The sequence below is a fragment of the Marmota monax genome, unplaced genomic scaffold (genome assembly GCF_021218885.2).
Source record: "Marmota monax isolate L192 unplaced genomic scaffold, Marmota_monax_Labrador192_F-V1.1 WCK01_AAM20220418_F8-fsc00031, whole genome shotgun sequence".
NCBI classification, from domain to species: Eukaryota; Metazoa; Chordata; class Mammalia; order Rodentia; family Sciuridae; genus Marmota; species Marmota monax.
Window position 1 is genome coordinate 5,851 of NW_026695197.1, and position 288,358 is coordinate 294,208.

Below are 288,358 nucleotides of genomic sequence, written 5' to 3' on the forward strand. Positions count from 1 at the left end.
AAATAAGTGGTTTATTAAAAAACCCACATCTCTCAATAAATGTGAGTCCACGTGCTCAAATAATCATCCATAAGAACATTTACATTTTAACAGATGGAAATATAATGATTTTTGTCTTATTTTCCTTTTGTCATGAATAATGGGCTGACAATTTTACTAAACATGCAAAAAATCCGTATTTTTAATTTCTTCATGTGAAGGGTAACCAAAAAAAAAAAAAAAAAAAAAACTAACTTCAGATTTGAAAGCCTTTGGTTTTACACTGCCCTAGGGATTCTGATAATGGTATCAGAGGTCATTTTTTTCCTTTTAAAAACTTTCAAATGCACTTGGTGCTGGCATTTTTAGCAGTGATTCCCCCCCACCTTTTTTTTCCTTTGGCCCCGAAGCAGAGAGCCCAGCTCCCAGCAAGGCAGCTCCAGGGTCTGTACTGAGAGTGGGTGAGGAGTGCGTGGAGATGCACATAGCCTTAGTATTCACGTATGGAACAAGCATTACATCCACAGCATCCAGGACCACAGTGGGGGCTGCCTACAAATAGTGCAAGAGATAACCAAGGAAAACAATAATAGGTTTCTACAGTGTTATAGAAAACCTAGCTACAGAAAAAAAAATGTTTTCCATACAGATGTCATAAACTCATAAACTTTACTTTGGAAAAAAAACACAAAAACTTTTCTAACAGATAATTACCACATGCCATGGGAGTAATTAAAATTGCACCATCTTACCCCGACAAGCTCTTGAGGAAAAGGTCCTCTGGAATTTTCTGGCAAGTTGGTGGGAGGGATGACCCAGTCTCTCTTCTGCCTTTGTAGGTATCCACTGTGTTTGGTGGATTGTCTTGGGAATACTATCTCTTCAATTTCATGGGACTCCTTTGCATTAAAATATAACAAGATATTCCTGAGTACTAGGAAAAACATTTTCTGAAAGAACATCAATATTAATGGGTACCTGAAAGTGTAGGAACCACAGTTTATTATGAACAGAAAATAACTCTGGAGGCCCTTTCCTTATCCCCTTATTAATATAATAGAAAACCAACAGCATAAAATTTATGAATTGCACTGTTCACTGAAACATTGAATTCTGAACAATTTATTATTGGGCTCAGGTGTGTAAACTATTTGCAGTTTCTATAAACCATCTTAGATAGTAGCTTAGTACTGAGCAAAATTTAATAGTACCCTTTTATATATTTCTCATTAGTTTAAACCACAGTTCAGGTAATGTGCTACTGTACATTAAATTTAGATCTTGATGTGCTAAAATATAATTTGAATTCCAAAGGAAGTTTAATACATACTGCTAAGGAATGTCTCAAATATTTATGACCCTATTAAATCCCACAGAATTAATGCTGTAATTATTCTAAACCTATGTCAGCCATGATGGATGCTGGAAATGACCCACTTTGCACACTAGGTATTAATCTTTGCTAGATGTCAACATTTTCTTCTTTTTCTCCCAATAGCTGTAGACATTTTAGCCATTAGCCCTTCCTGCTTCAGTGCAAATACTCAAGTTAGTTTGTTAGGACACAGAGCATCAAAAACAATAAAAGTATCTTTTTACTCCATTAGTCACCATGTTCTTATTTTATATTATGCAAATGATATGTTTACCTTTAAAAGTTAATTGATTAATTAAAATTTCACATAATGAAATCTCAACAAATAGCACAAGAAAAAAATGACATTTTTCTTACATATATTCATTCTCATTTGATTATGGTTGTGTATATCACATTTACAATTAAATACCAGAACTGATTTTGTATATTCTTGTCTCTCACAGTACAATAAATGTGCAAAATGTAATATAGTCACAGTTCATCAAACCATGAACTTTAGAATATATGGGTGTGCTCCCTTAGTAATTGTTTTTAATTAAATCAAAGAACTAGAATAGTCTGAAAATAATATTATCATAACTTTACTAAAGAATTTATTGTATCTTGTTCAAAGTACTTAATATAGTGACTTATACAAAGTAAGTGCTCAATAAATGTTTCTGAACTGAATTGAACAGTACTCTCTTGGAAATGTAGCTCACAGCAGCTTCAGCCAGAGGGAGTATATCATTCCTAAAAGTCATATCAGTAGTATAAATAATTCACACTCCCAATTTGATTATTAAGAGACAAAACAGATCCTAACACTCATTGCCAGAAATGCTTTTCTGTTACTACTGTAAATCTGTATTTCCCATCTAATAAATTTGACTGGTAATGACATGCAAAGGAATTTTTATTTTGTGGTTATATTTAACAGCTTATAAAGCTTCTAAGATGCAAAACAAACTACTTCTAATTTTAATTAAATTATAATCTCAAAGTATAAACAAATCTTTCAAATATAATTTCTGTTCACTTAAAATATACTTGTCTAAGAATTTAAAAGATTAAAAATACTGGTAAAGTAACTGCAGTTTATAAAAAAAAATCAAGTACTGGCCATCTATTTCATGTGATATGAAGCAAAATGTGTACACACACACAACACTTTTTGTTAACTGTATTAATTTTTGTTTTGTAGACATCAGCTCCAATATTATACCTTTGCCAGCTCCTGGGTTAAGGTTGGCTTGAGACTCAGCTTTACTGCCACTTGCCACTTCTCTTGGGTCTCCTTGTCTTGGGCATATATCAGGAATTTATCATGCTCAGAAGAGAGTGGAAAGCTTCTCACGGCATAGACCATGCCATCTTCATCCACCTTGAAATCTGCAGGCTCGATGCTTTCATACTGTACTTTTCTTTTTCCATTGCAGTTGCTAAACTTCACTGTATAAGATAGCAAATATACGTCTAACTACACAACAAATACAAAGACAACTTATACTTAAATCTATTTTAGGTTAGATGATAAAATGCAGTAGCATGAAACACAAATTTTAGTTTTACATGATTAGCGGCATTTTCTTTTCATAGAATGCAGTTTGGCTCTCCACATCTGAAGGTTCTGCATCCCAGATTCAACCAACCTCAAATGTAGTTGAAAGTATTTGAAAAAAAAAAAAAAAAAATATATATATATATATATATATATATATATATATATATATATATATATATTGCTGATGTACAGAACTCATGCAAACTTTTTTTCTTGTCATTGTTCCCTAAAGAAGATGATAAACTACTAACAGGACATGTACATTGTATGAGGTATTATAAGAAATCTAGATGATTTAAAATATGTGGGAGGAGATTCATAGGTTATATGAAGATTTTATGCTATTTTGTGTCTAGGACTTGAGCATCCCTGGATTTTTTATATGCTGTGGTCTTGGGATGAATCCCCTATAGATACCAAGAGAGTAGTTTGGGGTTGTGGCCTGGCATCTCTCATTTCAAAGCCTGCCGCTCCTCTCCACAGTCCCCTGGGTATCCACTGTCAGCTACACTTGCTGTTCACTCTGATGCATTTCAAGGAAGTTGCTTTCCACTCCTAATCTCATTGTCACTGAAGGTAGAACAAACCCCATGTTTTCCAACTTCATGTAAGCTATCTTGGCTCTACTACCAGTTTCACAGCCATGCCTGACATCCACCTATAGAGCCAATAAAGACAAATTTCCTTAATTATCTTGGATATTCTGTATATTTTTTTGCACATCATCTTAATGCATAATTTTTGAACAAATGCTTAAAGCAAGAAATAATACTGCTATGTTTCTTTTTCTTTATTGATGTTGAATGCGCTCTATGCTCTAGAAGTACAAGACTTCATGGTTATTGAAAGGTGAATAATTAGCAATTTCTATCCTTCCTGCTTGTAATAGTTCAGTTAAGCAGCAATTTTATAAAATTTCCCCAAACATGAAAATAAAAATGTCCTCAAAGTAAATTTTAAAATTAAAAAAAAAGTATGCCTTAAGAATAAAAGGATCAAAAAGATTTCAGGATCTTAATTATCTAAATCTCAAGTGTAATGACTTAAGATTGAAGAAAATCACTGATTTTTAAAATGGAATATCAATCCACTGATGTCTCAATAAATAACAAAAATTAAACTGTTTTTATGAATGAAGAATTGGACATATTCAAGACAAAGTAAAATAATAAAAACAAAAATATTCTCTAAGGAAGATTATTTTTCTTATAGTCCTTAATTGTTCTTTTTGAAGAAAAATTCTTTCAGATTATCAGGTAACAGCATCAAAGAAAAAGCAATTTTTCAATTACATAAATGACTGATGCTGCATTCTGACCCCAAATACATAGGATGTGCTTTGGAAAACAATCAACAGGTACATATTACAAACCATATTCACATGCCTTTCACGTTCCTCATAATCTAAGAAAAAATTATACAAACTGCCCCTACCCTTATACAAACTGATAACAGCTCTTTTATTTTCATTAATATAAATTCACTGCAATGTACATAAAACCACAGCCAAATAACATGGATGCATATTTCCTTTCATAACCATAAAATTCTTTTTTTATTAGTTGTTCAAAATATTACATAAAATTCTTGATAGAAGTAATAAAATACTTTAACTATTGAATATATTATTTTCCATATAATGCCACACATATCATCCTTCTTTACACTGATAATTTCAAAATGAAAATAAAATAATATTTCAAACTAAATTATGTTAAACCATAAGGTTTATCTTTAGAGTGGAAGTATCCTAATTAATATTGAATTACCCAATTTTTCCATGCCATGTGATTTAACTTGTTTTTTTTTTTTTTAAAGGAAGGGATATTTCCTAGGAAACAAGGACATTTACTGCTTATCTTTTATTAAAGACAACCAAATAAAAACTGAAATTGTTTTTTTTTTTTTTTTTTGGAACCTTGCTGAGAAGTCTAAAGACTTTTTACCATCTTTTAGTATAAACTCTACCTTTCGAATATTACCGAAGGAAATCATAATTCTTAGGCTAGATCTGAATGATTTTATACTATTTCACATTTTCACTTTAAATTTTGACACTCTGGCATTAATCCTCACCTATACACACCTGGGTTGCTACCCTGGCCTCCTAGTGGTCTCCCAGATCCAAGTCCTGGCACTCACTGCTAGATTTGACCTCTGCTGTGATTTTTCTCCTCCTGGCTTTGAATCCATAATATTGCACTTGAAGTCTTTAGGCCACTGTGCAATGCTTTATGAATGCTGTTTCACTTCCTGATCATTCTGTCTTTATCTTACTTACATCAATTTATAACACATAATCTGTCCAGATTCCATAGTCATTCCCTTCCTCACTGCTACCCACATCCCACACTCATGAACTTGTGGGTTACACTTTCCATTTTTCCACACCACAGTCCTTGAGCCAGGCCATCATTCCAGGGGAGGATTCCCCCAAGATGTCCTTCAGAAGATGTCAGCATATTCCCTGACAAGACTGCCATGAATTCTCCATTTTAATTATATTTTGCACTTCTTGTCCATTCAAACACACTAACTTTTATAGTGTAATAATTACTACAGTAATGCTTTTTTATTAAAGGTTCCATTTGACTAGAATGGCAGACTATAGACTCATTTTGGTTTCTTGATAGTGGTTCTTTTGTTTACTAGAACACCTAATGGTGACAGGGACAACATTAACTCTCCTTCTATAATCCATTAAAATCTTACAACTAAAACTAGAAACAGATTGGAAACTTAATGTGCAATAGCAACATTTAGTGATGAAAACAACACAGGTCCTTCAAATAATCTGAATTTGTATTAATTTGCTGATAGTGCAAGAAATTGAACGAGTATTTGCTGAATTCTAGGTACTGTGCAGCACGCTTAAAATCAGGTTATATACACTTTTACCTTGACAGCCTCCTGAAGTGGAAATCACTATTTGTCCTACAGATGGAGAAGGAAAACTTGGACAGCCATTTTTGCCCATGGCTCTTCTACTTCTAGTCATTTCCTTAGGAAAGTGCCAAAGTATGTAAAATCATGACTCTTGAATATTAAAATCTAAGGCTCTACAAAAATAAAAATTAAAGAAATTACAGAGGCCTGATAAATGCTTGTAAGAAAAAATAATGCTAAATTTAGACTTTAGGGAGCACCATGGTAAATAGTGCATGAAAGTAATTAAATTGGAATATATCTGAATTGTCCTATAGAGGGCAGTAGCTGAAGCCCCTTCAGGTGGAGTGAGAATGTGAGCAGACAGAAGAGGAGAATTAACTCTTCGTTACTATGGGTGCCTGTTCTTTTGATTCAGCACTAGTTAACTCTTTGGATTCAGGTGTCAGTGCTTCAGAGAGTGTGTAGTTTTCTTTGCATCACTATGCACAATACATATGAGAAGAGCAACTCATATATCTTGTCATAAGCCAAAGCTTATGGTTTCGGAGGATTCAGTATATGGCGGAAGGTCATGGTGAAGGAAGGCTGCTTAGCTTCTGACAGCCAGGCCACAGACAGAGGAAGTAGTTAAGGACAGATAAAGCCCAATGTCATGCCCTAAGTGACTCCAAGTAGGTCCTTCCTCCCAGTAATTTATTCATCTGTCAATGGATTAATCCACTTGTTGGATTAATCCTTGCTACATTGGAGATCATGCTTCCAACATAATGAATTTGGGAAGATATTCCGGATCTACACAATAATAGTAAGGGAAAGAGGAGGGCTTTCGGGAAAAAATGCACTTGCAGAGCAGGAAAAAAAAAGTGACTTTTTTTTTTTTTAACAAAGTTTCTCTAGACATCCTATGAATGAGCAATGGTTGACCCTAGAGAGTCTGACACTGGAGAAGCATTTGGGAGGAAATTGTATAAAGGTCAGTTAATTAAAGTTAATTAGTTGTTTCACATTATCTCTATCTAACCTATACCAAGTATGGATTGGTTTAATATATCTGTTATTAAATTTTTCTGAGTTCTAAAAAAATGTTAATTTTCATTTGATCTAATATTAAAATAAGCAAAGTTTTGGGGTATTATTCAGGCTTGAAGAAGTACATTGCATTATATAATTCCCTTTGCACATTCAGCCAGTACAAAGAATTAATACTTAAAATTAAAATTAGTCAACTTTCAATTGAGAAAGTTCCCATAGGTGAGATATTACTCTTGACTTCATCCCAAGGTTGGGAAGTATTCCATTTCCAGTGCCTGGCTCAGTTACCTGCTTCATCAGTGTTAGTGATGTATTGTTATTTTCAAGCTATGCAAACTAGAATGCTTACTAATTCCAACAGGAAAATGTAAATTCCATTATTATCTACTGGCTAATATTTATTGTCTGTTGTCATGTTCATCTATGATCTAGATGTAGCTAGGAATATTTTCTCAAATTTGCCAAGATTTACCTCTGCTCTAGGACCATGCTCTGAAACATACACAAGAGGATTTCCTTTCTTTCTTCTTCTTTCTTCTTCTTCTTCTTCTTCTTCTTCTTCTTCTTCTTCTTTTTTTTTTTTTTTTCGGGGGTGGGGTGGTGGGAATTGAACTCTGGGGCACTGGACCACTGAGCCCTATTTTGTATTTTATTCAGAGACTGGGTCTCACTGAATTGCTTAGCACCTACTTGTGATCCTCCTGCCTCAGCCTCCCAAGCTGGTAGGTGCACCACTGCACCTGGCAAGAGGGTTTTCTTTTTAACAGAAATTTAAAAGTTAATGGGGGAAAAAAAAGGAGGGAAAACTGATAAATTACAGAATCTTGATCCACACCAGTAATATATATTCATAATTGATAAATTAAATTTAGTGTATAGCCTTTCAAAGATGTTTTTGTGATAAAAATATTAAGTGAAAATGGACTAAAGCAAGAGACATGTTTAATAATTAAAATTAAATTCAAAATTGAAATTTGAAGATGAAGAAAGTAAGGCAAACATCATGAGTCTTTGGCTCTTCTAGAAAGAAATATATAATTTGCTGGATTCAACTTGTTTCTGTTATTAAATGTACCTTCTTTATAGATATGACAGAAAAAACGTGAACAATATTTTCCACTTTCTTTTTTCCAAACACAAAAGTTTTATCATTTTTTTAAAATATGGGGGCACAGACAAATTTATCTTAGATTGCAATTAAATTAAAATTCAGCCTTAGAAGTGACACTATTCTGTATGATCCAATCACGGTGAAACCATAACATCATGTTTTTAGCAAAACCCACTGAACTGTAAACACTTAATGGACCTTATTGTCAACTGTGGACGTGCAGTAATGTATCATTGGTTTATCAGTTGTAACAAATGCACCACATTGTACAAGATGTTAATAACATGGGAAGGAACCTGTGGGGAGGGAGGGAGACACATGAAAGTCTATAACTTTCCATTAGTTTTTCTGTAAACATGAAGTGATCTAAAAACTGAAATTATTTAAAACAATGCTTTCCTTGCAAAGGATGCCCTAACTTGCTATTACTATTAGATTTTTGAAAGGAATGGATAGTTGTCAATACTCTCATTCTCTCTCAATCTGATTCCAGTGAATTACCTCAAGCTGGTATTGGCTGGAAAATGCAATCTGATCAATAATTTATGTAGGTATCTTAAATATGGAGATAAAGAATTTGACTTAAAATATTTCCCCTGACAGAACCATCTTCCTTACATTATAACATTAATTTTGCTTAAGTGTTCAAATATGGCACAGGAAAAACTCCAGAGTTTTATAATATGGGAGCAAAGGAAATGCATTTCCTGGGACAATTGAAAGAACAAGCTTAGCTAACAGAATTAATCAAATTTAAAATAAGTCTACACACAATTAAATGTTTGTAGCTAAGGACACTATAATATTAAGCAAGAAATTTTTATTACACTATTACATAGTTTACATGCATAATATGCAGTTACTGTGCTCTTGCCTGCATAAAACTTTGTTAACATGATTAACACTAAATTAAACACCAGGGAAATAATTATTTTAAAGTACCTTTTTACTCTTAAAGCAATACCTCAAATTAATGTTAACCATAAAACCATAATATCCTTATAAAGTGTTAACAGGAAACCACAGATCTTATGTATTAAATGTATTAGCAGTTAATAGCACTACATAAACCATACGAATGAAAATGTGCAAATACTCACATATGGTTTCTAATTTTTGCTCAAGTAAAACATACCTTATTTAGAAACAATTAGAATACAGTAAAGGATTTTCATCCCTAAATATGCCATTGACTTTATTTTTTTTTACCTTAATTGCCATTTTTGAAGGCATTGGGAAAATAAAAATAGATTCACAAGGTTAGCAGAACTTCCCCTTCCATAGGCACAGAGCAATAATTATTAATGAACTAGATATCTGTTGAAAACACAGGAGGGAAGAAGTGTGGAAGAAGCTGTCTTCACTGTATTTTTAATGCTTTGTTTACATGTTGATTCTAATGGAGAATGGCTATCAAGTGATGTTAAAAATATGCTTTAGATTTTCCTTTGCAGATCTAGGCTCTTCCCAAGTTTGCATTTGAAAAACATCCTCCCACCCTCCACCAAAACAAAAACAAAAACAAAAACATTGTTGCTATTCCAGGGCCTCCCACATCGTTTTCACACATGCACAATGGGTTAAACCTGGAGACATTTTGGAAATGCCTATAAGGAACTTGATGAAAAAAGTCATTACATTTCCCTTATAACATATAATTATAAGAAAAATTAAATATGGAGTTTTAGGGCATATGTGAACTATTTAATATGTATAAAACTTCCAACTAAACTATTTAAAAATCTTTAATAAGACATTTGAGCTTGCATTTGTGAAATATCGTTTTTGTAACAAGTTTTTTTTTTTTCAACATCAGATTCTTGATAATTGCCATTAATGAAAGCTTTATTCACAAAAGCTGGTGTCAGCAAAGAGCAATATAATATTTATCACTTTTTCTTGAAAGGATAGAAATGTTCCATGAGGAAAAATGTATAAGTCTCATATTCCTTCTTTTACCCACATTGACAAATGTAGTGTTGAAATTCCTCAAGGAAATATAAATGATTTTCAAAACTTTTCTCAAAAAGTGTTTCAGAACATTGAATGAAATGTTACCTCAAGTCTTTGCAGTATTGCTAATAGTCTTAATATTATTTTTCTTTAGGATTTAAGATATAACACCACCCAAGTATCACAATGAGTCATTTTTATCCTTTTTCAAAAGCAGAATTTTTTTCCTTCAAATCCATAAGCTCTGTACACGTAATATTTTTGACAGGGTTTTGCAGTTTTCAATTAAGTTCATTCAGGTGCTCTAAAAGAGTGAGGTATGTTAGCAATTTCTTCAAGTGAATAACTCACCTTTAACAAATCTGCAGTAAGCAACAGTCAAACATGCTCAAAATCCATTTTTCTATTAGCTAATAAACTCTTGGGGAAAAAAGTATCTTTTGGACACTTTTTTTGTGTACCTTGGTATATAACAGTAAATATGGCATGCTAATCCTTTATGTTTGCATAAAGCTGTAGCCATTTATTTATTCATATTCTCATACCAATTTTTGTGGAATTAAAATTTATGAGCAATCTTTCATATATAGGAGATTGCATGTGAATAAAACTTTCAGATTAAACTCTTGATGTTTACACCTTCATGCCATTTATAACCTGTTTACACCAGGGCCAGAGCATCAGCCTCATGTAACATCTGCTCAATATCTTGTTTCAAAGTATTCATTTACTTCCTTGCATTTATTTTTCAGAATAAATAATGATGTTCAAAGATTCCCTCCAGTGCTATCATATTTGCTAATGCCTTAAAGTCCTTAATATGCAATGACAACATTTTTGATTTAATAATTCTTTTGATTATTGCCATCACTATGAGGCCATCACTGCCTGTCTTGAAAGTATTCTGCACAAATGATTCTTTCAATATTTCTTCTGCTTCACTGGTTCCCAGTGTACCACCAATGAGGCATACTTAGGCTGGTAAAATAAGGAGTTATGCAAATGCTGGAGGCAAGTCGTAAGTGTGAAACTGTGTAAATGACTTTTAAAGCTTGATCATATAGTGCCATACTTGGTCTCATAAAGGTTCTTTCCTACTTTCTGCTAAAGAGAGTCCAGAATTACTTCTGCCTAAGATGGTTGTTTGCAGGTATAATGGTCACAAAATTTGTCATGCAAGTAGCTTCATTTGCTTACTTTAGCATACAAATTAAATGTTTACCCCATGTAAGAGAGTAAATATAAGAGTACATGGTTTTAAGTTTCAGAGAATTATTATAATATTTATTACCAAGTTAGTATCTCATCATTTGGGGGATGAATTCAAGGGACTCTAAAGTCACTTCAGCAGTCATTCTTGATGTATCCATTGTATTGACAATGTAAACATATGTAAAAGTGAAAACTAAGGACAAAATAGATTGCAGGCAGGAATAATTTACATAAACATAAGATATATAAGATGTAAAAGTATTCAAGAGCATCTGTATTCTAAAATACTTTCAAGCATATGAAAAGTTTGAAATTTAAACATTACAGTAAAACTAGGGAAAAAAACAGTAATTTTAACTTAATAATTGATAACTTAAAATATTTAAAATATAGTCATTTTTAATATTCCTGAACAACTAAAAATATTTTTAAACAAGTAATTCTGGAACTTTCAGTTTTCTGTAGCAATTTAACCAACTTTATGTCCACACTAATTTCATTCTAAGGGATTTATAGCTAAATTTTACATAAAATGAATATTTTAATTCTATGATGCATAAGCATTGATTATTAATTTCCATTAAAGATAAGATTTCTGACCAATTGTTAACCTTCGAATCCAGCAGGAAGGAAGAAAGAAAATCAAATGAAGAGAGGAAAGAAGAAAAATATGTAGAATAAGAAATAAACAATTGAAATGAACAAAATTAATGATTCTGATATTTGACAAAAACTTTAAATGGTAAAATTAATGAATGTCTTCTATTATATAAAGTGAAAATGTGAGAAAATTAAATTGAAAGCAAATTAAATTGAAAGATTCATAAAATTAATACTTGTATAAAAATCTTCATTTACATTAAAACATAATGATACTAAAGTAGCAATCAGATTCCAGGGATTTGGTGTGGAAATGGATAAATTTTGGATCTTGCTCTTGGTGGGGGTGAGTTCTTGGCCAGAGAGATGGCCCAGAGAGATGTCACCTGGGAGCCATTTCCCACAACAGATACAAACTAGCCTTACTCTAGAAAGTAACAGAAAATAACAAAAAAGAAAAAAAAAAGCCAATTGCAAAAAGTTTTCAAAACAGAGACATAAACAGCATTCAAATATAATTTTAATTGTCTCATTACAAAATATTTAATATTTTTATTTAAAAATATTTTTTAATATTTTTATTTTTTAAAAAGTTTGATTTTAGGGGATTAATATTATAGTACCTAATTAGTTTCTTAATCTTTTAGAAGGCTGGATTCTATCAACTCTTAACTCACTAGACTCCACTGATCAATCAAATAAATAGCTTTATCAGAAACTATTTTTGTGTGCAACTTTAAATTGTAGAGAAGGGGTCACATGCAGGTAGGTTCAACCACAGTCTCCAGACATGCTTTTTTTTGATTCTTGCAGCATGTTCAACAAAGTAATTTCATGTTCTTCTGATTCTTTTGCTTCCTATTTCAGGGCAAGAAAGAAACCAAAGACTCTAATTTGCTCAGAAAATGAGACTACAGAAGCGGTAGCCAAATCTTTCTCCACAACTGTCCTTCTACCTTCATTTACCTAACTCTCCTAGTCTAACAGGGTAGAGGCTATCTGGATCAAAATATAACAGTGACCTGAAACAGCTAAGAAATCTTGGTATTGACCTTTGAAAATGGAAGTGGATGAGGAAAGTAGGTGCAATTCAGAGAGCCTTCCAAGGACACAAGATTGATGGCATTAACAGGAAGAGTATGTGTGCCAGGGCCTTTTTAGAACACCTGCAGCCTGAGACTGCTACCCTTCTGGACCACCCGAGAGATCACTCTTTTTACTTCAGAATTGTTCTCTCTCGGCACAGGGAACTGACCCACTAACAGCCCGAAGGGCAGTACTCTCTATAGACACAGAATGTGAGTCATTTATGTTTTTCATCTTATTCTAAAACTTTTTAAAAATTAAAAACAAAAAACAAAACAACAAGTATCAGTAAACAAATATCATTAGCACACCTGTACATCATTCATGGCATTCCTGGTGGGATATGCTGATCTGTTTTCCTCTACTGCTGGAATAATAATAAGCCTTATTTAGACAATAGTAATGCTCAGCAATTTCTTTGATTTTTCTCCTCCTCCTAGACATTCAGAGAAATCACACTTATCTCAGCCTTTAAAATTAGGCAAGACAATGGGGCTAATAAAATCTGGGGGGTGAAGTGATGTATATCTCTTCCCGGTTGAATCATTTCAGAGTTCCTGCCCTCTTCCCTTGCTGGGTTAGTCATCACAGAACATGCTAGATGGAGGTAACGCAAGATCAAACCTGGGGATGAGTGAGCCACCCCATGGAGAACACCCCTGAGAGCCACATGACCCACCAACTCATCAGCGACTCTGCATGAAGGATGACTTAGGCATGAGTTAGGCACAGAAAACATGGTAACTCAGTGCAGCCCATGCTAGCCCATCATGTCTGATAAGGCTTCCACTTGAGTCACCTTAAGTAGTCAGTGCAGGGAAATTAGAATGGAATGTCTATAAAAGCTGATTAAATCAAATTTATTGTTGGTGAAATTCACAAGAACAAACATTTTTATTTCTAAAAGTTTTGACACTTCTCTCCCAAGGGGGAAAAAATGTTTTATTGTAACATTGTAAAAATGTTATGAAATCTGGTAGAGGAGGTATTTTTTTCCCTTTCTAGGGAAAGTCATGTAATATTAAACTAACATCTGTGTACAAGCTGCCACAAGTAAAAGAAAGGAATGAAGTTCTATGATGTTCTTCTGGGATATGAAAATGAAAAAAAAATCAACACAGCAGTAGGGACAATAGAGAAGAATGATTATGACCTCAAAAATATGAAATTTAGATTTTCAAAAGTCTAATAATGCTATGTATACAATTTTATATATTTAACTATTGGAAAAGCAGTAGAATTAGGATTAGGATCAGGCTTAGTTATTAGTATCCTAATAACTCAAAATTTAAGCAGTTCTTCACTTCATTGATATTCTTCCTTTAGGCATTTTTATGCCATACAATGCAATGAAAGCCCTATCTTTTGATAGAATCCAGCTACAAATATATAAAATTATCAGTGTTCAGGCAGAATTATTTTCTCTTTCTTTCTTCACTTCTTCTTCTCCTCCTTTTTTTTTTTTTTGGTAGAATGCGCTATTAACAAATTACACTGAATATCACTACCTCTAATTAAATTATGATCACAGAATACAGGTGGCCGACTTTCCCTTGCCCCAACCGAATCGCTATTAGTCACTGAAATTTGAGGCAATTTAGCTAGCTCCATATTGCAGTCCACTTACGTCAATACAGAATCCTAATTAACTATGGGTTTTCCTTGACTTTTAAAGAAGAAAGAGTTTTCAATATACATTTTACTGAAAACAAATTTTAAATAATTGAAGTTTCCCAAAATGCCAGTAAGAAAGGGGAGGGGGCAAGTAAAATTAGCCTGTCTCAACTGAGTTCAACAGTGTGGCCTCAAAATGCTCAAAATTCACTACAGATAGCTTAAGGGTACAAAAGGATGTTACCTGTTTCTTGAAAAAAAGAAAGAGGTGCAAGGAACATACTGTTCATTAAGCAAATTGGTCCTACTGGGATGATATGATATTGCATTAACTGAAATTAAAGTCCAATGAATTATTAAACTATTATATACAAAGTCATTTCCTGGTAATAGTTTTAAAAGTATAAGACTTTATTCCAAACCCAACCATTTAAGAAATGTTTATTCCTTTACTTGCTAGTAGCAGAAAAAGATCATGATCAAATATGAATAGCAATGTATACATAATTCCTAAAAAACTGTCATAATAATATATAACTCACAGTTTCAAAGCTGATCTCTCTCTCTCTTTTTTTTTTTACTGCCAATCCACCAAATGGATGCATCACTAAGTGCTGGGAAGTACTTCCTAAGCAGCCAAGTTGGACTTTTAATAGAAAACAAACTATAAACATTTAATCAAAGCAACACAAACTCTGTTATTTCTAAAGGCTGCCTACACTTTCTAACATTAGCAACATGATGTGTATTAAGTATTCATATATGAAGAATTCCATTAAAAATTCAGCAATGTTACTATTCGTTTATAAAGGCAATGAAGTTATTTGAAACAATTTCATAAAATCCCTAAAGTAAGAATAAAAATGAATACATTCTCATGTACATCCATTAATGCAAGAATACTAATAATAGATTAGTATTTAGGTAACATCATCATATCACTTGGAAACAGCATTACATAACTTGAAAAACTCAATATACCATTTTGTGATTGTCTCTAAATTCACTATTTTCCAATTTTTTTTTCTTTTTCTTTTTTTGGCACTAGGGATTGAACGCAGGGCACCTTACCAATATTCCAACTTTTTTTGTTTTTGGGGATTGAACTCAGAGGCACTCGACCGCTGAGCCACATCTCCAGCCCTATTTTATGTTTTATTCAGAGACAGGGTCTCACTGAGTTGTTTGGCGCCTTGCTTTTGCTGAGGCTGGCTTTGAACTTGTGATCCTCCTGCCTCAGCCTCCAAGCTGCTCGGATTACAGGTGTGCGCCACCACTCCCAGATGTTTTCCAACTTTTTGAAGAATTACTGCATGAACCCAAGAAAGCAGTTCTAGTAGCAAAAGATAGTGTTCCAGTAACTTAAAGAGATAGTATTTCTGAGCTCCAGTTCAAATCATTCCAGTTTAATACACAACGGGACAATGACTGAAAGAAAACCACACACGAACACACCTAAACAGTAATGATAAAAGAACTATTAAAAGTGATTTTTTTTTAAATTTAAAACTAAAGAGCTAAAGACTTTCTGATAGCATGGCATGACAGAGTGGGTCTAAAAACAAGTGCAGTAATTCCCACTGCACATTTTAAGAAATGGATAATATTTTCAGTGCATTACCATAATAGCAATAAAGGAAAATTTAAGGGATTTACACACACACATAAATGCTTCACATGGGTAATACTCTTTGTAAATGCCAGTTAGTTATATTTAGATGTAATACTTTATGCTTACTAAATTTTTATTATGGTATCCTATAATTGCAGTGATGTCAAAATGTTATCACTGGTTTAGGGGTGGGGGAAAGGTGTGTGTGGAGGAAGCAAGCACCAAAAACTCCCCTTCAAAAGTATTCCCTCCTTCTGTCACTGCCAGAAAGAAACATCTACCTCTGAGAATACACCAACTCAGCAGTTTCAATAGCTGCTGTTTCAAAAATCTGCTGCTTCAACTGATAATAATAAGCCTTAGCCTCATTAATGGGGTGACATTTCCTCCTGGAGATGAGACTGCACTTCTATTTCACCATTCTCATTAATTATATCAAAGTGAATGGGATTAATTGTCACACACTAACATTATAGCCATCTCAAGTATGCTGCAGCTCCACACCATGTGATTTATCTGGAAAACATCTGAGGAGCATGAGTGCTCTCTGCCTGAGAGAATTAATCCTTCCCCAACTCTCCCCAGATGCCCCTGTGGTACTTAGCTCAGCTTTTAGGGGTACTTAGGAAGGGTCAAGGTATATTTATATTTTACAGAGATAAGGATTTCTCACATTTAATTTACCCTGTGTAAATACACAGGCACCTACTAAAGGATTTTTCATGGTGTTAACTAAAAGGACGTTAAGACAAGTATTCTGGGCACATGTTATTTGCTTCCAATTTACCATTACCCAATCCGTATGTATTAGTTACAATAAATTGAGTAAAACTAAAATATCCTTATCTTGTCCTGATGAGTAGATAAAATAAGCTGATTAGTCGGAACTGCACCTTTTTTGCCTAAAAGTCCCACAACACTAATTTAGGATAATAAACTAAAAATCTTTTCTGGTTTAAATATTAAACTAACTTACAGAAGACATTTAACTTGCAAAAATATATAGGTGAAGAAAAGCAACCGCAGGGAATAATTGGTACAGTGACTAAAAAAGACCCTACACATACACATACCTAAACAGGAATGATGAAAGAATTATTAAGTGTGGTTTTTATTGTCTATAAATTCAAGGTATTAAGACTTTCTGATAGTAAGGCATGGCAGAGTGGGTCCCAATGCACAGTAATAATAATAAATTATAAGGGGCATAAAAAAGAAAGAAGGAAACTAACTAGCCATACTTGAGAGCAAAATAAACACCTCTGCAGACCAGAGATGAACCAGTATAAACTGTCAATTGGATAGGAAACAAGCAGGGGCACCTGGAAGTTCTGCCTCTGCAGACCATGAAAGTTACAGGAAGGAGGATACAGCAGCCAGGATGCCACTAGACTCTAAGGAATAAGGCTGTGGCTGTGGCAGAGGTGGGGTTTGCACAAGGTAACAAGGGAGAGTTGGAAACTAAAATCTCACTCAGAATGAGCCTGAAATTCTCAAATCATCGTACATTAAAAAAATCGAGTACTAAGGAGAGCCAACAAAATCAACAATCAGCTACACTCTGAATGAAATTAATTCCTGGGTGTACCCTTCTGCAATCTCACGTGTGAGACAAAGCAAGAAGGTTCAGAGAAGAAATGTTTGGGTTATGAGAGCCTTCACACAATCAATGAATTAGCCTCCTGATGGGATTAACTGATTGGTAAATGAAAGCAAGTAGGGTGTGGCTAGAAGAAGTGGGTCACTGGGAGTATACCTTTGGGGTATATTTGTATCTGGCCAGTGGACTCTCTCTCTCTGCTTCCTGTTTATCTTGTGAGCTGCTTCCCTCCAACACTCTTCCTCCATGTTCTTCTGCCTCATCTCAAGCCCCATGAAATGGAGCCAGCTGTCTCTGGACTGAGACTTCTGAAACTGTGAGCCCACAAATAAACCTTTTTTTCTCTAAAATTGTTCTTGGCAGATCTTTTAGTCACAGCAGCAAAAAAGCTGACTTAAACACCTGTTCCTATGGCGTTCCTTCTCCAATCCCCTTCAGTGCCTTCAGAATTTAACCCTAGATCTCACTTCACATTCTCACTCTGAGTAACTGCAACCAGCCCTAAGGTTGTTTTTTTTTTTTTTAATCAGCTGTTATCAATAAGAATCTTGAACATGTGTGTTTAAACTTTGATCCTCCTATTGAGATACAGATTCCTACATTCAACTGCCTCCTTGACATCTCCACCTGGATGTATAGAATAGGCAACTCAAACTGAATAGATGGCAAGGCCAACTCTTGATTCAGCCTCCACACCCCCCAATAAAACCAACTGCACAGCTATGGTGGATAGTTTCACCCTTCACACAAATGCTCAGACGCTGAACCTAGGAGTGGGGTTTGATACTTTTCTTATCCCAAATATATTCATTCTATTTGCAAGTTCTGCAGCTCCAGTTTCAAATATAACCACAGCAAGGCCACTTCTCATCACCTGCACAGCCACCATCTCATCTTACTGTCAGTCATGATCCCGCTAAGTCACAGGGAGAGCCTCTACCTAGTCCCTTGTTTCCACTCTTCAGGACAGGGATGGTAGCCTTTAAAAAAATATAAGATGGATCCTGCTCAAATTGTTCCCATCACACACAGAACGAAACCCTTAGCTAAGCCCCTGTCCTGAAAGCCTCATGCTCCTTTCCTCTTCTAGCTCATTTTCTAGTGATTCTTCCAACAAGCCATATGGTTCCTGCCTCAGGTCCTTGTCTGTGTATCTGAAAGATTACACAGTAAATGAGAGGGATGAGAAAAGGAGAGGACTCAAGAAAATCTAAAAAAAAAACTATGCAGGAGATGAAATCAGCTGTCCAGGTTAGAAGGATCTTTAGGTTTATTATCTTTTACAGAATTTGTGGCTAAAGTTACCTTTCCTTAATTCTTACTATCTTATTTCTTTCTGTACTTTACATGACAGGGGTATTCAATGGATGATCAGAGTTGACATAAGAATGCCCAGAGAATGAATAAAAGAAACTCGGGCCTTCTTTGTATTTATCAGCTAGTTTGACTAGAAATGAGTGATACAAATCACTAAATGCATAGAGGGGTGTATAGCAAAATGTGTCCTTTTCTAAAAATTAAGTAAAAGGCAGCAAATATAAGTGTTGTTATGCCTGTGATCTAGTCATCGGGCCAGCAACCATAACATCTAGCCATGGCTGAGTTGCCACAGAGCACCCAGAATCTGGGCTATGACTGTGTGCCATACTACCTCTCATGCAACCCTGGAATGTGAACAAATTCCAACCAGCTCCTCAGTAGTAATAAACAGGCCAAAAACAACACGGTCTAGTGTTGCGCCATTGTTCACTGATATATGCACTAAACATTCCACAAATTGGGTTTAATAAAAACAGGCTTTAAAAGAAACTCATGGGCTCAGAGACTCGAGCATCAATCACAGCCCTGCTTCAATGAGAACGTGCACATGCCAACACATAACATGAGGAAACAAAGGACAAAGGTAGAGATTTATCCTACTTCCTTAGATCCAATAGCAGTTGTGAATGGCATTCTATTAACATCCGTATACACATGTGAGTTCATCTAATAAAAGTGAAGTAATTAGCCCCACACCCTGAACAGAATAAGTAATTAACAATCACTCTCATGACAACTGTTTCTAAGTCAGGAGTTCATAGTTCAGAATGTGAGGAAAAAAGTCCCTCATTTGGACATCATCTGCAATGATCCAAGTACACATAACTTTTGTGTGTGTTCATATAATGTTTCCCCACCTTTCCATGTAAGAAGACAAAATGTGTGGAATGTGAGTTACCCAGGCACACTGGAAGTAGTGGGTGAAACTTTTGTCCAAATTTTGAGGGGCATTCTGGGGATCACCCACTAAATTTCAAGACCAAGAATGTATTCCATATTGGTTGAACTGCCCACACTCAATGAAAATTACCCAAATGATTCCTAAACTATTATTTAAGGTGACGATGTGGAAATGGATATAGCCTAATCTTCAAAGGGTTTATATTTAGGTTGAAAGAACTTCCATAGCTAAGAGTAAAGTAAACAAAATATAACAAATGGGCAAAACCAAATTAGTTGACAATTAAGCTTAAAGGGAAGAAGAGACTAACAAGATGCAACAGAAATGGCTTTTGACACGTCCCAGCAGTGGACAGGTGAAAGGTAGCAGCTTCAGCATGAACAGGGGCACATAAGTCAGGCAGTGACAGTCCATTTACAGAGGTATAAGAACTTAGGGAAAAGGAGATGCTGGGTCAGCACAACTGTTCCTCACTCCATGCTTTCCTTAATGGTGAGTACCTAGGAAGTATTTTGTTCTAGGAAGATTTGTTTGGCACAGAGTGTTTAGGACACATTATCTTTGTGGGGGAATTTTTATGGACTACAGAATCTTATGGACAAAGGGAATCTCCAGGTAGACTGAAATCCATTAGACTAAATAAAAAAATGGCAACATATGCACAAAATTTAGATCTAAAAATAGATGCACACGAATTGGTTCACAGAATTAAGGGCTGTGTGTGTGTGTGTGTGTGTGTGTACCATACATATCTGACAGCATGATTAAGAGCAAAAATTTAAGTTCCATTATAATTTTGTAGCTTAGCATTACTCTTTTCCCTGATCCCATGGGTTTGACTTATTAATATAAGGAAAACCATTAGGGGCACTTTTTAAACACAGGAATTATTTAAAAATACACAATATAATATGCAAAATGTGATTATGGAGGAATGAGACTGATTTCACAAATCACACAGAAAAATCAGATTCATTATGTAACAGTCACGCCTTGTGTAAATTAGAGTCCAGCCACCAAGGGCACTAAATATGCACTTTAATTTGGAGTACAGTACAAAAGTAACCTCACTATCTAATGAGATGAATTATTAATAAATGCTAAAAGATACTAAAAAAGTACCCATATAAAGGCCAACTCTAATCTCATGTATTTTACAAATAATCTTCAATAAGCCACTCTCATTTTATACTCAGTTGAACCACATCTTCAACTAGTCTGTTTTAGTATTTTTTAATAAATAGGAAGAAATTGCATTGATAAGAGATTTTTATCATTTCATTCCTGTTTAGTGGGAAAAAAGTAAACAAGCTGAGTGAAGTACAAGCCAGTATACTTAGTTCTGTTTCTGGTTCCAATGATACTGAATAATCTCTGAACTGCTTTGGATCTTCATTTCTTTAGCTGTAGTAGGAGGAAACCTTGCAAGAGGCATATTCTGTTAATATCTTTTTGCAGCACTGAAAATCTGCATACCCCATAATCCAAAATTCCATATCCTAGCAAGTCCCTGAGCAAATAGCTCCATTTAAAGCTGGACTTTTGTTTGCTCTGTGGCTGCAGAGCAGGCCTTATAAAGAATATAATGGTTGTTCTGGGACAAAAAGCACATGAGAAAACCTTTAGGAATAAAGTTGTTTTAAGTGTATTTCACATCCCAGGTAATTATAGACCAAAGGGCAACAGTAGCTGCAGCAATAGAAATCATAGTAATTATTCAATCGTCACTCTTCCTTTCAATAGGTTAAAAAATTACACAGGCATTAATGAACTGCAATTTATAATCTAGGTGCTTTTCTTTTGCTAAAATACGCATGCCATTACAAAATGCAAAAGAAACCCCAGTTATTCTGTTTGAACCACACTTTAGACCAATCACAATTTTTTTTGCATGAAATAGATTTCAGTCATGTCAGCACTAATGTACCACGATAGATTCACATCCCTGAAGATCAAATGATACTACCCATATTTCCAGTTCCAAATACTGTGTCTCAAAGCCTTTAAACATAGTAGATGTCAAATAGAAAAGGTAAAATTCAAACTCCTTTGGAACACACTTATCTAAGAGTTCTTAAGAATTGTTTTAAAAAGAACACAAAAGCAGACATAACTCTGGAAAATAAAATTATGCTTCTAGACACCTAAGGATACAGTTCATAATTTCCCAGATGTTGACATGTGAGGACACATCCTCTATAGGGAAGATGAGCTGAAAACCTACCAAGTTCCTTGGGAGATGCCTGGTGAGAAAAATAAAATAGAGTATGGCTCTATTTTAGGTTTAAGCTACAAGGGAAAAGATGCTCCTTTAAATTTATGTCACATCACTTTTTTATTTTAAGATTGTAGTCATAAGCTCAATATTTATTTTTTTTTTATAAAAGAGCCATTCTATATTCAATTTTCCTATCATAATGGCCATACGCAGATATTCTGTCGTAAGTTTTGGTTTCTAATGAATGACATTCTTTTTGTCAAGTTCAAAGCCATTTTTCTTAACAGCCTGTTTTATATGCACCCACTACCTTTTGATAATTCTTTCATGGACTAGAGTTTAGACTTTAAAACAAGCAACTTTGCAGAATACCTTATTGTTTTTCTAGGCGGTTTCAACCCCCTTGATGTTTGGTGAATTTTTACAATAATAATGAGGTCAACCGTCATTCTTCACACTTTCAAAGTCACTTCATGCTATGGCAGACCTCTCAGTTCACGACGACTCACTCATACTCAAGGGCTTTTGACTTCCTCTGAAGAAAATTTTACTAAGCTCAAAGTAGAGACTCAAAAAGGAGAGAAATGTATAACACTGTCTTAATTCTAAACACACTAGCCAACTAAATATAGGTCAATCCCATTTAGAATAAATTAGATTTATAACAATTAAGACCTCTGAACTGAAATTTAAAGAGATATTAACAGTACTTCTTATTTGTGGGCAGCCTGGCTTTCCACTTCCTCCCATGCACATATATGCTAGGAGCTGTGAGAACTGGGTATAAATGTGCATTCAACAAGCATCTTACACATCAAGGACCTCATGATATTATTTAAGCATTTCTCTAGCAAATTTTGTGAATGAAGATGAAGATCTGCTTAATGCAGATATTAGGCCAAGAAATTTAAAAGCCGAAGTTGGCATTTCACAACATAATTAAATAGAGTATCACCAACAGCATAAAATTTACCATGAAAACATTTGGTTTATAAAATGTTTAATTTACCAGCAGTTTGCAAGAAAATGTCTACTATAAAGAAAGGGACAATACAGTTTATGACTAAGTATTGCCACTTAGATTTGAAGATGGGTACCTTGTTTTGAAATACAAACATTCGACTCTCTCAACTTAAACTCTAAAGAAGGCAAAAAAAAAAAAAAAAATCCAACTTTTTAACATTCCTTTCTTAACCGGCCTTTCCTCTCCTCATGCCTTCATAGAATAAATCTGCAGAGGTTTTTTAATTTTATTTTTTCCTGTTGTTGTTGTTAAATTCATAAAATCATTGCATTCCTTGTTTAAAATATAAAAATCTATTTTGGACATAAGCCTTCTCATTTTACGCTACTTTGTTTTCCAAGTTAACTAAATCTCAGTATTAGATGGAATGAATGAGGCCTTTTTAATTTTTTTTTCCTTTCCCACCTGAAAGGAAAACATACAACTCTGCTTGTTTCTTTAGTTTCTCACTGAAGATATACTCATGGCTCCTTAATAAAAACATGCCATCGAGTTTCCATTTCCCATAATTCCTTCTGCTTAGTGAACAAAGTCATAATAGGTATGTCAGAATGAAAACAGGGATAAAGTTCTTTTGAGCTGACGGAAATGCCGATGCAGCTTTTTATAAGTGGAAATACTGACCGTCAGCAAAACGGATTGGGTGGCTCCAACAGAGCCCATATTACATCTGATTCACTGATCCCTTTCAAATTCTTGCCCCCAACCTTGGGCACAACACAAAACCTTCCTGAGCCCTGCCAGTTCTTTTGTCGGTTTGCAAAACAAAATACAATGTAAGAATAAACTTTTAGGGGGGTGAAATAGCATTTACGTTTGGACAAATCTCTCCCTTTTGGTTATCTTACCTGCCTGTTCTATCTAGTTTCTTTAGCTAGTAACTATCTGTCACTTGTCATTGAGTTATCGAAGTACGAACATTTATAGTTCTCTTAGATTTCTCTAAAGAAACAATTTGGGTGAAAAGTCAATAATAAATGTGTTTTGTGTATCCATCAGTACTCCAAGTGCTTATGAGATAATTAAAATTGGTAAGGAGTCATTGGTTTTATACCCTAAATGGGGAAATGAATCCAAGATCAATGTCAAAAAAAGTTGTATTCGCTACAATGTTAAATACAAAATTTCATAGTTAAAAAATGTACTCTTTGTAAAATGGAAGATACTCCAAATGCAAGCCTTATATCTCACTCCTCCCCCCCCCCCCATAATTTTGTAAATGGGTATGTACAATATTTTAAAGAGTGCCTTTTCTTTTACTGACATTAACACACTGAAACTTTACCAGGTTATAGGATGGGCTGTCCGTCTGGAAGTAGAACTACTTGTAACAATGGCCTGCAGGATAGCTTGTGTTTAAACATCCCCCTTTCACCAATCAATTTTCTGGCTCAGACCATAGGTTAAGTTGTTTAGAACAGCCTAGGAATACTGTGGGAAGCAGTGAGAAAGTTTCAGAAATATTTCAGGCAATACTGAATCTTAGGGCAACTTGCAAAAACTTGGAGACAAGTGTCGAAATGTTTTTGGACAGAGAAAATGAAAACAGTGTCTTGGAATGATGACCTAAGTTAAAATATGGTCTGAAATTGTGAATGAAAATATGGAGACTCATAACACACCAAAGAGGTTAGTTAGTGTTTGAACATGAATGAAATATCTGAGCCAGAATCATAAGAACAGAATCTCTATAAAGAAGAAAACATACACAAAGAGGTAGTAAAGAAAGAATGGAGAGGAATCAGTAACTAGTCGTGGGCATGCAGAATGGTTATAAAAGGCAAGTAAAGCATTCAAAAAGGATTCAGATATTTGGAGTCTAGTTGATTGGTGGAAAGATAAACAGAATTAGGTTAAATTTGATGTGGGGGGGAATAGTTGTATGGAGGATTGCTTTTCAAAACTGCTGATTTAATTAGTATTAAAATACATGTGAAATGTGTATATTCTGAATGCTTGACATGAAGCTAGGTAGAGAGGACTCATTAATGATCATAGGCCTTTCTCTGCAGGAGCTGTTAGCAGTCAGAATATAGAACAGATGCACAAATTATTTGTGTAGTTGAAGTCCCACGAAGGAGGTGAAATCTCTCAGAGAGAAAGTCATGTCTAATGTAACATTTTCCTGCTGAAATTATCTTGTTTAGTTGTCTTACTGACGGAAAACATCTGATAGCCATCTTATATGCAGACTTCTCTTCAAAAAGTATCAAAAGTATACTTATGTCAGCCTTTGATTTGCTTTTTGTCTTTATTGAATTTATTAGTTTCTTTCCTCCCAAGCCTTTGATGATTTGTTCCATCCCTCTGCCTGGTATTCTAATGTGCTATGACCTTTTGGTCAAGTTTATCTCACCACTAATTTGTAAGGATGTTTTTTCTCCCCAACTTACCAGTTGTAGGGTTAGGCAATTCCCACAAGACTAAAATTTTTAATGCTAGTGTAAATTATTGCTATCCCAACATGTGAGCACCTACTGAATGCAAAATACTTTTCAACATTTGTAACTCTTATGAAGACATGGCAATTTCTTGTGAGCTTAAACATCTTTGGATGTATCAATAATAATTGCATGATCCACACTCCATATCTGGAGTTGAACAGACAACAGTGGACTCTGTGAGTCTTCCTTTAGACTTTCAACCTTGTATCCTTCCACGCTGGGTCTAATGTCATGCAGTGTCCGATCATTTCTTTCCTTTCCACAGCCATGGAAAACTGTTTACTAGAAAGCCTATAACCTAAATTCCCTGGTCTCTTATGTGAATCCACATTTCTGACACCTGAGGATCCTGGCACATCAAGCAGTACTGAGACATGCAAGGCATGGGTGCCCGATGTTTGGGGTCCAGCACTGGCTCATAGGCACAGTTGTGTGGACACATCCTCCCTGCGCTTCTTCCAATCTGCTCCTGGATGTAGGAGGCTGGATTTGTATCACAATGATTTCACATGCGCGATCATATTTGATCCTTCCAACTCCAGCCTGAGTAGGCAGCAACTTAAATTTCCACTTCAGAAATGAATTAATTATGGCTCAGGGAGATTAAGCCACTTGCCCTAGGTCCCACAAATGTCACACAGAACAAACTGCCATTATTAGGGACCAAATGAACTAAAAATAATGATAGGTTCCTAGCTTACATTCAGTTTATGGCTTGTTATAATTACTTATTTTCTGCTCTACTAGTGCCAAGTCAGGATTTCATAGTCTACATCATGTGCTTTGTTGTCAAGTTTACCTCACCACCAATTTATAAGGGTAATATTTTTTTTTCCAATTTTCCCAGTTGTAGCGTTAGGCAATTCCACAAAATTCAGAGTTCTGTGGGGGTATGAAATGGGTCTTGAGATTTTGCAGTGATTGTGTAAGCACAGAAAAGAAAGCAGAGTTAAAGTCAGTCAACATTTATGGTTCACAAAAAGGAGGGTACTGAACAACCAACAAATAGTCAATGTTTTCTACACTATTTACTGGTAATGATGCATGCTTTAATAATGACAACAACTGTAGTAAAAACAAACAATTTTCTTTTTGACTAATTGAACACAGTTCGATTAAAATAAGTATTATTATAAATTTTTTTATCATAATAACTTTAAATGGTGCTACTAACGAATAAATAACTATCTGTTTAATTAGAGCCAGGGATGCTTACTGAAAGCTGACCCAACATTTGTGCACAGGGTCAGAGATTAAGCATCCAAGCCAGCGTGTGGCATGCTTTACAACTAAGATACTGCACTTTAGTGAGGAAATTATCCCAGCTTTACTGTCCAATCAACATAGGAATAGTACTTCTATTTTACAGCTATGTAGCACTTTAACAGAAAACTGCTTCACAAAAGCAGAGGCAAACTATGATTCCTGACATGGCAATACTCCAAAAACTGTATGTCATGGCAGGAATGTCCACCACACTGGCAAAGTGACTAACACACGTCCAAGTCACGAAAATTCCACGATGAGCAGACAGTGTTCATTTTCTCAGGTCAGTGTTTTGAATAAAAATTAAACTCCCATAATCTGATTTGACACAAAAACTCTAAGGTTTACCTCCTGTTAACAGAAGTAACTGGGATCAAAATTATCCACAGGTACTAAAAAGTGGCAACCACCAGAGAACAGGGAAAGCAACATCAAACAGAAGTTGAGCAAAGTTCAGCTAAGCTTTGATGTAGAATGCTGCAAACCCTTCTCAGCAAATATTGCCCTAGTAAGTGCAATAATATTAAAAACAGAATACCAAAATGGGTAACTTCAGTCTTAGCCCGCCAGTGTAGTGATAAGACAATATATGCCAAGGATTCTAGTTCATTATTCACACAGTAAAAGACATCAGACACATGATTTCATATAATCCTGAGAGCCACTCTAAAAGGTAGATAGTATTTAGAAATGAAAACCCCCAGAGTCACTGGAGATAAAGTACCTGGCCCAAAGTTACACAGTGGTAGAACTTATACTAAAATATAGTGGTGTGATTCCAAAACTTGACATGCTTCTTTTAAAAAATCTATGCTGCCTTTCAGTTATTGGGAGAAAAGTTCAGAATACGTACCAATGGAAAAAAAAAAAAAAAGATGAGCCATGAATTAATATCTTTATGAATAAAAACATTTTTTCTTTAGGAATAGCACTAGATTAAAAGTTTACAAAATGATGAAATCTTGATCATTGGACACATTCTTGCAATAATCTCTTTTAATTGGCATTCTTGTAAAAAGAGGTTTTCTGAAGCAAAAAAACCTGTCCATTTTACTTATTTACTTTAAATAAGATAGCTTGATGCACTTGGGCTACATAACAGTATTTGACTTTTCTTAAAAAATAAAATCAGAATTCATTTAATTTCATGGTGAAGTCACGCATAGAGTTTCCTCTCAAATATGGAGGATGAATCTCTATTGAAAACTTTCTACTTTCATCAAAGCCTGAGACTCAAGTCTCACCAGGCAATGGGCAAAGATGGACAGAGAGCAGGCATCCATGTGTTTTCAATGGTTAAGTGTCCATGACAACAGGAAAAGAATGCCACAGCAGTGCCAGCAACACTGTTAGCAGACTCAAAGAGATTAGGAATAGAATTAGCCTAGCGATCAATCTCCTCTTTCCCTTCCTTCTTACAGACTCATTCTGAGCAGAATGAGGAGGCATGGCAGGAAGCAAGGAACTGCCTCCACATCACTTTTTATACCTGTTCCTGCACTGCTTGTGTTCCCAGTGCTGATGCCATTCAACAATCCAACACTTTAAATACTTCCTTGAATTTCAGAAACAACTTATAAAAAAGTTCCCAGTTACACATGAATGAGTAAAAATATAAATTTGCATGCTAAGAATGAATACGCAGAAACAAACCATTCCAATGAAATGTTTCTAATTACAGGAAGGATTTTACCTTGATTTCATTTCAATACAATTTCTGTAGGAAAGAAATGAATTAACAGTAAGAAATACCTTTATTCCTGAATAGCTTTGCTAATTTTTATTGTGTCCTTTTTTTGTCATTAAACTGAGAAATTGCTAAATACTAGGACAATCAACACCCTGAAAACGGCAATAAGAGAGTTGTAATTAGAATATTTGAAATACTAAACCACTAATAAGTATTTTCCATTAGTGTATGTATTTTTTATATTTTACTATTACATTTTATTTTTGAAATTTTTTTATAATATGGATATTGGAACAAAATTGGATGATATTATAGTTAGAACAATTTTTTTTTTCTATTTAAACCCAGAGAACGTTTATGCTTTTATAATAACCAATAATAGAGCATAGGAATTACTAGAAGAGTACTTTCTTAATTTACTATAAGATCATTCTGGGTTAGAGGTTCCTTGGTATTTCCATGATTAACCTGCCTGAGATGACGTTTAAGGTGCTCTATTTGATACTGAAAACCACTCTTTATGTACTGGTATTACAACCAGCATATGTATACTGAGGACCTACCATTACACTCCCAGATCATTTATAGTGAGTAAACTTTGCTAACTTCTGTTCCATTTTTTTTTATGTTGAAAATAAGGAAACAAGCCACCCTGCTTGAAAACATGAAATCATCGATTCACTCAACAATGACACATTCAGAATCTACGACATGCCAAGCACTGTTATCATCAATAGGGATGCAGTAGTAAGCAGAAAAATAAATACCTGCATAAAAATGTTTTTTAAAAGTATGAGCAGTATTTGCAGTGACAAAACAAATCATCACAGGAAACCAAGGATTTGAAAGGACAGCGTTGCCATTCTGTGAAGTAGAGTGAGTCTTTCTTTAGTTTATGAAATGAAGGGGCTTCATTGTACGCCATTAAAAAATAATAACACTCAGAGTAACTGCTTATAGAAGGAAACTTGGCTTGACACAGGAAGAAAAGAGCTCCTTCCTACCAAGGAGACAAGTTGTGGATAACTTGGCTCCAGGTGTGGTGCCAAAGAACTGATGGATGGGACGTGTGAGGACGAGGGGCACCTTCGCTCTTCAGTGGTTAAGGATGGAGAATTCATCATTCTCATTCACTCCAAACTTAATGGCTTTTCCTCATGAGATAAGCACACCACCAGCACCATTCTTATCATCATCACCTTTGAAAATATAATTTTCATCCCAAGTTAACAAGTAAAGATGGAAGAAAGGGTTTTCCTAAGGTCCACAGTTGGATAGGAGCTCTGCAGTCAGCACCATCAGACACAAGTGAACAATCACAACTGCCTGGTGCATCCAGGAATGGTCTCCTCTAGGTACACTCCTCCTCTGGGCTGGCTACTCTTCTCAGCCTCATCTTTCTCAGCCTCTTGGACTTTTGAACAGAGATAATCAAAGACAGCAACCTGTTAGTAGCTCTGTTAATTTGCCAGTTTTACCCTGGAGGGGAAATTGTACAAACTGCTCCAGTTCTTGACTATTAACTTCTTACTTTCTTCTTCTGAAAATTGTCCTGATATTCTACCAATAAACAATCCCCTTTGCTTAGTTGGGTTCTGTTCCTTGCAACCGAAAGAATATTAAAATCACATTTCCTCCTGCTGGCATGGTATATGGCTCATTTGAATTCATTTCCTCTTTTCTAAGTATCCTCTTTAAAAAATTTCAATGTTTCCTACTGTCAATAAAATAAAACCAAAATTACCAAATTTCCAACATACATTTTTTCATGACACCCCTATAAGCTTTCAAATTCAGGTCTGACTTCCGAGTTGCTGTCATACAAAGTGCACACCAACCTTGCTTTCTATTTTTTCTAAACCACTACTAAAAATAATAGAACAGGTAGTGAACATTATTATAATAATATTCTTGGAATCAAATGCTTGACTTATTATTAGATGTAGAAGTGTGCACAGGATTTTAAACCTCTCTAAACTTTAGTTACATGTTAAAAAAAGAAAGATAATATCTTGTTCTTTGAATTATACTGAAGATTAGTAGAAGATTATATGTATATCATATTATACAGATTGAGCATCCCTACTCTGAAAATCCAAAATGCTCCAAAATCTGAAACTTTTTGAGCACTGACGTGGCACCACAAATGGAAAATCCCACACCCGATCTCATGTGACAGATTGCAGTCAAAATGCAGGCGCACTGAAAATATTGCATGAAGTTACCTTCAGGCTATGTGTGTCAGGTACCTATGAAACGTAAATGAATTTCGTGTTTAGACTTGGGCCTAATTCCCCAAGATATCCCTATATGCTAATATTCCAAACTTTAAAAAGTACCTGAAATTCAAATTGCCTCTGGTCCCAAACATTTTGGATAGGGGATACTCAAGCTTCGTGTGTGTGTGTGTGTGTGTGTGTGTGTGTGTAAAATAAATAGGTAAATAGGGCCTGGTACATAGAATGTTTTCAATAAATGAGAGCCATGATTATTTCATTATGGCTTAAATCTATCTCTAACCCAGAATTCTTTTTTAAGATTCAGAGCCATAGGGTAGGGGCAAGGGCACAGGGGTGTGTGCCTATAATCTCAGCACTAGGGAGGCTGAGACAGGAGGATCACTGTAGTCCAAGAATTTGAAACCAACCAGGGAAAAATAGCAAGACCCTGTGTGGGAGAGGAAATACACACACATTATATGTATTTACATCATATAGATCATATATATGTGTGCGTGTATATGTGTGTATATCTGGAGTCTCTCTCTCTCTCTCTCTCTCTCTCTCTCTCTCTCTCTCTCTATATATATATATATATATATATATATATATATATATATATGATTCAAAGTCACAGATCTAAATGCCTGTATAACTCTTCCATATGAACAGACCTCAAGATTGCAAATTCAAAAAGGAAAATTAACATTCTCAATTCTCTGTCCTTTACCTTGAAGAATAACAAACACCACCGTTCCACCAGTCACCCAGCCACAAGTGTCTGAGTCCTTCTGTGTCCAGCTGCTCTCCAGGCCCTGTAGACTTTCCTCCCTGAACAGCTCTTGGATCCACCTCCTCCACATCTCCAAGGCACATGGATGTTCCACACCCCAGGAGGCCTCCAGTGACAGCTTCCTACCTGATAGCACTTGGCCCTTGTTACGCTCACTTACTTCACCCTCCCAATAGCTAATGACTAAGCCTTTGTAAAACCCAAAGCCCATCAGGTTCAAATCTATCAATAGCTCCCCACTGATTAGAGAATGAAGATCTACTCTTTGGACAGTTACACATGTCCTGCAGCAACATGACCCTGGCCTACAGTAGCTTCTCTCCCCTGCCTAGCTAGCGAGCTCTATTCCAATCATATTCAATTGCTTACACAACCTGGAACATATCCGACTGCCTCAGACCTCTTGTCCAGGCTGGTCTGAGTACAACATCCTGACTTACACATGTCCTGCAATTGGCCACTCATCTTTCAAGGATCCCTTCCTTCATTGAGCCCCTGCAGATAAGGCACTTCCCTGTGTTAATGGCCCAACAGCACCCTTTAAATACTCCCATCACAGCACTCAAATGTGACTCTCACGTGCCTTTTACCTATATTTCCAAGCCGAAGGGCAGAAATGGGCCTTATTTCTGTGGAGGCTCTGGACCTTAGCTCAGGCCTGGTACAGAACAGGTCCTTAAAACATGCTGCTGAACTTGGCGAGAGCCTGTCTCAAAAAAATAAAGGGGTACGGGCTGTTGCTCAGTGGTAAAGCACTCCTGGGTTCAAGCCACAGTAGCAAAAAGAGAAGAAGAAAAGAAAAAAGCCTGCTGAATGAATGAAGGTAAAAAACAGAAAAGGGCAATTGAGGGAATTTAATAATTTGAAGCAAAGTAGAGAGTACATTCTGGAGTCTAGACATTTGGCTCAGCGTCTCCTACAGGACCCACAGGGAAACAAAACAGGATAGCTGTTCATCATCATGAGTTTTACTTATTAAGCAAATACTGCTGCACATCACAGCTGCACAGGATGCCTTATTCCAGGTGACCAAGAATGTAATAAAGCTGACACGCTGTTTCAAAAGGGATTGAAGCAAGCCTTCCTTCTCACAAGACGGCTACTGCTTCTTAAGTGATGACTTGAGACATTATAAATACAAGACTCAGCACTGACTATGCTCTGCACATTCACGCAATGCACCTAGGTAACAAAATTGATGTAGTCCACCAAGACCCAGCCCAGTCAATTAAAAAATAAAATAAAATAAAGGCTATGAATGGGCATTTTGATATATTTACAGGTGTACTACTGCTTCAAACTTTTGTATATGTCTTTTAAAAAAGTGATACACTTTCCAATGAGCTTTATAATTCATTGGGGGAAAAAAATCACAATTTTGTGTTTTAAGATTTCACATATGTTGAATTGGAGTAATGGGAAAAAATGACAGGGGCCATGACTGATTAAGCAGAAGTAAATTTCTCCTTTTGAAGCAGCCTTAAGGCAGGTACACAACATTACCTTTGAAATCTACTGGAGAGTAGGAAAAGGCTATGAATTTCAAGAATCAGGCATTACTGAGATGTGCTAGAAACCCAATGATTGTATTTCATGTGATTCCTGGAGGGCTGCCTCTACACTTCAAATCTCCCATGGCCTTGTGATCTGCCAGGCTCCAGGCAGTTCACAAACAAATTGCCATCACTTCCATAGGAAGCGCATTCTTAGCTGCAGGAGAAGCATCTAAGTTACAAAACAGCACTAAGTGATTTAAATACCTCGAAGCTTGCTAGAAGCCAAGAAGAAATGAGAAACTGATAAAAGTCAGATACCTATCACAAAGTTTTGGCCTTCTATATTCATGACTGAGCAAGAAAACATATCAAAAAACTCTTCATTTTCCATCTCGAGATGTTTTAAGACCAGAGGGTATGACTGCAGCAGTTATGATTTTACCCATTTAAAATACAGGGAACAATTTGCCTTCTAAAGTCATGCTAGATTTCATTGAGTTCCTTAAGTATCAGGAAAGGAAAAAAGAAAGTTTTCATCGCATTATTCAAGTTTGGATCTTAGGCTTTGCACACTGACTTAAAAAGATCACTTCCGTGTGAAGAATAAGGCCATGAAAGTTTGAATTATGATACTGTTTAGTGTTTCCTGGTAAAACATAAAGAGAGAGAGAGAGAGAGAGAGAGAGAGAGAAAGAAAGAAAGAAAGAAAGAAAGAAAGAAAGAAAGAGAGAGAGAGAGAAAGAAAGAAAGAAAGAAAGGAAGGGAGGGGAGCCCAAAATAAACTTTTCCAGGACATTTTTGCTTCACCTATACCTGTCTGCTTTTCAATTAAAAGTATGGGCAGAGATTTCATTCTGTTAAATGTATACATAGAAAGAAACCTGAAGAAAAGCATGCTTCACATGGGGTTGATAAACAATGATCCTGGCTGTTATAAAGAATAACTGTATTTGATATGTAATGTGGGTCAAGAGCTCCCAAAGCATACAAAGTGGGTACCTAGAGACCGGCATTAAAGTTGGCTGGCATTTCTTCAAGGCTCCGATGTTATTCATGATTCTATTTCCCAGCCTACGTGAAGGTGTTTCTATTTAATAAATCTGAAGCACCATAACCATGACACGAATTTGAATGTAAGCAAAGAATGCAGAGGCCCTCGCTAAATGCAGCAGTCTGTCTACTTCACAACAGGCAAGCCCTGCCAGCAAAAACAACAAACTGAATTTCTATTGAAACAAAAACGGCAGAGCGTGAAATAGCAGCCTGCCATCAGACATTGGGAGTTTGATTTTCATCAATGGCAGCTGAAAAGGACCTCTCCTCCCACTTCTGCATGAAAAAAATAAAATAAAATAGACAATGCCGTCTGCATGCAAGGAGGAGGGCAAACCTTGTCAGTCCACTTGCTGCCCTCTAGCACAAAAGCCACGGCAGCCTACATGCCTGCTCAAACTCGATTTCCTTGCTGGAACCTCAGTGAGACTCCCAGTTGTTGTACATTCAGAGAAATACACAGAATTTTTTTTTTTTTTTTTTTTTTAGGATTCTGTTTGTGTCGCATCATGCATTGGAAAACTTTTCAACCAGAGGGCTTCTGATTGATTTGTTTGGGGTCATATGGAGGTAAAAAGGAAAAGTCTGACAAAAAAAAAAAAATAAGCACTTCAAGGTGGTGAGTGGCAACTCCAACCTGCAAGGTGAACGCATTTCAAGAGCTTCCTCTGATGACTACACAAAAATGTATCATGGACATAAAGTACTTGCACCAAAACAAGTCGCTAGGTATGATGCAGGGATTTCCAATCCACCTGTCACGATGCTGAACACGCTCCTGAACTTTCTGCCTTCTGTGAGAGATGAAACTCTCATGCAGAGATGAAGCGAGCAGTACAAACATATACTGTGAAAGGACGGATGGGAATTTAGACCTAATGAAGCAGATTGATAGAACAGGTGGAAAACACCCTCAGCTAGACAAGATTATTAATGGTTCCAGAGAAGCACCAATGTGCTTTAAAGCTCTTCACGAGCATGTGTTTATCAGGGATGACATATTGACCATGAGGGGGCAGACTGACAGGATTAACTCATCACTGAGTAAGGTCTATGACAAGACCACGTGCACATTGCCAAAAATCAGCCAAGCACCACCAACACCACAGAAGCCAATCAGCCACAGCCTGCAGTCACTGCTCTTAGAATCCTGTAATCTCAGCAACTCAGGGGGCTGAAGCAGGACGATTGTAAATTCAAGGCCAGCTTCCCAACTTTAGCATAACCTCGTCTCAAAATAAAAAGGACTGGAGATGTAGCTCAGTGATAAAATGTCCCAGAGTTCAAATCTCAGTCCAGGGAAGGAAGGACGGAAGGAAGGGAGGGAGGAAGGGAGGAAGGAAGGAGGGAGGGAGGGAGGCAAATTTGAAAAAAAAAAGTGAAAAAGAAACATTTGAAACAATGTAGCCTGAATGCAATTAGTAATAATCATGATGGTGAGAATCATTTCAACAGGTTGAATTATTATACAGCAAATAAATACTCACTACCCTCTTCCTCCTGCTATGAATAGAACATACTTTCTCATTCCAGGCTATCAGGCTGTCAACATATCTTGATTTGGCTCCTGGGGTGGGAGTGGATATGACATAAGGAAAGGCCTGAGATGTGCTCTGCTGTGGGGCTGGTCTTCTTAGAGGATGGTATCACAATGCAAAGGCATATGGGCTGCCTACCCCTGAGTTTAACAGGAGGAAGCCATGTGGAGCCTATGTAGACTGATTCTGCATCTTGAGCTAACCTCAGCTGAGGTCAGTGGGCCCCACTCAGCCCACACATGCAGAAGCAAATATAGTGATAATTACTCACAGCCATGAAGTTTTGGAGTGATTTGTTATAGAGCATCATTGTGGCAACAGCTAAGATACCAATATAAATAGTGATAAAATTACTATAGCCTCATAAATATTGCCTACACATTAAGTACATGGTGTAAAGCAAGACTAAAATACAGACGTTTCCATATTGATGACAGCATATAATTTAGTTATAAGTTTTAATTCAGTTGGACCTTCTCAGTTGTACTCCTGACTTTTCTACATCTATATAAGTAGCTTAAATTTATTCAATAATATGTCTCAGGCAAAGTAGTCACTTTATTTAATAGATTGTTAAAAACAATTCCTGTAATGCAAATATCATCCTCCTTTCCATATGAGGAAATCGAGATTCTCAGTAACTTATCTCAAATCCCAGAGCTAAGAGGCTGGGACTCTAGGTTTCAGAAATGCGCTTCCTTAATACTTACATTGTTTCAGTAGGATTTTTTTTAAATCTATTTAAAAATGCTTAAAAGATGGAAGAAGCGGGCTTCATAGAATAGATATCATGTCTTTTTCACTTTTGTTGATCTGCGGGGACTCATCTAGTACTGAAATAGCTCTCCCATTCCCACCCCCAGATGGTCCACTTGACAAGGAGAGGCCTCTGGGGAGACCTGAAAGCTCTCTTCTTGCAAAGGAGAAGTGCTGTCTAGAAAATTCCTAGGACAGTCATAAGTTTTGGCTCAAGAGATTCTTGTAAAAGAATTTATTTCTTTTCATCTGTGATCATTAAGATGATTCAGTCCTGATATGAACTACACAAAGGAAAAATTTTTTTTTTTTTTTTAACACACATTTCCCTAGACAGGCATATTCCTAATGAATCCATACTAAGAACTAACTGTTGCTCACACAAGTTTTTATCAGACGTATTTCCTAAACCTTAGGATGGTTGAGCTATCTCTCTTCTATAGTGGAATCTAAAATGATATTAGGCAAAAGTTCTTCCCAAACTTAAGATGGGACAAAACCACAAACTAGATATAATAATCAGGAGTAACAATGACCTTGGGAAAATAACAAAGACACTAATAACCCCTGCATAATTAATAGGATGATGTTATCTCTACGGTAATATTAGACTCACAACTAAAAGTGCCTGCTCATCCTGAGAAATGCAATATATAATGAAAAATATATAAAAATTTAAGATGACAGAATATATCAGAATCATTTTTACCCCTATTAGGAATAACTAGCTTGTAAAAACTAAGCACCAACATTTTTGATAAAAATTAAGTAATTGGATCATTTATGCAAATGGATCATACTCAATAAATGCCTGTTACCAGTTGTAAGACTGCCCTCATCTAGAAACAAACTGTTTCAAAATACATTTCCCAGAACTGTTAGGAATACCTCTATGTCCGTAGGGAAACTAACTATGTGACTCAACCTCCTGAATGTGGTAAATGTTTGCTATTACATCTCTTCCCACAAAATCACTATGTAGTACTGACAGTTACGTCACTGTATTAGTTTTTAGTGGGAATGATTACAAAATACACCAAAAGACAACAGTACCTCAGACTAATCACCCAGGTTGGACAATTATCACAATTTTGCCACATATGTTTCATCTGCCCCTCTTGTTATAGTTCCTTACGTATTTTAAAGCAAATCCATCCCATCGACATGCATTTCTAAAAATGTGAACACTTTCTTCCGAGAAACACAATGCCATTAAAGCCATAACAGGATTAATAATAATCACTTACCAAAAAAATTTTAAAATGTTTTAGTTATACACCTTTATTTTATTTATATATTTTTTATGTGATGCTGAGGATCGAATCCATTGCCTCACATATGCTAGGCAAGTGCTCTACCACTGAGCTACAACCCCAGCCCTCACCAAAATATGTTTTACAAGGAAAATCCTTCATGTTTCCCAGCTCTATATTTTTCCAAAAGAAAAAAAATTAAAAAATGAAAAAAAAAAGTAGATGGTAAAGTAATTTGTAAGGAAGGTATAATTTGTAAGGAAAGAAGACATGATATCTTATGCATATCAAACTTATAATTAAATAGACAAAGGGAGAGAAACCATTATTTGAATTTTATTTTATTTTTTGGTAGTAGGCCTCTCTAAGTTGCTGACGCTGGCTTTGAACTCAAAATCCTCCATACCTCAACTTCCTGAGCTGTTAGGATTACAGGTGTACACCACTGCACCAGGCACTGAATTTTAGTTTATTTTTAAGCTATAATAAGAGCAAATGCAAAACTAAATTTAAAGTTTGTCATTATAAAGTACACAGAAGTAAGCTCTGACGTATTTCCTTTCTTGAACTTGAGCTAAATGGACAGCTAATATAAACTAATAGTTTGTTCCTCTACAAGGTCTTTTTCATATTTGTTTGGAAAGAGAGAGAAATTTCAAATACTGCAGAGAAATGTTTCAAAGTCATCAAATGATGCTTTAACTTCAGTGTTGCAAATGCAATCAAAGTATCGGTGCTAAGGAACAGAGAAGCCAAGCAGCCTGGGAACAAAGCAGAAACTGCCAAAGGCCTGAAAGTGAAAACGTATGTCCTGACAAAGAGGCCAGAAATTCTCTGGGTGCAATTCAACTGCTCAACATCAAGAAGGAACTCACTGAAACTCCCGGACTTCCTTCTTGAAATTTAAAACATTAATTTTTCCTCTTCCAGTCAGTCAAAAAATTATATTTCACATATTGTGGGTTGAATTATTTCCCCCTACAATTCATACACACTTGAAGTCTTAACTCAGAGGACCTCATCGATACAATAGTTAGGAGTAACAATATATTCACATATTGCCTTTAAAGAAAGACACAGACGGGCTTGTGCACAAAGGAAACACCACATGAGGACACATCTAGAAGAACGGCAAAGAAAGATGCCTCCCGACACCTTGGAGTGACTTCCAGTCTCTAGAACTGTGAGGAAATGCATTTCTGTCCTGTGAGCCTCCCAGCCTGAGGTGTTGTGTTATGGTAGCCCAGCTAGCCAAGAAATAACGGGACACTGAAGAAAATCAATCTAAAAACTCCTGACTGACTTCACCCATAACCAGTTACTGAGTACAACCTTACTTATTTTAAAGCTAAGTTTTAAACACTTTAAAAGATATTTTTAAAGATGATATCTATCATACCCAAACAAGAAACTATAATTCATTAGAATTATCAAATATCATTATTTCCATCACCTATGTACATAAATGCATATATATGTTTCATACAAATACACATACACATTTATTTGAGTCAGATTCCAATGAGATTGGTTGATTTGTCTCTGCTATAGTTTAGATCTTCAATGTTCCCCAAACGCCCATGTATTAAAGGTTCCCTCTTATTGGTATTGGGTGGTAACGGAAACTCTAAGAGGTGGAGCTTAAAGGGAGGTCTTTAGGTCACTTGGGGTGTCCTCTTCAAAGGGATTATGGGACCCCATTCTCACTCTTTCTCTCTTCTGCTTAGAGGTTCCCACCATGATGTACATTCTCACCACAGGCCCCCAAGCCACAGGGCCAATCAACCATGGACTGGACTCAAAACTCCAAAACCGTGAGCCCAAATAAAAGTTTTTTCTTTATAAGTTCATTCTTTCAGGTTTGTATCATAGTAACAAAAAGCCAATGAACATGGTATCCTTTAATCTGTGAATGCTCTGTCTCCTCTTCCTTTCAAATTTTTATTTAAGAAACTGGACCCCTTTTTCTTTAGCATTTAACTAAGATCTAGTTTGCTGACTGGAATTCTTGTAAGCTGACAGAACTAGAAGCTTGATCCGTCTCAAATTATAATTATTATTCCTTCTCCTTCCCTTCTTCTTCCTCCTTTTTTGGCAAAGAAGTTGACAGACATGTGCATTTCCCTCACAAGGACATGGTAACAGACTGACTGTTTTTCAGTCATTGGTGATCACTGCTTAGATCTACTATTTCAATGAGATGCAAAATGGTGACAATCAATTTCTATAATTCTTTTTTGGCTCATTGGCTGCAATACTTCTGAGGAATTTGCCTATCTGTATGATTACCTTGAAATATAGTCTTTACAGAAAAAAAAAAGCAAATACTTAGTTCTTTCCCTTTGATAATTTTTAAAACAGTGACCAAAATCAGGTAGGGCACCCCCACCTTTCCACACTGCAGTTTTTAATTCTGTTCATGGGGACTTTGGCTTGGCCTTGTGACCCCTCTGACACAGATAGTGGTTGTTGGCAGTCCCTTGCTACCTGGCAAAATGGGATCTTGTGCACTTTTTGCTCTAGACCTGAACTCACCACATCTCAGAAAGCCCTCTTCTCCTTCTAGTGAAACAGTATAGAATATTCACTGCTATTTGTATGGCCATTGTTTTCAGTTATTTTCAAATGTTATATCTTTTCAATTGTTATTTCTTTAAATGGAGTCATTTTGATATTTCTTGTTCAGAATTTCAGCATTTTTACTTAATCACACTTGTCTTACATTTCTACTTTCTTTCTTCCTGCCAAAACCCATTTATTTGCTTGCTTCATGCCACTATGCACACACACACACACACACATACACACACACACACTCAATTTCCAAGACTAGCACCACCATCAAACATGACCATGAGAAAGCTTAAGATTTTTTTTCCTTTTTTTCTTTTAACCTCAGAATACATCCCACTAAGGATATATAATCACATTCTGAGTCTTAACAGCATTTGGTAAGATTCTTCTCTGTGATTGGGCATACCTGCAACTAGATATACAAAGAGGTTTATTTATTTCATTTGTAGTGACCATTTTGTACTTGTGTAAAAATATGCTTATTTCCAAAGTCAAATCTATAAAATTCCAAAGTCAGATAAAGCAATAACTGAATATTAAATGCATTACCCTCTGCTGTGCTTTCATGCTGGAGATCTCTGCATAGCATACTTTGACAGTGACTCACAAAGCACCTTCTTAGGTAGATGGACCACAGTGTATTCAACCAGTCATAGTCATTTGGCCTCTCTGGGTCCCTGAATTTTATTAACAGCAGCAGTGAACAGATTTTTTTTCACAGTAATCTTCTGAGATGTCTAGTATTTTTACTAGCCATTCAACTATTCTTTAAAAATTAAAAAGTGGCTAAAAGTATTTCAAAAGGAAGAGGATATAATGCAATAAGACAGACTACTGGAAAATATTCATCCATGTGTTCACTAAATAAAAGCCTCTCTCAACCTGTCCATCAGGAAAAACAAAACAAAACAACAAAACAACTTTTCAAACTAATTAACCACAACTAATAATCTAAAATATTCAACTTGAGTCAATAATAGAGCCTCAGTTTTTCCTGTCTTCATTTTTGTTATAGCGTACTACAGATGAAGACTCTTATTATTCCCAGGCTTTCTTATAATGAAATCAACTTTACAACAGTCTAATACTGTAAATCAAGAAATCCACATTGTGCAACTGAACTCATGATTCAAAAATCAATCAGATTAACATGAAATCATGGGTTGCATATATGAAAACCTTCCAAATTTTAATGACACAACATCAAGGGAAATGAAATAAGGGGCTGGGTCTGTAGCAAAGTGATAGAGCACTTGCGTGGCAAGTGGGAGGCCCTGGGTTCTAGCCTCAGCACCACATAAAAATAAATAAATAAAATAAAGGTGTTGTGTCCATCTACAACTAAAAATATTTAAAAAGAAAGAAAATAAAATGAGGAAATCACCAATTGAGGAAGTCACATTTCATAAAAGCCTTACAGGAGTCCAAATTCTTAAGACTATATTATAAAGACTACATTATAATATCATAAAAATAATCAGTGCATTAAAAGCTACTATTTAAATAGAAGATTTAAGCAACAGTGTACACCCTCTTAAGTCATTGTTTTGGTGAATTTTTGAAAGCATATAGCATTGTAAAATCCTATTTGTTTCCTTAAAATCTATTTGGGGAAAAAATCACACACCCCAAAACTATTATAGGATGACAACAATGTTTATATTCCTTTTCTCACATCTTGAATCATAACTATATTACTGAACATTTCATCACTACTAAACAATATTTACCATTTGGAGTCTTAAAAAAAGCCAAAGTGGGCTAAGTGAAGTTAGCGAATCCCCAAAAAAACAAATGCTGAATGTTTTCTCTGATATAAGGAGGCTGATTCATAGTGAGGTAGGGAGGGGGAGCATGGGAGGACTAGAGGGTAGAGGGGTTGGAGGGGAAGGAAGGGGATATGGGGTTAGAAATGATGGTGGAATGTGATGGACATTATTATCCAAAGTCCATGTATAAAGACACAAATTGATATAAATATACTTTGTATAAAACCAGAGATATGAAAAATTGTGCACTAGATGTGGAATAAGAATTGTACTGCTTTACACTGTCATATATAAATAATAATAATAATAATAATAATAATAATAATAATAATAATAAAAGCCAAAGTGGGCAGGGACATCAACAACCAATTTGACTTCCACCAACAGTGTAAGCAGGTTGACTAAAGGAAGATACAGAACACATTCACTGAGGGATCTGGGAAGTGAAGGGTCTTTGAAGTTACTGCTCAGTGCAGGCTGTGGCCATCTTTCTTATCTGGAGAAGGGGAAAATGGGGAATTCTGGCAATTTATTTATGGGGGCACACAGTCACTCCTTTAGCAGATCTCTAACCCATTGTAAAGAGCACTAATGCATCATTAACACATCCTCATAAAAACTTTTCACAGGGACTCCTTTCTAATCTACATGCAAAACCAAATGCCAGCAGGAGGCCTCCAGCTCCAGGAAGCCATAAAGTAAAGCCTGAACCCAGTAATGATCAGCAGCAGGGTGTCTGCAGAGACACATTTACTAGCTAGGATGAGACTGACAGCAGAACTGTGGATGCCAAACTTCACACCCTTGACACTCCACAGCCCTGGGATTTGTAGACAAAAGTATCCTCTTTCCTGCTTCAGAAAGGAGTAATGGGCTTTTCTCCCATTTTCTTCCTAAAGGAGCTTCCTATTCTTATTGGTTACCCTCTCTGTTCTACAATTGGAAAAAATCACCAGGAGCAAAGTATACTGCACATAACCAGGCCCAATTTATTCTATCATTAAGATCGACTTAAGCACAGGAAAAGGTAATATAATATTCACTGCCTGCCTGAGAGGCGCTAACAACCAAGACATGTTAAAATATATGCTGTCCCTCATTTATTTCTCCAGACATGTCTGGATGAGAAACATCTGGAAATCTCTGGAAACTATAAAGGATGGTGGAGTGAGGGCGAAGGGAGTTTTTCTCCTTTGCTGTTCCAGATATGGCCACTGGATGAAAGCAACCCCTGGAAATTAGGAGAGTTTTCTTGTCTCTTTTCTTTCACTGGCTTCTAAACTTAATTTTTTTCCTGCCAGAGCATGTGGAGATACACTAGGGTATGCCTAAGAAGGAAACAGGAGGCTGGAGAAAGAAAAAAAGTAAGTGAAGAAAGAAAATACTCAGACTAAAACAGAGAGGAAGGGATTGATGGAGCTGGCTACTATCTCCAGTTCTGGGGTGTTTGAAGGAAAAGAAAAACAAAACCAAACCTAGAGCCCTATTTCACAGAAGTACCAAATATAAAACAAAGCAAATTATTTCTGCTTAACAAATGAGCTATCATCCAAGTCACTGAAAACTTGGAGAGATTCGGGTCCTTTTCTTCTAGATCTCTTTAGGTCATTTGCCAGAAAAGTCTCTGAATCACAAGATGGCTTCTATTCTCCTCTGAAGATGTTCTAAAGTAACTCCCAGCAAACTCCATTACTCAGGGCCTGGGAACAAGGAGCCCTGGGACCTTGACCTTCCTTAGCTTAACTATAAACTTGCCTCTGCTCTCTCCTACTCTCTCAGCTTGTCCTCTCCAAGAACATGAATTTTCAGCTGACTTCCTTCCCCAGAAGGAAGATTTCCCACACCCAGGGATGACCCAAATGAAGCTGTACTACAACTCAGGTGCTATGCTCAGTGGCTACTAAAAAACTATGAATTCACTGCGCCCACTGCAACTTGTAGCTCACATCAACACTCTGATCTTTCTTATTAAAAACAAAAAAAAAACCAAAAAAAAACAAAACTCTTAGGAGCTGAGCCAGAAGCACAATCACCAAGGAGTTTTATCTCCCGGTTGACACTGCTTTATTCACAGAGGTGACAAGATCTAAGCCAGGGTCCCAACACTCTCACGCTTCACAACTTGACTACAAATTCCAGATGTGGGTGGTAGGCTAATTTAACCAATATCCAAGAGAAATTTAATTACCAGAGATATCTTATCAAAAAAGATACTTGGGTTATTATACACTAGAAAGAATGCATTCTAGTGCAATTGTAGTGGAGGGTTCTTTCAAAAGCACTGCTATTTTCAACTATATATTCCGAATCTCCTAATATGGAAGAGGGATTTCTCTTCAACATTCTCAGACACTGGCTCAAGTGCCAAGAATTCGGCTGCACTGATAATCCAGTCATTGTCCACTTGCAAGGAAATCCATGGTCACTAGCTGTAGAATTGGTTTCTTGTTTGCCTAGGGTACTGACATTATGAATAACATGACATCATTCTGTTCTGCTCGGTTGTCATCATTATCATTATCCTGTCTAATTCTTCAATATTAAATTCTGCAGAAGATCATAACCAAGGATGTCTGGGAGGTACAGAAAGATCTGAGTAGTCCCCTTGGTTAGGAGGTGATTACTGATTCAGGAAACAGGACAATCTCTGCTCTTCTTTCGTATATAGGTAATGCTAAGCTTAAATAGAGAGGTTCAGAGATCACAAAATTAAATTGCATTCTTGCTGGCTTTGATGATTATCCACCAGGACATGCACCAAACAGGACAAAGAAAGCATCCTGGGGCCTTCCCAGTTAAGGATAGGCACAGCCTACATTCCTTAGCTTTCTCTATTTGTTTAGCAAATAGTCAAGAGTTTGCTATGTTTTGGGACATGAATGTCAATTTATAGCACAAATCTCTCTGATAACAACCATTTAAAAAGTATCTCACTACCGGCTTTTAAAGTTATTGTGAAAGTCAAACTGAAAAACTAACTCAACTGGACCCAACTGGAGGGCATATTACTTGCAGGAAAAAGAAAAGATTAGCCAAACCAGTCGAGTATTAAATATAACATACCATTACCTTCAAAATTAATTACAGATGAACTTCAAAACTCAGATATTTTATAAGGAGAAACACTGATTTTACATTATTAAAACACAACTTGGGTTTCCAATAGAGTATTTTTAGATTTTTAAGGTTGCCACCTTTAGCGCAAGAGTTCGAACAAAGGTTCTTATGTTTAATGCATTAAGAATTTTGAGAATAATTCTTGATAGGAATGCATGGAATTGTATTGACAACCCCCTTCTCCAAATAGACCCCTTTTCACTTTTCAAAGGCAAAACTCTCCTTTCTTACTGCCTATCAAACAGACAAGCATGTAATTAAAACCATTTTACTAATTCTCTTTGGTTTAGATGCCATTGAAAAGCTGGTAGTACTCCACTGTTTGAATAATGATTTCTATTATAGTCAAGCAGAATCCGAATTGTAGAAAGGATAAGTTTTACCAGTGAATTGGATAGAAAGAAATTTTAATCTGTAAATTACAAAAATGTTTATTGTCAGAATTTCAAATCCACAATATGAGCACATTTAGCATTCAGAACAAGTCTCCACTCTTCCAGCATTTACGGGTATACTCCTCCAATGTGAAAAACCTGGCAAAACTCAGACAACATAAAAACCAAAAGTAAATCTGAAGTAAAAACTCAAAATAAAAGTCATAAATAAAGAACATGCTAGAAATTTAGTTTTCTGCTTGGATCTTTCTCCTCATAAACAAATGAACCTAAAATAATAAAACTTCATAAAATGGAGGGGGAAACAAACTCTACAAAGACACTAACAGATTGTTGGGATTTATATACTTCCTGGTAGTGGTAAAAATCAGCAACTCATAAAATCTTCACAAAAATCTTAAAGCAAAGATGTATATACTCATATTAATTGTGGAATGGGTATATTGTGGCTTTTTTGGTCTATTTTCTAATGTCGTTGACTAATTTTTAATTTAACCATTGAGACATAATTCACATATCATAAAATTCAGCCATTTCAATTACACAATCCAGTGCCTTTCACAGTTGTGCACATATTGCCACAATTTTAGAATATTTTCTTTACCTTAAAAGAAATAGGGCCTGCCTAATAGCCATAACCCTTCTCCCAGTACCCTTCTATCCCAATCCCCACCAACAGACTCTAGCCAACTAATAAACTATTTTCTATCTATAGATTTAACTGCTCCAGATATTTCATACAAATGAAATCATACAACATGTGGTCTTTTGCTACTGGCTTGTTTCACTTAGCATAATATTTTCAAGGTTCATCCACTTAGCACATGTATTAGTTATTTGGGGCTATAATCTTGAAAGACACCACAATCCCAAATGTTGAAATCAGAAAAAATCAAGGTCTCTGAAATTTAAAATTCTGAAAGATGAAAAAAATCACAAAAGTATAATTCTGGGAAAATGATTTAAAAATTATTTAAATATATGTTTATGTATATTTTTAAAGGATTTTTAATCGAGAAGTAAACATATCACAGAATAGGCGATAGACCATCTTATACAATAAAAAAGCTACAATGACAAACCTATTTTTGCAAATATAAACAATCTGGTATACTAAAGACACTCACATGGGTATAACAGTTAAGAGAAAACAAACCATTTCTGTAAGAAAATAGTTCATAGCCAGGCATGGTGGAACATGCCTGTAATCCCAACTGCTCTGGAGGCTGAGGGAGGAAGATTGCAAGTTCAAAGCCAGCCTCAACAACTTATCGAGGTCCTATGCAACTTAGCAAGACCCTGTCTCAAAATAAAAAAAAAATAAAAAGGGCTGGGAATGTGGTGTGGTGGTTAATTACCCCTATGTTTAGTCCTTAGTACAAAAAAAAAAAAAAAAAAAAGAGAAAGAAATTCTAAAGCCAAATGCATAAATGTGTAGTCACCATGGTTGGTAACTATCTGCATCCAGCTTTATAACCACAGTCACCTGAAATACATCACAGGCAACACAAGTCTTTTGATGAGATGGTTCAAACAATGAGATATCACTCCGCACAATGGTGCCCACCTTTCTTTCCATCAACGTGGGAGGCTGAGGCAGGAGGACTGTAAATTCAAGGCCTGGACTGTCTCAAAATAAAAAATAAAAATGGCTGGGGACGTAGCCCAGTCATTCAATCCTCAGTACTGCAAAGAACAAACAAAAATTGTGATGGATCACTACCACACATGCAGTTGTCCAAAGAGTCAAGATCTGAAGCAATGTTATCTTTCAAAAGTACAGTAGTACAAAAAAAACCTGTCTTCCCTCATTGAGGAAGTCTCAATGTTTTCATGGACAAGCACAAAGCTTATAAACAAAGTTGATATTGTGATAATGTAATTTTTTTGGTGTCAAATTTGCAAGAAAATGCATAAAACAAATTAGAACTAAGTCTTTACACAATTCATACTTCCAGTATTAGAAATAATGCAAAGATGAAATACTTAACAGTGAACTAACTGTAAAATGCAATGCTGATGGCTGAAGTTGTGGCTCAGTGGAAGAGCGCTTGCCTAGCATGTTTGAGGCACTGGTTTGATTCTCAGCACCACATATAAATAAGTAAAATAAAGGTCATCAACAACTAAAAAAATTTTTTAAAAAAACAACAACAACAATGCAATACTGACTTGTGGAAGGTGTATTGCAGAGATAGACAATTGCATGGTGGTTGTCCCTCAGACCTGGCCAACTGTCACGACCACTTTGGAGTCTTGTATCAAGATGAATAGCTGCTCTGTGTTTAGGTTTTTGTAGGGCATGGCTCTTCTTGAAGAATATGTTGACATTCTACTTGACATGAGCATTGCCTATGCAATTTTCCCATCTTCTATGCCATACTTTTATATTGTATTGGGTATGGGAAAATCCATTCTGCACACGCTCATACACAGACCACAAATTTGGCAGAAACAATAGTGGCGATTAAGCAGCAACTCTGTTCTGCTACTCATCCCACTTTGTACATAATTATTTTCCAGCAAGTTAATGATTTCACTGGCCGCTGCAGGCAAATGCAGCTCTTGGGGGAGGGGGGTGTAGTAGTCTTTTTTTCTTTGTTAGTTCGTTATAGATATACATAATATTGGGGCTCATTTTGACATCATTATACAAGCATGAAATATAATTTGCTCCAATTCAGTCCCCAGTACTTTACCTTTTGCTCCTTCTTCCTCCCTCTTCTGTTCCCTTTCCTCTACTTTACCGATCTTTCTCTGTTTATGTTTTATTAGTTTTTTTTAATAGTGTATTATAGTTTTACGTGAGATCCCATGAAAATAGAAAAGAAATCAGTGGAGTAGAGGATGAAGACTGAGGGGTAAGGAGGAGGGACAGGAAAAGGGAAGAATGGTGTAGAAAGACACTCACCAAACTTTCCAGTGCACAATTCATCAAAAGCTCCTGAAATTTAATTGGTTAGAAGGAATGTCAATGAAGTCAACTGATACAATTTGAAACTCAAGTTTTCATTGTTGCTGGATCATGTAGATGATCCCTCCCTACCCCTCTTATGTGGCCTCTCCCTGGAGGCAGGGAGATTATGATGTTTGGCCCTTGGTCTTTCAACATTTGGAATTTGAATCTTTAGGATTATGATTTGCAGAATGTGAGCTTTTAGATATTTTAGTATTTTTTTATTTGAGATTATGATTTGGAGATTTTACACTTTAGGAATTTTGATTTTTCAGATCTTAAGCATTGGGGATTATAACATTCAGAACTCTGTCTTTGGGGAGTACGATCAGCACTGATAAGTCAGTACTTCATTTTTACAGTTAAATAATATTCCATTGAATGGCTATGCCACATGTTATGCACCCATGTATCAGTGAATGGACATTCTGGTTGTTTCTAATTGACTTCCTTTTTAAAACAATATTTCTTATGTAGTTTTACATTCTTCACTAAAGATATTTGCCTATCAAGTCCTATAAAGCACTCTTTCTCCCCAGAGTCAAGTGATTTACTTTCTATTCCAAAGTTGTGGTCAAAAGTATTAATTATCCCCAAGAGTCAACTGTTTATACCCACATGAAAGGTCTACCATTTTATGACTCAATTTTCTCATTTATAAAATGACAGGTTCTCTATTTGTGATGAAATGTAAGATTATTGGAGTTTAAAAATTTTAGAAATCTAGAAATTAATGTTCACAATGTAATGTGAAGAATTATCCAAACAGAGTGAAATAAAACCCCAGATTTGGCATAGTAACCAGTAGTCTAAAGCCATGCCACAGGATGAGAAACAGAAAAGCGAATGTCCTGATTCCTCTCTCCTCCCTACAATTTCTATAAAAGAACATGATGGCTACATTCATCCAGAAACAGGGCCAAGGAGCCCACTGATGATTCCATACAGGTCAGCCTCCTGAAGCAGATCTCTGATCCCTAACCATTTCAAAAAACATTTTAAACTTTGAAAATGAAGAATAAGAGAGAAAATAAAAAGTATCAGAGCTGCTAATGTTATAAGCTCTCAACTTTATGAACAAGCACAATGGTTATTTATAAGTACAAAGAGTGTTCTAGATAGTCCAGTCCTAAGTAGTCAGTATGCACTTCAAAAGCGCATCCAAGTTTAAACCAACAAACACACACACAAACACTCAGAACACCACTATCAAGTCTGCTTTGAACATTCTAAGCAGGAACACACAGATAAATGTTCCTACCTAGTATAAAACTTATCAACAAATTAAAAATAAACTGAATTTACTCACATAGCAGATAATGCAGGCACTCGGTATTAAAAGTGGAAATGTTAACAGCAAGACCAAAATAGCCATTAAGCCTTGTGGCGAGATCATGACACCTGATGTTCATACATGAAGGTAATAACATTAACTACCATCAATCAGTACTAGCAGATTTAAGAGTAAGCATGGTCTTCAGAAGGCTGACAAGAAATGCCCTCTGGCTAAAGAGCTGCAGAGCCAGGAGCTAACTCATCATGGTGAACCAGATCCCGTGATATTTCATTAACTAGGGACTAATTTGACACAACCTGATAGGCCTAGTGCTGGTGGAAAGCTATGCTATTCAATCTCAAATCTACTTATTAACATGAAGATCTAGATTAAATAGAAAAAGGACAAGTCAATTCCTACCATATAATAAACCATCATTATTCTCCTCTCTCATTATTCTTGGAGAATAGAAAGGTATGACATTGTCACATATTATACAAGGGACATATCCTGGAGCTCTCCCTTAATTCAAGACTAAAACTGACAAAAGATTAACAATACCTCTGTTTAGCATATGCAGTAGAACCACCACAAGAATTAATTCATTAGAACCACTGTGAAATTATAAGAATCTTGACATATTTTTTTTTTACTTGGGGAGATGCACATTATTTCAAAATCCCTGCACTGTCTCACACATCTCTTTATGTGACAGCATTTTTTTTAATTTTGGAAAATTGTACTGTAATGCTAACCTTTCCATGCCTTGTTTACATAGAATTTGACATGCTTCTTCAAAATTTCTTTGAGACAACAATCTCCAAAGGCCTTTATGATTATTCTTTGGGTAGAAAAAAAAGTACATATTTTATTATGAACCTCCATATCACTCCCACTCAATGGAAGATGGATTTCTGTCTTCTAAAAGAACTACCCTCCTCATTGTGTACTGTTTTTTTTATAATACTAGCTCCATTTAAAAAACTATTTTCCAGATTCCAAGTATCAGTGACAACCAACTCACTTTTACACCACTCTCCAGAGTACCTTACTGTACACTGAGATCTTGAAAATGAAAAGTGGCACTTGATATCTCACCTTAGATTTTTTTAGGACTTGGCCATTGGGTTTTCAGAGGCTAATGTGATACTTGTGTTATTAGAGACAATGGGTGGCCCCACTCAAACGTGAAGCATATGAAGGCACTGGCCATATTTTATATGTCAGGTGTAGTTACCTCCATAATGGCCCTGCGCTGTATTAAGTGCCAACATTACGACTTATTTCGATGATGCATTTGGGAACTTGTTTCCTAGCTTATATAACACCATGAATTCAAGCAGCTCCCTAAAGAGAATAATGTCAAAAAAAAAAAAAAAAAGTGAAAGTCTACCGTAAGACCTCCAGTGTATCAATACCCACCAGAAGCCTTGTAGGCAAAAGTGAATGATGAGAACAGAAATCATGGAGACCAATCAGACAGATAATCCTTCTTTGGAGAACACAGATGGTGTAAAACTTAGGATGTAGTTTGAGAATCTGTTTTTAAAAAGACTGGAATTCTGCAGGCCAGGAAAACATGCTAAACTTCTTTGTAAACTACCCTCTCTTTCTATGAGGCCCCTTGTCAAGAGTAAAAGTTGCATGGAAAGTGTACTCCTTTCAACTATTGTTCTATCATCTTAAAAGCACAAATACAAGTACCACTTTTATAATTTATGAAGTGCTTTTACAGTTATTATCTCATTGGAGCCAAATTACAACCCCATGAGGTAGGTATAATTATCCCTATTTTAACTGCTAAGGCTTGGGAAAATGAGTGAAATTTGCTAAGAGTACTGGCAAAATGTGAAAGTGGGCTGTCCCTGACTCCAAATCAGGAGCTCATTCCATGGCACCATGTCATCTCCTGTAGCCTGAGACTATTCACTGACCAGCCCCAAAATAGAGCCAAGGGGAGAATGCAGAGCCCCGTGCCCAGTCAGAACATCTAAGAAGAGATCACTAGTCTAGCCTCCAATCCAGGTCTGGACCCTCTCTTGATCAGATAACCTCTGCAATTAAAAAATAGCTTGACTTCTCTAACGTATGTGGGGATCTTCTGGAATACCTACTGAATTGGGCACTGTGAATGCAGTACATCTGGTCCCAGTCCTCACAGAGATCATGGCTTATCCCAGACAGCAAAGTATAAAGAAGCAGTGAAATATCACAAGACAAATGTAGTAGGAGACAAGTACAGATGGGATGGGGAGGCTGCATGGGGAAGCATGTCAGGAAATGGTAGAAAACACACGCACATCAGGAACCTAGCGCAATCCATTAGTAGTAGGATTTGGATTAAATTTCAACTAGATTTGACTTATTCATTATTCAGGAGACATTCTGTTTTTCAATTATTATTTTTTTCTCCTCCACATTAGCCCACCCAGTTTTAAAGCCCCAAGAATTAATTTGATTTCCCACCAATAATTTGGAGATAATGATTTGTGTCTTGGTTCTGCCTGTATGGATGGATCTTCCTCTGATAATTTGGAAAGAAAATGATGTGTATCTCCCCTCTTTTCAGACAGTGGCCTTAGGGATTTTATTCATCATGGGGGCAGGGTCTGAGCTTTTTCTGACAGATTTAGGAAACAGGAAGACAGGAATCCAGAACTGAACAAATCTGTCAAACTCATTTTCTTCCAGGGGTTTTCTGCCAATTTTTGCTCCCTCCCTTCCTCCCTCTCTCTTTTCCCCACTTCTTTTAAGTAAGAGGAAGAAGTTGGGAATATATGTATGTGCTGGTTCCAAAAGAGATAGCCTAAAAATGCTACTAAGCAAAAATGCAGGTGTGCACACCCTGGAAGGTCACTCTCTCTCTGCTCCTTGGAGATGAAGCAGGAAGTCAAGGAGGAAAAGAGTGAGTGACTTCGAGAAGCAGAGAGAATGCAGGTGGGAGGGACAATCTGTCCATCACTGTCACCCATCATCACAGCACTGAGGACAGGACACAGACATATGCCTTCCTGGGGCTGTATGACTCTGACCTTCCCCCACCATCTCTTATCTTCCCATTAGCCAGAAAGCAGGAAAAGAATTAAACCTATTTTATCGCTAAATAATTAACAATCTACTGGCATTCTGACGACTTGGCATGCATCTTCTTAATCAGCAACACAAGTAATTTTGGTTGTAAGCTACTTGAGATAAATACTGTCACTTAAATATTCTAGATGAGGCTATATCTATTGCCTGTTTCCTTGAAGTAGCTGGAGTAATGCTAAAGGTGATAATAATATGCTTACAATAGTTCCAAATTCAATAGGGGGTGGGGGAAAACTAAGTTTAAGAAATTTCTCTTATTATAGGATTCCTCATGAAATTCAACACATAATAAAGATAATGGTGTTGTTCTTGACCAGGTCATTAACGACCCCTTAATTACCAAAGTCAATCATTCTGTACTATGCTTGTCTTGAAAGACACAGCAATGTTTGACACTGACCCACTTATTCTCTCTGCTTTGAAAGCCAGCCCCTTCTCCAAGCCCTAGCTCTCAGGTTATAACTCACTAATACTATCTTTCTGGCTTTTCTTGATCAGTCTCTTTCTTCTCTCTGAAGTATGGGTGTGTGCCAAGGCTCCTTGGTTGTATCTCTTTTAAATGATATAGAGAGCCCTTTGCTGCCCAAGCTAATCATCAACTGTCCCCAACACTGGCCTTATGTGACCTCCATGCCACATGCCTTCCAACTTTTAGGCAGTGTTGCACTTGTCTTGTTTCAGAATGGCTGCGAGCATGTAACTCTCTTTCCTCACTGATGCCCTCATCCCACCTGATAAAGTCTTTCTTAACCTTGAAGGATACAACTGGAATCTTCTCCATCTTTACCACAACCTGTGATCACGTACTGATTAGCGGCTGGTTGTTGTTCTAGTTCCATCAGGTCAGAGACTCTGTCCCTCTTTTTAACCACTGTTTTCATCTAGAAGTTGTCAAATAACCAATCGAGAATAATAAAGCAGTCTAGAAGCTCATATCCCAATGGTAGATACTAAAAACAGAACCAACAATGTTTCACAAAACTTTTATATGGGAGAAACACAGGTCAGCTTTCTGAGTTTTATGATATATCTTCTAGTAAACTGAATTATTCTTCAAATAAAACTAATTGATAAAAGACCTTAAATAGTTGTTCACCTACAAGGCAATCTTTTCTGCTTTATGCAAGTCAGTATTTGAAAATGAGTGGTACCATGTATTCAAAATGAAAAAAAAATCCATCAATATTCAAAAGCACATGGACCCTAGCTGGATTATACATATGCATATGTGTACATATTTATACAGGTTGAACATACCTCAGTTAAAAATCCAAAATCTGAAACACTTAAACACATTTTAGAACTTTTTAACACTGGCATGATATTTATGTTTTGTTTTTTTTTGGAGCATTTAGGATTTGGGATCTTCAGATGGGAGATGCTGAACCAGTAAAATATATGCAAATATTCCAAATTTGAAAAACTCTAAAATCTGAAACATTTTGGTTCCCAAGCATTTTGGGTAAGGAATATTGACCATGTACACCTACATTCACATTCATGTGTACTCACACATAAACCCCTTACTCGAGTCCCAATTACTGCCTTAGCTATTGGTATATAAATTGTCAATAGCATCATGTAAATTATTTATATGGTGACATACAGTATTTTAAAAAATCATAATTTTATAGATGCACATAAGCCAGAGGGTCCACCAGGAACATCAATGAGAATCATTATGCCTGTAATTTGGATTACATTTCCTTCAGTTCTCTCGTGTAAACAAATCTTCTCCCAAATAGCCCTATTAGTAAATGAAATATTTACTACATCAATAAGATTGCCACAAAATTTGCTGACCAAAAATGTTTTTAATGTAGAGAAGTTCATTTCACCGGGCATTTATGTCATATTTTTGTCAAGGTTCACATTCTCTGAAGTCTGTAACAGGCACATTTTCTAATGACATTTTTAAAGATTTTTTTTTATTTTTTTAAATCAATGTAAACACACAATCTCTCGGTTGATTGTTTTTCTTTGAAAATTTATAAATCAAGCTCTAGAAAATGAAGGTAGTATTTTCAATTTTGCTTTTAAGACTGACTATTCCTTGTAATGAAGCTTTATATGTTTTTTTTAATCTTTGGGGAGGGGGGAGGTGGTGCTAGGTTAAGGGTAGCCTTGAGCTTTTCTTAGTTTTCTAAAGGCATACACTGTTTTCTGAGATAGTTGCGAGGATTATAATGTATGAGAAGCATTTGGTCTGGTACCCAGAGCACAGGAAGCAGATACTATTCACATACATTGGATTGGCAAAGGAATCAAAGCTACTGGGGAGGGTACTGGAGTCAGAACACAGGGGTTCAAAATCAGTTTGAGTTTCCATTATAGTCACGTGACCTTAGGAAGGATTTACTTAAATGTCCAAGGTCCAGGTTCTTTATGTGCAAAAGAAGAATAAGACTATCTAGCTCCTGAGGTAGCTGCAAGATTCAATGAGATAATGCATATGAGGAGCTTAACACAGTGCCTAGCCCTTCATTATCTTGTTATTTCACTGTACCAATTCCATTAGTATCTCAGGGGTGGAGGAGCACATGGGAGATAGGGAGATGTGACCAAGGAACTTTGAAACTTCAAATTCTCTACAAAAAAAAAACCTTTGAAATTAGTTTTCTGTTTATATCCACAGAATAATTTTTCAGGTAAATGGCTCCTTGTATTCACATGGAGAAGGAAATGCAAAGTAGTAATGTAAATGTGGATTAACAGGTCCACCCTTAACAAATGACATTTCTTGTCAAGTGAATGTCAAATTATGCCATACCATGATGAACAAAGTGTTGAACAAGTATAAATAAGAAAAGCATGGAGGAAACTCAGCCCTCATATGACACATGAAAATATGAAACTGGTTACCCACTAACATCGCAGTACAATGTTAGTCTCAACAAATCTTCATTACTCATGACATTACATTAACACTCCAATTCCAATTTTAATGTCTACTTCAGTTTTTGGTGTGTGTTTAAAATTACTTTCTGAAACATATATTATAATGAAGGTTTAATTAGTTTTATATTTTGTATGTTTATCACTAATGTGATCTAATTGAACTCCTAAATGAAAGAGGACCTTTCATTTCCCAAGCTTGAGAAATGCTGTTATTCAGGAAATGTGTTGATTAATTTATCAGATCTCTCTTACAAAAGTATACCCAAACAACTTTGCCAATCACTGATAGATGGAAAAGCAAAGAACTGTGAAAACTAAGTGACATAACACATGGGGAGTACTTGATATGGTGTCTGTCACTTGCCTTCAATAAAGGTTTGCCTTTATCATTATCATCATTATCTTAATCACCAGTATCATCATGGATAGAAGATGAGAATAAAATCTGGGTGCTACCTAGTTTGCATCAAATAGGCAAACTCATGTTAATTTTAACTTACCGTTTTAAATAATTATTGTTTTTTCTGGTACACTGGCCACAGGGTTCACTGCTAAAAATCCAACAAGCACACTATTATGTTTGATTCAATAGCTGAAGTCATACTCTTTGGAGTACAATGAATGAATTATAATAAAGATTTATGAATCTACAAATTGAAAACATAAAAGAAGTTGCTATCAGATTAGAAATTAAAACAATATTGAAAGAAAAATTTTAATAAAGGATATCACCAAACTTTCTTACTTATTAGACTTACTTATTATACTACTACATCGTGTTAATGCTGTCTGAAAACCTGGAAATGTCATTATTCTTTAACCCTAGAAATCATCCAAAAAGCAACAGGAAAAAAAAATAATTACAAAGAAATTGCAAAATATTTATCTTGTTCCAAAAGAAAATGAACAGTGGTTGCCACGAATATTTATCCTTCGTTAATGAAGTGGAAGCTTGTCAAAATTTTAGACATGAAATCAAATCCGGGGCTCTAGCAAGAAAGCCAGTCAGTCCGTGGTTATCAAGTTCAAGGCTGATTACTCTCTGTTGGGAGAACATCAAAGTGGGATGTAAACTTTGTACAAGGAGACATCTGTCTCATAGCATATTTCTGACTACTTGCAAAATTTTCTTGCATGCAAGAGTTATTACCTTTCTTTTGCATTTCTGTTTGACATGAAAAAAAGGTTCAAAGTTAAAAATCTCATGATGTGCTTTTCAAAACCATTTTGTGCCTCAGAACTCTTCACATTAACTGAAGCCATTCTCCAAAGCAAAGATCTTTCCAGATCAGCAGGATGAGCATCATGTTTTAGGCAAATACTATACTACTGTACAGACTGAATTTGGAAAGTACTCATATAAATGAAAATGGAGATTCATTAACCTCAATGTCTTGAGAAAAAAAAAAGGGGGTATCTGATCTTTAGAGATGGCGAAGGTAATAGTGTTGGGTTAGCCCTTAACTAAAGGTAAACTTAGAAAGTACAGGCCATAGTTGATGACTAAGTGGGATACTGGGGCAAGGGAGCCAATGGTTCTCTGACTTTAGGATAAAGGCACAGATTCCTTTGAATGGCAGGGCAAATTCTTCCAGACCTTACCTGCAGGCCTCATCCCCTACCTCCCCACCCCAGTCCCCCACCTTCCTCTCCTTGACCTTTCACATTCTCCCCCACTAAATCCCCTTTTCCAGTACATTGTCTTTCAAGCACCCAGGCATTCACACATGGAATTTTTCTGCCTGAAATGCCCTTCTATAGCTAAAAAAGAAAAAGAAAGAAAGAAAAAAAAAAAAACCCGAAACTACCTAAGTTTCAAGACCCTAGGAAAGCATTTCCACATCTCAAAAGCTTTCTATGCCCTTCCCCCCCAGCAGCTTAATCCCAGTCTTTTATGCATCTGAACCACATTGCTCACACTTGCATTGAGAGCAGCTTATTTCACATCGGGTTGAACAATCAAATTCCTGATCACTCAGAAAAGGACTTTTCCTCGACACTAATAATGTCATTTCTGTGCACACTAATCAGGAGAACCTACCTTCAACTGCAATTATTTGCTTACCTTGTTTTACTAATGGATTTTTTGGTTCCTTAAGCCTTTAGGAATGTTTCTTATTTATCTCTGCATCTTACAAATTAGCAAGTGCTCAACAAATATTTGCTAAATAAAAAAGTAAAACAGCCTAATATTTAGCTACCCAAATTGCCTACAATTCCTTCCTGTCTTTAGCTGAATTTTTCAATGTTGCAGTTAAACAGTATCCCTATTGTCATCAATAGTGTTTTACATCCATCTTTCCTGATTATAAAAATCTTTGATCTTTAATTTTTTTTCTATTCTTTCTTTAATTTTTCATTGATTCTTAAAACATATACTATTTGGAAAAAGCAGTATTTCACAATGGAGGCACAGTGGAAAATCTGTGTGCTTTCCATCCTGTCTTGAATGAGAAAAGACAATCAGATGTATTTGGGTCTGCCCGGAGATTTGTTATTTTATAGCTGTTTGCTTTCCCTTGATGCAATCTGCTTTTTAAGAGATCATAGGTTTGTTTCATAAATCTATTGAATACTTTTCCCTTTGTAGGATAAACTTACTTAAAAAAAAAAAAAGCAAGTCAAAGAAAGAACATTTTGGAACTGTTCAAAGTAGTAAAAATTCCCAATTCCAGTCCTGCTATCATATCAGAGGCAAGATAATAAGTTCTTAAGATGGGGAGAACTCTGTCAAAGAGGATGCTCCTGAAACTACAGACCTGCATTGCCATGGTGATACATCTGATGGAAACTCTTATCTTTTTGAAAAGAGATTTTTTTAAGCTGAGAAAATGTGTAATATGATCATAAGGACGTAACTGATTCTTTAAAAACTGGCTTGTTCTTATATAAGCAATAGAAAGCAAAAAAAAAAATTATTTTAGCAAAGAGGAAATATAAGGGAGAAAAATGTCTTTTTATATCTAATACATAAATTGAAAATCTGTGATATGGCTTTACCAGAATATGATTCAGAGAACCTGAGGAACTTTCAGTGATTAATGGCAGATTCCTCAGCATGAGGATGCAGGGCTGATATGCAAGAGAAACAAAAATGTACTGGTATTAATGTACCTGCAGGTGGATGAAAGACAAGAGCTTTAGGGCAAAGCCAAAACAACAACAACAAAAAAAAAGAAAGAAAAAAGAAAAAAAAAAAAACATTGATTCTAAGGCCAAAGGGAGAATTAGCAGTAAACAGGCAAGTTCACTTAAGTCTAACACAAGGCCTCCCAGAGACTTTATGAAAACTACAAATAATACCATTAAATAGAAATCTATGTTTTCATTTCTCACTCAATTAGAAAACTTGAAATATTCCTATTCCTCATCAAAAAGAAATTAAAATTCTGAAAATGCTGAAACACAGGTTCAACAGTTCTAATTGGTTTCTGCTATAAAGATGCCTCACCTTCTAAATTGTGAAGTTGTGAGATGATAGCACATAAATACAATAATTAGGTCTTTCAAAAATTACCAAAACAAGAGATAATAGAGGAAAAGGAGATGCTTTTCAAAAAAAAAAAAAAACCCTAAAACCTTTGATTATCAAAAAAATGCTGAAACAGATTATCATAAATCTTAATCAAGTTTAAGCATTTTTGTTTGTATAAAGTTTACAGTTTATTTGTGAAATCAGGCTCATGGATGACCATCCTAAATTTAGCATTATACAGGAAATTAGGAAAGATGCAATTCTCCCTCTCTCAATCAGCTCATGACCACCCAACACCTGGGATAATCCACGCAAGATATCTTGAGGAAAGACATCTAATGCTCCATCCAAAGGCCCATGTGGCATATCTACTGCACAATTCCTGTAAAGTACAGACTTTCTCTGCACTTACCATCTAGTAACTTCTAGGAAGCACAGGTGTGCCCTATGTGGGTGCCCTTCCTGAGATGGGATTGAACCCAAGGTCTCTCTGCTACATCCTCAGCCTTTTTATTTTGAGAAAGGGCTCTCACTTGGCACTGATCTTCCTCCACGGGTGGAATTAGGGGTGCCCCCCTCCCAGCCATTGATGCTTTTCTTCAAGCACTGCTTCCACTTTGAAAGACAACTCTCCAGAAGCAGCAGACCCAGAGCAGCTATACCATCAAGAGTAAGGGCATAAACCTAAGCCTGGCCTTCCTGATCTGAGAAATGGCTGCTTGAGTGTCAATCAGAGTCCAAGGGTTGAGCATGATTTCCTGTGCACCCCAGACATGAGTTCCACATTAGTCTCATAATTCCAGACCTAGTTCAAGATGCTACTGGTTCATCTGGGTCAGGATATGCTCTCCTTTTCTGGATTCCTTTATGTCTACCAGTTTAGTATTTAATTACTTTTTAATTATTTGGTTATGATAGTAATTCTCCCTAGCTATACTTCATACCCTTAAGACAGATGACAGATTCCATTTTATACATGGAAAATACTAGCCAAAGCAAATATTCATTGATTCCTTTACTGTTTCATTTTTTTGTCCCTCAGCTCCTACACAGGGGATTGAACACAGGGGCACTGTATCACTGAGCTCCATCCCCAGCCCTATTTATTTTTTGTTTAAAGACAGAGTCTCACTAAATTGCCTAAGCTGGCCTCGAACTTATCATCCTGTTGCCTTAGCCTCCAACTAGAATTACAGGTGTAGAAATTGTATTGGGAAAAGTCTTATTTTTTTTTGAGGCAAGTAACAAAGCTATATATTAATATCAATGCTTAAAAAATGTTTTGAAATTACAAGAACTCCCCCACAAATAGGTGATTTTGAAAGTCTTTTAAAAGCTCATAATATTTTATCTGATAATGTTTTATAAGGTGTGAGAGTATAAATTTTAAGTTCTTAGATCTTTCTGCAAAAGTAAATTTTCTGAATTATGTAATGACAATATTATTGTGCAATTTCACTTATCATGTGTAATAATGATGCATGAGGAAATAATCCCCTGGCTTCACATGGCTCATAAGACTATGCTGAATAACAATAACAGTACATTTATAAATTTGATTATTTTCTATTTTACAAACCTTAGCACAGTCTACAACAGTTATGTGGTTAGCTCAGTGGCTGCTGAACCTTGTATGTAACATAGCATCAGGAAATGAAATAAAAGTGAATAAATGCTGGCCAAAGGTAAAATATTTTAACCTGGGGTATTTCATTTGATCAAAATACACAGTATAAACAAAAACAAGTAAAAGTTTGCTACTTTCTTCCATGTCTTTTCTCTAATACCATCTTTTTTCAGTATACTTTTTATCTAATCAAATCCAAGGTTAAGTTCATAGCCTTAGAAAATCTTGCCACATACTACTGACAAGCTTATTGTGACTAAATGACTGACCTAGTTATTTTCTACATATTTTAAGGATCACAACCAATTTAAAATTTCTTAAGTTTTATAAATGGCCACATAACACTTAGAAGCATAGTTGATTTCTTTACTGAAGACATCATAACAAAGGTTGATGCAGACTAAGTAGATTAAGTTCTTAAGTATTTTTGTCACATCAGAGATTTTTAATAGGCACCCCCATCGAAAAATTAATTTACATTTTTTTCCTACAAATTGCTCAAAGATTCACAAAGCAATTCTTATCATCTCATTAATTCTATTTTATATTAGATGATAAAATGGTGCATTACACATGTTGTTTTATGACCACACAGCTGTTCCTTAAATGGTTGTTGTTTTAATTGTACTTAAGCTTTAGTTTCTTGCATACAATGAGAAATACATTTTTAAAAATTTTACTTAGTGGCTGGGGGTGTAATCAGTGGTAGAAACCATGCTTAGCATGTGTGTGGCTCTGGGCTCAATCCCTAGCACAATAAACAAACAAGAAACCATTATTTAGTACACAAGAAAAAAAAAAAGAAAAAATACTGTCAATATCTACAGACAGGGAATATTTCAGCACCAGCTGAGGACTGGACTGTGCCAACCAGAATGTTCTTTTCTTCCCCAATCTATGACCACAGGGTTAGGGTCAGTTGAGCTTCTTCACAGAGAACTAATCTAATGGTCTAAAAATACCTCGTGAGCTGCCTAAAAGCCAGTAACAATTTATGCCAACTGAGCAGAAAAGAATGCTGATATTAAATTTTCTGCCTCTGGACTTCCTAGGGGAGAAGGCCTGGTAAAACATGTGTGTTGCTGTTGATCTGTTTGCAGAGCCATTTCCTCAATTAGCTCCTGGAGACAGGGATAGCATAATTAAGTAACTAAAGATAACACCCCCCAAGAAACTCATTCTGAACATCAGAACCAAGATTAGAGTAGTAGTACCTTGCTGGAATTTCATATTTTATTGTCCCAGTCCACCCAATGCTGGAGGTACTAATGAATAGGCAAATAAAGTGACTTGGTAAATAGAAGGCTAAGAAGGAAGAGCAGGGCTTTGAAACAACAGAAACATGGAGAATCTACTATTTGATCATAGCACTGTTATACCAAGAAAAGGAGGAGCATCCAGAATTGGGTAGAATATAGCAATCAAAGTAAATTGTTTTAAAAAAAATCATGATTTATTAAGAGCTGGAAAAGACCTTAAAGATTATTTTATGGCTGAGGAAATGAAGACCTCGGAGGTAAGAGGTCTCACTCAAGGTCACAAAGTTGAATAAAAACTAGCACTCAAGAGTTTTCTTGTGTGAAGGCCAAGATTTACTGTACCAGGTCCTTATTCTTCGATGAAGTTTGATTTGAATATGTTCTCTCATTCATAAAAGGTCTGATAAATTTTAAGGCTGACTGCAAAATATGAATACACAGTAGTCAAATGAACCAAAACGGGTTTGCTGAGACAAATGGACACAGGCAGAGAAAAGCACAAGTCAGGATTGGCAATCACTGTCCTAAATATGGTATCTGGTGCCACACTGCAGTGGCTCTGAGCAACTCCTCACTTTCACATTTTCACATGGGAGCATTGGGAGGCTAAATATTTTGGTTTAGTGAGTCCTACCTCTCTGCCTTGCTGAATTCAGCAGAGAGCAATTTTGCTGAGTTTGAAGAGCTGTGTCCGGCTTCACTCACACAGAATCTGAAGCCTGTCCTGGGTAGACAGTAAGCAAATCAGCCATGAAGACTTTTGTCTGACAAATTCAAATGATCAAATACCAACAGTGCAAGACTCAGTGCTAGGAGCTGGCCTACATGAATCCGATACATTTAATGCTCTGTATGTATATTAGCCTCTGAGCTTTCACAAATATCACTCAAATGCAGGACCTACCATTTTTATGTTGCTTGAGAGCTAGCTAGCAATCTCCAATGCTGTCAGAAAAAAAAAAAAAAGCCAGTGATCTCTAACACAACAGAGAAAGGAAATTCTCGTGTCATTTGTTACTGTCTCTTTGCTGTTTTGTTCTCATGAGAAGACTCAAGAGCACAAAATAATAATAATAATGATAATAATTAATAATAGCCAATATTTTCAGGGTTGTTTGTTGTGTCTTCATCGGTGATCAGGCATTTGAGATACAGCTATACAATCTGCTCCTTCCCTGTTTCTCCAAGCCACATGAGAAAGAAGGCCAGTTTCAACACTATTGCATATAGGAGTAGAAAATGAACAGTGTCAGGAACAATATGTCAGTGAAAAATTTAAAAAGGCAGAAGAGAAAACACACACACACACACACACAACACACTCATCTACTTCCTGGCCAACCAACCTATGAAACATATCTGAGTCCCCAGCCTGTATACTAAGTATACAGGTCAGCTAGTAAACAACTGTCGCTCCTATTCTATTTATTCCTTCAATCCATCCACTCAGCAAAACCCCAAACTGGGATCAATATAGGAAAGTTCCATTTCTCATTCAGATGTAGGATGCTGAAAACTTCTGGAGAAAAATCTTTTTACTGTGCATTTTTCCAGTGTTGCCTGAGTCCTAGGTGAGGAACCCGTAATTATGGAAAACAATTTTTGTTTTTCTGTCCTTGTTACAGTTTTCTCCAGTACCCTCTGGGACTGTTCTGGTCTTTTATGAGGTTCTGGCTCAACTTACAGGTGATCATATCTTACTCTCCTGGGAAGATGAAGGCTATCAGTCATAGTCAAATTTCAACTCCCTTCTCTTCTGTACAAAGTATCAACCTCCACACCCAACCCTAATGCTAGTACTCTGGTTGGTTGGAGGAAGCCCTACTCCTGTTGGGGACAAACCTCCCCAGTTTTATCCTTTACCCTGCCTGCATCTGTAGGCATAGGCTAGGCTCAGCCTCTTCTGTTTCCCAACTTCTCTTTTTAAACTGTTCATGAACATAAGTCAGGAACTTGTTTAAAATGGGTATTTTCCTCTCCAATTGGCAGTCTCTCCTCCCTCCTTCCCCCAATCCCACATATACCCTACGGTTCAAAACATATTGAGAACAGACACTGCCTAACCTAGAAGCCACAGAACTACCAATACCTCATTCTACCTGTTCTTGCTTCTCTGCAAGGGATTAATTTTCTACCCTCAGTTTCTTAATCTACCACCTGTTCCTCAAATCCTAATTACCTAGCACATCATTCTCATGCCAGGACTCTAGTCACCTTCCTTGTATGATTTCATTCAATACTACATGGTATACAGAAAACAAATCTCTGGTGCTGACACTTAGGTCTCGACCTTCAGCCCAGAAAATCATGCCCAAATATCTGCTTTGCACTGACTGATGTTGCCACGGCTGTGGGCATCTACATGTCAAACTTCTGATGGGAATCTTCAGCTTTCTCCTGCCTCTCTAATCCTTTTTCCCATCACTGGGCCATAGTAATCCCCGAATCTCTGTGCATAATAGCTGAATGTGTTGAGTGAATGAACTGTTTAATTCTTTGTAGTATGGTTATTGTGACTCCCTACAAATTAGCGCTTGGGTTCTGTGAACTAAAAACACAAAGATGTCATAGGATCCAAGTTATAAACTCCCACTGCACCCGTCTTCCTAAAAAAGGAATTGAAATATCATCCATCCCGAATCATGTTCACCACAAAATGACCAACTTGTTCAAAAAACGAATGACATTTAATGACCAGAATATAGGAACTCTGAGACCCACATTGATTTCTGCTGAACATCAGGAAGAACTTCGGCCTTCCAGCAGGCAGAAGCAGTGCAGTTAAATTTACTCCAGAACAATCTGGTTTTCACCTGAGACATGGACAGAATTAAGAAAATGTATTTATACAGTTGAAAGAAGGGCTCACGGTGTCCCTTTTTTCTTCCCCTAGTTAAGTAGCTTTTCACTTCTAGACTTAACATAGAGTTGATCCTTCCCAATCTTGAAATTCTCCCCTTGGTTATCATTATGATTAAACAATTCCTCTAACCTGTTTAGTTCCTTAAGTTTCCTTCTCCAACTGTGCTAATTTCCTTTGCTTATTAAGCCTTCTTTGATTTTTGAGTCAAAGGTCCACTTGCTTATCATTCAATCAAGTTAGAGGCCTTTTGTCTCCCACTGAGAAAGACTGTGTACATAACAAAAATCACAGTGTAAACCAGGGGGAGAAAAGGAGAGAATATTTCCTGGGTCAGCCTCACATTGTGACAGAATCAGGAGCCTCTGAGCTCTGTGGAGTATCGACCCTGGTTCTACACAGTATATGAATCTGGACAGTTCCAAGTGTATGTTTTTTGCCTTTTGCTCATACACAAGACAGACCAGGGGTTGCCTCACGCTGAATGGCTTCTTGTATTCACTCAGTTTCCCAGCGATGCTCTCATCTCATTAGAATTTCTGTATCCTCTGGTCTTGCAGAGTTCCCTTTACCTTCTTTTGTATCAGACAAAAGATGGTAATTTACGTCTAATTAACGGAACTGAGTCATAATGAGTTCTTTTCTCTTAGACAGCATTTGAATGTCCAAAATAACCAGCAAGATTGGGCTTTTTAGTCTTGCTCCAGCTTAAGGTTTTAAACACAATGCTCTCATTCAGGCCTCCTGCTTTGCATACAGTCAGAGGGCTGGAGGTTATCCACATTGTGAAATTCTTTGGCTGGTTATGCCTGGAGTGATTTAATAGCAGACAGGCCTATTTAATATTTTTTTGCTAAGTAGCACTGTTGAAATAGTCAAGCTTACGAATACATCCTTTTTATGTCTCTTACTTAGACTTGGAAATGATATCTTTTGCCAGTTGATGAATTTGATAGCATTCTTTATGAGATCAATTTCCTTGCAAAAGATACAAAAGAGGAGTTTGATGCCAAGTGCACAAGGGGCTGTGCCCATGTGTGAAGAGCAGCGTGATAAAGCAAAGAGGGTTCTTCCTGCGCCATGAGGAGGACCAAGATTTGATGATGTCAACACAACAAGCCTGCTTCACGAAAAGCAAAGGCACATGCTCCAACAGAAACAGTAACTGGGTGAGAGGACCAAATGCATCTTCTGGCTGTCTCCCATGCCAGGGCATTTATAATGCCCTCTATACATGCCGCATGCCAACACAAACAAGCTGCAGCGTCTGAGCTCCCCTGGCATCTCGCCCTCCTGCAAGCACCAGTTATGACACACGGGGGTACAGGCTCCTGGGACTGCCTTCATCCAAGCTTTTCATTATATTAGGATAAGAAGAAAAAAACAATCCTCCCCTCTACATGTCCAATACCTCAAAACCCAAATATGTCTTCCTTACATATAGTTACACTACAAAAAAGACTGTGGCCAGACAACTTGACTATCAATCCTGCTGGGCCAAACTACATATTCACCTGTGCTCCAATCTTTACAGGCTCAGCCACTCAAATAAAGGAAAAAAAAAAAAAGCAAGAAAGAAAACAAAATAAAAATAAGGCTGACCAAACTTCTATCATGGGAATCTTGGGACAGGGAAATGACAGCTCTGTTACCCAGAGGGACAGGCAGGCGCTGCTACACAAACTCAGATTTTTATTGTTTGTCTCATTGTCTTCTCTCCTCCTCCTGCTCAAAAAGGTAGAATGGAAAATTTATAAACACTGGCTCCTCCAGAGATACACTTGATTTGTCAAAAGGGAAAGATGACCCTTCGGTAATGAGGCTGCTTGATGAAAATATTAAACCAGACAGTAAGTCAGAGAAAATTAAATATTACCTTGATTAATTAGGCTTAATGGGTGAGAAGCAGATCATCTATTATATTAAGTTGACAAAAATAGGTTAAAGAAAAAGAGTGTTTCACATCAGATTAAAGTATAATTTCTTTTTCTTTTTGGGGGAGAGGAGAAAGAAGATATTGACCACTCATATAATCAACTACGTTTATGAGCATGTAAACAAAAAGCACTAACAGGCACTTTAAAGCAACTATCCCTGCATCTTGAGAAGGGAAATCTAATGTGAAAAACAAGACATACATAAGAAGCCCAAACATGCAAATAGCCTGAATGTTAATTTATAAACCTGACATTTGAACCACAATTCTTTTCATTCAGACTAATTTGAAAATCATTTGGACACCTCCAAGTTAGTCAGATACCCTTTCTAAAATGAAGCTCAGGGAATTAACAGCTCACAGTCCTGCAGTTCAGCCTCATATCCTGGAAGGCATTCACACTCCCCATGTGTTAGGTGCAAGTCTGACCTAGAGGGATCTGGTGAACCGGGCACCTTCCAGAGGAGGTGAGCAGGGACCTAAGGACTTCCAGCACCCATAGCTCCCACAAGGTGTGGAAGGGTTCCTGCAGGGGCAGGGGACATTACATGGCAGCCACTTTTAGAGCAAGTCAAGTGTTTCCAAATTGCGGGCCATCTGTACACAAGAGAGCCATAATACAAAAGAGTACAAGACCAAAGGGAGAGGAAGCAGACATTGCCCGTAACAAGAGAAAAACACAAACTCTATACTGGGTGTCAAGTAAAGACTCTAATGCAATTCAAAGGGAAATCAAACTTGACTTTAAAAAATGAATATGTAGATGAATACATTCACATGTAATTTATACAAAATAGCCATTCTAAAAGGCATTAGCCACTCTAATTGGCAAGGAAATTAAAACTTACACTTGTGAGACCCAGTTTTAATCATTTGTTCTCTCTCATAACTGAATATAAGTGGAACAGAAAAGAGAGAGGACCACAGCACAGCAGATCCGAAGTGTATCCCCTTCCTAGCAATTTAAACCTGTCTATGTTTAGGAGACAGCTTCATGATGAAGAACAGCTCCAAAAGATATTTCATGGAAACTTCAATGCCAAATCAACCTTGCTGACTCTAAGCCAGACTGGGACACCTTTTGGGGGGGAAACAAAAACATTTTAGAAACCCAAATAACAGAGTCAAAAACACAACCCACATCCTTCCAGGGAATAACAACTCCAGAACATCCGAAAATATTCAGTTACAACTTGGAAAGCCAAACACATAAGTTTTTTTTACACTATAATTGTATAATCTTTGGTAGCATTTCCTAAATGTAAGGGAATTTTAAAAAGGTAATTGTACCGTCTATATACAGGGGTATCCTGATTTTCATAATCTTATTTCCCAAAAAAAATGTATATAGATTGACTGAACATTAGTGCTCTGGTCTGAATATTCTCCCCACCTCAAATTCATATGTTGGAAACTTAATCCGCAACTCAATAGTGTTTGGAGGTGGGGCCAGATGGGTGCTGGGGTCATGAGGGTATGGCCCCATGAATGGATTCATGTTGTTATCATGAGAGTATGTTAGTTATCTCACGAGCCTGCTTGTTTTAAAGTGAATCTGGCCTCTCTGTACTCTTGCTCTTTTACCCTTCCGCCTTCCATCATGGGATGACAGCACAAGGGCCTTCATCAGATGCTAGCACCATGGTCTTGGTATTCTCAGACTACAGAGCTGAGAAACAAAAAAGCCCTATTGTTTATAAAGCATCCAGTCTCAAGTATTCAGTTATAGTAGCACCAAATGGATTGAAGCAGAAAATGCTACAAGAAGTAAGGCAGTTATTATAATAGATACCTCAAAATGTGGAAACAGCTTTGAAACTGGGTAATGGGTAGAGGCCAGAAGAATCTAGAAGAGCACGTTGGGAAAGCCTAGACTGCCATAAACGTGGTGCCTTAGGCAACCCTGGTTAAGAACTCAGATGAAGAGGAGAATTGCAGGCAAAGTCTGAATCTTGGAGATTACTTAAGTGGTCATGACTAGAATATTTGTAGGAATATGCATAGCAAAGGCATTCTGTTGAGGTCTCAAATGGAAATGAGGAACAAGGTATTGGAAACTAGAGTAAAGGTCATCCTTGTTATAAAGTTACAAAGAACTTTGGTGAATTGTGTCCATGCCTGAAGGCTTTAATGGAAAATGGAATTTAAGAGCCGGGGAACTAAGATATCTGGTGTAAGAAATTTCCAAACAAAATATTGAAGAAATTGTGTGGCTAATTTTAAACTCTTCAGTAAAACAGTAAAAGGGAGGTGATATTTAAAGACAAATTATTTGTAATTAAAAGGGAGCCAAGAAGGGAAAGATTTGGGAAAAATATCAGCCTGGCCATTAAAGAGTGAAAAGGTGAGTTTTGGAGACCAAACCAAGGTCGTGTCTAGGTGACCTTTGACTCAGGGGATTAGTATGGGTAGAGAGGATCACAAAGACAATGGAGAATGACAGAAAGACATTTCAGAGATCTTGGAGGCTTCCCCTTCCATCACCGGCCCAAAGCCCTAGGATGGTAGAATAGTTGAGGGGATGAGTCGGAACACCTTCCATGTCTCACTGCCCAGAGTGTTTTAGATCTTGTTCCTCAAATTCCAGTGCCTGCCCTACTTCCCAGTCACCCCTGCCATGGCTCAAGCAGACCCTGGTGTGTCCATACCACTCTGGAAGCACAAGCCATAAGCCATTAGCAGTGTTTACTTGGTGCTGAATTTAAGAACTGTGGGGATGTGGCTCCCTCCACCTAGATTTCAAACGATGTTCAAGATGGCTGGGCCCAGGAAAAGACTGGTCACAATGGTGAGGCCACCAGAGAACCTTCATTAGGCCAATGCCTAGTGAAACCAGGAAGGCAGGGCCACTCCTGAGACCTGAGAACTTCACAGTTGCCAGCAAGTAAGACCAGCATAGGAGAGCCCTAGAGCCTGGACTCCAACCAAGAGGACTGAAGTGTGGACTAATAATGGAGTTCTCTACACTTCACATCCAACCTCCATAGACTGAGAATATTCAATATTCACCACAAATTGTGCTGTTAAGCACTCTTTGATTATATCCTCTTAGTAAATCTTTGAGGTTATAATAATGAGCAACTATAGTATAGTTAGCACACGTCAAAAGACTGTTGAATGTCCTAGCTGGAAGAGTCTTGAAGATCACTGAATCTGCCCGCTCCTCTTTTTGGAATAGAAATACCAATTTTTAATTTATAAACCAGACAAAAACATGCAACAATAAAAAACTATATGCACCCCTACATGTTAGTAATTTGTTCTTTTACACATCTGTCAACTAAGATGTTGCATAATGAAATAAGTACACTGAATTCAATATGCTTTTAAATACACATGGATTAATTACATGGATCTCAATAACAATGAAATTAATTTGAAGAACAGTAACAAATGTGCGGTATTGGTTGACATATGGATTTGTGTATTGAGCAATAATTGTAAGGCCCCTTAAAGGCAAGAACCTAAAATCTCATAAGTCTCCATCACGTCACCCTTCAAGCACAAGTGAAGGCCAGAAACGAATGAACCATCTTCCCAAGGTCATACCACTGGTCAGCAAAACAGGGAAGGCTAAGCTTCAACTAGGACTGCTACAAATATCTGCTTATGTGCTATCCCCCCACAGAGTACAATTTCAGCTACAAAATTCAAAATTAATATCCACCTACGTTATTAGAGTATTTTCTACTGTATTCTAGCAAACTCTTGGCAGTGCTATAAATGCTTACCCCCTTCCAAACTTACAGTAGATAAGAACTTAATGAAAGCTAAAATATAACTTCAGGGAAAAAGACAAATTTTCTTTTATTGTAGTGCAGAATGTTGTATCTATCATGGCCTAAAAATACTCAGAAACCAGTACAGTATTTCTAATATAATATGTATCTCTCTGGTTTGGAAGGGAAAAAAAAAAATTCTTTTATTCCTTCTCACTCTGCCTAAAACTGGAACATTGAGATAATAGAGATTAATTCTTAAATTTCTATATCCAATAGTGGCTGAATCACAAGAGGAATGGAAAAGCATTTGTCTCTACAAGCTAATACCCAATACCCTAGTCCTCTGGGCAGTTTACATTGATTTTGCATTTAATTGCAAAGGCTGACTTTACCATATTTTCTAGGACAAAGTTGTAAAAATGAAAGGATCGAGATACACTCTGATATGAAGCTTGAGAAGAAAGAAAATTCAAGAGTACTGGTTTCTCTAATATCTATATGAATGCAAAGAGGTGGGTTTGTCCCCCCTGCTAGAAACAGACACTGGGGATTATCAACCAAATTGAGAGCAGAGGGGATAAAATTGTATTTCCTCCCATTTCCTCCATTTTCAACTCCATCCCTGATGTTAAATTACTCTGAGAAAAGGGGAAAAAAAAAAACAAACCTCTGAAACATAAATACCTTTTACTTGGTCTGTAACTAATTGAACTTAATTCCCTTTAGTTCATTTAGCTAGTCAACTTTATCCTTCAGTCTGTCTGGCAAATATTCTACAATTCTTTTCATATGTTTTTATAAAGTGACAAGACTCCCCCCACATGGCTCCCCTCTAAAAAAAAAACCCATATTCATTTTTATTATCATTAAAGAGGATAAAACAACATTTTGATGGGAATGAAGCAGATATTCTTAGTTATTAATACAAATTATTTTTCAATATATAGGTTTCCTGAAGCTTTACAGGAAAAAAAATATTTTAGAGATGATCTACTGATCTATTTGAAGGAGGTACCACTGGGAAATTAATCAACAAAATACCAATGGCTTTAGGACACTGTCATAGAGGTTATGTGGAAGCAATACGAATAAAACCCTCTGCTTCCCAAGAAGAATGATGGGCTTCTCTTTTCCTTTGATTAACAGAGCTGGTTTGAGCAACCCTGCAACAAGAGCCCTGCACTGGCTTGATCAGGCTGCCAAAACAAGGTCCCACAACCGGGGTGCTGGACACCAGAGTGGCCTCTCTCACAACTCCAGAGGATAGAAGTCTGAGATGAAGGTGTTCAGGGGGTTGGTTTCTCCTGAAGCCCTTTTCTTAGTTGTGGATAGCCATCTTCGGCCTGACTTTCCATGTGGCCTTCCCCTTGAGTATGTCTAAGTCCTAATCTTTCTTGTTAGAAGGACACCAGGCAGGTGTCCACTGGAGTTAGGGTCCACTCACATGAATTCATTTTCATTCGATTCTGTGATGACCCTGTCTCCAAATGTAGTTACTTTCTGGGGTAACTACATGGGTAAGGATTTTTAACGTGAATTGGGGAGGAAGGCACAATTCAATCCATAACACCCTCACTAACCAAGAATTGTCTTTTCATATGTGAGTGATTATATAAAGTCTAATTTTCATAGCCTGATGTTTAATAGCAGTCTTATTTCTTCTTACTTAGTTTCAAGGCCAAGAAAGGAGACCATGGGTAAATCAGAGCAATTACTAATCATGATGCCAAATCAGCAAGTTAATGTGAGCAGTGGTCTAACCTGAGCCTCTTTTATAGAAGGAATGATTACCATCATGTTTAACTTTGAAATGATTATTTATAAAATGAAACCTAAGTCAGAGAAACAGTCGAACATATAAATTTCAGTCGTCACCCCTCAGAAGCCCAATGTAATTAAACTGTACTCACAATAATTCTTATAATTCTTTCAACAGCTTTCAAGGAATTAGCAAAATATTGATCAAAAGAGAAAACAAAAGAGCACAAAACAATTTAAAATAGTAAAATCCCCATTAAAACATAGAAGTTGAAAATTTTTTTAACATATTATATATTGTAAGACACAAAATCTTTGAAGAAACCACAGCAAGAAAAAGTCCATAATTCAGAGGTGGTATCAAATCACATTTCTAATAATTATGTCTAAGTTCATTTACCTTTCATAGATGAATAAGATCATGAGAAAGATGGAATTATAGAAATCTTAACCTCTCTCATTTTAACAGTGAAGGATGAAGTCCATTAAGAAGAAATATATATATTTTTGACAACCAGGTGGAATTAGTCAATATTCCAGCCTAAGCCATCTTGTACATGGAAGTTATACGGTCATTCCAAACACAACCAATGAATTGGGAATTTTTTAATGTGATTAAAGAAACCACAAATGCAAGTAGTGACTATTACCTCTGCCACTTTGAAGAACTTGTTAAAAGGGATGTCAACAGTGAAGTTGCTTTTCATTTCACGAATTACCACAATCTAGCAGTTACTGTGTGAAAGTTTGGAGCAATTGTTTTCCTCATCTTTGATCTGAGAATTCCTTTGAGAATAGGGTTATGATGCTAGGAATCCTTCTCTAGGAAGACACACACACACACAATTTGGCAATTCAGGGAACAGAAATATGGCCCTAAAGAGTACTCTAAAATTAAAACTTCTGACTCAGATCTGAAAACAAACAAACCAACCAACCCCAAGTTAGAAGATGTTAAGTGAAGTCTCTTGCCTCTGAGTCCTCATTTGAACTGAAAGATTGCTTCATGTAATAAAGGGATAAGTGAACGTCCGTAATTTAGTTAATCAATAATATACAGTTCCAAAGGGTTTTTTCTGCCTTTTGCCACACTCATCTCATATGAAGGCTACCATGTGAGCTTGATCTGGTGTGACTAAGATAGACATATCTTTATCTTCTAAAGTCTAATCAAAGTAAAAGAGAAAACAAAACATTGGATTGTTCTCAAAAAACACTAAGCGCTTGGCTGTTTTATAAGGTTCAGACAAAACACTGTGAAAAATTCTACTGCCATGAGCCAACTGCATTATATATTCTCCTTGATGTACTCTCCTTCCTTTACATATTATATATTACACTGAAAAACTAAAGCTCAGAACCAAGTACTAATTTGTACGTATCTTTGTCACAAAGAACCACAACTGAATTCTAAAAGTAGACTTCAATCTCTTTTTAAGCAGCAAACACAGTAGAAATGTAAGAAATATCACAGAGCTCAGTTTCCTGTGACGTTTTTGGAGGTACACACGGCACAAAGGGAAATGGGGTGGTATGTGAGCAGTCTACATGGAAGACACAGCCCACCATCCACATGAGCCTGAATCTAAATGATTCTTGTGTCTGATTAAAAACTCTTAGGCTCAAATGTGCAAGGATGCACAGAATGTTCTTGATCATATTTATAAGGAAATATATCCTTCTACAATATTGAAATAAGATCTGAAAAAAAGCCTCAACCAGGCTGGGGTAAGTTATGAATGCTTTAGGGTCTAATTTCCTCAACTGTAAAAAGAAGGATTTAAAATAGATGATTGCTAAGGTTCCTGTCTGCTCTAAATAGTACATCTCTATGAGTTAGGATTTTTAATGAATGAGGGTAGGGACTCAGAGTTGTCCAGACCAATTTAGCTAAAAACCTATAAAGTTTGGGAAAACAAACTGTAAAGAATTTATAACATGTTATAACATACTTTTTCCAGTAAGTTCTGATAGTTGCTGCTTTAATAAAGTGTCTCGACTCATATTTTTTAGTGCTTTAAGGCCTTACTAAACTCTAAAATCAGATTTCACACTCTGTCAATTATCTAGGGACTCAAGTTTCTCCTCCCTGGAAATAGTCTGGCCAGACTTCAGGGACCAGGGTTTTTCATCTTTATGGACTCCACGCCCAATAAAACTCTGGAGAGCACTTGGACATCCAATAAATGTTTGCTAAATGAGTGAAAAAACTAAGGAGTGACTTCATGGCTATGTGTTAGCATCAGGAATTAAGGGAAGAAAGGGTTTGACTATGGGTTTCTACTCCTCAGGGAGCATCTAGAAGAGGGAACATATACACATAAAAAAAGTCTTAATGACAATGTACTGTGACTAAGTTTCCCTAATGGAGAATATATACAAGGTATAGTAACAACACAAAGAAAGAGGAAGGAATCAGAATGGGCTATTATTACTATGGTGAACAGATGCATTCCAATGATAGAAAATAAACTATTTTAGAATTATACTATTGGTATAACATCTGCTTCTTTTACACGTCATTGTGAAGGTTGTTCAGACATATTTTTCTTCCATAAAGTATCTGTGCTAAGTGAGAAACCCAATCATACGAGGTGCTATTCCCTCTACACCACTCAACATATGAAGGTACACATTATGGACTTCAAATTTTATATACACAAAAATATTTAATTTGGAATATCTCCATAAATAACGGAATGACTTTGAGTGAGACAAAGAAAGGTTCTACAAAGCAAGTTTTTGGGCAAAAACTACAATCAATTTTACCTAAGATATAATCTCAGTAGCAAATACTATTAGGAAAAATGATTGATACTTGCTAGTAGTAAAACAAATGTACATTTAAAAAGATGAGATGCCATTTTTCAGTTGCTAAGAAAGTAGGATTTTTAAACACACACACACACACACACACCATACAATGATGGAATAACCATGGAAAGGAATGCAAGTAATCAGCCAAACATTTTTGGACAGCATTATGAAAATACATGACAAAAGCTATAAAGTAGTTTAATGTAATTCCACTCTGAGGAATATATGCCCAAAAATATTTCATAAGCTATATAAGCATTTAATTATTCATTTGTGATTATCTATAATAATCAAAACATGGAGCAAAATCCAAATTGATCAAATTAGAGAAGAGTGTAAAATTAAAATGTATTAATACAACCTAAAATTATATACTAAATGATGTATGATCCAAAATAATAAACAAACCAAAATAATTATTGTTAAGGACTGAATATGAGGTGTCCCCTCATACTCCTGTGTTAATGCAGGAATCTTTAGATGTGAAATGATTAGATTGTGAGAACTGCAACCTGATCAATGGATTACTCCATTTACTAGATTAATAATCTGAATGGGCTAACTTGGGTGGTAACTGGGACAGAGTTGGAGGAAGTAGGTCACTGAAGACATTCTGTCACTGTTGCTCAGGATTTCTCTGCTTGAATTGAGTAGCTTTCCTCCACCATGCCTTTCCGCCATGATGTTCTGACCTTCCTCCATCCCAGAGCAAGACAGTAGGAAATCCATGGACTGAACCTCTAAAACCATGAGCCCCCAATAAACTTTCCCTCCTCTAAGTGGTTCTTGTCAGGTATTTTGGTCACAGTGACCAAAAAACCTAACACAATTATTATGAGACTATGTAAAAAATATGAAATACCAAACACCCTTCACAAATAAGAGTGATGCAGGAATATCAATATTTGCTTTTCTGTAGCAGCAGTGCTTAAAATAATGACAACCTAAACAAGTGCCTTATTTGAGAAAGATCATATGCAAAATTTAAAAATCTGCCAATGTAGTAGAAGTATGCATATTTATACCATTAGATAATTTTTCCAATGATAATTTCCAAGTCATCATTCAATGTCTAAAACACATGCCACTTTATTCAGTTATTCAATTCTCACAGCAGAAAGTAGCATTTTCTCCAATCTCTGTATTTCCAATGCATTCTACTTCAGAGTACCCCCAGAGACATTAATCAGTATCTCCCTTAGAGAAGAGAGCATCGGTGTGCCTGCTCTGACTTGCTGGATGAGAGAGAGGGGTGCCCTTTCTTCATTTCTGCACCTGTGCCTACAAAGAATAGATGTGCATTTGTGTTTCTTGAATTTAGGTGTCTAAAACAAAGCTAGAAAAAAACAAATCAAAGAGGGTATGCGTGTGGCAATAGACAGTCTGAGTCCTCCTGCACATCCGTGGTTATAATATTAAAAAAATAAATAAAGCTATGTGGTTTTGTTCTTTTAAAAAAATTCAATTCAAAATAAAGCAGTCAACCAGTCTGACGTTTATGTTTACAGGTAATGTTTATTACCTTATCAATAAAAACTAGGAGGTGGACTAAAAAACCCTAACAGTTCCTGCGGGCACATTCATATCTAATCTATGAGTCTCTCCATATTTAAAGGACTCTACAATGCAACTTACATACATCAGTACAAATTTACTATAAATGGCCACTGAAATAAGAGATTAAAAAGAACTTTTATATATTTTTTCATATTCTTATAAAGGTTTTCAAAATTTGATAAAATGGGACTCTGTTAATTTTCTTCTATGCAGGATAGAGCATATTAGAAAGATCACAAAGGAATATTGCAAACAGCCAACTTTTGATTTGCATAAGCTATGTCTAAAAAATTTCATTTGCATAAAAATTATCCTAAGGAAAAAAATCATGGATGTGGTAAAGATTAAGCTACAGAATTTTTCTTCCAGAATTGCATATGATAGCAAAACATTAGACAGGGGGATTAGCAAATGATCTATAAAAGGACGACTTTTATTAAATAAACTAATAGCACTTCTGTAGGCTGTATTGCTACACAGACATTAAAATGATATTAAAATATTTAATGACACCAGAAAATATTCAAATATGCCATTAAAAGGAAAATGCATAAATTACAGTGGAACTTAATTTTTGAAAAAAAAATAAAGTGTTCTTGTTATTCTCATTATGAAATCTGTAACATTGTGAAAGCACTGAATTTACAAACAGGGAAAACACAGAGAGAGCTTCCTGCCAGCCTCTGGTTATGATAATTTTGTCAGCTGATGAAAACTGTGTTTCATGTACATTTTATTTAAAGACACCTTATTTAATACATACCGTGGATTCATGACACTAAGTGTACGGCCAACATCATTATAACTCTACCTGAATAAAACTTATCCAGCACATACTTTCTCGGCAAGGTACAACATAGCCTTTGTGCACTTAGAAATCCTAGAAAGCACCTCAGTACTATATAGGTCCAGGGGCCATCTTAAACATCAAAATCACCAACAAAAAGCATAAAAATGCTAAAAGGCAGCATTAGACAGATTGAAAAAAAAAAAAAAAAAGGACTCTTGTTTACAGGCTGAGAGTTGAAAGAAGGTGGCCAAGTGTCACCTCGTTCAACTTCAGCTTCGAAAATGTGTGGAATAACTGGAATGTTCTGACACTCTGTGCACGTCCTCAAGTAACCAAGAAAAATGCACCATTAGTATTCAATGGTGTTACAAATAAACCTTAGGGAGTAAGTGAATACATCAATGCAGAGCCCACATTGAATGATGGCCTCTACTACAGGTGTAGGAAAGAAATGGATGGCTATAACTAACCTAACAACTCCAGGGTGACGTTTATGTTTACAGGTGATGTTTATTACCTTCATTGTATACCTCTGCTGTTTAAAGGTAAGTTTATTGTGCTTTTATAATTAAAAAAATAACAGGATTATTCTAATTTTCTACAGAAAACATATATTAACTTTTTGGTTATGGGGAGAAAACTATTACTAAGAAAATCCTTTAAAATATGGTGTTTCCATTGTATTTTCTGGTGTCTTACATTGTTAGTTTATAAGTTATTGGACATCAACATGTCCCCTAACACTGGCAGTATCTACATTGTAAGAACTTAAAAGAATGCAGATCAATAAGACTTTATAATTCTATGGTGAAAAGATCACATTAAGAGAATAGATTCAAGATATATATATAGTATATATAATTCATTTTCAAAATATTGATGTTGTACTTCACTTTTTGTTTGTAGTCACATTAATAAAGTCATTGCCAGTTGTAGGATTTCACTGAACACTTTTATACCAATAAAAATGTGAAAGTTATTATCTATGCAGTAATAAAGATAATTGGCAACAAGCTACTAGAAAGAAGTTCAATAAGGTCAAAACCAACCAAAACTAAAATGAGTTATAGAGAAAAGAAGATAAATATTAAATATAAAGATAAATAAAAAACTGAATATAAATACTAAATATACCTACATATGAAAGCAAGGCCATGGAAGTTACAGAAAAATTGAGACAGGGTGATACGTAATGGAAGAAAGTAGCAAGTAAAAATGTTGAATTTAACAGAAAAGAGATGTTTAAATCTCAAGGCAGGTATAACCTTCAACATGGCCCAGGTGTTAAATAAATAAAAACATCAACTAATACTATATTTCAAATACATGTGAAATCTTGGATTTTTTAATTAGCAAAATCAGATGTATTTGTAGATCTACAATATGGAAACATGATTATTTAGCTTTTGTGTTGAACATTTATTCATCCATCCATCCATCCATCCATCCATTTAAATATTTATTGACCACTGATCTTTGTAATGCACTGTCCTGGGCACTGGACAGACGCTGCTACATGTGGTAGTTAATTTAACTGTCAACTTGACTGGGCCATGTAATGTCCAGGCACTAGGTCAAACCTTATTCTAGGTATTTCTATGAGAGTGGATTCCGATGAGACTCACATTTAAGTCAGTAGACTTAATAAAGTAGATTGGCCTCCCCAGTGTGGGCAAACCTCCCCTAGTCAGCTGAAGGTCTGAGAAGTACAAAAGGCTGAGCCTCCCTGAGCAAGAGAGAGTCCTCCTGTTAGATGTCTTTGACCAGGGACATCAGCTTTTTCCTGCCTTCAGACTTGAACTCTTGAAGAACACCGGTTCCTCCTGAGTCTTGAGACTGCTAGCCTTCGGACTACAACTTCACTATCATCTCTCTTGAGTCTTCAGCTTGCCGACTCTCCTTCAGGTCTTGATACTTGGAAGATTCCATAATCACATAAGCCACTTCCTTACAATAAATCCTTACAGACATATATAGATGATAGATAATAGATGGATATTGATATTGATATAAAAGATTTTGTTTTTCTGGAAGACCTGGATTAATACACTATGCTAACCTATCAGTATACAGAAAAGTCAGAAGGGCCTAGTTTCTCAAATCTGGTATATAGAACAACTTAGCTATGGTCTTCAGTACCCTACCAGAGTTTTCACGAGATGATATAATGTTGTTCACATAAACATATGGGGCCCAAAGTTTTAAAAAAACTTTGGCAAAACCTAAAAAGTTTTTATTTGAAATTTAAAAAATTACAACTATTAGAATCTTCAGAGTTACTACTCTAAATTTAAAAAGATAGACCACAGAACTAGAGGATACTACAGGACACAGAACTACAATACTTATAGAGCACACATGTATTAGTTCATTTTCTGTTTCTAGAACAGAAAATACCTGAGGAATTTGTGAAGAAAGGAAGTCTACTTCACAGTTTCAGAAGCGGAAGGTACAAGATTAGAGAGCCTCATCATCAGCCTTTAGTGAGGGTTCCCTCGGCTGGGTCACAATGTGGTGAAGTAGAAAGGGAACTAGCTTCATACAGAAGGGGCAAGCACGTGGAGTGGTTTCAAACTTTAACCATCTTCTCTTGGGAGAACTCACTCACTTTGTGAGACCAGCATTAGTCCCTTCCAAGAGCAGTGCCCCTAACAGCCTAACCAATTCCAGCTAGGCCTCACCTCTTCAAGACTCTACCACTTCTCACACTGCTACTCTGGGGACCAAGCTTCCAGCCTGTGAACCCTTGGGGGACACACTCAAACCATATCCAAACAAGAGCACTAACTCGCTAGCTCAAACTTTTTTTGTCCCACGGAGTGAGGTCTGAATGCCGGCAAGACTAACCCCATAAAGAGGGATTGACTATAATCCACTCAGACATACGCTTTTAAAAAGTGAAATTTTGTAAAACTTATCAACAAGCATCAGTATCTTATTTCTTGTCATATTTCATATTTGCTCAACACATGTATTCTAGAACATTCCAGTTTAAAACTAACCACAGTGTACACAATGATTTGTGAACATAAAACAAAGAGTTATCCTCTCATACAGCTACTAGGAATGATCAAACTTAATGTCAATGGTCTAAATAACTTTTCAGTTACTTTGTGTCTACAATAACTTAGCAGTTTGCTTCCTGCTTACACATTCTAACTATTGTTCAAGGGTATTCCAGAGCTTTCCAATGTTCCAGTTTTAAACTACAAACATATCCTCTACCCACCTCCCCCACCGACCAGCAGTGTCCTATGACCCCTGTTGCTATTTATATGACTCTCCTGACTAAACACAACTTAATTTCCATGTATCATAATGAAGTTAGTGGTGAATTTTCCTGTCTTTCAAAGTCATCTGCACCTGGATGCATTTCTTTAACAGCACCCTATTAAATTATATTTCTCCAAAAGCCACCTGGAGACTCGGCTGTAACCACACCTGTGATTTATAAACAAATACACCATAACACATTTGGGAATTTAATCTCACCAAGCTTTATTTAATACCCATGTGCAATTTACTCTGAGTAAAATGCTATGTCTGAGTGAAATAATGGTTCTTGAGGATCCAGGGTTTTTAAAGAGGAAGACTTGATTGATGTACAAAATAAACTTTTTTTTTTTCAGAAAATGAAATTGTATAGCTTGAAGCACACAATAGATTTACAAAAATCTCCCCTAAGCATGAAAAAAAAGGGGTTTTAATTTGCTTGATTATGTTACTTAAAGATTCTAATATAAGAAAGAAAAATAAATACTCTGCATTACAAAAAGTCCTACTTTTGCCATAATGAAAATCCTACTAGAGCCAAAATTAGCCACTTGTCCACCTGTTTCAGTTTTTCTCTGCCCCCTCCATTTTTCACCTGTGTCTCTTCCTGTTTCTCAAGTTGCTCAAGAGGGAAGGAAACCTGTTCTGATTTCCATAAAGAAATGGGCACATTTCACACCCACTCACCTTGATCAGGGAGTGGGAAACTTTTCTATTATGGAATTTGCCTGTGTCCTGGTTTTACCATTAAAAAAGATAGCAGTTCCCTTCTTTGGAGAAAATGACTCTATATGTCATAAATCAGGGAAATAGGGATTAATTTTAGTTGGGGGGGGGGGCTTTTTAAAATTTAATTAAGTGGAGAAAAAAATCCCAGGTGTTTAGAATTGATTGGCTGCAAAATGCCTAAAGAATTAAGAAATGAAAATTTCAAACACAATTGGAGGGGCTATTATGATGCATCTCTGCAGAGTCATTTCTTAAAGTTTTTTTTTCTTTCTTTCTTTTCTTTTTTAAAAACAACTTGAAACAGAGGGGTGGTAACACAGACCAATATCCTCTCTTTCTGGTACTTTCTATCCTGCCCAACAGTCAAGATTTTGACTGGAATACAGGACAGAAGGCCCATTTCCATACTGAGTATCCAACTGTGAGAGACAAGAGTTGGTACCTTTGGAAAGAGCAATTGCAAAGATGATTATTTATTTTGTAATGAATATGCAAATTATTCCCTTGCCGCTTAAAGTCAAGAGTTTAGGCACTTAATGTAAATTAAATATAGAAAATCCCCAAACTTATCTTATGCTTTGGAGTAAGCCTTATTTGTTTGGCTTATTTGTGGGAGTGGTGGCAAAGGGTATGGGAAGTGGCTCAAAATTATCTGAGAAAGTGAAATGGAAATTAAAAAGAAACAAAGCATGAAAATAGCTTCTAATACAGAGTGAGCAATAGTACATATCCAAGAATCCTCAACATTGCAACTGAACCTGGTTTTCAAATCATAAAAAATTTAGGGTATAAATCTGAAGTCAGGTAAAGTGTATGTGTGTGTGTGTGTGTGTGTGTGTGTGTATACTATATATATCAGAGCTGATACTAATAATCAAAAATGGTATTTGCCTATGAAAAATCACCCTGTTTTCCACTAGTTACTGAATAGTAGATTTTCACAGTAGGCAGGTATTCAGTTAACTGTCAGAAAAGAAATAAATGAAATAATATAAGAGTCTTAAACCTAACTGATAAGCACAATAAACACTTATATGTTAAAAAAGAAGAAGATGAAATCAACAAGATTTTTAAAATGTAGTTTAAAAAATTAGAGGCTCTAAAATTCAAAATCAGGCTGCACCCTATGAACACCAATAGCCAAGGAAAATTTGGAACAGCACTTTTTCTGGCAACTTCCGCCAGCTGTGGACAGGGGCATTAAGCTCTTGCAGCACTTCTTGATGCCAACTGGCTGTGACGTTTTCCTGTCTGCCTGTCCAGGAACACAATCAGTATTAATTCTACTTGGTTATAATATTGATTTTTGTTAATAAAAATGGATTTATAATGAAGAAATACCATAAACAATGTTATCAAAAGTTTCTGTTGTTTCACTACCAAATAGGAACCTTAAAAACCTTTACCACGTATATTAAGAGGTTCTGCAGAGCCGTTGTTTCTAAAGAATTAACTAAATCAAAATAAATTTTCATGACACAAAACAAAGTGCACATGTGTTTGTTCTATATTAGAAAAATTTGTTACTTGAAATTAGAATCACAGACAATCTTTAATTGTCATTTTTCATCAAATATATTTTAAAAACTGTTAAGCATTCTCATTTTAATTTTTAATTTAATTGTTGTACACAGAATTCTTTTCACTATTCATTATCTTATGGAATTGTTATTAAGGTACAATACTCCTAAAATTGGATCAGAAGAATAAGTAAAATTATCCTCATATAATTATACTCACACTCATGATTAATTTACCAATTAAATCAAACATATTTTACTAGGTGAAAAGATAAAAGCATTTGACAAGCTAAACATATACAGAGATGCAAATGTATGTGAGCCTATACATATGTATTTACATGTGATAAAATATTAATGAAGTGTATTTATAATAAAATTCACTACCTTCTAGCTTTATACCAGGATTTTTTAGAAATATTATGTTTTGTTGAATAGATGGTTTCATGGTTAAAAAGACTTGACCTATATCTAGGGGTCTTGAGTTAGAATTCCTCTCACAATACTTTCAGCTATGTGTCCTTGGGCATGTCATTTGATCTTTCTGCAATACATTTCCTTCAGCTGCAAATTGAGAAGGTTGTGGTTGAAAAGCTCTAAAGTTCCATCCTGTTCTGTGAGTCTCTGAGAGAGAAAGTTCATAAATATTCCATAATCTTCCTTTTACCAAAATGTTACTTCCAAATATAGATAACCTTTCATGACACAAAGCAAATGTTATGACAAGATACCTTTCAATTAATGCAAATTTTAAAGTTACTATTTAAAACAATTCAAAAATAGAGCAGACTCTATCAAGATGTTGTGATTTCAGATTTTTTAGAACACAACATAGGCATCACATGCCAATCAAAATAAATCTGAATGAAGCAAATTATTAAGTATGAATGTTAGAGTTCTGGAATACTTCCAAATTCTTGCTATCATTTTCAAAATAAGCTTTTCATAAAAAGAAATATAGCCTAAATTAAGCAGAATCCATTAACTATACGCAAATTAAATATTATTTCTTTTATTCCAAATTCAGAGAAAATGCTCAAAATGACAACAAAACAAATTTTTATCAGTCATTTTTCATTCTCTCCTAACTTCCAGGCTACGGCCTATCACAGAACCTCAAAATGAAAATTTTAAATTCAGAAAAATATTCACCCAAATTAATGCACAGTCCCTTAATTAAAAATATAATTCCATTCATTAAGTTGTCATAATAGCTAAAGTATTCTAATATGCTTCATACAGATGTTTAATAATCTTTATAAGAAAATAAAATAGGTTTCTGGTTAACCCTACATGACTTAATTAGCCAGGAAACACCACTCTACCATGTTGATTAGTTAGTTGAGAATTCACTATAAAAACCCCCAAATAGAAATTATAATTAATGGGAAATGAAGAGAATGCATTCATATCCTCTCATGATATGACTTTACTCCTAGAGTTTATTCATAAGTTCTCTATCCTGAAATTGTGAATATGAGATAATTAAAAATTTTAATTTCCCGCCAGTAGTCAGTCACCACTAGCAAATATGGGATAGGAAAGTATAATATCTATGTTTTGAGAACCATCTTACTTAGTTTTGTTTCCCTTCCGGTGGGATGGTTTGACCTTACGTATTCATTAGAAAAGGAAAATCATCACCTAGGTCACAAACTTCTAGATATGAAAGAATAAATAAAGTTCTGTAACAGGTAATTGATCAACAGTGAGGAAGCCCACAAAATGAGCTACTTGTCTGTTTCTAAGTTTTAGGGCATCTGCCTCTGCTAGTGGCCTCTTGCTTCTGACTTTATAATTGTTAGTGAAAACTCTTTTATCACATAATGATAAATATGTATCAGCACTTAAAAATCAATTCAAGCTTTTAAAATAATTTATAATTTTGGTTAAGCATCTCTAATTAAGTCTAATTTCTGTCAAAGATAATGTGAGATACTTTTTCTAGTTACATAAATGTTGAGTTAACATTACTCTGGACATAAACAAAAACTAAAAAAAAAATAAAGGTAAAAATTATGTAAAAGGGGGAAACTAAATCCAGCATTCAACACATGTACACATCCAAACTAGGTATCCATTAACTCATCCATGACAAATATTTCATGAGAAAATAAATAATGACAATAACAAAGCTGAAAAGCTCTACAAGTTTGACAATTAAAAGCAGGCCAAACTAAAATGTACTACTCTCTAGTACATTTATCATAGAAATGTTTTAGAAAAATTCTAGCTCCACACCACAAAATCAAAAGCTCATCATTTCAAGGACTTTTGAAATGTAAATAAAAAGTAAATAAGTAAATAAATGTAAAGAAATAAATATTTCCTTTATAAAAGAATAACATATTTTCTGAAGCAATGCACCTAAAGTTAAAAAGCGAATCTAGACTTAAAATATCTCACATCTAATACCTACAGATATTATGTTTAAAATCTGGATCTTTGCTGTGATGGTACAGAGTATGAGATGGTATGAATATTCAAAATGGAAACTGTCTCATTGGTGATAAAAGACTCCAGAAACACTATTACCTAGTCACTGAAAATGACAAAGGATTAAACCATAAAGAGCCCAATGTGGAAAACACATGAGGAGAATGAATAAATGACTTAATAGGTGTGTCATAATATGCATGCTATCATGTTGATACATATTAAAACAAATCTTGACTTTACAAGTACGATTCATTTCCCCAATAGTTTAAGAGTTGCAAATAAACATATTAAGGGCTCTTCTTAGTTTATAAAGAAGTCCTTGATAAAGAGGATAGCAGGGGAGGGTGCGCAAAGTCAAAAAAATGAAGACGTCAAAAGAAATAAGTTTTCCTTTGGGGGAAGGAGTTAAAGGTTGTTGTGTATTTTAATTAGTGTGCAAAAAAAAAAGGGGGGAAGGAAGGAAATAAGCTGTGAAAACTATTAATTAACACCTTAGCACCACTATCTAGCCCCCACTAACACCTTGTGCTCTAGAAAAAAAAAAAAAAAAAAAAGAAAAGAAAAGAAAAAAGAAAAAGGGAGAGGGTTGTAAAAGAAAGAAAGAAAAGGAAAAGGCCCTTCTGATTCTGACTCCAGGCCATTAAAAAATTGAAAAAAAAAAAAAGTTCAAGCTTCCTCTAACATTATTCTAACAACTATGGACAAGATTTATCTTCAAAGAACTTTCTTGTTTACAATACAAATCTCCCCCTCTGTAACAAATTAAACCCAATTATCTGGCTGAACAGTTTCCATAATAAAACCTGGTAGACATAGGAAGCAGTAACCTTTCCACTTTTTTTCCTCTCCATTTGATAGCCTGCAGGTTTCAAGGAGTGAAAACCACTCTTACTTATCCCATTAACACATAGGTGTTGAGAGGGCATGGAAACCCCTGGAAAGATAAATGGCCTCATTTTCTTTGGATCAGGCTTTGGAGACAACTTCCAAAGATCTGAAAAAGTGCTGAAAACTCTCAGTTGTTTATTTGATCCATAAATTTAAAAAGTGCTATGGGAAACATAACATTCCTCAGAAAAGCATCATTAACTCTTTTTTGATCAATGCACTCTACAGACATTGGTATATCTAGGTATTGCTACAGGACAGACTAGGAATAGTCAAAGAAACAGATCCATCTGTTAAGATAGGAAGTAGATGAAATGCAATCACATACACTTGGGTCCTGGCCAAATCTAACTCACCCTGACAGACTGGGGCTCAGCTTTTAATCAAACAGCTGCTCAAAGACACATTCATGTCCCTCTAACAGTCAAATACAGAAGCCATCCAAAGAGGAATTTCAGAAAATCAAGTTTATTCTAAGTCTTCAAAGCACATGTGTGCAATGTGTGCCTGCCCAATAATATATGCAAATTTTAATGACAAAATTAAAAATTCTAGTTTATTTTCCTATGACACTATATTTTGCACTCATCAGATGACCTACCCAAGAGTTTTAACTAGCCACTTTTTGTCCATGTGAACTTTGCTTTGCAAAAACTCTCTAAGTCCTTTTTTAAAAAAGCAAACAAACAACAACAACAACAACAAGTCAGAACAGAGCAGCTTTTCCCAAGTTTTCTCAAACTGACCTATAAGGAGTAATATCTAAACAAATAAATACACTTCTCTTTTCTATCCCTACTCTGTAGAATTCCATTTACCTGGCTAGTCAAGAAAGGCAGAATAATGAAAAGTTGTGTCCAGTCATACCTCAATGGGCTATGTTCACATCAGCCATTAAATAACACTTTGACAGAACAATAGCACCTTCTCCAGTACTAAAAGCATTATGATTAATCTTATTAAACCAGATTCTGAACCATGGCCAGAATAACTAGACAGCTAATGATATAACTACTGTACCTACAAACTCATGCTACTGAAGCTAATAAGGAGCAGAAAAGAATATTCATTTTTATGTGCCCAATTCAAATTAATGACATTTTCCATAGAAACAAGATACCTGTTGCTACAAAATAAATAAATAGGTAGACTAGCCTGTGACCTAGGTAACATTTCTCTTTTAAAAAAGAATCCAATACTCTTATAAAAGAAAAAGCACTTTACTAATTTACATACAATTAACAAACAAAAAAGAAATGTTATCATCCTACTTTAAGTTGGTCCTACTGTAAGTTGGTGGATTTCTATATCCCCACACAATTAAAAGTAAACTCATGATTTCCTCCTTCTTGCACAGTTCAGGAAGGATTTTGGGAGGAAGATCATCATTAAACATATTGGAAACTTAAAGCTGAATTCTTTGGCCACGTCTCTTTTTAGGTATTATAATAATAAATGAACAGACAATATGAGGAGCTACATATGGGACAACCATACTTTATACAACACTTTGGACTGTTATTTTCAAGAACTGAAGAATGATTTATTTTTGCAAATTTCAGTATCATTCCAGCCAGAACCAATTATTTGCTTCAAGGTGATTTCACAAATAACTGATGTCAAAAGCTCTTTGATGCTTTCCTAGGCTACTCAAGAATATGAAACTTAAAAACAAAAACAAACAACAAAAAAGAGACATATCCAGATAATCTGAAGATGAAGAAGAAAGCTTTTCTTACTGTTTATAAAATCATGTATCCTTATTATAACTAAAAGCACATAAATAGTGTCAACACTTCCAAGGGTTGTTACTTCCTCTTTCATATGCCAAAATAGTATTTTCAAAAATGCTGGTTAACAAATGCTATTCCCTTCCTTTTTGGAATGATCAGCCAAGAATTTACATACCATACTTCTGGAGAAAATCATTTTTGACAGAAGGAATTGTCATGGCAAGAGCATACAAATACAGGACCATATGGTGTCCTTTCTTGAGATAAGAGGCAATAACCTGACACACTTAGGGGTTTATTCCCTTTCTGAATGAAGAACTTGGTGCTGCCCACGTCAACACCAGAAAGAAAAATACCCTGGCACTGTACTAATCACACACAGGGACCTCTGCTCTTACCTCCCCTGTTAAGCACTGTCCTGTGGGTTAATTCTTCTTTGTTTTAGTTGAAGCCAAAAACTAACATCACAAAACAGTGTTTCCCTACATAGGACTCTCTGTAAACCACATTCTTTGACTGCATAAATTATTTCTTAAGAATTAACCTGGCCCCTTTGTGAGATGCTGAGTTAGGGCCAGGAACAGGGAGAAATTTCTGCAGCCACTTCTGCCAGGAAGTCATTCGGAATCAAACTTAGGAAAAGGGGAATAATAAGGACAAAACCAAGAAAAGAGTCAGTCAAGGCCAAATGCTCACAGCAACAGTCACCAGGGTATTTTCCCGTCACAAAAGCTTTGGCCTTTGTCCCTCAAGTCTGAAATAATAAATTTTGTACTGCAAGCTAGTGGGCTGATGCACCTAAGTAACAACTATCGTTATCAGGAGACAGCAAAGGAATATTCATGCTCTTGAGGAAGTAAACACACCTTTCTGCCATGAAGAGAAGGAAGGGAAAGAGCATGAAAGAAAGAATAACTTTGTTCTAAAGCAAATATGTTATGTACTGCAATGAAAGTTCAAAGGAGAAAAGTACCCAGGCCTACAAGGGCTGCATTTAAGGACAGAAAGAGGTGGCAAGACTTGGCCAAGGGTCTGCAGCGGAACAGGACAAAGCTGCTCTAGAAACCCAATTTGCCATTCTCTAAATCGTGGGTTCTCTTCATCATGCCCCCCTCTTTCCAAGCAGGACTTAGGGTAAATCAAGCTGAATGAGGTTAGCACAGGAGAGAAATGCAAAAGGATAAAAAAAAAGAGGGAACACGCCCACCCAGTGACTGGTCAGTGCAAAGTCACAGAAGGGGAGCCTTCTTGCTTACTGTTGCAAGGGACAGAGTTCTTATCATCTTCCAAGGCCGACCTGCAGTGGCTCTCTGGCCTACTTACAGGCCTTGGAAACAGGCAAGACACACGCTGCCAGGGAAGAAAAGAACAGAGCAGGACTTTTATTATCAAAGCTCAAAACCTTGACAAGTTGGCCTTAGCCTCCATCTCAGCCTCTCTCCTAGAGCCTGGTGCTGACCTATATGGAAAGATCTCAGAGCCCATGTTGCACGTGTGTGTGCGCGCTCGCACATTCGTCCCCACCTTCACCTCCAAGCAGTGAGAATTTCATCTGGATTTTTTAAATGTCCCTTAACATAACCTTAAAATTGAAGTGCCTTTATAAAAGATTGAAAACATATGTATTTGAGGTAATAACACTGCCCGCAGTTGTTTTTTTTCTTTTTTTAAAGGAAAGACCTCATGCTATAATTTGTGTGAACAAAAAAAGAATCTTAGAAATCATCTAAGACCTATCATTTTATAAATGAAAACCAACTAGGGATCAGGGAGACAGGTGTTGTTTCTTTGAAATTAAAAGTAGTTAGATCTTGGATGTTTTGTTCATCCTGAATCTTTTTGAGTGGAGAAACAAACTCTGACAGAAGGAAAACCTTAAGAGATTCAAACACGGGTTAACTCATGCTATCAGTGTGTTAGCTTCAGAGACTTGAAAGTCACACAACTTCCTTAAACAAAATCACAACCTGTTAAGATTAAGTGCATGGAGCAGATGATCTATAAGGTATTTTCTCCCCAGATGTAAAGTTGTATGATACTGTTCCAAAGCCAAAAACTAAACAACAAGAATAACAAGCAGTTTAAGAGTAGTTGAGATGATTACTTTCAACTTTTTAAGGTACCCAAGATTTAAAAGTGTACACTGTTTTAAAAATAGATTTTCTTTGCTTTCCTCTGCCACTAATTTGTATACTTATATCTACAAAACTGGAAGGACGGTTTGACCTTAGCCTTAAAGGGTAACAGACAATGAGCCTGACAGACAATTAGCTGTTAACAGTTAGATATATTTAGCATTTAAGAAATGTACTATCAGTGTACTGAAAGTATTTGGAAAGTTCAGTCCTCAGTAGATAGAGCATGAATCATGTCCATGTCACCAGCAGACCACTTATCTAATCACTCCCACTATAAATGCAAGACTCTATGGCTCCAGAGCTGGTTTGTTTCATATTTCAGCTCCACGGTCACAGACAAATTCCCTGAGCCAAAATAAAACCTCTGACTTTCTGCATTCACCATCCCAAAATGGGTGAGTGGCCTCTCAGCCTGTGGAATTCCACATTGTGATCTTAATAAGCAGAAAGGGATTCTAACTGCTCCAGCTGAGATGGTACCAAATGGCTAGCCAAGAGGCCAGGATTCCAAATTCCTTTGAAGGAGGCATGAAGGTGATGGATTCAACAAAAGGCTGTGAATTTCACTTAAAACTTCAATCACGTTTTAAAAAATTAACAAGCTAGTTTTAAAAAAAATGGTTTCTAGAAACCACATCATAGCATTCTTCTGGTCATCTATGAAAATCCAATAATTGTTAATTCCCAAGAAATAAAAATATGTAGCCTCTTATAAATACATTTGAATTGGTAACTCAAGCTTTATTTTAAAAGAAAAGGAAAAGCAAAAAAATTTACTGAGGACCCCTGCCCACAAAGTAAATGATTTATAAACTCAAACATGCAGATCAAAGCCCATACTCAAAGCCCCTTATCTGCACAGGCTGGCAAGCAAACAAGGCCCAGGGCCAGTGACAGAGCATACACTAATTCTCTCAAGGAAGAAAGGCAATCACAACAAGAGATGAAATTTGTGGAACAAAAAACATAAAAAGGTTTTTTTTTTTTGTTTTGTTTTTCTTGCTAAAATTTAAGAAAGGTACAGTAGTGAGAAGCATACACAGAATATGATCATAGCAAATATTCTTTCAATTAAACTGAAACAGGTCTTTAATACTGAATGTGGGTGCTAAGGTGCAAAGAAACTATATGGGAAACAGCAAAGTTGCCCAGTGGCAATATTAGGTGAGCTGCATATGTAATTTCAAATATTCAAGAAATCAGACTAAAAAGGTAAAAGATGTAAGTGAAACTGATTTTAATGGCATATTTTATTTAACTCAACATATCCAAAATAGTATCATTTCAAGGTAATCAAAATCTAAAAGGAAACAATTTATTTCATGGTACTTGGTATTCAAAATCTGGAATGAGCCACATTGCAAATGATCCATAGTTAGAAGTAGCTGCTGGATACCCTTTTGGACAGAACATTTAAACATCTACGTAGTTAATTATCCAGAATTCAGATGCATCAAAATACTGTGGTTAGCCAAGGAAATGGAAAAAAAGATGAAAAAAAAGAAAAGAAAAGAAAAGATATGTTCATCAAAGGTGATCAAAAATTCCCCACGGCCTGAGAAGAGAAAGTTAAGTTGGATTACACATAAATGAAATAAAAATAATTTAGACTTAGACATCAGAACTTCAGAGCTGATGAGACTAACACAGTTCTACTGTAGGCATCTGTACAGAGTCCTTCTCTTTGAAAAACTGTATAAAATAAGCATGAATTTAAAAAAAAATAACATAAAATTACCTCTGGAAAAAAGTACAGGGAAAATATAATATCTCTGCTATATATTCCTTTAAGCTGTTAGTGACAACTCCTCCACAAAAGAATGAGTAATTTATATAAACTCCAAGAAAGCTGAATGAAGATATACATTTTAACTTTTAAAAACACTGAGGAAGGGTTGTGGCTCAGTGGTAGAGCAGTGGTCTAGCACATGTGAGGCCCTGGGTTTGATTCTCAGCACCACATATAAATAAATAAATAAATAAATAAATGCCCATTAACAACTAAAAAAATATTTTAAAAAATACTAAGGAATAATGACAGTATCTGGAAAAAGAGAAAGTAAGAAAACTATAAGAGCAGTCATTTGTAAAGAAATTATTTGTCACAGTGTTCAGTAATGTCACCCTCTACATGTGAGATATTAGGTGGGCAAAAGCACTGAGTCCCTAAACATTTTCAGTTTGTTCCAAGCCTGTATGCACATATGACAAATATTTTTCCATTGGTCCTCATATAATTGATACAGAAACATATTCAATAAGAACATGTTCAATTGGATATTTCATGTCTGGGTTACTAAAACTTTAATTTGACATTATTCCCAAAATGACCTAATGGCTGAAGAACAATAAGATGGGCTTTAGATTGATTTACATTATGTTGTTCTTTAAATTCTATGCCATAGAGCTGTCAAAGATGGTTTTTCATAACGACTCACATATCAAGCTACACCTCTGAGTCGACATTATCTGGATTTAGTGTCGGTAGAATACTTAGGTTATTATGCCATGAGAGATTTTAGGTATCCAGTCTACAAATTCTGAGTCTGTTATTAATATGTCATGATCTTAGGCACATTGTAATGCTTGGCTAGACCTGTTCATCTTCTTAAAAAAAAACAATGTACCACACTTGATCTGAATTGTAGGTTGGTTTCAGAATGGAAAATAAATTTTAGAAAAATAGCTTCTGATGAATAGTATCAAGGGTTAGTTCTGTAGACACCAAATGGTTCTCAACCATTTTCTTGTCTAATCCACCTTTGGGATATGACAAATACCTAAGAGTGACAGGGACTCATAAGTGAGGTTTCAGTGACCTCCCAGGGGAAGAAGATCATAGCTGGTCTACTGAAATTCTCTGAGTCAAGAACCATGGGGAGGAGTGGGGATTCAGCTCAATGGTACCTCAGTGATCTAAGTGATACCCTGGAAAGACCTAGAGTCACTCACAATGTTGGCTCCTGAGGAGGAAGTTATGGCTGAAGGATTTTATGGGAGACATTTCTGACAAAGATTCCCCTACCCACAAGGTGCCACAGCAATTATTACATGAGAAATGCCTGCGGGAAGGGGCCATGAGTCATATCCTTTTAATTTTTGCCTTGTTCATCAGACCCTTCAAACAGGAAGAAGATGCTGGAATGTCCCCAGCATGAATCACCATGCTCCTCTAGGACTGACCGTTTCAATGCCCCATCAGTGACTTGGACGAAGAATCCAACTAGTCACCTCCTAAGGGATGCTCAATACAGGCCAGTGAAGCTGTTGTCTCCTGGCTGGTGACAAAGTTCCCACTGATTCCTGGTATCTTTTTCAGAAAAATTCCTGATACGAGGGCCCTCAGCTGCACAATCCTGAGGGTAAGCAAGGAGATGTCTGCAGACCTCAAGAGAACCACACCAGAACCACTACAACCGATTAATCACAGACCAGCTTTCAAATGCACCCAGAATATTCCAGAGTCAGGAACTGATGCTAAAATTATCACCTCCATTTATACAAACATCCTACATAAATTAGAATTTTTACAACTACTTCTTCTTCTTCTTTTTTAACAGAACAAGGCAGGGAGCTGAACTCTGCTTTACCTTGTACTATCTGGTCTAGATCTGCCAACATGTATCAAGAAAACAAGTCAATAAATCTCATAAAATTTTAATAATGCATTTTTATTAGGTCAGCCTAACTTTGCCTCGGTATCCTATCTATCATTTTTGGTGTTAAACATTGGTAATCATTATTTGTTTTTTAATGCAGTGGTTCTCAACAAGGGGTGATTTTGCCCTCTATGTAGTATTTAGTAAATAATGGAGATATTTTTGGTTGTCAAAACTGGAGCACCTAATGGACAGAGGTCAGGGGTGTTGCTAAACACCCAAAATGCACAAGATAAGCCTCACATGTTAAATAATTACCTGTTTAAAAATGTCAATAGTGCTGAAGTTGAGAAACACCAATTTATGCCTTAATTAGATATTTGTTTAAAATTTTTCTTGTTTTTAATATTCACCTGGCTTGACATGGCTAGGCTAAAAACAATTTGTTAGCAGGGAGACCACTAAGTAATAAAGACAGGGCTGAATAATCAAAAAAAAATTATTTTGGACTGGATAACTTAGAAACCAGAGTACCTATTAATAGTAAGAATGATAACAGATGCCATATTTCAATAGTGTTTTAAATTTTTCTGAATGCCTTAGCACAATTTATGATCAAACTTTATTATTTTGAATGCCCTTTTATGAACCACTTTGGGTCAAGCTACATGGATTATAGCTAAGCACAGAGCAGCGCTTCTCAAGGAAATAACTCTTTCAGTAGGAAGTCAGTTACTTATCACTGTAAGATTTTTAAGTGGAGATTGAATGGCCATGTACATGTCTATTTTTGAAACAGCTCCCAGAAGGCCAGAATAAACCAGAGGATACCAGAGGTCATTGACATTCAAGGTTTTTATATAAAACCAATCAATAACTGCCATTTCCTTGTTTGTCTTTGATCCTGAGCACAGAATCAGTGTGACACAATGATGTTTGAACACTCCAGGTCTTAATGCAGGCACTTTTGACTTGGTGAACTGAACTAGGATTGCTAAAGGCAACTGGGTTACCTGAAGGAGTTAACACTGGTATACTCTAAAGTAACAGCTGCTTGTTTTATGTAATAAGTACCTGTCTTAGGAATGAAGGGAGAAGAATCAGTATTTCATCTTTTTAAAAACGAGATTACTCAAATTTTGTAGGCGGGGTAGGGTTCATTAAGCAACCTCATCTCCCACAAATCTGCCTGCAATCTGGTTTGCACTCTCCCTCCCTCACAAATCACAACATATTTGAAATAAATCTTCTAACTTTTGAAGGTTGAGAAGAGGCTTGCTTATCATACTCATTTTTTATCCTGATATTTCATATTCCCTTCAAATTAAAATTGATTGCAACTTCTAAAATGGCAAGCAATGGCACACAAAGAGCAATCCATTCACCTACTGGTAAAAACCAAATTACTCTAAATCGGATTACTGGAGACTAGAAACACCAACCTCAAATTAAGTAAACTAATCCATATGAGCAGACACGTGATCCAAGGAGAATATGGCTAAGTGAAAAAATATAGGGCTGTGACAAATGTTCACAATCAGCAGGACGCAGCCGTCTCTCGTAGGCTGGCCACCTGGCCCTGCACTGGTTGAGGATATTCAACTAGTGGGGCTGCCCACAGTGAGATCACAAGGACAGCTTTGCATGTGAGCTGGTTCTGAGATTTTTTTTTAAGTTCTCCTAGTATATGGTAAAAAGAGGTTCCCAGCTGTAATTTAAGAGCCAGAGCTGACAGTCACTAGGTCACAAAACGTATTCATGAAGAGGTTAAACTATGGAGAAGGTAAGGCAGGATTAATGTCATATGAATTACACAGATGTGTGTATAAACCCTGCATTGAGACCATGGATTTTTTAAAATACCAAGCTTTTGTTTTATTTCATGAAAGTGACAAGTAAATGAGCACCAACAGACCTAAGAGGAATCTTAGTAATCATGTAGAGCAAGCCCTACATTTTACAGATGAGGAGAGAGAGACCCAGAGATGCTACACGCCATGGTAAGGTTACTCTAAAAAGAGTAGCTGAGCTCATAAACCCCAAGTTTCCTGACTCCTATAATATTATTCTTCCTAGTACATTAGGTTACCATCATCCAGCATGCACACTCCTGGAGGGAAAAAAGTTAAGAGTTTTCATCCCTCAGAATCTAAGAGCTTCATCTGACTTAATCTATTAAAAATAAAAGCAAATAACAATGATATGAAATACCCATCTATATTTAAATATTCTCTACCTTCCAGCACAGTTGACAACAAACATACTTTCTGGTTCGGTTTTTCTCTGGAGTTCCCCACACTATATGATTCTAACCATACCATAAAATGGAATCTTTCCAAAGGTGTCTATATGGTAGTCAATTTCACATATATCTAGGTTCAAGGACAGAGAGTAGTCTGAGATCAAAAGGAGAGTAAGAATGCAACAGGAAAAACGGAATTAGGAACAAATGTTGATTCTGCCCCAAATGTACAGTGCAGACACAGCCAGGCAAAGTGCTCCACCTTCTATTATGGATGGCTTTTGGTGACATCAATATCGATCTTTATTGTTCTAATGTAATTGAAAAATCAAAGAAAATAATCAACTGATTTCAAAAGAAAACTGTTAAAGAAAGACAAATTCTGAAATTCTCATTGAAGAGTGACAAAAAAACAAGCAAGATCAAACTAGGTGAACCAAGGGCTTTTTGTTGCTGTGGTTTTACAACACATTTAAGGTTTAATTAGAGTTTGCTTCCCCCATCCCTAGTTTAGTGTGTGGGGTGTGTGGGGTGTGTGTGTGTGTGTATGTGTGTGTGTGTATGTGTGTGTATTCCCTTTAGGATGAGTAGCGAGCAGCTTAGCCAGAATACCTTACTGATTACTGATGCATTCCATTAGTTTTGTATCAAAACCAGGCATTTATTTCTTAAGATAACAATCTAAAAATCTGTATGTTATAGTCTGATTAAATGGGAAAATTTTAATTCTGAATTGTTTAATGAAGAAGAACATACATATAATTACTAGCTATTTTTATTTTTTACTATTTAAAAAAACTTTCCAAATCCTGGGGGGTGGGAAAAAAAAACAGACACAAATCAAGTTGTTTCCCTTTACTTTCTGACATGTTCAACTGACTACACTAGTGGTGAAGTCATAAACCACTAGCAAATTCTAAACTAAAAAAATAAAATTCAGGGAGCATAAAGAACTTGAATCTTAAAAAAAAAAAAAAAAAAAATCCCCACAATAGCAACAAGTCCTAAGTTGGTTTTGTTCAGGTTTTATGGCACTAATCAGAATCTGAGTGAAGGAGTAGACAAGTCTTTTCATCAGTTTTCCCTGTGATTTTGACCAGGTACAGACACTGTCATGGAGGCCTGCTCTGCACAGGGATATAGTACATACAACTATAAAAGCCTTAATGCCACTGTCTGTGTTTTACTCCATGCAGAGCATGGCAGAGTTGAAATAATTAATGAATCAAGACAACATTCAAGAAACAATCAGAAACAGACCATCCTACCCTGCTAGAAAACAAATGGATCTTCATTAGCAGTCAAGTGCCTTGTACCACACATCAGATTCCTCAACTATTCAAGTTCTAGAATCTGAAATCATTGGTTTTCCAAAATAAAGGAGATTTTGTATGCATAATTTGTAAAGCACTCAATAATGCCACAATATCGAGTAACATTGAGTGCACATTCTACAAAACGATCAATAAAAACGTAAATACTGACAATGACGTCTGCTATATATATGTACCAACTCTATTGTGCTCTAGGGCAAAAAGTGTAACCCAATATTCATACTCGCCTTATTCCATATAGTAAGAGGAATTCTGGCTGGGCATAATGTCACTCAGAATCAAAAATGCATTTCCCTACCTCCATCATGCATAGCCAATGGAACAAAATAACAAGTGATATGTGTAACTTTCCGGTTATGCTTTAAAAAGAAGGAACTCTCTTTGGTAGTTTGGACTGACTATGAACTTCATTGTTGGCCATGATGGATTGTGCAAATGAGGGCAATGCTCTAGAAGGCAAACAAACAACAAAGAAACCTGTATCTCTGGGTGATTTTATGTAACAAATTTGTTATCTGAGCTTCGGAATGCTGACCTCCTAATGGCTACATGTAAGAGGAATAAAACTTCCTTGTTGAACTTGGTTTTTTCATTTCTTGCTCCACACAGTCAAATCTAGATCCTACTTTAATTACAAACCAATTGAACAATAACTACTTAAAAAAATTTGGCCATATCATGATCAGAATTATACACAAACAGACGTGAGCAAGAATCACACATGTGCAGCATAAATATACATGTGTGCCTGGGTCCTGGTCATTTTCAGATGATGTGTCATGCCAATAACCCCAAGGTATTTCTTAAATCCTCTCTCTCCAGGGCATTCCCCTGGATTGGTTGTTTAAAATTTTGATTAGTTGAGAATTTGAAAAAGAAAAAGAAAGTATAGAATATTCAATAATAGATGTAGATAACACATGTACATAGGTATTCTATGTATAAATATCTACGTAGAAATAGAAGTATATATGTCACTTAGCTTTCTTCCAAAATTTTGCTATAACAATATCATAGATACAAAACAAATACATACTTATCTATGACCCAAATCAATATTTCACCCACTGATTCAACTTGGCTGAACAGCCTGTGTATTTAGGAAATATGACATGGTGATAATAAAGACGACATATGAGCAGTAATATAAAAGAGAGAGACATACAAAGAAGGTACAATTTATGCCTAAGTCAGAAGCCTATGATACTTCACCAACTCCATCTGTCTTACATTGTACACCTAAGAGCAAAAGAACTGTTTTGCAGAAATACTCAGACAAAACACATAGGGGTCACCCTAGACAAAGATATTGCCCTTGCTATTAAGAAACTGTTTTGCTATTGTTTTAATTTCCTTTGAAAGTGATTTCCTGATTTGAAAATTAAACTCTCTGGCACAGGTTTCAGCCTTCTGAAGACAGAGCCCCACTGGCTACAGGTATAAGCTTTTACTTATGTAAACTGATTCTACCCACGGGAACTGTGATCGCTTAGCATTAACAGGCTTGCTCCAAGTCAAGAACAAATAGAGAAATCCATGGAAACCACAGCAAAACACTAATGTTATTCTGTAAAGTTTCACATAAGAACCCAATACTTAGAATACACTTTACCCAACAACAAAGTGTATTCCGATCAACTAAAAACAACCACAAGAAATCCTTAGCCTTCTGGTTACACAGGGGCAAAGGGTCAACAGAAAACACCTAAATAAACTAAATGGTCCAACTTATCATTACAAATGGCATGTGAAAACATGTGAATGTTTTCATAAAGAAACTCATATTTTCATCTTAACCACTTTCCTTCAACTGTTCACCAAGGGCCTTGAAGGCTGCCCTTCACCAACTGCAACCTTTTCATTATGTCTCATTTTCCTTGGCCTCATTGCAGTATTCTAATTCCTTGGTCATCCTTTAATTCTTGAAATTTTCCTTGTCCTTAGTTTGTGTTTAGCAACGCCTCCCCTGAGCTTCCTCAGCTCCATATTTGTGTCCCACAATCCAGTCCTCAGCATTCTTTCCACGTCTCTATATTCTGGCTTCACTACACCATCTCTATTGCAATAGATTCTCAAACTTCTTCTCCATCTGTAGGCCCAAGCCTAATTGTTGTAAGTGTCCCCTTGCTTATCTTTCCAACAATTTATGTTCATTATCCTCTTTCATTAATCCAACAGAAATCTACAGAGTATTGACTGAGTGCTAGGGATCAGGGTTGCCAAGAAACATAAGGTCACTCTAGTCCCATAAAATAAAACCACACTCACATTAGTGTGATTTTTTTTTAAATCCTGATTTCAGGGATAAAATTCAGGGGTGCTTAAGCACTGAGCCACATTCCCCAGCCCCCTGACCTTCTTTATATTTTATTTTGAGACAGGGTCTCTTTGAGTTGCTTAGGGCCTCAATAATTGCTGAAACTCACTTTCAATTTGCAATCCTCCTGCCTCGGCCTCCCAAGCCACTGAGATTACAGGCATGCACCACCACAACCGGCACATTAGTAATATTTTAAATCAAAAGTTGACCTGGTGGCATGTAAGCAACTACCCCACATGAGCTGAGCACAAAGTCTGACTAGATCTTGTAAAAATCTCAAGCAGAGAAGTTAGCAGGGCAGAATGGAAAGGCCAGAGTATGAGAAGTAAGAGATGGGAACCAGGATGTACAGAGCAAGTAGAAATGGCAAGGGCATATTATGGGGAGCAAGTAGTGAAGGTGCTGGAAAACGAACTCCAAATTTGCTTCTCACTCTTTGCGCTTGATCTTGGTGCTTCCTTATGTCAGATAGTGGTACCAGAACTTCTAAATCACTTATAGTTCAGCCTTAAAGATCTTACACCCCCTTTTCTTCCTGGGACCCACACTTAACAAATGCCAAGCAGAAAAAAACCCAGTTTCATTTAATTTATGTTTTAAGGCTTAATTCCTATGCCATGTCTCCTGGAAACCCTTCCCAACCTCTACCTCAGAGGGAATCAGTCCCTATTTCAAGGATCCCCTAATACAGTGACTGCTTGTATTTGCATCAAATGTTTCCATTACTTGATGAAAAATGCATAGAAAAAAATATTTCTGTTCACATTTGCAACTTAGTATCTGTACTCCACTCTAGATATTCAAAGGTGCCATCTTTTCTCCAGGAAGAGTTTGGGTTTTTGTTTGTTTGCTTGTGTACTTGTTTGCTGTGGTACTCATCACTGCACCAGCTCTTGATGTGGAGAATATTACAACCATCTCATTTTACCTATTAGCAAAGTCAACATAAACTAAGCTAAGCTGCATTTTTTATTTATTTTATTAATTATTGGGCTCTATGGTAGGAAAGAGGGGTTTGGTAATCTACAAAATTCCTTCCAAGTCTAGAACTCTACCAGCTTTCAATCATATTAAAAGATGGTTGAAGAAAAATTAGGGCTGAGATTTCTAATTATACAACGGAGAAATAAGTTGTCTTAGATTGATAACCTTATAAGTTAATTTCTCCAAACTTTCATAAACACAACGCTTACGGCAGACGAGAATGTATTTCATTTTTAATACTTAAGAGTATAAACATTTAATACCTTTAAATTTATTCCCTCACAGCACTTACTAAAATAAAAACTAGAGAACAGAAATTCTCCAATGGGCATCATAGGAATTAATTAAAGGTTTTATATCAAACCAAATAACTAATAACTAGAACAGTGATAATCAAGATAGATTATTTTTTGCCGAAAAAGAAAAAAATCCTCAGGATGTCTTCAAATCATAATGAAAATTTGTAAAATATGCATTCAAATACAGTGGCCAAAAAGTAACACACTGTTTTAGCACTTTATGTAAGGGGTCAATTTTCAGGCTTCAGTTAGGCCTCTCTTGATGGAAGTGTTAGAAAACTGATATATCAAATACTCTAAATTACTACACCAAACATATGAATATTTTTAAAGCCAAGAACTGTTTAAAAAGTCCAAGAACAAACCCTGATCAAAACATAAACTCAGAAGGAAAGGACAACGTCTTGCAATTTGTTTTATTCATGCTGCATTACAAATGCATCTATGTTAAAATTATAGTTGACACATTACCTCTCAGATGTTATGGGCATCACAGGAATTAATTAAAGGTTTTATATCAAAAAACCTTTATATGATTATCAATACCCTTTTTTTTCATAAGAAGGTGCTAACTTGTGGGCATATTTTTATAAAAGAAAGAATTTTATTCAAAACCATTTAGTGGCATTCATCTTAAGGGATTAAGTCATAGATATTAACTGAAGTAGTATTTTGCTAACACTCGTTTTTTCTTTCTTGAATTAAAATTATTTTGGCTCACTGGTTCTTCATTATTATAAAGGAAATATCTTTGGATGGAACCCAAGAGTGAGCTTGTTTGGAGGGGGCTCAAATGTGTTACTCTCTCCAGGGTAATAAGAAAAAAACCTCAAACATAATTTTGATTTTGCTTTAGAACAGAAAAACAGACACCTTCCTACCCCAGCAGTGATGCTTAGAAGGGAATTGGAGCACAGACTTCATTACGCTGTATCGATCTCACTAAATAAAGGGTTCTGAATGTATTGATCAGCTCAGACTAAACCCCTAACTGTTTGCAAGACCATGCATGATGTGGAGCTCAGTTCACTGAGGAAGGAAGAACAGAAAGCACTTTTGTTCCCAGGCAGCCACAGAGCCGCATTTTACACTAAGTAGTAGATTAACATGATTAAAATAATAGACAGCATTCAGTTAGAGAACAAGAGAGGGAGAGAAAACTCGTGTTAAATTCAAAGATTTCTCAGCTTATAAAATGATGCAATATTCAGTTAAGGGTAAAATGACTTTAAAAAGACGAATATTTTCTTTGCACATTTCTAAGTAGAAGGGCAATGTTTTTCTCCATCAGTTGTTCCTTCAAATCCCAAAATATGTCTGTAGTGTTTTTTTAAAAATTTGTATGCAGTGCTCCTCTGTCCCCTGCCTCCGTCCCCCATCACTCTCACTGTGACTGGAAGGATGCATGCAGGGAGGGACAAGTCCAAGATTAATGCTGAGGTTCACTTTGTACATCTGCTGATTTTCATTTTCATTTGGAAGGACATGATTTTCTTTAGTCAAACTCAATTCTCATTCAAAGTAAGCCTGAATAAGCTGTGAATTGATCTTATTACAATAAAATATTGCTGCCAAAATTTACAGCGGGTTTTTCATCTCGGAAAAATGGGAAACCACACCCCATATCCTGGGTTTTCAGAACTCAGGCCAACCACATGCTTCCGAATTTCTTTAGTGTTCATCTTTACACTAAGAGTTTTGAATTTTAAACAAAAAGAAAGGCCTACTTGTCTTTCCAAACATCAGCCAAGAGAACATTTCCCCAAAGGCTTTCCTCCTTGTTTTCCAAATTCAAGGGGTTAAGTACTCTGATCTACTATTACTATTCATGTTATTGCTCTAATATTCTGGTATTTAAAAGAGAAGAAGGCAATGATTTCATATTGAATCACTTCATTAATCTTTTTTGCTGTTTCTTAATTATTTTCAGTAGAAAAGATATAAAAGAATTGGTGGTAGTTCAGAGGAGGAGAACTTCAGCCCTGAAACCAAATTCAAACTTGAACACAATCCAAGTACTAGTCTGGCCACTAAATAGTTGAACAGTGTAGCACCTTTGGCAAACTGCTCTATCCCCAGTTTCAGTAGTATAGAGCATATCCTGCTCACTCACTGGGTCAGCTATGAAATTTTAAGATAATTATTTGAAAAAAAGAGCATTAGATTCAAATGAGTTATTCTTAATATCGTCTGGGCTTTAGATTCTAACTTTACATCCATTTAATCAGAAAACACTATAGCTGTCACAAAGATATTAGAACTTTTCAGTTGGGAAGGGAAAGGGAGGAGACTTCTATTTCACAATTTATGTCCCAGTGTTTGAGGTAGGAGAAAAGTCTTCAAGTTCCTTCCTCTCAAGGTCAAGAAGCCAAAAACCCAGTATATCCCTGATGCACTTGACCAATATTTACACAGTGCTGAGAATAAATAAAGGGGCTACTCCTGTTCCATTCACACTTTGAAAGTGGGAACTAGTATCTTCCATAGTGATTCCAAAGAAGATGGGAGAAGGAAAGGAGTAAAACCTAAAGAAATGACGTATCCTAATATATTCATGTTATGAAAAGAAATAACCTTGACTTATCATAATGAACATTTATTTAGCAATTGCTACATGCTATGGTGGCTCTAAGCATTTCGTAAATATCGAATGTTAGTCATGTTAAGTTCTGCCTCAAGTATTAGTATTCTCAGTTTTCAAAACGTAACCTGAAGGGTTAAATTTCATATCATTTATGACCCAGTGATCACAACTTCTGATTATAAAATACATATTTGCCTTTAAGAAATATTTGACAATATGAAAAATGCACGAGATTTTTTTTTATTTTTCCAAAATTTGGAACTGAAAATAGTATGAAAATTAAGAAGTACAAAATTTGAGTATGGTATTTTCATAGGTAAACAGACAGAAGCTGTGGTCAGTGCATTGTCTAATACTTTCACGTACTCAGACTTGACAGGACAATGGATCCCACTTAAAAAAAAACAAGTAAATATTTAATTAAAAATGAGATTATTGAAATTCAATAAGGCGGGGGGCACTAGAGAAGAATAGTGTTACCTTAGATTATGTAGAGTGAAATGATGGGAGGGGAGGGAAGGGAATGTGGGGATAGGAAAGATAGTAGAAAGAAACAGACATTATTACTTTATGTATATATATGACTGCATGACCAATATGATTCTGCAACATGTACACTCCAAAAAATTAGAAATTATATCCCATCTATGTATGATATATCAGAGTGCATAAATGCATTCTACTGTCATGTATAACTAATTAAAACAAATAAAAAAAATAAAAGAGATTGTTGAAAGGTCATGTATGGTTTATCCTATAAGAAATAACCACATACATATGCATTAAAACTACAAACTATTTTGAAGATTACCATCATTCTGAGACAAATGGAGCTTATATACCCATTCCTGTTTGCTCTATATTGTTATGGCGATATATGAAATGACATTTAAACGTAATAATTGGGAGGGGGTTAATATGGTTGCATTACAAATCCAAATCCAAACCAAATCATTTATTTTAAATATGGCACATAGCATACCCCAGCTTAAGAACGATGGTGTATGATCTTTGAAAGATATGGATTCTTCCATTTATTAGCTGGGTGCGTGTGTAAAATCCCTAGTATTTCTGAATTAGCTTTACTTGATTCCTTTAAAACATGCATAAAATATACCCCAAATGGTTATAGTAATTATTAAGTTAATGTATCTAAAGCCCTTAACACAATGTGTGGATTTAAGCAAATTTGGTAAAGTTATATAAATATAAAATAAAGTCAGCAGGCTTCTGATCTCATTTCTGAAAAGTCATAATTTTGGGTAAATTGTTCTTATTTTCTAACATCTTAAAAAAGGAGGGTGAGTGATATTCATCATTTTATTTCAAACATTTATTGAGAATGCAACAGGCACAGGAGATAGAGACGTGAATGAAACTCAGACCATCCTAGCAGAACTGCCAGTCTGGTGGAGAAAAGGCAACTTCCAAGAACTGAATGGTAGACAGAGACAGCCAGCAGGCTCTGAACAGATCAACACATGCAACCATATGGCAATATGACCACGTGTTATAGGGGCATCAATGCGAGTTCCATATGATGGGAACCAGAACATCTATAGGGTGATGGGGCACATATGCTACACAGTTGTTCCAAGGCCAGATTCAAAGGTCTTGCATTCTCAGCTCAGGTAACTGGACTTGCAAGGTACTCTGAGGAGACAGGTAGATGCTTAAGTAGGAGATAGACATGGTATCTGCTTTGTATAAAGAATTCCAGCAGCAGTATGAAAGGTAGCTTCCAATAATACAATGAAGAATTGGATTATGAAGTTTTTAAAGGTAAGTATTATGTTACTCATGAAATTATCTTCTTTGGTAGGAAAAAACAATAACTGTTAAGTCATCCTATCTGCCAGCCTGAAATAGTGGGGGAAATACTAAAATCTACTGGGCTTTCCTTCTAGTTCCCATAGGAGCAGTTACGGATTTAGTTGATGGATTCAATGCCTGAGTGGTTTGGGAATTTATAAGCTTCCCTCTAATAACAGCAAATTCAAATTCTGGTAGCCATAGTGACAGGTTATTCTAGCCCTATCTGAAATTTAAGAGGCAGTCATCAGCCCAAAGGCCCTGAGGCAAAGGGAAAATGACTTCTTCCCAGTGAGCAATGGTCAAACCAATTTACCTATTCAAAAATACACTTCAGATTTTATTTAACATTATTAAAATAATGCCCTTTCCACTTTTTTAAGAAGGCAAATAACTTATTCACAGAACACCAAGGCTGACTACAATATAGTAATTTGAATCAGGCAAAAAAAAAAAAAAAAAACAACAACATGAATAGAACTAGATCGGGGAAAAGTTGGGTTTATTTTGGTGAAGGCAGAGGTGCTCCAATGTATACAAGTCCATCAAGGCTATTTCAGTATAAATGCTATAAGAAAATGATTCTCCCATAAGGGAATAAAATTATGTGACATCTTCTCTTTCATGTTAAATACACATACATCTAAATTCTACTAAATTTCACATATACGGTGAAACTGTATGTGCACAGGCATCAAAGTGTATAGATAATACTGGTCAAGGGTGATCACGGGCAAATATTTTGCAAAACTAAACTATCAAATATTAACTTGAAATCCTAAAAGAATGTTTAATGACAAATAGTCTAGATAATGAATAAAATGAATAATTGATATAAAATTGGCTGTCATCCTAGGATACCTCACACTTTGCCAGGACAGGTGCCTAAAGGAAACAGTTATATGACCACTAACTAGATCGTCAGTATACCACCAACAGTGAAATGGATACCCCCTTGATATTCTTTAATTTTTTTACATTGACATTTCATTCATTTATTCTGTAAATTTTCATCTTTCGCTATTCTGCACAAGTTTTATGATAAAGTTTCGAAGTCATTAAAATTTTTGATACCCTTCTCATTTTCTTTAAGAAATTTTTATCATAATTTTGCTGTTCTTTTAAATTTTTGCCTTGAAATTACATGACAGTTGATTGTTGTTTTCTGCAATTAAATGTAAAGTAAGAGCAAATTAATAGGCTACACCAGGATATGTAATTAGGTTGTGAAAAACTTTTTGAATTGTAACACTTATAATCTTATCACTTATACAAACTCATAGATTATTCATCAAGAACTCTATGGATACAATATAATGAGTGTATACATGAAATATCAGATGTATATTATCTCACACTGTGCTTACCACCCAAGAAGTTTGGCTGCTTGGCTATAGTTTTGTTTTAATATGCTTTCACGGCATCCATGAATTAAAAAGTGAAGGCTGCATTCAAAATTAAGCCTATTATTAATGAGGTTACTGTCACACAAAAGGACACACAAACACCATAGGTAGGATGAACTCAGCCACATACTCAGCAGCTACACTATTATCTGGTTCTGGCAGATATGCCAATGGTACAAACCAAAAGCCTATTTGAATTGCTGTTTTGCTTACATTTCAAACTCAATTTGTAAAGTAATTTTGGATACAAACAACAATGGACAAGCCAAACCCATAACATCTAATGATATCAGTCCTTCACATATAGGTTTCAGATGTGTCTTAGTCCACTGAAAATAACTAGTATGCAGTATGCAGTATGTTGTTCATGTAGTATGTAATTCTTGCCCTTGCAATATGCAAACAGATCTTAGAAATGCCTTCATATAATCTTCTGGTTAATAGTTATTCCACTGAAAATTATCATTTGCCTTTCAAAATATCACTGAGTCAAAAGTTGATGCATTGCCAGCACTAAATTATTTTTCTCTGAAAATATTATTACCTCAGTTTAATAAGTTTAAATCACACTTGTAAAAATTTTAAACTTGCAAATAAACACAACCATTTACATGTAGAAATCTGTTTGCAACTTAAATATATTTTAATTGTGATAGTTGTCAAAAAATATTTCAAACAAGTCTACCTTGATATATTTGTCAAATAAAACAGAAATAAAATATAAAAAACTTTATTTTTCTTGAGAGTCTAGCTTATGATGTGCAAAATTGATGACTATCTGTTAGACTTTAGGCCTGGCTATAACTTGGAAAATACAAATTATTATAAAAACTGAATGTGTTTTTCAGCAATCATTATTTATGTCTTTCTTATTACTCATTTTTAGGACCTCTAGAACTGCATAAAAATGTTATATTAGGCTAACAAAGCAGAGTCACTGAAATGATGTGACATTAAGCATAGTGTCTCTGCTCTGCTACTTTCTTGGAAGAATAATGAACCTCTTTTGGCCTCAGTTTTCATTTGCACAATAGATAGTCACAGTGCCCACACCTCACAGGTGATGATAAGGCACACAGGAACGAATTCACGCAAAACATTTTCATATCCAGTTCATGGTACTCAACAATCATCATGATCATCTTGTCATTGAATTGTTACTAACACAAGGACCATGGGCATAGGGAAGTAACAAGGACCATGGGCATAAGGAAGTCCTCAGAGGTCCACACTGCTGCTGGACAGACAGAAACACTTCTGAGCGACTCTGAGGACAAGTACTCCCTCCACCCTAGAAAGCAGGCAAAGAGAAGGCAAAGTGCAGATAGCAAAACATTGTTAGTATAACTTGAATGAAAGGGGTTGGAAAGACAAGGCAGTCACAGTCTGAGGTCTGGGTAACATCTCATGAAACACATATGTAGGTTCAGGGTCATGATGTCAAATGCATTTCCAACAAAACAATGCTGTTCTAAAAGGCACAGGTATATGTACACTCCACATCAGACACCTGCAAAGTTACGACACAGAGCCTTGTGAGGGTAGAGAAGCCAGAATTAATTGGCTCAAGTCCAGAGAAAATGGAGACCTTCCAGATGTGCACATAGCCACTGAGCAGGCCTCTTCCAGGGAGCCCTGCAGGAGAGGATTTGGGCTCTGTCCCCAGTGATTGAAGTCGAAAATTGTGTTACCTCCTCAGGGGCACAGCGAGCTGTAACGTTGCCAAGACTTTCCGAATGGAGGTGGATTGTGAGAGCAATAACCCTTCCTTTAAAGTGGTCCAGAACAGTAAAAGGATTAAGTGTACATAGGAGGCTGAGCCTTAAGTAATCCTGAGTTTTGATGAGCCACCTTTGAAAGATCAAGTTCATTAAAAATTTAGAATCAGACACATAGACAAACACACTCTCATCCATTAATTGGAATCTTAATTTTTCAGAACAGCTTTTTATACCATTTCCTCAGCTAGCCAGACACACAACCAATAAACAGTTCCAAAAATCTGAGAAAGCATTTAAGATCAATAAATACCACATAATTTCTTGATAAAATAGCCTACGTGAAAAAGCTCAAAAAAGATAGCCTAAGTTCTACAGAGTTTGAAATGATTTTCTTAAAGTTTATTTTGTCTATTTGATGAGTTACTTCAACTTTATTTTGTCTATTTTTCTTTATTTTGTCTTTTTCCCAAATTTAAGATCATTTACTACATCGTGTATTTTTTTTTAAATATATGAATACTTTCATTTTCTGCTAGGAATCAAAAAAAAAAAGTCTCAGGTAGTAAATTTTCTGTCTGTTTTTAGGAATATAACACTCTGAATCACTTTTGCACCCTTATTTTGTGAGAAAAGAAGTCACAGAAATAAAGGCAGTGGCAGCAAAGTCTCTGCATAAACACACAGTGGACTCTTAATGACACTACCTTCCCTCCATCTGGGCAAGTTACAAGGGAACCCTTGATAGAACCTTCACACAGCACATCAATCACTCCCATGTTGGTTTTATATTAAGATTTGACCTAGAAAAAGCCCTTGATTTTTTCCTGTACACTCTATCTTAAAATATAATTTTATAAGAAAATCCAATTATTTTGGAAGACATTTAAGAAAAAAAAAATTGGTCCATTTAGAGAGATCGAGAAACTAAAGAATACAGTGGAGAAGAAATTGGACCCAAGCATTTTCTATGGCCCGAAACAGTGTGCCCCTATGGCTCAGTTAAAATTTCCTTTTACCCAAATACTTGCCACCAATTTACAAAGTGGCATCACATTTCCAACTTTCTAAATTACTAACTACCTCACTTTAAAGTTTTTTCCAATATCATTCCGTGTAAAAAAAATAACACTCTCCTTGACCTCATTTTTCTGCTTTTCAGCCAATCTCCAAACTTTCATTTGATTCCCTTAATCAATCAAATAATATCAAAAGGCCAGGATTTGTCAGGCACTGTGCTAGGTACTAGGAGTACTGGGTAATTAGGTGACACAGTCCCCATTGCAGACAGCTGACCACTATCTCAGATCCAGAGCAGAAAAGCATAGTAATGCAAAACCCCCAGAAAACAGCAACACCTTTTATGTATCCAACAGGATGCCTCCCCTCTCTGGCTCTACCACATATCCCAGCCCCTCATTCCCCTGAAACCTGTGCCCAAACCCTTATTGAGGCCTTCAGTGGCACCCAACGTCCATCAGGATGCAACTTATTGCATGTAACAGAAAACTCATCTCACGCTGCCTTACACAATTGATGGAGCTTATCAGCTAACATGACTGGAGGCCCAGAGACAGGAAAAGCTTCTGGATTATATTAATTCAGCCAGTTCAGTAATTTCACTTAGGGACAGATTTCTTTCCACTCTGTCTGGAAGTGGATGGCTGACAAGAACTCCTGTGATGATTTGTTCCTTGTCTCTATCAAAGGAGGGAAATACAGAGAGGGAAAGGGAAGGAGGTGAGGGGGCAAAAGACAAAGGTGGACAGTAAAAGAAGGAGCAATATTCCCTAACCTTGAGCTCACTGATCCAAAGGGTTCCACCGTGGTGAGAGGAACAGGATTACAGTACCTCACCTCGTCCCTAGAGTCAGACATAGACCTGGCTTCTAAAGGTATGCATGGAGTGCAAACAGCAGGGAGAAACACCCAAGCACTAACCCAAGGAGTAGATCTCTGGGGAGACCATGGACATGTTCCCTGTGCAATGCATTGTATATACAACCTGTTCACCTACTTGGAGTCTTTAATGTCGGCGACATCCATACTGCTCACCTCCAAAATCCATAATCCTCTTTCCCATCTCTAGATGACCCCACCACACCAGCCAACTTGGGTTCCTCATTCTGGCACCCAAGCACCTTCAGGACTCGGTCCTTGTTTGGGGAAGAAGTCTTCAATAAGATTGGTTCTTCTATGTCAATCTGACCTTAGGAAGCTTACTTCTTATCTCTCCTTCTCATCTATCCAAATTGCCCTTCTTTAAACTGAAGTTCTTCACCAAAAAGTTACCCCTGCCTGATCTGATCCCTCACTTATCTGAATTTTCCGGCCCACCCTATAAGGAGGCAGCAATGCTCATCAGAAAGATCACAGGAGGTGAAGTCCCACATGCCTGGGACCAAATCCTACTGCCACTATTTACTAATGGTATGCCTTTGGTAAATAACTTGCAAACTCTTTATATCTGAGTTTCCTTACCAGCAACACAGGATTAGCACTTTTGCAAGACCATTTTAAAGAGTAAAGATAATTTCTAGTAAGAACTCAGCACATATAAACAATTTAATAAGTACAATCTATAATCATCACTGCACTGTACTATGCAATCTCTTGCTTGTTGGTATGCAATTTCTGTATATTTGTAGTGCTCTCATATACTAGATCTTCACTTGAGAAGTATTTTCAGGCAAACAAAAGAATATATGTCCTTATCTGTGCCCAGTTTACTGCAGTGTATTCTACAAAGTTGAGATGCTATTTCATGAGGGGTGCATCTGTCTTTTATCACCTTTTGTAGAAATGAATTTCTATTTAAGTAGAAAACATTCATGGCTTCAGTGCTGGGTAGAGGGGTGATGATGTAAACTACTTACTTCTCTCCTTCACTCTCCCTGCAAAAGAACTAAGAGTTGCTAAGAACCCATCAGGCTCAAAAAGAGAGAATAACAGGACCAAACCCCTGAGAAGAACCTTGAGTGCACTCATTGACATTTCAAGGAAATGGAGCAGGGTTTTGTGATCATTCTTGGAAAATGGATGAGAAAACGAACGTGCACCTTGAGTGGCAATGTGATGTTTAAAAATCCAGGCCAGCAAGTGAGTACTGGCATGTGGGCCAGGAGAAAATGGAAGGTGCTCAAAATTCTCTACCAGCCTTCCTGAGAAACACTGACGTCACTGGCTGGAGGGAAAGCACTCCATACAGCCAACAGAAACCAGAACACAGTGCCAGACCATGTTCAGCCACTTACTCATCTTATGATTCCTCTGAATCCCTGCAGATCTGTGGACTGAGTATCAAGTGAAAATAGAAATACCCCCTGTTCTACCTGACTCACAGAGACTGGGACAGCTAAAATAAAAAGTATGACATTGTTCAAGAAGGTATAAAATGCCATGCAACTATAGTATGTTTATAAATAATCAATCCGAATGCAGAAGGCAGGCATTTCTTAGAAAATTTAAGGTTGAATTGCTGAAATGTCCATGTGTGATCAGTAGACATCAGCTATCAATAATTAAGCCAAGCATGCATCTGTTCTTATTAATTCCTTAATGCTTTTAAAAATGGGTGCTTAGAAAATAATAAATTATAATTATCATTTAAGAAGACTTAAAAATGAGAACATTTAAATATAAAACTACCAAAACTTGGAGAAGACACTAATATAGATTGAGAATTCATGGTGTCTATTAATTTGTTAATCTATTTTGCCCTACCATCTCAGATGTGGAAAACTTTTAAAAATTAAATGTAAATCAGGCACAGTGGTGCACACCTTTAATCCCAGTCATTGAGGATGCTGACATAAGAGGCCAGTCTCAGCAACTTAGTGAGATCCTGGTCCCCAAAATTAAAAAGGGTTAAGGACGTAGCTCAGTGATAGAGCACCCCGGAGTTCACTCCCCAGTACCACAAGGAAAAAAAAAACTTAAATAATATAATATAATATAATATTATAATATAATTATATAATGTATAATATGATAGCTGTACATAGTAATAATAAAATTATAACACAATCATTTATAATATTAATTAATGCAATAATATGTAAGCTCCAGGTTATAATTTCTAAACTATTTTAATATATCTGTGTCAAATTCATTGAAATAGTCACAGAATTGAAAACCTGAGAGCTAATGGGTTAATGATTAGCAGATTGAGGAAACCATTCAGGGGCTTCATCAGTTTGCGTAGTTAGTGTGCGATTACCCCATAAGGGACCTTTTTCCTACAATATAAATGCAATGAGATGCTTTAATAAATCTGTCTTTTGCACCGTTAGAACAGATGACAAGTCAACAAAAGATGCCACTGCAGATCTAAGTGATTGAACTGAAGGAATAATTACATATATGCATAATGCGAAAATTGGCAGGATTTAATTTCACAAAGAAATTAGGAGAACAAATATTCAGCTCTGTGGAGACTTCTCTCTGATCATTTAATTCTGGTGGTCCATTATTTTTTGGCCTTTAAAACCATGCAGAAATTCTACAAAGAAACATTTGTAATTTAAATGAATACCACAAATTATGACTCTCTTCCCCCGCTACCATAACTAATTAGCCTTCGCTGGGCACTGACATTTTCCAGGACAATGTATACTATCTCCCTTATACACAACAGAAAACAAATATTTGCTGAAGGAATGTACAGAACACACAAGAGTTCTCAAGCCCTGAAACTTCCTTATCAACGCTGTCTTAAATTCATGATATAAGCTATATCTGAGAATACTTAATTTAAAGGTAACTTCAATGAAAGACAAAGGGATAATGAACAGGCCCCAATTAGTAGGATTTGGAAATATAATCCAACAAACTATCAAGTAAAGTCAAGTACGAGAGGAGAGCAGCAGAAAGGCCAGCTGATGTCACAAGAAAGTCAAAGGCAACTTCTCAGCTGCTTCTCCTCTGTCAGAGATGCCCTGGCTCAAGCCTCAGTAACAGCAGGTAAATGAGGGGCCAGGAAGGAGGCGTTTCCAGCCCTGGAATTAGAGAAACAGAACTGAAAGGCCATTTCCTTTGCTGTAATCTTTTTTTTTTTTTTAATCAGGTAAGTGAAGAACCTTAGCCTCAATTTACTTAGCATTTGTATTAGAACATCCAAGTCTCCTTATTTTGAGCATCTGTTGAAATAAACGTTCAGATGCTTAAAAACAAACAAAAATGTAATAATAATGAATAAAAGATACGCTCCAATCCATGGTTAACATGAACTAAGGTGTTTTCAACAGCTGTTTAGATGCTGATAATGTCTTTCCAAACAAAGACAGAAATTAGGCTTGTATATAAAAAGGCAGGAAAGAAGAGTTCATCTGCAACTTCCAAAAACACCTCCGAAAATCCATCTGGACTGGTACAGTCTGTCTATCTAAACACAGAGCAGATGTAAATGAATGTGATCTGGAGGTCTGTCATGGAAACACACACTCAGGCCAAATATATTCTGATAATGGTGTAACCACCTTTATCGGGATCACCTGAAAGTCACTCCAATACACAGTATGGGTACCCGACCTCAGAATCAGGGAAGCTACACTTTAACAAGCTCCCAAGGAAACTCTAGTATTCTGATATCCAAAAGGCAATGCTAGGGGATTTTAAAAAAAAGTTAAAACATGAACAAAAGTTGAACTGGAGAGAACAAAATCACTAGAACACGGCACAATCATGTAACCGTCAATTTTAAAAGGAACTTCAATTAATAGCTGATGGGTACATCTGTTATAGGAACACTTCCTGATCCTAATGAAAATTGTTAACAGAGGTAAAATTAGGCATTGTCAGAAAGCATGACTAGCCCCTAAAGGGAAGCGTGGAGAGGTGTGCCCAGGGGTTAACACACATGTCTTCAAAAGAGGTTGGCACTCTTGATATCAGTCTGGATACAACACAGAGAATGAATATCAGCATCAAAGACGACTCCATTTGGAAAGATGCCTGAAAGACATTTGTTTCGAAATAACAGCAAAGTGAAGCAGCCATCAGGGAAAGCTTCTCCACACTGTGAGAGTGACTCTCCCCTTACAAGTGAGCAAAGTCCACTTTTCACAAGAGGGATAGAGAAAAGATTTACCAATGAACAATGCAAGAAGCAAACTTTAGACTCCAGTAGAGACATAGTTAACACTCAAAGTGACACTGCAGGCCAAACAGGAAAAAAAAAATGTGTTCACATCAACAAACACAGTAAGGTCATCTTTGTCTCATGTTCTGTCAGTTTAGTGGATAACTATCTATTGACATAAAAAGTCCACAAGGTGAAATGAAGACCTTTTGGTCTCTATGGATATGCTTTGATAAGATATAGACATTCTTGAAAATAATTTTTAATTTTTGTTAGAAAAATGAAGTTCATTTTTCCTCCGGGATCTGCAATAGTTAGAACTGGGATGATCTAAATCCCCTGTTATTTATGCCTTCATGTATCTGCAATAGGCATTTCCTCCATTGCCTGACATTAAGAAATTCTATTTTAAGAAAATCACAGGCCAGGAATTGAAATGTAGTCTTAACATGGCTCTTGAAGTTGCAGTAGGATGAAATTCACCAACCTCTTCTTGATCATTTGAGGATTTCAAGAGTGAGTTTGTGTGTGAGAGAGACAAGACACAGAGAGAGAGAGAAGGTTTTACTCCATCAGTTTGACAGCTTATGACATCTAAAACTTGCAGATTTTATTTCATAGCCCTCTGTTCATATGAGGATTAAAATAAGTACTAGTGCTGTTTCCTAGGATTACTATGCTTTTGGATTGTCAGTGTGGTCTCCAGATAGTGTTGGAGTTAAGAGGTTTTTTTGTTTGTTTGTTTTGGTTTGGTTTTTGTTTTTTTTAACAAAATCAACCTAGAGGTTTAACGTTTGGGTACAAAAAGTAATTTCACAAGTGCAAGACAGTAGGCAGTTTGTCTGAAAAAAAAACACCCAGGAGTTTTCATTAGCTACAGGAGCCAACTGAATGATATGGCCGTAAATAATGCCAATTCCACCTTGGGCTGCCCTGGCAGCACGACATCCACATCAAAGGCAAGAAGAATGGCTTCTGTCACATGCATCAGGACACACATGGTATTAAGTTCATTTGTGGAGGGAACCTCAGTTTCCTCTGTCTGGAAGAGTGAACTAGAATGCTCAAATACCACTAAAGAACTTGTTTGATGTTCTGCCGGGGGGCCAAGCAGATTTAAGAAGGCCAGGAGATGAAGTTCAGAGATCTGAAGGCTGCCTAGCATGTAGGTTCCTACTACAGGGATTCTGCCTGTCTGCTGACCACCACCTAATTCCTTGAAAAGGGCCTGGCACCTGACAAATGTCCGACAACGCTTGCTAGAATGAGCAAAGAATGAAAGGAATGGCCTCAGAGCAGAAGAAACTAGATTTACTTTATGTGGTGCCAAAGGCATCCATGGGTAAAAATGTTAAGAACATATGCTTTGGTTAAACTTTTGAAGAAATCACTTTTTAACAGTTAGAATTCTCCAGAGATGGAGCAGACTCTGTAAGGGAGTGATCTCCTCTCCTTTTGGGGGAAGAGAGTGGCAATAGTATTCTTGCAGAAACTGGATAACCATCTGTCAAGGATGCTAGAGCAATGAAAATACTATTTACATCATTGAACACCACAAGGGTTTCATTTTTATCCTCTCTGCCATTTCTATAGAAAAAAAAACCTTCTGCTGACATAAAATCAGCAAGCCAAAATGAAGGACTATTAACCATTTGAGGAGAGACTGAATAGCATGTGTTATAGTGGGTCCCAAATGTAGGTACATAAAAACATCTGTGGCGATGTCACAAATAGAGTTCTGAGTCCCACTTGATCTCCTTTCTCTAGCCTACTCAGTATTATCTGAGAAATTGCCTCCTCTCTTCTGTACCATCACCTTTTCCCTCCTCATTGGGCTCTTTGTCCTCATTGCACAAACATATTAGCTCCCATCTTTAAAAAAAAAAAGAAAATATCCTCAGTTGACCTCCCTTCCCTCTCCAACTACCACTCAATTTTTCTTCCTTTTAATGGAAAATTCAATCAGTGTCCAACTTCCCTTCTCCACCTGACTGCTGAACTCACACAAATCAAGCTTTTGATCCTTGTTACTGAGAGTTCTTATCTAAGACACCAGCAACTTCACAATACTGACTCCCAGGCAAGGATGCATTCTCAGTCCGCAACTGAGCTGACCCCTGGGCAGCATCTGGCACTGATGGGCACTCCATCCCTCTGAAACACTCTCCCACCAAGACGTCACCCCCTACTGGTGTCTCTCTTACCTCACAGGTCTTTTTCGTTCTCCTTCTGCTCTTCATTCTGACTTCTTCACGGTGGAGTCGTCAAAGGCTCCAGATTTAAATTGTCTTTTCTTTCTTGGGTGTTCTCCTCCTTTCGCTAGACCCTTAGTGATTTCTCTGCCATGGTTTATCTACTCTTTGTACACACAAGATGCTCCACTCTGCAGCAGCCTGCTCCTCTTCACTGAACCCCAGACCCATACCTGAATGTCTCATTGAGGGCTCGGACCTTCATCTCAACAAATTCAAACTGAGCTCCTGATCAATGCTGGCACAGTGAATGATAATCTTCCCAGTACTTAGATAAAACACTGTAGGATCTTCCTTGACTCTTCTTTCTCTCACACCCTACCTCCAACCTATCACGTCCAGTCAGCTCTATCTTCCAGTATTCAGAGAAAGAAGTTAGGCCTCTACCTAACATTATTCACAAAAATAAACTAAAAACAGATCAATGACTAATCAATTAGTATAAAAGTATAAAAGTGTTTTAAAACATGAAACTTTTACAAGCAAACATAGGGGCAAATCTGCATGACCTTTGATTCCACAGTGGATTCTTAGATATAACATTAACAGTAAAATCAACAACAACAAAAAGCTTATGTTTCACCAAAACTAAACACTTTGGTGCATTAAAAGACATCATTGAGAAAGTGAAAAGTCAACTACTGTGGTCTGGATGTTCACGCCCCCAACAAAATTCATGTGCCCCAGTGAGAATGGCAACAACAACAAGAATACAAATAACAACACTTGCTGGTGAGGATGTGGGGAAAAGGTACACTCACACATTGTTGGTCAGACTGAAAACTGGTACAACCAGTCTGGAAAGAAGAATGGAAATTTCTCAAAAGACTAAGAATGGAACTGCCGCATGACCCAGCTATCCCATTTATCCAGAGAACTAAAATCAATATACTACAGAAATACATGCATACCAATGTTTATAGCAGCATAATTCACAATACCTCAATTATAGAACCAGTCTCGGTGCCCACGAACAGATGAGTGGATAAGAAAATGATACACACACACACACAGAGTGGAATTTTATTCTGCCATAAAGAAGAACAAAATTATGACATTTGCTGGCAAGTGAATGGAACTGGAGAGCACCAAGCTATGTAAAATAAGCCAGATTCATAAAGTCAAGTGTTTTTTTTTTTTTAATCACATGTGAAAGCTAGAGATAAAAAAGAAAGGACATTTTTAAAAAGAGGATCTCATGAAAATAGAAGGGAGACCAAAAGAGTAGAGGAAGGAGATCCAGAGGCAGGGAGGGAGGAGGGGAGGGCCTTGGAAAGTACCAGGGAATGAAATCTATGAAATTCTGCTATTTCCATATATGAAGAGACGACAATTAATCGACATTATATATAATCATGGTACACTAGTTAAAACAATAATAATAGAAGAGAGATCAGTAGAGTAGAGCAAGAAGATTGGGGGACGGAGGAGGGAAGTGAGAGGGAAGGCACTGGGGAAGGAGACTGGTCAAATTATGTTACGTATATGCACATTTGAATATGTCACGATGAATACCACTATTAGGATAATTATAATCCACCTACAAAAAATTTAAAGAAAACTATATGCTGAAATCCTAACCATCAATGTGATAACATTAGGAGGAGGAGCCTTTGGGAAATCAAGGTCATGAGGTCTTTATCCTTATGCATGGGATTTGTGTCCTCACAAAAGAAGCTCCAGAGAGCTTCCCTGCCCCTTCTGTGATGTGAAGCTGCAGGGAGAAGATGGCTTCAGAGAGGAAGCAGACTCTCACCAGACCCCAAGTCACCAAACCTGTCAGCTCTTCAATCTTGGACTTCCCAGTCTTTAAAACTGTGGGAAACAAATTTCTGTAAATTATAAGTCACACAATCTGTGGTATTTTATTTTGCTATATTAGCTTTAAAAAACTAAGGCAACAATTTACAGACAGAAGAAAGTATTTGCAAATCACATAGCTGATAAAGGCCTTGTATTCAGGAGATATATATAGATATATATATATAGATAGATAGATAGATAGATAGATAGATAGATATAAACTTCTCTGGACTCAGAAATAAAAAGATAAGCAATTAAGCTTAAAAACAGAAAATAGAATTGAACAGACATTTCTCAAAAAAAAAAAAGATTCACAAAAGATACTTAAGAAAAAATACTCAACATCATTAATCATTAGGGAAATGTCAACCAAAACCATAAATGAGGTACCACTTCACACCCACTAGGATGGTTACAGTCAAAATAAATGTGAAATAGCACTTGCTGGCAAATGTGGAGAAACTGGAATGCTTGTCCATTGCTAGGGAGAATACTAAATGGTTCAGGTGCTGTGAAAAGCAATCTGCTAGGTCCTCAAAAAGTTAAATACAGAATTACTATACACCTCTCAATTCAAAAACAGGTACTCAAAAAAAAATACCTAAATACATATATTGTATGGGCATGTTCATGTCAACACTATTCTCAATGGGCAAAAGGTGAAAACGTTGCAAATATCCATCAACAGATGAATGGAGAAATCTTATTTATATGGTATCTGAATGATCATTCAGCCATGAAAAGAAGTGAGGTACCCATACAAAGTAGACCACGGATGAACCTCTGAAGCATTACGCTAAGTGAAAGAAGCCGGGCACGAAAGGACTGTGGAGCTGGAAGGGAGACCAGGGAGAAAGTGCTTAACGGAGAAAGGATGTTCCTTTGATATAAAGGCAATGGATTTGGACACAGTTGGTGGTTGGACGACATTATCAATGTACTAAATGCCACCATATTGCTCATTTTAAAATGGCCAATTTTATGTCATGTGAATTTCACTTTAATAAAGTACTTGTTAAAATTCAGCATCCAGCCCCTTCTCCTACCTCCATTGCTACCACCTTGGTCCACATCACCATCTCCTCTCACCTGGATTACTACCAGCCTCCTCCTTGTTCTCCCCTTCTTCTCTTGTCTCTTTAGTCTTTTTTCAGCACAACAGCAAGAAAGATCCTGTTTGGAAACTAAGATCATGTTCCTCCTCTGCTGAAAGCCCTCCACAACTCTTTATCTCTTTCTTGTCAAAGCCAAAGTCCTTGGAAACCAAAGGAAGGCACCAGGTGCTCTGAATTCAACCTTGTCCTCTTCCTTTCTCCACCCTGATCAACCAGGCTCACTGCCGCTCTGGGCTACTCTTCAACATTCTTGAAGTACAAGAATACTGTACCTTTTTATTTTGCCTCAGGGCCCTTGCACTTGCTGTTTGTTCTGTTTTTAATGCTTCTCCCCAGATAGCTACAGCTCTTGGACCAACACCAACATCATTACCCCTAATGCAACACTGTCTCATCTGACCATCCTATTGAAATTGCAGAAGAATACATTTTCCTTATTTCCTTTCTTAGCTTTATTTATTACCATCCAACACACAATGCATTATACTTAATTTTCATATTTATTTTCGACTCCCCTTAAGTGTTGATCAGAGAACCTAAAAGGACAGTCTTTAAAGCACGTGGGTACCTGCTTGCCAGTGTTTCTAAGTATGGTAGATGTAGAACCATGAATAGCTCTCTTTTAACACGTTTCCTGGTTGCACGCTTTTAAAGGAGCAAACCACAGCTCCTCCCAGTCCCTGAAAGGTAGGAAGAACTTCAAAAAGATCTTAAAAAGAAGTGACCACTCAAACTGGCATTTGCAGCAGTGCATTAAGAAACCTGGACCCAAAACACATCCAAACAAATAGAAAAACTTTCCTGTATTAAATAAAGTCTAAATGATCATAATAAAAATAAGGATGAAAGTCTTTGGTTCTTTTATTGATATTATTATATATATTAACTCTTCTTAAAGCAATAACAACAACAACAAAAACCTTTTGCATATGATAAGGTTTTTAAAATGTCAACTGCTGAGAGTATATATACCTGGCTGCATTTCCTTTGTGCCTCCTTAGGAGTTTATCATCAATATCCTAGAGAACAATCTCCCTATTTAGTACCATTTCCCACCATCAATTGGAAATCAGTAAAGTGCAGGGGCCTGCCTGGCTTTATGATCAAGATGTTTATAAAACCTACCTTTCAAATATTGTAAAATATTTACATAGTCAATAACAACAAACACTTATCAAAAAATATAAACCAAAACCCATGGCTTCATGAAGATTCATACAAGCTTCTTTCCCGATTTAGTAATATATGCCATATAAAAATATTCATATTATTAAGAAATGGTGCAGCTGTACAGTCGTATCATCCTACTAAAGTAATAAAAACTGTTTCAGTACTATTATCTGAAGATGCTGGGCTGCAGCTCCCATGTTAATGCAGTCAGGCCTCAATCAGTAAGCAAACTAATCTAAATCAAATTCCCTCTAGTTGAAAATAATCATCATGTGCTGCCCAGAGGTGGTGAGTATGAATGGATGACTGAAAATATTCATGGTAATTGCCAGTTGCTATTTATGCTGACCAGATTTGGAGGAGTTTACTTAGTATCTGAGCATGCAGACCACCAATGCTAAACATGTAGGAGCATCACTCAACCAGCACACTCAAAGCAGCCTGGGATCTTCTCTGCAATGTCACAGTGTGGTGGTTTTTTTCTCAGTGTCAGATACGCTGCTGGTGACGGAATGGAAATTTATGATTACAGTTATTTTATTTCCAAATAACTTGCTACCATATCTAGCCCAGTGGAGTGTAAGTTAAATATTAAGGACTAAGCAATCACTTCCAAAGCCCTAGATTTTTTCTATTTACTAGCAAGCAGGTGCAAAATACTATGAGTGAAAACAACTTAAAGTTTTTGTTTTGTTTTGTTTTGTTTTAATTATGGGGTTGTTGTTTACTTGATAGTCCTCAGTTCCCAAATATATGTGGCCACATGCGAGTCAGGGTGTTAAATAGGTAAGAAGGCCAGCTCTTTCCACGAGACACCTAGGCTTTTAGGCTAACTCCCATCAGCCTTCACCTTTCTCTGTGTTATAGACCATAATGGTTTTTATCATCGCCATCATCAGAACTAGATTAGGTATCAGGAAACCTGAGTTCTAATTCCAGGTCTGTAGCTAACAATCTAAAGAGCTATATAATCATGGGGAAAGCCTATAATCTCTCTGAGCTCTAATTTGCTAGTCTATAAAATGAGGGGGTTGGCATTAAATGCTTTAAAAACAGAATAGAAAAAGGCAAGGCAAAAATGACTACCTAAGCACAACAGAATTGATCCCAACTTATAAAGGCAAACAGATGAGATGCCATAGGATAAAAAAGGAATGCCATCTCTCCAAAAGAGAAAGAGAGAAATGAAGAAAAAAAAAAAAAAAAACCATTATGACATCACATGGTGATGAAGATGCTCAAAAGAACTGACATATTGTAGTCCTATGAACATAGGACTAAAACTGTCAACTGTCAACTGTCAACCTCTATATTTCCTTTGACCTAGTAACTCTACTTCTGAACACAAATTCCCAATGAAAATATCCCTAAAGAAAAATAAAAGTTCTCTAAAAAGAATCTCCATAGCAGCACTATACATATGAGGGGAAAATTGGAAACAACCTGTATGTTCAAAAATAGAGACACAGTGAAGCGAAATCTGGTTTTGCTAACAAAATAGAACACGGGCCTCTATGGCCATTTTTTTTTTTTTTAAAGGCTGGACTATCTTCAAACAGCAGAAGTATTCATGTGATATAACAGGAAATGGAAAGGTGGGTCACAAAATGCATTCACTGTCTTTGTGATTTCCCCAAAAAACATACTGGTGAAAACCAGAGGAGAACCTAGAGGGATACAACTAGTTCTTCCGGTTTGTTATTTCTATAAAATTCATTACAACAGCAAAAAATTCAAAGGGCACTGGGGAGGACAAATGCCCTCTGAACTAGTGTTCTGTTTGCACTTTTCAGGCTTCTTCTATGTCATTTTTCTAACATGACTAACATCACCTTATACCTTCACCTGAAGTTTCATTTTCCAAGTACTTTCAAAAGGATTGCTACTTGCTTGGAAAATGATCAGAATCCATGCATACACATCAAAATAATAAACTTCTGCACAGATGTATCCTGTGAAACCATACCATATGGATTGGTGGGCCTTTGTCCTCTTCTCCCCAAATGTCATTAAGGGGAAATGAAAGGAAACAGCAAGAGTTAGGAGGCATATTTACAAAAAAAGAAAAAAGAAAAGAAAAATTCAAGGTAAAAATGACTCTAAAGTCAACCTTAATAGGGCTGAATATGCCACGAAGTGAATGTCTTGGAAAACTGTCATGTACCTCTTATTCTTTCCTTAAACACTATAGGTCACTAACCCAAGGACAAAAGTAATCACTGTGGTTGACTTGGCAATATATCTTTCTGCTATAGTGTATTTAGATAAATGGACTTATAGAATTCATAGATATAATTATAGCATGGTATTCAGCTTTAAGGTACAGAGACAGCTTTGGATTATCATCCCTCTGAAAACTTAAAAAAAAATATAAAGCTTTAATAAAACCTAAAATCATTTTTAATTCACAGTTCTCCAAAAGAAGCATTAACTGGTGACAACAGTCTTGGAAAGAGAAATGGTGATGTTCCCCAGAGCTGAAGTAAATTTTCTTCCTTTCAAAGTTATTTTTTTTCCTACTAATCAATATTTTTAAACATAATGTTTTAAGCTTTAAGACACTGGTGTCCTCTAACATCTTCTGAGAATGACTAAAAAAAGTAATGGTGTGTCATCTGGAAATGCTACCATACAATCATACACACGTCTTACAGTGATGGCTAGAGCTCACGTCAAAAGTATTTTTAATCCATCACATTTACAACTTCAGCAAACCTCTGAAGTTTCTAGGTTATACTAAATAGATACTGGCAAGAAGCTATGCCTGCTTTCTACTGTCTCAAGCATCGTCTAAAACTTAGAATATAAGCTATCACGTTCAAAACTATTCAAAAGTCAAAGTTAATCTAAGTCAATGGTTTCTAGTGATAGACCATATGTTTATTTGTAATCAACAAATTATAAGCTTTTAGAAAATGGAATTACCCTCTCAAAAATGAATCCCAAATGTATATTGCAAAATGCAACAGATTCCACTGAATTTTTTTTATCTGCCTGAATTATTCCATAGAATCATATTAATATATTTTGCAATTCAAACACTATTTACACATCCTATAGGTTCTAGGAGGCCTCCTTATAATTTACAAATTTAAAGAAAATGACAAGCAGGCAGAACCTCAAGATTCACATTAAATGAAACAAACTTTACACACTGTGATTTGAATTAAACCACCATCATGTGGATGGTTACCCAAGAGATAAGATAGCAATTCCATGTTTAGACAGACTAACTCAAACATTCACTCATTAAAATACCACGTAATGAGGCAGTAACAGGAGGCGGCCTTTAAGAAAATTAAAAACCAACTTCAGAGAGATCACATAGGTGTGAGCCCATCATGATGTAAACAGAAATTAAAATAAAATGTAAGTTCCTCCAAAGAACTTCAGTGGCTAAGAGGCCATTTGCATTGCAAAGTCCTCTGTCTACTGCATTCTTAAGAATTGTACCACTAAGATTTGTCAGTGCTATGGAGACACTTCAATTAAAGCTATGTGGTAGAGCTCTGTGTAAATTAATTAGTTGATGTTACACAGACTTTCTAAATGAGGCTCTCTAAAACAGCCTCAGAGATATGCAAGATTTGCAAGGAATTAAAATTTAAATACAACTTACTAATCAATTCTTCTTGCTTTCACATTTCAATGACATTTGGTGTAATGATAAATAAGTCCATGAAAATACTACTAACAAAAATTTTATTTGCTTTCAATTGGAGCTAAAGGAAGGGACTTTCAATTTTACTTCTGATACTCAAGTTTCATTCCAGATTTTATCTAAACTTGTTGGCAAGAGTTTTCATATGATAACTATAATGAACTGGATCCATATTTACACGGAAAATGAGTCTATATTTGAAATTCACATATGCTACAACTAAATTAGCTATCTAGTAATTTCTATAAACAATGTCATAACAAAAATACAGATTTCATGCTCCTGCACTGAGACATTACTTTTTAAATTTGTTTATTACAATTCAGCTGAATAATAAAGTTTGACATGTTTTATTAAAGATAATATTATAATAACTTCCTTTCTTTAATTCAAAATACTAAGAAGATGTTTGCTGCAAAAAATTTTGAAAGCTATCAGAACCAAATGTCTGATAAATTTTTTTTTTCAAAATAAGCAAAATGCATGCAGAAAAATTGTAAGAAGGTTGCATAATGGATCTTACTGTAAACTGAAAAAGGAAGAAATCTGAAATTTTCAAGATACCAGGAGCCTTCTAATTATGTACATAAGAGATACATGAGCTCTTCTGTAATCCTAAAATAAAGTCCCTACAGTCTCATTATAGTGATTGTGAAAAAATTCATACTTGTTATACAGTGGAGATGATTCAGACATTTTTAATGGCTAATTTGTTTCAAGAGCATGGACAGTGTATGCACAAATATATCTTTTGAGATTGTACCATTGAGAAGAGGCTGTCCTTCATGCACATCCTTCGATAAGACGGCACTGTAAACATCTTCAGGAAATCCAGTCTTGCATAATGCGATTTCACCAGAAGCCTCTACAGACGCCTGCAACAGAAGAAAAAAAAAATGTTGCTACCTCCTTCAACTGAGAAACAGTCCACTTGGCATCCAGCCTCATTTTTTCAACTATCTTGTACAAACAGCCCCTTTGTTTCTGAAGGGTTACAATTAGAATGTAGAGGGCAAAGGGTTAATCTTTTTGATAACTGGAGTAGAAGAAACAAATCCCACTTGTCTAGTCCAGTCAAATCTAAATAATACACATTCCAGGTTCTTCTAAGGACTGACCATTTCCATTAAAATGGCCATTGTGACTGAAGAACTAGCCAGTGGGAGTGGAGTTGGGGGAGGGCCAAACAGCCTGGGGGCCCCACATATCCCCACTACTAACTGAAATTCTCATGAAAAAAAAATGTATACATTCAAGAATGCAGGTTTTTATATCCTCATCTAATTCTCAATGAAGTCTGTTTCAACATGCCCCCTTCATTAAAGAATGAAATTATACTAGACTTACTGCAGGATATAGGTTATTATACGTACCAAGTCAAACCAAACAATCAAAAGTTTATGTTCTTCTAATTTGAAGGACAAGGTTCTATCAAGCAATATCTATTATAAATAAAGATCAGTACACTGGTGTTTCTCTTTTCACACTTGAAATTAGAAAGTAACCAAGAATCTCCTGCAGCCATACACAATCTCCCTGCACTTAAAACTCCGTTACACCAAGTGCTATTGTACTAACCCTCCAAGTCACTATTTCTGGCTCTACTAACTGAAGCACAGGACAATTTGCTTCAGCAGAACTCCAGAATCATTTACATTAATTACAGGAAGGACTTCCCTGCAATGATGGAGTTCCAAACACAGGAGGAGAAGAGCACATGAAGGCCCTTCCCTAGGAGTCATTTCAGTGGCCTCATAGGCAGCACTACAAATAGTGCACTGAATCGAAAATTGAGAAAAAGAAAGAGAAGCCTCAGAAACAGAGATAACTCAGAACAGGTGTGTGGATGAAGCCATACAGTACAGCTTCATAATTAAAGGAACACCGGGATTATACATGTGAAGTTTTGCAAATATGTCACAAAAAAATCCAGACTATTCTCATAGTTAAATTGTTCTTTTCCAACCTGAGAAAATAAAGAAAATCAATTTCAACTTTATTAAATATCATACAATAGTGGAAAATGGGGCACTAGATTAGATCCATCAAATTCGTGGGCAGTTTTTAGTCTGTTAATGTGCAAGAGCAGATTATAAAAAGTGAAGGATAGAGTGAAACCAACCCCCATACACAGGGGTGAGCAGAAATTGGTATAGCCCCTTCAGTACAATTTGGCAAATTTCAGTGACGATGAACGTGGGTGTATCCTACATGGTAGACAAACTCCTAGGGAAACTCTGGTGAGCACTCCAGGAGACACGTGCAGGATGTTCAACGAAACATGATTGTAACACCAGGAACCTAAATGTCCATCACCAGGAGTGTGTGCTAATACATTTTCACAAAGACAAAAACATGGAATATCCAAAAACATTCAAATTGAAGAATTGGGGCTACATTTATCCACAGGGCTACCTCTCAAAAACAAACCAAATCTAAACAAACAAAAAAGTTCCTTTAAAAATTCTGTGTAAAACTGAAAGAGCAATTTAATTATAAACCAACCTAGGAATGCCTATTGTTTTTAGTAAGTTCAAAAGCCTATTTCTGTGACATTCCAAATTCAAACTGAAGACAAAGTACACAGCATAGGAATCTTGCCAAAAAGTAAAAAGTATGATTAATGATTAGGTTTATATAAAATTTAAACACAAAAGATAATAAAATGTTATGGACACATACACATGTAGAAAGAATATAAATACACACAATACAGTGATTGTAGCTACCCCTGGGAAGGGAAAAATAGAGAAAACATCAGAAGGATTCTACGGATAGCTTTAAATTTATCTGTAATAATTCATTTCTTTTCAAAAAAGAATCTGAAGCAAACAAGGTAAAGTGTGAAGGTCTACATAGACACAGGGTTATAAATCATATTACTCTGTACATGTCTTATTTGTTCTCTATATTTCATCACGAAAAAGAAAGTATTAGGAAACAATTGAGGAGTAACAAGTGAGGCTTTCCGTGCCATCAAGTTGGGGACATGACCAGACGTCATGATACTTGACACCTGCAATTACCCAGGCATGATCACCAGCCTGGCACAGAGCAGGCACTCAATAAGGGAAAGTTTTGCACTTAGCTGACCAACACAAATCCAATAATGGGAATGCCCCCAGTTTGCCTCATTACATTCACAGATGTGTTGTAAAACTGTGTTCTACTGCCATAGTAGGGGGTCTGCCTCTTCTCTAGCAGGGGACTCCCAAAGAGGAAAGCTATGCAAAGGCCTAGCCCAAGGAAGTAGGTGACAGCAGAGCTGGGCAGGGCAGACTGCCAGAAGCAAACAATGGCAGACAAACTCCAAAGAGGGGTCACATTTCAACCTGGGCATGAGATTGGGACAGCCTGCTGTTTTATAGGGAAGCACTGAGATCAATGAAACGTAAAGACTAAAAGGAAGACCTGAAGCTTCCCTTCAACCACAGGACTGGCATCTATCTAGCTTCCCAGCAGATCTTCCCTGAGGAAGGAATTAGCAGCAAGGAGACTCTGGTCCAAACCCACAGGAAGGGGATTTCCAGGCCACAGAAAGACCATCGGGAATAAGGTGGATGTTCACTTCTGATGCTCAATATCCCCCTACTTTCATAAAAAGGAATTTCTATCAACATGTTACCTGTTACCTATCCTCTCTATGTTCATTTTCCTCACAATACAAAAGGATACCTACCCGCCTAGGTTGACCATGAGAACTATCAAAACAATATTTGTAGAATACATCTCTAACAAATCTCATCTACTCACCATAAAGACCCATGGAGGCTCTGTACTACTTTGAGATTTTGATAATCATTTTATGTAGCCAAAGACTTTTCTTAATTCTTCTTCCTCAAAACAAAAATGGATCCACAAGATAATATGCTATTATTCATCTATAACATGTTTTCAGTCTCCACTGAAGCATTAAAATATTTACTTCTCTCCACTAATTTTTTTATAGTATCTCTTCTTAGTTTCCCAGTCCAAACTAACAAGATTAATATGTTCAACAAATAGGAAGAACTCAAATAAATAAACTCCTAAGAGTAGAAGTACTGAAAAAAAAAAAAAAAAAAAAACTAGAGACACGGAAAGCTCACTTCATGCCAACCACTGTGCTAGTAAATCCATATCTCATTTAATTCTCCCAGCCTGAGGCTGGGACTGGTACTAGGTCTGAGACTGGCAAGGAATCACAGAGCTGGTAAGCAGAATCTATCCAGGAATGTTAAATCCCCTCTCGAAGCTTCTGATGGTAATTGGCTTTGGAACACAGAAAAGTTCTTGAGGCAAACCAATAGCTACAGTTCAAATACTCTACAATAGTAGTTCTCAACTAGGAGGGGGAGTTGACCCCAGGGAACATCTGGCAATATCTAAACACATTCTTGGGTATGTGCTTTGGAGTGGGGTGCTAACTGGTTTCTGGTGGGTGGAAATCAAGGATGCCGCCAACCTTTCTACCATTCCCAAGACAAGATCTACAACAAAGAAGAATCCAGCCTAACATATCAATATAGCCAAGGTTAAGGAATACTGTATACAGTGACTTAAGGAAAAGGAGCATCCATCTCACCATTTAACAAGCTGCATAGGTGAGAAGCGCACTATTTCTTCAAATAGCCCATAAAATTCTTGCTGGGACACCCTCCTTTCCCAAAAGCCAAAACTCAGCCCCTGTGGTATATTCCAACATTAACTGATCACTCTGCCAGGCCCAGGAAGCAGCTCTAGAAATTGAAAAAAGAGGAAATCTCTCCCCTCAGCAAGTTCACAGTGGACATAAAGAAGAGGTTGTAAATAACACACATTTCCCTATATCCGAACAGCTGGTCACCTAGCTCTTGCTATAAACATAATAAATAGTATCTCCTATTTTCTATAAAGCAGTAAATATTTTAGGCTTTGCAGGCCATGGGGATCCCTACTGAAAGTGCCCAGCTTTACTACTGAAATGCAAAAGCAGCGTTAGACAACCAGAAAACACGTGAGCATGGCCATGTTCACTCCAATAAAATTTTACTTAAGAGCACTGGAACTTGAATTTCACTTAATTGCGAAGTGTCAAAAATATTATTTTCCTTTTTTTGAAAAACCATTTGAACATTTAAAAATGTGTAAATCATTCTTGACCATACCAAAACAGGCCATAGGACTAGAGGTTACAGATTCTTGGAATAGTATAAATTTTATACAACGTTGCAATCTCACTTAATTCTCACAAGAGTCCCCAAGGAGAGAAAAATTATCAGCATTTTAGAAATAAGCCAATAGGTTCTCTCACACAGTGAGATACCTCACATCCAAGGAGAGGAAGAGGAAGGACTCCGTAGTCTTTCAAAGTACAACAAATAATTACGATTCTCTCCAGAAACATGTACTAAATGTCCATGGTACTGCAAACAGAATAAGACCCAGCCCCTGCCCTTATGGAGATCAGGCTGAATGATGCAGAGGTTATAAGAAGGGCCCAGGGAAGAGGGTCAGAGCACCCCAAGCAGAGTCCTGGTGTAGCAAGGTGGGGGAGGAGGTGGGGGCAGGAAAGCCATACCAGGCACTCACTGCTTAAGTTAAAATGAGGCAGCAAGAAAGAGGATAGCGCCCGGGAATTATAATGAGTTCAGTGTCGCTGGAGTCCAAGAAGCAAGTCAAGAGTTGAAGCTGGAGAGTTAGTTGGGGTTAGATGGTAGATGGCTGGGGGCTTGGGGTTATTCCACTGGTTACAGGGAGAGGAAAAGAAACCAGGAGAGTAACAGATAGATTGTATTCAAGAGAGAATCCTCTGACTGCTTTGTGGGAAATAGGGTGGGTGACAAGTGACAGCCAGGAGACACCTTAGGACACAGACTTAAATCAGGGCAGGGGCTGCAGGGATGGAGAAGGGGCAGATTTTTATCAATATGCAGACAATGAAAATCAATAGGGCTGAGAGCAGGGAGTCACAGTGGGAGGGAGGGAGGAAATGATGTCCTCCCCCCTATTTCCAGCTGAGTGACTGTGAACACGAGTGCCACAAACTAGAAAAGATAATCGCAAAATTATAATGCCAGGAACAAAGGGCTAAAGAAGCAGAAAGAAGGGGATGATAAATCTGCCCGTGGAAGTCAAAGGAGATTCCATAGCTAAAGTAACATTTAGGCCCTGACTTTAGAGATGATTAAAAATTTGCCAAGAGAAAGAAGAGGAAGTTGAAAAGAGCGTCCCAGGCAAAAAGGTACAGCAGAACAAAGCCCCTGTTGATTTATGTGGAGCTTGCTGTTCACCAGAACAACGCCCATGTGGCCGCTTCATTCGCTGCCTATTTGGGGTCTCTAGAAACAATGATTTTCATTTAACCCTTGGAAATCTGACCTCAATAATTAGTAATTCTAGCTTTTTCGTGTGTGTGTGTGTGTGTGCTTCCTCCCGGCTTTCTGCATCGTGAAACTCTAATGAGACACTCCAGTGTCTTCATAAAACTGCAACTCAGATACTGAAGACTGGGTATACCATGTGCCAGACGTGAAACTTCCGACAGACTCAGAGCTGTATGCTGAGCTCCTGCCTGAGAAGGGACAGTGGAGTGCTTGGAGCTTGGACTTCTAATATTTCCCACTGCCTGATGCTGAATGCCAGCCATCAGTACTGTCCATGAGACCCTGGAAAAGCCATGGTTCCCCCAACTGTACAAGAAAGATAGCACGTAGGCATAGGGCAGCTGCGAGGATTCGTGAGTCAACATGTGTAAAGCTCTCAGAAGAGTGCCTGGCGCCAGGTCATTCAATGTATCAGCTATGAGTCACAGTGGTCCCAATACCATTAGGTCACCAAGGATCTGGCTTGTGGTATGTCTGTCACATACCCTAGCACACCATTGGGGACATCTGTTTAAGATACAGATTCTTGGAACCCAAGACTCACTACCAAAGAATCTCAAGGAATGTGATAGATAAGCCTGAACATTTAACAAGTGTCCTTGTCCATGTGGGAACACACATCCAGCTCTCATCTCCACCTCCAGAATCCTTTCTAAATTCCAGAGACAGTGCTCCAACATTTCAGCCCCAGTCTTCAAGTCTTAATAACTTGGCAACAAAATGGAATAAAGAAAACATGACTTACTGGGCACAGTGGCACATGCTTGTAATCCCAGCAAGTAGGGAGGCTGAGGCAGGAGGATTGCAAGGCCAGTCTCAGCAACTTAGACCTTATCTCATGATTTTAAAAAAAAAGGGGGGGGGGTGCTGGGAATGCAATTCAGTGGTTAAGTGATCCTGGATTCACTCCCCACTACTCATTGTGCCCATTTTGTTACTGGAAAACGATGCCTTTTGGTTGTGTGGTTTTGTTCTTAAAGGGGACATCACCCCATCACTGCCCATCCTTAAAGTGATTCATCCTTAAAATGACAAGCATTGGGCAAGTCCTCGCAGACTACCAGGGCGAAATTCCTGCTGGTCAGAGGATCTGAACTCATTTAGTGCCGCTCCCTGCTCTTACACAATCAGCTCACCTATCTTGAGTTTCAATTTCCTCTTACAAGTATTTGCTCTACTCTTCCCGGGCTGAAGATCGACCTCCTTGTCTAAAAAGGCAGGAGTGTAATAGGAGTTGAGGAGTTCTGCTTGCCTGTGGGTATTAGTCTCTCTAGTTCTGAACTTGGCGGTGACATGGTTTTTTGTTCTTGTTAAATTTTTTTTCCATACTGCCTCAATCCTGTGAGCTTTCAAGCCCTGAGTCCATGACTTTTTTAGGTTCCTGTTATGAGTATTCTTTTTTATACTCCTCCTTGGTCACTGGATCTTGCTTTCCAATTTCCTCCAAGTCACTCCTAAATCCAACCTCTTAAATACTCCATGTGAAGCCCACAATGGACTGGCTCTTGTCTGCTTGCCTCTCCACTTTCTTCTTGATCAAGATCGTTTATGACTATTGGCTAAAAAAATGTCAGCCCACACCCAGAAAGAATCATTATCTTTTCTTTCTAGTTGGGATGACTGCTTAACTAAAGCCTAAACTATGTTATCACACCTCTTCATCCATCACAGGTTTTACAAAAAGCATCCTTCTCTTCCTTTTTCCCTATCAGATATTCTATGGGCATAATCTAATAACAAGTAGATTATCCTGCAGCAGATGATCAAATGCAGGCAACAAAGCTGAAGCCAATTTCAATGTGTTTGCTGTCCTTCCTCTTTATGAAAAGAAAGGCAGTTCTACGGGCACAGAGTTAAGACTGAGAGGTGTGTGGCAAACCTGCTTAGGTTTAAATTCAGCCCCCTGCCCATGACCTGTATGACCTTGACAAGCTATATAACATTATCTATGCCTGGGCTTATTCCTCTACAATAAGAATAATAACAAATAATAGTTAAAAGTGCAAACTTTGCACAAAGTCCTGAGTTCAATCCCCAACACCACACAAACACACACAAAAAAGGTGCAGGCTTTGTAGGATTATTGTAAAGAGTATAAAAGGGCTTAAAAATAATTCCTGATTCACTGCAAAACAAGGGATAACTATTATCATGTTTTCGATACTGTTTTTTGTTATGGAGACCTTATCTCTTTGCTTTGTAAGTATCTGAGGAATATTTTAAAAGAAAAAAGGTAGGAGGACTGGGACTCTATTAGCTTAGTGGTAGAGCAATGCTTAGCATGAAAAAGCCCTGGGTGCAATCCCTGGTAGCCCAAACAAAACAAAACGAAAAGTAGGAAGATTATAAAGAAATCAAGTTCACAGGAAAGTAAAAAAAAAAAAAAAATCAGTTCACAAACCTGAATTAAAAAAGCACAAGTGGGATTCTTTTGATAATATGTGATTTGTGGGTTAAAGTTAGGGGGCAGCAAAGGGAGGGGAAATGACCATGGCAGTACTTTTATTGTGCAGGGATGTCTTCCAGATGATGTAGGCAAGTGTAAACAATTAACTAAGGCACTGTTAAAGTGGTTAGTTGGGTGCATGGCAACAGAATAATGGAACTTTTCAAGACCAATTCCGCATGACTAATTTTTTTTATTTTTTAATCCAATTTATCATCATAAAATTGCATTTGCCAAATTCTCTACATTTCACAGGATTCCATCCATGATGTTGGAGGTTGTGCTAAGAAGATTATTCAAGAGCTCCTGTCACTCTTTAAAGATTTCCTCTGTGTCAGTAATGCCATTGATGACACTTTGAATTTCATACCCCTGAAAACACGCTTAAAATGTGCAGCTTAACCCTGAACGACTTCAATATTTTTGTCTTGTCATGATTCTGGAGGGAGAGCACAGCATTTTGCACAGGTTCTTTGACACTGTGCCTTCCTGATGCACTCTAGACAAGTTCAGGTGCAAAGAATACCTATCCAAAACCCACCTAGTGATTTCTTACTTTGCTTCCACTGTATGACTCGGATGTGTACACAGATATCTCAAGTATTCACTTCTTATTTTTCCGATTGCCATTTCTTTTACTCAAGTAGAGACAAAGAATCTAGCCAAATCATAGCATTGGTGCTAGCACAGGAACCTGACAACCCAGCAGAAATTAACTCTCAGCCAGTAGATAGCACTACAACACCTCAATGGACAGAAGTCTGAGTCCAACATATAAAATGTGGTTTAGAGTGGAGCTTACTAAAGCTTAGAACAATATGTAAACCTACATTAAATGTGGGTTGGGTCAGGGAGATCTGTGCAATGCCATACCTACTCTGTCTAGGTGAAGGGAGGCTTCCCAGGCTTCCAGGCTTCATGAAGGGGCCTCAAAAGACAGAAGCTTAACATGAAGAGTAGCAGAAGGTTAATGGAACGAGTAGCAACAATGCACCTACAGATTCAGCTGGCTTCAATGAAAGTTTGACACAATCATTAGATAGTGGTGCAGACAGCTGTGCTATTAAATTTCCATTAAAAGTTCTAGAAGTGCCTATGGCAATTCCAGAAGAGATGGTCAAACCCCGCTTAGATTGATTCTGTCCCATCAACTCATTACACTGCCAGAGACTGCAACATGCTTATATGTAATATTCAAAATGTCATCAAATATACTTGGCATTAGACTGCACTTACGATCAACTTGGGAATTCTTTCAAATAAATACAATGAATATCAATAAGTGCCAATACTCATTGAGTGTTTGTGATGGCATGAAGGTATCTACAATGCCTTCCATGCATGATAACCTAAACAAAGCCCCTAACAACCCCATGGGGTAGGTACAATTAGTAGAGCCATTTTTCAGGCAAGGAAACAAATGGAGGAAATTGCCCTCAGTCATTTTAGCTAGTCAACTTGGGGATGGTATTCAACCCACCACCAAAGAACTCTATCACCTTTAACCCTGCATAGCCACCAAAAAATGTCACCAGGGAAGCATCCATGAACAATGACACCTAATACCTAATTGGCTGAGGGCTAGTCATTATCCTTTGTGAAATCAGACCAAGTGAAAAATCTGCCTTCTTCCATGATTAACAGTTCCCAGAATACAATGATCACATACAATATGTCATGTCACATAACACAGGATATATGACAATAAAATACTTTCAATGTTCATGATGGAAAGAACTGAAGTGAAAAGGTGGTCTGACCAAAACTTCTAAAACAGCTTCATTGTTAAGTGATCCAAATCAAAGCCCAAAGCCCAAGTCTCCTTACACTGAGATTCCTCTAAAAGTACACATGGAAAATTATAAGTATCTGTCATGGCTAGTGTATTAATTTCCAGTGGCAATTCGGATGAGAGAATAATTACAGTCTGTGATAAACTCCTTGTACACTTTCTGTACTCTGAAGTTCCTCACATTCATGTAATTAGGCCTGATTCACAAAACCTGGAGCATGGTTTCACTTTTTTAAAAACAGTTGCAGATGTTTATCGTCCCCAAAACTCTGATTTAATTTGAATAGCTAGCCATAGTGAATATTTACTTAATTCTGGGTCCTTGATAAGATAAACACAACATAATTATAACATTATTCTTATGAGAAAATATCTTTTATGGCACAGCTTCCAAAAATGCACTTCAGTGAAAGGAGGGCAGTGTCAGTAACTTGGAGTTCAAAACCATTTCTTAACTTGCTCCAGAAGCAACATCCTGTCTAGTGGAGTTCTAATAGATCAAGCCATAAGAAGCAAATGCACAAGCCCTGCACGCTAACTGAGGGGCTGCCGGGCTCAGAGCCAGTTCCAGTTTCAACCCAATGGCCAAGGACTAGCGGTTTCCATCCATGGATATTGTGAATGACTTAAGTCTGGCCATTTCTGAGCGGCAGTTCTCAAAATATAGGTATGTACCTCTAGGAGTCCCCAAATCCTTCCAGGGGATCTGCAAAGGCCAAACTACTTCCATAATATCCTAATGTTACTTTAATTTTCCACTCTCATTCTCTCGGAAGGGTAAAGTAGACTTTTCCATAGGCCATGTGACGTGTGATACTTTAACACAGTAAATGCAGAAGCAGATAAGTTCTGTCTTAACATTTAGCCAGACAATAAATAAGCTGAAAAATGTAGAAGCATAACATTACTCCTCTTCCTCCTCGTTTTATATTTCTGTACAGTGTGGTCATTTTTCATAAAAATTAGTACTTACATAACACAGGCAATGGTTTAATATTTTTAAATGAATTAATAAGCATCATAATTTCTCTATAGAAATTGATATTGATAGACATTACCCACATTATAAAAATTCACTGGAGAATTCAATAATTTTTAAGAGTGTAAGAGAGTCTTGAGACTAAACAGTTTGTGAACTCTTGCGCTAGAAAACACAGGGATGGACTGAATTTGCCTGAAGGCTGCATCTGAAAGAACAATCTGGACAGCTGGTGCCCAACCTGTCCCCTATACCTCCCACTTGGGAGTCACAGGCCCTCGGAAAACAAGTGTGGTGATCTCATTTTCCATGCTGGGAGTTCGCAGATCCCCTACAGTGTTTTGGGGGAGGGGTGCATTTGGGATTCTGGGATTCAGTTTCAGCAAGGAGATGTGCCCACAGGGCAGTGCCCACGCCCTCCAGCCTTGCACTTATCCAAACCATGGTGGTATCTGCCTATCCTGTCTCCTGACTCTTCTGACTTATTTTCACTTGCTTCAAAACTCAGGCAGGGAGGAGAGGTCTTATTCAGTGGGCCCCTTCAAGTGGTGAACTATCTGGGGATATTATTGAGAAGAAAAGAGGAAGTCCAGTACTGGAGGAAAGACTGGGACTTCTGGCAGAGGAAACGGGTGCATGACTCAGGCCCTGCATGTTTTTCAACTTGGTGGTTTGCAGCCTTGATTGTGCACTGCGGCTGGTTTTTATAGTTGGGCAGGTGGCTTTTAACATCAAGAGACTTTAATTCCTAAACCACAGGGTGTTTTGATCTTTCCGTGTGACCACAACTTAGGGTGGTTTATTCTTCAGAAAAGTGGCTGTTAGAGAAGTAGGACCTAGAACAAAAATAGTGGACTTTGGGATAGGCCACAAGGTCTCGGAAAAAGAGTCAGGATGCACAGTAACCTTAACCAATGATACATACACACATCTGGGCAAGAGCTGCTGCAGCCTGGCCTTGACAAGGAGCTGAGGGAGTTCAGACTTCTGGAGTTGCCCCCAACCACATTAAGCAGGGGCCAATGAGGTACAGAAAAACAAGGTAACTTCAATATCTACTGCCTAAAGACTAGTGAGCAGTACAGTATTTACAATTTATTAAATGATAACGAGCTCAAGAACCCTAGCAAGAATCTCACTGTAAATTATTTCTTTTTTGAATTTTATTTTTTAAATTTATTTATTTATTTATTCTAATTAGATATATATAACAGCAGAATGCATTTGGATTCATTGTACACAATTGCAACACAACATTTCATTTCTCTGGTTGTATAGGATGTAGCGTCCCATCATACATGAACCTAGGGTAATGATGTCCATCTCATTCCACCATCTTTCCTGCCCCCTTTGCCCAATCAAAGTTCCTCCATTTTACTCATGTAAATCATTTCTGACAAGTCTATGAGAGCTGCAAAGCATTGGCCTGCCTCAGCTTCAAATGTCACTCTGCATTCAGGAAAAGGAGCTCACATCTTGAATTGTCATGGCTTGACCACAGGCTCAAGGGCCAGCACCCATCAAGTGGTCTGGATGGCCTTTATAAATGAAAGAGAAATCTAGTCTTGCAAAAGGCCTGCTTTTGGCCAAAACAAGCCCATGAATGGCATGGAAAGGGCCAGCATGGCAAGAGATTGAAAACACCCTGCTCCCGAGAGAGCTTATCACTAGTCACCCAGAGATGGAGCCCACACTGGTGCCAGCAGGACTGTCAGACTCAAGCAGTTTGAAAGCAAAGGAGGTCGGAATGTGCTGGTTGTGAACTGAAACTCAACTGGGAGAGACATCCAGTGGGAGGTCAAGCTTAGCACCTGGGTTGGGTGAGAGGAAGGGGGAATCCACATGTGCACACCGTTCTCTTTCAGAAAGGTGACATTTGGGTTACTGCTACCATAGTTCAAGGTTCAGAAATGACCGATGGTACCCATCTTTTCTGATGCTTAGACCTTCCAGCATCCAAGAAAGGCTGAAACCGAGAACATTTTCTCAGCCCATACTTAGCCCTTCCCCCAGATGGCATGGCCTCTCTTTCTACTAAGATCTTTGAAACATGTAGCATAGGTTGCAAAAACCAGTTTTGTGTGCGCTAACTCTTCCAAGAGCAGGTACTGGTTTGCCTTCTAACTCTGTGATCATGTGAGATGCCCCATTAGGATCTGGGACTCGAAAAGTGAAGCTATAGCTCTTTTAAGACATCAAAAAGTTGAGAGAAAGACGATCTTGACAGACATCTCTACCTTTGGAAGAGTCATCTTGCTTTGGCATGAGCCCACAGGTTAAAAATCATGAACTCAATGGCTATTTCAAAATCTGGGTTCGATGGCATAGAACCCTTATTCTCTACTTCCAAGTAGTAGAAATTACACTAGCAACAATACTTGTGAGCTCTATCTACCTCATTGGTGAGTTTGGATAAAACAATCAGCATACAGAATAAAGCCAATCAGTTCAAGTATTGTTATGTTGCAGTTCTTAAAGGGCAACACACCCGGTAAAATGGTCCAAATCCTGCACTGTCAAAAATGGAAGATAATGGGTAACTGGAAACATCTACCCCACATTCCCCAACCTTGTCCTTATCAGAAAAAAAAAAGTTATATTTTGTTCTCATTTGAATTTAGATGGATGAGAAGTACTATTTTTATACCCTTTCAAAGACAACAAAATTATTTAAAAAATCACAATCTTACTTAGTGCTCCAAGGCTCGGACTAAAAGATCAAAAGGAAGTCATGCCAAATAGCATGGCTGTGCCACCAGCAAGGCCATAGCCATGAGCCCTTTAGGCTGGCTTGATGCTCAGGGCCTGAGAGCAAACAATCAGGGGAAGCCAAGGGCTGAGAACAGAAAGTTACATGTACTCCTGGATTACTGAGTGAGTACAGTTCTGGGACAAACTACTGTAAGATCAGGAGGAACAGTAGTTTATAGAAGGAACCACAAATCATTCATTAGATCCTTGCATCTATTTAAGTCAGCACCAAAGAGCTATATGGCCATTCACAGGAATCGCTTGCTTCCGTGGTAATCTATCTTGCACTGAACTCAATCTGTTAGATCTTCCCATTCATTAGGTTAAAGTTATCTCCCAGAAACTGAGATCCTTTAAGTCTTCATTCTAAAGTTCAAATCCAGTGCTGAGGGAGTGGTGGGGGATCTATCTAGAATGCATGAGGTCCTAGCTTCCATTCCCAGCACCATAAAAACTAAAAAAGCCCAAATCCTTTTGTTTCCATTGGGTTTAGTGTTTTGCAGATTTCCAAGGAACTTCTTGAGTAATTACCAGAAAGGTGTAACTCAGTTCAAGCCCTCTGCCACCTCTTTGCTAGCCGTGTGTTTTGGCGTGAGTGGTTTTAACCTGGCTCTGGTTCAGATGTTTGTGAAGCAGATAATGGTAACAATGACCATCTATAACAATGCCTACCTATCTGCAGGGAAAATAGGTGAGGTTAGATTACATGAAACAATGCAGGTGAAGGGCTTATTCTGGCACACAGTAAACACAGTGAGCAAATACTAGATTCAATCAGTTTTCAAGAAGACTCGTAATCCTTGGAAACACCTTCATACAAGCCATGAAGGAAGATGCTAGGCAAAGGGAATGGCCAGCAAGGCCAAGCTACAGGGAAGCTATGAATTTTATCCAAGAGGCGAGTGTTCACTTGACTGACGGAAAAAAAGACAAAACAAACATAAAAAACAAACATAAACCCATCTTCAAACTCAATAACCAGGAAAATTCAAATTAAACATACAAACAAACAAACAAAAAGAGCTACTACTATACAGTCCTTTAAAAAAATTAGTTTGATTATAATGAGTATCTAAAATTATGGGGAAAAGGTATGCATGAAGTGCTGGTGGACCAATTCAGAAAACACTCTTTCATTGGCTAGTAAAGATAAACATGGGGCTGGGACTGTAGCTTAGTGGTAGAGCATTTGCCTAGCATGTGTAAGGCACTGGGTCTGATCCTCAGCACCAATAAAAATAAATAAATACATCTACAACTAAAAATACAAAAAAAAAAGATGAATATGTGCATGGCTTGCCATCCAGCAATTCTACTCATAGGTACAGGTACAGAGTAGAAAAGTGCTCTCACACTGGGGCTAGACACAGGAATACTCAGAATACTGTGGACTTACTGAGTCAGAAGCTCAAGGGGAAAGGTTTGTTTTAGCAAGTTTCCTGATGATTCTAGCATAAGCTAAAGTTTGAAAAACACAGCCCCAGAGTATTCAGGGCATTCTTGGTATCCCAGGTGACATGTATAGGAATGTTGATAGCAGCAAAAATCTGAAATTACACACCCAGGTCCAGCGACAATAAACCAAATAAGCAAGCTTATACCATATCTATAGCAAGCAACGCTCGCTCTGCATTAAGGAAATGAACAAATTATAGCTTCAGGACTCAACTGAATGAATCTTACCAGCATAATGCTGAATAGAAAGAGCAAATCACAGAAAAATACATGACTTTATGTACATATATATATATACACACACATATGAGCTTGACACATTTATACATCTATGCATGAGATATATACATATATAAAACATTTCTCTATATGTACATATTTAAAGAATTATATACATAGATGACTAAGCTATAAAAGAAAGCAATTAATAAATATTAGAAAAATCAGGATCATAGTTATCTCTGGGAGGAAGAAGGAAAATGGGAGCAGTATTCTGGGGACTTCCAAGGTAGGGGCAATATTCTATTTCTTAACCTGGCTCGTAGTTAATACGAATATATTTATATAATTTATTCTCAAGTGTATATGTGTGCCTTATATATTTTTACTGTACAATATTTCAAATCAAAGTTTTCAAAAAGGGTTATCTTAGAACATACAAAAAAGAATAGAAATATGAATCAAGTTACTTTAGTTTTTTCTTTTTTTAACTTGAATTCAAATACATATTAAACCTGGGAGGGCAAGCTCTGACATCTGTCTACTTGCATGTGAATTCCAGCACTGTCACTGAACAAAAGAAACAAGGACACATGAGCTAACCCATCCATGTTTGGTGTCCTCATATATAAAATGAGTATAATGCTTTAGAAAATTAAATAAATTAATACATGTTTACATGCTTAGAACTGTACCTAGAACATAGCAATTTGGCAAAAATAATAGCTATTATTAGGGTGGAATTATATGAAGCTAAAAGCAACATTTCCTGTATTTAATTGCCAACAAATCAGCATCTATGAGAAGAATGATTCCACCTTCACTTTTTGCAGATGCTGTGCTGATACCATCTACTCAACCCTCTCCTCTATGGGGTCCTCAATGTTATGTTAAATGTATTCAGAGATTGCATAACTCCGGTTCCAGTCTAGTCTCAATACAAACATACATATACATGTGTACATGCATGCATGAGTCCATGCCAGGATATTCAAGAATTAAATCAAAAAAGGAAGAGATCTAGAAGAAGACACCAGAACAATTCCTGCCCAATTGCCTACTACTTCCAAATCAAATCACTAGCAGAATAACACTCTATATACATTAATCCTTTTCCCTAATTATATAGGTGGTGGCATTGTATCAACCTAGGTAACATCTGTTAGAATTTAAGAAGGGTTGTTAAAATATGTTCCTTTCAATTATGGTTTCCAAGGGTGGTCCAAGGAACACTGGTGATAGGTCATCCGTGCAGAGCTTAAGTCAGCCAGCTATAATATTGAATATAGAACAAAGCCTTCACACATTAAGACCTTAAATTTACCCAAATAATTACATTTCCCTTGACTGTGTTTGTATAAAACAAATGGTACTGACCAGGTCCCCAAATTTTCAAAGATCTAACATGTCACTCACTGCATTAAAGTACTTTTCTATCACACATAGACCCATTTACTTGCATTGTAATGGTAATACTGATTATCCATGGTAATCCATGGTAATACTGATTATCCCCACTTCATAAATGGGCATACTAAGTGACAGAAATGTCTTATATGTTGGCAACATTCACAAGACAAACAGATGTCAGAGCCAGGGAACCAATGCAGGACCTCTAGCTCCAGAGTGCTCTTTCTTTACCAATTGCCTCCCTAGGCTCTCACATCAGGTCAACTGAATAAAGAACAAAGATAGTGATCCCAAAAGACATAGAAATCTTATGCTTCATAAAGAAAGCTTTTCAGTTAAAAAAATAGAAATTTTATTTGATAAATGAGAAAAATTTGTTGTCGTGTGTATGTATGTTATAGATATATAAAATCTTAGGAAAAAAAATAAAGCAAGACCCCCTACTTCACACCACATACAAAAATAAATTTCATGGAAGTAAAATATCTAAATGTAAAAATATAAATAAAGTAAAATTTGATATAGCATGAAGTTTCAGAAAGCTGTCAGTTTATATCTTGGCTCTCCCACTAGAGTAGTATTTCAGAAAAACATTATATATATATATATTTTTTTTTAAATGATGAAGAATCAACATTAAGTAAAATATGAAATTGAAATCTTGACAATACCCATTACACATGCAAATACAGTAATAAAAAGCATAACCAATTTTCAAAAATTATTTTAATTTCATCCTAAAATATTGTAAATAATCTGCAGAGTAATCCATTATTATCTACATTTAAATATACCACAATTTCCCTTTAAAACAAAGCCCCATCAAGAAGGTCTCAAATAAAGGGAAAGACCATAAACCAAACCATGCGTTTAACTTAGTTTCACTTACAAGGTACTGAAATCAATTTATAAATTAAATCAATGGTTATGACATTTGTCCCCAAAGGTTTTTATTTACCTGTCAGAGAAGATAGAACTGTAAATAAAATTTAATACTGAAAGTATACACGCTGTATATAAACAATTACTTCTATGGTTAAAAGAACATAAATAATGTGTACAGGCTAAAGCAAGCTTAAATAAAAACTATATATCAATAAGCTAAGTCCACAAAAGAGTACAATCTTCTTAAATATAGTAAAATAAAGTCCATGCATGTAAGAATATAAATAAATTAGAGCTGTCTTGAAGCAAACAAACCTCTGGTGGGCAATTAACTATGGAATTTAATTTCTTCATCATTGGTTGGGCACAGACTCCTCCATCTACCCTCCAGACCTAACATGGACCCATTATAAGCAAAGAGAAAGGCCTCAAGAAAGAAGGATCTCTGCCAGGCATGGTGGTACACACCTGTAATCCCAGCAGCTCAGGAGGCTGAAGCAGGAGGATTGCAAGTTCAAAGCCAGCCTCAGAAATTTATGGAGGTCCTGAGCAACTTGGCAAGATCCTGTCTCTAAAAAGGGCAGGGGGTGTGGCACTTAACCACGGAGCCACAATATCAAAACAAAAAGAAAAGAAAAAGAGAGAGAGAGAGATCCCTGGACAAGGATGAGCACTTTGCAACCCTCCCAACTTCTCAAATCGTTTTTTGCTACCCCCTCATGCCCCACAGATCTTCTGGGGATTAAACCTTGGAGTGCTTAACCAATAACCTACATCACCAGCCTTTTTAAGTTTTCTGTTTTGAAACAGGGTGGCACTATGTTGCTGAGAATGGCCTGGAATTTGTGATCCTCCTGCCTCAGCCTCCCATGTCTCTGGATTATAGGTGTGCACCATTTTGCTCTGCTAACTCAGATCTTTAAAAAAAAAAAAAAAAAAAAGCTACACAAATGCAAAAGAGGGTCAACTGTACCCAAATGTATGCTGAAAAGCCAGAAAACTAACAGTGTGGGCATTATAAGCCCCTTTGTGGAAGCTTTATGAAATTAAAAGCCTGAATAAAACACTGGGTAGGCCTTTGCTGAAAATTGGGTCACCAGTAAGCTCAGAGAAGGTATTAAGAAGCATCATAAATAGATTAGAATCTGTTAACACCCAAGTCTCCTGCATGGAAACTTCCAGTCAGAAAGATATTTAGTTCTTTGCTTCTAGTCTCTTTCTGATAAAAGGAAGGGCAAGAAAGGCTGCAACTTAACAGAATCCCAAATGTCTTTGGCTCCTGGCTTCAGCAATATTGGCCAATTACCAGACTACAGAAAAAGACATCCGAATAGGAAAACACACAAAAGGTGTTAGCGGCTTGACACCACAAATATACAAGTGACCTTTAATTGCAATGTAACAATTAATCTTTTCTATTATCAATTTTCAACTTCCTTAACCTCCCAGATATTTCTAGAGTGCCCATGAATCTTTCTTAATTTTGAGACTGTACAAGTATACATGACAGAAATATATGATTTCACGCATTACCTGGAAGATATCAAATACAAAACAATATGGTGCATGATTTCATAATTACAAGAAAAAAGCAACAATAATCTATGTTGTTAGAAAGCAAGTAAATGGTTACTATTGGGGGATGGTTAAAGTTGGAAGGGGGTGCTCCTAGGTTGCTGGTAAAGTTGTTCTCATTCAATGTTGATAAAACATTATGTTCAGTTTAGGAACATTTAGTAGAATGCTCATTTATATGTGCAATTTCCTGAAATGCATTTGATGTTTCCATAAAATAAATGTGTGTGTGCATGTATGCATATATGTGTGTGTATGATCTGAATTTTGAATTCCATTAAATATGAGGCTGCAAGATATTAGAACCTAATCTTTGAGAAGTTGATACCAAATAGCTTCTACCAGGCAGGGATGAATGTCAGAAAGCTACAAAAGCCAATATTCTGGCTTTACACAACAAACTTTATTTACTGGACCATGAAGTCATAAAAAATGAACTTCAGACATGGAACCTTTGTGTTAACCAATTAAGACAACAAAGGACCAAAAAAAAAAAAAAATTAAATGGTCACAATCTCTATTTCAAGAGTTACATTAAGCAGGCATGGATTACATCCTTATTTAACTTAATAAAATGAATTGTTTCTTAGTAATTTAAGTTTCACTTAATAACTTCCCAACCAACTAATAAACATTTTGTGCAAGATTACAGTATTACAGACAAGTCAAGTATATCCATTCACCGACAATAGGTCAAGATGCAAATAAAACAGTTCTAGGTTTTCTCAACAGCAAACAAATGAGTGTCTGTTAGTTACTCCACAGAATATTTACAGGAAATTTTCATTATTTGTAGTAAATCCTGTTGAGATGCAGACATACATATTTTAAAAGACACCAAATAACTTCATTTGTGGGGGAAAATAAGGTAATTCAAAATATTCAAACATGGAAATGTGCCATTCAACATAAACACATTTCAAAAATTGGTGGAGTCTCTTGAATTTATTTTCACAGTGAAAGGATTTTCAAAAAACCATGTGTAGTCTATAGACTAAGAGTTTATAGGCTCTTAGAGAGGAACTTAAGTTTGAGGATTCACCCAAATATATATATATATATTTATATTATTTTTGAAGCTGGGTACATTGGCTCGTGTCTGTAATTCCAGTTACTCAGGAGGCTGAGGCAGGAGAATCTCAAGTTCAAGGACAGCCTCAGAAACTTAGGGAGACTTTGTCTTTAAATAAATAAATAAATGGGCTGGAGGGGTACTTCATTGATAAGAGTGTCCCTGGGTTCAATCCCCAGTACTGTGCAAATATAATACATAAATTTCCTGAGCATTTCTCAGCATGTTATTTATTGATCAACACAACTTGAAAACTTTCAAAAATGGGTTATGAGTCATTTTGTTCAGTTTCTTCTTCTTTCTCCAACAGAACTTTTAAAAGGTGAACAAACATCTTCATTAAGCATTACGTTTTGGCTTCAAACACCAAAAGAAAGCAAAATATTTAAGGTCAAGATTAAATAGAGAGTGTAACTCAAGAGTTACTATAGAAAATAAAACATCTAACTCAGAAGAAAGGAACTGAAACTGTTCACGTAATATCCATTCCCTAAGTAGTAGATAAAAAGGGCTGTAGCATGACAAAGGGGAAGAATTCTGTGCTCTGGAGTTGAGTTCAACTTTACTATGACAGTTTGGATTTCCAAATTGTCTAATTTCCAGTTCCACCATCTCTAAGACAGAAATAGAACCATCTATCTCAGAGGGTTATAGAAATGATGAACTGAAAGAACATGAAATTACATATATTTAATTTTTAAGCTTTAATACTAACAGTAGTTTTTTAAAACGTTCTGAAGTGGCAGCAAATATCTAAACTTTTAACAGTTTTCTGATATATGTGTTCTTCTGAATTACCCAAATGACCTACTGTCAACTACTAAATACAAAATATATTGTGAAATGCTGTAAAATTGCAGATGTGGGGAAAAAAATTAAAATGGCAATCCTTACAATCCTTAGTACAAATAATAAAATCAAAGTCCAATATTCTATGTAAAGAAGGTTGAATAGTCAGGCTGAGCTTGATGGTACAGGCCTGTAATCCTAGTCGCTCAAGAGGCTGAGGCAGGAGGATCACAAGTACAAAGCCAGCCTCAGTAGCTTAATGAAGTCCTAAACAACTCAGCAAGACCCCGGCATCAAAAAAGGAAAAATAAAATTTAATAAACTCAAATTTTATTTTAATAATGAGGAAAAATCGTTATTTTGCATTTCCAGTTCCCAAATTTTTGGAATAATAAAGATTCCAAGTTATGCCTCTTAATTTTTTTAACTAATTCTTTCATTCACCAAAATGTTAAATAATTTATTGGAATGCACAGAGAATCAGGGTATAAATGTCTTAAATTATGAAGGCCACATATATTTTTAAAAAATTAGCACAAACTCTAATGTTAAAATTATAATTACAATATGTAGTAGTATGTAAGTGCAGCACTAAGAAGCCAGTCTGCCTTCCTCCCTTCCTTCTTTCTAGCATGTGCATGCATATTCTGTGAATGAAAACCTTAGAACAGATCATGGATCAAGCCTCTCTCCAAGTTACTTTTTATGCATGTCATTATTATATTTATAATAGCACCTCCTTTTAAGTAACTCAAGCTGTTTTAAAAATATTACACAACAAATTCTCTACTTGGAAAATTCCAAGTTGAACTGTTAACTTGAAAATCAAGGCAGTCACTAGACCAGAATATCTAATTCCTATATTAACCGTTTTTTTGTACATCAACTTCCAGAGATACCAGTAAGGTCGATTTCGGACTACACATCCACCATGAGAATAGATGAAAAATCAATATTCTCCCCAAATGGTCAGTCAGGGGAATGTAATAAGAACTATCACAATGGTTTAACCAAAAAATAAAACCATGGAGAGTACAATATGGTCCTTCTAAGAGGTCAACATGGAAACTTAATCAATTATGTAGCCTATCTTCCTTTGGACCTACTTAGAGTTCAGCCACCTATAGGTTCTTCTAATTTAACTTCAGAGGGTTCTAATGATAGTTTAGGTCATCATGAGCTTACTTATATTCTTCTTCAATTTTCTATTCTTCAGTTACATCCAGTTCGTTGGCATTCACAAGCCTGAAACCTCACTGATTATTTTGGCTGGCCTCCTGTGTTGTTTTTCTAGGTACACAGCTATTCTCCAAACATGGGATGATTTAATGAACAACTTTTTGAAGGCAAAGTAGGAAGTCTAAATGTGCCATTCAGTAGGAGTTCTCAAATCTGGATGGACATTACACCATATTTTATCAAATCATTTCTAACTGATAGACATTCAGAAATCAACTAATCCAATCTTGTGATCAGAAATAATGCCTCAATAAATATTTCCTATAGGAATACCTATAGAAAAGTAACTAGAGAAGGACTAGGACAAAGGGTGATAGTTTTATTGCTGAGCCATATCACTCAATTCATTAGGCTCTATGGAGGCTATATTCTCCCAAACATAGAGCCTAAAAGCAATAAAATGTGTAATTTTTATTCTCAGTAACACTACTTTCTTTAAATCTACCTCCCTTACCCAAAATAGTTTAACTTTTACTGATAAAAGCAGCCCAGTTAATAAAGAAAATTTTAATTTAAAAAAAATACAGATGATTTTTAACCCATTGTGCATGATAAACCATTGTTAAATATTACCAAGCCTTCAAAAAAATCACTTTCTATTCCTCCAAGTTTCTGAAAATTCACATATTGTGGGTGCAAATTAGTCATTCCAAAATCTTTGAAGAGATATTTGAGATATTTTCAAACAACACCAAAATCACATAACTGGAAAATCCATTAAGGACCAACTAATCTTACCAGGACCAAGATTTTACTGTTGAAGAAAATGAGGTCACAGGACTTTAAGAGAAGAGATCACATCTGCACCAGATTTGAAATCCAGGATTCCTACCCTTAACACTAGCTCCTGCCCTTGATACTATAAGAGCAGCTCATTTGCACTAGTTATATTCATGATGCCCAAACTATTTGTCATTACACACACAAAATAATCAATCAAGTATTGACACATGCCAAACTGTACTGGATGTTGCAGGAGACACATTTGTAGATACCATCCCTCAATATATGTGTCATTCATGTGTGTGTATATAGAGAGAGAGAGAGAAAGGGGGGGGGGGGGACATACCTACATACACATGCAAACCAAGGGCTCTGAATGCTGTCATTTCACCTATTCTCATGGTGCCTGTGTATTCTGAAGTGGACCACACATAAGGAAGTAGAATGAGTACTTAAGAGTAACAAAAAATAATACACTGAGCAAGACTACTTATGTGTAAACTAAATTCTTTTGAAAAACAAACTTTAACATAAGTCATGATCTTTAAATCCATCTTTCAAAAGGTCCCATTTATCTTCTGAATTTGCTTTATTTTGCCTACTCTATCACTTTACATATATAGAAGATATGGCTCTTAATAAAATATTAATTGGCATATGCCTCTTTTCCAGCATAAACACTGTTGTTTAATTAAAACGTTTCCTGATATCTCACTAAACATAAAATTAGTAGTTGCTTAAGTAGATATAATTTCTCAAAAATATTAAAAATAAAATTTTATTAGGAAAAACACAGATACATGGGACATAAATAATGACTTGTTGCTACAAATTATGTTTTACTTTGTAGGTTTTTACCCAACCTGAATATATTTGTATATTTGATTTCTAAAAGGTGGACTGATGACAGATATAAAATACTTATTCAAATAACAAAATCCAAATTTCCAATTCATCATACTTTTAAATGATTGATAAAATTCACTGCCAAGTCTAAGAAGTGCTTAAACTTGATTACTTTTTGTATTTGAGCCAAAAGAACAAATTTGAATAATGTTAACTTGGGCAAAAATGGTAGCATGTATACACAAACACTACACTTCTCAAATAACAGCTCTGATTTTCCCTGAAAAAAAAAATCCACTCTTCTAACTTGAAAATATCCCCTTGAAAACAGGATGGAGATCTGAGTCACTTAGGATTTAAAAAGAAAAAAGAAGCAGCAACATTTTACAGCAAGATTAACTGTTGCTTTAAATCTTGACATTTTCCGATTAATAACCCTAAAAGCTTAATGAGGCACAACAGATTTAAGAATTGAAAATTTTTAATGAAAAAGAAAATTAAAAATAGTTTGGTGCAGTATACTGTCACCAAAATAATTTTCCAGGAAGACTTATCTATATGCAAAAATTGAAAATTTAAAAAAGAATTTCCTCTTATAAAGTCTCATTTTGAGTTTCTGGAAGAAGGTCAGGGCAGACTTCCATGCAGGTACAAAAATGAAAAGGTATACTCTATATATTCTGAACTTGTTTTTGGAGAATGTGTGTGTGTATATATTCATCTACTAAACATCTGCCCATAATGCATTTTAGGGTATGCTAATTATTATTTTTCAAATCACATCTAGTGAATTTGTACTGGACCACCTATTAGGAATAAAGACATGCACCAAGATATGAAAGCATCAAGATATACACAACTACGTTCTATAAGTAAAATAAACTATGACTACAAACTAAGTTAATTCTTCTTAAGTTAAAAGACAGATGGAAAAACAAACAAACACTGAGAATGAATAAATGTTTTATACTTCAAATGATTACTGAATTCCATATTTTCACATCCTAAAATAAAGCTTCTTTCTTTTTAATGTGTTCCCTGTGTTAATATAGCAATCACTTTATAGTCTGCACATAACAGGTGAAAAATAGGTATGATTTATGCATCTTCTTTTTTATGGTACTCAAAAGAATCAAAACCAAGGTTTATATAAGACTAAGAATCTAAAATTTCTATGAACATTGTATTGTCCTAGTTGTCTCACATCCCATTCAAGTGTGTTTAGATTAGAACAATGGGCTAAGCAATTAAGATGTGAACTAGAAAAACAAAACAAGTTTCTAATATAGTAATTACTGGGTTGGTAGTAGAAATAAAACTGATTTTTTCTCTAACGATAAGCCTATGTAAGTATTTGAAAGTCACTTGTATAACTTAAAAAGAAAGCTAAGCATAACTTTGTCAGATAAAGTTTTATCATGTAACCAGTTAAGTTTAACATTCAAAAAAATTTTTAATGTAAAGGACAATGGTAACATCTTAAGTTAAAATTAGGAAGAACATAGGAAATCTTGAAGCTGAATATCAAATGTAAAACTGACTAGAATTATGTAAATCTAGATTAACAATAAACTAATAAAGAATCTCTCAAAGTGAATCAAGGATCATGGACACTTCCGTTAGAATTAAAAGCACAGAGGTCTCTGAACATTCAAGTATGTTTAACTTGTCTGAGGAAAAAAAAAGGTTGTTTTTTATCTACACTAATAACCTGCCCATTCTCTTTTCTAAAATATTTGGCTGCTTAGTCTGGACTGAAGAAAGGTAGACTTTAATAGCAGATGACTGCAGAGGAGCCACGTTCACCTTGCAGATAGATCTGCATAGTGCTCGGTTATAAAGCAGACTGTTCACTTAAAGTCATTTCTAATCTGAGTTGTACAAACCACATGGTGCACTTAACCCCCAAACTCACCTTACATAAACTCTCTTGCCTCCATTCTTAATGACCTTTCAAGCCATTCAATGTTACTGCTCACCCTGCACTCATGATAGAAGACTGACAAGAGACTTGATGACCAAGTTACAATGTCCTCCCTTGTGAAGGTTTATAAAAGTCAACAGCAGTACAGAAGAAACCAAGAAAGAATATACATGGGAATATACTGTTTTCTAATGTTTACATATAATATTTTTAAAATACTTAAAAAATTATGTCCAAAATTCACTCCTGACTTCAAGGCAGATACATAAAAGAGGAATTGAGATTGTTTTACATTTTTACTTTCCAGGGTATTAACGACCAACAAATACCTACTACTACCCTAACTTCACCGCACAGTATTCAATTAGAACCTACACTTTTGATGAAACTTTTGGGAAAATAACTATGTACTGCTGGATTCACACTCAAGGTCTGTCGTTTGTAAATAAGTAAGACCACTCGAGGTATGAAAAATCGTTTCTTGATTTATGACATCTCCTTTGTTAAAAGACAAATATGATCTACATAGAATTCTTAACTTTGTCTTGCCTTCCCTTTAACTTAAAACATTCTGAAGTAGCACTTCTTTCTTTCTTCTCCTGCAGCTTAACCTCTTTCAAAACCCCCATTTTTTAAAGAAGAAACAATAAATGAAGTGACAGTAGGTGAAAGAATGAGGAGTGTGCGCTGGAAGAATAAAGGGCGGTTTTATAACAGGAGGTACTTTTGTTATCAAGTGACTGGCAGGTCTCCTCCTCCAAGTTAGAAAAAAAAATTCCATCCACTCCCCAAAACTGCAGAGGCCAAAAATGTCTAGTCTAATAGTTCTAAAATCTCACAGTCAGGGAGAGTGGGGGGTAGGGGGAATGGAGACCTTCGAGTGGGGGAAGCAGGAGAGAAAGACCAGCAGGAGAGGAAAGAACAAAAGGAGAAACCCAAGACTGGGGAAATGAATGATCCGGACCCTGCGGCCTAGGAGCGGGAGCTAGGGAAAGCCCAGCTGCAAAGTGAGAGTGCAAGACTTCAAGAGCAAAGAGCGGAGTGGGGCAGGGCCTGGCGAGCCGCACCATGGCGCACCATGGACAGGGCTCAGCGCTGCCGCGGCCCACACCCCTCTAGGGGGCGGCGGGAGAAAGCTCCAGAGACCGCGGGCGCCGGCCCAGTCCCAACACGACGCCCGCAGCTCCTGGCGGCAGGGACGCGCCAGCCCCTGACCCAAGAAGACCATGGAAGGGGGCGATCCTCACCATCTGTCCCCACCTTCCACTCCCACTCCCCGAGCAGTGGCACTTCCGAGCCGCGCCCGCACTTGTCTGGGCCGCCACCCGCTAGGCCACCCCACCCCCAGATGGCTGCTGCGCACTGGTCTCCAGGACAGATTCCCTGCCCGCGGCGAGGATGGACACACCCCTTTCTTTCAGCCTCCTCTGGGCTCCACTGTAGAGGAGGGCAAACAAGAGACCCCAACGTAGCCCCTGCTATGCACGATGGTCGCGGCCAGGACTAAGCAAGAATGTCCTCCAGGGATCCGGCTGGCGGTTGGAACGGGCTGGGGGGCACGATCCGGCCGGACACCTCAAGAAAGTTGGGCAGAGGGCCGGGCTGGGGGCCAGCGGCGCGGAGCGTCAAGGGAACCTGAGACCTGCCTGGAGCAGGTGTTTCCTGCCGCGTTGAAGCCTCCTAATACAGAGTCAATGAAAATGCTCGCCGGCGCTCTCAAGAGTAAGAAAAGTGAGGAAAGCTCCAAGCTCTGCGCCCCGGGGACACTATCCAGGCAGAGGCAACCGGACAGAGCCAGATAAATAGTACCCGCGTAACGGAACTTCTCCCCGCTCCGCCCGCTACCCGTGTGCGGGTCCGGAGTGTGGGAGCTGAGGCACCGGCCCGCAAACACTCCGTGGGGGTAGGGGGCGAGACTTTCTTTCCAGGTGGACCAACACATTGAATTGTGAGGGCAAAAGAAGAAAAAGAATAAGAGGCAACTCTAGGTTGGGGTAAAGACAATAGGACAACAGAGCCCTTGGGCACCAGGCTGCGCACGGGTGCCAGGGTGGGGTGGGGTGGAAGCAAGTCCCGTAACTAAGACACCAGAGTGAGAATTTCTATTGCAAACTCGCAACCCGTCCCTTAAGAGGAAAGATTTGGAGCAAAGTGCAATGCGAGGGGCGAGAAGCACAGAAGACTGCAAAACCTGGGAGTTATCCTGCCTCTCGCTTGGGCTGCCTGGGGACATCCCGCACGAGCTCACCGGGCCCCGAAGGAGAAGCAAAGGGGGCCCGTGATCGACCCCTCCAGCCCTTCCTGAGGAGGCGCGTAAGAACAGCTGGCCCCGGCAGCTCTGCCCCTGCACCCGGCCAGAGCCTCGTGCCTGCGCAGTTCCCGGCAACGCGGTGCGGCACCTCCCTTCCCGGGTGCGCAGCCCGGCCCCGCAGCGGCGCGGGGAACAAAGGGACCCGGCGCCGCCCTCCCCACCCCGCCCGCAGCCCGACCCGCGGGGACCGCCGTGTACCTGAAGCAGGGCCGCCAGCAGCGGCAGCAGGGTCCGCGGCGCTCCCGCTATCCGGCACATGGAGGCGGAGAGGGGCCGAGCGAGGAGCCGGAGGCGGCGGCGGAGGCAGCGGCAGCACCAACAGCGGCGCGGAGAGACGGCTCCAGGCAGTTTCCACCCCCTTCCCTTCCCCTCCCCACCCCACCCCCTTCTCCGCTGCTCTCCTCTCCCCGCCAATGGAGAGCGAGCTGATGACAAATAGCGGGCCGCGGAGTCCGCGGGACTCGCACCAGGAGTAATAAAACAGACCGAGAGATCAAGGAGCTGGGGAGGGGGCGGGGAGAAGGGCGGGCGGGGGTGCGTGTGAGTGTGTATGAGTGTGTGCGTGTGTGTGTGTGTGTGTGTGTGTAGGCGGCCGCGGTGGCAGCGCAGGCGGCTCTGCTTCGGCCCGGCGCGCAGCGGAAGCCGCTAGGGATGCAGCGGCGGGGACCTTGGCCAGTGTTGGATGCGGAGGTGGAAGTGGAGCGGATGGCGCTCCCCAGGAGCTCCTCAACGCGAGGTTTCGGGCTCCTGGTTTTGCTTCCTCTGGGTCTCCTCTCCAGGGCCGCTCAGTGCGACGAAGATGCGGGGGAGAGCGCCGTGGGGAGGGCGCTCTGGGCCGTGCGCTCTTTGCCCACAAAGGGCAGCAATCCCGCTGCCCTTGCCTCTGCGTGGAGACCGAGGGCCGCTTTTTGGCTCCCCTTCCCCGTCCCCTGGCGAGTTGGAGACTGTTCTCCGGCCTCGGCCGCGTAGGGGTGACGCCGAAAGCCGGCACGGCTGCTACCGCCGCGGCTCCGTCCCGCGCAGCTGTCGCTGCGGCCGCCCCTGCTGCCTGTGCGCCGGCACCCGCCCGCCGATCCACTCCCAACGCCGCTCACTCGCGCGCGCCGCCCCCCGCCGCTGCCAGCGCACCCCGCTCGGCCTCCGCCAGCGCGATCTGGGCGAGCCGCCGCCTCCACCGCTCTCCCGCGCTCGCCGCACGCGCTGCCTGGTTGCGCGGCCCGCTCCCCTCTCCTATCCCCTCCCGCTGCTGCCGCTGCCGCCGCCGCCCTCGCCCCCGCCTCCCTCCTCCGTTGAGTCTCCCCGCCCGCGTCCTGGCCAATGGGAGGCCACCAAGCTGCGGCGGTAGCCGGCCGGATCCGCGGCAGCCGCCCGCCCCCACCCTGTCGAAGCGCCCCGCTTTTGCTGCAGCCCGCGGGGGGTCGCCGGAGGGATGCCTGGGGTGCACCGAGCACCGCCCGGGCAGGTGGAGGGGCTGCAGGAAATAAAATAACTTGCGCAGGAACTTGATTGGTGGTGGGTTCATCTTTGGTCCCTGGTGGGGAATCTGATGGAGGTTTGGAATTGGGGGGAGGGAAGGATGTTTCCTTGGTAGCCTAACGCATGCTTCTTTATTTTGTCATTCTTTTGAGATAGGTTATTTTTTTCCGGGCAGGGGCAGACGCAGCTAACTAGCGACGCAAGCAAAGCCCATCCTGGCCATTGTTGTCTGAGGCGTTTGCCAAGAGCAACCTGCTGGCCTGGGAAAGCGGAGGCCAAGGCTCTTCGCAGGAGCTTGCACCTCTCCAGTCCCCCCACCCTTGCGGATGTACTGGAACAGTCCAAGTTTTTGTGTTCTTGTTTTGTTTCGTTTTGTCCCCTCTGGGAGTTTGAGAGTGCGTGCTGTTTTATTTGAAATCTCTGGTTTTATATTTTTGTCAACTTGTGGTATTGTTCGCATTTGGGGGACAGTTTTAAGGACTTTGACTCCCCCTGCACCACCCCCAGCAACAATTTAAGAGAGACCTAAAGCCAGAACTCACGGTGAAAATGAGATTATCTGAAAGATAAAATGACTGATAGGGAGTTCACACCAAGTAAAGGATTTTTGCTTCCTTCCTTTAAGACATGAACTTGAAAGAAAACACAAAAGAGTGAGACTTTACAAGTTGTGTAACAAACCTTTACAGAATGGAGGGTGGGGATGGAGAGCAGTTGATTCTGGTGAGATAATAAATTTTTTCAGGAACACCCTCCCCATTTTTTTAGGTTTTCACAGGTAAATACACCTTATCTCAGCATTTCAACACTTGGGAGGTCAGTGAACTTCGTTGCAATAAATGAACATATCTGCTTTTAGTTCTTACTCTTAGACTTTGGGCTACTGCAACATTACATTAACGTTATTTGAATTTGAGTTTCAAGATACTTAAGAACATGGTGATGAATCTTGAAAAATCAAGTACTAATTTCTTTGACATAACTGATGCAGCTTTTAATAATGTAGTATTGCTGGTTAGGCTTTTAAAAAATTAATATTCATTGGGAGGCTTATTCAACTTTAATTAAAACATAATATTGTAAGCCTTTATTTTATGAAACTCAAAATTTTTTCTGGATTTTCTTTCTTAGCAAAAAAAATAAGAAAGGTTATGTTAATTAAATTCAAAAGATGAGATGAAGGGCTCTGCTGATATACTAATCAGAATTACTTGTTATCTCTTTTTTTTTCTTTTATCTTTTTTTGTTAGATATTATTGTCACACCACTGCTAATAGTCCTAAAAGTTACCTTTGTGACAGGATACTTTTAAATTCCAATTTCAGAGAATCATGCATAACAAAACAGTAGAATATGGGGATGTGTTTGTTGTATTCTGAAGTGGGATTTATTCATCCCATCTCCATGCCTAAGAGTTAAGCTGTGTTCCTGGACATGGGAGCTTACTTACCTCCTGACTCTCCCAACAGCAGTCACTGATGTTTATTGCCATTCTGACTAAAGTAGAACAGATTTTAGCTTGAGTAAATCTATTGCTTGTTAATGAACTTGCTTGAAGCTTTAAACTTCATGTCCCCTATAAGTTAAACTCTTAAATTATGAGTTCAAAATCTGCTTTGAAATAGCTGTCTTGAACTATTTCTCTGATTCTAACAGTTTTTGATCATTCAGGTGAACAGTTGGAGCATTTTTTTAAAATCCAGTTTGAATATCTGTCACTTTTCAATGGTTATGAATTGTTTTGGAATAAGGACTGCTTTTAATCTGATCACCTGGTCAGCTAAATCTTGCTGATCACCCTTTGATTGCAAGAAGGAATAGTCTGATGTACAATCATGTTGTTGGAGATTTTGTGCATCCATTTAATGCTAAAAATTAAGTAGATCTAGTGTTGACAGTAGCATCTAACACAGCTTTACCTCTGCAACACCATGGTTAACATCATTCGATAGGGCCATGAGCAGGTTAGTACCTGCTCAAAGTATTGCCTGTCTGAAGACTGGTTTTCCATCAGCCTATAGTACTGTACTGATGCAGGGATTTGTTAGTGACTCAGAGAAAAAAAAAAACAGCTGGGTTTGGGAGTGGGGTGCAGGAAGACAAGGAAAAAAAAAAAAAAAATATATATATATATATATATATATATATATATATATATATATATTGCTGGACTCATCTGCAAATTTAATCTAATCCTTAACTTCTGACCGCTAGGCTGCTACTGATTTACTATAAGAAGTCTGCAGATGTGTATATACATCAGGCATTGTGGACAAACCAAAAGAGTAGCTCCAGCACACCTGGCCAGTCTTCATATGTATATAGACATCATCAGGATTCACTTTAAAACATCATTTCCAAACAGAATCTTAATAAATTTTTGCTCCAGACAGGAGATGTTAAATGTACAAATGCCTCTTGTGTGTTTGTATAAGAGGTCTTCTTCACATTGGGGGAAAATAAGGTCAAGCAGGAGTAATCTAGTCAGTATCTTCCTTTCCTCTACACACACCCTGCAGACAAACCTCCAAGTCAGGATCAAAATTTGCCTTTTTTTCTGACACCTAGCAGAGTGTTCTTCCTAATTGCTTGATGAAGACTTCCTTCTTTTCGTTCAATATCCAAGAAAACCTAGGATTGTTCATTCTTCCTTAGGAAGTCCCCTGAAATTATTTTTTTTTCCTCTCCAGTTAATTTTAGTGTACCTTAAAGCTGACCTTCCTTGGGTAACATCCCTTTCATAGAGTCACTGAATGTTCTAAGTAAAGCTTTAAAGATGGTCCATGCAACCCCCTCACTTGGCAGATAGGGGCACCCAAGGCTTAAAAACACACAGAAGGCTACAGGCTGGCAGGTAGGGAATGTAGAATAGAAGCTAAGATCTCTTACTCCCAGTCTTACCTAGATTCTTTCTCTATTCCAAGAAGCCCCTTTCATGTTAAAAAGAATTCAATTATATGGGACAAGAGGGAGGTTAAGAAGAAGGAAATCGTAAAGAGGTTAGGAATCATCCACTATTTTCTCAAGTATTTTGTTCAAAGTATGTGTGAAATTGGGGACATAACTCTGCTTTTCCTTCCACTGGTCTCAGTTCTCATGTGCCTTTCTTAGTGTGATCATCTCGCCTTATTTAGTGTGATTCTGGCATTTGAAGATCCATCTTTTTGATATAGGCTGGCTGCAAAATACAAGCCAGTGGTTCATCTAATACTCAACCATAGCATCAGTGATTCATTCCAATACTACAAGAAACACCTGGCTATTTTTTTTTAATTCACACTTGTTCTGAGTTTCCTTTTTTCCCCATCATTTGAAAATCAAACTCCATGTCTTCATGGAAGATAATAAGGAAGGAAGGAACTTGAAGTTCATTTGGTTAAGTAAGTTATAAATTTGCCTGATGAGCAAGTCAGCAGAGGGAGGTAATTCAAAGCAGCCCCTATATTCATTACAAGGAACGTGACCACAAAGGAAAAAAAAAACGGGAATTCCTTTCTGGAAGGCAGAAGTATATGATAAACAGGGCTTTGGATTCAAATAGACCTAGCTTTATGGCCTTCAGTAAGTTTCTTAATATTTCCATGGATATTTTTCCTTATTTCCAAAATTCGAATAATACTAATTTTGGTGCTTGAGGTTTTTTGTTGTTGTTGTTGTTTTGTTTTGTTTTTGTTTTTTTGTTTGTTTGTTTGTTTCTTTTCTTTTTCTTTTTTTCTTTTTTCTTTTTTTTTTTTGCCTCTGTATTGACCACTAAACCCAGGGTCTCTTGCATGCTAGGCAAGTTCTGTCCCAGATTGTCCTAGCAAATTTGTGATCCTCCTGCCTCAGCCTCCTGAGCAAGTGGTATCCCAGGCCTTGTGCCACTATGCCCAACTAACACCAGTATTTTAAAAAAGCTTGACATGGAAACAGTGGAACCAGTTGAGCCTTAGCATTTAATTGATGTATCAAATATGCTGATTTCCATAGAGAATTCAAAGGGGTTACCCAGGAATCTCAGTGAGTGTTTTTTTCCTACTTACCCCAGTTCTGTGTGCAATTTTTTTAAAAAATGCTTTTAATAAAAAATTTTGTTTGGGTTGTTCAAACTTTATAGAACAACTCAAAATCTCTAATGTAAAAAGTAATGCTGAGTAAATGATCTACAGACAGAAAAGATGAAAATTTGGTGGCTTTGGGACACGCAGAGAAACAAGTCTGGGCATGTGAAAATATTTGTAAGAAATAATATATTCAAGATCAGTTTATTGACATGTATTGGAAAACATTCACTTTTAGTTACTCATCAATTAATCATAGTAGTACTAGCACTATTAGGACCTGTCTTTTGTGAACCTGACTTTTGTTGTTTCTCGAACAACTTTCTGTGCCTAACACCCAAATTTGATCCTCAGGTTTGACAAAAACAAAAAGTCCTTTAACTCCCTCCTGCCTGTGTGCTCCCGGAGTCTAGTTTGCATAGTTTAATCTCAGGAGTCCTGCTTACCAAATGAGCTATATTTGAGATAACGTAATTTGCATGATATCCAAGAAATATACCTTCTGCACAAGAAAAGTGGGTATTTATGGGATAACACAGGCATTTTGGATAACTTTCAAGTCAGAAGGCCTGGTTCTCAAGGAACTTGAGGAAATAAATCACTGGTAATGTGCCAAACTTTTGCCCTTGTGTCCTTTTAAAAGCAAAGATCTGCCTTCCAGAAAGTTCTGAAGTACAACTGTCAGTGTTTAGAGGATAGTAAAACATATTTAGTATCTGAACTTATACTGACTGTGCCCTATCCTTCAATGAAAACTGAGGTTGAAGGGCTGGAGTTGTAGCTCAGTGGTAGAGCACTTGCCTAAGACGTGTGAGGCACTGGGTTTGATCCTCAGCACCACATAAAAATAAATAAAGGTATTGTGTCCATCTGTGACACACACACACACACACATATATATATGTACATACACACACACATATACATACACACACACACACACACACACACACACACACACACACTGAGATTGGTTGATGAAGTATTGATGTGGACTCAGGAGACCAGTATTCTCTTTGCAGATCCATGACTGGTTGAATAGTTTTAAGCATGCCACATAATCATTCCATGTTTTCTTATCTTTAAGACAGAAATGATGGCACTTTTCTTGTGGGAAGGCTGGCAGGACTAAGAATGTGTCAGTAAAATTTATTTAGTTCTTTAGAGACAAGTTCCAGATAAAGACATGGTATGATGGTCTGGCATCTAAAATTAAGTCACATTTTAATGATGTGGCACAATCAAGCCACCAAGCACTTATTAAATCTCATTTCCCTCCTCTTATCCACAGATTTTAAAAATAACATATTTATCTTTCACACGGCAAAGACAACATTCACAGATATTAAAGAAAATAAATCCACCACAATCATTCATAGATTGTGTTTCTTCTTCCTTATATTGCAGTACTAGCTAAAGTAGAGAGGATCTTGAGCTTTCCTTTTAAACAGTAAATGTAAAATATTAGCATTATTCCCCTTTGTTATAGAATTTGTAATGTATGTCACTGTGATCCATTCTTTACATAGTAACTCAAACCAGCTGAGTGATTGTCAAAGATAAACATTTTCTTTCCAGGAGGTCTATTATTTTTGAGTCGTCCTAGAGAAAATTTTTTCAAAGATACCTTTGCAAGAGATGGGAATATTCTCATTTCTAAAATTGTTATCACAGCCAATAATAAACATATATTTGAATTGCAAAAATAATGTGTACAAGTTAGATGAAATATGAAATTCTTAGAAGCTCCCTGGGACATGAGAGGTCTCAATTTGAGGGGAGAAGTCTTTGAGAGGCAGCTCATCAGTGCAGTGAGGGAAAGGAGAGCAAAGGGCAGGACAAATGGTCACAATTGCTGATCAAGAAGGACAAAAGCACTTGAGGTTTGTGCTCTACAGTAGCAGAGGGGTTCCTGGTGCAGGTGCAATGTGGACTACAGCCAAACAACTTGATTTAGGTAAGGTCAGGATCTTAATAATTGCTCAAAATCCCAGCTTTTTGGAATGAGTCAAGCCGGAAAACAGGACGTGGAATTTGGACAAGACCTTAGGAACAGTGTTTTATCATCCAGAATAGATAAGATGAGCCACAGGACAGGGGCAACTCCTAGGTAAGAGTTCATGCAAAGTGGTTCTACCTGTTCTTTCCCAGAATTTACACATTGCTCAATAAGGGCAAATCATTGACAGTAAGAAAGTTCTCAGAAGATGTTTGCTGGGGATGTATGCTACTGTTCTCAGCTCTCAAATTACTACTCCAACAAATACTAAATACATACCAAAGCTTCAAAAATCCCTTTCATATGCTGTTTTTGTAAGGATGGAAATATAGAGGATTTTTTAAAATTTTGTACTCTTTTTTTTCCTTCAGTCAAAATAAGCACAATCAATATGATAATGGGATAGTATAACCTTCAACTGAAGATGATATAAATTGGTTTCCTTGTTGTTTTTTTTTTTTTCTGTCACTTTCTGGAATTCTCAGACTTTTTTGGAGCAGAACATTCAGTTTTATTGAGAAATTTTTTTTAACATTTTCTGATATTTTATTCCATCATCTTTCCAAAGAGCAATTCTTAAGAGGTCAAAATATTGACTGTGAAACTCTCCCAGAGACATCTAATACTGACAGTTTTGATGAAGCAACTATATTAAAAATATTTCACATTATATTAAGAATTCTTGCCCAAAAGCACAGTCGTATTCTCAGATTTCTTTCTTTTTGTACTGGGGATTGTATGCAGGGCCTCCTAACCACTGAGCCACATTCCTAGCACTTTTTATATTTGTTTTACAGACAGTGTCCTGCTAAGTTGCTTAGGGCTTTACTAAATTGCTGAGACTACCTTTGAACTTGCAGTCCTCCTGCCTCAGCCTCCTGAGCCTCTGGAATTACCGCGCCGGACAAAGTATTATTGAATCTTAATTTTGTTCTCTTTCTCATTCCACAATTACTGCCCCCCCCCTGCAGTGCCATTCTTTCTCTCTTTTAAGTAAATTCTCAGGGAAATTTCTTTAGTTTCATCTTCCAGACTTTCTGAAACTCTGTTAATACATTTTTTTTTTAATTTTCAAGAGTTTTGGGGGCTTTCTAGTGGTTTCTCTTATAGACTCTTGCTCTTGTTTCATGATTGTAAGAGATTCTCTCATCTGTATATTGTTCAGAATTTTTTTTCTGCTTACTGCTTTATCTCAGTTTCCTCTTTTGCTTTTCTTGCAGTATTTGTTCTTGTCTCTTGTATGTTCAGAGTTTTCTTGGGGAGGAGATTGTGTTTAGTATGCTGGATTTCATTTAGCATTTCCATTTCAATCAGCCTCAATTTATTTGAATCATGAGTTCAGAGCCTATCTCTAGATAGGTTCTTCTTCTCAAGAGTCTTTTTACTTGGAACCTCTTCTAATGATTGCCTTCTCACCTTGTCATAGAACCAAGGTTGGTACTCTTTGACTTACACCAGGTGCCTCATGTCCATCTGCACCTGGGACTAGTGCCTGCTCTCAAAAGTGTCTAAGGAACTTTCTCACCTGAGACAAGCCGAAACCACACCACGGTTTGTGATTGGCCTGGCTTTGCTTACCTCTGCCAAGATTATCTGTGATTTATTCATTAACAAAGGAAAGAAGAAGCCCTACCTCATTTCTCTGGATTCCCCTATTTGAGTTGATCATTCACCCCTTCCCAAGAAAAATGTGCACATGAGACTCAACAGAGGCCCTCTAAGTACTGGAAGTTTGATGGGGTTTTAGCTTAGGAATCTCACTGGATTCAGCCCCTCTAGAAGTTGATTAAGGATCCTCCATATTTTATGTTCTATGAGAAATTGTGTCACCTGTACAAATTACCTAGTCCCAAATTGTAATTTGAACCCTTATAAGATTCAACTTTTTAAGATTCTAAATGCTTTTTTTTAACATTACATAATATTAGTATTTAGACCATTTTCAAGATTTTATATCATGTTGAAGCAATCCATGGGGGAATATTCTCCTTACCATGTTTGGCTAGAACTTGTATTAACTAAATCCAGAATAAAATACTTGTTTATGGACAAAATTCACGTTTCCAATAGGCAGCAAGAAATGTAAATATACAGTATTAATAATATAAATCTGGCACTTGTAGTAGATGGGAAAGACCTTGGTAACTATAGTATTTCATATAATTATCTTTGATGTTTTTTTGTTATTATTGTTCTTATCCTACTTTACATGTTAATTTATCCTAGAAATAATATCTTTCACTGGGGAGGGTGTACTCTATTAATAGATGTTGATCAATAGGTGCTTTTACTGTACACTTTACCCCCAAATATTCTGACATGCTTTGATAGGGAAGGTTATTGCTTCTTTTCTCACCAACACTCCTGCTCTTGAGAATCATGATTTAATATTTAATTTCTCTTCATTTTCACTTAGTACAAACCTTCTATTATTTATTTGAAGTCTTATGAAGTTGAATTTTATTATCTGATTCAGCAGTACAACGTTACTGAACCTTACAGGTATTTGTAAAGAGTTTATCCACACGATAATTTCAAATTTGGAGTTGAAGTACTAGGATTCATTCAACAGACTAGGATATTAGGACCAACTTAACAGATATGTAGAAATTAGTCATTGTTTTACTAGAGGGTAGATTTCCAAACAATCTGTTCCAAGAAGTGTCTTCACTTCTTAGAATTTCCAGTTTTACCTAATGGTAAAATTGAATGGGTTGGCCACTTACTAATAACTAAAAAGAGTAAAAAGTCTATATATTTATATTGAAAATACTTTTTCTTATTAAGAGGTAATTTTGTAAAAGATGGTATTGGAATTAGATAATTCATCTGAGAATGAGAAGGAAATGAGAGACTAATGACACATCTTTTTCTTTTTCTCAGCTATAGGGAGGACAAACCGACTTCAGAGCAGCTATTGCAGACTGTAGGGTTTATAGGCAAAGGAATCATAGGCCCACCAGCAGGGGAGGTGGAGGGAGCACCCTAGTGAGCAAGAACACAAGTGCTAGAAGGCTTCAGTGAGATTTTTTAAATTGAAGTATTTGGCAGCAGCTAATGCTGAAGAAATGATGAATTCTCATCGCCTCCACTGAAGAAAAGCAACCTCCTCAGATCTAATGAACAAGAAATCTTTCAGGTTGATCCATACAGTGTAGAAATGCTAAACCAAGATCCTAGCTAAATTTTAAAGGCATCCCTCTGATACAATTTGGATCTTTAATGTCCTCTGAAAAGCTCATGTGTTCATGGAAGAATGTTGAAATGATTAAATTATGAGAGTCGCAACCCAATCAGTGGATTAATCCATTTGATGGATTAATAATGTCAATGGACTACTCTGTGGTAACTGTAGGCAGCTAGGGTGTGAGGAAGGAGGTAAGTCCCTGGGGGGGGCGTGACTTGGAGTGTTTCTTGTCCCTGGCTCCTATCTGTCTCTCTCCCTTTATCTTTTTCTTCCTATATCATTTCCTTTCTGAGCTTATGACCTTCATGAGCAATAGATGGCCAACCATGGACTGAACCTCTAAAACTGTGATCCTAAACTAAACTTCTCTTCCATTAAGCTGTTATTTTCAGGTATTTTGGTCACAGCAATGAAAAGCTGACTAACATATCTCCCTGGAACATGAGTATTCATTTGTTTATTTTCAAAGTCCATTCAGTGGCTTGCATACTGCAGCTGTTCCGGAGGTTCCTCTGCATCCCAAGTCCCGCCATTCAGATTTCTGACAGCATCTCCTATAATCAATATAGTCCAATCACATTTCTTAACAAAAGTAGTATATATTTGCCCTTTGATATTTTTTCAAAGTTAATATTTTAAAAATCTGAGTTTAATAATCTTCATTATCTCAGTGAAAAAAAAAACCAGGGTCCTCCTAAATATTTAAAGAACCAATATTGTAATTAAATATTTTTCCAGAAATCGAAATCTTAATTCTTTCTGCAAAATTTCAAACATAAAACTAAATATTTTATATCCCTACTTAGCATTTTCCTAGTTTATGTTTTAATTCATAAGTGCCTGATTTTCACTATAGTACTCATCAGTAAGCATTATTCTACCTTTGTCCTCCTTTGACCCAAAATCTCCAGTTAATATGGTGTCTTAATTCCCTGTGACGGGTATAATCTTTCAAACATTTCTGTTTACTCTGAGTCAGCTTTCAATATCTTAAAAACAAGCAAGAAAAAAATATAGGGAAGGAGTAGGTGGGGAGAAAGAACAAAGAGATAGTTATGTTCCTGCTGACTTTTTCTATGCTTTGTGTAAATGTCTGCACGAAAGCTGGTATGGTGGAGCCCTGCTCTTTGAACCAACCATTAGGAGGTGCTCATAGTTTGAACAAACACTTGAAACCTTTAAAGCTATTTGTAGTCTAGTTTTATATTCTGTAGAACTTATCTTTAATTTTAGAAATTTTATTTCATTTGAACTTACTACTTGTAAAAATTGTTAAGCTGACAGCTCTGGGAGCCGAAGTCATCCAATTAGTCCAAAAAAACAAATGTTTCTGTGACATCTTTCACCACAGAACACCAATAGGCCCTCAGACAAACACATCAGGTTAAAAGAAAAATACGCATTTGAGAAGGGAAACCTTCTTGGCTACATTGCCTTTGGAGGGCTGCAGTTGATATTAATTGGTGCAAAGCAGTGGTCTTCACAAACTTTTCTCAAGGGCTGTGTCTAATTTTGTTAAATAGAAGGGCACATTTGTATCCTGAATATACCTACAAGATAGAGTTCACTTTCATAAGCAGTTTCACAGCTGTATATTTTAGGCACATTCATACCGGTAACTATTCATTTTGATTGTGGCAATATTGCTTTTTGTTTCCTATAACAGGCCCAAACTGGAAACTTGACAAATGTTTGACATTGATATGAACGTGTATGGAAGAAAGAGACTAAAAGACAGTAAGCCCTACCTTTGGTGGATTTCCATGGTCCCTAGGGCACTGTTGAGGGAGAATTAAAGGATTTTAGGAAGTTGTTTTTTTTTTTTTTTTTTTTGTACTAGGGATTGAATCCAGAGGTGCCTTACCAAACTACCATACTCCCAAACCAAACCTTTTTATTTTTTGAGACAGGTCTCACTAAGTTGCTTAAGACCTCATTTAGTTGCTGAGACTGGCCTCAAACTTGTGATCCTCCTTCCTCAGCCTCTAAAGTTGCTGAGATTATAGGCATGAGTCACCATGCCCAGATAGGCAGCTTTTTTTGTAAGGGAAATTATTGTCAAGGGGTTAGAGTTTTTTATACAGATCCTACAATTATAAAGTACTATGCTAAAATTACTTAGAATATTTTATAATGGCTTCAATAATCCTGTGTCAATTGTCAAGTTCAGTGTCAATTGACATTCAATATTAATTTTAAATGGGAGGAAACCAATGCATAACATCTCAAAATTGTACAACCAAGAAAACAGGAAGCCAACATTAAAAAAAAAATTCTTAGCACTTGCAGTCAACAACCAGAGAATAGGAACACTTTTCTCACTTTACTATCTTTGGAATCCAACTCATGGTAGGCCTAAATCCAAGCATTTGCCAGGACTCAAGAGATGCATTTTGCCTTCACTGGGTGATGAAGATGATGCCACCTACTGGCAACCTATGAGTTTGCACCCTAGAGTCATAAGACACTGAAGCCCCTTCCTGCTTGTCTGAAATAAAAATAGTTCAAATCACTGCTTGTAGGTTCACATTAAATCTTACCAGAAAAGTCACATTGGAGCATGACTAGCAATTCAGATAAGCTAAGTATGCTTTACTAAAAAAAACCTCCCTTAACTCAGCAGCTTAACAGGTTTTGTTCTTGCACACAATGCATGTGAGTTGTAGATTATCAGTGATGAAAGATATGAAGTGAAAATTGAAAGTCAATTCTGCAACAGCATCATTAATTACAAGCATAGTGTCCAAAAGACAGTCAGTGAATAATTCTCCCTTTACCCAGTAATTTCTGATATGGTCATACATAAAAATGTATGTTTGGGGGTATCTTTCTCTGTATGTTGAGCAGGTTCTGTATTTGCAGTACTTGCATATGTTTTAATTATAGCTTTGTAATGCATTTTTTATAGTAAAAGACTCATATCTTCATTTTATTACTCTCTTTTAAAAAACTCTGTTATTATCACCTGATTACTATTCTAGGAAATGTTATTTTGTTAAATTACTCCAAGTGATATTTGATTTTTATTTGAATGGCATTAAACTGAAAACTAACTTGGTAATAACTGATATCTATAAAATATCATCTTCCCATATGGCTGTTTTATATCTCTCAAATGTATTTGGAATTTCATTCATATGTTAAATATGTTTATATTGAAATCGGCCCTTGAAACTTCGTGTTTTCATTACCAGGAGTAAAAGTTCTTTATTTGATTTTATTTCCACATTTGCTATTACCTACATATGGGCACGGTATTGTTTTTGTGCTTTCATTTGTAATAAATCATTTATACATTTTCCATAGAATGAACTTTCTCATTTTTAAAAATGAATCACTGTTTTTTATGTCTTGTATTTCTCTCTCTCAGGTTGGTATCATGTCTTAAAACATTGACCAAAACCTATAATAGAGATGTAAGATTTTTTTGTTTTATGTATTTATGTATTTATTTATTTATTTTCTATTAATTTTTAAAAATTTATATGACAGCAAAATGCATTACAATTCTTATTACACATATAGAGCACAATTTTTCATATCTCTGGTTGTATACCAAATATATCCACAACAATTCGTGTCTTCATACCTGTACTTTGGATAATGATGATCATCACATTCCACCATCATTTCTAACCCCATACCCCCTCCCTTCCCCTCCTACCCCTATGCCCTATCTAGAGTTCCTCTATTCCTCCCATGCTCCCTCTCCCTACCCCACTATGAATCAGCCTCCTTATATCAGAGAAAACATTTGGCATTTGTTTTTTTTGGGATTGGCTAACTTCACTTAGCATTATCCTCTCTAACTTCATCCATTTACCTGCAAATGCCATGATTTATTCTCTTTTATTGCTGAGTAATATTCCATTGTGTATGCTTTCTTACAAAGTGCTATTTCTAAGATGTAATTATATGATTCATTTTGAGATGTGTTGGCATTTTTTCTTTAATTAATATACTTGACATAATTTGATATGTATGTCTAAAATATGTTTATATCATGGTTATCACTTATATTTTATATCATGTTGTCTAATATTGTTATTAGACATTTGCTTTTATTCTTTTTTGTTACCAGGGATTAAACTCAGGGGCACTCAATCACTGAGCCACATCCCCATCCCTATTTTGTATTTCATTTAGAGACAGGGTCTTATTGAGTTGCTTGGTATCTTGCCTTTGCTGAGTCTGTCTTTGAACTCAAGATCCTCCTGCCTCAGCCTCCTGAACCTCTGGGATTATAGGCATGCACCATCATGCCCAGCTTCTATTCTTAAACTATTAAGATATATTTCTTTCTAAAAATGTCCTACATGCTAATTCCTTTCATCTCAAATTACTCTTATTTTTTCCTAAAAAAATGCTTCCATTCTTTAAAACACATAGAAAAGTATTTATTTTTTTTCTCAGTGGGTGTCTACTATTTGCATTATTTTGGGGTCGACACATAGTAATTGTACATTAATTATAGAGTACAATCTGGTATTTCAACACATGTACAGTGACCAAATTAGGTTAAGTATATCCATACCTCATATATTTATCATTTCTTTGCAATGAAAGCATTTAAGAATCCCCCTTCAAGGTATTTTAAAATATTCAATACCTTATTATTCATATTGTGGAAAATGTTTATATTTATAAATTTACTTTTTTGTACTATGCTTTGATCTTTTTAAATACTTTTTTAGTAAGTGGTTAGACACCATACCTTTATTTTATTTATTTATTTTTATGTGTTGCTGAGGATCGAACCCAGTGCCTCACATGTGCTAGGAAAGTGTTCTACCACTGAGCCACAACCCCAGCCCCTTGCTTTGAGCTTTTTGTATATGATTTTTTATCTCTTTCTTGGCCTGCCAGTGATTTTAAAAGCTGTGCGCTTACTCTCAAGTGTTTAAATCTTGTTTCTGGTAACAGAAAAGTGTGTATTTTACATTCAATTATTGACAATTCATAGGGTGCATGATTCCAGTTGCTCTGGATTATTGACTTTGCTTTGGTTTGGTATCAATTTTCATATGTGATTTTGTGGTATCTTACATAAAGATTATTACTGCTGAAGTCAAGAACTGGGAAAGCTGGACCTTTATAAGTTAGCTTCCATGGCTGAATGGAAGACTGTATGTCCCAATTAGTGGGTCAAAGGGTTTTATTGCTCACAGTAATAGTAGTAGCTGCAGCATCACCAGTTTTGTGTCAGTTCCCCACACACCAGTTTTCCCACCATGGGTGAAGAAGAACCAGGTGACACCAGCACACCGAATAGATATGTTACAGGAGAGGGATACTGAGCTGAGGGAATCTGAACCTTTTATAAAAGGCAGTAAGCCTGCCTGCATTTTGTTCTGGAGGGAGCTATTACTTTCTTAAGTTGAACGGCAAGCATATCTGATCTTTACTATGGATGTAGACAGCATCTCTATCTTCTAAAACTATAAGCAGACAAGCTCTTATAGGGAAACATTATTTCTCTTCTCAAAGCTAGATTTCTATACACATATAATCTGGAACACAGAAAGGCAGTGCTTTTACTTGCAAGATGTGCAGAAATCCAAGAGGCCTGTGAATAATTATATCCCAACAGGTGGGTAGGGTATGAACTTTCATATGCATATGTATATAAGTATATACATAAATATATGTACATACAATAGTTTTACCTTATTTAAATTCCTTAAAAATGTTTTTGTCAGCTTGATATAGAGATATTTGTTACCTGTCTAAACATCTACATGTGTATCTATTTTTTTATAGTACTGTATGTTTAACAGTATGGAAAGACTGGCAGACAGACATTTGATAGCAAGGTTATGTGTTTTAAATGCCATAGCTTATGTTTCCAATAACTTTATGCATTTTAAATTATTGGCTTTATTTCTTTTATTATTTGTGATTTTTATCAATATCTAACCATCCTTTTTAGTCCCATTTATATAAGTTGCCACATTTGCTGGTATTATTATTACTTAGATTTCTCTCTTAAAGTAATAAATCAGGATTGTGTTTCATTCAAGCTGGTACATTTCACCTATTTAATAGGGGAGCTGGATCTACATTCCTTAATCATTGGTCTGACTTAGATAACATTTTTACCTGTTTTTGTTTGTTTGTTTGTTTGCTTGCTTGCTTACCATTTGGCCTCTCTTCTGAGTGTCATTTTGTTTTCTTTCGTCTTTTCATTGCTTTACAAAACAGACATCTTGTGTTTAATTTTGTTGGTGGTCACCTCCTGATTATTACGATATATCCATAATTATTTATTTACTAATCAAAATGGTACAGAAGAAGCTCTTGTTTATTAATTGTGCTTCCTTTACACATTTATTCTTGCTTGGCAGTCCTTAGTGATTAATCTGGTTATGTAAACCATAGGATCAATCTCTATATTCCTCTTTTCAACAGAGTTTTTGAGATATCGCATTGGTATGTTGCCAGTTGTTCTGAGTTTTCAGCTTTCGTACTTTTTTTCCACACATTTTGCAACAGCTGTTAAAATAGTGCTGTCACAGGTAGAAGGTCAAAGAGAAATGTTTCCAAATTCTTCCATTTCTTTGTGCTTTGGAGCTAAAGTGGAAGTGAACCATAATTCCACCGGGGCTGGGGAGCCAGCTCTGGGGAATGAAGTTCCCTTGTGGTAGGCAGAATGATGGAGGAAAGAGGGAGGCTTGATCCTCTGTGGATGCTGAAATTTCTGAAATGCTTCCAAGCACCCTAAGAGTGGCCTTTTCTTCCCCCTTACCCAAAGCTCCTGTTGGGGTTGGGGTCTGTTTCTATTCCCTGTTTCCTTCTCTCTCCTCTCTTACTTCCTTACGTATCAGTACTATCTCATCCACTACAGGCCTCAAACTCAGCAGTCTCTAAGTATACTTTTTAAGTAACCCAAACACATCAGGGCTCCTTTCTTAGTGTGCTGGGGCTGCCACAACAAATACCATAGACTGGGGAACTTACACAATAAAAACTTTCCTTTTCATAATTCTGGGAGTTGGAAGTCTGAGATCTGGCCAGCAGCATGGTCAGGTTCTGGTAAGGGCTCTTTCCTGGCCTGTAGATGCCACCTTTTGCTGTGTAGTGTACATGGTCTTCTCAAGGTGGGAGAGTGAAACACTTAATTGCCTCCTAAACTATAGTTATATTAGGAGATAAGGATTCATGTATGAATTTTGGAGATACTATAAGCCTGGAGGACTTCATTCATACATTAACTCACGCCTAAAATAAAATAAAATAAAATAAAATAAAATAAAAATATAAAATACTATGGTTTTTTCCTGAAATGGAAAATTTGCCTTCCTTCATCAGCACTAGTGAAAGGGTGATGCCCTCTAGTAAGCCATGATGAAGCCCTAGTTGAAGCTGCAAGTTCTGGTGTGATGGATATGGTCCCACCCTGCCTTGGGTAGTTCTCCCTAATCTGTTAGTGCTTAGACTAGCCCCAGTTTATTATAAACTCTTCAAAAGCAAGGCCAGTTTCTTGGTTACCTTGGGACTCTAAATTCCTTGAGCACTATCAAGCTCAGAGTAAGCCTGAAAACAATACTGGATAAACTGGAAATACAAAAACTAGATCATCCAAGTCAGAGAATGCATGTAGAAATTTAGGAGAAGCAGGAGGAAGAATGGTTGGCAAAGACGGAAGGAGTGGTACTCATACCTGAGCCCTGGGTGATTGAGTTCTGCATCCTACTTTTTGAGCCTCTAGGACTTTCTAGGCTTCTTGTGATGTGGGGAGGTGGGTAAAGGGAAGGGGGTGGGATCCACATATTTGTTCCTGTTGATGTCAACCCTTTTCAGAAATAAATATTTTGTGAATTAGTAAAAATTGACCACCAAGGATGCTGAGTCTGCCCCCTGACATCTAGAATATTCTGCTGCATAGCTAAGCTGTCCAAAGGACATATACTTCATAAAATATAGAAATCAGTATAGCAAAACTCTCAGGAGTCTTTAGGGAATAATGTAAATCTCCCTGTGCAGGCTTTTTTTAAAAAAAAAAAAAATTCCTTTTTCAGTAAAGAAGGCCTCATGGTGATAAGCATGCCCTTTATAGATGAAATGGGGAACCATGACCCTTGAATTTAGCTAGAAAATAATAATAAATTTTAAACTCTTGTATGATCAAAAAGATTTGATGTGCCTTTTAAGAACAAAAAGAGGGAAAAATTATCAGCAGCCTAATTATTCCCACCATTGTTTTACCTACTATGCACATGAATCTTAGGAAAGAAAAAAGTTGGGGAGGGTCAGATCTTCTAGCCAGACTTTACCTTCTTTCTGGAACTTACCAAATCCAAGTAACGTGCTCTTTTATGAATTAAAAATAATACTACACCTTTGATCAACACCTTTTCACAAGATGCTAAACATTTGGGGGGAAATGAAACGTTCTTGCATCCACTTCCCAGGGCTGCTCTTTTGGTTGGCTTACAAGATTTATTTTTGAAGTCTGAACTGCCTGCTAATTTCCCAATTACAAGCTCCTGGGATTGTCACATTAGCGGCACTTCCACTTCCTCCTCTAGAAAGCTCTCCTGCTCTCCCAGCTCCTATGGTGACCTCCCTGGGAATAATGTTTCTTCACTCCCCAGGATTCTGACCCAGGAGCATGTTGGTCATTGGTCACCAGGCCCCTCTCCGGTACTGTGTGTCTGATTGTTTCAGTAAGTAAAAGGAACAGCAACTGGAGCCCTCCCTGTGGCGTCTGCACAGCCTCACTCTGACTTGCCCTTGACCTTGCTTCATCCACTCTAGTTCTACTCCTGAGCAATGTGGGGCTAAATAAAGCTCTTTCTAGCCAGCAGAGTATGAAGAAGGCTTTATCCTGGCCAGAACTACTGTCATTGCTTGCATTGACAATCTTGAAGATTTAAATAATTTTAACATAAAATATTATCATTTTTTAAAAGTATTCTTTTGCACTTTAATATTTCCATTTACTCCTCTTCTTTCTTATGGTGCTGAGGATGCATTTTCATCAGCTTTTAAAATTTTTTCTTTTACTTGTAGTTGACACAATGCTTCTATTTATTTATTTTCATGTGATGCTGAGGATTGAACCCAGGGCCTCACACATGCAAGGCGAGTCCTCTACCCCTGACCCACAACACTAGCCCTTAGTCAGCTTTTTCATTGCTGTGACCCAAAAACCTGACAAGGACAACATAGAGGAGAGGAAGTTTATTTGGGGCTCATGGTTCAGATGTCTCAGTCTATAGAAGGCCAACTTCATTACCCTGGGTCCAAGTTGAGGCAGAACATCATGGTGGAAAGTCATGGAGAAAGAACACAACTCAGGAAGCAGATAGAGAGCTCTGCTCACCCCAATGACCCATCTCCTCCAGCTACACCCTACTTGCCTATACTTACTACCCAGTTAATCCATATCAGTGGATTAATTCACTAATCAGGTCACAACTATAATCATTTGCACTCTAAAAATGCTTTTGGGGAACACCAAAATATAGTTATATCCAAACTATAACAGTCGGAACCCAGAGCTTTGTACATACTAGGCAAAAGCTCTACTACAGATTCTCTCCAGGTCTTCAACTTTTTTTAAGCCAGTGGCCTAAGGGTTATAATTACCCAACTCTTTTTAAAATGGGGAGGTATATTTGTTTACATTAGAAATAAATTTTTAAAAATCATCCTTTTAATCTATGACTTCTTAAATAAGCCTATATATTTCAATTTATAATTAACATCATTAAATAAGTTATTCTAGATCTAGTAAGTCTACTGAATGTGTTGGTTGCCTCTTTTAAATTTAAGTAGATTCTTTAGCTTTAATATGTTTTTTTTCTTGGAGCTATAATACTAAATAAATATAAAGGCCTTGGGGTGAGAAGGCTGCTTTTATTTCAGACAGCAATTTAAGCTGAACAGTGAAATGGTTTTTGATGAGATACAAGACTTATAATTGTGCATTTGGTTTATGCATTTGGTTTTTGTTTTCATAAATAAAAAGCATAAATTCCTTTAAAAGTTTTTGTCACAATATCAGTTATATGATGCTATGTTCTTAAAGCATATCAGAAAAAAAATTTAGTAGTTTTCTAAATAAAGGATCAGCAAAGGAATTCAAGAGTAGGTATGTATTCTTTTCTATATTGCTATAGTAATGACAAAATCTGGACCATTTAGAAATATTTCAAAGTATGAATGGATGCCCAGGAAAAATTGCCTTCATTGACAACTGAGTTAATTATGGTAGTTCTGTTATTCAAAGCCCCATTATTTGGCTGTAAAAAATCATTGCAGGTTAAAAATGGACCTACATTAGCTTCTCTATAGGTGTAGTATTTTACGTACTTTAAAAAGGGCTTGATTCTTTTCCAAATTCACTGAATACAAATACTCTAAAAATATGTACATTCAAAAATCGTTATTCTATGACATGAAATTTGAGTTGTTTATATTTTAGGTACTACAATATTTTTATTTCAGATTTTTTAAAACAACCTTATAAGAATTAGCATGACCAGAACAGAAACACATTTCATAAATTATGTTTATAAGAGAGTGTTAGCTAATTTATGTCTTTCGTTTTCCATGCAGCTCTCTGGGAGGCCAGAGTGTGGCTATCATGGAGCCCTTCGATTTTAACAGAGATCCTTTCTCTAATACGAATTCAACGCATGGCTATATGGGTAATTTTGAACAAGTGGATCTTTCTCCAACCTGAAAGGCTGCCAGGACAGACAGTGAGTGAGAAAAAGAGGGTTTCAAAAGGAGTCACAGAGAACCACAAAACAACCATGAAGCACCACTGTATTGCCACAGTCCCCCCACAGAAGTGCATTGAGAGGTTGGGACACAGAACAGGGAGGACACATCATTATAATAAAATGGGACAACAGTTGGAAATGATTTTGTCATCAAATACAACACCCGAAACTGTAGAAAGTCTGACTATATCTTCTGGAAGGAATTTTTAAAAGAATTATTACTGCTCTCTCACCCCATTCATTTATAGAATTTCACTTAGCAGTGAAATATGAAATACAGATTAGAAATGTAAAATAGGAACTGCCATTGCAAACTTCATATATCACATTTAATGAAAAAAAGTCTTAGATAAATATGACATTATACAAGTGTATAAATTATGATTAGTTATTCTAAATTTAGATATGACTATTTAATTGAATCTAAGGTATTGGAATAAATTATTAAAGAGAGCTCAATCTTGCAGCCCTATGAAATCCTGATAAATGGAACACCTTCTGGATATTATCATAGCAACAATATTGCAAGAAATAGGGAAAATTTGATTGTGTGAATGACATTGGAAAGACTTTTATATTTCTAATGAAAATTTTAAAAAGAACAACAAATTAAAACAACATATTTGAATACTTCATACATTTTTTGAATTTCAGCAAAAATAAAAAATTTAATAAAAACTAAGCAAGTTACCATGGGAAATATGGTAAGGAGTAATTCTTGGGAATAAAGCAGGAAACCTATTATAATAACATGGCTTATTTCTGGGTCTAGACCTTTGATCTAATGGTGCTTAAGTATTCTTTGCCAAATATAAAATTGATGCTAGACCTTGGAGTCAGGCAGAATACACAAGTAGGGATCTACTGGGAATTTATTCCAAAGAGATGGAGTAATATCATAAAAGTTCTATATTTTACTGTGACTATCTTTTCGTATTAATTAGGCTAAATAATGGAAATATTATTAAATATAAAGTGAAGTATTAAGGCCAGAGATGACTCAGGATTCATTCATTCATTTTTAAACATTTTACATGTGCCCAGACATATGCATGTTGGAATACAAAATTGTTTATAAGTAAGTTAAAAAGAAACCTATAAAAATAACCTGAAGGGGAAAATCATATGTTAAAATGAGTATTCATGAGAATTAGTTTAGTAGCAGAAGGATTTTAGTATGAAGTGATTAATATCAGGGAATATTTAGAAAACTACCACAGTATTTCTAAGATTCAGGTGTCATGTGATAATATCCTGAAATTTTAATTAATGTGTTTGCTTTTCCACACATCCTTGTGCTTTTTCTTGCTCTGTTTACCTGATGTCTTAAAGGAAATAAGGATGATTAAGGAAAGGATGTAAACCAATTGATGCTAGTTTTTAAAGATATTAAACAGATTTTAAAACTTGTTAAGAACTAATAAAAGTTAAGATTTTCAACATAAGAGTGGACATCATTAGAGAGAAAAATAAATCATTTGTATAGAGACCAGTGGTCATTTTGGAAATGTAGAAGTCTATATTCCTAGCCAGGATTTTTTTTTCTTTACTCAAAAAACAAGAGACAAAACACTTAGCAAAACAGCTTCTTTATTTGTGGGGAAGAGGAAAGGAGAAATAAAGAGAAGGATGGCAGAATAAGTTATACCCACATAACTTATGTGTGTACCTATAGGTGGCCAGTGAGCAGAAGAGGACATTTCAGCCGTGGATGTGATAAGGTGGAAGCCACACACCAAGGGACTAGCAATGATCATACTCTCACCTGAAATCAAGGTGGGAGGTTGCTGATGGCTTCAGACCATCATAAAGGCATCAGAATCACATGGAGGTGTTTTGAAAACACAGATTCTTGGCCCCCAAATTTTTGACTCAGTGGGTCTGCAGTAAAGTCCAAGAAATTGCATTTCTAAAAATTTCCCAAGTAGTACTGATGTTGCTAGTCTAGGACCTCATTTGGAAAATCATTATTCTAGGTGGAATGGTCTAAGATAGTACATACTCACTGCTTGCCACCCCAACTATATATTTACCCAGGACATGGGTGGCCCCAGGAGAGAAATTAGGAAGGAAGAAGGAATACACTCTGATAGCTGGAGAAGTTAACTCAAAAGAGACCAAGTTTGCACCCCAAATGACTAAATCATCACTAGTTTAAGAGAAAGAGAGAACTTTGGTTTCCACATAAAATTTACTACCCTCAGCAGAAATGGAGGCTCAGGGGCTAAACTCAGCTGAGTTCTAGAGAAGTAAATAAGTTTACCATTTACACACCTAAATTTCATTACGGTGAGAATTAGTACTCAGCCTTATTCATTACAAACATTGCACTGGAATTTAAATACAAGTTTAGCAATCCTGGCAAGAAAATATTCAGAAAGGATATTTTCATCCTTTGTTACAAGCTCTATTGAATACACTCTCTCTCTCTCTCTCTCTCTCTCTCTCTCTCTCTCTCTCTCTCTCTCTCCTTGAATGGATCATGAAAACCCATGATCTTGGTTTTATTTTGGTTATAAAGGACATTCTTGAAATAATTGGCAAACTATGACTATGTTTTATAGATTAGATATTAATATATAACCAAATTTGAGTGCTGAGGTTGTGTCTCAGTGATAGAGCAGTTGCCTAGCATGTATGACACACTGGGTTCAATCCTCAGCAACATATAAAAAAATGAATAAAATAAAGGTATTGTGTCTAAGAAAAAAAATTTAACCAAATTTGATTTTCTGATTTCTATCATTACACTATAGTTACATAATTTCTTGTTTTTAAGAAATACAAGCATTTTGTCATAGGAGATATCATGTCTGCAACTTAAAAATGGGTGAGATAAAATTTTCTCTATTATATACTTATATTTATATTTATCTAGAAAGACAGGAGGAGGAGAAGAAAGGCAAAGGTAGTAAAATGTTAACATTTAGGGAATGTTTTCTAAAAATTCTTTTTAATAATGTTACAAATCTTCTAATAAGGTGAAATTACCAAAATATAATAAGAAAAATAAAATTTTAAAATTATATTAATAAGTGACATTACACTCCAAAAAATAAACCATAGACCTATATAGATACTATTAAATAAATAAATGGAAAGTTGGATGCGGCATAGGGATATATGTAATAGTCTCAAATCATCTTCCTATAAAATGCTAAATAATTACAAAGGGAAAAGGCAACATTACAGAAGAGAAACCCAGAAGGTACCACCTTTAGTGATCAATGTTAATATCATCAGTAATGGATTCAAAGAGAAAGTCACAGAATCACTTCTGTGACACTCTTGCCAAATAACATGTAATTTGGTTCCAATCATAAAGAAATCAGAAATAAAAAATCTGAGCCACATTTTGTGAGGATTCTTCCTTAAAATCTTTTGCTTTCTAATGTACCTGGAAGTAAGAGGTTTCTGTAGCTCCACGAGCACCATTCTGTTGTGCATCCTCTGGAGTCTATGGAGAACAGAGAAAATAGGAACTGCATCTGAGTGGACCTCCCTTCTGACAGCTTTGAGAAGGCAAACCATCTGTGTGCTTGGGAACACTGCTCCCACGTTCCTGTTTCTCCATCTGGTACCTACAAGAGCAGACTTAGTGTCCCATACACAACTTGCCCGGGAGCCTCATGTACCCATGAAAAATAATAATATTCAGTGGGGTGGGATCCTCTCCTTTCAAGGGTCCGGCGCTAAAAGTAAGAGCCCATCAGATGGCATTTATACTTAGGCATATTGTAGGGCACATCTCTTCAATTTAGCACTGGCTTGGCCCAAAATTTGACTGTGCATCTTTGATTTTTGCATTTACTCTATACTAATAAGATCTACGCCAGTAATTTATAACTCTCACCAAGCTGAGCACACATTTACGAGATTTAGGTGAAACAAAGCTCTCCCTAATGTCCCCACATACTCAACCTCTTGAAGTTAGCCATCCCTTGGCTGTGTGAACCTCCATCCCAGATAACTGAAAGAGGACCAGTGGCTTTCTCATAAGTATAAGAATCCTGCCATGGGTACAGAGTGTATGCACCTATATATGTAGTATTATTACACTTTTTCCCCCACTTGCAGATGTGTTGATGTGCACCTAACATTCTTTCCTCCTCACACTTCATCCCAAGTACAAACAGAACATCTGTATACATTTTCAAAAGCACCATAATCTGTTCCTTTTACCTATTTTTTTCCCTACTGCACATTGACGATGTGCTAGGTGATGTTTTAGTCCGTGAATACAGCACTGAATAAAAATAGTAAGTTTACTGTTGTGATTTCTACAAAGTATGAATTTTTTTTTTATCTATAGGAAGTTAGTGGTTGAAGTTTCTAGCAAGAAGCAGTAAACAACTTACTTCTACTCATCAGTATCAAATGTCAGGACTTCTAAGCCACAGAGATTCCCTTTATGGAAGCTATCTTTTGGAGGAGCCCAGCCTCCTGCTTTGTCCTTAACTCATGACCTTACTGTCTCAAGAGGTCTTTCTCTGAGGTAAGGTTTCCCTAAGTACAAGAGCCTCCCTAGAACTTTTCTCCATTAAGCTATGAAGAGAAAAATGGAAGGTTGATTTTAAAAAGAACAGAATAATTTAGCTTCTTTTATCTCATTTTAATACCCAAGACCCTATAATTTTATAACTAAAAGTCCCATTTCAGTATTTTCTCAAACAAGAGTCAAGTGCCTTGGATAGGATTCATCAGAGGTTAAGAGAAGCCTACACAGACCAGCTTGCATCTTGATGGAAAATGGAATTTCCCACAGTTGTCAATGTATTGAATCAGCAAAATGACCTATGTGGTGGCTGAATCCTGGTCAATTAGATCATGGTAGAATAGACAGCTGACATTGTCCTGAGGTGAAAGGGAGGTAAAAACATACTGCTGTCCCTGCAAGGCAGAATCAAATGTCTTCATGCATTTTAAAAATAATACCATACAGAAACCAAAAAAAAAAAAAAACCATTTTTCCTGATCAATAGCTATATAACATATCTCAGTAGTAATATCAATTTATTTAGAAGGGAAAGAGAGAGAGAGAGAGAGAGAGAGAGAGAGAGAGAGAGAGAGAGAGAGAGAGAGAGAGAGAAAACACATCTGGGAAAGCAGCTGCAATTGGGTTCTTCCTGATTGTGTTTACAATAATTTGCTGTCTTTCTCCAAGGCCATCTATTTCCAACCTTGGTCAAATAGATTAGTTAAATGCAGACATGATAGGAATCTTATATCTGCATATTTCTAGTTTTTTTTCAGAGGCATGAGTCTGTGCCATCCCCAATTTAATTTACTAGTTAGGAGGGGGAAGCAGTTCTGAGGGCTAAGAATCATCCCTTCCTAATAGCTCATGGGTCAAAGGACCAGTATGGTATTTTGGCATTGGCTGTCTAGATTTGCTCACTATGCATTAAAAAAAATGAGGAAATGACCTCCTTTTGTAAAATGCACACTCACATTGATCATTGATTATAGTCCCTTTGAGAAACCTCTAAGAAGGCATAGAGTTTATTATTTCAGCAAGGATATGGGCACTTCCTCAAAAGTTTCCTTTTCTTCCAAGGAAACTGGCATGGTCTTCATCCTAGGTGCTCTTGATCTGGCAATGGGATGAGAAGCCATGATTCTCTATTGTGGCAAAAAAAAATTATAATGATACCTAAAATATTTTAATGTATGAAAATCGGTAGCACTTCTATTTCAGCCTAATGGTCACTATTACCTATTTGCTAATACCAGTAATCTCTGTGGTGTATGTAAGTCATACACCATTTTGATGACTGTTTTACTTGCGGTTCTCTTAGCAATCATGCCCATCTTGTTCCTGGCCTTCTTCCTAAGTGTCATCACTTGGCCTCTGTCACTCTCCAGGATCCCATTATCCCACTGAATTTAGGAAGCCCATGCCAATGGAGTTACCTCCTCTATTCATTCTTGACCTCACCAGGGTATTTCTTAGTGCTTTGGTGGAGAAATTTCCTTGGGGTCTTTCTGGTTATATAGTGAGGGAATGGGGAGCAGACCTCCCTTTCTTGATACATCAGCACTAGATTTCTGTCTTTCTTTGTAGTTCTTCATTTACATGATGCCATGGCAATTTCAGTACATCAGTTTTATTTAGTCTTGTCTACCATGGAATCTAAGTTTCACTCTACTAACAAAATAACCTGGTGAGCCATGATGTCAGGTATCAAACACCTTGAATCCAGAATATCTGCAAAGTGCAATTATATTAATAAATGTGGTTTTATTTAATCTTTTCTTTTTGTCTCCCTGGTCTTAGACCCTTAAAATCCATTTCTAGCATCGCTTCCCAGGTTTCTGTCAATATAAGTTAGCAAAACCTTTCAATTCTTTCTATGTGTAAGTAGTTCCCCCACAGCCCCTGCAAACTCTGACTTCCCACATATTCTCCTGTGACTTAACCCTAGGACAAGATCTGGAAGCAAAAAGCAAGGTAATGAGTGCACCTTGTCTAGAATCATAACCCCACACAGCATAAATGCCCCAAGTGCAGACCCTCCAGCTTCTTCTTGCAAGGAAGTTCCGTGGAATTCAGAAGTTCAAATCTGTCAGGATCCATCCCAGATGCCCCACTTTTCTCAATAAGTGCCTTAACTTTCCCATTCGATAACAAGTGAGGCTATAAATGCAATGTGCTTTTTTTTTTAAAAAAAAAAAATCTTTATTCTTAAGTAAGAAAATAAGCTGCTTAGGTCTTCCTCATTTTCAAAGTCTGTTCCTTAGATCCCCATTTAGTGCCAACTTACTTTTTCAGAGGGTCCCACCTGGAAAAATAACAGTTATTTAAGGTATTTCAGACAGGAGAAGTTTCAGTGGAAGGTATTCTATACTTTCCTAATTTCCAGAATGCCTGTTGAAGCAAGGGTCATGGAATGTTTCTGTTAAATCTCAGGTTCGTCACTAAATTACAGAGGGGCTGGGAATTTTCAAAGCTACAGAAAAGTATTGGCAGTGATCACTACCATCATGAGAACCAAAGGCAATTTACCAGGAAACACTTGGAGGTCACTGCAAAACCTCAAATGTGCTGAAGACTACCTTTCTACTCACCACTGGCATAGGATTATGCTTTCTTTTTTCCATTTTACAAATGCCTCTCATTTTCAAAACATAGTCTGAAATCCAGCTGGTGAGGGATTTTGAGAAATGCAATTTCCACGCTTCTAGCCACTGGGAACAGGGACAGTCAAGGTGAGGAAGTGATGCTGGCATCCACAGACAGAACAGAGAGCTGGGTTAGGTGCTGACAGCCTGATGAACATTTCTGACATAGTCACTGAGTTTGATTTTTAAAAATAATTCAGCATAAAAAGAAACAATGATAAGTATTTACCCATTACTTCTTTATTTATATGCTACAAAGTTTGCATTTCAAACTAATGCAAAACAAGAGCCCCCAGAGTCTACAAACATTCATTCTGAGGTTGTTTTTTGCTAATATAAGTTTGTTGTAAGAAATAAATGTAGAATGAATCATATCTTGACTGATTATGGTAATTAAAAATATATATATTGTAAATAACAAAAAGTAAGAATGGTGTAATATGAGCAAATAACTTTGAAATTTATTTATAACCCTTTAAAATATGAAAGCAACATAATAGAATAAAATTAAATATTTCAATCTAAACAGAATAAGTCCTTCACATTCAAGATAAAACTTGTTTCTAATCAGTGAGATAAAGTCTCTTTTGTGTGGATATAACCTGAAAGTGAATTAGTCAAGGTCTTTTACAATTCCATTTTTCCTTCCTACCTCTCTAGGGAAAATAAAGTTGAAATATTTGTTTTAATAACAAAATTAAATCACTTAATGATTCTTTCACAATTGCTAGTGTTTCTAACATATGGATGGCTATTTTGCCAGTTTATAATCTATTAAACTCTATTACATCATCTAATATAGTACCTAGAAAGATAGGTACCAGATAAGTATTTGTTGAATCAATGAGTAAGAATGCAAACTGTACATTTTAAAGATTTTACAAGACAATGCTAACTAGGCATGCTAATTTACTTAAATACTGAGCTAAAAAGCAAGAAAGAGACAGTTAATTTTAGCCTCCATGAGTCATTTCATTGTGGGAATTTGGGGAAATCATTTCAAATCTTGTGGCTTGTTTATTTTCATGATAATGAACTCTCTTGTCTCCTTCACAGAAATACACCTGAGAAAATCACTTTGGTTTGAGCTCTTTGGAGGAAACATGAGCTATGGAATTGCAATGTATAGAGTTGCAACATACATTGATAATGAGGCTAAATCTTTTAGTCGTAAACAAACATGCTATTTGTAGGTGGGTTTTCACTGGTAACTAAGTCCAATTATATTATACTATATATATATATATATATATATATATATATATATATATACATATTATATACTATATATATTGTACTAAAAGGGAAGTTGAAACTATAACAAATTTCAAATGCACAGGCATTATTATGGTTTGGATCTGCAATGTCCCCCAAATGCCCATGTGTCAAAACCTTGATCCCTCAATGCAGCAAAGATTAGAGCTCGTGATTCCCTGCTTTAATCGGGGTACTTTTGGCTGAAAATACATTAGCTTAAATATTGAAGGAGATTTATTAAGCCATTTGTCTAAAATAGTAGCATAGTCTTGCTTCTCTCTGACCCCTTTGGGTCTGCCTTCTGCTGTGAGTCTGCTTTGTCTTAAGAAAGACATGAATGATGTGGCCTCACTAATATCACTAAACACTAGGCATTATTCAGTCCATGGAAGAAAACACCTGACAGGACCAAAGTCTTGGGTCACATGTTCACCCATCCACATGGCTACAAGAAATACCATGACCTCATTGGTGAAGGCCAGCGGAGTCCAGTGCAAGTGGTGCTCCCAGCCAAGCCTCACAGCTACCACCTGGCTGAAAAGGAGCAGGGAATTTCTTTGTCTGATGATTCCCAATCATGAGGAATTTTTCCTTTATAAATAAACTTCCTCAAAGTTCTGAAGAATTCCGTCTTAGAAAAGCAAGTTACCTCCTGTTTCAAGAGGTCTCTTGTAACTGATCTTATTTCCTTACACACCTGGGGATGTGGAGCTCACATACATTCAAATTGTCTGAATAAGGCCTGGAACAGAGTCATTTTCTCCATGGTTTTATAATGTTTTGTTCAAAAGATTAGATCAACATGTCATATTCCATCCACAATTTAGAGTTCATCAAGATTTTAAATCAGTTTTATTTATGTGTGTCAAAGATTTAATGATTATCCTAAGCAATAAAATTTGTAGGTGATTTTTGCCTGATTCTAGTTATTTTGATATTTAGTCAGCATATTGCTAAGGTCATGGCTGTGGCTGTTTGGAATTGCTCCTTGGATCATACTGACTACAGTTCAAGAAATCTACTTTATTTGGTTAAGATTTATTTGGTTTTAATTAATTAATTGATGTAAACAGGAACCTGAGGTAGCTTCATATAAACAAAATTATTATGATGATTTCTAGTATGGAAATGTGGGCTTTTGTCTAAGAGTATCAGAAGCTTAAATATATATTCAAGTTTTTAGTTATAATTTTAATGATATAAAATATAATACTTGAACTATGCTTCAATCATACTTAATTGAAAATAAGGTGTTTCTTAAAATTGTAGGGCTCTTGTTTTTTTAAAGCTGTGCTCTTTAATAAATGACCCTCTTAATTTTGGAAAAGCATTTTCTGTGAGAGGAAAACTGCTTTTTCTTAACATTTCTTTTTGACACCCCAGATTTTGGTGGTCTGATTTCTCTGAACTTTCTTATTCTTTATATTGGCTACAAGTTAATATGAAAGCATATAATACTGAAAGAAAAGGGGAGGAAAAAAGTCCACTAGATCATTTCTAAGCTACAACTGAGCACAACAGAGATCAGAATGAGTTTAATGTAGGCAAATGTAATCAGCCACAGTATAAGAAAGTTTAATTTATTATATCCTCAGGGAGAAACAAAATCTAAATCTAAAGATCGTTATAACTATAAGAGACATGATGAACAAATTAAAGCAAGCAAACAAACAAAACTCATTTTACAACAGTTTATTACTTAGAAAACCAATATATTAAAATTTTTAACCACCAGTATTTTTCCCTTGAATGTTACACTGAGAATTATCTACGAAACTGAGCTCATTTAATCAATTATTCTATTTTACACTCCACTTTTGCTTTCATTTATAGTATAATCAGTGAATTTTTACAAGTTGATCTACACATTCAACAACATTAAATTTATTCATTATTTAGCTCAATGCTTTTTTTCTTCATTGTCCCATACCTTGGCTTATTCATGTGGTGACATCAGCAAAGAAAGAGCAATTGGTTTCTCATGGGATCAGAGACAACCTTATGCCTTCAATATTAATACTGATAACCCACCTGGTAGGCTGCATATTTCCATTTATTCTATAAAGGATTCATTAGTAAACAGGTCCTTATATTAGAAATTCTGATGTTACTCATACCTGACATTGTTTAGCTCTTACAAGAACCTTGGTGACCCACAGGTATTACCCCCATTTTATAGATTAGATGATTGAAGATTAAAAGATTAAATAAATTTCCCATGTTTACATGTACAACACAGGGCTAAGGTTAAAACCCAAGTATGCTTAATTACAAAATCCTTGTTCTTTCTATAACACTTTACAATTTCTTTCTAGTTATATTATTCTTTTAAAGTAGATTATTGATTTTGCTTTTCCAGTCTTAATTTATTCCTAGTCATATAATCGGGTTTTCATTCTGATCCAGAATAGATTTGTAGATTAACTAAAGTGAAGAAGATCTAAGTGGGAAGGGGATTGTGTAATATTTCATTGATTATTATATACTAATTTGTTTTTATTTTAATGTCTCTGAAATCATGACTGCCTTATATTTGATAATCAGGAGGTGTTTATAATTGTTTAATTGTGGTAGTTTAACCTTTCTTTCTTAGTGACTTTTAAACTAATGGAGATTTTTCAGTTTATGGTTTCTTACACTAGACAAAATGTAGAATTAGTTCTTCAATGAAACTCAGTGAAATTGGGGAAACCAGTCTAATCCTGACTCATACCCAGCTTCACTTCACAAGAAGAAAGATGCTCTATTTAAAAGTGGGTGTGGAGTTTGGGAGTTTCAGCTATTGAAATTCCCTTGCTATTAGGAGTTATTTCCCTCCTGCCTAGCTCAGTTCTAACAATGAAAATTCTTTCTGCTTAAAATCTGCCTTTGGATAATTGAAAATGGTATTTAATTTTATTATAATTTCATTATCTAGTCTCTCTTCCTCCTATCTCTTTTGTAGACATGCTAATCAAAAGTTGTCTTTTTGTTAAGTTTTTCTCCTTAAGAAATTTAGAATTCCTAATGTGGCCAAGCTCTTTACACAGATATGTGTGTAGGATTTTAAGTGATTACAGTGTATACAATGTATTCCAGTTGCTTCCTTGTTATCATCCATTTCTATATAAATATATCAGATTTTTTCATTATGTAAATTCCCATTTTTACCAAAAAGCTTAATAAGGTATTAAAATTGATATGGTTTTTATTGTGTTAGTTATTATTTTTTTTAAGCTGCCTCAAGCCCTGCCCATTCCTTTACCCCTTCTGAAAATTTTTCATTCACGTTTCTTGAAGAAATCGATCTTTTTGTCCTCAGAATATCTTTACCGGTTATGTTGTAGAGACGTTTCATTTATTTATGTTGTAAAATAGGAAGTAATGACATTGCCTACCTATCATGTTTATAGAACAAATGAGCTAATACATATGAAACTTAACAATAGATGTGTCACCTAACAAAGGTTCATAAATCTTTATTATTATTTGAAACCATCTGATACATATCATATCATACCACTGTAGTCTTTTTTCTGAACTATTTTATAGATAATAAGTTCCTAGAAGAAATAAGACATTGTATGCATCTTGGTTTCCCTTATAATGCCTAAGATTATCCTTAACATAGTCTGACACTCCCATTTTTTATTAATGAAAAAAACTTCCCGCTCAGCATCCACCCTAATTGAATCAGACCACGTTACCCAATACTTGTGGGAAACAGGCTCATAGATTTCCCAAATGAAGCTGGGAATTGTGGAAATAATTTAGACTTTGAACACAGGCCCAAATTTAAATTCCAGCTGCCTTTTTGTTTTGATATTTGGGATCACATGGAACTCTCTGAGGTTCAGTTTTCTACATCTATAAAACATTAAAAATATTTATCATGTGTTCTGTGAAAATTAAAATTATTACCTAGGTGATACATATATCACCCAGCACACAATTCCTGATAAGTAATCGGTTTTCTATAAATACAAACCACACATAACTATCATTCTTGTTATTTCAAAAATGAGAATTCCTGGGGGAATATTATTTAACAATCATTAAAGCTCTATTTCTTTATCCATAAATGGGGCCCATGTTGATTTATTCCTATAATTAAAAAATGATTAAGTCATACACATAAAGCTCCATGCAAGGTCTTCACTGAGTAGATGATGTTAACCTCAAATCCTGCCCACTCTTTCCCACATCTCATCCCTTAATATAGCAAAGGGAGCAAGTTTATTGTTCTTTAAAATGAGATATTTCCTAAAGTTCTCCTACCTTGAGTGTATTGTGCTTATGAAAACTTTAGCAACATGAAAGCCTCCAATCTTTGTGTCTTCAGTTTAGAAAAATTATGGAAATATTGATATTAACCTTCACCCATCTCCCACCAGCATTACCATAAGATTTTCAATTGTACCTGGAGTACTGGCCCTTCAGCTTTCAAAAACAGCATTTCTGAGGAGTCCTGTTTCATTATTTAGTTTCTGTATTTGGTTCCTAAAGATTTTTTTTTAAAGAGTTGTGTCTCCTTTGTCTGAACAAAGTGAAAATAGAGACAGTAATTGGCTCCTCTCTTGACCTTCCACAGGAGAAGCTTCAGACAAAGCCCTGGACACTTGTTTCTCCAAAACTCCCCAAATAAGGTGAGAATTCTTGTGTAGGTCTGCAGACTTGCACTTGGACACCACTGTTATAGGGGATGCAATTTTATATTGGTAGCATAATTTGACAGCAAATTGTTACCATTATCTCTTTATTAAAACATCAGGATTCAGAGCACAATTGTCATGCTTGCCAATTTGACCCTGAAGTTCTTAGCAATACTGACAGTCCAATTATATTCATGCATATTTCTTTACTGATTGGAGTCATGGCCATTTCTTCAGATGTGAAAGCACTGAGGTACCTGTAAATTGATTGGGTCTGATAATAGTCTCCCACAATCACAAGCTTACACAGTGGGAGTGTCCATTTAAGACCATAAGGCAGGACTATTGAAATCTTTGGATGGTTAACACACCACACTTGAGAACTATAATGTTTGACACACATATAGAGTAAACAGCTCTAACTATAACCACAGCACCAGTGGATTTCTTTTTTGTACTCTGCTTTAGGGAGAAAGAAGCAAAGCACAATGAAATTAACCAATATCTGGTCAGTTCAGATTCAAAGTTCAATATACTACAGCTTATTACCTCAACAACAATTCCTACTGACCTCAAGGCACTGCAGAGTCATCAATCATAGAGAAAATATCAAATTAGCTTTAGTATACTGTACTTAGCAAGGCTGTAAAGTAGACTAATGCATTTTGCAAAGATTTTTTTCCAGCCACTTAGTTTGACACAAAATTGTTTTTTCCAACCCTCAGTAATCCAGAGCATTCTAATCATGAGGAATGAACAGAGGTTTCCCCCTCATACTGCTAAAATGGGTCATGGTGGGGCTTTTTGTTTTGCCAATTGGTATAATGTGCAGAGTAAAATGTGGAAAACACACCCTTGTTGGGTTCACCTTGCAGCATTGATGATGCTGTCCCTATGTCACACTTGGATTCTGAACAGAATGTCAAGTACCCAAGTTTTTTATACCAGCAATGCTAATGTCAGGGTGAGGGACATCATTAAAGGAAAAGGTAACCCCATTCCCCTGTCAACCCTGGCAATGAGAATGTAATTAATCACTCCCAAGTCTCCCAATGTTGTATCCGTAGCCCCTGATTTAAGCAGAATGTGCCTATCATTTATCTCCATTACTGGCCAGCAACATTAATAAAAATCAACTTAAGTTCTGAGCATGGAATCACTTCCTATGGATTCCAATTTAATTTAAGAATGCCTAAATTGAAGGAAACATCCTTTCTCTGTCTTTGAGAAATGAGTTGGTTTTTCTGTGATACCAGCTACAGCAATAAACAAAGATGATGCAGACATGAAGGTCCACAGCTAGTTCTTCCATTGATTACCTCCAGACATTAATTTCCAGTCTAATTGCTTTGGTTGGCACTTTCACCTCAGCGGTACTTACATATGCCTACAGATCTGTTTGATCACAACTCTTGGGTTTTGAATTATTTAATACCCAATCAGTTCTAGAAATGTCCTTCACACCCCATCCAGAATTTCTGCAAAGGAATAAATATAATGTGATACTAAATAAAATGAATTCCTAACCCACAGATCTCCTTAATAGTTTACCATCTTTGTAGTCCTGAATTGTTTTCTTTGTTCATGAAACAATTGCTTTAGTAAGATCAAAATCACAACACACTTCCACATTTCATCTGGGTTCAATGAGCAATAAGAATATATTATACATAAGAGATGATAAAATAATATTCGCTTCATCATGAAAATTATAGCTTTCAGAAATTTTCTTCTATCTATTTAGCTGCATTTCTGTGATTCTTTAATTTTTAAGTGTTATTTTATACATTTTAAAAATAGTGCATGCCAGCTTTTTTAAATGTTCAAATAAATGTACTACTTAATTTAAGACTGAATGTATGGTGCTGTTTAGTTCTTTCAGCATTATGTGGGTATGGACTTTGGATTGCTTACTCTTTGCACCTTAGATATTAGTATTTTAGGTATGAGATCTCATCTTCTCAGCTGTTTTGTTCTCCCTCCAAAACTATTGTAATGGCAACATGTATTTTAATTGATTTATCAACTATCTTACAAGATATTAATCTTACTTTTTCTTGTTGAAATTGCTAGCTTTTAGAAAATGATTTTAAATTTAATACATATAAGCATACATATCTAATATATATAACTCTAAAATAGACAAATGTATTCATACTTATGTATATACACAGTAAGTCAGACCAAATGGAAGTTTAAATATTCTGAGAAAACCACATTTTTTAGATGTCTAAGTGACTGTTATTTATAGAAATATGACCAGTGCTCACATTTATCAAACAGAATATTACTACTAAAGTGATTGCTTTACAGAGAAATTAAGTTGAGAATTATCTAGAGAATTTGTTGAATGCTTTCAGAAAAACGATTCTCTTCCCTTTTTGTTTTTTTACAAATTGAAGCTACTTCAGCCTGAGTTACCCAAATGAGTTTTTTAAACTCTTCGTTCCACCATTCTTGTAAGACAGCCTCATATATTAATCAGTTTGCAATGATGGTCCTTTAAGAATGTTATCTGAGTGTGTATTTAAGTGCAATAAATAAACCTGACATTTATAGGAATAAAGGAAATAGATGTAAGTTAGGTTGGAAACTAGCTGAGTAGCCACAGGTGCAACTAAAAGGCAAAGAATGTTGCTGTTAAAAGGAAGAAAGGAAGTATAGTGTAACTTCTGTGTGCTCAGTCCACTGCTGTGGTCACTCAATATGCCCTGTGCTTCCTTTTCTCCACAGAGAACACATTCTTATCCTAGCCCTAAACAAGAAAGACCAAAGTCTCATCTAGTTTCTGAATCCAACTGAAAGTCCCAGATCAGTGGGTGATGTGTTTTACATTCCAGCAAGTTCAGAGGCCCATCAAATATCCTTTCCTGCCTCCTATACTATACCTGATAAAGAATGGTAGAGTATGATCAGAATCATCCTAATACAATTTTTTTTTTACTTAGAATATGGAAGATTTGGGGAAAAAAACCCCAAAACTCACTGATCCAGAGCAGTAGCAAAACTCTGTAGGTTAGAAATTGGAGAGACTTTGCTATAGCTGGATCTCCTCTCTTTGAGGAATTTGTCTATTGTTTCTATGGTGCCTACATGATCCTTTAGGAATTTTTTCTTACTGAGTTTTTTGGGGAATTGCATTATCAAAAAAGAGAAACACAAGCTTGAATGGATAAAAGCTTCAGGGGTGATTTATTGACCCCTAAATCAGTCCTCAGCACCCCCCACCCACCCAGCCTTTACTCTGTAAGGAAGTAAGCTGTGACAGCTGCAGGAGCCCAGGAAGGCAAACCCATTGATGCCAACTGGTCTCTAACATGCACACAAGGGGTTAAAAGCTTCACATTAGTCGTCAGTTCCATTTGAGGATAACCATGGTTAAGGATTTCTTCCTGTTTTATTTCTTGGTGTATAAACTTATTATTATTTTTTTGCTATTGTTTACCATCCCTCAATTTAAGCCCTGCCACTTTGAGACCATTTGCAAAGGTGGGCATTGTGAGAACACAACTGCCTTTGCCACTGAGTGGCTCATGATTTAGAATACTTTTTCTGAGTCTCCTGAGAAGGGCTCTATGCAAGTAATCATATCTCCAGCTGTTTGGGGAGAAGAACAGTTGAATTTTCCATTGTTGCGCTGCCCCAAACTCCTGAACTTACAGTAAATTGACAGAAAATTCCCTTTAGCAAACTTTTTTTCCCCCCTTGGTTGTCAGATTTGGAAATGGGAAGTGATTAATTTAATTAATTTATACTTGGCTGATCTCTTTTTTAGCATGTTGTTACATGGCATGGACGGTGAACAGCATATACCAACACCCAGACTTTTTCAAACACTCTCCTGGAGCCAGAGTCTTAGTATGTAACAGGTCTGACTTTCAAGTTATTATGGATAACAGGTTTGAAAATTCTCATTATGACATAATTACAATAAAGTCACTAGATTCATTACCTTACCATTTCACCATTGCCACCACCTGCCGCAGTCCGGCTGCAGCAAAATAACCGGGGGGTGATGAACAACTTGTATACATTGATACAGCAGGAGTGGGAGCCCTTTATTGTAGGACAACAGAGGTATTTATACATTCCACATAGCTTATCTAATTAACATAAACTGCATACAGCAGTCAACCAATAAGGAATCTCACACTTAATGGCTCGCTGGTGTTACTTCACAAACCATTCCCTCTGGCAAAATGCCACGCGCCATCCAGACTTGTTTACAGACTCTAACATTTCCCCCTTTTGTTTAATTTAAATAATGACCATAGTGGTTTTTACACAAACACCATAAATAATCTGCTACAAGCAGAAGGGGAGGATACAAAATGCCACAATACCAAGTCAATTGATGGCTCCATGCAAGAAGCCCTTGGAAAAATTATACCAGCAATGACACCATTAGCAAAGATACTGAGTTACAATTTGTTGTAGATTACAGTTTGTTGTCTTAGTCCAGGTAAAGCAGTGTCTCAATAGATTAACTTACAGTCCACGTAAATCACAGTCCAGGTAAGTTCTGCAGGCAGCTAGCTTGAATCACAGTCCAGGTCTCAGCCGAAGTTTCTTCCGGTTCTCAGCAACACTGGAAATTCTTCCACCTTCCTCTTCACCTGCACTGGGATGAAGGCGGGAACTCCGGTAATGATGCTAAAGAAAATCCTGTAGTATTCCAGCAGGCGCTAAGAAAACAACCTTCTGAACAATTTAGTACATTATCTCAAGGTTTTTTACATTTGAAATAAGCCTTAATGGTGCTCATTATTCATCAGCCTCCAGGTGTGGGAGAACCATTGTAGCTTAGTTATTGGCATTGAAAATGACCAAACATCAGGGACACCGGTAGTGTCTTTTGCCGGCTGTAGCGTCCCGGGCAGCCCCAGATGGCCCTGGGGAGTGTCCCAGACTCAAACTGCTTCCGGGCACAGGGAGCAAGAGCCCGCGAGACTGTGCCTCCAGTTCAGATTTGGATTTGGGCTCTAGCCCTTGGCGGGGAAGAGCCGGCTGCCACTGCTTGGAAAGCCCTTGCTGAGCTATGACCGGCTCGAGCACGTGGCAGCCGCCACACCAATTCACGAACCCTCCAGTAACAAAAAGTATTTAGTAGTAGCCTTTTGTTGCAACTTTTTTCCTTATAATCCTTCTTCTTTTGAACTTTCTTTTTCTTTCTGACTAGAGTTCCTGGGCTCTTATCAACACATGCCCTAACTATTCTTGGTTCCACTGGGGTGCCTCCTTCCCTTAGTAATTTACTTCTCACCCCTTCCATATTCTCATCAGAAAGACAATACAACATTTCAAGACAAAACAAGACACAAACATACTGTATCAATCTTCTCCATTTTCTCAAAATGGTCATTTTTCCTCTCGCCCTATCTGTCTAGGGACGAGTAGATTTGCTCCCCTCCTATTTACGGACGGGCAGCTTTTTTTTTCGTCACTTACTCCTGAGTGTCCCGGGGCTCCCTGTAACGGGCCACCATCTGCCGCAGCCGGGCTGGCTGGGCAAAATAACTGGGGGGTGACGAACAACTTGTGTACATTGATACAGCAGGAGTGGGAGCCATTTATTGTAGGACAACAGAGGTATTTATACATTCCACACAGCTTATCTAATTAACATAAACTAGATACATCAGTCAACCAATAAGGAATCTCCACACTTAATGGCTTGCTGGCGTTACTTCACAAACCACTCCCTCTGGCAAAATGCCAGGCGCCATCCTGACTTGTTTACAGACTCTAACAACCACCTACTTTTAAGATTTTGTTAGGGAAGTATCAAATGTCTCCTATTAATTTGTGTAGTCGGAGAATAGATCAGCGTGCTCTAACAAGAAGACCAAAGGTCTTAAATGAGGTGGAGAGTCATCTCTTTTATTTTAACAGCTCAGGGGCAGGTAGGGAGCTCTGACCTTCAAGAACATGCAGGGAGCCACCCCTGCATATGTTTTCCATTTCTATGTTCTCCAGCAGGAAGAGAAAAGGATAGGGCAGCTTTGTGACAGAACTGTGCTCTGAGAGTTGACCATGTTGGTTTGCAGCCCAGTAAAACACTACAGACAGCAGTTGATTATTTATTTTTCCTAATTTCAACATTCTGGATTCAATATTCTTCTTTCAAATTAAATCTAGACTCTAAAATAATGAGCTCTATAATTACTTGAATGTTTTGGGATATATTTACATAAGAAGTATTTATCTAAGTTCATTACCATCTATTTCCAAATCAATTTGCATGGAAAGATAGGTGAAATAATAAGGAAAGAAATACAAGGTAAAGTTCTAATTAACCTAAACCTCTAGTAATGATTTAAAATATTAAATACGTGCTCGCTTCGGCAGCACATATACTAAAATTGGAACGATACAGAGAAGATTAGCATGGCCCCTGCGCGAGGATGACACGCAAATTCGTGAAGCTTTCCATATTTTTTAAAATCAACACGCATAAATCAAAGGCATTCCTGTATATCAGCGACAAATCCTCTGAAATGGAAATGAGGACAACCACTCCATTCACAATATCTTCAAAAAAAATAAAATACTTGGGAATCAACCTAACAAAAGAGGTGAAAGACTTATACAATGAAAACTACAGAACCCTAAAGAGAGAAATAGAAGAAGATCTTAGAAGATGGAAAAATATACCCTGTTCATGGATAGGCAGAACTAACATCATCAAAATGGCGATATTACCAAAAGTTCTCTATAGGTTTAATGCAATGCCAATCAAAATCCCAACGGCATTTCTTGTAGAAATAGAGAAAGCAATCATGAAATTCATATGGAAAAATAAAAGACCCAGAATAGCAAAAACAATGCTAAGCAGGAAGTGTGAATCAGGCGGTATAGCGATACCAGACTTCAAACTATACTACAGAGCAACAGTAACAAAAACAGCATGGTACTGGTACCAAAACAGGCGGGTGGACCAATGGTACAGAATAGAGGACACAGAAACCAATCCACAAAACTACAACTATCTTATATTTGATAAAGGGGCTAAAAGCATGCAATGGAGGAAGGATAGCATCTTCAACAAATGGTGCTGGGAAAACTGGAAATCCATATGCAACAAAATGAAACTGAATCCCTTTCTCTCGCCATGCACAAAAGTGAATTCAAAATGGATCAAGGAGCTTGATATCAAATCAGAGACGCGCCGTCTGATAGAAGAAAAAGTTGGCTACAATCTACATACTGTGGGGTTGGGCTCCAAATTCCTCAATAGGACACCCATAGCACAAAAGTTAATAACTAGAATCAACAAATGGGACTTACTCAAACTAAAAAGTTTTTTCTCAGCAAAAGAAACAATAAGAGAGGTAAATAGGGAGCCTACATCCTGGGAACAAATCTTTACTCCTCACACTTCAGATAGAGCCCTAATATCCAGAGTATACAAAGAACTCAAAAAATTAGACAATAAGAGAACAAACAACCCAATCAACAAATGGGCCAAGGACCTGAACAGACACTTCTCAGAGGAGGACATACAGTCAATCAACAAGTACATGAAAAAATGCTCACCATCTCTAGCTGTCAGAGAAATGCAAATCAAAACCACCCTAAGATACCATCTCACTCCAGTAAGATTGGCAGCCATTAGGAAGTCAAACACCAACAAGTGCTGGCGAGGATGTGGGGAAAAGGGTACACTTGTACATTGCTGGTGGGACTGCAGATTGGTGCAGCCAATTTGGAAAGCAGTATGGAGATTTCTTGGAAAGCTGGGAATGGAGCCACCATTTGACCCAGCTATTCCCCTTCTTGGTCTATTCCCTAAAGACCTAAAAAGAGCATGCTACAGGGACACTGCTACATCGATGTTCATAGCAGCACAGTTCACAATAGCAAGACTGTGGAACCAACCTAGATGCCCTTCAATAGACAAATGGATAAAAAAAAATGTGGCATTTATACACAATGGAGTATTACTCTGCATTAAAAAATGACAAAATCATAGAATTTACAGGGAAATGGATGGCATTAGAGCAGATTATGCTAAGTGAAGCTAGCCAATCCCTAAAAAACAAATGCCAAATGTCTTCTTTGATATAAGGAGAGTAACTAAGATCAGAGTAGGGACAAAGAGCAGGAGAAGAAGATTAACATTTAGCAGGGATGAGAGGTGGGAGGGAAAGGGAGAGAGAAGGGAAATTGCATGGTAATGGAAGGAGACCCTCAGGGTTATACAGTGGAGGGGGTAGAGAGAGGGGAGGGGAGGGGAGGGGAGAGGTGGGGAGGGGGGAGGGTGGAGGATGGGAAAGGCAGCGGAGCACAACAGACACTAGTATGGCAATATGTAAATCAATGGATGTGTAACTGATGTGATTCTGCAGTCTGTGTATGGGGTGAAGGTGGGAGTTCATAACCCACTTGAATCAAAGTGTGGAATATGATATGTCAAGAAATTTGTAATGTTTTGAACAACCCACAATAAAAAATTAAAAAAAAACAATATAAATAAATAAATAAAAACTTTCTTGAAAGAGAAAAAAAAATATTAAATACATTAAGAATATCAACAAATGATGTAGGAACAATTGGGTATTTGTATGCATAAAACGAACTTTGATCTCTTTTTCTTGCATTAACTAAACAGATGAACTAAAATAGATCATGGACCCTACATGTTAAAACTAAAGCCACAAAATCTATAAAAGTGAACTTAAGAAAAAAATTCTTGTGATCATGGGTTAAACCAAGATTTCTTAGATATAGTTCTAAAAGCATAAGCTATAAAAGAAAACAAAATTGATAAATTGGGATGTCATTACAACCAAGGATGTCTGCTCCTTAAAAGACACTGTTAAGAGAATAAAGACAAGTCACAGATTGAGAGAGAATGTTTGGAAAACCCACATTTCATAAGGAATATCTATCTAGAATATGTCAGTAACTCTCATAACTCAAGAAAAAGCTAAGTAAAAATTTGTCTGGACACTTCATTTTACCCAACAAGACAATGAATGGCAGGCAAACACATAATGAAATGATCAGCACCATTAGACCCCAGGGAATTGCAAATGAAGACCACAGGGAGATAATATTATATGCCTGTTACAACCCAAATTAAAAAGACTATGCTAAATGTTAGGGAGGGTGTTTTGGAGCAGTTGGAACTCTTATAAATTGCTGGTGGGAATATGTAAGCATGAAACCATTTTGAAAAATAATTCTTGACAGTTTCTTAAGAGGTTGACCACATATTCACCATATGACTTAGCCATTCCATTCCTAAGGATTTACCTACAATAAATGAAAATGTATGTTCACACAAAGATTTTTACATGAATGGTCATAGCAGCTTTATTTTTATTAGCCTAAAATTGAAAACAGTTTTTTTTTTTTGGTAGTACCAGGGACTGAACTCAGGGTGCTCAACCACTAAGCCACATTCCAAGCCCTTTTTGTATTTTATTTTGAGACAGGGTCTCACTAAGTCACTTAGGGTCTCACTAAGTTGCTAAAGTGGCTTTGAATTTGCCATTCTCCTGCCTCAGTCTCCAAAGCCACTGGGATTACAGGCATGTACCATCGCGCCTGGCAGAAAACACAATATTTAAAACAGTTGAATGGATAACTACATTGTGGTATAGACATACAATGGGAATATTGTTCAGCAATTTAAAATGCTTTCTATTGATGTACAAAGGCATGGACAAATCTCAAATTGATTATGCTGAGTAAAAGAAGCTAGATAAAAAAGAGTGCTAACCATATGATTTTCTTTATATAAAATTCTAGAAAAATCACAGCAATCTATAGTGAAAGAAAGCAAGTCAGTAATGAATGAATGAGAAGGGAGGCTGACAGGTTGGGAAGGACCAGAGTGGGGAGTTCAAGGGACACAAGACAACTGTGGGACATGCTAGATAGCTTTATTGTTTTGATTATGATGATGGTTCATAGATGTATATATAAGTCAAAAATTATCAAATTGTTCACTTTAAACATGTATAAGAGTTTACTGTATATTTATTTCTCAATAAAATTTAGAATAAAAAAATAAAAATTTTAATTGTGTTTTTAGTTTTTATGGTTCATAATCTAAGCAGAATACCTATTTACAATAATTAACTATGAAAATTTAATATGATTGTAATTGATAACAGTTTTCTATTTTTTATATCATTGTTCTAAAAATTCATCATTGCATGTTATGTTTTGCATGCCACAAACTCAAAACAGGTATATAAAGACATTTTTAAAAAGTCTTTAAAAAATACAGAAACTTTACATATTATTTAAAAAAGAATTGCTAACTCAAGCAAAAATATGTGTTTACAAAGCTTCCAAAGTCACATCAATCAATTTAAAATAACAAAACAAAGTTTTTTTTTAATTTTAAAGAAATCTTTTTTTTAGTTGTTGATGGACCTTTATTTTATTTATTCATATGTGGTGCTGAGAATCAAACCCAGAGCCTCACCCATGCTAGGCAAGGGCTCTACCACTGAGCTACAACCCCAGCCCCAAAACAAGTTTTATAGCTTTGACAAATATTATAATTTCTTTCATTAGATTTTATGTCATTATAAATTATACATTAAATATTTGCATTTCTAGCCATTTTGATTAATTCTTCATAATACTTAACAAGGCTCTATGTGGAATTATTTTGTATTACCTATTAATTCTAAATGAGTTGTTTTTATTGGTACTTACCCCTTCTAAATTTCCTAGAAAATTTACTATCAACCTAAGAGAAATATTTAGGTGAATATTTATTAATATTTAAAATGTCTCCTCTCCCTCCCCTCTCCTTTTTCCCTTCCTTTCCCTCCCTCCCTCCTTCCTTCCCTTCCTCCCCCACCCCTCCCTCCCTTCCTTCCTTCCTTCCTTCCTTCCTTCCTTCCTTCCTTCCTTCCTTCCTTCCTTCCCTCCCTCTCTTAGTTCCCCCTACTTCTTTCTCTTTGCTTTCATTTTTTTCCTCCTCTGTATTTTTTGGTTACTGTTTAAAACAAATTTATTAAGCCCTTATGATTCTGGGTTCTTGAGATATAAGGAGTTGTGAGTGCTGAACTTACATTTGGATATTTATCTTCTTTTTAGTGAGAAAACACAATGATACCCACTTGAAGGTGGAAGTTAAGGTAGGAGAATGGAGGATACTGGAGGGCCCATATCAAGGGCTGTGGGTACTGCAGATGCTCCAGAAGGGAACAAAACAGTTAGCAGTCATGGAAAATTTGTGGTTGTTTAATGAAGAAGGTAGTTTATCACCCCCAAGCCAGATAAAGCATTATATTTACAAGTGATAATATATAAAGATTTTTATGGAGTTGAAAAAGCAACCATTTTAATAGTTTCTTAAAATCTTTATTTATTTTGGTACCAGGGATTGAACCCAGGGGTGCACTTAACTACTAAATCACATCCTCAGCCTTATTTTGAGACAGGTTCTTGCTAAGTTGCTTAGGGCCTCACTAAGTTGCTGAGGCTGGCTTTGAACTGATGATCCTCTTGCCTTAGCCTCCTGAGTTGCTGGGATTACAGGTATGTGCCACCACACCCTAAAATCTTAATGGTTGTAAAAAGGCAAAAGGCCTATGTTACTATGATTTGGTTTCTCACAATATCTCTTTGAAAAATATAGGCATACAAGGGCTATTTTTCTAGGGTAACCATCATACCTTAGATTCTGCAAGACTATTCAAGTTTGATTGGCATAGTTTCTTTCAGAAACCATTTAATAGTTGTGTGAACTTGAAAAAGATGTTTAGTTTTTTTTTTCAAGCATTAGCTTCTTCACATGTATATAGGGATACTTTGAGAAAGAAATTTAATAATATATGTACTATTGTGCCTGGTCCATAACAGTGGTCAAATAAATGTGGGTATAATTCCTACACTATCATTTATTGCTGTAAATCAGGTGGTTATTATTTAGTAAAATAGACTTCATTTTATATAATAGTGAAATGTTTTATGCAAACTTAATTTTAGTTTTTAGTGTCAGATGTTCATATTAGATCAGTTGTTTAATGTTTTTAACACTTAGTGGTCTTCAAACTAACTTGAACAAAATTCTTCTCAGTGATTAATTAACAGCAAGGCAGATGTTTTCCATGTAGGTAATGACTGATAAAGGATAAATAGACTTTTTAGATTCCTTGTCTTCTGGAAGATCTCATCTGAAAGCTGAAACTGCTTAATTATCTCCCCCAATAATAAAGACAGAAGAATCCTGTTGATTCAACTTTAACTGCAGTCATCTGGATGTGTTGATTTTGTCCTTAGATCAGCCATATATTCATATCTTCCAGAAAAATCCATATCACTAAGCTGCTATCCTGTTAAGCCCCATGAGGTGTATATAGATTTGCTATGGCATGTGTTAGACTTGGAATATAAGATCAACATGTTCATACTATTTATTTAGCTTCATTTTTGCTCTACATTGTGATCTTGGTCCTGAATTACAGAATCCTTACTCTGATGGTCTTCATCTTGGACCTTGACATATTTTCCCATCTCAGTCCATTCAATATATTTTTTTAAATTGAAGTTCATTTATCATTCCTTACATTGTAATATTAGCAAGTTCATACTTATTTTGTGAAGTTTGTTTTTTAAAAATATTTGTCTATGTACTAAAATATCTTAGGAACATTGAGCTAAAAGAGAGACTAATCAATGGGTCACAGTAGTCATTTGAATTTCCATATAAAAGTCAATAATTTTTTGAAACTAGAAATTTAATTTCCTTCCAAAAACCTACTTTTAAGTAGGCAGTCTCACCAAAAAAACATATCAATCCTCACTCTACTTGAGGCTCACCCACCATTTAATAAAAACAGACAAAAAATTCATCAGAGGGAGTTAGAAATTAGGTCTTAAAATTCTTGGGTAGAGTTAATTAATGTTTTTAATGATCTAAAATTGCCTATCATTTAGGTCTTAATATCTGTGACTGCCTAAAACACACACACACATATACACAACTGGCTCTTGAGTTTTCTTTTTCATTGGCTATAGTGGCTGATTTATACATACTACAATTGAGTGGATGTCCCATGTGGCAGTATCAATTGGACCTGCATCTAATATGGCCCTTAATTATGCCATGTAGTGAGTGCTCATTATAAGCTCTGCATTGAGTTTGGGACTGGGAATAAAGAGACACTAGGAATAAGACATCACTTAAATTCAGGAAACTGGCATTCCCAGAAAACTAACTGGTTTACTTGATTTATTTGTCAAAGCAATCATACTAATCAATGGGAAAAGCCATTGTCTGAAATTGTATAAATCCAATTGTACAAATCCACTTGCATAATTATTTGACTAACTTCTTCCTTTTTAACTGGTTGTTTTGGCAATATAAACCCATAACCAAAGACAATTGAAAACAATGGAAGAATTGTGTTTTGGATAATTCTTTTACCACTGTTCAAATATGGTTTGACTGTTAAAGAAGAGAAATGATGGCTGAGTGATTAAGGGTGATAGCAAGGAAGATGGAGAAGAACAGATATGGTTAGAATAAATTTTGGAAGATATTAAAATTTGTTGAGGGACAGGATATGGGTTTTAGGAAAAGAAGAAGTTCATCAGACACTCAAATGAATACCTTAAGAAGGAAGTTCAATATAAGTCTTGATCTCAAGGGAGAGGTAGAGTTTGGAAATCATATTTATCAGGTTCTTGTTGAAGCACCACCATTTCTCAATAAGATTGATGCCCATGCTAAACTTAAGATGAGTTTGTTTTACCATCTGTAGGACATAGGTTAAGCACTATGTCCATGTTGATAGATTGGAAAGGAGTGTGAACTTTGGAGTCAGATATTGTCTTCAGCCTAGTTTTGCTTCTTCTTTTCTGTGTGACCTTGAGTACTTAATCACTCTCTGATGCTAATACAATATCGCATTTGTTAAGCTTAAATGAAATAATGCATAAAAGCATTTAGCATGACATTATATATACAGTAACCATTCAATAGTGGAAGCTGTCAGTAATCTGGGCTATAAGCATGTAGGTCTTAGGAGGAGCAGTAAATACAAAGAAAGCACTTATAAATAATATAAAAATGAAAAGAAAATTTTTCCACATTAAAATTTGTAAGGAAAAAAAATCCGAGACTTTGAATTGGGCAAAAAATGATTATAGAGGGTCCTATGATCTCTAACTTTTATTGTCTTTAAGCTATTATAAGGCTAAGTGAATTGTAGAAAATTAGCAATACAAATAATTCTTGTCAATAGTCACATCAATGAATTGTGTCCAGTGGAGATGCTGCTATTTCATCAATCCTGAAGGTATTTCTATGTGTATAACTTTAGTTCTTTTTTTAAATGAAAACTAGTTTTATTTTAAAATTAAGTACATAGCACTCATCTAATTCCACTGATGTAGACTTTAGCACCATGCTCGCTATTTTCAATTAAAATCATAACACAGATAAATTTTGGTTTGCAGTCTGTACTTGAGTAGTGTTTATTTAGTGGACTTTGGTAAAGCCCTTGACACATGCCATTTGCAGTTTGACCTGTGGTAGGCTCTGGGCCTTATGTTGGCTTATATGTCACAGACTATAATGATTATCTGTGGACTTACCAAACCATTTTCTATGAAGGAAAGTTACAGTATGAATTTTTGAAGAGATCTTTGGTTTATTCTGCAGTTTTGAGTTTTTTTTAACCTACAGATTAATTTCTGACTAAGGTTAAACTCATGAATTGATATGATATACCAATCTGTGCAGTAAAAATTTTTTCAGATGATTCTATATAACTTCCTATCACAAATAATATAGGTGTCTGAGTTTATGTACTAAATTTAGGGCTGGAGTAGATCCCATATCTTGAAATCATTGTTATACCTTTTGTTTGATTGCTTGCTTGTTTGTTTTTTCTCCTAAGTGATCAGCCTCAAATCTTTAGAATTAAAACACATTAACTCATGGAATTTGTACTACTTGGAAACCTTTAACTGTAACACAACATGCTTTGGGAATGTTATAGTGAGATACCTTTATAAAATAAGTTAAAATACTCCTATGCTAGAATGTGTTTTCCAATTAGAACATAATATTGTAGCACAGAATGAATAAAGTGGAGGTTTCTATGATTCATAATACGTATACAGGGTTTGCCTTTCTCAGTGCAATCAATGATTTACAGATTTCATCATACTCTTAAGAAAATGTTTTTTTCAAGTTTCTTTAAAATTTTTTTTTTTAGTTGTAGATGGACAGAATGCCTTTATTTTATTTATTTTTATGTGGTGCTAAGGATTGAACCCAGTGCCTCACACATGCTAGGCAAACGCTCTGCTGCTAAGCTACAGCCCCATCTCTTATGTAACTCTTAATTGTCCACAATTTCAGTATTGTCCTTTACTTTTTCTATAACAGTTAGAACATTATATTTCTACGTTTTAATGAATTTTATAAGATTTTTACTTATTGTATCTAACCACCTTTATATTACTTCATATCTCTTAAGACACACATTTTCATGTCTATCATCATATATCATCTCTTTTCTATATTGCCAGGTATGTCTTATTTTATAAAATTTTATAGGATCTACAATTGTATACTGACTAAAGCCATGTAGAGTATAGACTTCCTTGGTCTCTTAGTATGTATCTGCCACTGAGCTACAGCCCTAGCCCATCCCTTTGATTCTTTGAACTTGTTGCAATATCTTCCTGGTTTCCCGATTCACTAATAAATTAAATAAGAACATATTTTCATTTCATCCTTGCATAAGACTATGACTTTGCCTTTAAAAAATATTCTTTAACAAAAGTAAAGAGTAACTCTTACCTATTATCCTTCAGTTTGATAAAGGAAAATTATAAGTAATATGAATATAAAAAGAAAGGCTACTAAAATAATTATAGAGAGTGGGATATAGGCAAAAAAATTCTTTGATGTTATGCCTAGATCATATTTACAATATGATAAAAATTATTCCAATATTGAAATGCTTTAGCAATGTCTCTTAAAGGCCTCTTGTGAAACACTTATCTATTAAGACATGTTTACAGGTGTTCTGAGAAGAGAAAAGAATATCAACTTTGAATTGGTTTGGGAAAACCGTAAGTTAATCTCAATTGAATAGATTTATTGACTATATAACTTCTGTTTTCACTGAGTTTAATGCATTATAAATGTTAAAGAAAGAGAAAGAGGGGGACAGGAGGAGGAGAGGGGGGAAGAGAGAGCAAGGAGGAGGAGGAGGAAGAGAAGGAGAACAAAGAGAAGGAGGAGGAAGGGGAAGAGGATGGTGAAGGGGGTGGGGTAGAGTGAGAGAGAGAGAGAATGTACCCATATTCCAAACTTACATGACTGTACAGTATTTCTTTCTCTTTGTTTCTCATAAGTATTGACATGAATACTTCTCAGGGTGCACATTTAAACAAATTAATTTGTTTAAAATCTTACTCAAAGGAAAGCTTATGAAATTGCTAGTATAGAAGTGTCAATCTGATGGTAGAGAAGGGGCAGTGTGGAACTGTCTCCCCAGTCATTTGGGTTCCATGGGCCTCCTTTGCCTGTCAGTGAGACTCAGCTGGAGCAGCAGCAGTGGCAGAGAGCTGGCCAGGTGCACCTTTCCCTTGATAGGACCACCTGGGTACAGCTGTGCTATCAAGGCCCTAGCACCACTATAGCCCTTTTCAAAAGTGATATTAAGAGACCTTCATATTTTAACATTTAAAATACAACTTTGCCTAAATTCAAGATTTTCTGTTATAGCTAAGGTACATTAATTGTTTAATATTTAAATCCCTGTGATTCAAGTAATTTAGGGAAATCTTTAATGACCATAGAAAACCAGTGCAAAAGCAGTATTTGATTTAGCATCTAGGCCCTAAAATGACTTGTCCTGGGAAGCCCTAAACACATTGAGATTTAAATAATAATAATAATTCTATCTTTCAGAGAATCATTTAATTGTCCCATCGTTGTTTTGGAGATCTCTAATTAAACCACTAATTTGATGAATCTAAAATGTTTGGGCATTTTATTTCTTAAGTGACTTAAAAAAAAAGCTTTATTTTAGGCTGTTAAGACAAAATTTAGATTTTTTGTTATAAAAGAATAAATGAAATAGGATTGACTTCCTCATTATTACCATGTTCAGAATGAAATATCTATGAGTCCGGCACTGATGAAATGTTGTGGAGTGTATACAAAAAAATGCAGGAGTGTCTTCATTTAAAGCAGCATCCAGTTTACTGAGGATTTAATCATACATGTTTAAAGAAAACAGGTGGAAAACAAGACAATAGAGACAAATGAGAAATTGATTGACTATTATAAGACAAGGGAGCCTGTGTAGGTTGGAATAACAGGAAAGAGAATGAGGAGCTTGAGAGTAGGGCAATGATGTAAGGTAAAGGAAAATTCCAATGGCATTCTCCAGGCAGGCGAGTTGATAGGGGTGTGATGGAGAAGGCAGGTAGCAGAGTCAATATAAAATACAGTTTTTTCTATAATCAAGTGTTCATATTTCAGAATAATAGAACATGATTCAGGAATAGGGTACAGCAAAGGCAGATAAGAAATTTTAAGGCATTTTGACATATATTCATTTATTATTCTAAGAAGTCACTAAACTTTATGGATCTTTTGGTAAATTCTACTAGTTTTGAAAGGAGAATCTTTGGTTCCTTTTGTATGTATATATTTTTTGTCTATGGTAAACATTCACTAATTCAGATAAGTGGAGAGAGATTCTAGTCTAATTAGATTTATGAATTGTGAAGAATTAATATTTTTTTTAAAAAAGCAGTGTATCATTTTCTGTATTTATGATTACAGTAACCACATGATAGATGTGTTTGTTTCATTAAACTCCTTGAGAGAAGAAGTTTATTTTTGAAGAATGATTTGGAATTAGAATCTTTTCCCTAAATAATGCTTTTCTAAGGAAAAATGGTTCTTTAAACAAGCAATTTTTAAGTGCTTTTGATTATCCTGTGTGCATCTTTTTTTTTTTTTTTTTTAGTGTTAATTGACTAAGCAGATCTTTTCCTCCTTATGTGGAGTTCAAGGTGAATTTCATCCTAGCTGTGCTGGGTGTTTGATGTTGGTTCCTGGAGATACTTCCACAGTCCTGCACCTTCTCTGTCCTCAGGGTTTATTCACTGGCCCCACCTGGCGTTGGTCAACTGAGTCCCTGTACTCAAGGTCACAGTTTCTTTTGGGATCCCCTTATACTTTAGGGGGTTTTAGGAGTCACTGGTTTTGTCTTCGGGCCTAGCAAGCAATGGCTTTCTGCTCTTGCTAGTCTGAGTCCAGCACCATCTCTTATTGTAATCCCAGTGGCTGGAGGGTGGGGATGCTGATGCAGGAGGATGGAGAGTTCAAAGCCAGCCTCAGCAAAAGTGAGGCTCTAAGCAACTCAGTGAGACCCTGTCTTTAAATAAAAGACAAAATAGGGCTTGGGAGGTGGCTCAGTGGTTGAGTGTCCCTGAGTTCAATCCCTGGAACCAAAAATGCCTGAATGAAACTAGGCATGGTGGCCCACATCTGTAATCCTAGCACCTGGGAGGCTGAGGCATGAGCATGGCAAGTTCAAGGCCAGTCTTGAAAATTTTGTGAAATTCTGTCTCAAAATAGAAAATAAAAAGATTTGGGAATGTAGCTCAGCAGTGCAGCACCCCTGGTTCAATCCCTAGTACCTGCTCCCCCTCCAATAATACCTCAATGGCCTTTTGAGTGTGCTGCTTGTTTCTTGCTGGGATTCTGACAGAGAATAGCTTTCACTCAAATGGATAAAATAAGACAAAACAGTAGAGTAACAATATAATTTGCTGAATATGTGAATGTATTTGAAATGTGTTTATACACTATTTTGTGAATAATTCATGTGATTACTTATTAGAAAACAGCGGAATGTCTACTATATGCAGGACATTGATATATAATACGAAAGTAAACAGTTCAAGTTTCCATGATATTTCTATTTATATTATATGAATTATGATAAATATAAATATCAATATACTAATCATACTAGTATCCATAACACAGGGGCTTCCATATTATCAACTATTTAGATGTATTAAGGTAAACACTTTAAAAGACTTCATTATTAACAGGTACATACAGATTATTTATTACATGCAGATTATTGGTTTTACAGTTTCTAAAAACATCGTTTAATATTATTTTCTGTGTGAAAGAAAAATGTAACTGAAATTTTGGTTCATAGCTTTGGATTATTTTATGCTTATTATATATCAGAAAGTGTAGGATTTGCAGCTTATGTAACATTACAATGTTACATAAGGCAATACTGATTCATATAGCATAGTGTATAAAAGAAGATAAGGAAAAAGAAAAAAATGACTAATAAAAAGCTATTGCATTATAGATCTCTCAGGGTATTAGCTTTTCCATATTCAAGAATTTGAGTGGTATCTTGGTTCTTTTGTGAGGGTAAATTTACCTCTTTCAGGGTATTAAAAAAGCCTATTAATTACAATTACACTACATCAAAGGGCAGGAATTACGTGAGTTATCTATTAAACTAATTCCAGACCTTGTAATCATAATATTACTCCTAATTAAAAATGACAAATGTATTTAAAATGCTTTATTTATTTTCTTGGTGCAAAAATATTAAAAATACTTACTATACAGAGTATAGTCTGCCACTGACTTTGAAAATTTTGAGGAAGAAGAAATGAAAATGCAGATTAAACCAGGTATTCATTTTGCAAAATTTTCAGAAGATTTAACATCAGTGCAATCTCAGTTCTATCTCCCTTATAAACAATATGGATCATTGCTTTTAATGGATCATGGGTATACTGACTATATTAGTTCGATGTCAACAATACAGATGGAAAGAAAAATAGTTTTGTTATTAGTTTCAAGTTAGACAGTAAATTACCTAAAAAGTTCAGTTTCCTGATTATTTTATTTCCAGGATTTAACTATTAAAAGAAAACGCAGCACAGTCAAGTTGTAGGTTTTGCCAACATATATAAATAGCATGTTGAGATTTTTGTTTCCTCTGTGTGACCTCAGAATTGGAAGAAAAATGGCATTAAAATGCCAAGTTGATGATGAAAATATAGATTTTAATTATAAATATTTCAGAGGTCATTAGACTGCTGGTCTACTTTCAAAGATCATGGGGAGGGCACAGGAAAAGATATCCCTGATCTCAGCTTAAGATTGTCAATCAAGTTTGTGACGTGTAGACAGGAAGTGATTTAGCAAATGATAGGTGCATCGGCACTATACAACCTTAAAAATCTTTTCATCATTGAATTAAATAAAGGCTAAAGTTCTCCAGGATCTCTACACATGAAAGGTAACAGGTCTCATTCTTCACACACACAGATTTAGTATTAAAAACATCATGGCAATCAGAGCAGCAGCAGGAAACAAAAACAATTAGCAAAGGAAGTATGGAAGACACATTTAAACCCATAGTTCTTATGCATTAGCTCAATGATTCATTTCACATTTAGCTTTTCAATTCATTTGTCTCCAGGTGTCCCCTATTCCATATTTTGATCTATTTTTTTTTCATAGAATTATGTGTCATTGGAATATCTGAGAAAATAAAATGTCACCCTCCTCAACTGCAGATTCCACGAGCATAATGCAGTGTGATTTTTTTTTACAGAAAGTCCCATCTTTGACCTCCAAAACCAGGTTTTAGTTTCTTAGCATATTATGACTAGTTTGAGTCTTATATAAAACCTGTTATTTGAGAGGTTTGCCATGTGCTGCCACATTAATCCCTATAATTGTGTTTTGAGATCACCATCACTATTGTGATCACCCTACAGAAATAACATAATGCTTGTGATTTCCTTGAGAATTAATGTTCATAAATGACCAAAATCTGTGGTTCTGTTGATGTTCTTTATTGAAACATTTTATTCTCTAAAACTACTCTACGTACTAGAACATGATGGGTTTTTTTTGTTTGTTTGTCTAAGATAGTACAGATAACAGCAAACTTAAGTAATATCCAATATATTACTTTGGAGCACATTTAAAACAACAAAATTATTTAGCTCTACACTACTAGTAATATTCAATTATTGTTTTGGACCTTCAAAGGGGTATAGGAAGCTTCTCAAGTATCTACTTTGATAAGATTTATTTATATATTACTGAATTATAAGGTTTATAAAACTCTAATTCTTACTTTGCATTTCATTTTATTTACCCCATTTTTTTTAAGCTTTGAATTTTCTTGGAATTCATGAAGCAATATCTGTCCCTTGCTGTTCTACTCAAAAACCTTCATGATAACTTGGGGGCCTCACATCTTCTCTAAAGATTACTACATAATGAACATTGTCAAAACTTCTGTCACAATAATTGGAGAAACCTCTGTAAAATCTTCTCCTGCTCTGGAAGTGATTGATGAGGGGCACAAGGAAAGCCACACTGTGCCCAAATACTTTAGTTTAGCTAGCTGCAAAGTCATTTTTAACCACTGCTCATGCCATTTACAGATCTTGGCATCACCCAGCATTCATTGGTAACCCCAGACTAGACGGTGGCAGCCCAAAGAGATTGTTAAGACCTTTTATAGAAGTATGAAAGCATTTCCATTCTAGAAAAAAATGCTATTTAGATGTATTCTTCAATCATGCTGTCTTTCTATTTAATTGCTAATTTTTGAGGTGAGGGGGAAAAAAGAGACTTCGGGAAATTGTTGAGACATGAAAACAGACTAAAATTGTAAACATTGTTGTTTTCTTTAGGAGCATCAAATACTATTTAGTGTACTTTGAAAGTATCACAAAACATATTATTTACAGTAGTACATTGTAGATTATATTAGAAACTTTTCCCCTTGATGGTTTATTTGCTAACTACTAAACAGTAACAAAGGGGAAGAATGTATACCAACCTGGCGAATGTGACATATTAGGCCCTTAAATATTACCACTTCTACTCTAAAAATTATTTTTTCACTTACAATTTTTTTGTTGTCTTTTCTATTTTTAGTCAGGCAAATTCTTCCATGAATACTGTGAGGAAGATTAATGGTAGCTTTATTTAAATCAAGATTTTCAGCTTGTAATTTTATTTTTTACCATTTGAAAGAACAATTATATACACTCCTAGCACCTATTTATCATTTTTTTATGCTCTTTAAACATCACTAATGACTTCCTTTGACAATGTGCTCATTCCATGTGACAGGTATTCACTTTTTGCAGATGAGACATTTGTTCAAAGTCACATGGAAGATGAACTTGCCTGAGATAACAGAGTAAGTAATGTAGAGCGATTTGAAATCTGACTTGCCTGATTATGAAGACCATGTTCTTGCCTGATTCTGAAGACTATGCTGTCTGTCCTATTCAGTCAGACACATGTAGTATTGTCAATACGCAATTTTCTTACTAGTATTTCAGAACCATGTCTAGTTGAGATGGTGCTCCTTCTCCAATACTGCCACGTATTTTTTTTCATATACAGAAAAACAGCACAGCATGAAATGAAGTAGGAACAATTTAAGGAGCTGTGTTTGGAAATTACAGTTATTCTCACTTGTCAGTTGAAATCTATACACTCATTTTAGTCCATCAGTCATTATTTCTATGACAAAACCCATTCAAAGGACACTAAAAACAATAATGACGTAAAACTGGGAGACTGAATTAAAATATTAAATATTTAAATAACTGATTCACGAATTCACAGTTTTGCAATATGTCTCGGGTCCCCTTGATCTGTTCTATGAAGCATACATCTAACATGTTGACATAACCAAAGGGTATCCCTAAGAATGTGTGCGACAGGTGAATCATGGGTGATGGTTGAGAAGTAAAGGTCAGAAAACCAATTTAAAAAAAATTTCCCCTGTCATTTTTCACTTTTGTGGTATTGGTTTAGTCTGACACCCTCTATATAAAAAATCTCCTTTAAAATATAGTTAGAAATATAAATACATCCTGTATCTCCAACTATTGTTTTACTAAAATGGAAAATGAATAGGAAAATTTAATGGTGAAACTTGACTTTGTGTTTAATAATGGCCATAGTTTCATCAAAGTCATTTCAACCACACCATATACTTTAAGATCGATAGAACTTTTAAAAGGAGATTGCATAAGATTCAAAAGGAAAACGTGCTCTCTAAAAATATTGTAATCCCATCTGGGTTTGTCGAGAGAAAGGTGATTTAATTTTGGAATGTATTTTTAGAGAATGGATAATAAGACATCAATTTCTTTTTATAGAAAACTTACTTTGTACACCACTTTTGTTTCTACTTTTAAAATTCATTCTATTGGCAGCTGCTCCTCCACAACATCGAATATTTATTAGCCATTAATTTTTTTCCCATGGATACAAAGGAATATAGGACTCAGTCCTTAACTTTTTGTGATTTAAAATCTAGTTTTAGGGACAGGCCATTTACAATCAAGATAAACAACAATTCAAAATAGCATATCCTAAGAGGTCTATCATAAATGGTAAGTATGTGACCTGAGGCTGCTCTTTCTCTCTCTTGTGCTCATAGGAGACATTGGCAATTAATCAGCACACTCTCCTGCTGTGTTTGGATATGGGGAAAAGTGAATCTTCCTCAGCTCAGATCTTTAGGTCAACTTTGCCTATGATTTAGCATTTGCATGCAAGATGGAGTCTATTTACTATCCCTGTGTTCTTGGGGGTGGGGGTTGTAGTGCTACAACCTGATAGGAATCCAGGGGGATGGAATTGTTAGGAATATGTCTACAGGAGAAGTAAGTTTTGTACTTTTCCTAAAAATAAGCAGCAAATCATTAACTTATAGATTAAGGGAGTAGACATTCTAGATTAGGCAATTTGGAAGCAAACATTTGTGGTGTGCCCTTATTACATTCAGTAACATGTTAGATTAGCAGCATTACAAAGGTTTTCTGGAGGGTGCCTAACCAGACATAGACTTGAGAATCATCAGTACAAAATAATAGGCACTAAGAATAACTGGCATTACATGGAAATATGTGTGCAGTAAGATAAGCGATTCAGTACTTGTGGGACAGGTGACATCCCTGTAAAGCAGACCTAGAAGCAATAACCAGGAGAATAGGGGTTACAGAGTCTAGTGAGGACTATTAGAAGGAAGGAGTGTGAAGCAATATCAAGTGGTGCTCAGAGACCTCTGAAGTTGAGCACTGTGAAGAGTTGTTGAATTCCACAGCTCAGTGAGAAGTACAATGGTGGTAGAAAAGCAGAGTAATTTTGGTGGAATAATGGTGATGGAGTTGGGGGAGAAGGACAGAAGTCATATTTTAGAAAGGACTTAAAAAAGTAAGGGTAGGTAATTTTGTTAGGAGATACAAGATGATGGCTGGGGGGCAAGGTTTTTGCTTGTTTGCTTGCTTGTTGTTAAACCTGAGAGCTGCTTTAGCATAAACAGATTTTTATGGAAAAGAAGCCAAAAGAGTGGGATGAAGACTCTGAGTAATGGATAATTGAGAGGACAAGATTCCTGAGCAGGTAGGAACGCAAAGGTAGATGCATCAATAGGAATGGGAAGGATAACAGATGCAGAGTCTTATAAACTCTTACAAACGTGTAGATTATATAAAATTTAGCAACTCCTCAAATTTAGACCTCTTTTACCTATCTATCCCCTGAAGTATAGGCCTGTATGTCTAACTCTTTGTGGTTCTCACACACATGCATACAGTTCAACCTGGAGCACATTTAATTCTTGATCTTCTTCTCTTCTCACAAACCAACTCCTATCCCCTAACTGGAAGATCTTCAGTGCCATGTGCTCAGTTGCTGAAGCTATACATCTGTGTGCGTTGTATTCATTACGATTTTTCATTTCTCTGGTTGTACACAAAGTAGAGTCACACATTCTTGTCTCCATACATGTACTTAGGGTAAGGATGTTCATCTCATTCCACCCAGTCGTTGTCATTAAACTACCTTGAATCAATCACTAGGTTCTGCTATTTCTCTTTTAAGTATCTCTGTGCTTCATCAGGTTTTCTCCTTTTTCACTGATAGTCACCTTTGTTCAACATCATCTCTTGCCTTTATTACTGCTTCAACAATAACTATCCTCCTGCTTCTAGTTTTTCCAAAATTTCCCCTTTACCAATTTATAATCTAGTTTCAGGATCCCTTCACAGAAAAGGGGATCTCAGCATCAACAAGGAAGAGATACACCAAGTAGCTCATGGGAATCCTGTTTTACCTTGAAAGTTCTGTTGTACTGTTAAGTAGGGCAATGGCGGGAGCCATTGGTTTCCCTTTGGTTTCTATCATAGTCAAAAAAATCTTTCATGATCTTACATATGATTAGTTCTCATGTCTTACTTTTCAAATCTCCAGTGACTCTCTAGTGTACATGGTTTACCATGTTTATCTGGCCAACCTTCATTTGTTCTTCACTGTTGTGTTTCTTGAAAGTTAAGATTGATAAGGCTTTTCTTCATCCAAGTCTGGATTAGGGGACTTTCCTATGGATTTCGACTAGCATCTTGACCTTCTTCCCTTATAAAGTTTACCAGTTAGAAGAAAGTCTCCTGCTTTCTCATTTCTTTCCCCAGTGGGCTATAAGAATTTGAGGAGAGAAACTGTATTGTCTTCCTTCATTGTTGTAGCTACTGTGCTAGTATGATGGCTGGTACATTACTATTAAACAAATATGCATTTAATTAACCTGAATCTATCAATAATAAGCAGGATGAATGAGAGAAAGAGAAGGAAATAAACTGGACATGAGGCTATTCAGAAACCATTCAAAGCCATAATTGTTTAATGTCCTTCTTTCTATTTTCTAAATGCAAATTTAACCAGACGTATACCTGGAAAAGAAGTAAACCTTATTTAGTAATATAAAATTATTGATGTTATTACTTACTGAGTTTTGTTCCCAGGGGTTCTTAAATTTTTGCTACAAGTATCAAGCATAGTCTTTCCATTTGTAGAAGAATGAATGGATTTTATCTCAGAATTTTATTAAGATGGTAAAGGAATTAGTTGAGAATTAATACACACAGGAGTTGAGATCATAGATAACTTATTGTACATTAAACTTATGTATATTCATTTATTTTTAAAGTTAATTAATTAATTTATTTATTCTAATTTGTTATACATGACAGCAGAATGCATTTTGATTCATAGTACACAAATGGAGCACAATTTTTCATTTCTCTGGTTGTACACAAAGTAGGGTCACACCATTCGTGTCTTCTTACATATACCTAGGGTAATGATGTCCATCTCATTCCACCAGCTTTCCTACCTCAATGCCACCTCCCTCCCCTTTGCCCTATCCAAAGTACTTTCATTCCTCCAATGCTCCCCCATACCCCATTATGGAACAGCATCCACTTATTAGAGAAAACATTTGGCCTTTGTTTTTTGGGATTGGCTTCTTTTTCTTAACATAATACTCTCCAGCTCCATTTTTTTTACTGTCAAATGCTATAATTTCATTCTTCTTTGATGCTAATATATATATATATATATATATATATATATATATATATCCCCCATATTTTTATACTGCATTTTCTTTACCCATTCATCTGTTGAAGGGTACCCAGTTGGTTCCATAGTTTAGTATTGTGAATTGTTATGCTATAAACATCGATGTGACTACATCACTGTAGTATGCTGTTTTTAAGTCCTTTGTGTATAAACGGAGGAGTGGGATATCTGGGTCAAAAGGTGGTTCCATTTCAAGTTTTCTAAGGAATCTCCATATTGCTTTCCAGATTGGTTGCACCAATTTGAAATTCTACCAGCAATGTAAGAGTGTGCCTTTTCTTCCACATCTTCACCAACACTTATTGTTGCTTATATTTTTAATAACTGCCATTCTGACTGGAGTGAGATGAAATCTTAGAGTAGTTTTGATTTGCATTTCTCTAATTGCTAGAGACGTTGAACATTTTTTTTATATGTTTGTTGATTGTTTGTATATCTTCTTCTGAAAAGTGTCTGTTCAGTTCCTTAGCCCATTTATTGATTGGGTTATTTGTTTTTTTGGCATTAAATTTTTTGAGTTCTTTATAAATCTTGATATTACTGCTCAGTCTGATGTGTGTATGGTAAAATTTGCTCTCAAAATGTAGGCTCACTATTCACCTCACTGTTTCTTTTGCTGAGAAGAAGCTTTTCAGTTTGAATCCATCCCATTTATTAATTCTTGATTTTATTTCTTGCACTTTAGGAGTCTTGTTAGAGGCCTAATCTGACATGATGAAGATTTGGGCCTACTTTTCTTCTATTAGGCACAGGGTCTCTGGTCTAATTTCTAGGTCCTTGATCTGCTTTGAGTTGAATTTTGTGCATGGTGAGAGATAGGAGTTTAATTTAGTTTTGCTGCATATGGATTTCCAGTTTTCCCATCACCATTTGTTGAAGAAGCTATCTTTTCTCCAATATATGTTTTTGGTGCCTTTTGTAGTATGAGATAACTGTATTTATGTGGGTTTGTCTCTGTGTCCTCTATTATGTACCATTGGCCTACAAATCTATTTTGGTGCCAATGTCATGGTGTTTTGTTACTACTGCTCTATAGTATAGTTTAAGATGTGGTATTGTGATGCCACCTGCTTCAGTCTTCTTGCTAAGGATTGCTTTGGCTATTCTGAATCTCTTATTTTTCCAAATTAATTTCATGATTGCTTTTTCTATTTCTATGTAGAATGTCATTGATATTTTGATTGGATACGCATGAAATCTGTATAGTGCTTTTGGTAGTATGGTCATTTTGAGAATATTAATTCTGTCTATTCAAGAATAGGGGAGACATTTCCATCTTCTAAGGTCTTCTTTAATTTCTTTCTTTAGCATTCTGTAGTTTTCATTGTAGAGGTCTTTCATCATTTTGTTGCTTCCCAAGTATTTTATTTATTTATTTATTTTGAGGCTATTGTGAATGGGGTAGTTTTTTAAATTGCTCTTTCAGAGGGTTCGTACAGAAATCCATTTGATTTATGGGTATTGACTTTATATCCTGCTACTTTGCTGAATTCATTTATTAGTTCTAGAAGTTTTCTGGTGGAATTTTTTGGATCCTCTAAGTATAGAATCATGTCATCAGCAAATAGTGATAGTTTGAGTTGTTCTTTTCCTATTCATATCTCTTTAATTTCTTTCATCTGTCCAATTGCTCTGGCTAGAGTTTAAAGGAATGTGTTAAATATTAAGTGGTGAAAGAGGGCATTCCTGTCTTGTTCCACTTTTTAGAGGGAATGCTTTCAATTTCTCTCCATTTAGAATGATGTTGGCCTTGGACTTAGCATAGATAGCTTTTACAATGTTGAGATATGTTCCTATTATCCCTAGTTTTAAAGATAGGTAGTTAGTGTAGTTAGGTAAATTGGGTCTAAAATTGAGTAAGATAAAGAAAATGGTGGCCATTATCGAGAATGGAGTCCAGGAAACCAGAGCAGCACTTGGGGAAATTGAAATGTTCATGTCCTCAAGGCCCAGAACCCATCCTAAGGAACTGTTAATGAAACAGCTCCCAGCAAGCAGGGAGGTGCTAATCAAACCATCCCAGGCCCTTCCTGCCCATATTACTCCTTCAGCCCACCTATCTCCCAACTTTGGGCCTTCCCACCTGCATTTTATCACTGCAAGATAAAGGGAAGCAAAGGACAGGAATGTGGGAAGACTAAAAGAAGACCTTAGCTATAAAAAAGGGAAGACCTCGCCCTTCCACGAATTCCACCTTTCGGTTCCCCTTCTTCCTCCCAGGAGAAGTCTTTTCTTTTTTCTTTTTCTTTTTTTTTTAATTTCTTTTTTTTTCTTTTTTTTTTTTTTATTGGTTGTTCAAAACATTACAAAGCTCTTGAAATATCTGCTGTCCTTTAATGAAGCCTTCTGCTTTCCACTCTGCACTTACCTCGGCGTGCTTCTCTGGTGTTATACTTCAGCATTTGGGGAAGCAAGGACTCATCACGGTAAACAGCAGTTACACCTGGTCTTATCTTCTCATATTGCCTGTAGACCTCACAATTCCCTATCTCTAATTTAGTCTCTTAACTGTATCTCACTCTGCCTTTCCCTTTCTACTTCCCAATCAGGACCCTCTCTCTCTGGATGTCTTGTGGGCTGCATTCTGGGGGCTACCCACCTGCCTTGGAGAGCTGTATTGTATCAGGCAGGTCAGGACCAGACTTTGTGAGCTATGGACCTGCCACATAGCTGCAAGCACTGTGCCAGGTTAGTGGCTGTGGGGCAAGAGGGGGGAGTTGGGGACTATAGGTACCTTGATATTCCTTCTAGGCCCCAGCTGGTGTCCCAAGCTGAGAGTTGCCCCAACTAAAGATGGTGATGGTGGTAGAGAAGATAACCCAAAATGATGACAAAGGTGTCCTAAGATGGAGGTGGCCACATCTGCAGTGTCCCAAGATGGAGGTGACCAGGGGAGCCCTACATTAGTAGATGGTGGTTCTCACAAGTGGTGTCTGGGTTGCTGTGAGGGAGTAGTGGCCAGGGGACCTGAACACGTTGGCAGCTGGGGGACCTGAACAGGCACTGATGCTGGGCCCTGCTCAGCCGGTGGTCCTCCGTGGGCAAGTGGCCAGGGGTCCTGCACAGGCGTGGTGGCCTGGATTCCTGTGTGGGAGAAGCTGTTGGGGGTCTGCTAAGAACTCGCAGAGAAACAGTATTCCCACTGCTTGAATCCCAGGTCATGGAGCAACAAGGAGTGCATCCTTCTTCTAGCCTGGCATCTTGGATCTCTGTCTGCATATTCATTTTTAATGCAATAGAATTGATATATATTTCTGATATAAATTTCAGATGCTCTCTAATTATGGAGCCAGTGATACCACCTGGACAGGTATGGCTAAAAATGTAAATTTTTTTCTCAATACTTTTACTTCTGACGAATTCTCTTCTGCCATTCAATGTTCATTTCCCACATGGGTCTGTTGCAAAATCTCCATTTCTTAATTGAGAGCCATTTGCAGTATTTACAGATAATTCTTAGTCTTTGCTTATGTGGGTTCACTAAGTTCACATTAAACACTAAGTTTTAATCAATGGGGGCTTTTAAGGAGGTATCATCTCTCAATTACATTCTGTAAAATGCCAGCCCTAATTACTTATTATCTTCAATGCTTTCTTTTCTGCTGACATGATTTTCTAGCTCTTTGGGTTTTGTTTGTGGGCCCTTAATTGCTCAGAGGAGAACGGGTTTTATTTTACATATTTTTTTCGGAAGATTAATATTCTGAGAAGAGTGAGAGCCGAAAACAGTTTCCTCATGTTCAGAAATACGACTTCTTACTGGATCCTATTTAATTCTCTTTACCATCTCTTTTCTCTTTCCATGCTCCACCTAGCAGTTTGTAAATATCTCTTTTTAGTTTTATTAGCCTGGTGTCAATGACATGAGCACAATCCTTTCCTGATCATTCATATTTATGAAAAACCCATATGGATATGTGGAAACACTAATGCATAAATAGGTACAATCCACTTTTTAAAAATGAAATAAATTCAGGTTGTTGGAAATAAGAAAGTTTTATGAAAGTATGTTGGAGACATGATTTAAACATAATCTTTAGACAAAATTTCTATGATAAGGATTATAAAGCCACATGGAAGGAAGAGACTTTCAATTGTTGCAAAGTGTTCCCCCACCATTTTGTGTTTTCCATGACTCTGTATCTCAGAAAGCATATAGATAAAGGACTTTTCAATTTTTTGGATTATTTATTATATATAAAATATTTTTGTTTTAGTCGTCTCATTTTTAATGTTTGCAAAAAATTCTATTACTTTTATTATCTGTGTTTTATAGGTGCAAAAAAAGAGGATCTGAGAGGTTAGTAATATTTTTCAATAGTACATAAATATTTATTAAAAGCCTACTATCCTGGCATGGTCAGCAGGACAACATAATCTCTATACTTGAAAAGAAAATAATGGAGCAGAGAAGAATAAAAATAGTTGTTTTCCAGACAGGTACAGCAATGCCTTAGGAAGTTCAAAATATTAGTGAAAAATGAACAAACAAAACAAAACAAAACAAGAACTTGAAGAGGTGTGTTTGGAATAGTTGGGTGAGTCCAAAGGCAAGGGAAGCTGTGGCTTTGAATGGACCACCTGGTTGCTACAGAGGTGGATGGTTATGTTGGGTGTCTAGTTAGCTCCTGGGTATGTCCAAGGGAGGGGAGCTTAAGGTACCAGAAACTGAGAAAGTAAGGACTGAATCCATATCTACCTTATTCCAAGTCCATATTCTCACCCTATCACATGCATCATGTAGCATTATATATTAAATACAGACATTGAAGAGAGTCCAGCTTCATAGACACTGAAATATGCTGTAAGTTTACTAGAATCTTCTTTTATCCAAAATTGGCAGTAAAGTAGGATTATAATTGTGAAGTATTAAATATGGATCTTCAGTGTCCCATTCTTTCTTTCGCATCTCCTTTATGTCTTTCTTTTCTTTTCCTACTTGTCTTTACCAGCTCATTGTCCAAATGCTCAGGACTGCAGATCTGACCCTTATAGACATTAACATTTAAGACATTATAGACATTAGACATTTATTTATTTTTTTCTATTATAGTGCAATACCAAACCACAACTGCCTTGTCTTGCCAACATAAGAGATACCATCAATATATGGTAGGAAATGCTCACTGAGCAACCAGATAACATGTTCTATGTAACCCAAAGCAATAATTTGAAAAGTTCAGATGAAGGGAAGAGCAGCACTGGGCTATGATTGAGAAAATATATGTGTTGGTACAGGAGCCTTCAAACTCCACCTCAAATTCTAGTGTTTAGGAAGACACCTTATTTGTTTTTGATTCAACCAGAAACTTGTGCTGACAGAGATATCCAGAATTTGGGACAGTGCTTGAGAAATGCCTTGAGCCAGGAACAATCCCAAGGTCTTGATTCTTACATTTCCTATTCTATACTCTATATGTATATCTGAGTGTATTTGCCTAATTTTGGTTAAGGGTATGGGAAGCCAGGAGATATTAGATATAGGAACTGGATTTCTCTGTTTGATTACTTGTTACAATTTGGTTAGATTCGTAATTATGAAATTATCTTAATAATTGGTTCTGTACCTCCTGTCAACCGTGGGTCATGTCAGTCTGTTTTATGACAGGCAGGAAGCTGCATCCTTATAGTAACCATAACAATTAACAACCCTTCAGAATGTCTCAGGGGAGTAATGATGATTACATTGCACAAATCTACATTCAGTTTTTAAATCAGTTAGTCCCCTGACTGTAATGCTTGTTGATGTTTTATTGACAAAGTATTCTTAAGGTACATAAAGGATTTAGATTTTTAGTAATGACCATTTGATGCTCACTTTCATACTATATTGTTGTTAAAAGACATATAGTGTGACTAAGATGTGTTTTTTAGTCAGTCATGATTTTGCGACTGGCATTACCAGTTACAATATATATCAGTCATTTTGTCTTCCCTTTATCATAATTTTTAATCAAGAGCAAGTGTACCTATCCTACCAAGGATAGAAGGAGTTTATAATCATTTTGACATTCCCAGCAAAATATTCATAGGTGTTACTAAAAACATGTTGATGAGGTAGAATAATTCTGACATATTCTGGATTTTATAAAAATTTCTCAACTCTAAAACTTTTGAAAGTCTTTAATATGGGGTTTCCAAGAGGGAATTACAGGATGCTGAGTTTCACAAGGCTGTTGTACTATAAAAATTATTTTTAATAGAACATCTTATCAGACAGCCCAAGTGGATATGCTTTGGAGAAAGTTGGATGAAGTATCTATCCAGCTAACCTCCAGTCGCTTCAATACTAAATGCCTACCTAACACCTGCCAGAGTGCTGGGCTAACCCCTTCATGCCACAGTAGCTTGGAAAACATTTTTAAATACTTTATTGTCTAAGTTGTTTCCTTTCTTTGAGGATATCTGAGTCCAAGTTTTTGGCAAAATGATATAACTGGTTATAATGGTCTTTGTTATTTTCTCACCATTTCTTATAATGATTTCCTCCAAATTTGTAGAGTTTCCTCAAGCTTCTCTCTTGGCATGGCATGCTGTTATTCTTGTTCCAGAATGTTCAGTCACCCTCTGACATGCTCTCCTTGGTATCTCACCACTGAGGTGGATCATGGAGGACCTAAGGTCCCCTATCCCTGCCATCACAGGATATTTTCTTCCACTTCATTTCATAGCAGCCCACCCCCAGGAAAGATCTCAGATGTCAAGGAACTTGTTGTTTTTGACAGATAATAAGCCAAAAGATGAGCATGGTTGAGAGGAGCCAAAGATATCTCTGTTCATAATTTAATATAAATGACTGGGCCTTTATGCTGGGATTTCAGAGGGTTAGAGGAGGGGAGATTTTTGGTCATTGAGATCTTGAGACCCTCTCAATTAATTTAACAAAACATTATGATCAAAGAATGGCAGAACTCAATTTTTTAAAACAATTTAAATATACACATTTAGGCAACACTGGGAATATAATCGAGTAATTTTAAAAATTTAAGTTTCATTACATATTAATTATGAGTCTAATTGTTAAAGAATTATTCAGAGAGCAAATTTGTAAAGTGTACAAAAATGCATGAATAAATATATTCTGCTAAAATATTTAATTCCAGAAAATATTTTAAGTTAGGTTAGAATATCTATAGGAAAGTACCTTTATTCAGGTTGCACATATAATTGTCAAACAAAATTAACTTGAATATGCAAATGCTTTGTGCAAAGACATCCATCAAGCTGTAAACCAATACATCAAGGTTACTTTCTAGTCAGCCTCAGAGTTCTAATTTTACTGTCTAGCTAGTAAGGTATCCCAAACAAAATCACATCCTGGATGTTATCTTTTTCACTTAATATTGGCATGAAATGTAATAACAAACTCAGTAGTGCCAGAGTATTTAGTGTCTGACAGTATTACCATTTTATCACTCTAGCTTCTAACAATCATCTAAGAATACAGATAGTGAAACAGTTATAAATCTTTTAAAAATAATGTCCCCAATTTTTTACACCAGAAATAATTTTATGTTGTGATAGATTGCTTTGCTTTGTTTTGTTTTCAAGAGATAAGTGTATTTAAAGAAAATATCAATATCACTTCAAGCTTCTTTTTTTCCATGTATGCTCACTTCTTTTAATGAAACTGATTCATTAAAAAGATCCAAATATAAGAAATAATATCTTATATAACTAAAACTATATAGTAAGCAATAAGTAATTAGTAAGTAATAAATTCATACATAGAGGCTTGTTCATCTTAAATTTTCTCATATTAAATGCATTTGTTAGGTCCTTTTTTATCATCTATGTTCCTTTCATTAAAATATCTTATTTGAAGATTTTTTTAATATTTCCATTGCTTAGGTTTAGAGCTGGGATTTTAGGGACTTTACCAGGGTAGGAGTTTTTTTTTTTTTTTTTAGTAATACATCTCATTTCCCAAATCTGCAATGAATATCTATTCAGTATTTTAACTTTAGAGAATAATGATGGTAATATGTGGGCTTTTCAAAGGATCATTAGCATAAGACCAAATGCCGTGCTTGCTCACATAGATTTTTTTCCTTCGCAGGGTCCTCTCTCAGTGCTTAATTTTGCATCGATATAGCATTGCTTAGGACATTGCTTTCTATTTTACTTGTTTGAACGTGCACCTAGGGTTCTTTCTTACCTGACCAACATCCATGTTCATGTCCTCACCCTACCATGGTTCCTGGCCCAGTGTCAGATTCCTCTCATTCTACGTGGCAGTAGTTCCTTTGGAAAGAATCATGAAGATTGCTATACCAACTGAAATATTATGATGCAAATAGATGTCATCCCAAATTAAGGCAATAGCATTCACATTCTAAACTCATCCTTAGAGTCTAACACATCACAGATAACTAAATTAAACTTCAAGCTGTATCTGAAAAAGAGTGTTCTTCATGTTTCTGTGGAAACAGTATCAATAAATAATTCCCTATCTTCTCTGCTTCATCTTTCCTCTCTTATCTTTTCCCATCTGGTCAGTGAAATATCAGTGTGAAGGATAATTAATATTTTACATCTATACATTGCTTTATGATTTGCAAAATATTCTAATGTCTATTACATCATTTAATACTTATCAAAAATGGAGAAGGGGTGGGTATTATAGTCTTAATTTGACAGCGGAAAAGTGAACCTAAAATCTAAATGTCAAAGTGGCAGAGGTTAACTGTTTCCCAAAATTCTTTTCCCTGGTCTAAAAAAAATTGAATTGTTGTCTTGGAGTGTAGCTACCCATTAATAGCAAAATTTCCAGATTTCCTTATAGCCAAATGTGTCATGTGACTAAAGTTTAGGCCCATGGAAAATAATTGACATAGCAAGTTCAGCTTCTTGGTCATATCTTATCTAATGACATGACCCTAACCTGGTAGTCATTTTTGATGACCGGAATGTGAAATGGTGCTGAGTCATTGTAGGCAATGAAAAAGGATAATACTCTGGGCATATTATAGCAACCAAATGGAAGGACACAACCCCCCAGAACTTGCTACAGCAGAATCACCACCACCTCATCTCTGACTTTACATATGAAATAAACTTTTACCTTTTAATAGATGCTATCATTTTTTGTCTCTCATTTGTAGCAGCTAAAAGCATATCATAACTGCACTGAGAAGAACTGTGTCTTGATCCATTTCCTATTGCTATAACAGAATACCTGAGGCTGAATACTTTCTAAAGAAAAGAAACTTTATTTAACTGACAGTTTCGGAGGCTGAAAATGTAAGATAAAATGGCCTTATCAAGCTGGCTTCTGGTAAAATTTTTCTGACTGTATCTACATGGTAGATGGCTTCGTGGTGGGAACACACATGAGAGGAAAAGAGATCACAGGGTAAGACAGGAAGTGAGAGACCAGAGAGGGGTCAGGTTCACTCTTTTATAAAAATATGATCTCTAGGAAACTAATCCTATCCTATGAGAACTGAGCCACTCCTGCCTTAATCTAGTTGTGACCTGCGTTCCTTCCAGTAGGCCCTACTTTTTAAAGGACCTACCTCCTCAACACCACCACAGCTTCTCACCTATAAATGTTTGGGAAAAACTACCCAAATCAAACAAAGCATTTTAAATGAATCAATTATGTATTATGATGTCTTTGTGCTTAGCACTTCATTTTTGTATAGTGATAATTAATATCCTTTCAATTCTGGGAGCTTCCCACATGAGAGAAGTATGTTTTAGAACTGACTTATATGGTATGTTTTTCTTTTTTGCCTTTCATATTGACATAAAAATAAATGTTTAATTTGCATCTTTTTATATGACGTGAATGGATGAGAGGTCTGATATAACCTGCTCCATAGTTTCTCAAGAATTCATATTATGCTTTGGTTTTCTCTTCATATCCACTTTATTTCTCTCCATATCTAACATTTAGGACAAAAGGTTACACTCACACAGGTCCTCATTTTGTCTTATTCTTTTTATGTCTACAGTGACTACTGTGTGCTTTGAAAAGCAGTGGTGAGAATGTATTGGACTTTCCCCTCTCACCACAGAACACGAAGTAATCAAACATGACTATTTGGGCAGGATTATTGTGATATGAGTAGCCAATATCACACTGCCAACAATTTGCTGGGAGATTTAACTTGGCAAATAAAAGTGGAATTTTTGTGGGATCAAAGCAGTCACATATTGAACAATCTTTTTAATAATCTTAAAGCCTAGAAACTTCTTAGTTCAATAGATTCTCTGAAAACAAAAGTGTGTTTTTTTTCCTAATTTAAATATTTTTAAACCAGGTAGAAAGTGTTCAAAAACCTTAATATTTTGTTTGCTTTGCAAGGCTAAACTCTATTTAAGGTTATTTGAGTTTGGGCTACACTTCGGAAATGGACTCAGTCATTGGAAACATGTTTTTATTTTGGTTCATTAAGATAGCATTCCTTCTGCAGTCATAAATGTAAGAGTTTTACAAGTAAATGAAAGAGCAGATAACTTGCATTTTATATGCCTATTTCTTTTAAGTCTACAGATGCTGGCATGGTGTTATAAAATATCATACAACTTTTAGAAAAAGAAAAGCTGAGATATGGAAAAGGAGATTCACAATTGGCATTGAACCTCCAACTTAAAGAATCCAATTTATTTAGTAGTTAATTATTTTAAACATATCTAACCTTTCAGCCAAATATTTATTTCAATGGAAGAATGAGCACCACTCTTTATTTCATGATGATTTCTATTTTCTTTTGGACTGTACTCCTTTGGTGGTAAATAGAGTCTCTTTTCCAGAATATAACAAGATTTTATGCCCCTCTTTCATCTGTGTTAAAATATGTATTCTAATACAATTCCTTTTGTTAATCTTTAATCCGTGACACTGAGAATTGATTGAAAGAATTCTGAGCTACCTACTTCTTACTTATTGGATCTTATCACCATGTAAGAGATTAGAATCAGAAAATAGATATGCTTCAAATAGAAAAAGAAAAACCCTCTTTTGATTTTAATACCTTTTAACTATTTTATTGCAATTATTTAGACTTGGTGTAATTCGGATACTTGAAGCAGTTTAGGAGATATTTTGATATTGTAACGGAAAAATGTAGATATACAAATTCAAAACAGGTGTCTTAGAAAGTGTTTTCTGCTTTCAAACTTCTGGAGTTCTTTGTTAGACTTTTCTTTCTTGTTAGATGAAGTTTTCGGCACATTTATCATTGAATAAAACAGATTTGGAAGGCTCTCTCTGTTGCTCAGTATGGGATTCAAGGACAAGCAGCTTAGGCATCACCTGGGAACTTGATAGATATGCAGGCTCAACCCCAATGCAGATACCAGGTGTCTGGTGCTCAGCTCGAAACTTGAGAAGCCTGTTCTAAAAGATAAGCCAACAGATTTGTGAATGAGTATGCACCCATGGGTGTTTTAAAATGTGGATAATTTTATTTATGAATAGAAGTGTTGCTTATCTTTGTTTTCCAATTTTGATAACTAATTTCACATTATAATCAATATGATCATATGTGAATTGACCTATACAATATGAGCAGTACTGTATACGTGAAATTTGTTGGGAAAATTGATTGTAAATATTCCCAGCATTCATTCTCTCTCTCTCTCTCTTTCTCTCTCTCTCTCTCTCTCTCTCTCACACACACACACACACACAGTCACTATGTGAAGTGATGAAGATGCTAATTACTTTGGTAATCATTTACAATGCTTATATATATTAAAATATGATGTTTTGTACCTTAAACATAAATTATTCTTATTGGTCAAGTATCTCTCTAGAAAGCTAGAAAAAATTAAGAATGTGTGCGGTAATAGAACAAATTTTGTTAAGTCAAGTTTGAAATTTGTTACCTTTTTGTAATATTAATAACTAAAAAAGTTAAATGTTTTAAACTCTTAACTCTTTCCCTGAATGCATTAAATGACTCACAGAATTTCACTACAGATGCTTATATCATTTTTAAAGTTCTGTTCTTTTCTAAACAAGGACAATATCATTTCTCAATAACTTTTGAGTGTTATTTTAAACAAATGAATTGAATACTGATTTCTTACAATAAAATCAAATATTGCAGAACTGTTTGTGATAAAAGACCAATGCCCTCCCTCTTTCCTTCAAAGCCAGAAAGCCATTGTCTGAAGATAAACTCTTTCATTTTACATTGTTTCATTTTTATTTGTTTCCTATATAACTCTGACAAATTTACTTATTTGTCTATTTCCTGAATAAAAAATTCAGACATTTTCAAAATTAATTCTGTGATATGAAAGATGAGCCTTTGGTTTTCACTAAATCTCCTTCCCTTTAAAATCTTCATGTTTCCTTTATTGCTTTTAGTTCTGTTGGAAAAGTTTTTAAAAATACACATGAAATTCTCATTCCTGCTTGGTCAACCTTTGATGGTATCTCTTAAGCCTCCACTTGATACAGGAAAAATTTTGTATCAGACTTTTCCTTCACCTCTCACATTGGTCTTCCTCCCCCCCGAATCATTTCATCTCACCTTCTATCAGACTTTTCCTTTGATGATGTTGTTAGTATTTAAATTATACTATGAAACCATAGCAGGTCATAAAGGCTTTGTCGTAGTTGAGACTAATATTTAAATATCTGTAATCAGCATATAGTAACCACAGTAGTATTATTGTTGGGGGAAGGGGTCAGGTAGATCTTCAGTTTGCGTTTCCTCATTTGTAGGCTGGGTATTATTTGGAGACAACTATTCTCATTAATAATGTCAAATGGATTCTCTTTGCTTATATTCTACAAATGACTTGAAACCATGCCACATTTGTTGGTTTTTTAGCTATCTTTAAGTGATTGTTTTTTTTTTTTTTAGTTTTCTTTTCATGTCTGTTCTTGCACAATTTACTTTTACTATATGCTTAATATCTTTAGTCTTTATTATATATTCTATTCTATCAAGCCTACTTCTTTATCCTGCTGAAAGATGCCTTTTTCAGAAGTGTGCCTCCCTCTGTCTTCCTGCTTGAGTTCCAGCACAACAAACATATGGAAACTCTCCTGAAATCTGCTAGGCAGATCCGTTGTTTTCGTTCTCTCTTTCTTTATTTGTTGTAGTCAACTCTCATATAGCTCACTTTAGTCAGCGTTTTTTTGTCACTGTGATAAAAAAATTTTTTTTAGAGGAGGAAAAGTATATTTGGCTTCACTCTTTCAGAACTCTTAGTCTGTAGTCAGCCAACTCCATTGCTCTGGGCTTGAGGTAAGGGAGAATTCATGGTGGAAGGGTGTAGGGGGGAAAGAAGCCCAGGTCATGGCATCAGGAAGCAGAGAGAGTTCTCCTCACCAGGAACAAAATATAAACCTCAAAGGCATGCCTCCAGTGACTCACGTCTAGCCATAACCCACCTACCTACAGTTAATGCACTAATTAGGTCAAAACTCTCACAACCCAATCATTTCACTTCTAAACTTTCTTGCATTCTCCTACACATAAGTTTTGAGGAGATAACTTCATATCTAAACCATAGTATATATTTTAAAAACATTGTATATACAATATACACTTTTGAGCATGTCAGAAATGGTCTTTATTCTTATTGATTGATATCTGGCTAATTATAGAATTCTAGGTAGGAAAGTATTTTCTGCTCAGAAATTTGAAAGCATTGTTTGTTTGTTTGTTTTTATTTATTTTGGATACCCAGTGCTGCTGCTGTGAAGTTGGATTCCTGTAAGCTGGTCCTTTTGATTCCTAGTTGGAAGCTTTCGGGAACTTCTTTTTCTCTTTGATGACATGATGTGTCTAAAAGTGCATCTGTGTTTTTCTTTGCACCTGGTGTTGGGTAAGTTTTTTTTTTTTTTTCTTCATTTTTAAGACTTGTGTCTTTGTGAAATAAAAGTAAAAAACACAGTGGAAATGACTGAAAGAACCTTTCCAATGGAGTTAGGAGGTCCTGACTTGCACATGTCTCAAGATGCTGCCTGGGAATGTGAACTTTCACCCTTTCACTATAGGCATTTGGAAAGAGCAGACAATTACATTGTACTCAGAGACTCAAGATGCATGTCAAGAGGTTATAGACTTTTGCTGGGCTTGGTGGCACACACCTGTAATCCCTGTGGTTTAGGAGGCTGAGGCAGGAGTATCGTGAGTTCAAAGTCAGCCTCAGCAAAGTAGCAAGGCCCTAAGCAACTCAGTAAGACCCTATCTCTAAATAAAAATTCAAAAAAGGACTGGGGATGTGGCTCAGTGGATGAGTGCCCCTGAGTTCAATCCCTGGCTCCCCTCCCATGAAAAAAAGAGGTTACAGATTCTTGCTTGATGTACATTTCCATTATGTATATATGTTTCTTTTCTTTATCTCCTGCTTTGTCACATAGCCCCTGCTCTTTCTCGATATTCATTGAAGTTTCTACTGAGGAATTTTTCTACTTTGTAATAAATCAGTACTGCTTGTTCATATAAGCTTCTGCTTTCCCTGACTTCTTCAGAATACTTTTTTTTTTTTTTTGAGCTGGCTGAATCTGTGTCTTCTGAATTGCAATTCCTAGTTTGAGAGATAAAACGTTCTAACAGTTTCTGAGTTTGCACTGATCAAAACCCTCAGAACTTACATTCTGAGGTTCCACTTTTTTATTTATTTATTGGATATTTTCTTTTTCCCCATTAACTCCCTTCTTTCCCACTCAAATTCCTATTAGTGTAACATTGAATCTTTTGAGTTGGTCTTAAGTTCTTTACTGGTATGTTAGGCAGAATTCTTAAATGGCCACCCAAATTCTTGCCTCCCTTGAGTGTAAGTCTTTTACAATTCCTTTCCTTTGTACAGAGATGGTACTTGTGAATAGATGGGATAATCACTCTGTTCATTATCGTTATTGTACTGGACAAAGGTTACCATACCGTCACCATTAGTGATTTACACTATGAAAGACCCCATCCTATAAGACTTGGGAAAGACTGGCATTGAAGAAGGGAACAGTCCTGTTCTGAGAGGACCAAGTGGATAGTATCTGAGACACATGCCCTACTAGTTGAGAGTGATACATGACCAATAGTTGCAAGAAAACTGGGAAATCAGTCCTACAATCATGAAGAACTGAATTCTGCCAACAACTTGTATGAGCTTGGAAAAATACCCCAAGTCTACATTAGAACACAGCTCAGCTAAAACCTTGATTTCTGACTTGTGAGACCCTGAACTACGAAAGCAGAGATATGATGCCTGAACTTCTGGGCTACAGAAATTTTGAAATAATTAATTGTTTTATGTCATAAGTTTGTGGAAACTTGTTACAAAGCCATAGGAAACTAATACAATTTGCACTTTTGCTTTTTATTCTGGGGGTTTTATGAAATGAAAAATTTCAGCCCTTCTTTTACTTATTTTCCTTGGAAATCAAAATTTTAAATCTTGAAAAATCTCCTTGTTCTGTCATTTTCCCCTTTTTTTACAGCATCTTGTCTGTTTTAAGGATGTAATGCTTCTATAATCACTTTGAGCATATCGAGGTTAAGTTCTCTCAGTATCCTTAATTATTTCTCCTCTTCAGGGATCAGTGTGATATTTCTCTTTAATGCATTTAGATCTCCTAATATATTCAGTAATGCTTGATTTTCAAGTCACACTTTCAAAAGGACTAAGATGTAAATGAGGGGATCCTTGACTGTTGTAGAAGGGCCTTTTCTAGCAACTTCTAACAGTTTCTTCAGTACCTCTCTTGAGCAAAAATTCTGAAGTTGAATCTCCCTTAGGGTGGAGCAGACCATGTTGGTGGACCAGCACCATCTTTAGGGTGAGGGTGTTTGAGCACAGTCTCTTGCTGTTGAACTAATGCTAACTGAATGAGAAGAGCTTTATTTCACAACATTGATCCTCACACCAGCTTGCCCAAACCATTCAGCTGTGTTAGAGATCATTTTCAGCCCAGAGTTAAGCAACAGATACCTGTACATTGCATGGGGTTGGGTACAAGTTGGAGGGTGAGGAGGGCGATCACTTGTGCTATTGTCCTGTACATAAACTTCAGTTATTCACTCGCCCTTCCTCCTTCCTTCCTTTTCTTTTTCTCTTTCCCTCCCTTCCTTTCTCTTTTTCTTTCCTTCTCTTCTCTTCTTCAGTTCATTGCATACTGAAACATTGGTTTATCTTTGCTTAGCTTTTCTTTTTATTTTACTTTTTCCTCTTCATTCCCACATTCATTTTCTTCTTTCCATGAATTTTCACTTTAATGAATATGAGAGATGTGTGTGTATATCTATATCTCTCTCTCTATATATATACATATATGCATTTCCTAGCTTTATTGAGATATCACTGACAAATGAATTCTATGTACATAAGGTATGTAACATGATGACTTGAAAGACAAATGTATTATGAACTGATTAACTTCAATGATGATAATCAACATATGCATTCATTCACATAGTGTTCTCTTTCTCTCTGTGTGAGTGTGTGTGTGTGTTGAGAACATTGAAGAGCTATTCTCTCAGCAAGTTTCAAGTATTTAATACAATATTTTAAATTGTACTCACCATGCTGTACAGTATATCTTTAGGACTATTGATGACATAATATTGAGCCTTTGTACCACTTGATCAACATCTCTTTATTCTTCCATCCCCAGACGTTACTAATTATTTTTCTACTCTATGCTTACGGGTTCAAATTTCTTAGATTTCAAATATAAGTAAGATTTTAGATTCCATGTATAAGTAAGCAGGCTGGCATTTTTTCTTTAATCTTTCAGTAAAAGTAGAATATACCTGTTTTTTAATTGAAAATTAGGATGTATATTATTTTTAAATTAGTAGTGCTGTTTTTTTCTGATTTTACTTACTATTATTGGGTTCTTTTTACCTCCTTTAGGAAAATAACAATTCAAAAACCTTTAAAGTGAGCGAGGAAACATAATGTGTGATAGCAGTCTGGGTGAATCCTGCACCTCATTGGTATTTGCTACTCGATCCTTTTAATCTTTCTCCTTTTAGTATTTTTGTCTTTTCACGTCTGACATATTTCATTTAGCATGACACCTTTCATCCCTGTATCACAAATGGTAGGATGTCCTTTTAAAAAACTGAATAAGGGATGGGGTTATAGCTCAGTGGTAGAGTGCTTGCCTCTCATGTGTGAGGCACTGGGTTGGATCCTCAGCCCCATTAAGGACAAATAAATAAATATTTTATGTTCATCTTTAAAAAATCTTTAAAAAAGCTGAATAATATTTTATCATACAATGGAGTATTTCATAATATGTGTATACATATATATGCATACATATCACAGTTTCTTTTTCATTATTATTATTATTATTATTTTTCTTGGGCACAGGGGATTGAACTCAGGGGCACTCAACCACTAAGCCACATCCCCAGCACTATTTTGTATTTTATTTAAAGACAGGGTCTCATTTATTTGCTTAGCACATTGTTTTTGCTGAGGCTGGTTTTGAACTTATGATACTCTTGCCTCAGCCTCCTGAGCCACTGGCCTTACAGGCATGTGCCACTGTGCCAGGCTTCTTTTTCATTATTTTATTAAGTATGTTTTTGGGTATATGTGTTACTAATTTGTACTTATTATATTATAGAACTTTATTTTCTTTCTCTTTCACTCAATACTTTTTTTTAGATCTTAATATGTTGCTTGGCAGCATGGCAGAGATGGGAACTATGGAGAAGAGACACTGTTAGAAATGGAGCATAGTCTAAATAGAGCCAAGAGGTGAAATAAGACTAAATCCTGAAAATCCAGAATGAGCCCTGGATCCAGATGGCTTAGAGGGATAGGCAACTAGACATTTAGATATTTGAATGAATACATTCTACTTTTGCTTGATATAGTTTGGATTGGATTTCTGTTATGTATACTCTAAAGAGTCCTGGAGAAACATTTGCAAACATCATATAACATAAAGGAACCAAATATATCTCTGAGTTTGAAATGATACACATCATAATGTTTTACTTAGAGGCTGAAATGATAATCTCAAATTGCTAACCTTTCACAAGTTCTATTGTTTTTGGTAAGTTAAGTTAATCTACTCTCAAATAGTTTATTTTAATATATATTGTCAAATATGTGTGCACATATTCATGTTTCATGATTTTAATAAGGGAATATACATGCTCCTCATTGTGGTCATCACCTGAATAAAGGGTGGCAAAGACTGAGGTCTAATAGTTTGGCATTTAACATATCTATTTTTTTTTCCCCAAATCTAGTCACAACTCTAAACAAAATGGCCATGTAACAATCTCTAATTTCAAAGTTAATCTTTGATTTTATTTGTGCATCTATCTCCAAGGAACACCTGTGATCTTTAGGAAGTAGAAGATAGCGTTGCTTTAGTAAATGTCATTCTTTCTGCTAGTCAGTGCTGAATTCATTTTCTCAACAGGGTGTCCTGTATAATTAGAGATTTTGTTTTTTTCTGAAAGAAGAGGGATGTCAGTCACCTGCCATCCCTGAAATTTTCACTATAGTTTAAATGTTAGTTTTACTGCTCTTTACTCTTGTTGTTTTGTATTAATATTGTTTTTTTTACTTCTGTTTTTCTCAGCTCTCTGATAGTGTACCTCCCTATTTATAACTAGCAGAATGTCTCATTGTAGGGATTGTTGCTCAGTCATCTAGGGATGGAATGATTGTCCATATATATAACTATTTTTAATATGTGATTTTAAGTGGGCCTATTTTAATTATGCCAAAGAACTTCAAAATTTGTCTACAGTCAGCATGATAGCTTATTATTATTATTTAATTATAGTTTATCCTTTGCTCAAACACTTTTGCATTGTTTTCTGTTCTCTTATATCTGGGCTTATACAAATGTCCTTTCATATTGTCAAATTAATATTTTTAAATTTATATGTTTTATTATGGGAGTATGTGATATTCTGCAATAAATTTTTCTGGCCAATATTGAGCAAGATTGGCCAGTGTGGAGGCTGTTATTCTGTAAGCCTTGCTACAGGTTCCCCTTGGAACACCTCCAGCAGGAAGGCCACATACTCACTGAACCTGTCATCCTTGATTTTCTGGGTGCTTCCACTTGTCTCCAAGTCGACCTGTGGAAGGACTTGACCTCATGCTGAGACTGACTGCCTATGGCGTCAGAAATTGTAAAAACAACACAAGCTCCTTGTGTCATATAAGCTAAATGGCCCTTTATTATTTCTTTGCTCATGCAACCAATTATGTTTGGAAAACCGCAGTTGAAAAGCAGGCTGGTATTTTTTTTTTCTTTAATTTTCAGTGAATGTAAAATATATCTGCTTTTTCTATTGAACATCAGGGATGTGTATTACTTTTTAATTAATAGTGCTGTTTTTCTGGTCTTAGTTATTTACTTACTATTATTGGGGTTCGTTTTCCCTCCTTTAGGAAAATAAGAATTCAGAAACTGTTGAAGTGAGAGAGGAAACATAATGAGTGATAGCAGGCTGGGTGAATCCTGCACCTCATTGGTATCTGCTACTTGATCCTTTTAATCTTTGCCCTTTTAGTATGAAACCTTCCTTCATCAGTGTAAGATGGAGCGCTGCAGAGAGGGGGAGGATAGTGCTGCTGTTGCTTTGCACTTTCATGGAAACACTAATGCCGTTTGCTACCATTTTATGAGCCCATGAATTTTTTGGTGTGTGATCTCACACACGTTTTTGTCCGAAGAATATTTTTCCTCCCTTCCTTTTTTTTTTTTTTTTTTTTAAAGAGAGGGGCTTTAAAAAAACAAAACAAAACAAAAAAAAACCTTTATTTTATTCATTTATATGTGGTGCTCAGGATCAAACCCAGGGCCTTGCACGTGCGAGGCAGAGCTCTACCGCTGAGCCATAACCCCAGCCCCTTTCCTTCCTTTTTCTTCTGGTTGAAATCATATTTATATTTGAGGTCATTTTAATGCTGCTATCTTTCCTCATAAAAGCATCTTGACTTTTGAAGTCAACATGGGTCTCAGTTTTTTTTTTTAAATTTATTAACCAACTGAACATTAAATCCCCCTCCATTATGAAGGTGCTGTTGACACAGATAGTATGCACTGTCCAGAGGGATGTGGAGTCTATTCTTCACTTCTGTGAGCCAACATGGGGCACATTGTAGGATATTCATATTTACAGATCTCTTATAATTTTAAACAGTTTTTTTTTAATAGATCTGTAACACCATGAGGGAGATAAACGTCTGTCAACTCTCTTTATTTCAGCAGAGAGAAGAATTGGAGTTCAGTGAATGCTCCAGTGTTTAATTACTTTAAGAAACATTAGCACTAACAGGAGTTAGCTGAAGTTTAACTCTTTATGTTAACTGAGTTTTGTAATTAATTATAATACAGAGAGTTGTATTTTATAGAAATAAAAATCACACTGCTGTGTAAAATAGTCAAATACTTTAGTAAAATCACCAATTTTATTTCCTGAGCTCCTTGTTTCTTTGTAGGTAGCAAAACCATGGAACTTGGTTCATTTTACTTTTCACTTATAGTGCGTTGTTCTAGTAGATTATTCAATTGTAATGCCCCTTGCTCTAGTTTTTGTTCAGGATGAGCAAATGATTGGCATAACTGCACTCAGTGTGAAACAGTGTATATTAAAGTTTAAAAAACTTTAAAACTTGAACTTTTAACCATGTTCCAATGTCATTGTCACTTAAATGAACTTAGAATATATTTCTTACTGCTGAAAATATGCTTTAAGAATTTTCCTTCTAAATACTAACTCCTGGTTTGTAGTTAGTGGAGTTAGTATTTCATTGCAGTATCATTTGAAATATGCAAATGCATTTCTTTGACATCTGCTAACTGTACCAACCAGTGTGATGTAATGGAAATGGGCAATGGTATAGGTGCTAGAATTTGATGCACATGTGAATGCTTGTTTGTGGCCAGCATGAGCCTCTGGTTGTGTCTTGAACATTTTAGTTCCTTTTGTCCTCTGATACTGTCAACATGTGGGACCATCCCACTGCCCACGCCTTCCCCCTTGCCCTTCTGACCATCTATCCCAGACTATGACAGTGTTCATGATACTTATTCTAGGAACTTGAGTTAAATGTACTTTTTGTCCCTTACTCTTAAATTAATAATCCATCTGAAAAAAATGTTGGCATAGAAATGTGAGCAATGTGCTGAGGAAATTAAAGAATTTATATTAAAATATTAAAGTATTTATATTATATAAACATAAATTTAGGCAGAAAAGAACAGAACCCAGGCTCAAATTTTCATGCTCTGGAAGTGTTTTATTTCCTTACACATTTTAAAAAGTTAATTTCAGATCACAGTGGTGGCTTCCAAGCATAATTTGAAATGTTTGAAGTTATATCCATAATAGCTGGCAGCTTGAGATATAAGAAAAATCAGTAGGACCTCACAAATATGTTATTTTAAACCAACATAGCAGATATCACATTTATGAGGCTTAATCAAAAAGTGAGTAGATAGATTGGATAGAAAAATGAAGTAATGGTATTTAAGGAAGACTTTCAGATCAGCTAATATAAGATCTCATTATGATCTGCTACCTGGTTAGATTGTTGGAAGCAAGGAGAGACATCAGATGCATGTAACTAATTTACTAAAGACAAACCAGTGGAAAACTTGATGTATCCCTTAAAGTGACCATCTGATCTGCTTGGTACAAACATACTCACAGGAAACTACCTAACAGGGCTTTACTTTAAAATAAGGTGAAGAAAGCATCAAAATACAAGAAGTTGTACAGAAAGATAAAGATTCAGAAAATTGCAACTAAGATCACATGATATTTTAGCAGTTTAATGCTTTGGGGAGAAGGAGAGAAAGTGATTGAATGCCGTCCTCCAGACAGTTATTTTTATTTAGTTTATCCTGGTCTTATGCACAGGCTTTGGAAGAAATTCATTTTGACATGTTTAAGAGCACTATGATATAAAATACAGACTGCAGCATTTACTGCTTGGACAAGTCAACAAACTATAGCACTTTTCACTGTCCCACATTCCCTAAGTAAATTGTAGTATAGTTGATAAAATAATAAGTCAGGATGGGGATATTTCTCTTGAAGGATGGATCACCTCAAGTTGAACACCTCTGCCTCCACTCACCTTTATGGCAGTTTTGAAAAATTGTAGTTTTTAGAAAAAAAAGTAACAAAGCACACAATGTAGTTTTCATGCATAAATTTAGTTTTACACACACACCTGGGCATATAAACATACACACGCACACACACATGCATCTTCTTTCAGGACAGCTATTTTTCAGTTTGTCATTTGTGATAGCTATATTTGAGGGTCATTGTACTTGTTTTATACTCTTCAGGAAAAAATAAAAACAATGTATAAAGCAAATTTCCTATTAATGATAATGCAAATTCTTTTCCTTCAGAATGAAACTAACAATGACAACAAAATCAACAAAACCCTGAGATCCTTTATTGCATTTTGTTGATTTGTTTGTTTCTTTCTCCTCACATAAGGACAGGAATCATGCTCTACTGAAAACATCAGAAGAAAAATGGGACATTTCATACAGGGGAACAATAATTCAAGTAATGGATGAATTTGCATTAGAAAGTGTGCAAGTCAGAAGATCACTGTTCTTTTTTTTCCTTTTAATTTTTATAAAGCATATAATCATTTAAAGATAAAATTATCCAATTGTCTTCTAAGCATTTTTTCTGTACATAGAATATAGGTACTATAAAATGATGATTACTACTCTAACAGCACCTAAAATATGGATATAGCTTTGGAACCAGGCAGTGGCAAAACTGGAAGGATTTTGAGGGTTGTTATGGAGAATGCCTGTATTCCCTTCAAAGAAAGTATAAATATGGACTTTTAGGACACTTTTCAGTAGGGGCTGCAAAGGAAGTAAGAAATGGGTTATTAGAAAATCACCAGAAGGGAGATCGTGTCATGTACTGGCTGAAAGCTTAGCGAAATTTTTCCTGTACTATGTCAAAATAAGAACATCTAAGTAATGAACTCAGTTATTTAATTAGGAAGATATCCAAGTAAAGTGTTGAAGGAGTCACCTATTCTATTCTTGCTTCTCATGGGAAAAAGTGAGAGGAAAGAGATGTGATTGGAGGAAGAACTGTTAAGCCCAAAGAAGCCACATCTTGATGATTTTGAAAACGTTCAGCTTCTCCAGATGGCTTCCTAGCACCGTCAGCAGTCTTCAGGAGAAATCTACTCTGTTGTTAATTGTAAGGAGTGTATAAGCTTGAAACTGCTGAGCTCTGTCACATGGAGATAGCTTGTGTGTAAAAGAAGACAGTGTAACCAAAGCAGAACTTGGAGACAAAGTGTGGGGCTACTGATAAAATGAAGCCTGAAATCTGGTAATGGTTGTTCTCTTTCTAGATTTGTGAATCAGTAAAGGCATTCAGTTTTCTTTTGTCATGTGAAAATTAGGGTTGGCCCAACTAAAATCAAAGGGAAAATAAAAGAAATCATACACACACACACACACACAAAAAAAAAAAATCCACAAGAAAATCCCAAAAAGAGACCAATAGAGTAGAGCACGGGGGAGGAATTTAGAGGAAGAGAGGAGGAGAGGGTGTGGGGAAGTGCTGGGGAATTAAATGTACCAAATTATGCTGTGTCCATATAGGAGCATACCACAATGAATCCTGCTGGTATATCTAATTATAGCCCTCTAATTAAAACAAGAATAGAAGGGGGATTAGTGGAGTAGGGTCAGCAGATCAGTGGATGGAAAAGGAGAGAGAAAGGGAAAGTACTAAGGGATGAGACAGATTGAATTGTGCTAGGTACATGGACGACTATGACAAAAAAAATTTGAGTGTTATGCATAATTCTAATGCACCAAAAATAAAGTAAATAGAATATATTTAAAAAGAAACCCCCCAAATAATGAATAAAGTTAGTGCTCTCCCACCTTCTCTCTCTCTCTCTAGATTAGTAAAAAGAAAAGCTTGTATACTAACCATATTTTATAATCTGAAACTATTTTACCCAGCAAAATATATTTGAAATACAATAATGATAACTAGAACTTTTCTGAGAGAGTAAAAGATACTTACGTAATTGGAGAAAGTGCTGGCAATATCCTCACATTTTGATCAATGAGAGCCCAGGGTTCATGTTGGGAGAGTAATTCTTAACACCTGGTAGGAGGGTCCTATATCACCAACATTCTCCTGCTGTAGTGTTGCTGCAGGAAGACCAGTCATTTCTCATCTTCTTTTTATGTAATTTTATTTTCTTCACCTTTAATATTGATGGTAATCATGTTTGAATATAAATGAATAGCTTCAAACTGGGATAAAGGGGATTAAGAACTATACTTTAGGAGAGGTGACAACTTCTCTATAATGTGACTGAAAAGGTGAGGTGATATGGATCTGGAGGTGCTAAAAGCCAGGGGTGAGGAAGGATTGATTGGAGTTCCCCAATCTAATTTTCTTGTAAATTTCCTTGCTTAAAACCCAACTTAGCATTCAAGAAAAACTTTCTTCTTCCAGAAATTACTCAATAGACAGCTGGTAATTCTCATTGATGAAGCAATGTCACGTGATTGTGAGAAACTGGCCCCACCCTGGGAGAGGCCTGGCAAGTGTGGCACAGAGTGCAGGTTGTGGCCTAGCCTCTGTGTGCAGCTTTTGGTTCTGTGTGTGCACACCGGTGAGGAGCAGCACTTGCTTGGTGATTTCTTACCAGAAAGCTTTAATAAAAACCGATCCTTTGTAATACAGTAAGGGAGGTCTTATGATGTTCAAAACATAGCATTTCCTCCTTTTCTCCATTATCAGCCCCTGGAATACTTTAAATCTATTATATTGCCCCTTTTTAAAGCAATGAAGATTGGCTATGAAAATAGTACAAAACTAATTATCATATAGGATTCAATAAGTGTTTATAATTTTAAGGTGTTAGTTTTATATGAAATGTTGGATTTATTGTTCAGGAAGAAAATTTTAAGAGCTTATAATAGCCCATTTTATTCTAGTGTCTTTAACAAAACCCTGATTTTCTTTCACATTATTTCTAAGAAATATCACTATTCAGCTTGCTATTCTATGAAAGATTGGTGATACCTTTTGTATTTAATATCTTGCTGCATTTTTATTCTAGAATCGTGGCCCCCTTTTTTAACTTAATAAGGAAAATTAAAGGAAAAAAAAACACAGAGAAAGTCATTATCCTAGGTTGGAGTCAATACTATCATTGCTATTCAAAGGCAAGAAATAATCAGATGTTAGCTTGCAGCCAAGGAAACTGTTTTATTTGTAACGGGAGGAAACAAAGCCAAGAACTGGTAATGCATTAGGGCCTGAATGAGGCAGAAGGAGAAAAGAATAGCATCATTCTTACTTTAAATTGACATGTTCAAACTTGTATTTCTAAATTACTGAAGATAGACATATTAGATAGATTTTAGGTCATCTATTCCTCAATCAGTATATTGATAAAACTTGTCAAGTTTCTCAGTCTAATAATCATCCTGTTTGTGATATACCAAATGTTAGATTTTATTTACCCAAATTAGAGTACAAATGTTTCCAGTTGCTGAAAGTAACTTAGACTCATTACGTTGTCTATTAATTTTCATGTACATTCATTTAATAAATATTCATTGAGTGAATGACTCAGGTGCTTTACTACACGATGAAGATGCAACAGTGAATAAAATAGAAAACCCACTGTCTTAATGGAACATAAATTATAATGTTCCCGAATATAACCAAAATGCTAAATTTAGTTCAGGTCCCATTTGAAAGTGTTCAGGACACTATCTCAGTGTTCAGCTCAAGATCAATTATTCTTATAGTTACTTTAAAATTATCATCATCAGTAACATTATTATTATCATTACTACCTGTGTTGCTATGGATCAAACCTAGGGCCTTGTGCCTTCTAAGCAAGGAATCTACCACTGAGTTTTATCTCTGTTCTTACTCTGAAATTATTAAACAGACCATGGCCCAAATTTTGAACACATTTGTCCAGAATATCAAGCTGGAGTATCAGCTATCTAAATATTTTGTTACTTTCTGTGTAAATGTTCCTTCTGATCTCTACTTCTTTCCTCCTTGACTGAACTACTTGCTCATTTGAATTGTAGCTCTCATTCATTCACTTGTTTAAAACTACAATCTTGCTCTCATAAAATGCCTTTCAATCAAAAAGAAAATATAGTGTTGTACACAACATAGGAGATTTAGAACTAATATTCCCACATTATTGAAGAAGAAACTAAGGTTCATGGTTTTTGAACATCATCTTAAGCAAGTTCTTAAGGCTAATAAGAGAAATTGTTATAAATTTAAACCCAAGTATTTTGGGTGTAAAATTCTGTTTGGGGTACACATATATTATCAGGGGTTTTTTTGACCCGGTTTCTGAACCTCCTGAACATTGTCATCTGAATGTTTACAATTTAAAGATTAAGGGAAAACCAGGAGCAGTGGTGTATGTCTGTAATCCAAGTGGCTTGGGAGGTTAAGGCAGTAACATCTCAAGTTTGAGGCCAACCTGGGCAACTTAGCAAAACCATTTCTTAAAAGAAAGAAAAGAAAAGGAAAAATAAAAAATAAAAAAGAAAGAGCATGTAGTTCAGTGATAAAGTATCCATGAATTCAATCCTCAGTACCATAAAATACATTAAGGGACTTTTAGTCTACACAAATAGAACCAAATCTGAAAAAAATGTATAGGACCCACAAGACGAAAACTAAAATACTCTGATGAAAGAAATCAAATAATTAAAATTGGAGGGGCTGGGAGTATAGCTCAGTTGGTAGAGTGCTTGCCTCACATGCACAAAGCCCTGGGTTCCATCCCCAGCAATACAAAAACAAAACTAAAGAAAGAAAGAAACAAACAAACAAAGAGATATTCTATGTTCATGGATAGGAAGACTCAATCTTGTTAAGATATTAATTCTGCCCAACTTGACAGATTCAATACAAACCCAATCCAAATCCCAGAAAGTTATTTTATGAATATTGACAAAACAATTCTGAAGTTTATATGGAGAAGTGAAAGATCCAGAATAGTCAGATAAATATTGGATAAGAACAAAATTGGAAGACCAATACTATCCTACTTCAAGACTTACTATAAGGCTACAATAATGAAATAGTTTCATATTGTAGAAGGAAAAATAGGAAGATCAATATAAGAGAAAGACAGCCCCCAAACAGACACAAATAAATATGATTAGCAAACCTTTAACAAAGAAGCAATGGTAATTTGTAGAAACATAATATTTTCAGTGTAAGATGCTAGGACAGCTAGATATTCACATGCAAAAGAATGAACCTATATAAAAACCTTATACTTCACAAAAATTAAATCAAAATGGGTTATAAATCTGTATGTAAAATGCAAAACACAATTATTTTATTATATTTAAAGCTTAAAGAACATGTACTTGCTTATATATGTACCATGAAAAATATATTAGTTCTCTAATAAGAATTAAATAAAAGTGATTTTGAAATTGTTTCTTTAAATGGTTCAAAAAGGGCAAACATTTCTTGTGACATATGATAAACTTCTTTTTGTGAGTTGAAGAGTCAGATAACAGTGGCAAAAATTGTGAATGTCAATTAAATATGCTCTGAGAGGGAATACAATAGATAGTGGAGGTAATGGAGTAGTTGCTTTGACTACATTTATTTATGGTCAGAATAATATATTAATGTGTACTGTGACCTACATGGTGGGATAGAAGAGAAAAAATTCTCTCCAGAGAACTTTGCTGAATGTCAAAGGTCTATTAAACTTGACCTCATCTACTTCTCAAAACTGCCCTATGTCACAAGGATTGTTCTCATTTTAGTGATAAGAAAGCTCTGATTCAGAGAGCTCTGATAAGCTGCTCAAGGTCATGCAATCAGCAAGTAATGGGATCAGTTTGAGGCTAGTTCCATCTGACTCTGGTTACTACGTGTTTGCTGAAGACCCATACGAAGAATAATACTGGTAAATAAGCAAATGATTCTAATGCAATTCTTTTCACAAGCAGCACAAGAAATATCTAAGGGAGTAATTATCAAGTTGCGCTACAGAGTCCTGTGGTTTTAGTGATGAATTTCCCAACAAAGAAAAAAGAGTACAATTTCTTGAGAAAACAGTTCATCATTTCATCTATGGCATGCTGGGTGCATTTGAACAATTGTATTTGAAAAAGGAATGAATTCTGCTACATATAATTTGAAAGCCACTGCTCTGGCGTAGGAATGAATAATAGACAATCCAAAAAAAGAAATGTTAGATTAAACAGGAGAAAAAAAATAAAGCTTTCTGAATGGAAGTTATATAATTCTTGAAGTTCACTTTCAACACAGCGACAGATGAAAATCCTTAAGATACATCAAATTGCAAATAAGGATAGGGCATTGCTGAGCTGTGAAGGAGACCCTTAACTGTGGGTATGACTGCTTGGCTACAAAATTTTCCAGTTTCGTCAGAATAATAGCTGTTACATCATTATATCAGCAGTGATGTGTTTGGAAAACATTACACATATGATGGTTTCAAAGTGATTTGAAGAGAAATACTGTGTCTAGGTGAAACATGACCAGCCAGGAGAAGTAGAGTGAGAGAGAAGCATATGATTAAACCTGGCTGAAGTACTTTGACATAGCTAATCAAAAAAGACAGTCTAATAGACCTAGCTAAGTACTTCCCCCTGATCTTTTCTCTGGGACTTTGGGGCATTTTGAATTTCCTTCTACGTGACAGGTGCGCTGATGCTGATCAGAGTTAGTTAACATTCTAGATAACTTATTTATGTGTTTTAGTTTATAGATGAGCTACATGCTTATTGAAAAGATTTCTGGAAGATTTTGATGATAGGAATATATACATACTCTGCAGTATGTATAATTATTCAAACCATCATGTTTGAGAGGTAACAGGATAAAATTTACTTTGAAGATCAAAATTTCTAATGCAATATAACATTCATATTTTATTACTCCTAAAAATGAAAAAAAATCCTAAAACTGATGATTTTTCATATCATATTTCATTTTGTGCTTTAGGATCAGTTTTGTAATCATTATTTACATTTCCAAATAGACTTTTTGAAAAATAACATGTTGTTCTAGTAAAATGACAAAATATAATGAAGTTTTTTTTTTTTCTACTAATTGTTTCTTTTTCAAGTTCTCAGAGAATGTTTTATTTCTCCCTCCTTGACCCAACAGTCCTTGGAACACAGTGATCATTCAGTAATTTTTGCTGAAATATATCAGTGCCCTCTTTCTCTATTTCTCTCCCTCCTACCCTCCCTCCTCCCCTATTATAAATATATGTGTATACATATAGGCCTCGACATCTTTATATATCAAAAATTTAGTGTGAATAAAAATAAACCCACCAAAATTATGTCCATTAATTAGGTTGACTACCTTGCATAATGAGGATGTATGAATGGTCAAAAAGGGACAGCATGAACTTTGAGTTGGGCAATGTTTAGGTTAAAATTCTTGCTTTGCTATTTATTGACTGTGAAATATTGGGCTAATTACTTGTTCTCAAAGCTTTAGTGTTCTCATCCATAAAACATAGTAAAATAAGGCCAGCCTCATGGTTTGCTGGAATAATAAATATATTATAATAATGCACATCAAATGTAAGAGTTCTTGTCCTTTCCTTCATTCCAGTTTAAGAAAAAAGATGTCAAAGCTCTCAAAAGCCTGGTATGGGAGATTGTCTGAGTTACACATGTTTGCATATTTATCTCAGCTCACTGGTGGTACTGGTCCTTATCTTCCATAAAGCTTGTTCCTACATTTTGTAAAATTCTCCAGCAAAGCAATAGAATATTTAAAAAATCAGAAAAGGACTATTGTTATTTTACTTATGTTTTCAGGGAAAGATGAAAAAAAGAAAAATGCAGCAGTCTATCTATGCAGACAATTGAGAAAGTAAAACAAGGAAACAACAGCCCTCTAATCATTTCTTCTTTCTCCAGTTTTGTTCTCCCTGGGATAGCTGCCTTACTCTTTATTCGTTTTCTCCCTCTACTGCCACAATTCTTCAGTCTCTCTAGTCAAATTTATTCGAGTCTCCCTTCTTCCTAATTGGGTTTCAAAATCTTGTCAGTTTAGCAGCATTCTGAAAAATAACAGTACAGAAAAAAAAAAAAAAAAAAAAAAAACCAAACTACCAACCTAGACCAGTTACCATTTCTCATGAGAATCCATAGCAATGGAGGTGGTGGGTATGGAGCAAAGAAGGTGTCCTCATTCTTCTGTAAAAGTACTTTCTGAAAGGTGTACACACAGAGGCAGATGCTTCTTGTTGCCTCAAAGAACTGAGTCTCCCTTTCCCACTTTGTGCCAGTGCAAAGCTTGCAAAATTCTATGTCATTCTTCTTTTCATAATACCACCCATGAGTGATAACTGAACCTGTGGATGGCCAGACTAAGGTGACACACCCCAGTCTGTGTTGCAGCAGGTGTGACATTGAGCCTAAGAAAATCTTGACCAGAAGAAGATTGATTGATTATTATTATTATTATTATATATTGATTATTATTATTATTGATGATGATGATGATATAAGAGGATTTGTCAGCAGAGCACCTTGGAAGAGAGGTACTGAAATAAGAGGAGAACAAACCTAGAACTGGAATGGTTAGCTTTAATTTGACATTGAGAATGAGGAAAGCCTATATCATGGTAGGGATCTAACTAAGCTGAGTCATGTTTGGGACAATTTCTTGTACCAATAATGTTTCACTCAGTGCAACAGGAAAATTGTTAAGCTTAAAACTGGATGCCAAAGTAGAATCTCTATTAACAAATCTGACACGGTGGTTTATTTACAGAGAAATTTATTTTATTTTGTGTAAAGTCCAGTTGGAAGTGGTATGAACAGTGGGGGGGCTGGGAGACTAAACAGAGACATCATTTGTTTTGTAATCAAATTGTCTTCGATTCAAACTCTGGCTAACCATAGTCTAATTCTGTGACCTTGGTTAACTTAGCTATGCTTTGATTTTTGCAACCTGTAGAAGTAATAAGTTTGCATTATAACATCAGGATAATATAATTAAATATTAACAGGATAATAATATCCTAGCTCATAGCAACATGAATGCTGAAAAGGACTTAGCACATAAACTGACATACCATAAACATTCAAAGCATGTTAGCTATTTTTATTAGAAAAGATCACTATATTTTTAGCCTTTTTCTATGCCAATATTTCTTGACTTTTATGTTACTTAATTCTTATTGTAGGTAGGAATTCTCTATCTTAATTTTTTTTCAATGTCCAAGGATAGATTTTTTAACATTATTAGATTTTTAGATTATGCCTACTAATATGACAGTACTTTATGTTCTTCCTACTTCTCCAGGGAGTGAAACATAATGGTGAGGTTCTCTGAGGGAAACTAGGGAAAGCAACAGTCATCCATAACACAATTATTATTAACACTTCACCTCTTTCTAACAGGCAGCTACTCTCATTTGTCACATTGGAACCTACCATTTCTTTTGCTTTTGACATTGATCTCAACCATATTTCACAAATCCATGCATGTTCAGGGGTGAAGATAAACTTTAAATCAATTTAACTTGACAAATATGTATTAAGGTCTGTTATGTACCAGGTAATATCCTAGAAGCACAAACATTCCTGTTTTTGTGGAGTTTGTATTTCAAGGGAGAAGTATCTAATAATGAGCACTGTAAGGCAAAAAAAAAAAAAAAAGCAAATTATGTAATATACTAGGAGGTGAGAAATGCAAAGGAATCATGCAAAAGTGGAGCAGGATGAAGAGGATGTGGAGGGAGGGATGGGAGTTGTTGACTATCTAGTCTGCATTGGTCAGGCCTCCCTGAGGAGGTAATAGTTGAGGGAAGACTTGAGAAAGAGAAATTCTATGGTATGAATGCATGTGTCTCTCACCAAGATCATCTACTGAAATTCAAATCTCCACAGTGATATTAGGAGGTGGAGCCTTTGGCAGGTGAGTATGTTATAAAGAAGGAGCCCCCATGAATGAGATTTTTCCCCTTATCAAAGAGACCCAAGGGAGCTCATTCACCCCTTCCAACATGTGAGGACACAGTGATAAGGCACCACCTGTGAACCAGGGAACAGTCCTTCACCAGACACCAAACTTGCCAGCATCTTGATCTTGGACTTCTCTGTCTCCAGAACTCTTAAATTTTTGTTGTTTATAATCCCTCAGTGTAGGATATTTGATTATAGCACCCTAAACAGCCTGAGGCAGTAAGAGCATTACCTAAGGGAGTCACTAAGGAAAGAGAGTTCCCAATAGGGTCAGAGCACTTGTACAAAGTCCCTGAGGGAAGCTCATGCAGAGTTACCATACAGGATTATTTTAAGAATTAAAAGGGAACAAGGTCTAGGAAAACTGGATATGCAGCAAAATGAAATTAAGCCCCTGTCTCCCACCATGCACAAAACTCAACTCAGTGGATCAAGGACCTTGGAATTAAACAAGAGACACTGCACCTATTAGAAGAAAAAGTAGGCCCAATCTCCATCATGTTGGATTAGGCCCCAACTTCCTTAATAAGATTCCTATAGTGCAAGAATTAAAATCAAGAATCAATAAATGAGATGAATTCAAACTAAAAAGCTTCTCAATGAAAGAAGTAAGGTGAATAGAGAGTCTACAGAATGGGAGCAAATTTTTACCACAAGCACATCAGATAGAGCACTAATCTCTAGGATATATAAAGAACTCAAAAATCTTAACACCAGAAAACAAAAAACCCAATCAATAAATGGGCCAAGGAGCTGAACAGAGACTTCTCAGAAGATGACATACAATCAATCAACAAATATGTGAAAAATGTTTAACATCTCTAGCAATTAGAGAAATGCAAATCAAAACTACTCTAAGGTTTCATCTCACTCTAGTCCGAATGACAGCTGTTAAGAATATAAGCAACAATAAGTGTTGGTGAGGATGCGGGGGAAAAAGGCACACTCACACATTGCTGGTGGGACTGCAAATTGGTACAGCCAATATGGAAAGCAGTATGGAGATTTCCTGGAAACCTGGGAATGGAAACACCATTTAACCCAGCTATCCCACTACTTGGTCTATACCAAACAGACTTAAAACCAGCTCACTACAGGGACATAGCCACATCGAAGTTACAGCATCACAATTCACAGTAGCTAAACTGTGGAACCAACCTAGGTATCCTTCAGTTGATGAATGGATAAAGAAAATGTGGTATGTATATACAATGGAATACTATTCAGCATTAAAAGAGAATAAAATCATGGCATTTGTAGGTAAATGGATGAAGTTGGAGAAGATAATGCTAAGTGAAGTTAGTCAATCCCCAGAAAACAAATGCGAAATGTTTATTTCTCTGATATAAGAATGCTGATTCATAATGGGGTTGGTGGGGGGATTAGAGGAGCATGGGAAGATTAGAGGAACTCTAGATTCAGCAAAGGGGAGGGAGGGGTCATGGGGGCAGGAAAGATGGTGGAATGCGATGGTCATCATTACCCTAAGCACATGTATGAAGACAGGAATAGTGTGTCTCTACTTTGTGTACAACCAGAGATGTGAAAAATTGTGCTCTATATGTGTAATATGAATTGTAATGTATTCTGCTGTCATATAAAACAAATTATAATAAAAAATAAAAAAATACTTAAAGAAATTTGAATACAGAAAGAGAGTCAAATAAAGAGGATTTCACATTTGAATTTAAGGAAAAAAAAAGAAAAAATGGAACAAGGTCATTGAAACTTTTGTAGGGTAGACCTGGAGATGTGCTGCCCAGTTCCTCCTTTGAGAAAGGACTGGCTGCTGTATGGGGAAAGAGTGGTCAGCAGACAAGCTCCGCTGTCAGCCCCGTCAGAGTCTGATTCTGTCACAGAGACTTGCCTCTCCCAGCATCATGTCCTCCGGGCTTTGGAAGCCAAGGGGTATGAAGGCCCAGCCTTTGTAGCTTGAGGAGAGGCAAGATGATGGGCAGTACTTGCTCCAGGGCTGCCTCTGTCCAATCCTGCTTCCTCCCTTTCTCCTTTCACAGGTTTTCATCTTCCCAAGAACCCAAGCCGTAATAGCACTGAATTATTATTGTTACAACCTATCACAATGTGGATTAGTTCTAAACTTGCATGACTTTTAGGAGGAAGAATTACATAGTAGAAAGATCATAGACTTTGAATTATAGCTTTTGTCATTAATTATGGGCTGTTTGACATGTTTCTTAAACTCTTTAGTGCTTAATTACCTCATTTGGAAAATTGGGCTAATTTAAATTTGCCTGATTTGTGCGAATTAAATTATATAAGAAGTATACAACAGTCTCTGAGTGCTTTACACACAACTATTGGGCATAGCATAATCATGATAATTTATTCATGATTTGAAGATCATTATTATTCAAATGATTCTAGACTAGGTATGTACTATGATATTTTGAACTAATACATGTAACATACATGGTAGAAAAGTGGACAAATTTATACATGAATTTTGCAAGGTGAACATATCCATGTAATAAGAATTCAGATCAAGAAGCAGAACATTGGGAATGGGGATGTAGCTTAACGATAGAGGCTATGCGTAGCTAGCATTTGTGAGACCCTGGGTTCAATTCCCACTGCTGAAAAGCAGAGCAGACTATTACTAAGACTTCAGAATCTACCATCAAGTCTCCTAATCATTCACTCACCAAAGGAAGCACTGTAGATTAATCCCCCTAGGTTTTTCTAATGAAATCAAATAAGTATGTATTCCTCTGGATCTGGCTTCTTTTGCCCACATTGTGACATTTACCTCTACAATTGTTTGTAGTTTTAGTTTGCTCATTTTTCTTAACTGCATCATGTTCCACTTAGTGAACATGCTGTAATTTATTTGTCTCTTCTATTGCTGAGGAGCATATGGAGGCCATTGCAAGTATTGCTGTTATGAATATCCTTACATTTATTTTTTTGGGAGGAATATATGTATTTCTCTTGGATGTTTTCTAGAACAAGAACTGCTGAATTTTAAGGTATGCATGTATGTTGAATAGATATGACCAACTTGTTTTTTAAAGTCATTCTACCAATTTATACTCTTACATGGGTTCTATGGGAATTCTGTTTATTCCCAGATCTTACCAATGCTCGACAGCACCATTTCATTCTTATTTTTAAAATTTTGGATATTCTTGTTAGTGTGTGCTGATGTTGTACTAGGGCTTCAGTTTGTATTCCCTGAGGACTAATGAAGCTAAATAACTCTAATATGTTTGACCTTTTACATTATCTTTTGTAAAGTTTCTATGCAATTCTTTTGTCTATTTTCCTGTCTGGTATTGTCTTTTCTTATGTTTTTTAGGGTTATTTCATATTCTAGGTACAAATCCTCTATTTAATTTATAAGTGAAAAATACTTTCTCCCATTCCATAGTTTGCCTCATTTTCCCCTTACCAGTGTTTCTTGTTGAATAAAAAAATCCAAATCTTAATATGGTATAATTTAACCTTTGTATTAAACAAAATTTATGTCCGTAAGTCTTATTTCAGATATTTTTGCTTATGCTTATATAATGAATTGTTTTTCTATACTTTCTTCCAAAAGCTTCAACTTTTTGCTTTTCACATTAAGGTCTGTAATCCATCTGCAATTTTTATGTATATATGATGCTAAATAGAAATCAAGGCACTTTTTTTTTTAAAGTGAAAATTCCACTGATCCATCTAACTAAAATGCTTTACCTCAATGCACTGGAGTACCCCTTTGACCCTAATCAGTTCTGTGTCTATGTCCTCTTTTTCTTGATCCATCTCTTCCAATCTTTCATTTGTCTATCTTGTTCTGTTCTATTCATTATCACTGTTATATTTGATATCATGAATCTTTTACAAAATTTTTCTTTAGCTATTCCTGATCCTTGGAATTTTTGTATAATTAAAAAAAATTGTTGTGACTTTTATTTGGATTGTATGGCTTCTGTAGAGCGTTTTGGTGAGTACTGAAGTTTCTGAAGTACTGAAACTTAAATACTTATCCATAAAAACTTTAAAAGTATCTGTTAGATACTTAGGTATTTAATTTCCTTTAAGGTGTTTAATAATGTTCTGTAGAGCAGTCATGCATATTTCATGTGATCTACTCTTGATTATTTGATATGTTTGATGAAGTTTATAGAATTTCACTTCCTATTTGTCCATTGCTAGTTCATAGAAGCACAACTGCTTTTTTGTGCTGATTTTAATGCTTTCCATTTTCAGTGACCTTGTGCTATTTCATTACTAATTTGAATAGTTGGCTTGTGGATTCCTTTGGATATTCTAGGTGTATAGTTATGTCTTTTACAATTATTAAAAATTCTACTTCTTTCTTTCCAATTCCTATCCCTTTTAATGATTCTTCTTTTTCTTGTTTTATTTCACTGGCAAGTTTTTTCAGTCTATTGTTGATATAGTGATCATTATTGATTCATGACCTCAAGGAGAAAGTATTCAATATTTAAATGTTAAGTATGCTTCTAGGTAGACACTTATCAGATTATAAAAGGACCCTTTATTTCTATTTTGCTAATAGCTTTGAACATGAGGGTTTGAACTCAGTTAATTTCATCTTCTGTTTATATTAATTTGCTAGTATATTTTAATTATTCTATTAATGTGCCATATTAAATTACTTGATTTTCAAATGTGGCGTCACTCTTTTTTACTAAAACAAACTCACTTGATGATGATACATTTTTTTCTTTATATACTGCACTGTTCGCTAATGTTTTGCTGAGGGGTGTACACCTATATTCCCAAGAGAAATGGAGCAATACATTTTCTTGCTTGTAATGCTCTTTTCAGGTATTGATAAGATGATTATGCTTCCTTCATTATTACGGTTAGAAAGTATTTCTTTTCTTTTTCTTCTCTGGGAATATTTTCTGTAAAATATATTGCTATATCTTTCTTAAATATTTGGAAGAATTTACAAGATATTTCACCTGGATCTGGGATTTTCCTAAGAGAAATATTTTTAAAATTTATTTATTTTCAAAAAGATATCAATTTCATTCAAATCACTGATTTGAATGAACATTACTTGTAATGTAACTTGTAGAGTCTCCAGGGTTTGTAATGATTTCTATTTAAAATTCTTGCTATTGATTGCTAGAAGAAATGTAGGGTCAACACTCCAACATGCAAGCACAGGTAATGTCTTTCTTAACAGGACCTCCAAAGCTTAGGAAATAAGACGAAGAAATAACAAATAGAATATCATCGAATTAAAAAGTTTCTGCACAACAAAGGAAACAATTAGAAATGTGAAGAGAGAACCTGCAGAATGGTAAAAATATTTTACTTGCTAATCTTCTAACAGAGAATTAATATCCAGATGTATAAACAATTCAAAAACTTAACACCAAAAATTAATTAATTAACTGAATTAATAAATGGGCAAATGAGCTAAATAGAAATACCAATGGCCAACAGATATATGAAAACATGTTCCACATCCTTAACAATTAGAGAAATGCAAATTAAAACTACACTGAGGGCTGGGATTGTAGCTCAGTGGAGGAGCACTTGCCTAGTATGTGTGAGGCACTGGGTTCAATTCTCAGCACCACATATAAATAAATAAAATAAATGTCCATTGACAACTAAAAAATATTTTTAAAAATACAATGAGATTATCTCTTGATGGAAGCTACCAAGAATCTAAATCTCAGCTGAGCATTGTGGTGCACTCCTGTCAGCCCAGTGATTTGGAAGGCTAAGGCAGGAGGATTGTTGAGTTCAAAAATAATCTCAGGGGGCTGGGGATGTGGCTCAAGCAGTAAGGCACTCTGCTCACCTGGCATGCGCGGGGCACTGGGTTCAATCCTCAGCACCACATAAAAATAAAATAAAGATGTTGTATCCACCGAAAACTGAAAAAAAATATATATATATATATATATATATATATATATATATATATATATATATATATATATATATATATTCTCTCTCTCTCTTCTTTCTCTCTCTCTCTCTAAAAAAAATAAATAAATAACCTCAGCAACTCAGCAAGACTGGGGATGTAGCTCAGGGGCTAAGCGTCCCTGGTTCAATTCCTGCTACCAGTATATAGATACCATGATAAATGCTGTAGAGGGTGTGGAGAAAAAGGATCACTTTTACACTGTGGGTGGGATAGTAAGTTAGAACAATCACTATGGAAATAAGTATGGAGATTCCTCAAAAGATTAGGAATGTAACTACCATATGATCAGCCATACCAGTATTTGATATTTATCCTAAATAATTAAAGTCATCATACTATATGGATACATGTTTATAGCAGCTCAATTCACAATAGCCAGATTATTGAAGCAGCCTAGGTGTCTGTCTGAGGATGAATGGATTAATAAAATGTTGTATAAATACATAATGGAGCTTTATTTAGTCGGAAAAAAAAAAGAACAAAATTACATAACTTGCAGGAAAATGGCTGAAACTTGAGGACATTATGTTAAGGGAGATAAACCAAACTCAGAAAGTCAAGGGTTGTATGTTTTCTCTCATATGTGGAAGCTGGAGAGAAAAGAGGAAAAGAAAAATGGTGATTGGAAAGAATCTCATTAAAACCAAAGAGAGAGGGGTAAAGAAAAGGACCAGAGACATGGAGGAGGAAAAGGAAAGTGGAAATAATGGGGGATGTTATTTTGTGTGCATGTATGAACATGTAACAATGAATCCCACCATTAGGGATAACTACATTGCAAAAATAAAAAATATGGCTTTTGAGGGATCTCCAAACCATAACATCAGGCATTTAAATCATCCAAAGTGTATATTCTTCGACCACAGTGAAAATGAGCTGGAAATCAATAATAAAAAGCTAAATTTGATGTCTTATTATTTCTGGAAATTAAAAAATATTCTACACCATTCATAATTAAAGCAAAAATAAAAAATAGAAAACATTAAAAAAATAATAATCATTATTATTATTTGGCATGAGAGATTGAACCTAAGGATGCTTTATCACTGAGCTATATCCTTGGTCATTTTTACTTTTTATTTTGAGACAGGGTCTTTCTAAGTTATTGAGTGTTTACAGAGTTTTTGAGGCTGGTCTTGAACTTGATATCCTCCTGCCTCAGCCTCCCTAGGGGTGGGATTTTAGGCATTCACCACCAAATCTGTGTGGAAATTCTTTTATTTTTAATTTTTTTATGGTTACCCTGGATATTTCAATGTGCATATTTGTCATATTACAGGCTAATATTAATTTTTATTTTGAACATTTTTCCAAATATTTCTAAATAATTTGAACTATTTAACCACCTTATATCATTTTTACTATTTTGTCACATAGAATATTCTTAATGTTGTAAGGCATTGTAGATTTTGTTTTATGTAGTCAATATGTTTTTATGTTTGGTCACATATTTGCATTTCCTGTGGTGCTTCATTTCTTTCTGCATTTCTATGTGGGGTGTGTGTGTATGTGTGTGTGTTTGTCTAGAAAAATGTTCATTCTTTCAAAGAACCTCTTTTTAATGAAGGTCTGTTGGCAATAAAGTCTCTTATTAAAAAAAAAGAAAGTATTTTCCTTTTATCTTTTTTAAAGGATATTTTGGTGGATTGAAATTATAGGTTAGCAGTTGTTTTCTTTCATCACTTAAATGATATTCCATTGTCTTCCCTTTGAAGAGACTTTTACTGTTGAGAAGTTGACTACTGTCGAAAGCAATCAAGGTTGTTGTCTGTTTAAAGATTTTCTCTTTGACTTAGATGTTTAGCAGCTTTACCAAGATGAGCCCAGGTGTAGTTAGTTTTCTTTGTATTTATCCTACTTTCCGTGTGCTGCGCTCCATGATTCTGCAGGTTGATGTCTTTTGAATAGCTTTAAGAATTCTTGATTATTATTTCTACAATAATTTTTGTCCTATTTCATTTATTTTTAGTCCTTTCTTGTAGTCTATTTTATAGATGTTATTTTTTTTTTTAAATTGATTCAATGGGATGTATAGGCTCTCTTCCACTATCATTTTTCTCCTTAGTATTTGTTTTTGAGTTTCCTAATGTTGTCTTCTTCCATGCCCAAACTGCCATTGAACCTAACTATTATTTTTAGTTATGAAATGCCCATTTATAATTGTTTCATAACTTTTGATGTCCTAATTTTCATCACTCTCTCATCATTGCCTCTACTTGAACTTTGAAGTTTTTCTCTGTATCCTGCTCCATTCTTGGCCCACCTGATGGCCAGCTTCTGCCAGGTGATCATTCCCTGGGTAGTGGCACTGTGATGTTGTCCCTTAGCAACCCTGAGCTTTGAGTCAAACAAGACTCTCTCAATGAAGTTGTGTAGGCTTTACAGTATTTTATCCTTTAAGCCTCCGTAAAAGGTCTTCTGGTTGAAATGGTTATTGAACACCCATCCTTCAAGACACTGCCAGGGACTCACAGGACCACCAGACCTGGACTTTGTGGAGATTACAATCAAATTATGGAGAAAAAGCATCATGCATAAAATAATTACATAATAATTGACTGTTAAATTGTGTGATAGAAGCTATCACAGTAGTAGTTCTAGGAACTGAGACATTAATAAGGACTGCAGTAAAAGTGGATATGGTAGTAATTAAAAAAATTTGATTTGTAGTTGTAAATGGACAGCATGCCTTTATTTTATTTGTTAATTTTTATGTGGTGCTGAGGATCAAACCCAGTGCCTCACATGTGCTAGGCAAGCAATCTGCCACTGAGCTACAGCTTCAGCCTGGATATGGTAGTAATTTTGAGGGAGAACCCAATTCTTCTATGTTCTCTGGCAATATGGCTTGTAGAAGAGTATTGAGAACAAATTGTAATTTATTTTAGCCTGAGTATGTGAATCTGTTATCATACTAGAATAGTTGCTGTTGACATTGGAATCCTTAGCATTCCTAAAGTGTATTTCTGATTTCCATATTTCTAATATTGATATTAATTTAGAATCTATACAGAAGTTCCAGACTTTTCTGGTTCTCTTTCTTTTTTCATGTCTGTCACCAGCTCTTTGTCTTTATACGTCCGCCTTTTTAAAACTAGAATGTGATTAAATTAATTGGTTTAAAAATATACTGTGTGTCACGCTGTGAATATTGGGTTTAAATACAATTGCAGTAGGTTGCACTAATTAATTAATTGGGCTTTATTTTACAAGCTTGGAGTTAAGGATGCTTGAAAATAATATGTAAATTTATGCAGAATGTGCAAATTAGTATTTTGATTCAAGCATCCTGGCACATAGAAAAAAATACTGGATGTAAGTGTGATGTAAACTGGATTTGCTTATCTTGTGAGTTGAATTATCATCTGAGAAACTCTAAATGGGGGTTGGGTTGGGTGGGGGAAGAAAAATAGGTGTAGGAAGATGGACTTATAATCTTAGATTATAAAAAATTCCAAGTTAATTTATTTCAAAATTCACATATTTTAAATGCTTAAGAGGTAAGAGAAAAGGTATTGATCAAATGAAAGCTTTTCTGAGTTGGTTGCTCATATCTAAATTGATAGCTTCTGTTTCGTTACTCCATCCTGGGGTTAACCTCAACTGTATCCATTCACTTGACCAGTGTTTCATGAGCTGGCAAAGTATACTTACTACTTTTGATAAGATCAGAGACAAAGAGAATGCAGTCCTTCTTGAAGTCTCATAACTTGGGGGGTATTCTTGTGCACATAATTAATTATGATGCATTGTGATAATAATGCTAATAAATCTCAGGGTTACTGGCAGGTCTGGCTTGAAGCAGTTCATCCATTCTTAGAAATATAGTTTAGTAATCAAAAGTGGAATCTTTACTTGATTAGCTAAGAATGCATTCACTAACATATATCAGAAAAATTCAACTTAGATTGAAACAAACAGAAGCTTATTTTTCTCATACACAGAAAACACTAAATTAGTGCTCATAGAGGGAGCTTTTGTGAGTGTGTTTGTGTGTGTGTGCGTGTGTGTGTGTGTGTGTTTTGTCTTTATTTTTAAGGACTAAAATGGTTGTTTCAGCCAGAGCCATTGATTCTGCTTCACAGAAGAATGAAAGAATAAAGAAAAAAGTGAAGAAGCCTATTTTTCTTTAATAGGCTTGCATTTTTAAATTCAGGAATAGCAGCCCTTTTTCTTGATCAGATTTCCAATTGCATATATTATGCCAGAGCCAGGATACATGTTTAAGTTTAAAGAAATCACTGGTGGAGAGCAATATAGTGTGGTGAATGATTTCAGGCTATGATGCATCTATTGGGGCAAGTGCAGCTACTCTCTCTGATTAAGGTCTCCCTCCACCTACTATTTGTATTATTATTATTATTATTATTATTATTATTTTTGGTGGTGCTCTGGATTGAGCTCATGTTGTTTGTATTTTTTAAACAAGATAATAAGAGGGATAATAATAGATTTTATATAAAATGAAAGGGCTATGCCTGCCAGAACTTTCATCTCTGAAGGAATATGATAGATATAACTTCATAAACAAAAGCACGTCTCTTAAGATCTCCTTTCTTCTTTACTCCTGTTCTATAGCTTCCTTTGACTCATATAGGTTCTCCAAACTTTCCCTTTACCTCTTACACTTGGATTCTCACCAAACCCAACTGGTTACTGAAACTCAGAACTTCTCTTTCTTGCCTCTTCTACCCATGCTGCCATTCTGATCTATTCACAACATCTTTCTTTCACCAAATAATTGTGACTATTGGCTTCTCTCAGAAGCCTCCCTTAATGTTGTCAACTGAGGATGTATGTGCCCTGGAGAAATATAACCACTTCCCCAACTCTAGGAGTCTTTCTCAAGACATTCAACCCCTTCTTTGAATTCTACACTGCACAGGATAATCCAAGAACTAATCATAAGCTATCTTTCTTCCTTAGGGAGAACAGTAAGTAAAGTTCTAGGAAAAGCAAGGAATATTATATATGAACATTTGTTTTTCTTGTTTCTTGTTACATGATAAATTCTGAAAAACATGTGAATTAATTAGTCAGTAGTACAGAGATCAAAATGAAAAATGGAGAGAATGGGTGACTGACCTTTTCAGGGAGAAAGATGAAATGGATCCCAGAGAATATGGCAATACAAATAGATGAGCTTTAGTCAAGACAGAAGCCAAACGGTGAGATTAAAACATTGCAAAATAATTTGCACATCACCTTTTCTCCAGATTTATTTTCCTCTTCCTTTTTACTTTGTCTATAATTCCAACAATTTAATAGTTCCAAATTTGTTTTCTTATTCTGCTAACTTCACCTTTATCTAGAAATCTTTTTTCCATAAAAACAAATGATCGATTTTTATAATATTTTGTCTACTCCACCTCCCTAAGTCACTTACTAATTAGAACTTCTTACGGCAAAAGGTTTTGTAGGAAAAGAGAATGATTGCACAGTGTGCCTGTGTTTCCTACACTTCATGCTTTGAGATAGATCCCTTTTTAATGAATGAAATACATTCATTTACTTTTGGCATTTTGGAAGTGTGATATCTTCTTGGTATCATGCCAGTTAAGGGGCCAGTTCTATAAGAATTTCTAATCAAATTTTATTAGAATCTGGCTCCAATGATTTCTACATTGTGACATTATAGGAAGACTTAACTGGGACTCAATTAATTTATTTATGCATATAGCCATCAAAATATTGAAAAGTCACAATAAATAAAGGAATAGTATGGATTTAATATAATGATAACAGAAAACAGTCCCCCTCCCTATGGTCCACTTAAGCTCCATCTGTGGAATGGGGATTTCCTGTCCATGGATGAAATGTCTGAGCTCTACTATAGATTTTTCTAGTCACTCTGAGGTTTGTTTGTTTGTTTGTTTGTTTTTAAGTGTCTATCTTCTGAACCAAGAATAATTATCCTAGTAATCAGGGTATTCAGGTCAAGGTGCTAACTAAAACTCTATACTCCTGCCTCAGCTTATAACTACTTTGGGCTTGGGAACCAATAATACTTGCTTATTTTGTTTTCTGGTGCCCTGAAGGTTGAATTTTGGGGATAAAGAGGACCAAAGGAAGGGCATATTCTTGCTTAGTATTCACATTTGGAACCAGCACTGAGGGCCTCTGGGCTATTTTTGCCTTTGTGTGTTTTTTTGAGATTTCTTTATAATGAGCAGCTCCAAATGCATGTCTCCAAATGTGCCTCACATCTCCCCTCCTGACTGTTGCTAGGTGTTCGACATCAGTAAATTCACCTAGACTTTCCTTATGCCTCTCATGTCCCCTCCTGCTTGTTGCTAGGTGTTCTACATCAGTAAACTCACGTAGACTTTCCTTATGGAGGTTTTTTGAAAGAATATGAAATATATATTTGGTCTCTGGTCACATTTCCTGGCATTTCCAGAGCTCCTAGAAGCTTTGTAATCTCTAAAGTGATACATCTTTTTGTGTGCTGGTGAAATGATTGGCGGACAGGAATACCAGGGTAGCCTCAGGATGAGGAATGGTTTCCAGAGGAAGCAACCACATAATCAGACTTTTGGTCTCACTGCTTGATCTCAGAAATGGAAGAAGGGCGGGAGGTTGAGTTAATCACTAATGTCCAATGATTTAATCAATCATTCCTATGTAATGAAGCCCCCATAGAAATCCAAAAGGTGAGCATTCAGACAGATTTGGGTTTGGTGAACATGTGGAGGTGCTGGAAATGTGGAAATGGTATGGAAATTCTAAGGCCTATCTTCTCCTACACCTCACCTTACACATCTCTTCCATATGGCTGTTCCTTAGTTGTATCATTTGTAATAAACCAGTAATCTAGTAAGTATCTTTTTTTCTCCTGAGTTCTGTAAGCCATTTTAGCAAATTATAGAACTTGAAAAGAGAGTTACAGGAACCTCTGATTTATAGTTGGTTGGTCTGAAGTACAGGAGGCCTAAACTTAGAATTGGCAGATTTGTGGGACTGAGTCCTCTAACTTGTGGGATCTTGCTAACACCAGATTGATAGTGTCAGAATTGAACTAAATTGTTGGACACCCATTTGGTCTCCATAAAACTAGAGAGTTTCTCAGTGTCAGATAAATCCATGGACATCTGTTATCACAAGTATTGAGTATTATGAGTAAGAGTTTAGAGAAAAATAGTTGATATTCCTACATAAGTGTCAAAGCCCTTCCAAGATTATACTTAGCTTTTGGTTAAAAAAAAAATTCTTATGTATCCTTGCCCTGTCATTTGTAAAAGTGCAGTTTGCTTCTAGTGCACCCTTTAATTCTCCCCTTCTGGCCTGGAGACTGACAGTGGCAATGTATCATTTACTTTATAATTAGCAAGTATGTGTCAGGCTCCAAGCCTCAGCTCCCCTCAAACTACAGAGGTCCCATGCTTAAGGCAGTTTCCTAAAAGTTTCTCTTATCTTTGTTTGAAGGTCAAGCACCTCCATCACTTCCCCTTATCCTTTCAATAGCTCACTCCAGAGAATTGATTCTGTCCTGGAAGTGGAAAGATGGGGGCATAATCAATTTCCTAAGAATGGCTTGCATGGGAAGCCTGGCACAATACATTGGGAAGTTGCATCTCTCACTGTCTTGTTCTAAGTCCTCCAGATCTCAGGAGAATCTGAGATGGGTAAACAGCACTCTGACAATCTATATATTTATGTCTTCATGCTAGACATGATGTATGACATTGGAGGTAAAATTTGAGGAAGACTTGCTTTGTGGTTCTTAGGAGTTTATGTTTTCAATGTTTTAGAATAATGCCCATAATCACTCAATGCACAAAATTTAGAAAACATTAATTATTATAGTCTGTGGCAACAGGGAAAGGAGGCTGATGGAGCTGGGGGTTGCCCCACTGGCCTCTGTCCCCTCTTGGAGATTAGCAGAGGAAGGTGGATGGCAGGAAGTGGGATGGAATCTGAGGCATAGGTGATGGTGGGGACTATTTCTGCTATTACTATTTGACAAATTCCTTTTATGGTCCTTTTCAGTTATTGTCATTCCATGGCTTTATATTTCACCTCCCAAATGGAATGCTTAGCTTTTGGAAAGCCTGCCTTTTCCATACATTACTTTTTTTCTTTTTCTAAAGTGCTAATGTAATGCTGGGCTTGTAATTTGTACATAAAATTTTTATTTATTCAAATTCCTCTTTATTTCAATAAGCAAACTTAAACTGACGAATGATGAAGGAATTAAAAGAGATGATACAAAGATAGTATCCTGATCATGAGTAAGTAAGTTTAAGTTAATGTTGACATTGTTTGAAAAAAAAATGCTTAGGGTAGAGAACTTATCTGGGTACATAAAATTTGAGATAAGCTTGAGACTTGGCTGCTTAGTAAATAGTAAAATGTGCCTCTTCTGAGCCACACCCCTCAGGGTTGATAAATTTGTACTTTTCTTTGAACAAAGAAGCAGCTTTCTTTCAGGTGTGTGTAGGGCCATGTCTGAGCCCAAATTGGCAATTAAATCTTCCTCTCTCCCTTCGCTCTGTACAGTACACATGCTGTATGGCTATATTTACACATTGGTGTAAAATAACTAATTGTTAATCCCAGTTTATTATCTATCTATCTATCTATCTATCTATCTATCTATCTATCTATCATCTATCTATATCTTTTTGCTTTGTTCAAAAACAGAAAGCTTTTTCTTGGCAAAGTACCCGTTAAGTTGCACTATATTTTAAGATGGAATTGTGTGTATGAGTTTCCTGCTGAATTCATGCTGACTTTTGAACTCAAATAGATATAAACTCCAACTTGACAGGTTAGGACATTCAGAGCTATGCCTAGCAAAAAATATATATACAGTATATATTTTTATCACCCTGTCACAAATTTTCCCTCCCCTTCTCTCTTGCTATTCCTAAAATCTACACTATTACAGAAAATCGCTTTGTATTTATGTATAAAATGCATGATTAAGCAATAGACATTTTACCAGGAAAAGAAGAAAAATAGCTTGAATTAGTTTATTTATCCCTGAAAGGATTGTCCTTTGTCCTTTCAGGAGTTTGATCCTGAGCAATGGTGAATGATCAGTCATTCATAAATGTTTTCTTTTAGCCAGAAAACTGTATTTTATAGTTCAAGAATTGTCAGAAAGAAAAATAAGCAAGGGAAAAAATAAATTTTACGTTTTTTTTTTTTTAAATCAATGATGGTCTCAATCTGGTAAAGGAGAAAGATATTTCATTAATAATATAATATAGTGTTCATATGTTCCTCGAACAGTTATGTACAAAGCACTGAAGCATAAAGTAAAATCTAGGAAAAGCTAATACTGCTGGTTGGGAAGAGGTCATCAAGAAAGTACTGAGTTTGCTATGTACTGAGAGTCGAGGTTCCCTCACCCTCCAAACTAATAGGCTGAATCCCTAATGCTCCATGTCTTTGGAAATGGGGACTTGGGAAGTAATTAAGGTCATGAGGATGCAGTCCTCATGATGAAATTAGTGTTCTCAGAAGAAAAGGAAGAGAGGCGGGGGATTTCTTTTGGTGGCATTCATTGAGGAAAGTCCATATAAACCTACAGCAAGAAGGGGATGTTTATAAGCAGAGAAAAATATTTACCAAAACATCAACCTCTGATACCTTGGTCTTGAAATTCTTGCCTCTAGAAATTTGAGAAAATAAATGTCTGTTCTTCAAGATACCCAATCTGTGGCAACCTGAGTGACTGAGACAGAATCCACAGCAAGTTCTTTCACAGACCATATGCGGGATGTTTTCCCTCAGGCCCTGTAGGTCTGCTATCCACCTGTCTCCATCTTGGTCTATGCCTCTCAGAGCTCACCTGCCTGAAATACATCTATAGGTCTCCTGGGTGCTCTAAATTCTGGCAGGTGAGCCCAGGGATGACATAAGAGAGACATAAAGGGTGAGGTATGGTGATTACTTCAGTGGTTCCCCTGGCAGGGCTATGGCTGCCTGGCTGTGTCACCTAAGAAAATGCCACTGCTTATCTCCACGTGACCCATCTCCATGACTTTCCACTCTGGCTTCTAGTTACTTCTCCTTTTCTTTGTCCCCTCAGGTCTAGAGATGGTAAGCCTCCCTACTCCATCACCAACCCCAGGGTGCTACATTATCTTTTGGTTTATCTACAACCTGCCCATGAGTTTGCAAATACTCCCTTTATTAAGCTCCATTCAAAGCATCCTAATTTGAGTATACCATCTGTTGCCTGCTGGGACCCTGACTGATCAAGACTGTAAATTGTGTGAGGATGAATCTGTCAAACTCACCCAATAAATGTTAGCTATTTTTACTGCTGCACTGTGATAATATTTTGAAATGTAAGCAATATTTTTTTCTTGCAATATTGCCTATTATCACTTTACTAGTCCCAATTAGAGCAGCTAGGCTGCTGATTTCAATGCTTTATCGAAAGTTTTTCTTAACAACCAAAGCTGTAGAAAGAGAAAAACAACTTTGGGGTGTGAAATGAATAGAAACTCCAAAGGACTAAAGGTTTAGAAATGAGGCGGGATAAAGTTAAGAAGGAAAATTCACAGAGTCTCATCTGTTGGGTCTCTTAGAAGAGATACTGTGCTATCCTATTCTCTCAAAAAAGGGGGGCTAAGGCTAGGTTAAGAGAGGACAGAGTCTCCATAAGGGACAAATGATGCATAAGCAGACAGGATTATGCTCAGGGAGATGACAGGACCCCAGAAGTAAAGCATCTTCTGGAGACTTTATGAAGAGATATCAGAAACTTTTCACATGGGTTTAGAGTGGTGCAGAAGTCACAGAACATATTTTCAAGTCCCATGAGCATCATAGATAGAGCTAAGGGGAGATCCCAGCGCTACCTGATGGATGGTCAAGGGCTAGATGAAAACAGCATCATTATCAGAGAGTACAAGCATGGCTGATAAACATCACTGAAGAATTGTCCCTTCCCAGTCCATCGGTGTTATGTGCCTCAGAGTAGATACAGTCCCATAAAGATGGTAAAAGGGGAAGGATTCCTGAATTAATTGATAATAAGAATTATTCTTTCAAAAATGAAACTCAAATACAAAATGAATCTTACATTTAAGAAAAACAAAACTTTTGTTTTTTCTTTGCTTGCCCAAAGTTGTGGATATTGAGCCATATCTGCTACATATTAATATTCTTACCATCATTAATGAAGTGAGCAGAGTTGGAGAGTTTTCCAAGTGGAATTCATAGTGCATTCTAAGGCAGAGAGGTCAGGGAACTTCTGTTATGGGAAGATATATGAGAAAAATGTAAGAGATAAGGATAGAACTTTATAAGTAAGGCATCAAATTATGAATAATATTCATGAACATTGGCCAAGTGATTTCTATGTGGAGACTTTCTGCTAACCTTAGAAATTCACTATTCATTTAGAGCTCCCCAAAATCCTTGCTTTACAAAGCTGGAGCTAAAGGAATCAAGTTCCCAGATCACTCCTCTGGATCAGACATGGTTTGATCTCCAAAGGTCTGTGTGTTAGAAGCTGGTCCTCAGTGTGGTGGTGGTGAGATATTGGAAGCTATAAGAACTGGGGCTTAGTGGAGGTAATTAGGCCATGGAGACTCCATCCTCATGAATGGATTAATGCTGTCTTCCAGGAGTGGGTCGTGTCTAGAAGTGTGGGTCAGTTCCCATCAGAGTGGCTTGTTTTAAAATGAGTCTGTCTGCACCTGGATCTCTTGTTCTCTGTTTTGCCATGTGCTTTCTTTCTTTCATGTACTCCTGACATGATGCTATCTGCCATGAGGCCCTCACAAAGCCTAATGCATATTGGTGTCCTTCTTTTACCTCCAGAACTGTGACCTAAATAAACCTCTTTTCTTGAAAGTATCTAGTCTCATAGATGTTTTGTTACAGCAAGACGAAATGTACTATGGCAATCTTAGAGCCATTAAGTGGTAGAGCTGGGCTCTTAGCCCAGGAGTGTGAACCTCAAAAGACCAAGCCTGCCTTCTCATGAAGGGACATGCAGTCATGGCCCAGACTGAACATTTTATAAAGTAAACTGAAGGGAAGGAGATTTATAAAATTGTTGTTGAGAAACTAATGTGACTCCATTTTTGAAAATAAATAAATAACAGCAGCTTCTACTTCAAGGCCTGTCCTAAGGAAGGGGGTGTGACCCTTGTCCTTAGAAAAACCCACAGAGCCTTTCTAGGCAGATAACCACCCTGCTGAGTTGTTTGTCAGCAAATAATAGGAGAGATCTGTGGCGCCAGGTGTCCCTGACTCAGTTAGGCTAGGTGAAGACCCTCTAGCAACCACCAATCAGCATGAGGCAGGGAAAATACCGGGGATGCCAGATGACCCCCCAGTAGTTTATGGTGGTTGATAACATGTTGGGAAACCATGTAATTTAGCATGTACACCCCTCGTGGCTTAAACCAATCAGTTCAAAGGAATCCCCCTCTTGTACTAACCGATCACCCCTACCCAACTTGTTCCCACCAGTGAATGTGCTAATCAATGTTAAGAGTTGTTGTTTGATTTTCCCGCAGTGTGAAATGATTTGCTGTGTGATGTTGTGACGCATAGATTATCCCCCCCAAACGTATAAAATCTCACTGAGCAAAGGACTGGGACTCACTCCCTGGGACTGCTGCATCTGGGAACGGTTGTGAGTCCAGGCTCAAGCTTGCAATAAAGATTCTTGTGTGATTGCATCAGATTCGGCTCCTGGAGGTCTATTGGGGTCCCACAAATCTGGCGTTACAATGTCATGATGAGGTTGGTGTTTTCAAAGAACAATCTAGGACAGTGTGCAGGAAAAATTGAAGAGATGTAGGACTGGAGGCAGGAAGACCAATGTAGACATTTTTTCATGACTAGATAAGGAGGGGAGGTCATGAAGGGTCACAAATAAAGGGAATGGCAGCAGGACTAGCATGTGGCAGGGCACAATGAATGAACTACAATTAAAGACACTGATGAAGGTGATTTCCAGGTTTCTGGAATCTGTTACTACAGGGAACGCCAGTTCGTATATATTAATACTACTTACTGTAAAACCTTGTAAATACATTATCAGACACTTATAAAGAAGGAAGGAATTACCTTCCTAGGCTTAAAGGAATAGGTGAACTTTAGACTGGGACTTAAAGAATATGTAGGACTGGGACATTCAGTGATAAGAGGGACAAGGAACAGTGGGGAAGGGGAGACAGATTTGTCAAAGATTTATTTCTTAGTGTGTATAGAAGAGTTTTATTCAAACAGTTTTGAATTGTAATGCACGTATTTATCAAAATGTAGCAGCACTTTAAAAAATATACACCGTCTTAAGGTTCATCAAAGGAATAATATACGAAAATGTGTTAGAAAAAAATGAGAAAGACATGTGGTCTCATTACTTCATTTAAAAGTGGTTGAGTAGTTCTCATTTATTTCACAATTGTGACTACCAAGTTTCTAAAATCTAAGTGACACAGGTCTTCTTTTTTTTGCAAACAGAATATAGATAACTATCAATTATTCTTTGCATCTCTTTCTCTCTCTATTGATCTATCATCTATTCATCTCTTTTGATGTTCTTGGATTTAGATTCTAGGGGACATTTGAATAAAGTATGTGAATTCTGTTTCTTCCTATAAAACCAGCAACAATTACAGATGTGATATTGACCACCTATTTGTGTCAAAGACTAGGCTGTTTATATGCATTGTCCTGATCTTCCCAAGGTCCTTGAAAATTAGGCAAAATTACTATTTGATAGAGGAGAAAATTGAGGCCCAAATGGATTATTACTTTTTGGTAGACACTGAAGTTGGACTTCAAATTCTGATTTTTCTAAAGCAAAATTCTGTTTCTTTCTTTCTTTCTTTCTTTTTCTTATAGTTTAATTTCTAAATTACTGTGTCTCTATAATGGTAACCTGCCATGTAACACTCACTAAAGCTGAAATTGGGATAGATTTACTACTCTGAAATTATTTTATAATTCTGCACTATTTTTTGGTTTGAAAAAGAATATTCTATGAAAGAATAAAGTGTATGTAGTCTTTTCATATCTCTTTTATTCTCAAGGCAGAAGGATAGCATGCATCTGGTGATACAGGAAAAAAAAAATATATCCAAATGATAGAAAGGAATGAGAGCACAAAGACAGTTCAGAAGACTCCTCTCAATCTGGCCTGGACCATTCCAGTTAATGGGCTTAGCTCCAAATTGTCATTTTGAACTTTATGCTGTGTCACATGAAAGAGGCTGTGTTTCTTCTTATTTATTTGGGTTTCTAAAAGAAGTATCATACTTGAATATTTTAGGAATTGAGATAAATTCAATAGCATTCATGATGAGCATTCTCAAAGGAGCAAAGAGGCAATAAAAATATTGCTTTTTGCAGATTTGGGGCCTTCATTTTGTTTTAGCCTATACATTCCATAATCCAATTAAACAGTTCTGAATTCTAAGCTCTATTTTGGGGTTTTGATTCTCATCTGGAAAGCATTTGTTCTAAGCTATATAAAGGACCTATTCCAAATGTAATTTAGATGTAATGTAAACTTCAGGTCTAACTTACAAAAGTCGCTTAAAATTTGAGCAACAAAATGTTGAATTGTATTCTATACCCCTATAAAAAAAGAAATATGTGTGGATCTAAAAGAAATAACTATGAATCCAATATAATTTGTTTATCATAAAAATACTGCTGTGAATGCCATTTTCTAGCTGTGACAAAAGGGAACCAGTTGATTGGATTTTGGGTGACTTTTTCCTGTGATCCTTGCAATACAACTTGCATGATTGAGACGGCTTGAGGTATATTATTAAGTTGCCACTTTCAGTTTCTCCATCACCTTGAGGAGGGGCTAGAGGCAAGTGGGCAGGGGTTCCTATCTGGAGATAAAGGGCATAGGGAAGTGAGCTGAGGTTCTCACCAGGGAGCCAAAAGGCTTTCTTTTTTCTTTCTGCACTCACATTTAAATAATTTACATATATCAAAGGATTTTATACATACTTATAGTCTTACAGATGTATATATGTGTGTTTGTGTTTGTGTGTGTGTGTGTGTGTGTGTAATGCCACGTGGTGTTATTTCATTTGGGTTGATTTAACCTTTTTTAAAAAGCAAAGCACAGAAGAACAAGGAGACTTTACACCACTTGTGAATTTATTTTACAAAATTTCCATAGCATTTCAAATACATGCTTTATTTTAAGTTTGGTGTTTCTAAAATTCTTGATGGATAGTTTTCTGCTACTTTTCTTAATAAATGGGACTTCAGCCTTTATATGCATAAGAATAATAAAAGGCTGAGTGGACATATGCACATATTCATTGTGAACTGGACCTGATGATGAGATTCCTTCTGAGCAGACTATAAATCAGAGGCAGTTAGCAAATAGCCAGAAGTCTTGGCAATTCATGGCTTTCATGGAAGAGGGTAGAAAAATCAAAAAGCCAAAGGCAAATTACTAATATTTCTTCACTATATTGGGATGTTTAATTTAGTTGGCAAATTCCTGGTATCCAGGGACAGATCTTCCTTTGTATTTAAAAGTCCACATGTTAAAATACTTATGCATGCATTATGTCTCAACTCAATAGGGAAACCTGTAATCTGTCCTGTTTTGGAGAATAACAAAGTTGACAAAACTTCTTTCTGTTCTAATTTCACCCCTTTGCTATTGTTCCAAATACTCATGCAAAATTATGTAAATTTTCCTGGTATTAATTTTTCCTTTTTTTTCTGTTAATCTGTCTGATATTAAGTGTACTGTATGGCAATTTTTTTGAACAGTTCACATGGAATGAAACACATATCTCATAGTAAAGAAAAAAGAAGTTTCCTGTTGTATTTCTTATGCAATGACGAGAAAGGATTTCAAACTGCCTAAAATATATCTGTTGAATATATGATATGAGAAAGATTAAAAGAGAAAGAAAGGGATTTTTAAGATTAGGGTGCAGTTTTAATGTTAAAGATAATTGGAAATAACGACTATTTCCTAATAATGGACCCAATGTATCTTTCTTGAAATGACAAATAGACACAACTATGGGATAAAGAGACTTCAGTGAGTCTTCTTTTTAAAAATTTGCTCTTGGTAACGGTGTAGTTTTTATATTCAGAAAGAAAATGGAATATTGTTCCACTGGAATTAATGTCATGGGCTGTGGGATACACATGTTAACTAGGGTTGAATTGGGGACATGGTCATAATAAAGGATTGTTTTGAAATAGCCTTCATCTGACAAGTGAATATTGGGCTGAATGACAACAAATATATTTTTGACTTTAACCTTGACTTGAGCTTTGATGGCAAATAAAGGAAAAACCAAAAAGATGTGATAGAGAGAAAAAAAGTGAGAGAGAAGTGGACATAAAGGAAGGTGGGTCAGATAAGATAAAGATTTGGAGATTAAGAGCATAGAACCCAAAGTAGATTTGTGGAATACAGGTAAATAGAAAAACAGCAGTTAGAAAAAAGGAAAAGGGGGAGGGGTGGTGAGAGAGAAGGGCCCAGGGGTGGGAAAGAGAGAGGTGTCTATATGTGTGTGTGTGTGTGTGTGTGTGTGTGTATATATTTCTCTTTGTGGTCTCTCTTATTTCTGTTTTTCCATTTCTTGAATCAGTTAATAGTTAATATTCTTTTCACTAACTCTGTTGTCGTGGCCTGAGAGGCTGGTAGAATTTGCCCGCCTGAAACTATTGATGCATAATACATTATATGGAATAATATTCTTACTGTCCTTTGAGCCTTGAGTTTCATTATCACTGGAGAACTTTGATAGCATTAAGCTTCTTGAGAGACGTTGAGGAATGCTGCATACACTGCCCATTTTTGTATCTATTGGTTTGTATATTTACAAAGGCAGCTAAACTGCCAACTGTTTAGAATTGGAGTCCTATAGAATCCAGTGGTATTTATTTCTGTTATGTCTAGCTGCATTTACTCTCCATTAGTACAACTATATACATGTATTTATATAACACATATGAAGATTTTGAATTATTGAAACTAAATCATAAACATCTATTTTTTTTCCTACATTTTTTTTTCAAAGAATAATCCTAGCAGTCACCTTTGTGGGCTGGATATATGGCATTTCCATATTAATGGTTAAGCCCTGTCCATGAGAAGCTGATAACCTAAAATACTGTGAGTCAATAATAAAATATCAAGATTTTTAGAAAAGAGACTGCTTAAATGGATGAGGTTACAGAAAATGAGAAGAAATCAGAAATTGTTGTAAATTGGAATAATGCAAAGGAAGCAATAGGAAATCACTAAATTAAAGATAAAATAATTTAAATGAGCAAAAATTGGGTCATAAACATTGTATAATTTTTTTGTGGTGAATAAAAATAAGCTCTTTATCACATACATCATGAATTCATTAAAGGAACGTGCTTCAAGTTGTTTGATTATGCTGATGACTTTTTGTTCTTCCACCTACTCTTTTTTGCATGTTGTTGTTAAAATTCTGCATATATTTTCGCATTGATTGGCTTTTTTATGGGCTGCAGTTCAGGCTTAAGGTGAAATAAATATTCCCTAAAGAACATAACTCTGTCTTTGATCCATGGGATACTAGTCACTTGTACTTAACCAAAGGGTGAAAGGATCAGGTCAGGAGAAGTCAGTTTCTAGTTTGTGATATCTGGAATCTGCCTTCTATAAAACTAATGAACAAGGGAAATAGATGATTTAAATTGGGAAGAGAAAATTAAAAATATCCATATGAATAAACTTTTATTTTTATTCATTTCTCCCCTCCCTCATTTTATTTTGTGTGCTTTCACAATTTGATGATTTCTTTTATTGAAGGTATCTGAAATGCTTGTGGTGGGAGCCATGAAATTTAAAAAAAAATGAAATTTGCTTCTGGATTTAATAACCAACTAAAAAAATTTTTGAAGGGCTTCATAACTGCTCATCTTAACATTTTTCTCCTCTGCAGCTGCATTGAAATTGGTCATCCATCAAATAGCCTAACTAGAATTATTATCTGCATAGCAGTAGAAGAAGCGTGCTTTTACACTGTGATATGCTTTTGAATATATATTTTTAAAAATCTCATCTAGTATGATCCATGGTGCTACTCACTATTGAAAGGGTCTCTGCCATTATCCACCCCATGGGTCAACCATGGCATTGAGGAATTCAGATTTGTTTTATAAAATTCTTAATAGAAATTGAAATGGAAAAAAATGTAATATTTTTCTAGCAACTAGCCTTCATAAAAACTGATTTATTTCTGAAAAATAAATTCTAAATCCATAATATGTATGTTTATTTTCAGATTCAGAGGCAAGATCCTTAATATCACCAACACTGGAAAGCAACCATAGCATGTAGATTTTGAATTTCCTCAGAAGTAATCTGATGTGAAAGAAAATGGTGCTTCTGAAATGTTAATGTGAATAAGAGTCATCAGGAATCTTACTCAAATGAAAAATGGGATTCAGCTTGTCCAGGGTCAGGTGTGTAATTCTGCATTTCTAAGACTATCCTAGGGGATACTGATGTTGCAAGGCTGAAGGCCACACTTTCTATAGCAAAGGAATAAACATGTTATATTTTTGCAGTACTAACATAAAAGAGTAGAGGAATAACCCAAAATTTGTTTATAACCAACTTTAAGATATTCTTTTGTACTTGATGGATCATGAGTTACATAAGCAGTAACAAATATTTAAAAAAAAATTAAAAACTTAAGAGGAATGAATGATTTTGGCTTATGGTTTCAGAAGTTTCAGTCTATGATCAGCCTGGTCAGCTCCATTGCTTTGGATCTGAGATGAGGCAGAATACCATGGAGGAAGGGCATGGCAGAGGAGACTTCTCAGTCATGGCAGCCAAGGAAAAAGAGAGAGACAAAAAGAAAGGGTCCAGGGATAAGACGCACTCTCCAAAGGCAGACCTCTGGTGACCTATTTCCTCCAAATAGGCCCCACCCTCATACGATTTCCACCAGCTCCTAATATTGACATCAGCAACAAGCCCATCAATAGAGTAATCTGATGAGATCAGAGCACCCATGGTTCAATCATTTTCTAAAGGTCCCACCTTTCAACATGGCAAATTTCATATTTAAGCCATAAGAGATGAAAAATTTAAAAATTTCAAAACATTTGATTGAAACATTCAAAGGAACAACAAAATAATTTGGGGAATCCTACAGTGTGACAATAATTCCCCAATATATTTCTCTTGATCAATACAACTTTTGGAAGGGGAATATAATCAATTTATATGCTGATTCTTGAAAATACTGAGTTGTCTATTTTCTTAAGGGAATCTTGTCTATCTGGTTTTCTTCTTAGTATAAATTTTAAGCTCCTATCTTTGGGAAGGGTAGTTGGACTTTTTTATATGTTTTCTTACTGAAGTGTAATGTTAAAGATGATGGATGGATTCCTAAGGCAAAACAGAAAACATCATTATGTCCATAGGAAATTGAAGTATATAAAATAAGTTCTAAGCTATGTGTGATGAAAGCTTTGTAGAAGAACAGAGGAGAAAGAAAGAAGAAGGAAAGTGGAGAAGTTGCTGTCTTCTTGGGGGCAAAACTAAACCTTGTTGAAATTTTGAAATGGCAAAGTGTGCCATTGGTGCTGAGCTGTTTTCAAATATCCATCTATCTTTTAAATTTAGCCCTTTCTCCATGAGCTCAATGTTCCATGTATTCAAATTACGTAAGTAATCATCAAAACGGGTGGTACACAGGCCTATGTAGGGTACACAGACTATGAAGTGTACATCTCCTGGGGATCCCCTGTCCTAGGATTGAACAACATCCTTCAGAATCACCTAGCAATACTTGTTCAAATGTCCATTCCACCACAAAACTATTGAATTAGAATCACTGGGGATGGGGCCTAAAATTTCACATGTCTAAAGAATTTTATATCATGTATACCAAAGTGTAAGGACCACTAGCCTGAATTTTGCATGTTTTAGGTCCTGCACATAATAATTAACCTAGTGAGAAATATATTTTATTCTCAAAGGTATTTGAATTTTAAAAAGAGAATAATTGTTCACAAAAATGCCATTCTATTTTTCAGAATTTGAAGCATTATGACAGAAGGAAGGGATTTTCTGAGATAAATATATTTAGGAAAAAAAGAGATATGTTGGGGACAGGTTGAACCACATATAGAGGATATTTATAACTGAAATTTTCCTCTGGAGTAAAATCTTCAAAGATGTTTTTCAAAAGAGAAACAACTTCTTCTCTTCCTTATGAACTCAAAGATTCCCTAAATAGATACAAGACCCCCTTATTTTTGTACTGTTACCTGTACAGTGTTAAGGCAGGCTGTGTAGGCGATAGGTATTGAGGAGAGGAAACAGCTGTTTGTGTGTGTGTGTGTGTGTGTGTGTGTGCATGGTTTGTAAAGCATATAAAAACTGTTTGGTTTCATGATATTTTAAAATCAACTAACCAGAGTAGTAAGAGAAAGCCATAATTTCATTGTTGGGTAAGTACTTCTATAGAACAATTAAAAAATATTTGAATTTGAATTTTACATTACTTCACAAATTCATAGAAAAAGAATAGGAGAAGGAAATGAATAAACACTAAAAAAGATTTTTTTTTTTTTTTTTTTTGTGGAGCTCCAGATGGAATCAAAGTCGGACTTTTAAGTTTTTTGATTTCTCATCTCAACCTCAGACCTGTCCTCTCTGTATTAACAGCTATAACCATAAATCATCCTCAATTAACCAGAAGCATATTTTTACATAGTAAATCTAAACTCATATCAAGAAATGATACACCTCCAGAAAGTAAAAATAATTAATAAGTAAATAAAATATTGTTCTTAGTTACTTCATCTTGTCAATTTCAATAAATATTTTGCTCTCTACGTGGCTCAACCTGTTCAGTGATGTTCTCTGGGAATAATCAGTGTTTTTCCCAAGATGAAAAATAGTTTGTGAGTAGAATGAACACTATTATTTTAATCTTAACCACATGCTGGGCATAAAATGGATGATTAGGCATATTTTTTTTTTTTGGTAATGCTGGAGTGGAATATGAGAAGATGCCATAAAACACTGTTTTACATGCATAGTAAGAGTAAAAGTTGAACATTAGCTATGGGATGACTCCCCACAGGGTTAATAAAAAGAGTGTGTTTAGGTGTTTAATTTTATGAAATTAGGTCTTACTATTTCCTGGGAAGAAAGAGTGAAGACCACTGAGATCATTGATTATAGAACTCCATGGACAGAAGGGAGAAGAAAAGACTCAGAATCCAATTTGGAAAGAAGGTATTGCCCTTCTTTCTAAAAACCAATGGACCACTATCAAGTGTACAGGTCTTTGAGTCCTCCATTTGACTCACATTTGACCATAAGAAGGGACCAAAAGGAGATTCAGTACAGAAAATCCTAGAGGGATGGGGCTGGTACTTCTTTCTACCCCCAGATCTGTAATAATAATAATAATAATAATAATAATAATAATAACAACAACAACCACCACCACCACCACCACAACAACAATAATACCACCCAGAGTGATATATCGTTGGAAAAACTCTAAGACAATTTTTTGTTTAAACTCTCCTTGATAAGCACTTCCACCAGCTCCTGGAGATGAATTAAAGTAGTTATTTTAGGGGAGAATAGCTGATGAAAGACAGGGCAGTGAGTGGTATGTGTTGGACTGTGTTGTCCAAGACATTTAGCTCTTTAAATTAAAATTGATTAAAATTGAGTTCAATCAAATGTATAGTTTCTCAATCTTGCTAGCCTATTTCAAGTGCTCAATACTATATATGGCTCATACTACTTTTATCACATGTACACATACAGAACACTTTTATTATCACAGGAGTTCTATTGACCACCACTGGGCTGGGTTGGACTTTTATGAGCCAAGTCCCCTATAATGGAAAGTCTTTCTATAGCCTGCAGTATCTCCAAATGCAACCTGGTACCCATACTTCCCTTCTCACCTCATGATACAACTGTTCTCTAAAGATTTCTTACCTATGTTTATTTTTATCCCCCTTGAATAAGATAGGTTGAAATATAGCAGATCCTTCTTGATTAGATAAAATGAAGAGCTAAAATTTGTATTGAGATATGATTTTGCTATGGTTTGAATGTGTCCCTCAAAGTTATGCGTTGGAAACAAACTTGATTCCCAATGTAAGAAAGTTGGGACGTGGGACCTTCAAGTGGTAATTAGACAATGAGGGCTCAGACCTCATCAGTTCATTGTAGAGAGTGTGGGTTTGTTATAAAGCACAGTTGGGACTGCTTTTGCCCTTTTTTTTGGTGATTGCTTGCTCGTGTGACACTTTCTACTATGTTATGATGCAGCGAAAAGAGTCTTGTCATATGTAACACCTTGATCTTGAACTTCACAGTCTCCAGAAAAGTGAGCCCCAAATTTTCATTTTCTTTATAACTCACTCAATGTCTGGTATTCTGTTAAAACAGCATAAAATAGAATAAGACAGGTGCCATGTTCTTTCTTTTATCGGTGTTCTGAACCATAATCATCTGTGCTCTAAACTTTAAGGAGTCCCATAATCAGCGATAACAATCTTCATTTGAAATGAGGATCCCAAACAGTAGACTTGTCTCCATTTGTAGGGCTTTTCCAATCACTCCATCCCTCAGGCAGGCAAGTAAGCAAGCAAATGCTGAACACCCATATTTCTAGCCGTGTTAAGACACAAGAGAAATGGAAGACAAGATTCAGTCTTTGTTCTAAAGGTGTTCATGAGTCTGAAAATAGTCACTTCACCTGTAGTAGACAAACCATGGTCTTGGGTTCCAGAGAAATGTGCATGTGTGTTCCCACTTCCTCATTTTGGAAAAGAAAGTCTGTCCAAAACATCAATATTTTTTCCTGGTGTGGTGGATGGCAACTACTTGAATGAGACAGGATGAAGTTTGAGGATGCACATGCCAGAGATGTGGAGATGAAGTCTAAGGCTTTATGTGATGTTTACCAGGCAGAGGGTGAGTATTACCAAGTTTTGACACTTATTTTTCAGAAACCCACTTTTTTCCTTTAAGGTACTTGGTGACAGCAGTTGGATCCTGGGTCTGTTATGTAGTTTAAGCTCTCTTCTATTCATAGAAAAACTGAAAGAAAACATTAAAAGGTAAAATCTTTCTACTGGCTATAATTCTGTACTCCTCAGGCTTCAAGATAACTGAGATGGCAGCTCGTCAACTAACTCTCCCACTTCAGATCATATAGGAAAAAACTAATGGCATATAGTTAGAGAGTGAGGTTTCAAAATAATTTACTTATTATTTGGAGAATAGATGCCTTTATAGATATATCACTGTTCTGTAAAATATTAAGGAAAACAACAACATAAGGCATATGGAAAGGTTTGCTAACAAAAAGAAGAGATAAATACACACTAAGAGACTAAGGAAGTCTATACTCTACATGGCTTTAGTCAATATACAATTATAGATCCTATAAAATTTTATAAAAAGGACATACCTGGCAATACAGAAAAGAAATGACATATGATAATAGACATGAAAACATGTGTGTTCTAAGAGATATAAAGTAATATAAAGGTGATTAGATACAATAAGTAAAAAATCTTATCAAATTTATTAAAAAGTGGAAACATAATGTTCTACCTGTTGTAGAAAAAGTAAAGGATAATACTGAAATTGTGGACAATTAAGAGTTACATAAGGGCTGGGGCTGTAGCTCAGTGGCAGAGCGCTTGCCTAGCACATGTGAGGCACTGGGTTTGATCCTTAGCACCACATAAAAATAAATAAGATGAAGGCAGTCTGTCCATCTACAACTACAAAATATAAAAATAAAAAACCGAGTTACATAAAAAGTTGTCCATGTACAACAATACCACACTATATCCCACTTATATATAACTATATTTCATTAATTAAAAATAATAGAAAAGGAAGACCCATGGAGTAGAACAAATGAATCATGGAGAGGAATGGAAGGAAAGTAAAGGTAAAGCAATGGAGGGAAAGCAAATGAGACTCATCAAATTATGTTATGTGCATATACAAATATGGCATAATTTATCCAACTATTATGTATAATTATAGTGCATCAATTTTAAAAAGTCAGCAGAGAATGCTGTTTTGAAAAATTTGCTTTTTTTCTGCAGTGACGAGGAAAAAAAAAAAACGAGGTACAAAGAGCTAATGGACATGGGATAAATATAAAAGACAACAGAAATACAAACTAGGAAAATAACTCTTTCTCTGAAAAAGAATCAGAAAAAAATGACCTAGAAAAAAACATGCAAAGTATTGTGAGAAAAATTCCAAATTAAAGAATAAATTTAGTGTATAGATTAAAATAACTCCATGAATTGTCAAATTGAACTAGAAGGGACTGAATATAAATCCAACCTACAAAAGTCTGAAAGTTCAACAGTGAAGAAGAAACTTGCAAACATATAGGATGAAGCAAAACAATAAATACAATGAAATAAAGACCACCTGGGTTCCCAACTCTCCAACAACCATGAAGAAGAGAGACCGCAGAGACTGCATCTGTAGTAGGACTTCCCAACAGGATCACAACATGGCCTAGCAGAGGAATCCAGCAGTGTATGGTGAATGCTTGGGACTTTTTGCAGCCTCAGGTGACTTCTGTGGGTCTGGGATTGCCAGGAGTCCTCTCAGTCACCTCCAGGACAGAGATGCTTTTCTCACCCTTCCAGTCACATCTGTCACCTATTCTTGACTGACAAGGTTGAAAACTCACAGATTTCATAGGAACAGGTTGTGATTTAGGAATTCTGAACCCAGTCAAGTTCCCATTCACGTGAGAAGAAGAAAAAGAAAGACTGAAAAGCCTTCATTGGATTTAGGCTAAGACCAAACAGCTAAGACTTTAAAGACATATTCAAGTTAACTGAGGAATAAACAAATACATATTTTAACAAATAAATTTTTTTCATGGCACTAAGAAAAATACCTGTAATTCGATGGTTTAAAATAAGTAAGGTTTACATACAGCAAAAAAGGAAAATATGAAGGGTAAAAGTGGAATAAGGAAGTTTGCAATTTTCTCATTTTACGTAGAAGTATACAGAATACTATAGCTTAGATGTATTTTTGTGTCTCTTGGTACCTATTGTCAAATAGCTTTTCAATAGGATTCTAGCAATTCTCTATTTCATCAGTGGTATAAAACAGTGCTGATTCCATCCCCAATTATGAAAAAACAAAGGAAGCCCCACCAAATCTCTAATCTGTGAGATCTCATATGTATGTCTTTAAAGTTAAAAAAAAATTTGACTTTGAGCATTCTCTTTATTCAAGGTATTTATTTCTATTTTTGAATACTGTATATATTTGCCAATTGATTCTTTTGTATTTTATTAATTTGCAAATTTCTGTATTTGTTGTAAATATTTCCAATCATATAATATTTACAATTTCTTCTGTACTTTCTATTTTAATTACGAAAATATGAACATTTAAAACAAATAGAATCATCCCTAAAACCCTCATATGTCCATTATCCAGACACATTTATTAAATTTTGCTACATTTGCTTTATCTTTTCACATGGTTAAAGTTTTAAGGGGAATCTAAGGAGATGGTGTCTTTTTATTCTTAACAAATTTCAATACAAAAGTCTAAAATAGAAATCTGTTCTTCCATAATTTTAATACTATTGTGCTGCTATAACCATTGAGATAGCTGTATTGGTATAGTATGCAGATTTTAATTCTTTTGTATATATTCCAGGGAGTGGAATAGCTGTCATAGGTGGATTCATTCCTATTTTGGTTGTATGAGTCTGCACTCCCACTAACCATGTTATCAATGTACCTTTTCCCCACATCCTTGCCAGTTATATCATTGATAATTGCCATTCTGAGTGGAGATGAAATCTTAGTGTAAATTTGATTTGTATTTCCCTGATTGCTAATGTTGCTGAAGATTTTTTCCTATATTTATTGGCCACTTATGTTTTTGATTTTGAGAAATGTCTGTTTAGTTCTTTTGTTTTTATTGATTGGGTTATTTGTATTTTTGGTGTAAAGTTTTTTGAGTTCTTTATATATTGGATATTAATCCCCTGGCAGAGGAGCAGCTGGAAAAGATTTTCTCCCATTCGGATTCCCTTTTTATGCTCTCCATTGTTTCCTTTGCTGTGCAGAAATTTTTAATTTGATGGCATCCCACTTACCGATTCTTGGATTTATTTTTCAGGTTTTAGGGGTCTTGTTAAGGAAGTCAGTGCAAGCACCAATTAAATGGAGTGTTGATGGTATGTTTTCTTCTAGCAGTTGCAAGGTTTCTGATCTAATTTCTAAGTCTTGATCCATTTTGATTTGACATTTTGATTGACAGGGTGAAAATTGGGATCTAGTATGATTCTTCTACATATGGCCATCCAGTTTCCCCAGCACCATTTGTTACAAAGCTGTCTTTTCTCCAGCATGTATTTTTTGACACTTTTGTTAAGTATCAGATGACTGTAAGCATGTGGGGTTGTTTGTATCTTCTATTCTGTTCCGTTGATCTTCATGTCTATTTTGGTGCCAGTAGTACTGTGTTTTTGTTTTTGTTCTTGCCCCTTTTCATTTGTTTTTAGGTCATTTCCAGAGTGCTGTGTGGTGAAGGCCCTATGCAAGTCTTGTCTTTACTTGGAGGGTCTATCATCCCTTTAAACTGCACTAATGAGCATTCTTTCCCTTTGGCTCCCATTCATGGAGGAAAGCAAACTTGAAGGGCAGGAGAGTGTGGTTCAGGTGTTTATTACCCTGTTTGTTTTTTTTTTTTTTTTCCTACTGGGATACCTGGCTCTGCTTCTGTACCTAAGATGGTACCTCTCACATGTTGGTCCTCCCATTCAGTTATGGGTCTTGCTGAATTTTGTTTTTCATTCATTCTTTTCAGATGTTCCCTTTTTGGTCTCCTGGAGATAATTGTTCACAGCTTCGTGTACTTCACCGTCTCTTCTTTTAATATCTTAATCCTGCCCACAACTCAGTAAATCCTTCCTACTATATATATATATATATATATATATATATATATATATATATATTATATTTCAACACCTCTTTTCTGAATGGGCCATTTTTCACTTATGAGGACCTTAAATGATACAATTGGTTTCACGAATTATCCCCTCCATAGTCAAATTTTCCTCATTCTCTCAAGAATATTTTTGTTTCATTTTCATTTTAAAATCTTAAAGATTTTGCTTAATTCAGAATCTAAACAAGTTCCATATATTGTATTCAGTATTTGGGTCACAAATATCTATCATTTAGTATAATTTAGTTCTCTTTACTTCATTATGTTTTCTTTCCTATCATTGGGTTGTCATAAAAAGTGGCTAATTGTGGCTAATTGTCCTGAATAGTATAATACCTTCTAAATATTTTTCTGTGATTATATTTCAACTTCATATACAGTTACATTTGTTTAAATATATTTTTCAGTTTTTATGATTGTAGTTTGTTAATTATTTTTTATGATTAAATATGCAAAATGTGTGCTTCCTAATTAATACTATAGATCAAGGATGTGTGTGTGTGTGTGTGTGTGTGTGTGTGTGTGAAATCTTGCTTTCCTGTGTCTTTCTCCCCAGGTCTCCTGCCTTTTTTGTACAGATGATTTTTCCCACAACTTTTTTTTTTTTGCTTTTTTTCTTTATTATTGGCATTGAGGATTAAATCAGGGCTTTGTGTTGCTAAGCAGGCTCTCCACCACTGAGAGACATACCCAGATTAACATTCCATTTGATAATCACCATTTATTAAAAGTCTACCTTTTCCCTACTGATATCATATGAATATCATATAATGAATTTCAAAATATATTTCCTATTCCTTTTCCACTGGCTTATGCACTAACATTACATTGTTTAATTATAGAGAAATTATAATATGATTTACTATATGGTAGGGGAAGCTCCCTTCCATTGTGATGTTTTCCAATTTTTATATATATATATATATATATATATATATATATATATATATATATATATATATATATATATATATATATATATATTTTCCTTGCAGTATGGGGGATTGAACCCATGGATGTTCTTCCACTGAGTTACATCTTCAGCCCTTTATAATTTCAATTTTTTAATTTTGAGACAGGGTCTCACTAAGATGTACAGGTTGGCCTTGGACTTGCAGTCCTCCTGCTTTATCCTCCTGAGTCTCTGGGATTAAAGGTGTGTGCTAGCATGCCTGGCTCCATACTGATTTTAAAGCCCAATTTTAAACACCTTTTGGTATTTATGGTGGTATTAGAGATATGTCCACAGGTTCTTACTAATATTCACCTCAAGAGGAGGAGTTTATTCTTCTCTTGAATATGAGCTAGACTTTGTGATTCATTTGGCACATTTGATGGAATATGACTTTTGAGACTAGATTATGAAATGATTACTGAGTCACTTGCTCTGGGAGAAGCCAGCTGCCATATTATGAGGTAATCATAAGGAAACAGAAGACAGGTGCCATATCGTAAGGACACTCAGGAAACCCATGGAGAAGCCAATGTGAACAAATAGTGAGAGAAGTGACTTCACTTTTTATTACTCCAAGTGGACAAGTCTCTCATTAATCTTTGTTCTTTCACCACCTGGGACTAAGGAATAAATGCCCATTGAAAAAAAAATCATGAATTAAAAACTTAAATTAGTGAATTATTATTGTTATTCAGCATAGTTTTTATTCTTGCTTCACCTATGTAAAATTTTAATACCTACCTCTTTAGCTCTCCAAATGACGGTATAGCTTAAACTACCAGTTAGATCACCAAGACCTACTGTGGTAATAGCTGAGGATGAACACAAATTCAAATGACTAATGAAGAAGAGAGAGGATGAGTACCAGTTGCAACAGGTTGTCACAGTCCCTTCCCTTTTCTAAAACTCTTATCAGGAAAAGAAACCTGTGGGAATTAAGGAAGAGTTGGATCCCTGACCTGTGCTGGAAAGTATATCCATGTAGCAAAAGAGATGGACTATGGTAACTGAAAGATTGCATCTCATTGACACATTTAGGAGAATAACTCAAATTCATTCTTGCAATGGTGTCAAGTCAATGATTTCCATTGGCTGCTCCTAGTCAATGACTGAGTCCAGCAGAAGAACCAAGGCAGACCCATTCCTGGGAGACAGGACACTGCAGTAATGAACAACTTTGGTTTTGAAAATCCCTGATAATATTGCTTAATTTTCTGTAGAATTCCACTGCAGTTTCATATTTACCCACTCATTTTTTTTCTTTATTTTCTTCCTTCTTATATTATTGTCTCATGAACCTTCCAGATTCTGCTGACTCCTTCACTATTTTCTGACATGGAATTTTTCCTACATAAATATATTTCTTGGATTTCTATTCCTTTGTTGACATTTGTTTCTTGGAATTCCCATTTCTTCTTTAGGTTCTAAGGTTTGGTTTATGATGATCTGTAACATTAATATTAGCTACTAGTTGACTTTCTTCCTTTTTCCTTTACTTCTTACATTCTCTAATATGTTCACTACTGTATTTGATAAGTTCATAATGTGAAAAAATGGTCAGCAAACATTTTCCTTGAAAGGATCTGATATTAAATATTTTAGGCTTGTGGATCCATAGAGTCTCTGTCCCAACTTCTCAGTTCCGCCACTGTAGTACAAAAGCAACCACAGTCAATATGTAAAATTAATGGGCCTGGCTGTGTTACAAAAGCAGCAGTTATGCAAGCATCCAGTAGGCTGGATTTGGTCCATTGACAACTTCAGGTCTAAAACACACTTGTATTTTGATTTTTCATCATGAAGCCCATCCCTTCTATTTTCAGCTTCTATTTGTTGAAGAAACCAGTTATATATATTTATTTTTATTTTTCAGTAAATTCCTTTATCTTCTCTATTATTTTCATTTTGCTTTTTAAAAATTATTTTGCATTGTTAAAGCAAGTACTTCACACATATATTTTGTCTGTTTTATATCCATTTACTTTAAAGCTCAAGTTCTACAGCTCTATTAAATTCTTATCCCTGTCTTATGCCATAGCTCTTAAATCAATTTGATTCATCTACAGCTCACTGTTTAGTGTATTCTTCAGGAAACAATATTAGATGGTTTTTTAAAAATAACTGTTTATCTTTCATTTTTGTAGTTGGACAGTTTGGCTAAATATAAAATCCTTGGATCACATTTTATTTTCCTGGTTATCTTTAAACTGTTGGTCTTTTTTTCCCCCTAAAATGTAATATTGCTGTCAAAAATCTGTTATCAATCTGTCTTTCTTTTCCTTATCATTAATGTAGACTTTCAGGCTAGATTTTTCAATATTATTTTTCATCTTTAAATTCTCATCAATCATTTTGGATTATAATCTATGTTCCCTTTGATTTGTCTTTAAAATGTAGATTTTAATATTCTAAAAGTTTTATTGTCTTCTTAGATGACAATTTTAACTATTTGCTCTATCTCTTTGATTTATCTTTTGGGGATCCAATCATATTTTTTATCTAATTAGTATGAATTTTCTTTCTTTCTTTTTAAAAAAAATCCTGTAAATCTCTTTTTAAAAAATTTGCTTAAATTCTTATAATTTTTCTTTTCATTTTCATGTTATTTATATTTAACTTTAATTTTTGAATTTTTTTTCTTAAGGTCTATTAGTTGAATAGTGTTTTTTTTTAATTATTAAATTTTATTTATTTTTTACTCCAAAATATTAAGATGTCATTGGCTTCCTATTATTTCAAAAATACTGGCAAGCTCATCTTTTTTATGCCTGAAGAGAGGCAAAATTGATCAGATTCATGACTAGTACAGGATTTCAGCCATTTTAGCAATCAGTACAAATCACTGTAGTTAAATTGGCCTTTCCATAATCAATATCAATTGCTAAGCCTTGAAGTTTATGTGAATGCTGTCATGAAATGGTCATGTGAGTTATTTTTTTTTAAATTTTTTTTTATTGGTTGTTCAAAACATTACAAAGTTCTTGACATATCATATTTCATACATTAGATTCAAGTGGGTTATGAACTCCCATTTTTACCCCAAATACAGATTGCAGAATCACATCGGTTACACATCCACATTTTTACATAATGCCCTATTAGTGACTGTTGTATTCTGCTACCTTTCCTATCCTCTACTATCCCCCCTCCCCTCCCCTCCCATCTTCTCTCTCTACCCCATCTACTGTAATTCATTTCTCTCCTTGTTTATTTTCCCATTCCCCTCACAACCTCTTATATGTAATTTTGTATAGTTGAATAGATCTTAAGATTTATTGTTAGAATAGGCTTTTTGGTATCTAGCCATGTATTTTCTGGACTTTTCTATTAAGATGTGTACTATTTTCAAAGCTACAAGTGCTTTCTCAATTTATTTTACTCAATTTCATGTACTTTGTTGGCAAATTTTCCTAGTGTGGTCTCTGTCCGTTAATATGTCACTAGGGTCATTTTCATCATATTTTTTTTTCCTCAATGAAAATGTTACATGGTTGAGATCATACTGCTTTTTTCTTTTCTCTATTTCAATATTGTGGATTTTCTTAGGCTATAAGAATGGTTTTGCTGTGGAGTGCTCCTTGAATTCAGTTTCCTTTCTATTTTTTAGATAAAATGCTGAAAATAAGGCCTTTTTTAGCTGATTTTCCTCTTTTGAAAGCTAAGTCGAGACAAGGAAGAGTTTTTTTCCTTCAACACCATCCCAAGCTCCTCAGGCCCTGCATTCAGCAACAAAGCTCTGGACTTCACTTTTCTACTACTTTTCAGGATTCATGTCCTTTGGGTGCCTCCAACATTGCATCCTCTTTTCATTTACAGAGTTTTCCTTTTCTGCTCATTTTAGTATCTGTTGCCAGTTGTGTTCCTTGAGAGTAATGCTCTGTTGTTATAAAAAGTGAGAATTTGTTCTATATTTCTCAAGGGCTTACATTGATATAGGTCTATTTGGTCTTCTCACATTCATAAACCACATTTGTTCCCAGTGAAACATACCCTGTAAGCATATTTGGGCTGTTCTCAAATTTTTTCATTTAAGGGTCATCTCATTTTGATTGAGATTATTTGGAAAAAACCATGGTTTCCAAGGCGCAAGAGAAGTGTGTGTCTCTGCTGCGCTCCCCAACATTCCCTCCAGGGCTCTGTTCTAACACATTATGAGAAGCTTGGTTGTCTGGCCACATTCTTGCTTTCTCTGAAGTTTATGTTTCCCAGTTTTGTTAAGGATGTTGCTCATGGTTTAGTTTTGTTTTGTCTCCTTTACCATTTAAGGTTTATTAATTGGATGAATCTTTGAAGTATTTAAAAAAGTATACAGCTGCTGTTATCACACTGCCAGGACTGATCAGTCTGATATCAATACACTTCACTTTTGTTTATGTAGTGAAATCTATCAGTACTTCCATCACTGGTTTGTTTAGAAATGTGAAAATAAATATATATTGATATTTCACTTTTAGCTCATGTATTAGTATTTTTGGAATCTGATATTGATTGTTGACTTTCTTCTACTACTCAGAGGGCAATGTGAGAGCCCATGATCATGTCTCATTAATTACCATGATTTCACACCTGGGCATCTATCAATAAGTGCTTGTTGTACAAACGTGAATAAAATTTTGAATTAATGAATTCTTGTGATTCGGTACACTGTATTCCTGGTGCGCCTATGTAACATATAATACTCATCTCTTCTCCCCTCCAGATTCCTATGCCACCTTTCTACTTTTATTTTCTCATTACCAAGCCTCATTACTCTTTTTTTTTTTTAATTTTTTATTGTTGGCTGTTCAAAACATTACATAGTTCTTGATATATCATATTTCACAATTTGATTCAAGTGGGTTATGAGCTCCCATTTTTACCCCATATACGGATTGCAGAATCACATCAGTTACACATCCATTGATTTACATATTGCCATACTAGTGTCTGTTGTGTTCTGCTGCCTTTCCTATCCTCTACTATCCCCCCTCCCCTCCCCTCCCCTCCCCTCCCCTCTTCTCTCTCTGCTCCCTCTACTGACATTCGTTTGTCCCCCTTATATTATTTTTCCCCTTCCCCTCACTTCCTCTTGTATGTACTTTTGTATAACTCTGAGGGTCTCCTTCCATTTCCATGCATTTTCCCTTCTCTCTCCCTTTCCCTCCCACCTCTCATCCCTGTTTAATGTTAATCTTCTTCTCATGCTCTTCGACCCTACTCTGTTCTTAGTTACTCTCCTTATATCAAAGAAGACATTTGGCATTTGTTTTTTAGGGATTGGCTAGCTTCACTTAGCATAATCTGCTCTAATGCCATCCATTTCCCTGTAAATTCTATGATTTTGTCATTTTTTAATGCAGAGTAATACTCCATTGTGTATAAATGCCACATTTTTTTATCCATTCATCCATTGAAGGGCATCTAGGTTGGTTCCACAGTCTAGCTATTGTGAATTGTGCTGCTATGAACATCGATGTAGCAGTGTCCCTGTAGCATGCTCTTTTTAGGTCTTTAGGGAATAGACCGAGAAGGGGAATAGCTGGGTCAAATGGTGGCTCCATTCCCAGCTTTCCAAGAAATCTCCATACTGCTTTCCAAATTGGCTGCACCAATTTGCAGTCCCACCAGCAATGTACAAGTGTACCCTTTTCCCCACATCCTCGCCAGCACTTGTTGTTGTTTGACTTCATAATGGCTGCCAATCTAACTGGAGTGAGATGGTATCTTAGGGTGGTTTTGATTTGCATTTCTCTGACTGCTAGAGATGGTGAGCATTTTTTCATGTACTTGTTGATTGATTGTATGTCCTCCTCTGAGAAGTGTCTGTTCAGGTCCTTGGCCCATTTGTTGATTGGGTTGTTTGTTCTCTTATTGTCTAATTTTTTGAGTTCTTTGTATACTCTGGATATTAGGGCTCTATCTGAAGTGTGAGGAGTAAAGATTTGTTCCCAGGATGTAGGCTCTCTATTTACCTCTCTTATTGTATCTTTTGCTGAGAAAAAACTTTTTAGTTTGAGTAAGTCCCATTTGTTGATTCTAGTCATTAACTTTTGTGCTATGGGTGTCCTATTGAGGAATTTGGAGCCCGACCCCACAGTATGTAGATCGTAGCCAACTTTTTCTTCTATCAGACGGCGTGTCTCTGATTTGATATCAAGCTCCTTGATCCATTTTGAATTCACTTTTGTGCATGGCGAGAGAAAGGGATTCAGTTTCATTTTGTTGCATATGGATTTCCAGTTTTCCCAGCACCATTTGTTGAAGATGCTATCCTTCCTCCATTGCATGCTTTTAGCCCCTTTATCAAATATAAGGTAGTTGTAGTTTTGTGGATTGGTTTCTGTGTCCTCTATTCTGTACCATTGGTCCACCCGCCTGTTTTGGTACCAGTACCATGCTGTTTTTGTTACTATTGCTCTGTAGTATAGTTTGAAGTCTTGTATCGCTATACCGCCTGATTCACACTTCCTGCTTAGCATTGTTTTTGCTATTCTGGGTCTTTTGTTTTTCCATATGAATTTCATGATTGCTTTCTCTATTTCTACAAGAAATGCCGTTGGGATTTTGATTGGCATTGCATTAAACCTATAGAGAACTTTTGGTAATATCGCCATTTTGATGATGTTAGTTCTGCCTATCCATGAACAGGGTATATTTTTCCATCTTCTAAGATCTTCTTCTATTTCTCTCTTTAGGGTTCTGTAGTTTTCATTGTATAAGTCTTTCACCTCTTTTGTTAGGTTGATTCCCAAGTATTTTATTTTTTTTGAAGATATTGTGAATGGAGTGGTTGTCCTCATTTCCATTTCAGAGGCTTTGTCGCTGATATACAGGAATGCCTTTGATTTATGCGTGTTGATTTTATATCCTGCCACTTTGCTGAATTCATTTATTAGCTCTAATAGTTTCTTTGTAGACCCTTTTGGGTCTGCTAGGTATAGAATCATGTCATCTGCAAATAGTGATAATTTAAGTTCTTCTTTTCCTATTTTGATGCCTTTAATTTCTTTCGTCTGTCTAATTGCTCTGGCCAGTGTTTCGAGAACTATGTTGAACAGAAGTGGTGAGAGAGGGCATCCCTGTCTTGTTCCAGATTTTAGAGGGAATGCCTTCAATTTTTCTCCATTCAGAATGATGCTAGCCTGAGGCTTAGCATAGATTGCTTTTACAATATTGAGGTATGTTCCTGTTATCCCTAGTTTTTCTAGAGTTTTGAACATAAAGGGATGCTGTACTTTGTCGAATGCTTTTTCCGCATCTATCGAGATGATCATATGATTCTTATTTTTAAATCTATTGATGTGGTGAATAACATTTATTGATTTCCGTATATTGAACCAGCCTTGCATCCCAGGGATGAATCCTACTTGATCATGGTGCACAATTTTTTGGATAAGTTTTTGTATCCGAGTGGCCAGAATTTTATTGAGGATTTTTGCATCTAGGTTCATTAGAGATATTGGTCTGTAGTTTTCTTTCTTTGAAGTGTCTTTGTCTGGTTTAGGTATCAGGGTGATGTTGGCCTCGTAGAATGAATTTGAAAGTTCTCCCTCTTTTTCTATTTCCCGAAGTAGCTTGAAAAGTATTGGTATTAGTTCCTGTTTAAAGGTTTTGTAAAACTCTGCTGTATACCCATCTGGTCCTGGGCTTTTCTTAGTTGGTAGTCTTTTGATGGTTTCTTCTATTTCCTCAATTGATATTGGTCTGTTTAGGTTGTCTATATCCTCCTGACTCAATCTGGGCAGATCATATGACTTAAGAAATTTATCTATGCCTTCACTATCTTCTAATTTATTGGAGTATAAGGATTCAAAATAATTTTTGATTATCTTCTGTATTTCTGAAGTGTCTCTTGTGATATTGCCTTTTTCATCCCGTATGCTAGTAATTTGAGTTCTCTCTCTTCTTCTCTTCGCTAGCATGGCTAAGGGTCTGTCGATTTTGTTTATTTTTTCAAAGAACCAACTTTTAGTTTTGTCAATTTTTTCAATTGTTTCTTTTGTTTCGATTTCATTAATTTCAGCTCTGATTTTAATTATTTCTTGCCTTCTACTTCTTTTGCTGTTGTTTTGCTCTTCTTTTTCAAGGATTTTGAGATGAAGTATGATATCATTTATTTGTGGTTTTTTCTTTTTTTAAGGAATGAACTCCAAGCAATGAATTTTCCTCTTAGAACTGCTTTCAATGTGTCCCATAGATTCCGATATGTTGTGTCTGTGTTTTCATTAATCTCTAAGAATTTTTTAATTTCTTCCTTGATGTCTTCTATAACCCATTGATCATTCAGTAACCTATTGTTCATTCTCCAAGTGATGTATGCTTTTCCTTCCTTCTTTTATCGTTGATTTTCAGT

The 288,358-nt window shown here is 36.2% G+C and overlaps 1 protein-coding gene and 1 non-coding gene across 2 annotated transcripts; one reads left to right on the forward strand and one right to left on the reverse strand.

The window, feature by feature from the left end:
* Nucleotides 1-2,528: 2,528 nt before the first annotated feature.
* Nucleotides 2,529-153,956, reverse strand: Cdh2 (cadherin 2). The gene is made up of 3 exons (XM_046428321.2): nucleotides 153,513-153,956; nucleotides 125,318-125,429; nucleotides 2,529-2,788 (listed from the first exon to the last, which is right to left on the reverse strand). The coding sequence occupies exons 1-3, from the start codon at nucleotides 153,570-153,572 to the stop codon at nucleotides 2,556-2,558; spliced, it is 405 nt and encodes a 134-aa protein (XP_046284277.2). The 5' UTR covers nucleotides 153,573-153,956; the 3' UTR covers nucleotides 2,529-2,555.
* Nucleotides 153,957-194,091: 40,135 nt separating this feature from the next.
* LOC124082016 (U6 spliceosomal RNA) lies at nucleotides 194,092-194,198 on the forward strand. Its single transcript, XR_006848224.1, has one exon. It is a non-coding gene; the product is annotated as a U6 spliceosomal RNA (small nuclear RNA).
* The last annotated feature ends 94,160 nt before the right edge of the window (nucleotides 194,199-288,358 follow it).

Coding starts and splice junctions, on each gene's coding strand:
- Cdh2 (XM_046428321.2), bottom strand. CDS start 153,572: ATGTGCCGGATAGCGGGAGCGCCGCGGACCCTGCTGCCGCTGCTGGCG. Junction 125,430..153,512: donor TGCTGGCGGCCCTGCTTCAG/GTACACGGCGGT, acceptor CTTCTGTTGCAG/GCGTCTGTAGAGGCTTCTGG. Junction 2,789..125,317: donor AGGACAGCCTCTTCTCAATG/GTACAATCTCAA, acceptor TATCTTATACAG/TGAAGTTTAGCAACTGCAAT.